The 250523-nt window shown below is 42.5% G+C and overlaps 1 protein-coding gene across 1 annotated transcript; it reads left to right on the top strand.

Annotated features, from left to right (window-relative positions):
- Nucleotides 1-47125: 47125 nt before the first annotated feature.
- Nucleotides 47126-248757, top strand: SLC35F1 (solute carrier family 35 member F1). The gene is made up of 8 exons (XM_054393126.1): nt 47126-47328; nt 167756-167931; nt 208885-209012; nt 215315-215474; nt 219985-220141; nt 223577-223629; nt 228444-228598; nt 248533-248757. Exons 1-8 carry the CDS (start codon nt 47126-47128, stop codon nt 248755-248757), a joined length of 1257 nt encoding a protein of 418 aa, XP_054249101.1.
- The last annotated feature ends 1766 nt before the right edge of the window (nt 248758-250523 follow it).

Raw genomic sequence — 250523 nt, 5'->3', positions numbered from 1 at the left:
GCTATATTCAGATGTTTACTATATAATGTGAATTCCAGAGGGGTCAGTTCTGCTAACTGAGGGTAGTGACTGCTGCTGTAATGATGAAGCCAGCAGTAGGTATCAAGTTCTAGAAATACTGAGAGGATTCCTTAGAAAGAAATGGAAGCTTCAGTGGTAAGTGGATTAGGCAGGCAGTGTAGCACTACCTAACCTCTCTTTTGGTTTAAAGAGTAAAGTTGAAGTATTCTACAGCCTGAATGAAACTACTTTGCACCAGGTCAGTTTTCCATAGGGAATAAGCATACACAGTGCTGTATGTTGTTTTTATACATATTTTCTCCATAAACTTCTGGAGAGGACAAGCTGTCTGAGGCTCTGGCATCATTTGCTGAGAAAGGGACTAGGTCCACTTCCATGGCTAATGGGGCTTGCTTGTGCTCATGGGCCCCCAACAGAGGAGTCTGCCTGAGCCTTTTTTTGTGTTTCTGTTTAACTGCACATTAGAAGTGTGAATGGGAGTCTACAGCAGACAAAGGGAATGAAAGGGGAGCTGCAGTCTAGTATCTCAAAACAGATCACTAAATGAATATATTAGTTAAATGGTCATTAAGGAATGTCCTGTGTGAGTTACATTCCTATACTTGGGGGTAATTTGAAGTGAAAAAGCTTTATAGCAGCAGTTGGACAGAGCTGTGTTACTGGAGACAAGCATTAATATTGCAGCCTCCTGCCCTGCAAGCTGTAGAACTATTCAGCACTTCATTCTGGAAGCGTTTCCTGGGGGTGTGTGTGGTTTGTTGTTGTTGTTTGGTTGGTTGGGTTTGTGTTCGTTTGGTTTTGGTTTGTTTTTGTTTTTTTTTCCCCTCCACCCTCAGTCTTCAAAATGAGTCTGTCCTTCAGGATAGGCATGTCACTAGAAGGGAGAACAGTTGCTTTTAAAAGGGAATTGCCAGTTTTAAATGAAGGTCTGCTTCTTTGTGAAACTGTTTGAACTGTTGTAGCTTGATGTAATGTTTTAAAGCAGATTGCATGAAGGTTTTTGTCATGCTAAGATCAGATTGCAGCTACAGGTGAGAGCTGTGGTCTGTCTTGTGAGAGAAAGGGATTTTTTAATCAGTTAACTGATTTTTTTTTTTTTAATGTAAAATAACAATCCATAGGCTCTGGAATGCTCAGAGTACAGTTGGCTGCCTTTTTGCGGACTGTCCTCTGGTGTTTGCCAGTTGCTCTTGCAGAGAAGATGAACAAGCCTGCAATGTGTGCTGGGTTTTGTCTTTGCCATAGGAAAGTTTTCTAACTGAATGCTCAGTTTCTCTTTTTGTGAGGAATGGATAGCCTGGTGGAGGGTATCTTGAGTATTGAAGGTTATGTGTAATACGAATTTTGTTTCCTTTAAAATGTAAGGTTGTGTTTAAGTTACCATATGTGTTACTGTGTCACTGAAGCAGCTCTGGTGCTGGCAGTAAAGATGAAAAATAGGAGAAGTGTAGTTTAGTCCTCAAAAGTAATATATTTTTGATATTTGTGTCAAACTGCCAAAGAATACTTCTAAAACCTGAGCTCCCTGCAGTCCTCAAACTTCTGCATATCTCAACTAAAATGACTTGGTTTATGTTGGAGACAGATCTCAAGCACTTGGATTTGTCTGTAGAGGGATGCTTTAATGACACTAAAATGATTAGTTCAGCTGCATTTGATTCAACTAAATCAAATCTCTTTCTGATGGCTAGTTGGACTGTGAATTAAGTGTTCCTCCTGGAATTAATGTAGTTGAACTAATTCCCATTATCACTTAGTTGGGATTATTTTACTGTCCCTGTGTGGGCAATCTTCAGTGAGCTGTGCCAAATGCACTGTGCATATCCACAACTCAGTCTCTGAATGTATGGCATCGCAGTCAGCTCCTCTCCCCAGCTTCTTCTGTGTGAAGGTTTGTGGCATAGCCGTGACGTGCTGTATGGCTCTAGTCTCTGGGTACCTGTACATACTGTGTAAAACAAGTTTTTATGATTAGGGAATCAATTTATGGAACTTTATTACTGAAAGTTTAAAATCTTGAATCTGTAAACCGAGAAATCAATAAAAGACTATAATCTTTCTACAGGCTATGGTGCTACATGAATGCTTCTGCAGGTTTGACTGTGGGGATGTGGCCTTGGTCACAGTGCTGCATCACCCTGGGGAAGAACTTCAACTGGCATGCTCTTTTATGCTCTTTTCATTGCTATGTTTTAAGATCTGGACAATTTTTTTTTATCTGCCTCTTCCGACTTCCTAGACTTTCCTAGAAGCTCTATCAAAAGCTATTATAGTAAAGCATTTACTGTGAAAGTACCTCTGATAGTCTTTGGAGCTTGATAAACTTGTTCCTGGCTGCTAAAGAACTTGTTTTCGCTCCCTGCTGCTGAGTCAGTCCTGACCCATGGGCTGGGCTGGGCCTCCTGCTGGCATTGTGGTTTAGAATAAGGTGAGGTGAGGGTGTGGAAGAAACGGCTACAACCAGTGCCTGGGTGCTGAGCATGACCCCTTTTGAAGGGGAAGCTTGTGCTCAGACAAGTCCTGAAAAAGCACTGGGGATGGTGGTGGGTAACAAGCTGACCCTGAGCCAGCCTCCGCTCTCCCAAGCTGTGCGAAGAGTGTTGCTAGTAGCTCACATCACATGTGGAGTGCTGGGTCTGGTTCTAGGCTTCCTTGGTGCAAGAGAGATGAGCTGCAGGTGGTTTAATCTAGAGGAAGACTATGGGTGGAGCAGCTTTGTGCCTGGCTGGCACACTCCACTCAGCCATGGAAGAGTGATAGGCAGACTGGTGAGTTTTCAGCCTCTTATTCCTTCCAACCCTGAAATATCTGATTCTATGGTTCTTATTGAAGGTAACTGGTATACTCTAGATGATACCAAACCCTGGTTACCCTGTAACTCAGTGGACATTGAACACAGAGGAACTTGTAAGGCTTTTCACCAAATTGGCTTACACTTGATGGCATTCAGCTGGCTCCTGAAAATCTGTTTGGGTGCCTCTGGTGTGTTTTGAATTATTACTTGCACAGGTACGACTTGCCAGCAAAAGTTAATAGGGTGAAGGACCTGGATCTAGAGCAGTGTGAGGTATGGTACTGCTGGGCTCTCCTACCTCAGCTGGTGTTTAATTAAGTCAGCAACAGTGGCTTGCTGCAGTTAATCTCTAAATTCAATAGCCATGAATACTGGAGCTGTCTGGTAGAAAAGCCATCTTCATTCATGGTAGTTACTACTCTCTTAACAAATAATTCCAGTTTCCTACATCTCTTCCTCTTTTTTCCCTTCCAGTTTCTACATCTTTCCTCTTGTCTTTTCCCTTCCAGCCAGTGCATAGTAGTTGATATCTAGTAAAGGAACTTGATGAGATTCTGAAATAGCTGCTTTGCAGCAGGGAGTTTGGGGACACAGGCAATAATAGAGCTGTTACAGGAAACAGGCTTACAAAGCAGTTCTTGAAATTATGGTGGTTTCTAGGACTTCTGTTATGAACATGCACTGAGCAACTGTAGTGCATGGTGTGTTCTGCATTGAGTGCAGACTGGTAAGCAAGTGAAATGTAAAGGTGGTTCTGTTTAGAAGTCCATTCTTACACACAGACATCTCTAATTCACCAAAATGACAATCACTTGCTGGTTGGACTTCTGTATTTCATCAATTCAGCTTGTGTGTGGAATCATAACTGGCCTGAATAGTCCTGAGTGTTGAAAAAATAGGCTTGTTAAGCATAGATTTAACTTTTTTTTACTTTTAGGGTTGACAATGTTGTGCTGTTTACCCTGTTTATTTCCTGGCACTGAGGTAGATGTACCTGTAAAACCCAGTGGCTACATGCAGATAATTTCAGCCCCTGTCTGCTGACCTGATGTCCCAGCTGCCTCACAGGTGGGCTTGGCCCCCCCCATTACCAGCCAAGGCTGTCCCACCCAGCCAGCACCTTTGGCAGGAGGAGTGCTGGGGACAGGTACTCTGCTTTGGAGTGCTGGCTTGCACACTGCCATCCTCTCTGGGGTTGCAACTCTGCTCACTGGGCACTTTTTGGAAAGAGGTTCTCCTTGCTGCCCCCAAGCATGATGCAAGAGCAGCAGCTTTGCCTCACTCCTGAGGAAGGAACTGGAGGGTAAGGCCTGTCCTGTGCAAAACTTTCCAACTATTCTTGCTGTGAAGGTTACCATTTGTCCAGTTTTCCCCACACCATGAATGAGTGTAAACAACTTCTACCTGTCTTCTAGGAGCTAAGGTGCTTTGGTAAGCTTGAGGTGGTAAAGTAAATGAATCAAAGCCTGTGTTTTAAGCCCTGCACAACCTTTTTTTTTCCTCAGATCTGACAAATTAAAAGGGAGCGTATGCAGAGTTCCCTGCTGTATGTTTGTCTCTGTTAAATGATGCAAGACCTCCCTGAATTCTATTGAATCACTGTTGAAAGCCTTAGGATTATTCCTTAATTGCATCCAAAACAATTTTTTTTTTTAGATGAGGAATAATATTATGCCTTATACAGAAGCATGCTTCAACCTTAACTTTGAAGTGCTTCATAAATGAATGTTTAATGAAACCATTTGCCTTGAGGTTTTTGCTGTGCTCTAACTGGCTGAATAGGAACACAAGCCAGGGCTCTTTCATCTCCCTGACAAGCTTTCCTGCTTTAACACAGCGTGTTTTCTCCCATCAAGTGCAGCCAGGCAGTTGTCAGTACTGTTGTTTTCTTCATATATCTCCCTGGCCTGCAAAAATACTGCCTCACCTCCCCAGAAAATCCCCCACCCCACAGCAGGACACCCTAATGGATTGATTACATAGAAACCATTTTTTAGGGGAATGTTTAATTGGAGTAAACACAACTAATAGGATTTTGTAATGTAGTTCACACTGCAAACATTAGAAGCCCTGCAGCTGATAACTGAAACATCTGTCTTACTCCTTGACTGCAGGTGTTTTGTCTAATTTTCATGGAAAATTTCTTGCTGAGTCAGCTCTCAAAAGCTTCCTGTTAGAACTTTGTCTTCTAGAATTCTGTGAAAGTTACCACTGTTGTGTGAGAGCACAAAGGTGTCTGAAAATATCATTTCCAAGGGGCTTTCTCTCATAAATCTGGCAGTGACAAGACTGTTTTCGAGTTGTTCTGCAATTTGCAGTGTCTAAAGTTGAAATCCAAATAAAATCTGTTTCTGTCATGATGGAGCAATTTTGGCCTCCCCAAAAAGTAAAGCTTTCTGATGTTTCATGGAACCATCGCACCCTGTTCTGTTGCCTGCAGACAGTGCCTGATTTGAACTCTTGTGCAGCAGCTCTAGGAAAGAGGTCACTGGCCCAGAAGAAGCAGACAGTGAAGATGGAAAGCCTGCATGGGCAACTCCAGATTTAGTGTCCCAAAAGATGAGCTCTTGGTTTGACCTGAGGAGAACATCTCCTCTTCAAGTCCTTAGAGTTTTGCTGACCAAGGTAGAGGAATCAGTTCCACCTTTGCTTACTCTTTTGCAAACATCTAACAAGTAGAAAATCTGTGTCACCAGGTCTCTTAAGAGTAAGACATACAGCACCAGATAGCATCAGCTTTGATGTTTAGTCAGTGAGTGGGAGACATAACCTGCTTTTAGTAGCTGGTAATAAGGATGGCTTGGGTAATTCACATCTCTGCGTCCAGAACCCACCACCTGACAACAGGCCCCTGAGCTATCTATCATAAAATTATTCTGACCTGAAGTCATCTACAATCTTAGTCTTTGGGGCATTGTGTCAACTTCTCTTGGTCACTGCACTTCTTCAGTTGGGAATCTATTAAATGTCCTCTCATCTCTCTAATCTCTTTTGCACAGTTTATTCTTATGCAGGAGATGAAAGCTGCAGCACAGTCATATAATCCTGTGCCTTCAATTTCCACTGGCTATAAATCCTGAATAAGTATTGATGCTGTGGTGTGTTTGGAACAATACTTTAAAAAAAAATAAAATGTTGATTTTCAGTGGCCTAGATTAGTTCTCCAAGTGAAGAGAATTACTAATGTGGAGTTGCAGTATTCCTAAACAGTCTAATAATATTTTCTTAGATATCAGTCTAAGAAAATTAGATCTAAAGAATCAAAAAGTAAATTTTGTTGTGGTTTTGTGGTGTTTGGTTTGTTTTTTTTTTTTTCATTTTTGGGGGGTCTTTGGGTTTTTTTGGTTTTGTTTTTGTTTTAAACTCCTCTGAATATTATCTTTGATATGTTAGAGTACATCATGTGCTAAGCAAACTCCTAGCTTTCTAAGGAAGCACATCTGTGAAGACAGAAGTGCCAATGTTGAAGGAGTTAATATGGTCATAGCTGGCCCTAGCACCCCTCTAAAAAAGGACATTCTAGGAAGTCTATTTCCAACAAATTGAGTCATAGTGTGCTGAGAAAAATAAAGGACCATTCAAAATTCAAATCTCCAGTACAGATCTGTACCATTTTTTTTAATGCACAAGATTCTGCAGCTTCCATGTTACAGCCAGAAAAAGCATCAACCAGAAGATACAAATGTTTAGATGTGAGACTTTTGTTACCTGACCTTAGGGAAGAAGCAAAAGGCTGCAGAGCATCCACTGTGGCTCCAGAGGGAGCAGAATCTCTGCAGAGGTGACTCTGAAGGTTATGATATTGTCAGGCTGAAAGCAGCAAAGTGGGAAGCAGGAAAAGCAAAGAACAATGTTTTATTGATTCCAGATCATGTGTGGATATGGGGGTTTATATATCTTTTTAGCCCACAGTGCTGAAAGTCCACCTGGGGCTGTCCTGTAAGAACAAGACAATGCATGTGTGAGCTTAATTCAGTCATTTCTAGGCTTTTGCACTCCAACTCCACTCTTCTGGGGGAGAGTGTCCAGTCCCTAGACTATTAAAAAGCACATCTGGCTTCCTCTCCCTTTTATCTTTAAAGCCTCTTTTGTCATTTGCAGGCTGATAGAAGAAAGTCACTTGCAAAGGGATGGAACAAGTTTTTTAACATCAGAAACAAGGACAACAAGAGGACATGCTGAGCTGCAGAATTTGCAGGCATGCAGAAAGGAAAAAAAAAAAGAGATATTAAAAAGAGAAAATAAGGAACAGGTTCAAAGCAAATTGCTAGGTAACTTTTTATTTATTAGCAAACTGGTGGGGAGTGGGAATGAATATGGTGTTAAGTTTGGAGATAAGTCAGAAATCTAAACAACAGAAGAATGAAAATTTTCTGGCCAGGCAGAAGCTGCAGGTTTAGTACACTCCCCTGGCCACCCCACCTCCTGTAAATAAATAAAGTGGGCAGAAAACCCAAACCCTTAAGGGCATGGTACTATTTTTTATGTTCAGCACAATGCTGAGCTGGCATCCAAAAAAATCCTTACTTACAAAACTGACCTGCCAAAGCCTACTCATGCTTTCAGGGACTCAACCTGAGATAAATTCATTTTTTGAAAGTGCTGAGTGTCTTCTTCCAGAAGCTCAGGCCTTTGTGGACTCCAGAATTTTGTGTAGAACCTTGGCTGTCCTTAGCTCAGTACCTTTGCACTGCACAGACCAACCAGGTTCTTATTACAGAAAACCTAGAAATCTCCTTAAGACAATTAAATATTTGTCTTGAAAGACCTGGCACATGCTGCTGACACTCTGCTCCTCAAGAGCCAGGGAAACTTCTCAAGCTGTAGCTTGCAGAGTCTGTAACACCCTCATGGCTTTCTGAGTATTTTATTGAGGCCAGCCCCATTCTCAGTGACTGAATATTTGGTTAATGCCTTCCTTTCAAACGTGTTTGTTGTGAGAGCACACTGCATTTCCAGCATCAGCTGAAAGCTCCTTAGCCATTTGTTGTTTTGGCCATAGGGACTGAAGCTAAAGTTTGTGCAAGAGATGGATGGCAGCTGGAAAACACCTGGCTTTTTGGGGATGGAGCAGGTACAGACTGGCTCCTTCAACAACAGCTTCCCAGGTGCACACTTGACTTTTTTTTTGTAAGATGTGGAATTTTTCATGTAAAAAGTCAGTCTGCAGCTGGCTGTTACCTGGGCTCCTCTGAAACAAAATAAATACTTTATTTTAGCTCTATTTGAACTATGTTCAGAAATCTTTCAGTGTCTCTTTCCACTTGAACCTCTGGAATTCAGACAACAGAGGAAGGAAACTTGAAAACATAACACAGGAAGCCATGAGCATTATTTAGGAAGGAGCAGCAGATGAAATTAATATCCATGTACCTTAGACACTTGACTAGATTGTATTTCTTATGCTGTATAATTTTACCCTTTCTTACCTTTCCTTCCCTCTGCATTAAGCAAAAAATTAATATAAGTGTTTCTAGGAAATACAGCTCTGACAGATGTTCTAGTGATAAATATTTGCAGTCAGGGAAATTTGCAAAACCAGTGTCATTTTGTTAAGGGAGGATCACAGGATGTTAGGGGTTGGAAGGGACCTTTAGAGATCTTTGAGTCCAATGCCCCTGCCAGAGCAGCACCATAGAATCTAGCACACATCCAGATGGATCTTGAAAGTCCCCAGAGATGGAGACTCCACAACCTCTTTGGGCAGCCTGTTCCAGTGCTCTGTGATCCTTACAGTAAAGAAGTTCCTCCTCATGTTGAGGTAGAACTTCTTGTGCTCTAGTTTACATCCATTGCCCCTTGTCCTATCACAGGGCATAAGTAAGCAGGGGCTGTCCCTGTCCCTTCCTTCCTGATACCCAGCCCTCAGATACTCATAGACATTAGATCCCCTCTCAGTCTTCTCCTCTCCAGACTAAACAGCCCCAGGCCTTTCAGCCTTTCCTCATAAGGCAGTGCTCCAGTCCCCTACTCATCCCTGTGGCCCTCTGTTGGACTGTCTTGAGTAAATCCCTGTCCCTTCTGAACTGCAGAGCCCAAAACTGGATGCAGTATTCCAGGTGAGGTCTCAGCATGGCAGAGTAGAGGGGGAACAGAACCTCCCTTGATCTGCTGGACACACTCCTCTTAATGCATCCCAGGATCCCACTGTATTTTGCATTTTTGTGCAAACACAGCTCTGGGGGGGGAAAAAAAAAGTCTATCAAAGCAAAGAGTAATTAAAAGGATAGTAGCCAAAATTGCTGATGTTGCTGCTGTATGTCACAGAAATGGCACACTGCTTTTCAACTATAGTTAGGATATTCAAAACTGATTGGAAATGACAACGTTTGGTATGGTGTATGGAATGAAAAGCATGCATCCTACTTTAATTTACTGCAAAAACTGGTCACTGCCCCAAACCTGCCCCGCTTTTCCCAGAACCAGCAGGTTTGTCTCAGATATTCCAGAAGATGGAGCTCAAGAGTCTTCCATGGGAGTTTTCCACGTGAAAGAGTGAAAGGATTGTCTGTGCCTGGGGAATACAGGCATTGCTCCTGGGTAGTCATTGCAATCATAATTTCACAGCACAAAAGCTTAAAATCTCTTGTAGGGAGAAGAAGAAGCCCTGCCCCCCTGCAAAGCTGTCTGTAGTAACAATGCAGAAATAGTGAATTTTACTCAAGTAGTATGGAGTGATGACTCCTACAAAAATGAGAGAGTTTCTAGAGAGAAATAGAATAAATGCAAACCAAGAGAGTATCAACTTCTGAAGTAGGAACTAGAACTTTAAATGGCCTTTCTCAAACATCTGAGTGTCATCTAGTCCAGCATTCATTTTGTAGCTGGGAAATTTTTTTATTTATATATATAATTGTGGGTATATATATATATATATATATATACACACACACAAATACAATTATGATAAGGTTTGGTTGCTGTTACTGCCTGGGGTTGGGAAATTCCCAGATTTACTTCAGCCCTGTTTCCTTCCTATTGCTAGACTGGGAGAACACAGAAGCCTCTGACAAATTTGCCCTTAAGGATTTCTTTCCTTCATTCCTCTCCTTTGAGATTTTTGCATTATAAAAGGCCAGTGCTGCTGCCTGTTTTCCTCCTTGGAGCCTTTTCAGACAACATTTGAGGTACCTAAGGAGATAAAATGATGGCAAGGATGTCTGAAGAGTCTGCTGCTGTGAACTGCCGTGCTGGGGAGGGTCTGCTTACCACCTCTTCCTGCAAAACCTGTGCGTAGTGGTCTGGGTTTGTGAGAGCTGAGGGATTCTTTCTCACTTTTATTAGGAGACTTAAAAAGCAGATGCCTAAAACTGAAGTCCCAGGTGAGTCAAACCATGCATACATTTAAGGAATTAGATGAAGAAGAGGCTACTTTAATGAATGGAGCAAGAGAGATGATTCTGATCATTGAGTGTTGTTTGTGTAGAAAACACTCAAAATGGCACTTTATTCTGGAGATCTTTTTTTCCCCTCTTCCTTCTCTCACATCAGGCATGTGAATAAGTCTTTGTTATATGCTTCAGAAGATACACAAACTTGAAGATATCCATATATATAGATGCCCATACCTCAGGGACTCACCAGTTCTTCCATCCAGAAGCTGAATTAAATTAAAACTGGCCTCCTACTAACTCTGACAACTGAAACCTGAAGCCCCTCTCTCTGAAGGCTTTTTTTTTTTTTTTCAATGAAGTGTTGCATGCATTTTACTAAGTCAAAAAACCTGTGCATGATTGGTTTGTTTGAAACCTGCCTCCTCAAGAGACCTTAGATGGGATTCTAGTGTGAGGTGTCCCTGGCCATGGCAGGGGGGTTGGAACTAGATGATCCTTGTGGTCTCTTCCAACCCTGACTGATTCTATGATTTAGCTTTTTATTCCAACCACTGTCTAGGAATTAATTTTTCTATGTCAAACTGTGTACCAGTCTGAAGGGGTAACTAAGACTGTGACTCAGGCATGCCAAAATCTTACTGTGTGGCTGGCCTCTGTCTTCAGCAGTATTGTCTCCATGCAATTTTTTTTACTGAAAATTCCTACCAGGTCAGCTTTGCAAGAACACTTTTGGGCTCTTCCTCTGTATCTTTCAACAGAAATAGCTAATGGGGTGAACGAAACAGACATCAGTTACTTCAGTGTAAATAGGAGTACAGACACTGCTGCTACAGGACAAAAAGTGTCTGAGATGAGGACAGTGAACAGCCTTCTGGAAGTGCTTTTTGCTCAAGGATCCATAGAAAGAAAGCTTGAAGTATTGGCCGAGACAACCAACCTCTGCATATCCACTGCTGGTGAGCAGATGCCTTTCTCTGCTGGTCAGAAATGTCCTTTTTAATGTTCTTAGAACTACTTTTACAATGCACATTTATTAATGGACCTTTCATAGGCATCTATTTGATCCTTGTCTACTAAAGACAGATCAGTTTACTTACTTTTGTAACAAATGCTTCTTAGTTACAGCCTTTTTTACTCCAAAATGAGCGGTCAGATGTAAGACTTTTCACCAAACTTGTTAAAATAGCTGTTGGAGGCCAATTACTGTGAATTTATGCAGTGATCAGTCTGCAGAAGCAGACTACTTCTGAGATACTGACTAAGCAGTGCTCTTTCAGGAACACTGAGTAAAGATAAACAAGGCTGAGAGCAAGGAAATATCTGAGCAGGTTTTTCCCTGCTGAAAAGCAGCTGCTTTAGAGAACATGGAAGGAGAAAAAACAGTAGAACGAAAGCACAATAAAATGGGATTTGGTGAATTACTCTTTCATAACTTAATGATGAAGTGGCTAAGACATGTAAGTCAATTATCACAGAAAAATTAAAGCATCAGGCTAAAATTAATCTCACACCACAATATGTAAAACCAATCAAATGAAGGAAGCTTTGCTTTTTTTGTAGAGAAGGATTTCTTGACAGATGTTGATTAAAGCACAAATCCAGCATCCTGCCCTGTTTGTGTGGAGCTGAGGTTCACCCCACACCCTACACCAGCAGAGAAAAATATATCCCTGAGGAGACTTGTAGACTCAAGTAAAATCAAATTCTGACAGAAATTTGGCCATCTTCAGCTCCTGCTAATGGAGAAGTGTGTGATGAACATAATTCTCCCTGCAATCCACAGGTTTTGGTTGTATTCCAGCCACCACAGTGTTAATTAACTGCCTGAAAAAACTGGATAGTTACATCTACTGGGATAAGTGTGTTTAATAGGGTAAAGATAGAATGTGATAAACATGATTCACTGCTCTGTGGTAGCTTGTACCTGCAGGAGCTTGGAGTTAGCCATGCCTTTCATGTAACTGGTCTGGTTAATGGCATCCAGAATGATATTCTGTGATACAGACAGAGAAGATATAAAGATTCCTAACACAAAATACAACAAGCCATGAAACGGACCCATTTCCCTGCACAGTGGACAGGACAAGCTGACCATTCACAAGTTGTGTGTGGGGACACTGGCTTGAGAGCAGCCCTGAACAAAAGGACTTGGGGGTGCTGGTGGATGAGAAGCTCAACATGAGCCAGCAGTGTGCACTTGCAGCCCAGAGAGCCAATCACATCCTGGGCTGCATCAAGAAAAGTATAGCCAGCAGGATGAGGAAAGTGATTCTCCCCCTCTGCTCTGCTCTGGTGAGACCCCACGTGGAGTACTGCATCCAGTTCTGGAGCCTCTGTCCTCTAAGAAGGATCTGGAGGTGCTGAAGAGTGTCCAGAGAAGGGCCATGAGGATGAGCAGAGGGCTGGAGCTGCTCTGCTATGAGGACAGACTGAGAGAGTTGGGGCTGTTCAGTCTGGAGAAGAGAAGGCTCCGAGGAGACCTTCTTGTGGCCTTCCAATATCTTAAGGGGGCCTACAAGAAAGCTGGGGAGGGACTTTTTAGGGTGCCAGGGAGTGATAGGACTAGAGGGAATGGAAAAAAATAGAAATGGGTTGATTCAGATTGGATGTTAGGAAGAAGTTTTGCACCATGAGGGTGGTGAGACACTGGAACAGGTTGCCCAGGGAGGTGCTGGAAGCCTCATCCCTGGAGGTTTTTGCAGCCAGGCTGGATGTGGCTGTGAGCAACCTGATCTACTGTGAGGTTGGCAGGGGGGTTGGAACTGGATGATCCTTGAGCTCCCTTCCAACCCTAACAATTCTATGATTCTATGACACAGGGATCAGAAGAGCAATATCTTGGACTCACTGCCTGTGAAACTACAAATTTCCTGTTCGTGTGTTCAACATGACAGATAGCTTCTCCTCTTTTCAAAATGATGACCTATTTTTCTACTGTCACTGCAGAGTACATTACCATAAACCATAATTTTCACTCTGGCCTATAGAATCATTAGTTATAAGAATTATAGGATTGTCTGCATGTTTTATTTTTCAGCATAAAACATGACTGAAGTTTAGAAGGAGCTATTTTCCAGCCTTACCTTATTTTGTAGCCAGAAGAGCTGTGTGTGGGTGTGAGAAAAGGAGAGGTTTCACGCTACTCAATACTACAGCATTTCCCAAACTATTTCCCATGTCAGCGTATAAATAAGGGGAAATACCACTTCAGATGCACTTACTTTTTTTTTTCCTTAAAAATAGAAAATTCACATAATATCTGCTTGCAGGATGAAATCGTTTCAGCCCAGGTCTTTAGGTTGGAAAAGACTTGAACACCACAGCAAAACAATAATCCTGTACCTTGCAGTAAGTGTTTTGAACACATCCTTTGAAAGAAGCATGGCATTTAAACGATGCTTGGAATTTGTTTTTATTTGCTAATACTGAAAGAAAGCCTGAAGGCTGAGTCTTGATCTTTCCTTGGGAGAAAGTTGAGAGGGAAAGATCTACCTCATCCTGGGTAGAACTGTAAAAACACAGGATGTCAAAGCACAGATCTTCACAGTGCTAGAGGAATGAGATCTTTCCACCAAGGGTACAAAAGGAGACTTGTGCTCTAGGTAGGGTCAGTAACCTTGTCTTTGACTAATCTTAAATGACACATGCCAGTAAATAAAAGCAAGGCTCTGAAGACAAACTTTTCAGAGATAATCCCTAGCTGCTAAACTTGAGACCCTGGTGCTTGACCGGAGGAGCGCTGAGAATTTGTGACTGCCAACAAAATGGAGATGAGCTGTGCTCTGGATGAGCAGTGAGAGCTCTGGGAAGTCACCTTTTAGCCTTCTCAGATGAAACACTCCAATTTATGTCTCTGTGCAGTCTGCCTGACTTATCCAGCTCTTTGTCCTTGCACCTCAAAAGTGCCTGGAAAAGCTAACTTGCAAAATGATTGAGATTAACCACAGTAAGCAAACTAATAAATCAGAAGGGTATGAACAAAGAGTAGTGTGTACTAAAGAGAGCTGAGAGGTTAGCTCTTGTTCATAAGAATACAGCTAGCCTGGAGCCTGGGGCCTACAGAAAGCAAATGGATCTTTGGGGAAGAGGGTGCCCTGAAAGGTCCTGCTGAGGTGGGCTGGGTGAAGTGACCTTCACCCCAGCTACTCTTCCTCTCTGCATGTTTCTCCTTGCACCCTCACTGCTCATTAAGGCCCTTCCTGTGCATCCTGCTCTCCGAGCCATCACTGCTGTGCTTGGCTTTTCTTGTTCCCAGTGGTGCTCTTGGTGGAAAAAAAAAATCATTTCCTCTAGTTCAGTGAATGTATTTTGAAGCAATGAGTCCAAGCTGGCCAAGAGGCTTCCTCTGCAGCCAAAGAGGGGGTTTTGAGGAGGGGTGTGACATAGAATCATAGAATTGTCATGGTTGGAAGGGACCTCAAGGATCATCTTGTTCCAACCCCCCCCCTGCCACAGGCAGGGACACCTCACACTAGACCAGGTTGCTCAGCATCTTTTGGAAATGCCTGACTGTCCATACACATGCTGTTTAGAGAAGGCACCTACTAACTACAGGTGTGTAGGTAAGTTGATAGTAAGGAAGTGAGGCTTGCCTGCCAGAAGAAACAGGAATAACTGTGGATTTTTTTTTTTACCTAAACATTCTGCCTGTGAGTGAATGAGTGATAGGAATATTTCAAGTGAATTCCCTGGAGACAACACAAGGGCAAGTTCAAACCAGCTGTTTTGTGGTCTCTGACAAGTCCTTCAGTCCTTGGTAGTTGATCAGCTCAATATTATGACCAGGTGAGAAGGGTGGTGTGTCACCAATAGGCTTGGGCTACCACTGGCTTTGCTTTCACTGAGCATTGCCAAGGCTCTGTTTTCTCTATGTTCCACCAGAAATCCTGGGCTGCAGGACACTCTGCTAGTACTCTGATTTTATGAACCACGCCACCCTTGCCTGTCTGCATTTTTACACGGAGGCCACAAAGGTTTTTCATATGGTATTAAGAAATTTCTTCTCCAAATACCTGTAAACTAAAAAAAAGGCTTCCCAACTACAGCTGAATAAACCCTCAAATGAATCCTATGCATTGCAGTGTGATAATTGTGTCTTCACTGTTTGGAAACTACTGTTCAGAGTCATGCCCTGCTTGTGGAAAATACCAGTTCTAATTGTTCTGCTGCATGCCATGCTTTGACAGTGTGTTTCTCCTGATAGCAGACTTCTTTAGCTAAAGTTAGCAGCTGAAGAGCAGTAACATATCTGGAGCTCACACACATGCTGCATTTGTAACGTTTTAGAAACATTTCAGATTGGTCTCCATCGTGCACCTGCTTGAGTATATGCAATATATCTGCTCTAAAGAAGTGTTCATCTACTCCAAAACACAACCTGACATTTACTCTCATTTATTTTGAAATGCAAATGCATCTGAGTTTATTCAGGGTTCTTTTGCAGCTTGCTGTCTTATTAGTGATCGTGCTGATAACTTGAATTTTCTGAAATGTTGTTGCTAAGCAATGCAACTTCAGGCATGCAATGAGGCTTTCCAGTGGCTACTTGAGGATGAAGAAAATTATCTCAGCTTCACAGGTTGTTTGATCATCAACCACATTATAATGGTTGGGTGATAAATAAGTTTTCAGCTTAGCCTCATTCTCCTGCAAACAATTTGTTTTTATGTGGTAACTGAAGATAGAATATCAAGAAGAAAGTTGTGTATTTTGGGATGCAAAGGCAGAACTGAAGAACTTGTGTAGCTCCTTGGTGTAACTTTCTATAAAAAGGAGATTCCTTACAGCTCATTACTTCAGGAAAGGATGCAGGAGAACATCCAGGGGTGTTCCAACAGGACTCCTCACACAAGGTGATGTTGCCTCTCCACCGCTGGCAGGGTGAGAGCTGACCAGTGAGACCCTGCAGCTGTGACAGGAAGAGGCAGCTGTTCTGTGCTGCATGGAGGGACAAATCTTTTCACACAGGCTTTGTGCTTGGGAAGCAAAGACCATGCACTGCATTGGGACAGGTTCAGTTCCTCTGACATGCCCCAGCCTGGTGCATAATGGCACCTGGTGCCTGGCAGAGGTATTGTGCCCAGCTCCCCATAGTGCAGCAGTGCCAGCTGTGTCGGGCTGTCCCTGAACCACCTTTTGATTATTTTTATTCATCACTGCAAAGTCCAGTCCCTGTTATGAACTTGATATTCTCCTTTCCTATGGAATCATCCTGGAGCTCTGTTTTTTTTCTTTTCCCTTTCATTGTAGATAAGATAATATCTGCAGCTGAAGTAGATGGAGCAATGTTCTGAAGAGCTAACTTACTCTTGTGTGTCCTACTCAAGGGAAAGTAGCTCCAGCTGCCTCAGCCAGACACCACCCTAACCTTGATATCTCAGTGCCTCAATGCTCCACCCACCAAAAGAGGCTGTGAAGATAAACCTGTGTCTGAAGCAGGAAGAAGTAATGATGGTGCAGGCTAAAGAAAAGGCCAAGGGAAAGCAGACACATCTTTATTCAGAGCTGGCTTGAAAATTCTGCAGTAGACAAGGCCTGGGGCTACAAACTGGAGAAAAAAGGAAATAAAATAAAATATTCACCATCTGCTCAGTCAGTGTCTCACCTTCCATGCACTTCACACTGCAGGGGACCAAGGGAGAAAGTTTGTGCAAGACTGTGCCAAAACACAGTCATGGCAAGTGGACAGAATTAAAATTGTCCAAAAGGCTGCCACATTGTCTCCTCTTTCCAGTGCCTGGTTTATGTAGCCTAACATTTTTTTAAGTAGGTGGAGGGCTTGTGTATGTCTGTGGTGTTGGTGTACAGGAACTTCCTTGAGGATCAGGATGTTTTATGCCCCCTCAGCCTGCTAGAATGAAGATGGCTCCCATACTGGGAGTTGCTTTTGCAAAATCACAGAGCAGCCTTGAGTTGAAAAATGAAAGTCTTAATGTAAGATGATCCAGCTCTTGCCCTGAAGGACTTTTTTTTATATGGTTTTTTTTTTTTCTCCTGAGCAGGTCTGTGCCCACAGTGAGGTAGCAGTTTCAGAGGAGTCACCCACCCAGCCAAGATACATTCTTCTCTGGGTGATGGAGCGATATTTTTCTGTCTTCATCCAAAGTTTTCCCTCTTTATTGATTCACAACTTCAGGATTTAGTCGTGGAAAAGAGAAAACCATTTTCAAGGCTGTGGGTTTGAGCACCTTTTATTTCATTTCTGGCCCCAAAGCTACTAAATCTGTACTTACAGTGTGTAGACACGAAGCTAATCTAAAGATCAGATTCATTTCTTCATCTGTGGGCAAGCAAGCCTTAAAACACATGCAGCCAAACGTTCGTGTAATACTCAGTGCACTGTTCTCATAACTGCTAAATGTTTGTGCTCCAGGAGAGATTTCTGCCTGGTTTGCTCCTGCATGTTCTCCAAGATGCCTCTGTCAGTCCGGAGGTGCATTATTTGCTGCATCTTGGTATAGTCTCACACAGCTATGTGTTGAATGACACAAGGAAGGTGGAAAGTATGTGGGAAAAGGTGGGGTGCTGGGATGTTTGTGGTTTTTGTTTGTTTGGTTTGGTTTGGGGTTTTTTTGTTTGTTTTGTTTTGGTTTTGTTGTTTGTTTATTTTTTCTTTTTCTTTTAAGGAAGGAAGAGGCATTTGAAAAAAGAAAAAAAAAGGTTAATAGCTTAATTCAGAGTCACTGTAGATTTGATGCTTTTAGTCCCTCAATGTGTGACTGTAGGGGGCCTGAAGCTCCAAGTCCACATCATATCCATCCCAGCAGCAGCCTCTGAGAACCCATACCTGAGCTTTAATCTTTGACTAAAACCCAGTGCCTGTTTTCTTGCTGCAGCTGCACAGGTTATCCTCACCTACAGAAACCTGGCAGGTGAGCTCATATCCATGCTTCCCTGTGCTGAGAAAACCAGCTGAGAGCACAGGCTCTGAGTGCCTCTGGGGAAAGTCACCCCCAGGTAGGCCACACACCTCATATTTCAGCCCTGCAGCAGCAGCCTGGGCCAAGGAGCTCAGCGACTTTGATCCTCATAATGATTTTTGTCTTATCGCTGCCTCTTGCTGGTGCAGGAGCAATCAGTTGTTATTGGTTTGTGCAGCTCCCTTCCTCGATGGCACTCATGATTTGTGGCTCTCTGGGAATGGGATTTATTTTCTGTATCTGTGATAAAATGTTTTCAGTTAAGTCATTAATCTTTTAGGCTGACATTTAACCCTATACTGGCCCAGGAGTTCAGCAGCTGGGATCCTCTGCTTGAAGAGGCTGGTTAATTAAAATCTTCCACTTCCAGTCAATTAGGGAAAATAGCTTTTCTAACACAGAAATAGCACTGTAAAAAAAAAAAGAGAGAGAAAGAAAGAAAGAGAAAAAGAAAGAGAGAAAGAAAAGAAAAGAAAGAGAGAAAGAAAAGAAAGAAAGAGAAGAAAGAGAAAGAAAGAAAAAGAAAGAAAAAGACAGAAAGAAGGAAGAGAGAGAGAAAGAAAAAGAAAGAAAAAGAAAAGAGAAAGAAAAAGAGAAAGAAAAAGAGAAAGAAAAGAGAAAGAAGGAAGAAAGAGAAAGAAAGAAAAAGAAAGAGAAAGAAAAAGAGAAAGAAAAGAGAAAGAAGGAGAAAGAGAAAGAAAGAAAGAGAGAAAGAAAAGAAAGAAAGAGAGAAAGAAAAGAAAGAAAGAGAGAAAGAAAGAAAAAGAAGAGAGAGAAAGAAAGAAAAAGAAAAAGAAAGAAAGAGAGAAAGAAAAGAAAGAAAGAGAGAAAGAAAGAAAAAGAAGAAAGAGAGAGAAAGAAAAAGAAAGAGAAAAAGAAAGAAGGAAGAGAGAGAGAAAGAAAAAGAAAAGAGAAAGAAAAAGAGAAAGAAAAGAGAAAGAAAGAAAGAAGGAAGAAAGAGAGAAAGAAAGAAAAAGAAAGAAAGAGAAAGAAAAGAAAGAAAAAAAGAGAAAAGAACGAAAAGAAACAACAACTAATATTCAATGAGAATAAACTGATAAAGTAATCAAAGATTCTAGTGTGGCAGTTAAAATTAAACATTGTGAAGAGTGCATAATGCTTCCATCTCTTAACAAGTTCATAAATACCTTTAACCCTTAGCAACCTGGCTAACGCCAGGATGTTAAGCTGCTTTGACATGGTCTAGTCACACACACACAGACAAAGGCAGGAAAAAATAATGCAATTTTAAAACAAAAATTTCTGTGCTGTTTTACACTTTGTGTTTTGGTTTTGGTGGTGGTGGTGGTTGTTTTTTTAACCCACTCTACAAGCACCCCTGTGTGCTGCTCTGCTCAGCCAACCTGGTGTGAGGAGATGGGGCAGGGAAAACGGTTGGTAGGATGCTGCTGGTCCCCGGGCTTGAAGCTACCCCAGGAATGACTACAGGGTTAATAGAGAGTGTGAGGAATGTATGGGGAAATGTAAGTGAGGACCTCAAGGAAAGAAAAGGATCCATAGCAGCCTGAGCACTGAGTTTAGCAATCTGTGTCCTGATATTCCTGGGCCACACAAATGCTTCCTCTGCACCATATGGGAGGGAGAGACTTAAGTGGTTCAGGCAGGTCTTGCTGAGGGCTCCTCATTCATGAGGAAGCTGATCAAAGGAGTCAGGCAAACAGCTTCTAAACTTGGGGGGAACAAGGGGATTTGTATTGCCTGAGCCATCTTCAAGGTCACTGATTTCATTAGGAGGTCAAGCTCATGACAATGATCAGTCCTCACTCTGTGGATGACAAAGGCTGAGTAGAAGAAAATTTAGCTTCTGGTCTGGCTTGTGAAGGGACAGAAATGCCTCTTAGCTATTGTAATTCAAGAATCCACAGTCAAGAAGGAGATGGTGCCTCTAGAAATAAGATTAACAGCTAGTGTGCTTCACAAGAGGGCTTGAGGATTGATTAATACACGGTGACTGCTTGATAGCAGAGAAGTGCTACTATCAATTTACCCAGGGAATTGCCAATGTTGCATGAGATTAGAGCATGAGTCCACAAAGCTCAGATACACAATCTTGCTTGAAGTGTTCCTTGCTTGTAACAGTGTGAATGCAGATGAAGATGTATGCAGGGCCAGTGACCCAGGTGAGGAGGGTATAGCCACCAGCACAGCAGACCTTCAGCTAAGGAAGATTAATGTGTGCATGTGTGTGTGTATTTCCTTCTGCATAAGTAACTGATAGCTCATTACCAGCCCATTAGAGAGAAAGCTCCTGGGATAAAGAGCTGTTTTTATTTGAAAACTTAAAACAAATAGAAGAAAACAAAACAAAACAATATCAGTCTGCCATAGGAGATTGCTCCATGGCAGGATCTTTTTCCAGTTTCCAACTACTGCCATTGGTTCACCTTAGGGAGACAGGACTTTCCACCCTGAGTATAGGAGCTCCAACTCTACTAGGCCCATAACTTTTTTTCTGTAGTAGGCTTTTTTTACTGTTTTGCAGTGTGCTGTCTTCCTTGCACCCTCATGGTCCAAGAGCCTGCTCTTCACAATGGCATAAATTAAACAAATTATTTTCTTCTGGTTGAGAACTCTACAGCTGATAGAATGCACATCCTTCATTCTCAGTCAGTGAAATTCAGTGTTTTCCAGCACAGACATGAAAACCAGCCCTGTGCTCTTTCTTGTGCAGGTCTTGGAGAAGGTTAGGGACTAAGGACGTAGCAGCCTGAACAGGGAGCACCTAGTGACAATCCTCCAGCAGGAGGATGCTCCAGGCTGACAGAGTGAAAATGCTGACCATGAGGCTGTATCCAAAATCCTACATCTCTCTAGCAGGTGCCTTTATCTTCAGGTCAGTGCTGTGCTGAATACAGATGCTTTACCAACATTATCCAAAGGCTGAAGAAGGTCCCTGTCCTTCCACAGCATAGCTGCTTCCTTCTTGCCAAGGGTCTGGCATGGTAACCAAGGAAATCTTCCAAGTTACACCATGCCTGTGCATTCACTAACTATTTTATCCTGTAGGTACAACATACACTCTGTAACAACACATCACAAAAGCATCAAACTCAATTTCCCCCTTTCCACCCTGCCACTGTCCAAATAGTGAAGTGTCACTATCCCTTCTTTTCTCCTCTTGTCTCAGCTATAGGCATCTTGTCCATGAGAGCAGAAGATGTGAATAGCTTCTCAGACACAGCTCTCAGAAGATATTGAGACAAGCAGGTTAATTTTTCCAGAAAGGAATAGTTCTATTTGGTTATACATCTCATCAGCCGAAGTATCAAATTTGAAAAACATTTGATAAACAAACTAGAAAATAATGCTGATTTTAGGTCAAAAGCACTTACTTTGCTCCTATGTTTACTTTGCAGCACATCAGGGAATTACAGAAAGACTGATGGAAGATGAAATAAAAATGTGTGTCATGACATATGTCAGACAGAAGCTTTGTTTTTAATGTATCTTGCAATAAAAAAGATTACCAGGACTTCCCATCTCTAGCACCTACATCTTTCTTAAGACAGCATAAATACATTTTGTACAAACAGATTTTTTTTTTTCCATTTGGCACTGAATATGTAAGACAAATAAGACATTTAACAATTGTGGGTGAAATTATTCATTTCCTCTGACGATTTCTACAATCAGAGGTGTGTATTTTGCAAGAATACATACTAACTGGGGAAGTAATTTAAAAAGCAACTCTTTCACAAATGTTACCAGATTAAATATCAACTTCAATGCTGTCTCTGAAATGTGTATTCTCTTATCAGAGTCTCCCTCTATTCAGTTTATTTGGTTGTGTTCCTTCTACATCACAGCAATGACAAAGAAATAGTCAATGGCTGGAAAAGACACATTTATGCAGGAGAAGTGAGTCCATCAACACTTTCTTCTCAGTGGTTAAATGCTCTTTATCATTGCATTTAGCAGACAAAGGCAACTTTTCATTCATAACTCAGGAAACTGAACAAAAAGCAAGCAGATATCCTGCTAGTTGCTCCTGTATGATATTCAAATGGAAACAATGAGCTGCAAGAAAAGTCGAGAAAGTAATCTTCACCTCACAAAGAAAGAGGGGAGTCTTATTTCTGACAACTGGAGCAAAACCTGTGACATGTGCATTTTGAGAAGAAATCTAGCAGGACAGAATGGAAAAGGTCAGTGGCCACAGATTGCCTGGGATCATTAGCACAGTGGCAGTGTCTGGGGAATCCTTAGCTGAATCATGCACAGCAAGGCCATAGAGACATGCCAAGAGTGGGCAGCCTCTGGCTCCTGTGCCTGACCAAGGGTACATGGCTAACAAGGACCTCAAGCTGCACTGTTCTGCAGCCCTGTTACAGGACCAAGGGCAAAAAATGCTCTTCCTCCCCACACCAAAAGGTTTCTAATGAAACTGTGAAAGATAAACAGAAAATTATTAAGGATAAAGCCTTAGGATGGCAGGGAAGTGTGAAAATGAAAGGGTGTCTGCCTTGGAAGGCTAAATAGTCCCAGAACTTCTAATGAAACAGATGTGGCTGCTTTGCAGCTGTGTACTAGTACCCAAGAGAGAAGCAACAGAGATTTGCATCTCATCCCTTTCCAGCCTAGGAGCTTTTTTTCCTGAAGCTCTCCTTCTGTCGTTCTGAGAACTCTTCTCAGTTTTAAGTTTCAGTACAGATTTCATATTAAGCCTCATCTAGGATCATCATCAGCAAAAGCATCTGCTGAGTGCCTGGAATTAGGAAGAAAATTCCCTTTCATCATAAGTGATTCCACATCCATCCATTATGAAACCATCTTCTCAGGTCAGTTTTGACCCTAGAAAGAAACTGAATGAGACACTACTCTGATCAAGCATGGCAATTTTGATGGTCCTGCTAGTGATGCTAATAGTCTACAAATCACACAGCTTTGTTTTTTAAAGGCATTTAGGCACCTAACGTGCACTGCGATATAGTTAAAGGTCTTTGAATAAATCCTTATGCAAGGAACTCATATCAGGGAAAGAATGCCTGTCTTTCTCACTTAAAATGAAATAAAAGATCTAAAGTCTGCTAATGAGCAGTGATATTCTGGAGTGCAAATTTAGATGGAAAAAAAACCTGCTTTCATTATGCAGATTTTGATGCTGGCCGTGTCATGACACTACTTCCTCCAGAGGATTAATTTAAGTTCACTGAAGCAGAAAAAGAATCCCCTTGAAAGTGATGAGGAGAACAAGAAGTGAAATTGATTTATGCAAAGTAAAAAAGTCCTGAAAGTGTTGTAGATTATGCAAATGATTACCAAAAAAAGAAAGAAAGAAAGAAAGAAAGAAAGAAAGAAAGAAAGAAAGAAAGAAAGAAAGAAAGAAAGAAAGAAAGAAAGAAAGAGAAAGAAAGAAAGAAAGAAAGAAAGAAAGAAAGAAAGAAAGGAAGGAAGGAAGGAAGGAAGAAAGGAAGAAAGGAAGAAAGGAAGGAAGAAAGGAAGAAAGGAAGAAAGGAAGAAAGAGAGAAAGGAAGAAAGAAAGGAAGAAAGGAAGAAAGGAAGAAAGAAAGAAAGAAAAAAAAAACCCAACCAAAACCAGGACTAATGTGAAATTTTGAGGGGGGGAGAAAAAGTCAAGTTACATTATACAAGAGAGAGTTACTCTTCAATTAAAAGACTTACTATTTGATTTTGTAAATGGAATAAGTTAATAATAACCTTAAAAGAAATTAAGAATGCAATGAATATTAAAATAGGCCCCAGTCTTTCCTGGGACCAGACCTTTACCAACTCCTGTGACAGAAATATTGAATAAGAACACCCATGTGCAGTTATTTTTAAATAGCAGCACTAGGAGCTGGCAGACTGAATTGTGCTGCTTTAGACAGCACAGAAAGAGGAATCTGATTAGTATCTAGTACAAGGTGCAAGTTCAGGCTCATTAACCAGTGGTGATGAAAGCATTAACACCCTTCAAGGAGTGCATTTGCTCTGAACACATTTGCTCATTAGCAGGATGAAGGTCTCTTTCCCCACAGTGTATCTGAGCTGTGAAAGAGCCTAAGGAAACTGTTTGCTCTATCAGGAGCTTTGCCTCCTCGTGCTGCAAACCAAAGGGAGGTCCCAGGGCACTGTTACTGGATGTGGGACTGACTTCTGGCAGTATTTCCCACAGGGCAGCTGCCCCAACCCAGTTTCAGCTGGGTTTCCACCACAGTACCTAGAAAGAAACTGGCATTTCCAGGTCAGGAGCTTTTAAGAAGTAAACTCTAGAAATGCTCACTTTAGAAAGAGAAGACTTGTTGCCAGGGCCCAAAGAATGGTTTAGATGATCAGCTTGCAGATAATTCTCCACAGGCATTTGGGCAGATGAGGAGCAGTCCTTAGCCTGACACAGAGCCATTGCCACTTCAGCAAAGCCATTGGTGCCCAGGGAGTTATTTTCCTGTGGCTTATGCCATCATGTAAAGGTAGTGTGAATGGTTTAATGTCAGCCTCCTATTCCATCCAGTCAAGGATGGAATGATAGAAGTAATCTGAAAGTGGAGTCATCAAACAATGTTAAAGACAGCCATGAGTTTCATGAGAAAAGAGCTTGATTTGTGGCATCAGAAATGCTACCACTGATTGCACACATTTGAAAGAAACTTTTGCCCAGAGATGCTTGCCACCTTTGAGGTAGGATCAAGCTGGACATCAAAATAGGCTCACAGGATGTGTCCTTGTCCCTTTCTGCCCTCACCTTCCAACATGGGGAGCTGCTTCCAGACCCAGCCTCAACTCACTGTTCTTTTCCTCCTCATCCCCCAGAAGAGAATTGAAAAGTTATCAGCAGAAGAGTGGCTACAGAAGAGGCTCTTTCTTAAAGCTTAGTCTCACCAAATGTAGCCACAACTACTGTGCTTGTTTCCTGTCATCACACAGTGGAATAGTTGCACATATGGAAGAGATACAAACCCAGGGAATTGTTCCACATTCTTTCAAAGCTGCTTAAAGTCTCCTCCCCAGCTGCAGCCCATCATTGTTCACTGTGACACTCTGACACCCCTGGAGAGCAGCATGAATGCTTGTGCTGGGCTTTGTCAGACTGTGTGCAAGTGTTTCTGCAAGAGCTGTGACTGTGAAGAGGGTCAAGATATAGATATGTTTGCTCAGGGAAAGTTTAGAGAAAAGCAGAGAAGATTGCAGTCTGTACTCCAAGAAGGAAGTGCTCTTCTTGTCTTCACCCTCTCTTTCACAGGCTTTTGGGTGTTTTTGGTTTCTAAAATCCCTCCAGACATGCTGAACTGCCAGCCATTGTGATAACATTGGGAAGGACTATGTCTTCACCAGCTATACCAGTGCTTCTCATTTTAAATTCTGCTGTACATGGCAGAAAAACACATTGTGCAGGGAAAGATGCATATGTATGCAACCTAAAATCCCTCTAGTGTACCCCACCACAAAAAAAAAGAGGAATTCTGATCACCAAGAAAATGTTTCCATCTGCACCTTTCATCCTTCTGATCTTCTATTAACTATGCATGGAATACATTAAGGCTTTTTATTATTTTGAGGAATATTAGTTAAATATAAATTTATGTATTAGCTCATCATCACCAGCTGTATATCTACAAAGATGGTGGGAACAGTATTTTACATCACAAGCAGTTACTCCAATAAGAAATTTCTAATGAAAAGGAATTAATACTGATTATTAATGAGTTCCAAATGAATTCAAGTCCCATGGTAATGACAAGCCTAAAATATCACACAGGCCAAAAATACTAGCAATGGAAAATGGCTGATCTGATCAGAGTTGTATTGAAATGTGTAGTAAGATAGCTTCAGAAAAGTAATCAGACAGAAGTGAGCCAATTTGACTCGAGAAAGTAATTATTTTGCTTATGTCATATTCACCTCTCAACATTTTTCAGGAAAGGATGTCATGTTCCACAAATCCTTTGGGTTTTTTTCTACCTTCTCAAGAGGCAAGTGCAAATAAAAAAAAAAGGAAAAAAAAGGAAAAAAAAGAGGATTGGCCATTCTGAAGCGGAAAAAAAAAAGAGTGAATGAGGAGTAACAGACACCCAAGGGACACTGATCATTCCAAAACTGTGTTAAAAGAAAAGCAAGATCAATATGGAGAAGGCTGGACTTTCCCCAAAGCACCCAAGTGAAGCCTGAAGAGAAATGCAATGTATTGTCAGCACAGGAAACTGGTGCCTTTCTTTACCACCACGTACTGAGAGAAGGCAAAAGCAAGGGAAAGAAAACTATTAAAAGAGTTCACACAGTGTCTGAACTGTCTGAAACACTCCTTTGGGCTCCTGGGAGGCAACTTCTGGCACCTGCAGTTTTGTGTCACTGGCAACCCCAGGCATTGTGAAGCCTATGGCATGGAAGTGAGTTAACAAAATTACAGACACAGTTCTGGCCACAGCTGAAGCTCCTGGTACCCAGAATTCCTCCTTCAGTGCAAAATGAGATTTTGCTGCCTTTGTTTCTGTCCCTGCCCCAGCTCAGCCCTTGCAGGTGGTCAGCAGTGGGATAGAGTCTGGAGCTGCTTCCTGCCTGAGATTTTTTCTTTTGATGGGGATTAAAATGCATATCCTGGTATTGGGACAAACAAAGCCTTTGGATGTGATTTGCTGTTTCTTTGTGTGGTACTTGCAGGGGGACTGGGTTGTGCTGTTTTTTTTGGTATGCTCTTGTCTTCTCTACAGGTAAAGGCAGCTTGAAGAAAACAACAGCCTAAACCAAGGGTGGTGAAGGAAGAAGTTCTTCACCATGAAGATGGTGAGACACTGGAACAGGTTGCCCTGGGAGGTGGTGGAAGCCTCATCCCTGGAGGTATTTAAGGCCAGGCTGGATGTGGCTCTGAGCAACCTGATGTAGTGTGAGGTGTCCCTGCCCATGGCAGGGGTTTGGAACTAGGTGATCCTTGAGGTCCCTTCCAACCCTAACAATTCTATGATTCTATTTACATTTATTTTACAATTTATTTTCCGTAGGATTTTTTTTAAACCATACTTCTATTAATAACATTTTTTAAAATTAACTTCTTTTTGCCCCTTGCCAGTCTTTCATTGCTGAATATGAAATACTCATGAGTGGCATTCTTAGAAAACTATTTATTTCCTTATATCAGCTTTTTACTTTTTCTTTGGGAGGGAAAAAAAAAAAAGAAAGCAAGCTTTTTTCATAGTTATTTCAGAAGCTTAAATTAACCAGCAGAAGGACCAATGGTTTTGAGAGGGAAAAAAAAAAAAAGAGTCAGAAGGAAATGAAAATGATGAAAGGAGGAGAGGAAATAGAAATAGGAAAGGAGAGAAAGACACACAGTTTAGGCAATATTAATAAAAATCTGTGTCCTGTCACAATCTTGCTTCTACCAAATGTAATTTTGACAAATAATAGAATGTGAGAAGAGTATGGAGGTCTGGCTTCAGCTCTCCTGTTCAAAAGGTATGCAATTATATTTTAAGGCAAAGACAGAGATGTCAGCATTTCTATACTTGGGAAAAATGAGAATTAACAAGGTGACTTGGCACAAGATCAGTCATCATTACAACTGTCTTCTTTGTATTCTGCAAACTCTTCCTGAGCTTTGTGCCTGTTCTGTGATGGGCTCACAGAGAGATACAAACATTTGACTTCATGTCCAACCTTCACAGACTTGTCCTGGTCACCCCAGCACCCACCAAGTGATGCCCTGTGAGGGAGTATCAGGTATGTCTCATGATGAACCTGCTGGACTTGTGGGCATTAATGGGAAGCATCCTCAGGAAAGATGGGAGAGTTCAGAGGAGAAGGGGTGAAAAGGAAGAGAAAACATGAACACCTTAGTGAGCCTGACCTGAGTCAGTTTAGTGGCTGGGCTGCACTAGCCAGAGGGTAACCACACATCAAGGAGAGAAGTTTCTCCCCATGGCTCTGTCTCTGAGGACACAACAGAGGGATGGGCAAACCAGAGAGGGTCTTCTGGGATGGCCAATGGGATGTGGGGAGACACTGGAACAGGTTGCCCAGGGAGGTGGTGGAAGCCTCATCCCTGGAGGTTTTTAAGGCCAGGCTGGATGTGGCTCTGAGCAACCTGCTGTAGTGTGAGGTGTCCCTGCCCATGGCAGGGGGGTTGGAACTGGATGATCCTTGAGGTCCCTTCCAAACCTAACAATTCTATGCTTCTATGATTCTATGAAGCATGTGCCAAATGAGGACAGGCTTGAGAGGAGTGCATTTGTTAGTCTTTTATTTGCTGCAAGATCCAGGTCTTACCACACAACAGATAATTAGTAAGCTGTGTAAGTAAAACTGCAGGTAGTTACACAGATGTTTTAAAGACTTTCAGGTGGCTTTATAACATGAACACCTGGGAGTGTGATTTCCATCCCTTCCCTCTTGCTCTTGTGCAAAGCCACCACGCTGCACACAACCCAGGCTGTAGGAGAGGCTCCAAAACTGAGCACAGTCCTGATGGTGTGGCCTCAACAGTGCTGAGTTGTCCTCATTCATGGGGGTTGTCCCACAGGGTCTGACCATGCTAGAAAGAAGAAGTAGGGCATGAGATCATCTATGGGCTCCTATTAGGAGCTAAAGGTGAAGGGGCTGGAGACAGCACCAGAAACAAGGCTGTGACATACAACTGAGGGGTCTCAACATACACATTGCACTATGACAGCATCACTGCAGGGACTGATGCCTTAAGTCAGGCTGAAATGGGGCTCCTGGCCCCAGGTGGCCCCAGCAGATGCTGGGTAGGAGCAGTAGGGCCCTTGACTGCCCTGAGGGTGCTGACATCTATGTAGCTGACTCGTTGAAATGCAAGGAGAAAGTATGAAAGCTGCTCAGTAGTTGAGTGCTGCATGGCTTCAGGCACAACTGGGGGAAAAAAGTGTGAAAAAAAAAGTAGATCTTTTCTTTCTCTCAAAGTTTTCTGGTGGATGGAATATGCAGGAATCTATTTTTGGAGTCAGTGATATAATGAGAGTGGGGAACTCAGTTGTGTTCACTGCATGGGAAACAAGAGTAAAAAACACTCTTAGCTCACCAGATAGCTCAGCAGGCCAGGTCAAGCCATCCATATGTGCTTAACATTTAGTTCATCATTTGCCTCCAGAAAAAAACAAAAATAGATTTTCTAGGCATCTTCCTAATGGTTGGTATTTATTTTTGTGAAATAAATAAACAAAAAGCAAAAGTCATGATGTCTCCAAAAATGTAACATGCTTATGTTCCTGGTCCCTACATGTGGCTGAGGGTCTGGCAGGTTTGGAGATGTCCACAGCTACCCAGAGCAAAGTAAAACCTGCACTCTCTCCATTGCACCCTACTACAAGAAGTCCCCTGTGGCTGTTCAGCAGCTAGAGAGCTCCAACACAGGCCATGTGCCCTTGTGCCTAGCACCAAACACCTTGAGTCAAGCCATAGCCTGGCCTCAGACATAGAAGTCATCTGCTGTGGGAAGATGCCATGAAGGCCCTTGCAAGACAAGGCACAGCTCCTCTTCATGGCACAGCTCATGCCCCCACCACCCCTGGGGTCACATCCCCCTATCACTCTGCCTTGGAAAGGCAGCACTTGTACCTGAGCTGGGCTCTGCAGGACACTCCTTCCCTGGCAGTTTGCCTCTTTTCAGTCATTAAGTAAAGTTACTCCAAACTGTGGTTGCTTTTAACCCAAAGCTTTTCTGCACTCAGAAAAGGAAATGGAGGAAGCACTGAAAACAGCTAGATGTCCCTGAACCTTCTCTTTCTCCTTCTCCTTCTCCTTCTCCTCTCCTCTCCTTCTCCTTCTCCTCTCCTCTCCTTCTCCTTCTCCTTCTCCTTCTCCTTCCCTTCTCCTTCTCCTTCTCCTTCTCCTTCCCTTCTCCTTCTCCTTCTCCTTCCCTTCTCCTTCTCCTTCTCCTTCTCCTCCTTCTCCTTCTCCTCCTTCTCCTCTCCTCCTCCTTCTTCTCCTTCTCCTTCTCCTCTCCTTCTCCTTCTCCTTCTCCTTCTCCTCTCCTTCTCCTTCTCCTTCTCCTTCTCCTTCTCCTTCTCCTTCTCCTTCTCCTTCTCCTTCTCCTTCTCCTTTTCCTTCTCCTTCTCCTTCTCCTCCTCCTCCTCCTCTTCCTCCTTCTCCTTCAGGTGTTAGGTGGGCTGCACTCACTCTATCTTCATGCAGGTGGATGCACAGAAGCAGTGGATGCTCGTAGCAGCTGCCAAAACCTCACCTCAAGCAGCCGCTGCCCTTGTCTCTTTCCCTCCCTTCCCCAGCCCCTTCCAGAGCTCAGTGTGTGTCTGGGGCTGAGATCTGCCTCTGCAAAAGCAAACCTGCTGCTTTGTAGGTACTTCTCAACGAATTATGAATGCCCTGCCCTTCCCCAGGACATGAGCCACGTCCCAGCTGTCCCACAGCCCTGGGCAAGGTCTAGGGGCTGGCATTGAGGCTCGGCTCAGCCTCCCCAAGCAGCAGGAAGGGAATGGCATGGCCAAGCCTGGTCTCCTCTCACTTTTTCTGCTCCACTGCATGCCAGCCAGGAATTAGCCCTTTGTTAACTAAAGAAAACAGAAAGCCCAGTGGTGGCAGGGTGGTTGTTACAGACTGTAGGCATAAATCCCCTGTTTTCAGGATCACAGGGAAGGAAGCCTATGGTAGCAGTGGGACAAACTGGGAAAACACTGGCCTGATCATTTGATTAATGCTATATAGCTCCTCCTGGCTCTTCCCACACTTCCTATTGCTGCTCTCCTGGATTCACAGAGCTAACTGGAAGCAAGTAATAAAGGGTTTGTTAGAGATCTGAGCCAGGAGAAGTGAAATAATGACCTGGCTAAGCCAGGCTCAGGTGTGCAGCTTCAAAGGGGTGAGGATAATAATATCTGGCTCTACACAGCCAGACTAGAAGACTCCTCCAGTCTGCTTTCAAAGAAGCCCCTAACACCTCTGAGATTCCAGGAAAGGGCAGGAGATTATGTGAGACAGGAAAAGCTGACAGGCTAAAGATATGTTAAAACTCCCCTAAATTAATCAGGGGAACCTGGCTGCAAGCTCAAGAGACAGCTCCCAGTTCTCCATACTGGGGGAAAATGCCAGGTCTGCCTAAGCTCCAGCAAGGAAAGTTAATTATGACTACAAACACAACGTGTGAGGCACCTCTCTTAAATCCATTCTGTTAAGAGCTGTACAGCTTTTTTTGCCAAAATAAACAGTATATTTTCTATTTCAGTTAAGCTGCTGTTGCAGGGTACTGGAAGGAGATCTTCCTGTGTTACCCTGCTGGCAGCCCTGCATCCCACACTCTGGGGTGAGAACTGCAGAATCTCATCCAAGAGGCATCCCCTGGCATTTTGGGGCCAGAGAAGGACTGCTGAGAGAGGCCCAGAGCAGGGACAGTATCACACCTAACCCAAAAGCACTGTTGCAAGGGATTCAGGGTGTTCCCAGAGTGACATTGTACATGTTCTGCCTAGGTCCTTCCTGGATGGTGCAAGAACTGTCCTTATGATCTTCCATCATTAACCAAATGCTCATTTTTACCTTATAAACCAGCCTGCAATCTCTCATAAATCCATCTTGCTGCCTGACAGTGATTTCATTGACTTTCCATTCTCCACTCCCCGTGGCAGCCTATGGTTAGAGAAAACACTGGTGAGCTGGGCACGCTTCAATAGCTCTCTCACAAATAGGCTCCTCAATAATTAAATTAATATATTTTCAGACAATGAAGAAAACATTTTCAGCAGAGCTGTGAGCTGGCAGTGCTCTGCTTTCAGCACATTCCCAGACCACAAAGGCCACTGCAGGATCTGAACCCAGTGCAGGAAAAAAAAAATGAAAAAAAGAAAAGAAAAAGAAAAGAAATAAAAGCAACTGAATTTCCACAGTCTTCATTAATCTAATTTAGCTTGAATAATTCATGCAGTGCCTCTCTGTAGTATATTTTATCTGGAGATGCAAAGGCTCTTTAGAAAGTTGGGCAGTGTAGTTATCTTTTTACAGGTGAGGAAGCAGAGATAATCTCTGCACTCCAAGGCGAGGCAGCAGGCAGGATTTTGCTGAAGCAGGCACAAAGCCCCTTTCTGCTGGCTGTTGTTCTTCAAGCAGACACATTTCCTGATGTGTTAGGAAAGCAACTGCAGCAATTTGGCTTCTCACCCTGAATGTGATACTAGTAAGAGCTACATTTCTGCAAATGAGGTCACTTAACTGACATTACCAGTCAAGTATTTAATTTAGTGCCACTCTGTGTCACCCAAAGGAGTAGAAGTCTGAAACCCACAAGTGACAGGGTATCACAACAGGCTCTCCCTGTTCTTTTGGAGTCTGGTGGTACCCAGCCCCTTGGCTGTCCTTTCCTCAGCCATGGTTTCATGACATGAAGTCTCCCACAACAGCACTATCAGCAGTGCTAAGGGGCTGCTGCCCCACTCACTGCTGCTTGTCCAGCTTCCCTTCACCAGAAACCCAGCATGGAACTGGTCTGGCTTAAAAATGTCAATTAAACACACCCCTAGGGAAACTCTGTGACTTCCCTTATCACATTCTCAACGTTGTGGGAATAAATGTTTCCATGCACCTCAGATGACAATTTGTTTGAGAGGCACGAAGAGCTAAGGTGGTGGGGAGGAGGAGGGGAGGCCATCAAAGATCTTGTCTCATAGAATCATAAAATTGTTAGGGTTGGAAGGGACCTCAAGGATCATCCAGTTCCAACCCCCCTGCCATGGGCAGGGACACCTCACACTACATCAGGTTGCTCAGAGCCACATCCAGCCTGCCCTTAAAAACTTCCAGGGATGAGGCTTCCAGCACCTCCCTGGGCAACCTGTTCCAGTGTCTCACCACCCTCATAAAGCCACGAAAGCAAGGCTCAACTTTTAACAGCCCTTCCCTCCTCTGACAGCAAAAATTTTCAATTAAATTGAGCTTACTGCTGTAGGATACCCAGATCTGGGGTGGAATTTACCACTCCAAACTTCTGGAGCTCAGCTGGGCTGAGCCACTCTCCAGTTGTGTTTCCCTAGCTATTGCCCAAAGCCCTTCCCTTCAATCCTGTGCTGTAGCTCTCCAGGCTGGTGCAAGAGACAGTGCTCTCATTATTGCTTATGTCCAGTTGGGTGTGAAGGGATGGATTAAAGTCTCAGCAACCCCCTTGCTATCAGGGGTGATGTTCATCCCTGCAGCTAGCTGTTAGCCTTCTGCCAGTTCTAACTCAGAACTCAGCTCACCTTTTTGATGAACCACTGCAGCTGGGCAGCAAATTACTGTAAGAGAGCTCTAAATATGTTTGCAGATTATTTCTTGGATATGGAAAACACTCAGTGGGAACCTTTCCTTTTCTACCAATCCAGACAAAAGCTTGGTAAAACTTTAAATGCACGCCACACAAAACTCAAGCTGGCAGCAGTTATGAGTGACTTTGCTGTGACAGACAAAACCATTTTATCCTAAACTGCACACTGCCAAGAAGGAGAAGAGAAGCAAACTGGACACCACAAAAATGCTTGCACAAAGAGGCTGGAGAGAAGTATCACATCACTGTTTGTAATAGTTGTGGCCAGTAGCTCAGGAGTCTAACACAAAATGTACTAATTGGTGAGGTACAGGACAGCAGGCAGTCTTGGGGAAGCCCTGTGACAGTCTGTGCTATGATTAGGAAAAAGAATTATTACACATGGAAGGAGAGATGTGATACAAGTGCAGCACTGCTACTTCCTAGCCCTGTCTTTTTCCTTTTATGCCTGTTTTAGTAAGCATTTTGCACTGTTGTTGCTCAGACTCCCATCTTGTTTCTTTTGCTGTTGCTCACAGCATCAGTGTAGAAATAAGCTAGACAAGACAGGAGCTATTTGCCATGATTTGCTCCTTAGACATTAGGTAGACTCCAGGGAAAGAAGCAGAGTCAGAAACCAGACAGTACTAAGTGGACCAAATAAAATCAGCCCCATCTGAGTTTCAGAGATCAGAAGAACAGAGGTAGTTGTATGAAAGCGAAATCTGACATGGCCTCAGACAGAAAAACTTGATTTTTTTTTTTTTTAAGGTTTAACTTTTTTAGAGTTTGGAATAGTTTAGTTTTTTTTTTTTTTTTTTTCCTGGGAAATCAGAGCCTGGAGTCTGGTTTTCTAGGAAATCAGAGCCTGGTGAAAGTTAATTAAGTCTCACACTCAGAAGGAGACACTGCATGTATACAATCTTCAGCAGTTTGTTTCAAGAGGGCAGGGAAGGAAGGGAAGACAAGCAACAGCCACATCTATTCCATAACACATTCCACTCTGGTCATACAAGTTAGGTGTGCTCTGAAAGCAGGCTGTGCACTAAAGAACAGTAAGACATTCTTGTGGGAGCTGGGGAATCACAGAGCAAACATGTTTGCATTGCTATGTAGTCTGGACATAAAACCCCAGACCTTTCTACAGGGGAAAATTCTAAGTCAGTGACATCACCTCAGGGTCTGATGTGAGCCACAGCATGGTCACAGTGCAGGCATATGGACTGCCAGTAAGAATGACATGACAATAAGTCATCTTCACTATAGTGGAGGGGCTTGAAAATGATGTTTCCTTTGAGGTCATCCGTGGAATGGAAAGAGAGGATGATGAAGAGTTCTCTTGTGAAGTCACTCTTTGACTTGCTGTAACTGATGAGCTTTACAAAATGGGCTTTGGTAAGAAGGACATTGGTCACAGCCAGCAGCAAAATGTTCTCCTTGGGAAGGGCAGGAATTTATAGCCCACCATTTTCTTCTGTGAGCATTTCAGCCAGAGATCTCTGGTGAACATTTTGGTGTGTCCCAAAATATCCAATGATACAGAAATTTCTAAATGACAGTCTGCTTGGAAGAATTGCAGACAGGCAGCCAAGTCTAGACTGGCCTAAAGCTTTTAGTCAGGAGGTTCCCACTAACCATGTGAGCTGAGCTACCTGTCCAGGTGCCCCAACTGTGGTAATTTTTAAGTGAAACTCATGCACTATGTGTTGTTACATCTTCTCAGGGGCAAGACTTACCCTAAACCCAAGCGATTTCAAGGGGAAATTTTCTTAGCTGACAAGTTTTACTTTGTAAAAGTGGCCAGCACAGAACAGGCAATGATCAGTTTTGCTGTGTCTGATGACAGGCAAGCATTTTGCTTTCCTCAGAGGTGACCATCCTCTAGAGGCAAGGGTTGCACATAGAAGGTTAACAATTCAGAGTAATCATGCCTACTACATATCAGTGCACTGTTAAGGGAGATGTCTTCATTCTGATTAGTTTTCTTCTTTTAGGAGCTCACAGCTCTTTTCCTGTGGCTCCTTCTCCATGACACCACCAGTCACTCATCATCTTGGACTGGAAAGTCACCAACCACCCCTTTTATTGTCTCAATACAGGTAATGGATTAAATTTGGCACACTGTAAAGCCTTGTCACTACCAGAAGAGTGAGTCGGTTGTATTAAACTGATTTAAACTTCTGTAAATTACTATGATAGATGTACTGAAACTCTTTTACCCCATGTTCATATTGATTTATCTTACATCAGTTCTTCTCCTGCCACGAATGCCAATCATGATTATTTTTAAACCAGTGCACTCATCTAATACCAGTAAACTCACAAGGCAAGTGGAAAAAGTCAAAACTGAGGCTTTCTGCCTTTGCTGCAGCAAAATGTAGCTTGCAGGTGCCACACTGTGTGCTGCAAAGAGCACAGGAAATGGTGGAACAAGGGAAAGAAGTTGCTCAAAAGGGGCAAAACACACAGAGCTGGGCAGGACTTGGGGAGCAGTAAAATCTGAGAGCAGTGATGACAGCTGTAATCCTGTGTTTGCCATCTCATAAGCATTGTGCATTTAGTTGTCATTTCTCAGAATTAGTTTTTACTGCACACAACACAATTCTCCTGTGCTGGAGAAACCTTTTCATTTGCTGCAGAGGTATCCCAAAACAGCCTGAGAGATTCCTGAACAGCTTCCTGCTTCAGAAATATCAGCAATGAACTTCAGGCACATGGTAGGGATTGTAAAAAAAAGTATTGTTAGGCTGTCAGAGAATGCTCAGGGGTCTCTGGATTTCATGCTGAAGGCCTACAAAATCGTCACACTGACATTTTCTGAGTATGTTCTGTTGCTCTAATGCAGCTCTTAAACCCTCCAGACCTTTCAGAAAGCTGCTGCAGCTGCTTATGCTGCAAATGTGACACAACCTTAGAGCTGGTGAGGGGAGAGCCAAGATTTCTACCTTGTTCTGTGCAGAGGTTACTGCTGCAATACCATCAAACTCAGCTCCAGAGCTCATGTCCAGCTGCATGGTATAAACACTTCCTCTGAGTGCTGCAGCCTCAAAGTAGTCTACAAGGCCAGAAGGCAGAGTCATGCTCTGTCTGAAGTCCAGGGCCCTGGGAAAGAGTGGCACAGAGCTCTTATTCTACTCGCACAGCATCTTTAGTGTAAGTAAAATGACTGCAGTATGTCATCTCTTGTGCTCATCCCCTTATACAGGGATGAATGTCACCTACAGTGACTCCTGGTCCAGCATTTGGTCCAGCAAGTGGAAATACCATAATCAATTAGGACAGCATTCCTCACATGGCTTTCAGCACAGCTTTTGTATGTTGTTTGCCATGGACTCAGTGTGAATGCACAAGGAGGTGTGTGAATCTCACCAGGGATGTCTTGGATATTCATCCTTTTTTAAGACCCAGAGTATCTTCATCTGGAATAATTAACTATCCCATATGTCAGAGGCTTGAGGTGAGGAGAAAGTTCTTCAAAGAAAGTGTAATTGGCCATGGAATGTGCTGCCCAGGGAGGTGGTGGAGTCACCATCCCTGGAGGTGTTCAAAAAAAGCTCGGATGTGGCACTTGGAGCCATGGTTTAGTTGTCAGGTGGCGTTAGGTAGTAGGTAGGACTTGATGATCTCTGAGGTCTTTTCCAACCTGGTTGATTCTGTGATTCTGTGATGTTGCACTGACTGTTTACAGTGTTTTGGAGAACAGAAAAAGCAGCTCTCTTTTACCTGCAAAGCACTCAAACAGCTGAGTGCTTTCACCAAATGGCAGAAGCCATAGTGCAGGGGACTCATGGTTTAGTTGGTTTTAGACCACAGTACTGAGGCTGCTTCTTGCATCAGCCCTTCTGCTCTTGTAATTTCAAAAGCTTCTGAAACATTTCAGAGGGTCTCAAGCACAGGGTGGGTCCTGCTTTTGTATCGTAGATCTCCACCCTTTACTACAAGCCTTTGATGTAAAATTTGAAACACCTTTGTGCATGTCATAGACTTTGAAATGACACTTACCCTGCAGTAACATCAGCTTTGCTGCCTGGTTTTCTTGCTGATAAATTATTTGGATAGGTTGAGGTGGAATGGTTTGAACCTGAATCTGCCAATGCAGTCCGTGCTTGTCCAAGGGAAGGGAGGACACAGTAGGCAGAAGGACTGGCAGTATCTGGTAGTCTTTCCATACCACAGCAGGTAGTAGTTGACAGGATTGATTGTCAGGCAGTGCATCTCAAAGGGTGCCAGCCAGCCCCCAGGTCGAGCAGTGAAATGTTTTGCATGTCTAGTACCCTTCTGCTACTCTGTCTCCAGCATTTCTGTGCTGGGTTACTGAGTCAGAGGCAGCTGAAAAGCAGTCCCAGTGATCTCAACTGGATTTCAGCTCTGTTCCCCAGGCCCTGCTTCCTTGAGAAGGATTTCACTGTATGTGCAGGAGCACATTATGGTGGGATTTACTTGCTTTTACTTCACCACTGGCATTACATCTGTCTGTAAGTAGTTCTTATCACTGAGGATAGCTCTTGCTTCAGCTGGTACAGCAGTTAAATACTCTCCAGAAGATGATAGGCATGCTCATTAATCCCAGGGCAGCAAGGCTCAAATCCTGGTTGCTTGTATGTTGGGACAAGCACATTCTTCATCCTCTTCCTCTGCTCTTCACCCTAAGTGCAGAACAGAGCAGGGCTCCAGCTCTGGAGTTGGGTACAAATATGCCTAGAAAGAAGAACAAAACCCAAGTCTGCCAGAGCTGTTTATGCACCTGCAGCAAAACTCTGGAACCAGGTAAAATTTCTGCATCTGTTGCTTAGCCTGGGAGCTAGCTGAACATGCTCTGAGAATAAGGTAAAAGGAACAAATCAAAAGGAGCCAGCATCCCTCTCAGCAAAAAGAGCTGAACTTGGCCCAGTGCTTTTGTCCACAGAATTTGGTTTCCATATCTCTTTTTGCAATTCAGTGTTCATTAGAGAACCTTTTATTAACCATTAGCATACTCTTAGGCTGTAAAAGTTACTGTAGGGTTAGGGTACTGTGGGACATGTGGGGCAGGATTTACCACTGAAATAATTCTATTTCCCATATATCCACCTTTATCTTGAACACTGCTAATGATGCTGACATAATGACCTCATTAGGTGATATCTCCCTAAGCATGAGTCATCCTGTTAATCATGTTTGCTCCTGCTATTTCAGTAATTCAGAAACAAAATAATAAATAATAATAGAAGAAAACCTTAAATCTGATCATAACTTCTATTAATCATCCCCAAAGTCGACCTGTTTGCAAAGTGAGACTAGCAAAGTGACTTTCTTGCCCCAGCAAGCTATGCTTTTTGTGTTTATTTTTAATTCCTTCAGAACACTAAGCTTTGGACTTGGCTGAGAGACAATTCCTCTTCTCACTCACAGAATTCCAGCTGCGTCTTGAGGACAAGGCCTGCAAAGCAGAGTAAGGCATGAAAAAAAAAAAAAAAAAGACAACATGGAAAGGCACTTTGCACTTTGATGAGAACTTGTTGGTATCTGGGGACCAGTCTTCATTTTTCAAAGATTGAAACATTCCTCAAAAATGTACCAGACATAAAGAACCACCAGAAAACAACATTGAATATCCCCAAACACTGTTGCTCCTGAAGGAGGCATTCTGATTTTTCTCTGATTTTATTAGCTGTTGCCTCTACTGATGGAATCGATTGAATCGTGACTTCAGGCAATGATCCCTCATCTCTCCAGTTCAGCAAGGAATATGGCAAGAGAGTAGATTCCCTACTATATGGCAAGAGAGTAGATTCTCTATTATTTCTATCAATAAATTTGAGTAATTAAGAATTTGGATGGGTTGAGCACTTTATTATTCTTTATTTACAGTCACTTTGTTTCCATTCTTGTACAATGCCATGTGGGAATAAGTCACTTCAGAGATCCTCATCTTTTTTTCTGTATTTTTCCGTAACTTTGTCCTAACAAAATGAAGAACAGTGCAAAGTTTACTTTTCTCAGCTGTTTCCCCTTCTAGAGCTTTCTGACCCCACAGTTACACATGCAGATACTCTTGAAACAAAACAGCACAACTAAACTCATGATCTGTGGGACTGTAGGATAACTCTCTCTGGAAGGGAGCTCAAGAAGTCTCCAGCCCAGCCTTCTACTCATGGCAGGGTGAGCCATGAAGTGAAAGCAGGTCCCTAAGGGCTTTTTCCAACTGGGTCTTGAAAACCTCCAGGGAAGGAGATTTTCTATCCTGGGCAGTCTGTGCCAGTGCCTGTGCCAGAATTAACAAAGCACCAGGCAGTTCTTGTGCCCTAGAGATGCTCTGATGTGGTGGCTTTAGAGCATCATCATACTAGAAGTGCGTGGTTGTTCCTGTACATCCCAGACATCAGGGGCAGCCTTGAGGTGTAACCAAGATCCTGATAGTCCCAGGCAGCCTCAAGAAGTTAGAAATGACAGAAAACCATTTTTGCTCCCAACAGCCTTCCCTGTCTTCAATCCAAGCCCTGTACCAGAACAGCGGAAGCAAAGGCAGTGCAAAAGGTCAGTTATCTTCCTTCCTCTACAGAATTCATTAAAATGTTGCTGTGTTGTCACAGATGCATGGATCAGCTCTGAGGAGAGAGCTCTGTACTGCAAGAGCCAAGGAAGTGGCACTAGATGTACAGAAAGCCAGAGAGTGAAGCCATGAGAAGTTTGAACAGAGCAGGAAGGGCAGGCAGGCAGATCCAGCAAGGATGCAGATGTAGCCACAGCTCTACCATTCCAAACACCTGGACTGGACAGATGAAATCAAAAGGAAAAGCTGAACCTGCCAACATCATCAGGACTGCTGCTTGAAAGCATGGCCCCTCTGCTCCTGCCTCCTGCAGCCTGCCCACAGCTGGACATCACAGCCCTGAGGGAGCAGAGTGGACCATGCCTCTCCCACCCTTGGTTGGGGCTGGCATTGCAGTCCTTTGGGTCTTCCTCACATCTCCAACAGGTTTGATTTAGGTCTCGGCCCTGCCATTTTGTTTCCTCTGGAAGCTCTGAGAGCAGTAATTAGAAACCCAGGGGCCTCTGAAAGTGTTTTTAACTAGGACAAAAGCCTGTCAATGACATGTATTATAACAACACTAAAGCATACAATATGTATGGTTGTTTTTCTCTAGAGTTTAGCACATTTGCTATTTGTAAAGCCCCTTGAATTTCTCCACAGACCTTCTAATGGATTTTCCTCCCTGAAAAAAAAAATGCACTCTTGCTCTTCTCCCAAAGTGAATCTCTTCAAATGCTGAAGTCCTTCTTCCAAATGTAATTCCTGTTCAGTAAAACTTCTGTATCACTCTGCTGTGGAGAATGGCAGTGTGGCTCTGTCCTCTCACCTTGAGGGTTTGCTTGGATGCCATTTAGTCAGAGAGTGCATGTCCAGGAGGACTTCAAGATCACCTTATACAACCTCTTATACACCACAGCCCTCTACATTTCACTGAGTTATCTCTGTCAGATTGTTGATTATGTGGCTTCCAAATGGACTAGTAAACCACCTCATTTTACAGAGTGAGTCCCTAGTTACCCTTGGACTAGCACTCCCAATTCACAATAAAGGGTGGAGATGTGAATAGCTCTGCAGGCACAAGGGACGTGGGTAGGATTCAGTCCTGAGGTAGGGAAACATGCTCCTAGACAAACAGAATGGTTATGTCTACTGTGTTGGTCCCCAAAATATTTCCCAATTTGTCAGTTAAAAAATGCCTCCAACCTGCTCCATGAACCCCTGTCCTGGTTTCAGCTGGGCTAGAGTTCATTTTCTTCCTAGTATCTGGTACAGTGCTGTGTTTTGGATTTAGGATGAGAATAATATTGGTAACCAATGGTTTAGTTGATGCTGGGCAGTGTTTACACTTAGCTTCTTATTCTGCCTCACCAGCAGGCAGGTTGGGGGTGCACAAGAAGCTGTGAGGAGACACAGCTGGGACAGCTGACCCCAACTGACCAAAGAAATGTTCTGTACTGTATGGGTCAATACATAAACTAAACAGAAAGTCCTGCTCTGGCAGGGGGGATGGACTTGATGATCTCCAGAGGTCCCTTCCAACCCCTCCCATCCTGTGATCCTGTGGTCCTGTGGCTGCAGGGGCTGCTGCTCAGAGCAGGCTGGGCACCAGTTGGTTACTGCTAAGCAATTGTTTTTCATTTGTACCACTTGTCTTTTCAGGGAGTTTAGTTCTCTCTCTTTTTCTTATTTTCCTTTTCATTACAACTGTTATTATTATTGTTATTATTATCCATTATTGCTTCAATTATTAAACTGCTCTTATCTCAACCCACAAATTTGCTCACTTCTCTGATTCTCTTCTCTGTCCTGCAGGAGCTGGGATCTGAGTGAGAGGCTGTGTGGGGCTCAGTTGTTAGCTGGGGTGAAACCATGGCAGCCCTCCAGGCAGAGAAGAGCCCTCCTTTGCAGCCTGGCCTTTCTGAGGTGTCAACTAGAGGAGTAGTGCCCCTTGCACATGGCAGGTGAAGGGGGCATGAGGGTTAGGGGTGATGTACGAGTGAGCCAAGTCTGCAAGTCTGATTTTTTTGGGGGTAAAAAGTACAGATAATCAAAGAAATAATGCAACATTAGATTGCCATATTCCTCCTGTTAGGAACTGCTCAACCCCTGTTTCTTCAGTCTGAAAAGGAATTGATTTGATTTTTCACATCTGTCTATCCTGTTTTCTGATGGCTGAAGAGGAACAGGTTGAGAAGGGTTATTGTTGTTTCACAGAGGAACAGGATTGTTTAGAAAACTTGTTATTTCTGGTCAGGTAGAGACACTTAAATCAGGGCAGGCTATAGGCAGACATTCAATTATGTAATGAGGAAGGAGAGGGAGCATGCAATAAACCAAATAAAAGTAATTATATTGTGGTTTATTGAAAAGAAGGAGCAGATAGAAAATGCATTTGGGCTGCACACAAATAGCATCACACGACTGTTACAAGTTCATTTCTCTTTTGCTAGCAGATGAGGGACTCCTTCCCACTTGCTTTTTTTGGTCCTGAATATCAGCAAGGGAAATAACAATCTGCCTCCCTGCAGCTTTCTGAGCTGATGAGCTGTTGTTGCCTTTTTTTTTTCCTCTTAGATTCAGCTTTCCTACCAATCTGAGATTTTGAAGTCTGCAAGTAACCTATGCTACAAGCAAAGAAGGAAAATTAATACACTTCTTAATTAACCTCTGCAGGATTCATTTATTATTTTTATGCAGATTACAGGAAGGACAAAGAGGTAAATGTCTGCAGCTGTCTAAGAGCTCCCACTGAATGCATGACTACTGCAAACTGCTGAAATGATAGCTGCAGCAATGAAATTTTGAAGAAGAGGCATGTGAGACAGGAGCTCTCCCCATCCTCCTCCAGAGAAACTGAGCTGTCCCAGATGTTCTGTTTCTGAACTGCCTGTGAACCTTGTACTATTGGAAGCTAAGGCATTCACAGGTTATTTATGGCACTTTTTATTGTGCCTTCATTGCTCAACCAAGGTGATGGAAATGAATAAATTCTATTTAATTTTACCTTCCTTGTCTTGTATAATTTGTCTTTTTTATATGGACTCAGCTGCTTGGTCTCAGGCTCCACTGGTATTGCAGTGTAATTCTCCCCTATTTTTGAGCAGCTGTGTGTAAATATTCCCCTACAAGAGCAAAAATCATGACAGTTCAATGGTATGCAACTAATGAGAAATATAAAATATTGCTATGGTGGATGTGAAAAATAGGGACTGGTACCCACACCCTTCCTCACTCCTTGTGTGATGAAGGTGGGGATCTCACCTTACTTGTGCCACAAGGGAGTGAGGAACCAGCAGCAGCAGCTCTGTCTGCATGCCTCCATGGTCTCCTCTTGTTTTGTTAGATGCAGAGTTGCTGTCCAGGAACAGTAGGTGGGTTGTGTGCTGCAGTTCCCCACAGCTATGTTGCCTCTCCACAGCTGTTCACCCACCAGTGTGCACGAACAAACACACTATGCTCAGATCCAGAACTGCTGACTTCTCATCTCCTAACAAGTTCACTTGTGTGGTGGGTTGAAAATTCCCCCCCAACATTAAATTTGCCAGACCAGCTCAGCTGGAAGCAAATGAAAGCTGTATTTACAAGCAAAACTACAATCTACAATGGAATGCAATGAATATGTACAAAATATGCAGGATTTACAATATTTATAGGTATTTACAATTAATAAACAGCACAAGGACCTCCCTGTTCAAAGACCAAGGGAGCTGAAACAGCTTCTCTCTCCCTGCCTCCTCCTTACCACACTGTACACAAGGGACAAGAGAAAGGAGCACAGAAAGTTGCTGTTAGACTTAGCCAAAACAATGCAGCCAAGGTCAAGCAGAAGCCAGTTAGTCTCTCCCAGCCCAAGGAAGTGAGGAGAGAGATTGTTTTGGGAACCAAATCTTGTGGTAGATATCTCTCCAATGGGATTGTTTAGAGTTATCATTATTTTCCTTTTTATACCCAATAGCGACTGCTTTCTGTTCAAGACCTGTGAAAAAATGCCAAAGTTTGTGTGTCTTTATTGACAGGAACTCAAAAGATGTGGTTCCCTCCAGACTCAGGTGGCCATGGAGAGGTGTCTTTGTCTTTGTTTTATTCATGGAGGACACTGGTGACAAAAAAGGTTGCGGCAGTTCAGCACCTTCAAGAACCTGGGTTTAAACTCATGTGACAATTTTGGAGAACCTAGACTTAAAACCAGACATGATGCTGGAAGGCAAAATACCTCTTCAGCACAAGAAGGAGTTATCAGACTAACCACTAGCATGTTCACCTGTTAACCAGGGGGATGAAATGTCTCACAAACATTACGTTTTCACAGTTTCACAAATTCTTATCTTTTAGTAAAACTAATCCAGTTGAGTGTTCCATGAATGAAGATGACAAAGGTGCCATAGCTGCATGTCAACACACTGAGAACCAGCTACAATGGGAGGTGAACATGTTTAGCACTGTGTTTGAAACCCAGCCAGGAGTGCTCAGACTGTGAGGGATACTGAGCCACAGGAATGGCACCTTGAGTAATTATTGAGATGCTAAAAAATGCTGTTCTCAATCAGTCACTACTGATTGTGTGATGCAGACAACTGCTGATAGTACTAAACAGAATACATCCAGGATAATTTTTCTTCCCAGTAATTTTGTCTAATCATGGGAAAAAAAAAAAAAACACAGCATGGCTAAGCTGCAACATCAAGTGTACAAAGCCACAGGATAGCATAATTCCTCATGTGCAGTGTGATGGTAAGAAAAAGTGAAAAGTAATTGGAAACAATCTTATTGGACACAGCAGAAGTTTGGCATCGTATTTACTATAGACCTGCTTGTGCAAGAAATCCATTCATCACAATGGCAGCAGGGCTGCCTGCACAGACCTACAGCTTCCTTCAGCACTGGTAAAACAGGAGATGCCAAATGAGGCTGTCCTGAGAACAGGAGCTTCCCACAGCCCTCTGTTTATCAGCAAATCCCAAACTGGACTTCAGGTATGCATTCATGTGGTTTAATCAGAAGGAATAAAGTTACACAAACACTGTTGTTCTGATCCACTCAGCTGTCAGATTAGTTTGGAATGGCCACTGAGCACCCAGAAGCAAACACATCTCTTATCTAAATCCTCTCATCCTGGCGCAGAGCCTGTTTCCAGAATATTTGCAGTTGTCATCCAGCCACAGCTTGGAGAAACAGCACGTTTAATGAAGGGCATGGAAATGTTACCAGACAGGTGCTAGAGGTCTATGGGACAGAGAGGAGTGTGTGAGCTGGGGGTGCTGTGGCTGTACCCACATTGTGATGGCACACAGCAGCAACTGCCACTGCCTGGCTTTGGGGGGATCTGTCCCTTCCACTTCCAAGAGCTGCCAGGGAAAATGAACCTCCTCTTCTCTCCACTTATGGAAACATGTGGTTGCCATGGGGGGGAATAGGAGAGAGAAGAATCTTTCAGGAGCATAATCCGATTCGAGTGAGGTTCAGCTCGTGCTGAAAACAGCTGGCTTTCTGCCCAGAATGGAGAATGAACTTTAGAGGATTTCGAGTGAGTGAGCCCCATCTTCAAAAGCATTCCTCTGGTAGAGCAACATGCTCCACTGGATCTCATCTGAAGATCTGTTAGACTGAGGCTGCTGAGGTACTCAGAGTAAACCGATGTATTAAAAATTAATATTGGCAAAAGGAATAGTTCTTATGAACAGACATTATTGGCCTGAAATCTAGTCATTAAAAAAAAAAAGGAAAAGTAATTTCAAGCATTGCATCCATTTGATTTCCCAGAGGGATACTACACAGCCTTGTAACCTGCTTTTTACACAACAGAATGGAAAAGATGAAATTTCAAGTTTACTTCACTTACAGGTCTTTGCAAAAGTATCAGGTAATAGGTTTGAGAAAGATGTGATCAGTTTCAAAGGTATGTGTATGTATATCCATATGGATGTATACATTTTACTTCCTCTGATCCTAAGTCATAGAATCATAGAATCATTATGGCTGGAAAAGATCTTTAAGATCCTTGAGTCCAACCGTTCTCTAACTCTACCAAGTCTGGTGTTAAACCATCTCCCTCAGCACCACATCTCTGCCTCTTAAACACCTCTAGGGATGGGGGATTCAACTACCTCCCCAGGGAGCCTGTTCCAGGGTTTGAGAACCCTTTCAGTGATGGGTTATAATTAAATATTTTTCTCTGTAGGGTAAGAAATATCAAACCCACGTTAATCTCATTTGTTTTCAGAGAGACTCCACGCCTGTAAAAGAAAATAACACAACAGTCTGGAGCAAGCCTGGCTCAGACATGAACTTGAAGTGCACTGTCCTTATGAAAGATGTATGGAGCTCTGAACTTCACAGCGAGTGCCATCCCTCCCGCAGACCCTGACATGCCTCTTGGGCAGTATAAGAGTGAAGGGTGCTCTTCAGAGGCACTTTTTATTTGCACCTTTCCCAAATCACTGCAGGCAAGCAGAGGTTCAGAGGACAAATGGACAGCAGCTTCCTAGGTGTGCACACAGAGGGAGGAAGTGTGATGTTTCGTGGCTGTAGTCAAGAGCCAAGTGCCAATTTCCTGCCAAAAACAAACAAACAAACAAACCACTACAAAAAGGCAACTAATCACCCAAAAAGAAAATTGTTGAGTGGTTAATGGGATGAAGTTTGGGGGCAAGCAAAATGCTCAGCTGCCCAGCTCCCACCTCGCCCCTCTGCCAGCCAGCCGGAGCTCAGCGGGCAGGGGACCTGACGGCGGCACCAGATCCGGGAGAAGGAGCCCCCACCCCAGGGCAGGACTCAACACCCCGGGGAGGGACCCCCGAGGGACTCCCCCTCCCGTGCCCTGCCGGGGCCGCCGCGATTCCCCCTCGGCTGCACAGGCCCCGCGGGCGCGAGGGAGCGCTGCCGCTGGCGCCCTCTGCTGGCTTCCGCCGCGCTCTGCCGGCGGCAACGCGTCGCGGAGGGGCGGCCGCCGCCGCACACGGCTCCTCCAAGGGGGTTTCGTTGCCGCTGCCGGAACGGGCCGGGTTGGGCTGCAGCGGCAACCGTGCGCTGGGCGGCGGCGAGCGGGGAACAAAGGGAGATAGAGGAAGCGGTGGCGGCGACGGTTCCGCCGGGGGGAGGCACCGGCTAGGCGCGGGGGGTGTGGAAGGAGGAGGAGGAGGGTCGCCCAACTGCTGCCACTTCGTCGACCGTGAGCGGCAAGTCGCTGGCGGCGGCAGCCCGCCCCTCGCTGCATGGCAGCCCAGTGAGGGAGGAGCGGGCGAGGGTCTGGCGCTGCCCGGAAGCCGAGGGAGCCAGCGCCGGCGGCAGCAGCGCCCGCCGCCCTCCCGCCGGGATGCTCCCCGCTCTCCGCTGAGGCGCAGTCCCGCCGCGATGCTCTCGCCCGAGCGCCACCACCACCACCGCCACCCGCCGCCGCCGCAGCCGCCGCCGCCGCCGCACCACCCGCCGCAGCCCAGCCATGTCGTGGCCACCATCGAGAACCTGCCGGCGGAGGGCGGCAGCGGCGGCGGCAGGAGCGGCATCTCCGTTCCCTCCTCCAGCGTGCGCCAGAGGATCAGGAAAGTGCTGAACAGGTGAGGCCAGGGGATGGAACGGGGCTCCAGCGGCACGGCAGAGCATACCGCGGCTTCCCGCCCTGCCGCTGCTCACCCTGGGGCTCGCAGGTCCCGGGGGCGGCTGTCGGGGCATCCCCCGGCCCGGCCCTCTCGGCGGGGTGGAGCAGGGCGGGGGACACAAAGGTTCCGGCAGGGAGGTTTGCTTGGCTTGCCTCCGATCGGCTCGGTTCGTCTGGGCTGGCAGCGCCTTTCCCCGCAGCAGCCGGGGGCAGGGGGCGGCGGCGCCAAGCCTCCCCCGGCCCATTGTTGCCTCCGAGGCGGCAGTGTGAGGTGCGGCTCCGGCCGCGGCTCCCTCCCCGCCAGGGCTAACGCCGGGACCAGCGCCGGGGCCAGCTCCGGTGCCGGTCACGCCTGCCCTGCCCGCAGGCACACACCCACAGCGGGATCCCAGCGCCTCCCGCCTTCTCCAGCTTTCCTGGCCCGTCGCGGAGCCCTGAAGGGGCGGTGGAGAGGAGGGAAGCGGCGTCCCCGCTGCCGCAGCCCGGCCGGTGCCCGTGGTGCCGCCGGGGAAGTTGGAGCGCAGCATCCGTGCGACGGGAGCGGCGGAGACGGGGCAGCCCCGCGGCGGGGGTCCATGGCAGCGGCCGGGTGGGACCCGATGCTCCCTGGTGCCCAGTGGCCCCGTGTGGGATTTTTGCCCGGTTTCCCACCAGCTCGCCTGGCCGGGGCTCCTCCGGCTGCAGCAGCGGGATGCTGCCGAGCTGCTCGGGCCGCCCGTGCGTGTGGCTCGGGATTGTCAGTGCAAAGACAGAACTGCAGCCTACTCGCGGTAAATCCTTGCACCGAACGCGCAGGAAAACACTGGAACCATCTTACTGAAGTCCTTCACGCTTTCCTCTTTGCCACTTGTTTCTTCTGCGCTGCATTTGACCAGGGCTAAGGTTTTTACAAGAAAACGATCTGTGCAGAGCCTCGCTGGTTGCGCTTCTCCAGACAGAGGCTCTGAGCTCCGGTATGAGAAGCCAACTGAAGTCATCACTTCTGCCTAATGACTTCTGCGTGCTGAACCGAGCAGTTGCAGCTTTGTGAGCAGCAATGGGATGGTGCCTACAGTGTCAGCTTTATTGTCCCCGCGTTAGTTCCACATACCTGTAACATGGATGAGCTGCTGAGAGAAACAGCTCTTCTCTATGGAGGCGCTAGGCACTGGTTTTGAAGAGGAAGGTCTCTGACCCAAGCTTTTAAGCACTAGGAAACTATAATTGTTACTATCTTTGTTACAAATACCTGAAGGTATTTAACTGCTTACAGATCATTGCTGTTATATGCAGTTAATTAACTGTTAGAATTCTAGGAGTATCCTCAAAAGCATCAGTTATTGTTATTCGAGCATGAGAAGTTGGAACGAGTAAGAGTTGCTTCAGCTCAAACTCAATTACACATTTTCTTGCACATGTGCACTTGAGACTCTCAGTTCCTCAACTCCACCATTTCTGTCATCTTAGGTGTCCTGTGCTTGCAAAATCCAGCTCTCCTTCTGCTTGGTCATCCTTAGCTGGGTGTCAGTCCTGAAATAAGACAGTAGAGTAACCAAGTTTTCTCAGGGGCAGCAGGAGACATATGGAGGTGTGGTGAGGGGATCCGATAGAAAAGCAATAAGTACTCCTCCTCAAGGGTGGTAATAGTGACCTCTGGGGAGCCAAGGAGTTGACCGTGGTTGTCATAGCTAGGAGTTTTTTTTCTGAAAGGAAAAAGAGATAGAAATTGAGTCTAGTGACCAAAATTCAGATCCCTGTTCTGATTCACAAGCTCTGGAAATGAGATCTTCCACCACTCAAGAGGAGTATCCTAATGAACAGGAGCCTGTGTAATTTTTGGTGAACATAGTCTTTTCTCCTCAAAAATGAAGTGATAGTAATTTTTTTCCAAATTCCTGTGATTTATGGAGAGGGAGAAGACTCTGACTGGGGTGTTTTAAGGTGGCCTTTGTGTAGGAGAATCTTCCCAAAGCCTGTAGCAAGGGAAATTTTGCCTGAGTTAGGTTTCCTTCAACTTTACATGAGAACTGAAGACTCAGCCCGTGTAACATCATGGCTTTCATGCAATATTTCTGTTGATACAGTGAAATGAATCCTGGCACAACGTTTATGTTTGTGTCTTCTGTGGAAACAATAGCATGCAAATGTGTGAGGGAAAGGAAGAAATATACATGCCATGTCCCTAGAGAGGTAGGAGTGCAGAACAAACCAAGCACTGGCTTCTTTCAGTGGGAAAGGGCAGTGCTTTCTCCATGCTGTCTGTACTTTATGTGCACCATTTCCTTGAGACTCACTTGTGAAAGGTTCCTGATTGACTCATTGAGCTGAACTTACATGCTTCTGTTTTCTGCTAGACAAATTTGGAGCTCCTCAGGCAGGTGAACAAAATAAAAAGATTGACAACAAAATAAAAAGATTGACAACAAAATAAAAAGATTGCCAGAAACCTGCTTGTAGCTGGTAGACTCATATAATGGTTTGGGTCAGAAAGGACTTTCAAAGGTCGTCTTGTCTCCTCTCCCTGCAATGAGCAGAGACATCTTTAACTAGATCAGGTTGCTCAGAGCCCTGTCCAACCTGACCTTCAGTGTTTCCAGGGCAGGGTACCACCTGCCACCTCTGGGAAACCTGTTCCAGTGTCTCACCAGTCTCATAATAAGAAAAATTTCTTTCTTATCTCTAGTTTGAATCTACTCTCTTTTAGTTGAAAACCATTACCCCTTGTCCTGTCACTACAGGCCCTACTAGAAAGTCTGTCCCCAGGGTGGGGGCAGAGTCTGGTATGTTAAAGGAGGAAACAGGAAAGCAGAAGAATGATGATAGACACTGACAGGAGCTGAGCACTATTTCTGTCTTGCTTTATGTGTGGTAGGTTGGTCACCAGGCACTTGGTGATTCCTGAATTGCTTCTCTTGAAGGCTTCTCTTAAAATTGCTTTACGAGCTCTGGAAACTTATTTTATCACCACCTTCCCACACCTCCTGCCTAGCCACTCAGTAGATCCCGAGGTAATAGAGAAACTCTGTAACACCCTCTCCAGGGTGTTAGAGAGAAAACGCTGAAATCAGAGCTGGTTGACTGTAAAGGTGATCACAGTAAATATTGCAGTCTGTGAAAAAGTTTGTCATAACAGAAAACCAAAGTAAACCACGAAACTGAAGGATCAGAATCAAGGGGGGCTGGAGTTGCTCAGTGAAATTGTGGGGCTGACTGGAACAGTTTGGGTATAAATTCTGAGCTGCCAGGCATTGTGAACAGGATCTGTGGCAACAGGAACAAGCTTCCTGTTGTCTTTGAAGTCTGAAGAGGAGGACTTTGAACTGCTGTTGCATTAAGGGGAAACATGGTGAATACATACAGCAAATACATTGCTGGACCTGTGACTCACACCCGTGGTCCATGGATCCCAGTTGCAGGGCCCTGCCTGGTACCTTCTGCAGGTACCTTCCTTGTGACATTTGCTGAGCAGGTATCCCTGTCTGACCCTGCCTTGCTATACTGCAGGGGAGAGAAAAAAAGATGTCGGCTGCTTGATTGCTTGCTTGCTTCCCCACAGCCTCTGCAAAGTCAAAATTGGACTCCACCAACTCTGTCTGCTTGTAGAGGACCGCTTAATAAGCAGTGACTCACCTGCTCCCTGTTGCCTCCCACCTATAGTGGGAAGCAGGGAAAAAAGGAGAAATCATGCAGTTGGAGTTCTTTGGAGTTCCGTGGCTCTCCATGCCTCTGTTCTGCCACCTGCATATTTCAGAGACACCTGCTGGTAGGTCTGAACCTGCTCTCTCTGGCTGTGTCACAGCACAGAGAGGTGGCTTGACTCTCTTCCTTGTACTCCCTGAGTGACCTGAAGCATCAAGGGCAGAGAATCATCTACCAAATGTTGTCTGTGGTTCCTGAAGCTTTTTGAAATAATTTACAGGTGGATCTCATGTTGGGAAGGCTGGAAGACCTCTTAGAAGAACTAGGCAGAGAGTAAACATGGCTGAAACACTGGAGGAGCAGATTGTCAGGTGATGTCTGTGGAGGATGCAAGTTATTTACGTAAATGAAAGCAAATAAATGAGGTACCCCTTTGTACATGGACATTATCTCTGCAGTCCTAGGCACTAGGACAAGGAAAATGAAGTTTCTGCAAGGAAAATGAGTTAATATCTTTAGGTACTAGTTGGCAAAGTGGTTTTACCCAAGTAATGAGATTACTCCGGGAAGCAAAGAATGCCATAGCTGTGTCAGTGAGCTCAGGTCTCCAAAGTGATCTTTAAGATCCTGCTATTGTATTGCTTTCCTTGGTGAGGACTTTTTGTTTTAGAAAGCTGGGTGGCACATTCATTGTTCTGGGTTTACCCACTTCTGTCTTTCAGTATTTTCTTAAGGAATACTTGCTACACAATCTAGCTGTGCCTTGCCTTGCTTTTTAAAGTTCATTTGCCTTTTCTTGCTCTCTGTTATGCCTCTTGGAATTTTTCACAAGTTTCCTAAAAATCATATCAGAATATTAGAGGCATGATCACAGGATCACAGGATGTTAGGGGTTGGAAGGGACCTCTGGAGATCTTCAAGTTCAACCCCACCTGCCAGAGTAGGACCACAGAATCCAGCACAGGTGGCACAGGAACACATCCAGACAACGTTTGAAAGTCTCCAGAGAAGGAGACTCCACAACCTCTCTGGGCAGCCTGTTCCAGTGCTCTGGAACCCTTACAGTAAAGTTCTTCCTTGTGTTGAGGTGGAACTTCCTGTGCTATAGTTTACATCCACTGCCCCTTGTCCTGTCCCAGGGCACATGGAGTAATTTCAGACTCACTCAGACCCATGCCATCTTTTACAGAGCTTTGTAGTTACGTTCTCTGCATAAGTGAATTGCAAAAGCTTTTGCTGAAGCAATGTTGAGGCCCTTTCCACTTTGCTCACTTATTCACTTTATCAGATTAATTTTAGCCTTGTGCATAAAGCCAGTGTATAGCCTAATTACCATAATTAATTAATGGTCTTTCTGAGGAAAAAGAATTAAAAATAATATTGCTAATAAGTATAATTTCATTAAACGAGGCAGTGATTTATTGAGCAAAATTCTATAAAGAAAAGCAATTTGAATTCTGCTTGGCAGAAAGCCTGGCTGTTTAGGTGTAGCCTCAATAAAACTTTTGCCTTTTTAGTATTTTACAGGCCCAACTCATCCCTGGTAATGGAATTAAGAAAGAATTTGGACCACTACCTGACTTAACTTTGAACTTGAACCATGTGTCAAGGCTGCTAATTCTTTAGAGATGAGAGCTGTTTAAATGACACCTCAAGTATCAAAAGCTATAACCCACTCTTTTTTTTAACTTTTTTTTTTTTTAACCTAGTAACACAGGCAGAGGGAGTTTATGTACTAAAAAGAACTTGAAACTGAATAATAATGAAATCGAGGCCACATATTTCATTGCCCCAAAGCAATAACATCTTTCAGCTGACTGATAGGAGAGGCAAACAAACCAAATAATTTATGGCATTTTTCCTGTATGAAAAGCAAGTCAAGGATCAAACATATCATTTGTGAAATCCCAAAAAAAAAAAAAAAAAAAAAGAAGAGTTGAGGATTCATAACCTTCAGTTGCTTCACTTTCTTCTTCAGAACAAAGGGATTGGATTCCTTTGGGATTTTTATTCTTTAAAAGTACAAATACCTTCTCAAAGTCCACCCAGAATAACAGTGACTGTAGAAGAATGAGTCTGAGCCCAATTCAGGTAGCTGTAGCTTTCAGATAGAAATATTTATGCCATTCTGAGTCAAAGAAAAATAGTTCAGAGTGTAGAGAAAGCAACTGCTCTGTCTTTCTTGTACCTGCTGGTAGTATTTTTTTGGTTGTGGAAATGTGAAGGTCATATCTGCCTGTGAGAAAGCATCCTGGTAGAGGATATAGAAATGAACTGATGAAAAATTTGCCTCTGTTTTCTTTTCACATTAGTTTACTTGTAATTGACATTTTAAAAGCAAGTGGCTTCTGCAAATCAGCTACATTCCCAATAAATGGGGTGCATAAGGGAAATACTTGTAAAATGGGACAAAAAGATCATAGAATCAACAAGGTTGGAAAAGACCTCAGAGATCATCAAGTCCAACCTATCACCCAGCACCTCATGACTAACTAAACCCTGGCTTCAAGTGCCACGTCCAGTCCTTTTTTGAACACCCCCAGGGTCGGTGATTCCACCACCTCCCTGGGCAGCACATTCCAATGGCCAACCACTCTCTCTGTGAAGAACTTTCTCCTCACCTCCAGCCTAAACTTCCCCTGGCACAGCTTGAGATTTTGTCCTCTTGTTCTGGTTCTGGTTGCCTGGGAGAAGAGACCAACTCCCATCTGTCTACAACCTCCTTTCAGGTAGTTGTAGAGAGCAAAAAGGTCATCCCTGAGCCTCCTCTTCTCCAGGCTAAACAACCCCAGCTCCCTCAGCCCGCTTTTCCCCTTCTCCTCCAAACAACTTCTTTCAGTGCACACTTATTGGCATGCCTTAGGAATGCTTTGATTTAGGGGTGGAAGTGAGTTAAAGTACATAAAGCATCCACACTGCTGCTGGGAGTTTGTCCAGGTGTGGTTTCAAAGCATCAGAACATGGTTTCCTAACATGTTTTGGTGTCAGTGCTGGAAATCTTTGTCTCCCTTGTCTTGTTTTTGCTCCTGAGGATTTGCACCCTAGGAGATACAAACCCTGTTGGTCCTTTTCTGAAACAGGAATTGTATGGAGTGATTTGCTATGGTAAGTGCAGGGTAATCTAAACCCAGCATCCCACACACTGACTGGGGAAAGACTTTTCCCTAGGAGGGGCAGTTTGGGAAGGACAAATATCTGGGTGTCTTCTGTCTACCTATGACATTCAGATGGCTGGTATTAACTGGGTGCCTGTCTCTGAGTGGGAATTTTTGACACTGGCTGTGCTGTGAGCTTTGGGAAGGGGTTGCTGCCTCTTGAACTAAGGGGGTTTCAAAGGAGCAGCATCGTAAATGGCTCCATAGAGAAAGCTGGAGGAATGGACAGAGTGGCTCTTATGGGATGGACAGAGCAGCTTTAATGTGCTAATGAGGGGAAGGCCAGATGCCAGCAACGATCAGAGGAGTTCTTTGTGGCTCTGTCTCTTTGGGGATGGCTGGAGTCTCTGTCCTTATCGCTGTTGTTTCTGCAGGCAGAGGGAAACACTGGGGCTATTAGTGAGGTGTTCCCTTCCTTTAAGTCAGCAGATAGGCTTACAGCTCAGCACTTGAATACAGATTAGGGCTAATTACCAGGAAAGCTTAGGAAAAAGAACTTGTTGAAGAAGATCGACTTAAAAATACTATAAAAAAAACCCTCAAACCATCAGAGAACTCAGCTGAAATCACCTGTTGCAAGAACAGCTGGATGGGGACTCGTAAATTGCTATGACTGTAAAGTGTGTAAGTATTGGTGGTTGTGAAATTCATGTTGTGAACCACCTAATCTACCTGTCTCTGCTTATTTATGTCTGTCACCCATCTCTCTGGGATTCTTACTGAAAACATGGCAGTTTTGAAGCTTGGTTTTCAGCTTTCTCTGACTTGGTTTCTCCCGTGATTTAAGAAAGCCTGCCTTTAATACATAGTCGTTCTCTGTCATTGCTCTGAGAGACACCAGATGATTGAGGCAGCAGGTTTGACTCCCCTGCATCACATTCTCCTCCCTGCAGCTGAACTAAAGAGCAAGAGATCTGAGGAGAGAGCATCCCCACAGCCTGGTCCTGCTTGGTCAGAGCACTTCTGCAGCAGTACTTTGCTGTACTTCTGCAGGGAGCGTGCCTGCATTTTGGGATGTGCTATCCAAATAATTACCTAGATGGGATGGATGTGACCCTTGATCTCACCAGAAAGGCCTGTTCACAAATGACACCATTTGTGTGTGCAGGTGCCAGTAAAAAATAGTGATACTGACTAGGCCAGCTTTCTGTTTGTAGCCACTGCAGTCATTTTGACCTCTAGTTTCAGTTTTCCCTTGGTGTGATGGTCAGTTCATTCCTTACACTGTTTTTGACTTGTGGGGATGTGGGGGACTGTGGTCCACCTTCAGAAGACTGACTTGTGGTGGCTTCTATGAGCACAGGAGCCAGATAGTGAATCTTCTCTTTTGTCCTGTCAGAAAATGTAGATGACTCAAAACATTGGCAAGAAGGATTGAATTTTCTCAAGACTGCATGTTCAGCAAGATTTCTTACACCCAGACTAGATTTTTTTTTTTTTATAGAGTGAATAAGACTTCATGGTAATCTGGTGGTGGGACTGCTTATGCAGGAGACCAGATTTTACTCTGCTTTGCTGCATCCCTGGTGGCTGCTGCGAACACATGGAGTGTGAGGTTCCCTTGAGATGAAGAACCTCAAAAGGTCATGGTTTTGTCCTGATGAAACATGGGAAAAGTTTGGAAAATTAAAAGTTTGAAACTAGAAGATGCTTTTTTTCTTTTTTTTTTTTGCTCAGCTCATCTCCCAAGGCATTTCAGGATTCAAGATGTTCATTTACAAAAGCACACTATGCTTGAAACAGATTGCTGTGTCCCTAATGCAGATAAATGAGGTAATTTCTGTCCAGTAGCAAGCCCATAATTAATACCTCCCAAGCCCTAGTGTTAATTGCAACCTGTAAGCCAGTATTAGCTGATGACAGACCAAATAAAAAATTGGAAACATTTATAGTGATGGCCATTAGTTTACCTAGCCCTCTCTGGTGTTTATTTGTCAAAGAAATCATTGCATGTGAGTCCAGAAGCCTGCTGGCTCCTCTGGCTGTTGTTGGGCTCCACTAGTTTTAACATGGTGCTGTCTTCCATGCCACATTCTTTCTCATTACTTTTCTCATCTGGCAAGTGTTTTGATGTGACCTGACCCTTTCTGCTTTCTGTGGAACCCATCAAATGGAAAATGAGTTAAGAGAGGACTACATTTCCCCCCCATTTGATGACATGGAGAGGAACCCACCTGCAGCATGAGAGGGAGATGCCAGTCTGTTCTTGCTCTGATATATCTTCATCAACCTCACTGAAGAGGAAGAGAGTTCTGCAGCTCCACTCCTTGATCTTTCCAGCCTAGTAACTAAACCACTGATCCTTAATTAGCCTTGGGGCTGCTAGCTCATACCCTTGCAGTGGAAGAAGGACCTTGAGGGAGATGGGCTGAATGAGAGTGGTGGCTATGAGGTAGAAGCTGGGGACTTCTCTCTGCCTTTATTTGAAAAGAGAAGGCAAATACCTAACTCTTCCAGAGGCCTGAAGTAAGACACTGACAGGGGTATGGCATAAGCTGTACTTTGTCCTGTGCTATCTGTTTTTTTACCAAGATTTGGATCTTTGGCTAGCCAGGGGACTCTGTGGCTGCCCCAGGGTGCTGTAATCTTCTGTGTGGATCTTTGCTTTTCTCCTGCTATGATGATTAGAAGAATACTGGAAAATACTTAATAAAATTAGCTTGTGGTTATTCTAATTTCAAATATTTTATGGAGTTGAAATAGCTTTGTGTTTTCAGTGCTTTCTGCAGCCTGATTTTGAGCCATTTACCTTCTGAAATGTCTTCTTAGGAGCTGAGCACCATAATGAAACTGAATAAGTGCTGCTTTTCCCTTGCTCCTTTCCTTTTCTCTCTCTGCTGCTGCTCCAGACATGAAATGCTTTTGATTATGGCTTTTTAACTCCCTGCTGCCAGTATATTGAGTTCTGTGGGGACTGTCCTGGTTAGATTGAAAGTGGGGAAGGACAGCAAATAGCAACAAGGTTGGGAAGAGTTGAGCAGTGAGCTGGAAAATATTTTAATGGGTATGGGATTTGATACCTGAAGGAAATAAAGCTTCAATATTATAGATATAATTTTCATCAGGCTGAGTATGAGGATTAAGTACTGCCAGGCAGAAAAAAATTCCCAGCTTCATCTAACTTGGTGGGTAAAAATCCAGCACCCAAATTCATGTGAGCAGGCTGAAGTGCTTTCTTTTCCTGTGTCATCCACCTTTGAGTAACCTGCTCTAGTGGAAGGTGTCCCTGCCCATGGCTGGAACTCGATGATCTCTAAAGTCCCTCCCAACCCAAACCACTCTATGATATGCATGGGTAACTTCCAGTCAGGTTTTGGATACCTGACCCTGCTGTAGGGTGCCTGATGTGCTGAGGGGGATGCTTAGTAGAGACATGACTGTTTTTCTTGACTTTAGGGGTCATATTCTGGACTTTAGGGATCATCTTTACTGTAAGGGTCACAGAGCACTGGAACAGGCTCCCCAGAGCCTGGTGTGGAGTCTCCTTCTCTGGAGACTTTCAAGACCTGTCTGGATGTGTTCCTGTGTGACCTGTGCTAGATTCTTTGATCCTGCTGTGGCAGGGGGGTTGGATTCAAAGATCTCCAGAGGTCCCTTCCAACCTCTAACATCCTTTGATCCTGTGATATTTGCAGAAATGCAGCCTGGCTTATTCCAGAGCAGACAACATCTGTGTGCAGCCTTGGAGATTTCACTCTTTTGCCTCTTCATGTTCTTCTACCAAAGCTGCTTTGCTTTGATTTAGTACTCACCAGCATTTATTTTGGGTCCAGTTGGTGCTTTTTTTGGGTCTGGTTAGTGATGGGGGAATCATGTCTTTGAGGAGGCTCAGGAGACCAGGACATGTGGAGGACTTCATCTAGAAGCACAGGGGCAAGGTGTTGTGATGGTTGCTATACAGGTATGAAGGAACTGCTTACTGCCATTGAAAAGGAGAATTCCAGGTTTTCTCTCATTTGAACAAAAAAGGTGACATCAGAACAACCACGAAGTAGCAGAAATGCACTCAAGGAGTGAGGCAAAGTGGTGAGGGCAAGATGCAGTGCCATGGGGTGGCTGGAGAGTTGCTAGAAGTGGGAGAATTATGTTGCATCTGTATTAACCAAGCAAAATCTCTGTGACTCGGGGTCTCTTTTGCTCTAAATAGCTTACTTGAGATTTAGTCACCAAACAATTCCCTGATAATTCACAGTTATTGGGTGCCTGTGTCTCTCTATGTGTGTAAGCATGTGAGATCTCTCAGGATGGAGTACAAGTTGCCCAAATTTAATGTCTCATTATAAATAAATAAATTCTATCACATTCTAACTCGTAGAAGAATTTCTGTTAAATTTGGTGTCTGAGACTGTTCATACATATTGATTTGGTAGGTATTGCCATGTTAATGGAACCCATTATTACTCAGCTAGATTAATTTATTAGATTTATTTCTACACTTTTACAACCCATGGATGTATTGAGACATGAGCCCACAGGATCAATACCAATTTCTTTTCTCATTTATGAATGGTCCCACTAACATTCCAAAATGCTGTTACACTTGAGAGTATTTCGCTGCAATTTACTTTGATGCACACACTCCAAGAGTTTTAAATTAGTCTTTTTTTTTTCTTTGTCCTTTAATGATCATTTTTTTCCATGTATGTAGGCTCTGGTTGAGCAAAGTGCCATACATCAAGCATCAAACTTGTCATAACCATGCTCTAGTCAATGGGACTAGTGAGCAAGGTAGGTGTTTGCAAGATGAGGCCTTGTGTCGGTGTGAGCTGAAATTCCCCCCCCACCAACAATAACCAGGCTAGCTCAGTCTGGAAGCAAATGAAAAGCTGTATTTACAAGCAGAGTCTAAAATCTACAATGAAATGCAATGAATATGTACAGATATACAAAATTCACGACATTCACAAATATATACAATCAACAGAAAAGCACAACCGATCTCCCTTTGCTTCCCCCCAAGGGGACCCTCCCAAAGGGGCCTCTCTCTCCCAGGAGCTTCCCCCCAGACCCCCCTGGACAGAGAAGCAGAGTTAGTTAAGCAGAAAGTTGTTAACTTAGCTGCCAAGGTCAGTGTGTTATCTTCAGCCAGAAGAGAAGAAGAAACAGCAGCCAGACAGCCCAGCAACTGCCCCCACTGCCGAACGCAGAATGTGCAGAGTGCCTACTTTGTTTTGGGTAATAGTTCTTAAACATTTCTATCTATCCAATGGAAGTGTTTAGAACAATCGTTATTTTGCTTTCTTACACCCAGTAGTGACTTATTTACATTCTTTCACTTTCTCTGTTCTGAACTTTGCAAGGAAAAATTAAAAAGACAGTTTCAAACCATCACAGGCCTCTCAGAGCAGACCTGATCTTTGAGATGCCTTTTGGCTGCTGCTCTGTGTTGCAGGCCCAAAGCAGGAGAGGGAACAAAAGGTACAAATGAAAGTTACAATGAAGTTGGCTGCCAATCAGATTATCTTTGCATATTCTCCTTTGAGCAGCAACCATGCATGCCTTCATTGTTCAGAAACAGCAGGATTTGACTGAGGAGCAGTAGCAAAGACCAGCTGATGTGGGGCTTCTTTGCTTGCTTCCAGAACATGAACATTAGACAAGACTTACTGAAGGCTTACAGTGGGAAGTGAGGGAGGCAGGGGCCAGAGCAAGAATGAGGCAAGAAAGCTCTTTGGTCACCTCTGCCCACACTGCCAGCTGAAGACTGGTTGTACACCAGTGCTGATGACAGCAGTCCTAACACCATCATTTCTGTTCCCATTGCAGCACCAGTGGTGCTAGGAGAAACCATCTTCCTTCTTTTGTATGGACCAGAAATATTCTGTAAGAGAACTGTGGAGACCAGCTGACCTCATCCCAGCCTTTAAATCCAATCCAAAGCAGCTCACCAAATGGTTCTGTGGAGAAATCTCCAGCTGTTGCAAGTGCACAGAGACAATGTTTCATCCAGTGGTCTGTAAGCTGAAGCTCCTTAAAGGTGACTGGTTCCCAGCCAGCCTTTCTCCATCGTTTTCCAGTAAAAGTTGCTGTATCCACTCAGTGTCCTGCTCATCATTGTGGTCTGTACTTAACTGTAGGTGCCACTTGTGCAGCACCACAGTTGCTGAGTGTTAGAAGCTCAAGCCTGATAAACCAAAACCAGTGAGCATAAAAAAAAAAAAAAATAGCAGTCAGGTGATAAAGGGAAACTGGAGGAGAAAAAGACCCCACCTCCAAACCCATCATATGTAAGAATGATGCAGAAGTAGGCATCTGAGTTGGAAAGGGGGGGACATGCCCTGTGAATACTGCCTGCCTGATTCAGTCATGGGGTTTGGAACCAGTGCCAGAGCATGATGTCATCTTGACTGTGCTTGACTAAAAGTGACAGGAGAGCTGGTGAACAAATGCAGCTCTGTGAATCTGTTGCAGTGAAGGCCAGGTAGAGGGGCTTCAGCCTCTTTTATTTTCAGAAGCTTGTATTGCTTCTCTTGAGGGGCAATATGGTGATTTAAAGGACTTGTGAAGAAGTTATATACAGCAGCTCCTGATTTACAGTCCAGGATTAGACACCAATTGGTTTTTCAGCCTTGGGCAAATCTCTCAACCTCCCTGGGTCAGGTTGAGCACCTGTAAAATGGGGATAATTAAGCTTAACTACATGGAAGAGTTGTTGATTAGTTAATGCTTGTAAAATGCTGTAGAGTGCCATAAAATACCATGTTGTACTCAGAAGCATCTGGTCTGCAGTTACTGTAGTGCTTCTCTGAAACTTTATGGGCAACTGCTTGCCAGGAAGCAAACTGACTAATGTGTGCAGCACAGGTGGGGTCTGGGAGGGGAGGGGGTGGCATCTTCTCAAAGACATCTCACATCCCAGGTACCTACTGTCAGCATATAAGAACAGGTTTCCCAAGAGCCTGTGCAGTGGCACAGCACTGACTGGTGTCAGAGGAGGATGGAATTGCAGAGGGGCACTCTGGCAGCTGGCAGAGGAGCTCCCTGTTCCACATCCAGCTGCTAGTTCTTATTCTTTTCTCTGTCCCCAGCTTTGTTCCCGTTTGTTGTGCTGGTGGAGCTGTTTGACTGCTGTCAGACAGAACAAGGTTGGTGGATTGATCCAGATGGGGAACAAAAAAGTGGGAAAGGTTTCTGTTGTTGTTGGTTTGTATTTCCAGATGGATCTTCTCTCCAGTGTAATTTATCACAGTGCTGCAAACACATGGACTAGCACAGTGAAGAGGCTGGTACATGGGTGAGAACAAGTGTCTGGAGAGCAGGAAGTCTGGGACTGCTGGAGCTTTCTTGACACTGCAGATGATGCCATGAATTGCTTTACCTAAACACAAAAGATATCACAGGGGATTGAAGTTGTTTTAGTGAGCTACCCTCTCCTCCTGCCTCCTAAGACACATGCCATTGGAGATGTGGCAAGGTAAAGAGAGAGCTTTGGTGAAGAGCTGAGCCTGGCTGAAGCTTACCATGCTGTATGAGAAACTGCTAACATGGGTCAAGGAGCTAAAGATGTGCTAGAGATGAGCCTGTAGTAATTTCTGAGGTTTGCATCTTGATGCTATTATTTGCAGTAGTTATGATGTGAATATACAGCACTATGTAACCAATGCACATGCACACAGAGAGATTGATTTGGTTTAATAGGAGAGTCAGAAACAACAACAAAAAGCTGCTGGTGGTGTGAGGAATCCACTTCCTAATCAGCCTCTCCAGAATTCATATCTAGAAGTTGTTAGGAGAGAGTAGTGATTTAGCAGATGTGAAGATTCCCCCTCTCAGCCATTGCCATTTCACAGAACTGGGGGAGATAAATGTGAGTTAAGGCTGAGGAATGAGTTTGTTCTTAAGTCACAGTTTCACAAGCTGTCAAAAGGAGGTCTCACTTCTGTCTCTCCCTTGCACCTGGCCAAATGACTCCTTCTGCTTTTGCTAAGCCAGATCTGGTACCTGTCATGTCTCATAGTCAGCTCACTAAAATAGCAGAGAATTAACCTGGCTGGAAAAGGTGGCTGTTGTTGCTGGGTCTTTAGCTAACTTCTGATCAAACTGATGTCTAGACTGGAGGAAAGGAAGGAGCCTGTGAGCAGGGACAGGGAGGAGCAGAGGACATGGAGAAAAGAGGGACTGGCCATTTTCATAAACACATTGATGGTGATGTACTGAAAGAGGTGGGGCATCTGTTTGCTATGAAAAACCTGTGCTATGAGTAAAGAAAATACAATAGCAGTGCAGGAAAAAGTGGTTCTTAAGATTAATTCCTACATGGATCCCAGAATACGTCATACCCGCAGTGCCCAAAGCTTCCCTTTTCTCCTCTACTCATATCAGCCTCCCTCCAAAGCCAGGGCAGCACCACAGTTGCAAGTTTCCTGTCAAGGAAGGGGGAGCATGGGCAGAATCCCCCATCACCAGTGAAGAGGGTCTATTATCCAGGATTAATTGCACCCAGACAATGCAGCCCCTCGAGAAGCCTGTGACCCTTTTGAGCTGCGTGTGTGGGTAAGAGGGCACACTGCAGTCCCTGTATCCCAGCCCAGTGCCTCTGGTGCGATGCCCTGGTTGCCATAGCAATTAATCGTCGCTTTTAAGGGCTGGTGTCGACTACAAATCCCTGTAAATTGCCCAGGACACTAGTTAAAGCTGCTCCTTAGGCGCCTTTCTATTTGATTTTTACCTCAAAATAGGGGATGGAGAGGGCTTTTTATTTTCCTACTTGTGAAAAAAGGAAAAAAAAAGCCCGACTACCTTGGGATAGGCTGTTGTACTGGCTTTCACCTTTGTGGGCTTGCTGAGACGTGGGGAACTTCTATGAAGAACAAGTATCAAAACAGACGGGGATGTGGTGGCTTCCAGCTCTGTGCTTGTATCTTCATGTGAGCAGCAGATCCTGCGTGCCTGGGAGAGGTAACAAGCACAGGCTTTGAGAGGTCTGTGTGGATTTCTGCTCTGTTCTGGGAGAGTTTACAGCACTGAATGTGTATGGCTTCGGTTTTTCTTTGTGCCTTAAAGAAGAGCAACTGGGAATGACTGTGCTGTTTGTGTTAATTTATGTAAGCAGGATGGAAATGAAAAGCAGCTACAAGATGACTGTTCTCTATATCTGTCTGTTTGCATGTGTAATGGGAGAGAAATAGAAGGTGGTTGTTATGTCATTATTCCAGAAACATGAGCAGTGGTGAATACATAGAGCCATAGAAGGGACCTTAAAGATCATCTGGTTCCAACCCATCTGTCATGGGCAGGAACACCAAATTCTTCTTTAAAGTCTTCTGGGTTAAAGCCCCATTCATTTGAAAGACAGCCTTAATTTCCTCTGTATGTTATTAGAATGGTTGGGAAATCTGTCTAGAAGTTGCAGGAGTTGTTTTCTTTTGTTTTGTTTCCTTCCTTGGAGGCATTTAAGTCTTTGTTAACCTTTAATACTGCTTCTCAGGAAAAAAAAAAAAAAAAAAAGAAACAATACCAAAACCCATGAAGGGAAACAAGTTTAAAAGGATAAGTTATCAAATGCACAATATTCTCTCTTAGCCTTAAACAAAGGCATGGGTACAATTCAGCACAGTCTCTTAATGAATGTCACCTTGACACATACACATTGGTATACACAGCATCTCTGTGTGGAAACTTGTAATTGCTTCTGCTGGAGACAGTGGGTAAAGGTGTTGGCATTCTTTGCTATGCTAGATCAGAGCCAAACCTTGTGACAAAATAGGTTTTTACCAGTAACATTAATAGCTGTTCACACTCAATGCCTGCTATATATCTTGGCTTGGAGTGATTAGGTTAGACTCAGACAACAGAATACACAACTTAAAGGACTACAGGGATATAGTATTGGCTTGCTTTATTTTTGACATGTTGGTACTTGAGAAGCATCCTGATGCTGATGATAATTAAACTGTGGCTGAAGAACTAGTCCTGTTCCATGTTATGTACTGAAGTTCAGTGTGATCTTTCAGAACTGGTCAAGCTGGATCAGACAGAGGAAAAGTAATCACAATAGCCCCACCCCACAGTGTATGGCTTTGCAGTCATTGTCTCTTCTCCTTATCTCAAAGAGTTTCAGGCTGAAAGTGTATGAGATGGCTGTTCAAGGGCTGCAGGCTGAGGTCTTGTTTATTCAGTTTGTATCCCCCAGGATCAGCTTTCCTGTGTGGAAGGGTAAGAATCAGAGCACCCTTGCTGTAGCTCATCCTTTTCGTGGACTTGAGGGAATTCCTTTCCCAGGTGTGCATTGCACTTGGTCATCAGGAGCCTTGAGACAGGTGACATTTTCAGGATAATACCTGTTCTTCTTCTCCTTGGAGATGTCTGTTCTGTTTGTGGAAAAATGTGTGATGGGGAAAATTGACTGGAATTGTGAGGTGAAGCCACACTCTTGTGTGGTGTCAGCCAGCTGGCAGCCACTTCCTCCCACAGTCTCCTACCTGCTGAAGATGAACTGCACTAGGGATGATGAACTGTGCAGCTAGTGGGGTGGTAAAGAAGATCTCTGTTTCATGTGCTGAGTGGTCCATACCTGAGTTTTTCTTGCTAAAAGCCCTGAGTCCTCACTACCTCTGGGCCAGCAGACAGCTGGCGGGAGTCACAGTGGTGTGTGGTGAGAGCTGCTGCTGTTGGCTGTGCTCCTGCACTGCTCACACAGGGCAGCTTTTGCTGGAGCCCTGCAGCATCGTGCCTGTTCCACCAGCCTTGGGGCTAGTGCTGAGAAACTGTTCTGTTTTATTGTTGTCCTTTTTGTGCTTTGTTGTTGGGAAGCATTAGTCAGTTGCCTCTTTCCCTCTGTTCCCTGAGTGGCTGCTGTTCCCTTCACCCCCCACCTGCAGCTTCTCCTTCTTTCTTCTCCCCAGCTTGGCTGCCTCTTCTTCTTGTCCTTCCCACAGAAGTAGATATTCTTAGGCAAGGGTCAGATGCTCGGGTCTCTTGGTGGAAAGTAGTTCAGGGTGGTTCTATTTCAGTCTCAAAGCTGCTTTTTGGTGCCTGCTGAGAGGAGTCACTGGCTTGTCTCTTCTCTCCTGACTTCTGTAGGCTCTACTTTGTATATGCTTGAAAGGGCTTTAAGGACAAGTGAGCTGGGTCTGTTTTCCCAAGGCTTTAATCTGTTTAGCATGTCTTATAAAAGCAACATGGCTGATTAAAAATAAATACAAACTTAGATTAAGATTTGATTGCTGTGGTTGAGACTACTCTGTGTGACAATAACCATTGGAGGCAACAGCTTCATCATCACCACATGCAGGACTTTGATTTGCTGTTATGGTGTCAGGCTGTCAGGGCTATGGATCTTCCAGGCAGAGAGAAAATGACATGAGGCACAGCATCCCCTCTAGTGGAAGAGCAGCTGATTTCACATATACCCTGGTTAGGTTATTTTTAGATTCCAAGATGAATGCTGTAGGGGGATAATGACAGTGTAGGGTATGAACGTAGAGCAAAGCCTCCTTATTTTTACCCACGTTCTGACATGCAGTCCCTGCCTCTCAGGCAAGGCATTTCCCTGGTTTGCTTCTGGATTTTCTCCCTTGGATGCAAACACTAGTCCTACTCAAGAGACTTGGACTGTTTAATGACAAAACAGGAAAGATATTTGTAAATGCTTGCAATCTGTATTGTAAATACAGCCTGGAGAGAGAGAGGAGCAGCCACAGTGAAGGAGAGCAAGAGGCTATAAAGGCCATGGCACAGATATGGAAGAGCCTCTTCCATCTCTTTCTGCAACTCAAGGAAGCATAAAAGGGCAGTGTAATTGGGGTGCTGTTGAATTATGTATAATATTGGCATTGAGTTCTCTATTAGTTTCATTTTAGTAATGCTTCCTTTCCTGCCAACAGAATAATCTCTGTAAATAAGCTGCCTCCTCATTCACTTGCACGGCCTGTTGATACACAATTATCCTTTGACTGTTACGACTTTGTAAATTAATATAGTGAGCTCAGCTGGGTAGGGATTCTAGGATTGCATCTGAAATACTTCACTGCTTTAACTGACCACATAAATGCACATGCTTCAGCCCCCCAAAATGGGAAAAGCCATTCTGCTGACAGCTTCATTGCCTGCCTTCAGTTTTCATACCAATGGAATTGCTTGTCAAAATAAGAATGGCCTCCAACACAGTTAAATAGATTGTACCTTCTCAACAGAGGTAAAATTGAGAGTCAGTAGACTATATTACGAACATGGTACTTCTACAGCTTTTATGTCTTGAAGTTGACCTGGAAAGAGTAATAAGAAACCTGGGCTGAAGGGGTTTTGTCCAGCCTCAGATGCAAATGTGTCTGCAAGTACATTTCTTTCCCTGCTTTGCAGCTCACACACTTTGCAGCATGCCCACATCCTCCTTAACTTGCAGAAACTTCTGTTCCATATCTCAGTTCTGTGTCTCTGAGGCATTGGTATCTTTACTGCTTGAGTGATGGAACACACATTTCTCCTCCATCAGAGGCCACAAATGCTGTGGTCTGGCTGTGATATGGTAGCCTAATGTATGAACTCATAAGCCCAGATGAGCAAAAAAAATGGAGATTCAAATTTTAGGGTACAGAAATCCACAGCAAAGTGGATGAAGAGACTGTTGTTGACCAGCTACTGTTAACTGAAGGTAATGAACCTGAAATTTCTATCTTAAATTATTTGCATATGAAAAATAAGGGGCAGTGTGGAGTGCGTGTTAGAAAAATAGGTGTTCTCCTATAAATCTTGTGGAGTTTGGCCCTACAAAAGTAGGAAAAATCGATGGTTGCATCTTGTGTGGTGTCTGAAGAGGGTAGAGAAATCAGAAAGAGTATAATGAAGTGTTTTAATGCCTGTGTAGGGTGGCGTGGCATAATCAGGACAACCAGCTTGAACACAAACACTGCCTGTTCACCCTGGGTAATAGTAATCAGCTGAACACAAGATTTATTAACTTCCTAAATAAAACATCTCCATGTATTGAGTTGTATATTGCTGGCTCATTTAGGGTTAAAAGTAGCCCCAAAATGCATTGAAGGAGATCTGTGTCCTCCAAAATGTCAAAGATTGATGTAGCCCTACAAAACTCTCTAGTTTTAGTCAAATGTTCTCCTTGCTGTCTTTTCTAGAAGCTTTTGTGATCTCATATTTTTCTTTGTCGTCTTGCAGTGTGCTCTTAGAAAAGAAGTTACATTCATTTTAGGGTGGGAATGTTGAAGGATGTGAAAGACCATGTGCTAGCTAACCTGTATGTGCTATTCACTTTTAAGGGATAAAATCTGAAAGTCTGAACTTATTTTCTGTGCTGCAGCAGAAGGCATTTGGGATATCTCAAAAAAAAAAAAAATAGGGCTAATGGGATAGATGCAAAAGCTGGGAAATGGAAAATGGTACTCAGTGGAGATATCTGAATGTGGACTAATCTTTCATGGAAAAGGAGATAGCATCCAAACTAAATCACAGAAAGCTCTTCCAAACCTATGTGGAGGAAATTGTTCTGTGCTGATGGGAGGGAGAGGGAGGCACAGATCTTCTAAACCATCTTTGTATCTCTAGTTTCTGTGATTTTTGTATTCTTTGTTTTGTTTTGTTTGTTTTTTTTTTCCTGAGTTCTTTGTCAATGCTGCAGTTTCAGAGTTATTAAAACAAGGACTGAGGGTTTTTCATTCAGACCTGAGGCTTGTAGTTTCACTGTGATGTGTCATTTTCTAATTGTTTCCCTTGGAGATAGATATATATATATGTGTGTGTGTGTGTGTGTATATATATATATATATATATATATGTGTCTATCTATCTATCTATCTATCTATCTATCTATCTATCTATCTATCTATCTATATCTCAAATATATATATAGGTATTTGTCACAGACATCCTCCCTGTGCATGGACAGGCATAAGACCCTGAACAGTGAGCTCTGGTGGTCCCTCTGCAAACCCCCCCCCCCCATACCCTTCCCCTCTGAGCAGTGATGAGGATCAGAGCAGCATCCCAGACTAAGACTGGTCTCCCCCTATGGGGGTTTCCCATGATGAATAGAAGAGCAACACCGTCCTTGGTGGCTGGCTGTGGGGTGGGAGACCCAGCACTGCTTCTTTGATGTGCTGCTGGGCTGCTTTGTGTGCTGCAGTCTTCTGGTCCCCTCCTTTGTGGCACCTAAACTGCGATTAAAGGCTGAATGAGTGTCCCTCCACTAGGCAACGGAGGAACAGCGCCTGGAATCTGCTCAGTTCATTGATAAAACCCAAGCCTGAAAGAATGATGATGCCTTTGTGCAAGTGCATCCAGGCCTCCTCAACAGGCTGGCTGCCGCCAGATCCTGCCAGCCAAGCCCCCTCTGTCACTTAATCCAAGCTGCTGGGAAGTTGCCTCTTGGGACCTGCTCGGAGGTTTTAAATCTCCTGTGTTAAAATAACGTAGCGATGCACTGTGTTGCCTGAACTCAGCATTTTGGCTTTTCCATGGAAATGTGAACATTTGCAAGCAGAAGGGTGGCTGAGACCTGCTATATAAGGAGGTGAAACAGTACTTTGTTAGGCTTCTCTGAGAGATCAAACATCCCAGCAAACAAATAAAAGGGTGGGTGTTGTCCCCACCCCAGACACAGATGTGAAGCAAAGGTTTGCCTCCTGGTAGCCAACCAATAAATAAACTGAGGTGCCTGTTTCTCTGCCTACTGCTCTGAGAACAAATATGACATCTAGAATAAATGAGTGAAATTCCATTGAGTTACTGGAGTAGCACTGGCTGGAGGTAGTGCTCTCCCCTCACTAATTATTATTGCTTATGGAAGCCTCAGTCACGCTCTGAGGCTGTGAATGAGTGGAATTTTTCTTCCAAAGCAGATAATCCAACTGCTGGCCTGTGAATGGGGAATGGCATGTCTTTCAAATTGCCACACAAACTCTGAGCACATAATGATTTTTTTCCCCAAGATTTACAAGTGGAACTGGAAGATTAGTTTGATTTAAAATGAATTTTAAATTTTTCTTTTTCCTTTGAGAATTCTCTGGCTGCTGCTTTTTCTTGGGCTAAGCAGAAAAATAATGCAGTGCTTGCACCTTATTTTTTTCTTCTTCTTTTTTTTTCCTTTCCCCTTTGCCGTAGTGCCTGCAAGCATGATGCTGCTTTGACCTTCAGCCTCCTGATTCTGATGGATGCAGGCTTGAGAAGTTCTCCTTGTAGCTATTTTTTTCTTGTAGGGATAAAGCTGCTACTTAGAGTAGGAGCTGGAAGAGAGGAGGAAGAGGAGAGATATCAAGCTCACCTTTTGGCTTTCTCAAGATGCCTGCCATGATGCAGCCATCAGCTGGCCATCCTTTCTTCTGCTACCTGAAGCAGGCTCGTCACAACCAGGAGCCTGAATTATTTCTGCCAGCTGGAAAGTGCTAAAAAGTCAATAATTTTCACTGCTAAATTGTCAGTGTAATATTTTTTTATTTTACTTTATTTTGGTTTTACTTCAAGCTTTGAGTTTGCTTATGTGTTTAATAAATATGTGCCTTTGTAAAGTTTAGGAAACTACATCTAGCCTGTAGGGAAGTCACAGATCCCATTTTTGCAGCTTGCTGTATTCTCCCTGTGAGAGCTTAAGCAGCACCCCCAAGAGAATGATGCTGCTCTCCAGGTTTTGCTCCTAGACTTCAATGATCATCAGGTGTTGCCAGGTTGCATGACACAGAGTTCAATTTGATAATGTACCCATGTATAAAGAATGGTTTATTAACCATAACATAGCTGGTTTGTAGGCTGTTGGCCATCTTTTTGGTTGGTCTCTTTTTGGTGGTGCCCAGGAACAGGACAAGGAACAATGGGTACAAGCCGGAGCCCAGGAGGTTCCACCTCAACATGAGGAGAAACTTCTTTACTGTGAGGGTGACAGAGCAGTGGAACAACCAGAGAGGTTGTGGAGTCTCCTTTCAAAACCTGCCTGGATGCATTCCTGTGTGACCTGCCCTAGGTGAGCCTGCTCTGGCAGGGGGGTTGGACTGGATGATCTCTAGAGGTCCCTTCCAGCCCCTAACATTCTCTAATTCTATGATCTCTAGGCTGGGCCTTTGGCAATACACATTCTCTTAGTGTTCAGTGGAGGAAGATGAGCCCTCCTGGAGCATGTCTTGTCCTGTCTTAAAAGTCACCCTTGTCTTCTGAACGTGCTTTTCCCTTAGGTAGTTTTGGAGGGCTTAAGTTAGGTGGGAGGGATTCCACCCCTAAATTAATGTTCATAGGTTGCTCTCTTGAGGGAAACAAAACTATTTGACAGACACTACCTGATGAGACTCAGCCTACCTTCTCTCCTCCACGTACACAAGGTAAAACTGTCATGCAAAAGAGCACTGAAGTGAAAGTGCCGTGCATCTGGGAATGTTTGGTGCCTAGAAGAAAATTTCTGACGTCATGTTGTAATGGCTGGAATGTGGTCACTTCTGTGCTATCTGTGTCTGTGAAAAAAACCATGTTTGCTTTAGTGTGAGAGAGTGGAATGTGCTGGCCAGAGCATAGGAAATGAGAGAGAAGATGGCTGTTGCATAAAATCATTTAATTGATTTTAATGTGTTGCTTTTAATGGCAACGTTTAAAAGCCTTTTAGTACATAATCTCCTCTGTACAGGCATTTATTTGGAGGAGAGACATCTCCACAAGAGATTTGTAAATGACAGTGCTTCATGCTATAAGTAAATCAACTAAGTGGTGTTTTAAATACCCGTCAATTTCCTTCTGCCAGCCCCTGTACTTCTGCTGTATTTCATGGTGCCATGCTGTGGGGTAATACTGGGCTGTTGTACAGCTAATACAATCTCACCACTCTGAACAGCTGCAAAAATAATCTCATTTTTTTGCCTCATACTTCGAGCCAGCATTGGAAAGATCCTCACCTGGATAACACCAGGGCATTCTACAGCACCCAGGCTGGTGTGTGAATAGTTGTGGAGAGCTGTCAGACCTAACTAATCCTTGCTGCCAGTGTGTAATGTGTTCCTTCAGCTTTAATTTCTGTCAGTTTAGGGTAATTGTAGGTGAGCCTCTGTGTTCTGGGGAAGCAACAGTGAGTGCTTTTCTAATTGAATAATTCTTCATATCAGCCCAGCTGTCAGTGAAACCTAAACACTGAGGAGGTATGGAGGCTGAGGTGGATGGTGTCATCTACTTGCTTTATGAAAACTTGCTCTGATTTGGCAGAGTGTTACACTTCTGAAAACCTCCACAAATCTCATACAGATATCCTATCATACAGCTGCAGTTTGGCAATGTGCCACACTTCAGTGTTCCTCTAATAAGACACAGATGTATCTCCTGCTTCAGTAATGTAACTCTGCCATGGAGCTACTCAATAGAGCATGAGGAAAGTATTCTCTTCCTCTTCCTCCTGCTTTTCACTGTCAAAACAGTTGTTGACAATGGGAAGAGGTAGTACTGAGTGTGGATAGCCCACTGCAACCCAGAGATTCTGTATCTCACATTCTCTTCATTGCCAAGATGATGTTGATGTGTCAGCACCATTTGATGCTATCACCTTGATATCAGTATGTTGTTTGGTAGTTGCCTGACATATGAGCATTGAGTTGCAGTTGCCTTCCTAGGAAATGTTTCAGATTCTCAAACCCCATTTAGTTCAGGGAGAGCAAGGGTCACCTGTAAGGAGAAAGCCTTTAAAATACTCTATTTTGTGAGCGTTCTCTAGAACCCTCAGAAATGTCTTCTAGAGTTTCAGAGTTCTGTAAATGTCTTCAGGAACAAGACCTGAGTTTGGGAAATCTGACGTGGAATTGTGCCCCACCGTAAATATCATCATCAGAGTTGACAAAGGAAGATACATTCAGAATTCCCATGGCCAAAATAAAGGTGGGAATTTTTTTTAACTGTGAAGAAAATAAAATTTTCCATAGTGTGACACTGCTGCCATCTGCCCTGCTAATGCAAAGTCTCCTGTCTTGCAAACAGGCAGCAAAGTTGCATAAAGAAGATGGTTACTCTACAAAATTGCTAGATAAAATTAATTCAGCTTCCAGAAAAATAAAGTCATCTATCTCTCCCTCATTGACTTTTCTGTAATTACCCTTGGCTACTGCCAGAAAAATCTTGGTTAGATCTTAATTGACACACTCCATTATAAAACTATAAATCTGGGGAAGCAAGGACCTCCCTTGTCTTTAGCTGCAATAACATAGCTAATTCTAATGAGGGCTTATCTCACCAAAAGTATTTAGCAAAAGATTTTCTAATAGTTTGATGTCCCTACAAGAAAAAAAAAAAGACTATGCACAATCTCTGGAGAATATAAAATGTGCAATCGATAAGGAAGTTACTCAAATTAATTCTGTCAGGCAGTAGAGGGAGGTGAAGTCTCCTGCTCTCTGATACTGTAGTGGCTCCAAATGTTGATCACTAAAGAAAAAACACCAAGACTGTGCAAAATTTGACATGTGTTTCAGGGCTGGGAATAATTCTCTTTTTAGATCTAGAAAAACCTTGAGTTCTGTGGATTTTTTTGTATCCCAATAGGAGTTTTCAAGCTTTACAAATGGGATTTTTCTTTAACCCTTGACTTAAAGGCAAAAACCCCAAACCCCCCAAACTCCACCACCAAAACAACCAACCAACCAAACCCAAACCCAACCAACCAAAAAATGAAACAACCAACTAACCAAAAACCCCCAAACACAACCAACCAACCAAAAAATGAAACAACCAACTAACCAAAAACCCCCAAACACAACCAACCAACCAAAAAATGAAACAACAACCAACCAAAAACCCCCAAACCCAACCAACCAAAAAACCCAAAACACAACCAACCAACCAACCAAAAAATGAAAGAAACCCAACCAACCAAAAAACCCCAGACCCAACCAGCCAAAAAATGAAAGAAACAACCAAAAAAACCCAAACCCAACCAACCAAAAAACCCCAAACCCAACCAAACAAAAAATGCAAGAACCAACCAAAACAACCCAAACCGACCAACCAAAAAATGAAACAAGCAAACAAAAATCCCAAACCCAACCAACCAAAAAATAAAACAATCAAACAAAAAACCCCAAACCCATCAACTGCTAAAAATCTCAAACACTGAATTTAGTGAACAAGCTTAAAGCCTCATTTAAAACTTTGCACAGTGAACCTGCAAAATGTAGTTGTTGCTGTAGCCACAAGAATAGTTAAAGCAGCAGCTTCTATCTGTGCTGACTGCTGTTTAGCCTCCAAAGAGGCTTGGTGATACCAGCAGCTTTGGAACTTTCCCTTGGTTTGGCTGCTTCTCTAACGTGGGGTTCTTGTGTGTTTTGAGGAAAGAGGCAGTAACAGATCAGCCCCTGGCTATGTTATCTAAGTATCCTAAGTAGAAAGCTGTGATTTTTCAGGAGGAGGATTGTAACTCAGCCCACTTGTTGCCTCTTATCTGCTGAATACAGAGCATATGATGTGAAATTTGCTGGAAAGGAAGTTGTTGTATATTAGACTTTTCTCTGAAGGGAATAACCAGTGAACTACAGACACCTGTACCTCTGTGCCTGCATCAAAGGTTTGGGTACTCTAAAGATCAAAAAGCAAGCCTAAATAATCCAGGGCATCGTTTTGGGGATCAGCATTCCCCCAAGGGGGTTTTGCAAGATGAAACTGGCTGCTGCTTCCATCTGCACTCCACGTGCACATGTTCTGAAGTGCTTTCTCCAGGCTTGTCTGTCCAAGTGGAAACCAGGTGTGGCTTTGAACTTCCTCCCCCCTGCTTTTCATGTCTTTTATTTTTCTCTTTTGATTGCTGTGAATCAATAGATGGGTCAAAGTTAGGGAGTCACGTGCTGCCAGGCTCCAGTGCTGGTGTATGAGGTCCAATGTACCTCCAGTTCTGCTGAAGAGAGCTGTCAATGCCCAGGACCTATAGTGGGAGCTGGAGTTTGATGCTGTGATGTGAGCAGGGCAAACCAGTGGGTGAGCACCAGTGAAACTGTTGTGGGCAGCATCCCTGGTGAAAAGCAGTAAAATAACCAAGTGGCCAGAGCCTTTGATGTTAGACATAAGTGGGCTCTTGGTTATATTGGATTCTGAATCTGATTTATACTTGCAATTTAAAATAACTTTGCTACAGCTGCTTTTATTTCTTCTTTTTCTTCTTCTTCTTCTCTCTCTCTCTCTCTTTTTTTTTTTTTTTAAATCCCAAAGGCCTACATAAGAGAACAGAGATTCTTTTTACTGAAGTTGGCATCACCCCTTTTTTTACTGCTTCCTACGTGATTTTCCACAGCAACCACAGTGGTAGTTTCCAGATGACTTTCACGTGAACTGGGCAGAAGCAGGAAGAAATTCTGTCTCTGGCATTTATAACTGATTTCTTGGCATGGGAAAATGAGAGAGTGTGCAGACCATGAACACAGGCAGTATTTCTTGAGATGACTTTGAACAGCAGCAGCATCTGATGTAGTGGAAAAAAAAATGAGCTTTTTTGTTCCAAAGGTTTCATATTTTCTAGGGCAAGGCAGGAAGTGCTCCCTTCTGGAGTGAAAAGAAGTCAGAGGGAGGCTAAAGAAGTGATACACTTGCTGACAGTGGAATAAAAGGCAAATAATGACTCTTAAGAGATACTATACACCCAGAAGCGTATCTTTGTGGAATTTTTAGTGGCAGAAGTGATCTGCTGTGATTTAGATGTTATTAAAATCTAATGGATGACCACATCAAAACCAGCTGGAATCTGAAGAGGCAGTTGTGTCTTTCCCTTGCTGTTTCTTTCTATGTTTAATTTTCTAGTTTGCACCAAAGAAGCTAGGCTTTGAGTTTATGCAAAGACCGTGTGAGCATGAAGAGTTTGTTCACATTGCAGTAGCTATCATTAAAAAAACACAGTACTGCTAGAAACCTTTATGAACTTGATATTTCTTTGCCTGTCAAGTATCCTTCTTTGTCCTGTGAGCTCTCCAAAGCTGTGTTTGCTATGGCCAAAGTAATGCTGAGTGCTGCTGCTTCAGTATTAAAGCTATTGGGCGCTGTGGTTGCTTGGTCTGTAGCTAATGGAGGTCTTCAGGCTGCTACAAGCCCTGAGCACTTTGTTGATACCATTTCCCAATAGGTGGCCTTTTCATCAAAACCTGTTTGCCTGGATGTACAGCAGCACTGGCTTCCTGGGGGAGCACCTAATTATAAAATGGCCTGCAGCTCTCTTTCAAGGAAAGATGATTTTAGAAGGCCTTTTATATCTGATTTTCTGTGCAAGGTAAGAGGTTGAAGCTCTTACAGCTTCAGGAGTGCCTGAAGAGTGACTCGCAGAGGTGGCACAGCCAGTGCTGGGGGGCAGGTAGCCAGGAAAGGGCACAGGTCACATTGCCCAGATAGGATCCTGAGGCAGGGTCTGAGTCGGTGCCCTGGTTCTCTTCTGCTGTCCAGCTTTTATTTCCTATGATGATAACACTCCAGGGATCTGCTGAGGTCTTTTCCTTGGCCTGAGTGAGATTTGGATCAGGTGCAGAGTGATTTGCTCTTCCAGCAGTGACTGCAGCATAAGAAGAAGCAATCCTGCACCCAGGGTCCAACCAGAGCTAGTTGCAAGTGCTGGATGTCCCTTTGTTAGGGTGCTAATAAAGAAGCCTGGATCAGTCATTTAGGTTCTTAACTTGTCAGAGAGACACCCACCTGCTGAGAGAAGCTTGTCCAGCAGTCAGTGAAGAGAACCTTCCATGGGGGTTCGTCTTGGCTCAGAGGGGAAGGCAATGTGGGGTATCATGGTCAGTTTCTGATTTTTCTATCAAATGTGATACCTTTTGCCTACCTTGTGAACTTCTGATCTTGACCTGCTTTCCACATGCTCTTTTCCTACCTTGGTGCCTGACTTTCTACTTCTTCTTTGGTTCTCTGGTCCTTTGCAGCATACTTCTTGACCACCTTGCATATGCATGCTTGTTTTCACACTTCTCCTTTCAATTAATGAAATCTCTCATAATCTTGTTACTCTCATTCTCCTACACATCTCTTGCTTTACCAAACCCAAGCTGTTTTAAGAAGAATAATTTCTTAAACAGAACAATGAACAATCAGCCTTTCTTTTGCATCTCAGTGATGCAGGATTCCCAGAACTGCAGTGCATTTAAAATGCATCCAGAGATACTCCAAACCTACATGGTCTGCATTTGAAGCATGTAGCTTATATTACCACAGGTGAGAAAAATTATTTCTTTTTTCTTTTTTTTTTTTTTCATTGATCTGGATTATAAATATAATCCCTGTCCATCTGGGAGCATTCAGAAGCCAGCAGCAGCATCTAGAGCTGTCACCCAGCCTGTGTTACTCTGTCATATTAAGGAAAACTGATTATAATCATTGCTATGAAGTGGAGTTACTCAATATTTTATTGTTTGTTATTTATGGATTTGATGGATTGTCTTCCTGAGGAGGATCTCTTTGCAGAACTTCACTGAAGTTCTCTTTTGAGAGTGCTCACACACAGACAAAATTTACACCATTTTCCCTTTAGCCATAAGGAGGGAAATGAAAACAAGTTAATACTGCTGAATGCAGCTTGGGGGCAACAGGATGCATCTCAAAGTGATTTACTGGAGCAGTATTTTAGTCAGGACTCCAAACCAACAGGCTATTGAAGCCCCAGATTATATGTTTTTTTTAATGACCAGAAGTAATTGGGAGATTTTGTATTTTTGTTTTGTCTCTGAGGTGGACTTTAGAAAAAGGTGTAGCCAGCAGTCACACAAACCACATTAGAGAAGTGTTTGTACTTCCATAGTCCCTTGCTGGCTGCATCCATGCAGCTGGAGCTTTTTCCTATACATTTTTAAACCCACACCTGACAATATCATACGAAGACTTGAGTTTCTTTAATCTCAGAATTGTCTTAAACCATGGTTTAGGGAATACCTGGTAAAAATAATGGGATTTCCCCCCCCCCCCCCCCCCTTAAATACACGCTGAAGGGTTGCACAAACCACAACACAAAGTTGATTTTCATTGATTCAAGTTGCTTGTGAACCTCTCATGCTGTTTTAACCCAGAGGTGCAAATGGTGCTCCTGTAGTGTTTCCTTTGGTGTGACCTTTTCTTTTGCTGCCAAAATGTTTCATCCACATACATTTCAAATGGATGTCAACTTTCTGTCAAAGGCCATGGTGAGAAGAAGCAGCAAGAGATTTTGCAGGAGTGCATATTTATAGATCTTACACTTATGGGAATTCATTGTGTATCCTATATCTTACTTTATTTTTCTTTTCCCCTTTCTTGCATTTCAATCTTACTTGGGTGGAAAAAGCTGGAGAGATGCAGCATGTGTGTGTATATGCAGGTATATATATTTATATATATGTATTTATGCATATAATAGAGAGAGAGAGAAAAGAAACTCAGTATTTAATGGAGATCTGATTTTAGCTTCTTTTCTCTGCAGCGGAGTTATCATTTTACAGACTGACCTTTGCATTGCCCTGGCTTTCAAAACAGTAAAAACAGTCCTCCATAAAACCAGACCTCAAGTTTTCAAATAAACTTTTTAAAGTCAAATAAACTTTTTAAAGTAAAAAATATCTTTTTTCTCTTCCCCCCCCCCCTTGTATGTAGCAGGGGTACAGTTTCTTCATCAGAAGGCAGCTAGTTCTCAATCTGAAGATTTCACCTTGCTTTTCTTTCATAAATCTTTGCTGACTTGCAGTCTCAGAGTGCTGATGTTCATTGTAGTTTTGTTTTCATCTGCAAGGCAGAATTCTTCCATAACATAACACATAACTTCAAATTAACTTCTCAATGACATAGACTTACCTTGTTATGCAGTTATCTCTCTGCAAGTTTTAGGCCTGGCTATGACTAAACTAAATTGATACAGCAACAGCCTTGATTTGATGGAGAATGTGATATTCCCCAGCATCTTCATGCAACCTGCTTCAGGAATAAGTGCTACAACAGCATATATTTATTGAAATTTTGTTTCAATTTCATTGTATTGCTGTATTTTTAATATGCCATAGTACCAGTGACTAATTCTATAGTGAAAAGAAAACAACTGGATTCTATATTCTATGGCAAAGCAAAATCCTACATGTCTGGATTTGAGGAGTATGTAGCAATCCTGTCATAATGAGGGACTCTCCATTTACTTCTAGAAATGCAGATAAATCTTTTTGCCACCACATTTGCATAAGAATCCCAAACCTTAAGGCTGTCCTTCAGCTCCCCACCACACTGCTCCAGTGAATACCTGCACTGTTTGAAAACAGCTCTGCTCCTTCATCTCGAGCTGTTTGCTGCAACTAACACACATTATGAAGAGGAAAAAAATGAGAAAACAAAGGTTATTTTTAGCAGGCAGCTTCCAGCAAGCTGGGGCTGCGTGATGGGGAGAGGCTGCAGGTGCACTGGAGTGACTGGAGGTGTGGTGGTGGTGGGGGCTGGCACCTCTGCCTGTGATGTTGTCCTGGCACTGGCCCTCTTTGGTGTGCTGCCTTCTGATGTGCCTTGCTGCCCCAGGGGGAGCCCAGCCTCCCCAGGGCAGTGTATTTTCTGCCTTCATTCCCTCGTTTTTTTGGCTTTGTTTAAAATACCAAACATGTTTTCAACCCATTTTTCCCTCCATAGTGTGAGTATAAAACCTGAACCACAAGGGCAGAGGTGCAGCCTGTGCTGGCTGTCAATCTCTCACACACAGGACCTGGGCATAAGGAGGTGGCATTGAGAAACTGCAGCTAACACATTCTCAGCAGAGCCTTTTGGAGCTGTGTTTATACTCTCCCTGCTCCATTCACCTCAGCAGAGCACTTCATGTTGTGCTGCACAAGGGAGAGTTTTCCCATTTCAGATGTAGAGAGGACATGATCTGGAAGACCAAGAAGGAATATTGATGTTTTTTTGGGGTGGATGAGGGCAGGACTCAAACACACTGTGCTGTTCACAGGAGATAATCTGTTGGGAAGAAAAAGGAGAACTTGGAGATATGGGGGGAATGGGAAAGAACAGAGATCCAACAGCAGGGAGGAGGAGATGGAGACTGGACACAGTAGGCATGTGAGCCTGTTATGCTGTCAGGCCTCTAAAACCTTTCTGCACAACCTGTTTCAGGGTTTGACCACTTTTGCAGTTTAAAAAAAAAAAAAAGAAGTTGTCTTATCTTCATTTTTTTCTCCATTTATTTCAGTAGGTGCTCACTGCCTCTTGTCCTGCCTCTGGGCACAAGAATTAACTACCACCAGCTGTGCTGTAACTGCTTGCTTGCTGGTGGAGTTGTGCTGACTGCAGGGTCCAGCACTCTGAATTAAAGAAATGTTTCCCCATTTAGTGGTTGCTAAAATTCAGTTTTGACACTTTTAACCTTCCTATTGGGGCAGTTACAGCTACACCACCCCCGTTCAGGACAGACCTCGAGAGGAGGCTTATGATGAGCTTATCTTCATCAGCTTTGTGTCTGGGGTTGGTTGGAGAACGCAGCCCTCCAACTAATTGAGCAATTAAGCACAGCCAAACGCACAGGTGTATGAATGGGAGTTCTGCTAGGCTGTGGGGCTCTTTCTGGTGCTCCACAGATAGCAGCCTTTGCAGCTCAGGACTTCTCCTCTTCAGAATGGAACCTGAGGAACCTCACCCTCATTTTTTTTTTTGGTGAGTATGGACACATATATATCCTAAGTATCCATGGGTGATTTTCTGAATGAGTTGTGTGCATGTTTTGGTTCATATTTCTAACTAGCCTAATACCTTAACTAGTGGTGCAGCAGTATTGTCCCTGCTGACATCCCAACATGCAATTTTACTGTGCTGGAAGGGGAGCAGATTGGGTTGTAATACATCAGTGGCTGCTAGCTGCCTGTTTGGTGTGTCTGTTCCCTTCACAACCTGTGCATTGCCAGGGTGTGCTTACACCATTTTTGGAAGACTTCCCTATTGCCAAGCAGGCTGCAGCATTTCAAGGGCAGGTGCAGAGTAATTGGACTCCATGAAGAAACACCTGTCTGGTACTCATTTCAGCTGCTTTACTTAGAAGTTGTTTTGTTTCTTTGGGGAAAAAAAAATAAAAAGGCATGGTAACTTTCCCAACTGTTATTTGAAATGAGTCCTGTCTCTCACAGTTGTTTTTGTTTTGGTTTTTTTGTTTGATTTTTTTTTTGTTATTGCATTTTTTGTTTCTTTTTTTTTTTTCATGTTGAAATGGAGACTTTTTTTTTTTGTGTTGCTTTTTATCTCAGAGTTAGAAGATTGATAGTAAACCACTTTTAAACTGAGAGCATCCCACACTGTGTAAACAGTCCTTTGTTTGGGTATTTTTTTGTTTGTTTTTGGAAGGAATCTCATTAGTTTTAAGCAAACTTACTACTCCACTTACTTGAAAACCAAACCAAAAAGCCAACAACAAAAAACACAAAGCAAACAAAACAAGAAACAAACCCCTAAAACGCAGGTTTGCAAGCAAAATGATGAATCATGCAGTGTGTCAGGATCATAACATGGAGGCTGGTGGGTCCAGCCTGTCAGGTCCTGGCCCTTTGGTCTCCCCTCAGCAGAGCACTTTATGTTGTCCTGCACAAGTAGCACATAGTGCTGTGTGGGGCTAGAGAGGGGCCAGCATGCTCAGCACCCCACTGTGTCAAGCCCACAGAAAGTGTTTCATATTAGAGGGGAAAACTCCACATTGTACTCTAAAAATACTGCCTTTCTGCAGGGCATGCTTCTCTCTGTTCCCTTTCAGCTCTGTCTACTACCTGATGCTATTCAGTGGTGGCAGACAGAGAGATTTGCTGGACAAGTGCAACCATTTTATAGAAAGAGGCATTTTGTGATTTCAGATTGCTCAAAGCTTTTTCCCTTTGCTGTGCTGCTTTGGGGGGTGAGAGGGAATCTAAATGTATGAGGGCAGAAATAATTTCCCTTTTCTTGAACAATTGCACCCATGATGTCAGCTGCTGCCTGTAATGTAGAGTGATAAATTGACATTGAACTTGAACAGAATTCATGGCGTGCTAGAGACAATAGGAACCTCTGAGGAAATAATTATTTTGCTGCCAGGAGCTCATGCATCTCAAATCGGTTGGTGCAGGGACTTTGGAGTAGCCTGCCTGCCTATTGACTGGAGTAGAGAGCTGGCTCTGCTGCCTCTGTGTTAGTGCAAGAACTTAGGCATTGTGGGTTGCTCATAGCATGTCAGAAAAAAGAAGAGAGAGTCACAAAGGTCTGATGTTGACCACTTTTGCTTGCTCACAGGGTATTGAAAACCAAGTTCAGTAATATGCTTTTTCCTGTGAATGTAAGGCTTTGGTACTCTCACGGTGGTACTTGCTGCAGACCCTCTGGTGTAGCATGGTTTCTAGCAAGTGGAAGTCACTTGCACATTGCAGTAGCTAAAATTCAGTTTACTTTCATGTGCCCTGTGGTTTGGGGAGGGCAGAGTTCCTCATGTTTAGGTGACCATTGTTGCTGCTTGGAGTCACAATGATTTTCCCAGGGAAATAATTAGGTTGCATTGTATACAATACTTCTGCTGTTTGGTTTTGATGTTGTATTGGGGATGGAACTAGGACTAGGGGGAATGGGGGGAAAAAAAAATAGAAATGGGTAGGTTCAGATTGGATGTTAGGGAGAAGTTTTTCACCATGAGGGTGGTGAGACACTGGAACAGGTTGCCCAGGGAGGTGATGGAAGCCTCATCCCTGGAGGTTTTTAAGGCCAAGCTAGATGTGGCTCTGAGCAACCTCATCTAGTGTGAGGTGTCCCTGCCTGTGGCAGGAGGGGGTTGGAGCTAGATGATCCTTGAGGTCCCTTCCAACCCTATGATTCTATGGCATTTAAAAGCCTGTTCTGTCTGTTCTCCTGCTTCTGTTGAAGTCAGTGTGAAGGCTGAGGGTGTTCCATGATGACCTGTAATTGCTTTGCATTACAGTAAAGCATAAATGACAAAGTGGCACTCAGTTCCTGTTGACTTTCAGCAGAGAGTCAGGCACCTCGATGCCTTTTCTGCCTTTGGAAATTTCACTCTGTGTATTCACCACTCATGTTCTTGCAGAGAAACAATCTTTCACCATGTTATTTCTCTTTGCTTAAAAATATCAGTGTCTATGAGGGAGGGGAATAAAAGATAACTTGCCAAGGTTTGTAGCTTTCTCGTGTTTTCTGTGTTTCACAGACATCTGTGCTGAGTTTTGACATGGGAAGTGAGGATATGTTCATTTGTGTGTGTCATAAAGCTGTAGAAGATTGTAAATTAGCACATTTTGTCTCTAGCTAAATAACAAAACAAACCAAGTTTGTATTTTATTTTGAGCTGCTCTTGTGCTCCTATCGCAGAGAATGGATTCTTGGATTCATCATCTTCTTTATAGCTGTACCTCACAGCTCAGTCCCTGGTTTGGGCTTGGCTATGTTTAGCAAACCTGCAAGATGTGGGACATGAAAGCAAATTTTTCCTCTATGCAAATGAATGTATTGAGGCATCATGCCTTCAGCAGTAATAACTTGCCATAACAGTAGTTTTACTGTTCTTTTTCATGCCTATAGTTTTCAACAATGAAGTTGTCAAGTATCAAGTTAGTGTGAAACAGCAGCTTGGACAATAAAATTGGTGTCATCAACTGAAATGAAGTAGAAAGCTAAATCTGAACCACCAAAGGAAGCATTTTCTCCTCTGATGATATCCATTACATCATAGTTTTTCAGTATTGTATCTCTGGATATATATAATTTATTTGGCCTCATTAATTATGATGCTACACTGTGTAGGGCTAATATTTTTTTTGTTGTTGTTGTTTTAAGCATGTAACAATATAAAATGAGGCTCTGTTCTCTGGTGATGCTCATGGTGACCATCCACAACAGTCTTTGGAGCAGTGAAACAAGAGCCTTCCAGTCAGACTGAAAGCAAGAAAGTGGCTGCCAGGCTCTCTGAGATGTTCCTTGCATTGTTGGGTGCTTTCAGAGTCCTGTACTCAGTATCCTTCTGGCCTTCCTGCATGGCACTGAGGTCTTTAAATATAGCTGAGATGTTTCAAAGGTTGTTACCTATACCATAGTAAATGCTCAAGGTAAATTAAATAGCAAAATTTAAACTATTTTTGTGAGTACCTCATGTGTAGTGAATTGGTTTGGCTAGCTGCTAGTGAGAGCAACATGGGCTGGCTCATCTTGACTGGTCTCATCTTGAGTCAGATGTTGAGAATTTGGGGCATGAATTAAAAGGTTATAAAGTCTGAGATAACTTCAACCAGCAGAAGAGGCCCTCCTTAAGTGCCCTTTTAAGGAGAGTTTTGACCATTCACTTGGGAAGAAGGATTTCATGTCACTTCTGAGGTTAGAAAGCTTCAATACCCTGTTTGTCCTGTTTGTTCTCTCTGCTGAAGCTACAATTCACTTAATTGCTGCAAAACTAAATGTTGTATGCCAAAAAAAAAAGAAATCTTTCCTAGGGAGTTCCAGTCGTTGCTGTAGCAAAAGGGTTTGTCTTCAATCAAAAGCATATTGAAATAGTTATTCCAGGATAAATAGTCTTATTCTAGAAAAATAAATACATAAAGATAATTTGTAGAGACTCTCATTACTCTGTAAGGAGAGCACAGTTAGTTTGGGATAGAAATTAATAATGGGGGGGATTGATTTCAGAAGTACTGCAATATTCCAAAATAATTACTGCAGATCAGATACTCCACTAAATTGTGAAGCAAATTGTCAGGTACTAAAGTTTTCAATTGCTGTTACAAATAAAATGATCTCTTAGTGTTGTTTGAAAGCTTGTGCAATATGTAAGGGCTTGATATTTTTTTTTTCTATATAAAGCTCTGTCCAAACACCCTGATGAGGGGAGAGTTTTAGTCAACAGGGAAAACAAGCAAAGAGAAAATAAGGGCTTGAGTTATTATGTAGGTAACATGGGTTGTTTAAGCAGTTAGAACCACTTCTCCCTTCTTTTTTAGCAGTATCCTGAGTAATGCCAAAACCATAAAATGGGCTGTAAAATGGAAAGGTGAAAGGGCTCCTTGTCCTATGTAATTACTAGGACCTTAGCTCCTGTTCACTTATACCCATCGTGGGAATGTTTTGTCTCTGGTTCTCTGCACATATTCTTTAATGAATCACTGGTGATTATCCTGAAAACAAAAAGGATAATGCTACCCTTTAAATATTTTCCTCTGTTGTCATTTAACTGGTGCTATTTACAAAAGTTAAGGAAAAAAAAAAAGCCAATCTGTTATTTCTTTTTTCCCCTGTTCTGCCCTGTAATAAATGTCTGGGATGCAAGGCACTAACCACACAGATGCTTGATAGGAAAGTTTTTGTAAGTTGATTGTCTCTGGTTCTCTGTTCTTTAGATTGCCTGAGATTAAATTTCTCTGGAGTCTCACCAGTGGCAGTAATATAAAGTTTGTGCATATTCCACTGTACTGACCCTGACCCCTAACTGTGTGCTGTGACTGCTGGGTGTCTGAGGGAGTGAGCTGGCAGTGCCAAGTGAAGGATTCTTCTCCCTCCTATAGGGCAGAGAGTGTATGTACTAATATTCAGTTCCTTTTTTCTGTGTCAATAACCAGCAAGCAGTGACACAGATAATCACATGGAAATGTGTCCACAGTTAGTCCACAAGATATAGATATGAGATGGAAGCCCTGAATGGTTTTGTGCTGTGATTGAATTGCACTTGGTCAGAAATAGTTTTTTTTATGAAGGAAGAATTGAAATGCTATGGTTGTTATGCAGGTCACCAGTTATCTGAGAAGTGCCTGTTATTGGTCTCTCCAGTCTCCATAAGAATTCTTTCCTTGCCCCTTTCCTGACAGGAGTCAACCTGTTCATTCCCCTGCATTTGCTTCCCAGTTGCTAGGAACAATTTTTGATCAGCTCTTTGCAGACAGGATTTGTTGAGATCAGCTTCTGCATTGGGAGACTGCTGATGAGCAGTGATTCTCAGTCTCTGCTCTGGGATTTGATTCCTTTAGGCCTATGTATGTAATCTAGATGTATTTTGGAAGTGCAGCATGCATTGATGGTGCCACTGGGTGAAACCACCTCTTGTGCTTGCACTGTGTAATGCTGTGTTTGAGTCTCTGCAGTGTCAGGCATCATTCAGCATAGCAGACTACAGTTCAGGCCCTGAGATGCCCTGGCAAACAGAAGCAATATAACAAGGTTAAAACGGAAAACCTCAGTTTTAAACAGATGTTAATTTCTACCTTGTTTAGAGTTTGTAGTGCGTGTTTTGCAAAGATTTGTTTCTCTATGATGAGGAAAAGCCATCCCTACCACAATGCCATTTGAGTGTTTTCCATGAAGGAGTGCAGGTGGAATTTAACACTAAGGTTGTTCCCACTTCCCAGCTCATGATTTTTGAAGCCTCTTTCATTCTTTTCATCTGTTCAGACAGAAGCTTTAGTTTTCTAGCAGTGATTGCTAACCATCTGGGAAAGAGAAAGATAGCTGGAGACAAAGAAAGTGTTATGGAGCTGGGGGTTTGATGTCAAACCTTGATGTCATAGCCTTCAGGGTCAAGACCTTCATGAAATCCAGGAAAAGCAGCAAAAGAAGGTAAGAATAAGAAAAGGGAAGGTGACCATTAAACTAACACACGTAGGAAAGGGCAGGATTAGCTGTAGGCTCAAACTAGTTCAGGACATTGAATGGTGAAGACTTAATCATTACAGCAGAATCAAAAGTCAGGGCATTGTTTTGATCTTGGAAGATAAATCACCTACCCAGCTGTGCATCACAAACAGGTAACATGGGAAATTTTTGCTCCTGGAGCTATGGGCCTGCAATTTATGTTATGATTGACAAGCATTAATCATTATGCTTTTCTGCACAGGCTGTGTTAGCTCTGAACTCATTCTTGCTGATAGAAGTTTGCCCCAATTACCATTTTAAGGAACAGGAGTGCCACATTTAGGTTTCATTAGGGGGAGAGTGTGTTCTAACAGCTGAAGTTTTCAGTGGTTTTGGGCAAGACTGAGTGACCTTAAGGCTAGTCAGGTAGCTGACTGTGAATTACAACATGAAAAAAAGCAAGTGACTTGTGTTGCCAATTCAGAAGGTGGGTTTTGGTAGCAGGAGCCTGATACTGTGTTTTCCTCTAACTTATGTGGGTAAGAATATTATGAACTCATGATATGTTTTGATACGTATCAGGAGAGGGACTTTTTATTCTTGTCTTCCCTTACATGTAATACAACTCAAATGTAAAGCAATGTTAAGCTATAAGACAGCATAGATCAATGTTATCTGTGGGTCACTCTTCAGGAGATAGAGACTCAGTGATGGTTTTCCCTGTATTTAAGGGGGAAGCAGAGCAGCAGGGGGTATAGCCATATCTGCTGCTTCATTGCCATGGCAGTGGTTAAGAGCTGCGCTGGGTGGCTCAGCCAGCAGATCATCTGTGGAATATTAAATGTTGTAGCTAATGATGGCAATCAGGGCTACAGTAGACAGATGTCTGTTATTGGGTTGTCCACTGATTAAAATCACTCAGAACAAAATACATTAATGTAAGGGAGCAAGGTACCTAATTCCTACTGAGATGTATGTTAATGATCTTCTGAATCCCATGTGCAGCTGGAAATGTCCTGTGATGTGTTGTGTTTTTTTTTCTGTTTTTTTTTTTTTTTTTGATGTCATGCAAGGAATGCACTTTTGGATTTTGTATAGGAGAGGAATCAATGTGCAAGTTGTTTGTATTCCACATGCAGGAAATTTATGTCACTAACCCAAAATTTCCTTTCAGGCCAGTGTATGTCTTGAGCACAGCATTGTTTTCTACCTTTATGTCATCAATTTAAGTGAAGCGTCTCTCTAGTGATAACAGTAACATCATTTATTAGTGAGTTTTTCCTGGTCTGAGGATTTGTTTACTTGGAGTTAAAATAATTTTCTGTGTTTTCATTGAATTTCCACAGCTTCATCCTCTCCAGTCAAGCCTGAGATTGTATTTTCACTTAGCTTTCTCTTGTTCTATAGACATATGTTTAGCAGAGACCTGGTAGTTGGATTTGGGTATCACACTAGCACATATGTGTACAGGTGCACAATCTCTGTCACTGCCTAGAGGAATACACACTAATGGTAATTAGTCATCACAAGCTGCAAAAATCCGAGGTTGTTATGACTGTGTGTCATTTAAAAATGATTGTCTCTTTACAATTTTCTGTCTTTTGGGTCGTTGTAGTCTAGTTAAATTCATCTGAGAATACAAACCTGTGTAAAACAGTGATTTTTAAAAAGCCAGGATGCTTCTGTATGTTGTGATTCATACCTGGTGTAGATATTCAAAGTGTTAATGATATTTATGAACATAACTGCATTCCTGTATTAATATAGAGCATTACTAGACCATAAATGCCTCAAGTATGTACCTAAGTCTCAAGCTGTTAGAAGGAGCCTGTTAGCTGCTTGCTAACTCAGAGCTGGAGACATAGAATCATGGAATTGTTTTGGTTGGAAAAGACTTCTGAGTCCAACCTTCAACCTAACATCACCATGGCCATTTAACCATGTCCTGAAGTATCATGTCAACTCATGGCATGACATCTGGCAAAAACATCCCAACTGCAAGTAGAGGTGTGCTGTTCTGCTGCACAGCATCCTCATGTTTCCCCCAACTTCTTGGTCTTTCTCCCCCAACCCTTCCATTTCTGTCACAGCCTGGTTGGTTGTGGGACTGTAGCATCCCAACAGTAAGATGGTACAAATGCAGTATCATGTGGAGTGTCTGTCCTTTCCTTTCAGTGGAATGGCAATGTCCTTGCAAAAGCTTAATCCTACTGATAATTCTTTAGTTTTCCTTCCTTTTATATGAGATAGACTTGCAGATCTTGAAATACCTAAATACTGTTAAACTTAGAGTGAAAGTGTCTGGGCTGGCAAGAACTTCAGTTGAGGCATGAGTGTGCTGGAACATAAAAATCTCCCTAAGGCACTGAGTGCATTTCAAGAGGTAAGTCCTGAGAAGCCTTCAGGTCTGGCTTCTCCTCACTTTTTTTCCTTTACTCCCTCCTTGCATAGGCAATGTCTGCATCCTTGCCATGTTGGGTTTTTTTCAGTAACAAAAAAGCTCAGCAACATCCCCAGGATTTGAGAAATCTTGCCCCAGAAGTTTCCTCTTCCTCCCCTTGTGTTTTATGTAGCTTGTGAAGGCAGACTGTGGGGGGGGGGGGTTTGAGTTGCTTTTGCAGTTTTCAGTTGGAGTTGAAAGGGGCAATGGAGAATGCTGTGGACTGACTCTTGTCAGGGCAGATCTGAAACGAGACAAAATGCTCAGGTCTGAGTGTTGTAGCAGGCAGTAGCTCTGACAGGCTGAGCTCTGCCTGCAGGCCAGTTTTATTAGCTCTCCTGGTGACACAAGGACAGCTGAAGACATAACATTTATGAAACATCACCTCCTCCAAATGGACATCTGTGTAAGCCCTGCAGCACTGGCTGAAAGCTTCACCAACTTGGCAAAGGAGTGGTGGACAAAGGTCTGAAATGTAAGGTAATTGAACAAGCACTTTTTAAGTGCCAACCTAGTTCAATTACAGAATTTTGTTTTAATTAATGCAGCTGTAATTAATACAGCACTGGTGCTGTAATTAGAATCCTTTTCAGCTATGGCTTTTAGTATGACTTTTTCAGCTATGACATAGGGAAGCATCTCCCCTGTGAAGAGAGTCTGAGATCCCTGGGGCTATTTAGTCTTGGGAAGAGAAGACTGAGAGGGGATCTGATCAATGTCTATCAATAGCTGAGGGGTGGGTGTCAAGTGGAGGGGGCCAGGCTCTTTTGGGTGGTTCACAGTGATGAGACAAGGAACAATGGGTTCAGACTAGAACATAGAAGATTTCACCTCAACATGAGGAGAAACTTCTTTACAGTGAGGGTGACAGAGCCCTGGAACAGGCTGCCCAGGGGGGTTGTGGAGTCTCCTTCTCTGGAGACTTTCCAAACCCACCTGGATGCATTCCTATGTGGACTACCCTAAGTGATCCTGCTCTGGCAGGGGGTTGGACCTGATGATCTCTTGAGGTCCCTTCCAACCTCTGATATCCTGTGAGACTGTGACTTGTGCAATGGAAACAAAATACTATGTAGTAGTAGAAATTTGTTTACATTGAATACTTTGATTTAACAGTTGATGATTTTTTTTCTAGCTGATGATAGAAAGCTCTAAGTAGGAAGGAATCCAAAAGTGTTTTGTGTTCCTCATTTTAAACAGTGTTACTGGATCAGTTTTGGTGTTTTCTGAGGATCAGCATAGGTCAGCTGGAGTATTTGGGTGTAGACACAGTGTACCTGTTGCATGCAATCAGGAGGTAATCTCTAGAGTGAACATCTACTGCAAATCTTTTACAATGCCAGGGTGGCCAGAAAGTAGGTAGGGCTAGCTTGCAATGTGCAGTGTACACAGCCTTGGTGATGTTTTTGCTCTGTGTTCAAGGATGTCCACTTAACACACCTGCCCTTGTTCTGTACTGCAGTTATTGCCATGCCTGCTTTTTGGTACCCTCTAGAAGTCCTACAGTGAGTCCCATGCCAAAACAAACAGAAGAGCTGCAAACCAGAATGCCCTACTGCCAACCCTGAGAGTTTCAGGTTTGAACATCTTTAAAAGGAGTGTTTTGCTATTTGTTCTTTACCTTTTGCTGAGGCATGCATGTTAGCTCTGTACCAGCTGATGGGATGGCATTATACCCTAGTTAAACATGATATTTTTTATTTATCTGTATATGCTGTTGACTGGAGTTTTCTGTTGTGCCAGGTTCAGTCTGATCATTAGCAGGAAAAGCATTTTCTGCTCTTTCTCATTTGGAAATTGTGTACCTCAGCAGGACTTGTCAAGGGAACTTTGAAGTAGTAGCCCTACCCTGAGGTAGTGTGGATGTGGATGGCTCCCACTCTTCCTGGTCCCAGGGGAGACCCCAGCCCCTGCTGTGCTGACAGCAGGCACCAAGTGCTGCTGTTTGCCCTCATGTATGTCCCTCCTAACCAAAAAGCCTGCTGATTAACCAGCCTTTTAGGCCACAAAGCATTTTCAGCAGCAGCTGCACTGCCCTACATTACACTTCTGCAGTGTTTGAGGGATTTGTCCCCAAGTAATATTATTTTTTTTCTGTTTAGACACCATGCCTGTTGTTGAAGAAATTAGCAAACTTATGGTTGTGGTGGTGATCTGCTAATATGTGGGGATGCTTCTGAGTTAGTTTTGTCTAACTTATGTAGTATCTGAAAGAGGATTTTTGTGCTCTGCTGCACTGAGATTTGAAAATGAAGGGACTCTTTGTTATACAACTCAGAAGTATTGAGATACAACTTATAATCAGCTTTTTTTTTCCCTGTAGTTGCCAGTGTGAGTACTCACATGAGTCACATTTTTTTTTCCCCTCTAATCCAAAGCATAAATGGAATTAGAAAATTGCCATGGATGCTCAGCTTTCTTGCTTGCTATAATAGTTTGTGCTCATTTTTCTTCATTTTGGAGAGGATCTATCAAAGTATACCTTAAAGTGATTTTTCTGGATGTTGTAGTAAAATTGCCAAAGTAGATTAAAGGATACCATAGACAGTAGTCTAAAGAAAAGTTCAGCTTCCTATTTTCTGATGAATTGCTATTCATGACAGGAGTCATCTAGCCTCTCCAGGTATCCTCCTGCTTATTTTACAGGTATCTTTTAGAGTTGCAGATAGCATTAGTTCATGCTTCATTTCTGGTCAAATAGCACAATAATGCTGCGATTTGTTCTTCTGTAAAAACTTGAAGTGCACCAAACATCTGCACATAATGAATCTATTCATACAAAGAAAGCAAAGTGACTTATTTGCCACACTGGATTTGCAAGAATTTCTCCTTTTCTACAGGCAGCTTCAGAATTATGCTGCCACTGAGGGTAAAACCTCACATCCTGCTCATCTAATGAGCAAAGTACAGGACAGAGGCATAGAAAGTAGCCCTCTGATTCTTTTTCAGATGAAGGTAAATGTTTGTATAGTGAAAGGAAAGAAGGGCAAATAATCTTTGCCATTATTACTTGCTGAATTTCTGTGACAGCTACAAAGCATCCCTCAAAAGGGATGCCATTTGTCCCAGACTTAGTGGGGATAAAGAAAGAAATGGAGGAAGCAAAGGAGAGGCTGTGATGTCTATTACAGAGACATACACCAAGAATGATTGGACAGGACCCTGGCACTCAAGTAGCAGGATGAGAGTAGATGGTGTGAATCAAGATGCTGTGTTGCATGTGAAGTGTTGGAAGTCGTAAACCATCCAAGGAGGATGGAGATTAAGTCATAGCCTTGATTTTGGAGGAATTGCTGGAGACATCAGTGAGAGCAAAACCAGCAAAAAGGGACAGCTGTGAAATTGCTGGGAACAGCAGATGAAATGGGAGGTCTGAAACAGATTTTTTTTTTTTTTTACCCCCATTGTAGAATTTACCTTAAAAATGGTGGGAAGAAGAAATATGAGAAGCAACTAAGAAAGCAGATTAGGATCAAAGTTGGAGTTTTGGAGAAGGCAGGAGGTCCCAGCAGACTGACACTTTAAATGCAGCTCCTCTGGATATATTGAATCAATTCACTGATTCCTTCACTTAGTTGGCAGCAAAGTTACTTGAGTTAGGATTGGATTTCTCCACTATTTATTACCAAAAGCCCATTCCCACCAAGTACTGATAGCTCTTACTGAAATCAGTGTCTCATGGGACTAGGCTGAGAAAGGAGGGGAGGGAAAGGCTTTCTTCTGTCAGAGCTGCCTTCCAGGCAGGAATGAATGGTGCAGCCATCAGTGCTGCAATAAGAGCTGAAGTAAGGTGGAAATTATTTTCTTCTTGCAACATTGTTTTACCTTAGTTGCTCTAGGCTGTTAAATTTGGTGTGGAAGGGGAGAATTTCTCTCTCCTGAGGCCTTTTGTAATTGTAGGACTTTGAACACATAGGTAATTATGTTTGTGTGCTGCACTGAAAGTAGTTGTAACCTTTCTCAAACTCCATGGACAGGTTTTGAGTGAATCAGCAAAGAGTGTTCTATTATGAGAGCAAGGTTTTATTCAAAAGAAGCAGCATGCCACTCACTTTTTGGCTGCAGAGCAACCATTAGCTGTGCTGCTTTGCTGTAGTACAGTGTAGCAAATGTAAAGTGGAGAGTGTGATGAGACAGGAATGAAATCAAGATAGTTTTTCTGTTTGTGGTACACTGAGGAGCATTTGGCATGCAAATATGCTAAGAAGGCTATGGCCACAGAAAAGAGCAGTGATTTTTAGATGATGCATCAGTTTTTGTGATTCATTAAAGTCTGTCTCTGTTCCTGTATTTCAGAATGGACACTCAGAGCCACCAGTCACTTGGGAACGCTGAGGCATTATCCCTTGATTCTCAGTCCAGGGTCACAAAGGTTGCCTGCAGCCTGGTAATTTACAACAGAAATAAGAAAACTGGGTCAGAAAAATGCTTAAGGGATTACCATTTCATGAGACAGAAGCATTGCTATTGTCAAATGATTTATGGTTTGAAGTTCTTCTTTGTTTCCCTGTCTGTGGCAGATGATTTCTGGAAAGAACAATCAATTGCAAGTTCAGGCAGCATGGGAGTAAGTATCAATAATTATGGAAAAGGTTCTCTTAAGCCAGGGTTATGTGAAATCAGCCAAATCTTCTGTGTTTTAACTACCCTTGGAAGGCTTTATTTCATCGTCTTTGTGAGCTGAGAAACACTTGTCTTAGAAAAGTCTGATGGGAGGGGGAAGCACGCAGTGTTGGGAAGCCATCAGCATGAACATGGACACATGTGTGAACTCATGCCTGGACTGTGCCATATAGGACAGGGATGTAATAGGTCCTTAAAAGTACTCCTGTTGCCACTGAATTGAAAAAGTGTCTTGAAATAGCTCATGTGTAGTTGTCTTTCCCTTATCTGACATTTAGCAGGAAAACTTTCCAAAATCTGGGGGCCAGAAAGAGCAGTCAAGAACTGCTGCTGATGACTTTTTTTTTTGGCTACTTAAAAAAAAAAAATGAGGGGGAAGCTTGAACTGCTCAGCTCCTTTTGACTTAATCCTTTGTCAGAAAGAATAATAGAAGCTTCAGATAATAGTGTTCCACAGAAAACTGCAGGAGAGATTAGGGATATCACCAGTTAACTAGAGCACAAAATAAAGGATCCTGCTCAGCCTGGCCTCAAGTATGCTTTGTGGTACCAAGTCTGAGTAGGCAAGGATAAGATCTGCTGCTAACAACTGAGAGATTTCTCAGTATCTTTGAAAGTACTGGGTGTAATTTATCTAACATATCACTCATGGGCCATGACTTGTATTTATATGTCCTGGGTTTGGGTGTAGGTTGATAAAAGTTGTCTTATTTGTTGTGTTCCAAGGATTTAATAAAATATAGTTTGAGAATAACCAAAGTAATCATCCTCAGTTGAAGTCTTGTAATTATTTGCCTGTAATGAATTGAAGGGCATTTAATCTTTGCTATTTCTATGTTATTTAAGGGTCAAAAGTAGGCCTCCTGTAACTTGGGAATTATTTTCAGGAGATGAGGCAGTACGTAGTGGTGGCATTATTGAATGTCCCTATATTGGGTATAATTGCTTGAGGCAGTTATCAATAAATCCACACATACAAAGTCTCTTTTGTGACATGATTTGTAATTCAATATTGATGCAGATGGCTATTTACTGAGGTCAGCTTGCTGTCCTGGAGGGTAAAGCTCAAAGAAAGAAATTCTGTTATCTCTTTATGAATTTGTCAATTAAACCCAAAATGTAATTCTCATCTATTATTACAGTCTTTTATAAGCCTCCCCTGCAGCAAGGAGAGGAGACCTGGAATGGGCATGGAGTTGAAGGCACATAAATAAGGACTTGGTTAACTGTTTTCACATCACCTGCTTCATCCACCAGTGACAAAATCAAATTGCAAGGCTGTGTACCGGAAGATACAACTTGGGTTTGGAAGACCTTGTAGGGTCTTAGAAATGTTATCTTGACAGGGACCTCTGGCAGTCTTTAGTCCAGTCTCCTGCTCAAAGTCAGACTAACTTCAAAGCTGTAGAAGATTGCAGTTCAGATAAAAAAAATAAATCTGCATGAGTGGAGAATCCACAACCTATTTGGACAACCTGTTCCAGGGCTTTCCATCTGCAAATCTCCACTGCTTCTCACAGAAGCTGATAATTCTTCATTTTTCTTTTAATAATCCATTACTATCAAGTTGCTAAGGGCTTGCTTCCAAACCTTCTTTCTTCTTAGCCAGTAAATGACCCAAGGAGCATTTAGGTCAGCAGCACAGAATAGCCTATGATAAGTATATTAATCCATAGGGTGTGAATTATTGCAGGCCACTTTCCAAAGAGGTTGTGGCTGCTTTTTGAGCAAGGCTTCTTTCTTTGTGGGTCAGGAAATAGCCACAATGGCTGCAGGCTGGTGGTTGGAATGTGTGACTGAAGGGAATAGTCTCCAAATAGTTAATGCTCTTTAAAAATTGTTTCACTTGATAAAGCTCTCTGTAGGAGGTTTGTTGATTTAATTCCTTGGCAAGAAAAGGCTAAGTGAGGAGAGCTTGTTTATCTTTTGACAAACTGATGTCTCCAGTTCAACAGAACCATAGCTTTTGGGGCAATATACTTGGTTTTAGCATCACTTTTCCCAGGAAGGACTTTGAAAGTGCCAGATAAGATTAGCTGGTCAAAACAGATGAGGTCAGTGAAGGAACCAGGATGTTCCTGAGCAGTAGTGGATACAGGTGTGCAAGACAGATACGATGTCTAACCCTCTGGAGTTGCCTGTCTTATCCATGAGCTGGAGCAAGCCCAGATGATTTCACATGGATGAGATGCTTAACCTCTGCACGGCTGAAGTGAAATTCTTCTTTGTCAAACTTTGAAAGAGTTTCTATTCCTTTAATGTCTTGTGGATGTAAATTACTTTGGAAATCTATGCACCAGTAACAGGGGAAAGGAAAGAAACTGATACAATGAGCTTGTTAAAAATCATGTGTTGTGTGGAGCTGCCCTTCCTTGGGAGGGCATCGCTGGGCTTGGTGGCACCTCTAAACTTGCTGTTCACCTGGCAAAGGAGCATTAGGAGCTTTATAAGCAGTTCTGGTCTGCTATTGAAGTTTTGAGCTGATCATTGATGCAGCAGACAATGTTGCCTGTTGTACTTCTGTGTTAAGTTTAGCGCAGTCAGTGGTTGGAAGCACAGAGGCCTCTTTTCCATCAAGTTAAACTTGAAAACTTTTCTTGCAATCTGAGTTTTTACATATGTATGTCCCCAAAAGATACAGTGGCTTTTCACATACATAACTGAGCTGGATTCCCAGTTAGAACTGTGTAAATGCAACTCACAGCAGCAAGAGGTTGAATATGATTTCTTAGGGATGAAGGACTGCATCACATAACTGTGCTCTCATGAATAAAGCAACCTGGATGGTGGCTTTGTGTAAAACAAAGGTCTCTGAGCCAAAATGAGCTCTAATGCTGTTTGAAATTCATTCACAGGATTCCATGATCTTACTGGCCTTTTAGTCCTACCGCCTCTGGTGCCAAATAAGGTGAAAAGGCAGATTCTCAATGAAAATGAGATTTTTATCTATGATTTATAGATGTGGTTCAGAGTGATAAGACAAGGAACAATGGGTTCAAACTAGAACATAGAAGATTTCACCTCAACATGAGGAGAAACTTCTTTACAGTGAGGGTGACAGAGCCCTGGACCAGGCTGCCCAGGAGGGTTGTGGAGTCTCCTTCTCTAGAGACTTTCAAACCCACCTGGATGCATTCCTGTGCAGACTACCCTAAGTGATGCTGCTCTGGCAGGGGGTTGGACCTGATGATCTCTTGAGGTCCCTTCCAACCTCTGATATACTGTGAGACTGTGATTTAAGCTTTCCTTGGGGAAACAGACACAGTACTGAAGACATTGTTCATGAAAATGAAATGTTTTCCATTAGTTTGGACTTTTTATCACTTTGTACAGCCTCAGAGCTGGGCATGTGGATAATGAACGTGTTTTCAGATCTTCACCCTTCCATCACATCCAAACCTAAAACACTGTGAGTATAGCTTCCAAGTTAAGAGGATTTGGAGTTAAAACACAGAATCAATATGAAAATATTTGGGGATGCACACACAAACATTTATTTTGCTGTTCAGCACAGAATGAGAGTAACTAATTCCAGGACTGACTTGCTTCATCTAACCCAGCCTGTTCTCTTGGGAGCATCCATTCTTCTCCCAAATTTTTGCAGTGCAGTGCTGTCCCTTTAGAGAAACCATTTGTTCATTAGTGCAGCAGTAATCATGGAAATAGGTCACAGCCTCTTTGGAGTTAAGCTGTTAGGTCCCCACCGAGCAGGGCACTTAAATATCAATAGCGTAACTGGGAAAACTCGGCAGTTATTTCCCTGGTTTCTGCAATTCAATGAGGAGTTGTTCCATGCAGACCCTGCTGCACTCCAGATGAATGGTGGTGATTGTGAGAAAATGATCTCCTATTAATGCAAGATGTCATACTGAGAACAAAGGCTGGTTCTTACCATGATGGGATGAACTCGCTCTTAATTCCCAGTTTGGGAGACTTTGATGCTTGTCCAGGTGCCAATTTTTTCATGCAGGCCACACTAAGGAGGGAAAAAAAAAAAAACTTTTAAAAAATATTGAACAGGGCAGTGTTAAACTGTTCCCTGGCTTCTGAGCCTTAAGGTCATACTGGGTGAGATGGCATATAATTACCCTTTCACATGCTATTTCCCAGGGAACCACCTCCCCTATCAATAATTTGAGCTTTTGGGGTGCTCAGAAAAGATTTTTTTAATTCAATTTAACACCACAAAGAATTGCAGATGATGTTGTTTTTGAAGTCCCCATGATGTTTTAGTTTATGCTTGCTTACATGTCTGAAATATGTCAGTTTAACTCAAACTAGCATTGCCTCTGGGATCTCTGCACTGCAGAACTTTACATCATCCCCATCCTGGGGCTTTGGTGTGTGGTCAGTGAAATCCTGGGACAACTCCCAATGCCTCCCTGATCCATCATTCCTCTGTTTGAAGTGCCCATTAGTATCAGAATAGGAAGAACCAGAACAGAATGATTCCTCTGTTGGAGCTATTCTGAATGCTGGGATAAGTGGAGATTTCGTATCATTTGATTGATTTATTTGCAGTTTAAATTCATTGTTAAAATAGCCAAACAAAACAAAAATCTGTTATTAGGTGAACATTAAGTAATAGATTCAAAGGTTGTTAAAAACCTCAAAGCAGTAGCATGAAGCACAAGAGGATTGGGAAGACTTTTTTAGGTGTGTACTAGGTCTCAAGAAAAGAGAAAATTGACTTCCTAAAGAAAAAGGGAATAAACTTGAATTGCCACTCATGTTCTTCAGGGAAGGGAAGTTTTTATTCTATATGCTGCCTTGCAAGGAGTAAATACTTCAGTGTTTCTGATTTCAGTCATAAGTTTATTTTAGTGTATGCATGCTATAATGTAAATGGGAAGCAGACAGATAAGCTTGGAAAGTAAGAGAACTAACTTGACGTGCCAGAAAAATGTAAGATAAAACCCAAACATTCCTTATACCAAGTGGTAGCCTGTGAAATTCCAGTCTAGATTTTGGGGGGGGGAAATCCAAGGCAGAGTTCAGTAGCATCATATTGGAGCATATTTACAGCAACACAGATTCAGAAGCAGAGGCATCAGAGCAGAGACTTGTAAGAAATCCAGTATTTTCCTCAATTTTAGTGGCAACTTGGAGTTATGATTTGTTTTAGCAAAGGTGGGTGGCTGATGAAAGGCTACCATGAGTCTGGCTGTGTCACTGTTTGCTAGACTATTATTTTGTTTACCTTCTATTATTCTTTCTTTACTTTAGAAACTATTTTTTCTTTTTCCTACCTGTCATCAACTCTGGCTGCACAACCTGTGTGAGTTATCAGGCTTTATCTCAAGAACTGTTGTGAAGATTTGGTAATTATCACCACTAGTTAATACAGTTGGAAAGACTTTCCCAAACCATGACAATAACTAGGAAACCATGAAATAGTGTGATATAGCTGGTGTTCCTGTGTCCCTGCCCATGGCAGGGGGCTTGGAACTGGATGATCTTTGAGGTCCCTACCAATCCTGACAGTTCTGTGACTCTGTTACATTTCTTCCTGTGCTGCTTCTCAGGTGATGGGGAAGGAATTTGACGCCTGCTGTGGTACCTGCCCATCCTTGTGGTGCCTGGCAATGTAGCAAAACTTCTTCAATAGTTGAGTAAAAATGAGCAAACCTTGCAGAGCTCTTCTTTTAGAGCACTCTCCGCTTGCCTACATGCTACAAAGCTCCAGGTCATAACCATAGCTTGCTGGCTGCCAGATCTCATTGTTAGTAGGGCCTGGTGTGTTGTCAACTGATGAAATCCTCCTGATCCCAAACACTGCCTGTGAGTGCTCACACTTCAGTGACTGCCAGCTCTCAAATTCAGAGCATGTCAAAAGTCTGAGCTGCAAGTCTGGAGGGCTCTTCTAAATAATGGCAACTTAAGGAATGCTGTGAACTCACACTGATTACTATTTTTTCTTTCATTTGTCAACAGTAGGCTTTTGTTTTAGTCCTAATGTGAAAGTGGTGTTATTTTAGACCAGTGGTGGTGTTTTAGTGCTCTTCTCTAGAAGTACTCATTGTCTGAAGTACCTGAGATCAACCTGTTCTCCTGAAGCTGTCGCAGCCTAAGAAGAAATGAGATTTGCAAGCCTCTGCAAGGAACAAGTGGCTACCTGCACTGCAAAACTGAAGGCCAAACACAATTTAAATGCCAGAAGGTAGGTAAGTTACTTTGCTGGATTCAGAGCTGACAGATGGAGAGATGTAGACTGCATGTAACTAAGTGGATCAAAGTTTGAAGGAGCAATAATGATATCCTGAAAAAAGAGGTCCTTATTAGAGTAGCATAAGTGATTATAGGACAGTTTTAAGCATCAGCCATGGAGATGATTATCTTGGATGACAATATGTAAAAGTTACATGGAGTTGTTGAGAACTAGCTACTCAATGGGCAGATTTGTTAGGTGCTTGTAGTACTGAAACCCTGCTTCCCTTTTGTCTTTGGTGTTTCACACTTGATCTGGTGCTGCACACTTAGAGAGTAAGAGATGACCAGTTCTCTGCATTCTCTGTGCCTCATCAGCCTTGTCTGATGACAAACTTCCCTCTGTGAGTGCAGGATGTGTGCTTAGTGCTGCTCTGCCTTTGGACATGCCCTGGACAGCAGAAGAGCACAACTTGATGTTTCTCCCATGAATTTTCCTTGGTGAAAGCAACAGAGTTGGGCATGGTGGAGCGAATCAGCAGAAATCATGGATTCATAGAATGGTTTTGTTTGGAAGGAACCTTAATCATCTAGTTCCAACCCCCATGGCATTGGCAGGGACATCTTCTAGTAGATCAGGTTGCTCAAGGCCTCATCCACCCTGGCATTCATGACTTCCCTGGGAAACCTCTTCCAGTGTCTCATCACCTTCACTGTATGAATTTCTTCCTCATATCCAGTCTTAATCTGCCCTCCTCAAGCCTCATTCCATTCCCTCTCATCCTATCACAACAAGCATCTATTATAAGATCTCCCCAGAGCCTTCTCTTCAGGTTGAAGAGATGTTTTAAAAGGTGATTATGCATACCATATATATCTTCTAGTGAGAGATGATTCCAATAGGAGAACTTCCAGGCACTTCTGTAAAATGTTACATTTCAGGAAGGTTCCACCCAAGTACTGTAGGGGATGTATGAGATGCTTCAGTTGCTGATGTCTGATTAGCTCTTAGCTTGAGCTGCTGAGCATGTCCCTTTCTGTCTTATGCACTAATGTTGCAGAACATCTCAGCACATGCTGTAATTTATGACAAAAAACAAAGCAATGTATAAGATAGTATTTAGCAGTTGTGTTTTTAACACAGGAAAGTATTTTTGCACACGCAGCCTTTAAGTACAAAAGATCCTCTGATGGAAAAATTACCTTAGATGATGGTATCCTTCCGTGAGAGCCCAAAGAGCATAAAACTGCCAAGACTTGGCTTTCAAAACTTTTTGGTATTGATTGTGTGACATTAGCAGAAGTTTTCAAGGCTTTGTACACACAAAGGGGCTGGGTTTCTACCTCATGCAATTTCTTCCTTGCTCTGCTTTTGTAATGCAGTAATAATAGCGTATGGGGATCACCAAAGTAGTTCTCTTCTTTGTTTAAATATGCCAGGTCAGACATCACAGAATCAATAAGGTTGGAAAAGACCTCAAGGATCATCCAAGTCCAACCTGTCACCCAAGCACTCATGACTACTAAACCATGTCACCAAGTGCCACATCCAATCCCCTCTTGAACACCTCCAGGGATGGTGACTCCACCACCTCCCTGGGCAGCACATTCCAATGTCTAACAACTCTCTCTGAAGAACTTTCTACTCACCTCGAGCCTAAACTTCCCCTGGTGCAGCTTGAGACTGTGTCCTCTTGTTCTGGTGCTGGTTGCCTGGGAGAAGAGACCATCAGTGGTGTTGTTTCTGCCTCAGTGCCCTGTTGGCTCCAGTTTGTAGAGGGCTACTTGAAACTCATGCGTCCATTAGTTGTTAATACAACTAATTTGCTCCACTTCATTGCTTGACTAAGTTCTGCTGCCTCATGACACCAGCACTTGATTAAAATTAAATTTGTTCATACTGGGGCAAGGAGCATTGAAGAGAGGTGATTCTGTCTCAGAGGAACACGTGCTTATCCATGGATCACTGATGCACTTCATTTGTTTGGCAAGGCTTGGTTTGGGTGGGTTTGAGAGTGCTTCAACTGCTCTTCAGTTCTGACAGCAAAGACAACAATATCCTTGGTAACTAAGCTTGATGAAACACCACTTAATCCGTGCTCATGAGGCAACAGGGTTTTGCCCAAGTAATAAATGAGCAAACCTCTCAGCCTGTGAGTGAAGAAACTATGAAACAAATAATGGGGTGCTGTGCTTCAGATAAAGTATTCATGGAGCAATTAACTGTCTGGCTGCACAACTGGGAAAAGACAAAAAAAAAAAAAAAAGTAAAGTTTGGCCAGGAATTTTCCGGCAAGGGTTTCTTCTGTCACAAAAAGCTGATTCACCAAAACTGTGGGAGAAAATTGGGTTTCAAGTCTCCCATTTCAAAACAAAAGAAGTAATTGTACTTCTGTTGACATTTTCTTAATAAATGCCTAGGAGAAAAGTGTTTTATTAAGTAGAAGACTGTACATCTCTGACAATATAATTTGTGTTGCTTGCAGGAGCAAGCAACTGGCTAAGAGGAAATTCCTACCTAGGTGTGTGATGCTCAGCTGAATGAGCTGCTGGGTCTGAGTGGTTTCCCAGCTGCATGAGTGCCAGGTCCAGGGTGAAGGAGGAGGATGAGGAAGTAGGAGTGGAGTTGTCTCTTTTGATTGCAGCTTCCACCTGGGCTGGATGGAGTTGAAGGTGAAATCACATCTTGATGAATCAGCTCTCTATGACCTTCTTTTCTGCTTGTGAAAGGGAACATTGGAAAATCAGGTTAGGAGCCGAAAGTCAGCACCTCTGTATATCTTCCCATATTTGCGTGGACGTGGAATTTTGGGATGTGGTTTAATGGCCATGGTAGTCTTAGAATGACATTTGGGCTTGATGATCTTAGAGGTCTTTTCCAACAGAAACAATTCTGTGATTCTATGAATCATTCTGAGATTGACCATGAGTCAATTGTGAATGATCAGCCTGAGGGTTTTCAGTCAGTTGCAGCAAACCAAACCCTGTTTGTTTGCCTTGACCTGTATTTTTGTGGGGCTGACTGATAGGTTTTGATGCAAAATCCATAATTTGGAAGGAAATTACAAATATGTTAAACCTCATACTTTTAAGGCTGAGGGAATGCGGAAATTTTTCTTCTACTTTTTGGGTTTTTTTTTTGCATATTGCTGCCATATTTGGCTAGTTCTTAGTTCCCTGTGGTGTTTTTTTGGTGTGTGTGCAGGAAAGCAGGCTGGAAACAGCCTATGGAAGTGTTTTCAGGTCATTTACAGAGCCCCATTCCTTTGGGGCTGTATATCTATACATACATATACATAAAAGTTACCATTACAGTTCCTGTCATGTCATCTTGAAGGCTGGAGAAGAAGAATCTTCATCTTTGTCACTGTTGTACACCAGTCCTGCCTTGTGAAGCCAATCCATCTGCTGACTGCTGTTGGTGTGTTGCTATACAATCTCATTTTATTCCACTTAGTTTTTCTCTTTGTTATCTGACTAATAGCAGTGCAGCTCAGCCAAGCAGAGCCTATTTAACCTTGCAGTGCTTTGCTGTAGTAGTTTGGCAGGCTCAGGCTCAGTGGGGGTATGAACAGTCCAATATTCATAGGAAAGATTTGCCTCCTGCAGGAAAATCCCTAAAAACTTAGCCAAATGTTCTCAGAAGCCAGGGACATAAAGCTGGCATCATAGAGTGGCTAATTGGATCTTGTGCTATCCCTGTGGGTTTCTAACAACTGACAAAGGCATCAGAAGCATTTTAGTGTGTTTTGGGTTTCCCTCTTGCTCCCCCCCTCAGATCCCTTTCTTGGTGTGTGTTTTTTCTTAGGAAACAGGATCCAGACTCATTGGGAAAGAGGACTAACAGCTACTACCTGAGTCTGACTGACTTTTCTACTGTGTTGGGGGCCTGTCAAGAAAGGATTTATCCCTTTAAAAGGCTATGCAAATAGAGATAAAGGAATAATTTCATTTTTGTAGGTAATAAGTGTTAAAATTAATTTGCAGAGATCAGAAGGTTAAAGATGTAAAATTCTCAAGGAGGATTTAGTGTTGTCCTGAAAGTTTGGGGCTTGGTTGGTTTGTGTTTTGTTTGGTGTGTTTTGTTTCTTGGTTTCTTTTCTTTTTCTTTAATGCTGGAGGTGTTCTCTGACATGGAACTCTTCAAAACCCATTAGATGAACCTTTCCAGTTGTGCTATCTGTATCCTGCATGCCCTTTGTGGTCACTTTCAAGATGAGTCAGTGGTGGAAAGGTAGGTTGGAAGTGGTCCCTTACACTCTACCCTCTGTCCAGACAGGGGCTCCTGGGCTGGTTTGGCTGCTGTCCTCACTGCTGTCTGCATGTTGCTGGATGCCTAGAAGCTGCTGCTGCTTTTTTTAGGAGAGCCAACCAAGTTCACAGTTGTGTTTCCTCACTGCCTTGGAATTTTGGGGGGCAGGAAGGTTTAGTTCAGTTTGGCCCAAGTCCAGCTGGGCATGATTGCTCTGTGTGTGGTTACTTTGGCTTCATACTGGTGTAACTGTCAGGTTTAGAGCTGTGTGAGTCCTGCCTTCTCTGTCAAAGGAGCTGATTTCCCCCTCCCACTGCTTAGTGCCTGAGTGGACACTTTTGTTTGCACGGAAAGCTCCAAAACTTTGAGCATTTTAGATCCCTGGGGGACTGAACTTTGTTTATTCCTTAGATGAGCCATGGTGTTACTCTGGGAAGTTTGGGACTTAGTTTAAACAACTCTCTGAATCCTTAGGGTTGTCTACAGCAGTATCTCAAGCAAGATGCTGTAGCAAGGGACACCTAGGACTCTGTAGCATCCCTCATCCAAATGTACCACTGTACTGGATATATTTGTGCTTGCAGCAGGAACCTCAGCATGCTTAGTGAAAGGCAATGAATAAGAGACCAGAGGTGGGCAAGGCACCTTTCTGGGGATGCCTTATCTAGTGAAGGAAGGTTTGGACTTTGTCTGAGGCTGCCCTCAAAGCTGAGTCAGATCTGGTAGGCTTGCACAGAAGCCACAGTGCTAGTGTGGAGTGTGGTGGTTCTGCTTCTTTCAATGTTCAGGTAGTGCTGGTTGTCCTTTCCCCTTTACCAGCAGGTTTGGGTAATGGAAAGGATACTGTCTGTATGCTGAAGAACCCCAGGTAAATAGCCCAGGGAAAGAAGGAAGCCCACTAGGCACTGTTTAAATACAGGCCTTTGGCATTCAGCTGTGAGTGCTTAAACAGCAATACTTGCTCTCCTTTGCCTGGAGTGATAAATCAGTTTGGTGCACATCATTGCCGTGGGCAAAGTTATTGCACAGCTTTAGTCTTATGGTACAGGTCTAAAACATTTTTCTCAGGTTATGCTTTTCTTACATAGAGATACCTTTTTTTCTGCCTTTTTTTGTTTGCTTGCAATTTTTCTGCCATGGAAATCACCTCTTTTTGTAGGTGATTGGAATTTTGTCATTTTTAACAAAGACTTGTTTTATTCCATTTCTTGCAGACAGATGCCTGTTCTGTCACTAAACCAAGGGCTGAAATGAAAATCAGAGCTAGGGACTCACACAATGCATTAATAAAATTAGTTTCCTTGACGATTGCTTGGAATTCCAACTAATAGAACACTTAAAAATAGCACTGATGCCCATGAAAAAGAGTAAAACATGCTAGAATAATGCAAAGGAGCATTTGTAGCATTTTGACAAATCTTGAGGCAGCTTGTGGGTGTAGAAAAATTCTGTCTAATAATTTCCTTCAAATGAAAAGTCATGGGTGGGTATCGTGTCATTTTGCTCCTAACCATCCTTCAGTAGTAGGCTGCAATCCTACATTAGGCAAACCTAACCATCCAGGGTACAGCTTTATTTTCCTGGAGCTCTTTGAAAGGCTTGTTGGTTTCCCTCAAGCAAGTAGGATGTGGTGTGGAACAACTCTCTGAGCAGCAGCCAGCCATGGAAATTTTCAATCTGAGACGGATTTCTTTTTGAAATTACCAGGACATAAGGAGGAGTAATGAAAATTGCTTTGTGAACGTCATACCTACTGAAAGTAACAGGGAAAGTCTGGCTTGCATTTTATTCCACTTATTCTGATGAAATTGAAAGATACAAAGATTAGTGATAAAGCTGCTGGAACAGAAAAACTTCCCATTCTCAAGGCACAAAAGAAAAAAACTAATTTTGGATTCACACTTTTATCTGGGTGGACAGAGGTGGTGAGGCTGCTACATATTGAGGTAGAGGACATTTACATTCCTCAAATTTGAAACTGGTAAACACTTAGAAATTGCTTTATGTAAAACTGGGTGTAGATGTTTCTGTCACATGCCTGGCAAAATCAAGCAAGCTGCTGGAATGTGCAGGAAAGCCATGGTGGAAGTAGAATTTATCTGCTAAAACTGATGGCTTGTGATGGACAAACTCCAACAACAGCTTGGAAGTGTGATCTTCACTATTTGCATACAAATTTTTCTTTGTCTATGAAACAGGAAAAGTGGTGTAATGATTTAAAAAAAAAAAGTAAAAATCGAGGTTCTGATCATGGCAAGACTTTCTCAAACACTTTTTTCTTCTTTTTTTTTTTTTTTTATTATGTGTAAATTTCTGTTACTCTCTTGAAGGAATGAAAAACAGTCCAATGAAAATCATTCTTATATCAAGTTTCCATGGTGAAGCAGTCAGGATCAGTCAGCATTCACTGTCAAGGTTGTGTAGGATTGATATCTAACTTCTAACACTGCTCCTCCTTAAATTCTGAACTTAAAAAAATAATCATCTTCATAAGTGTTTCCTGTGGACTGAGCTAGAAATGGGTAAGCATGCAAAAGACTTGAATTGACATCATGGCAATGTGTTCTTTCTTCTAGTTGAACCTCCTGCAGAATTGGTTTTGAGGTTAAGAACAGTTCAGTGCTGAAGCAGATGACTCTGCTTGTCCTTGTTGTGAAATTTCTTTCTTGTTCTAAGCAGCAGACCTCCTCCAGGCCACAAGTTTCTGCCTTTGCCTTCTCCTTCTCAGGACCTCATGTTACAAAGCAGTGTTTTCATGTACTGCATTCTAAGGCAGTGCCAATTTTTCCCTGTCTACTCTGTTGGTGGCAGATACTGCATGGCCTTATTAACTCCTAATTCCCATTGGCTGGCCACTTAACTTTTTTTTTTCTTGAGAAGTTACATCTTGGAGGCCACAGGTACATCTTATTGGAATTTATTTAAGGTTTTTTGTCCCAATTGCTGTATTGAGACTCCTTACCTATTTATCTTTTTAGTTTGACTGATGACTTTCAGAGAAGCATCCATAAAATGCCAAGTGTGATGGAAGCTGGCAAAGACAGCTGGTGCTGTGTCCAAGCCTGTGCTGAGCTGTTCAGTGTGAGGTGTCAAAGAAATGGATTAATGCAGCTCCTTTTATCTGGTGGGTTCAGCCAAACAGATGTGTGATGGATGGATGGCTCCTCAGGAATCAAATTACTGATACATACAGAGCCTTGCTGCTGTTCTTGCCACCCATGTTGTCAACTGGATTTAAAAAACTATTTCAGTGTGGTGCTTTGATGGAAGACCTGCCCAGGGATGCTGTTCAGATTGCTGCTGAGGAAGGCAGCTAAAAGTCAGGACAAATAGTCAGGAAAGTAATGCATGGGCATTGAAACAAGAATTTTCATGTGATGTGAGGATACTTGGAGACATGTTCTCTATAAGCTTTAAAATATTTGCTTGCCTGCCTTCCTTCTTGGGTCACCTTATTCCCTCTTCCCCTCCCAAGTCTTCCTTTAAGTTACAATTGTTGAAGCTGTGATTTATTTTCCCCGTGAAAATGGTGAATGATACTTTCATGCCTCTGCTGCTGTCTGCCAGCAAACTTTTTTCACCTGGCTGCAGACTCCAGAACTAAATCAGACCCCAAGATCTCAATGCCTCTGCCTCTTTTGGCTAAATGAGAAATCATAGAATCAACCTGGTTGGAAGAGACCTCCAAGATCCTCCAGTCCAACCTATCACTCAGCCCTATCCAATCAACTAGACCATGGCACTAGGTGCCTCATCCAGGCTTCTCTTGAACATCTCCAGGAACAGTGACTCCACCACCTCCCTGGGCAGCACATCCCAATGGGCAACCACCCTCTCTGTGAAGAACTTCCTCCTAACATCCAGCCTAGACCTCCCCTGGCACAACTTGGGACTGTGTCCCCTCGTTCTGCTGCTGGTTGCCTGGGAGAAGAGACCAACCCCCACCTGGCTACAACCTCCCTTCAGGTAGTTGTAGAGAGCAATGAGGTCTCCCCTGAGCCTCCTCTTCTCCAGGCTAAACACCCCCAGCTCCCTCAGCCTCCCCTCATAGGGTTTGTGTTCCAAGCCCCTCTCCAGCTTTGTTGCCCTCTCTGGACACGTTCCAGTATCTTAACATCTCTCTGAATTGAGGAGCCCAGAATCAGGTGCTTTTAAAATGAAATTTCAGGGACCATAAGTAAAATTAATTAGTAAACTAATTTTGTCAAGACTGGGAGAAATACTGAGTGTGTCTGCACAGGTTGTCTGCTACATCTGTTTATCCACATCATGCATGACTCAAACCAATTCCACCTTACTGAGCCAAGAATTTAAGCTTTAAGGGATAATAGGCAAGATGAAAGCTGTTGTTGGTTAGCCTGGTGGATGGGGTGTACCTCATAGCTACAGAGGCATAGGGTGATGGATTTTCATTAGATTCTGTTAAAAAGGATGCATGAAAGTCAGCAGACACTGATTTGCTGATAAGCTACATCTTTTTGCCTACCAAATTTTCACTACTGTCATGTTTTCTATTTTTTTTTCTTTTGGGTGCCACAAATTTGTTTGCTATGCCGAAAATGATGCCTTCTGGTGTTTCCCTGATAATTTAGGTTTTCTTGAATTCCTGGAGCTCTCATGTTAAAATCTCAAGGTGACCCATTAGGAAGTGACAAATGATTCTGATATTTTTTGAAGGTGTGACTAAAAAGCTTTCATATGCTTCTAAAAAATTTCTCCTTGCTCAAAAGATTCTTGAGAGTGCTTTGTATCTGAGTTAGTGTCTTGTCTGTCAAAAACAGATTCACCACAGTAGACCCAGGCTTTGCATGCCTCCATCGAGCTACAGAAGCTGCTCATGTACAGGTCAAAAGCAGATTTCTGGGTCACTTACAAAGAGCAGTGATACTGAATAAGTTGAGTTCTTTCGCTTCATTTTGTCCTTGAAACTGCCTATATTCAGTGCCACAAAAATACCCAAACTGCACTTTCATAAAGATGTTTGTTTTGCACTTGGTTTCTCTAGACTGCAGTAGACAAATTCTATCTTGTATTTAGAGGCTGGGGCTGTGAAAGATTGACCAAAGCTCTTGACTGATTTATTTTTCTTTCTTTCCTTTATTTTCTATAGTCAGTGCTTTCATTTTTAGAGGCTCTGGAGGCTGTCTTAACTTTCTGAAGCTCAGTTCTGCAGCCAAATGTACACTGCAGAAAAGTAGGAGAAGCTGTGGTGGAAGCACACAGCACACAGTGGGAGAAGCTGGCTCTGGAAGCAGAGCCAGAAGCCTCCTCATGCACTGCATCTGCAGAAGAAGCAGACCTATTTTGTGCTGCTTTCTGCCTTCTTTTCCCTTTTCTGCTAGAAAGTGCCATTAAGCAACTGCTTTGCTAAAGATTTGAATTACAGGTGATGAAGAGTTGTGCTTAAATAGGTGTGGTAATCTTTGTTGATCCGTGGCAATAAACTCTTTTCCTTATAGCTTCTCTAATGTAGATTGCTTTTTAAACTGGGTATTCTCTGCTAAATTTAGTCCTTGCTCTTTGCACTGCTTCATGTGCAGGACAGGGTCTGTGCTGCTTGTTCCTGACAGGGATGCAGTAAGTAGAGGGCAGAGGATGAAAAGGGCTCTTTATGGGCTAACCTGGCTGCCTCAAAAACTGTGCACCAGCAGCATTTTATTGGTGGGATTAAATGTCAGGTACCCAGCTTTAGAACTGGCTCCTGCTGTGTTTTGATGAATACTTGTACTTTCTCAGCACACAATAAAAGAGTGCCTGGAGTACACCAGTGCTTTAAAAACTAATATTTGAAACACTCTGCAGTATCATAAGACTTTTGTCATCTTTCCCATATAGCCTACATCACCTGAAAGTGTTGCTGCCTTAGAGCAGGTCTGTAACATATGTAAGAAATTAGCTTGAGCTCTACAAAAATGAGCCATGTGTTCCCTCTGCACAGAACAAGAACATTTGCAGTAAAAACAAGTCATGAGAATAAATAGCTTCACTTGTCTCTTAAACACAGTGACTTTGTAGTAATTTTTTCCTATAAGCTGTGGTGAAGAAAATTTTCAAAGTGCAGTCATCTAAGAGCATAAAGCCTTAGAGGACAAATTCAAGGTGTAGGACTGAGATCTTAATTTTTTTTTAACTTTTTTCTTCCTTGGAAAGAGTATATGTTTAGATACTACTACCCAAAAAGTAAAGATGTCACAAAAACATTAGGAAATTGGTTTCTTTCCTGCCAGTGGGGAAGAGGCTCTGATGGTTTGTGTGCATTTCCACCCTGAAGATCCCTCGATTTCTCCCCTCCTCCACCCCCCAGAAATGGATTTTTCAGTGCAGGGAAATCATGAAGTGCTTGAATAATGTCTGTTACTCAGATGAGAACATGTATCACAAGGTTCACTTCAGTTCCCTGCTTGGTGGTGAGAACTTTTGCAAGTCTGCAGTGCAGATACTGTATGCAAAGGTAAAACTGCATCAGATTTCCAAGTACCTACTGGGAAAAAATTATATGTCCTGAACTTGTTTGTACTGTCTCTTCCATTAAGCTGGTTAGAAGAACCACGGGGAGAGGGTATAATGCTTCAGTCACCTTTTCACTATTCTCACTAGTGCCTCTCTTGGGGAATTAATAATCAGTGACTGACCCTGCTTTGTTCTGTGCCTTGCTTTGTCGTGGATGTGTGGCGAGGATTTGAGTCTCTTGCAGCCAGATGCTACAAGAAAGGAGAGTTTGCCAAGGTAGGCAGGCACCTAAACAGGCTTATAGGCATAACCTCTAACCCTGATGTTGATACAGATACTTTAAACTTGATGTGTAAGTTGTAGGCTCAGATCATAATTCATAGAATCAGTCAGGGTTGGAAGGGACCACAAGGATCATCTAGTTCCAACCCCCCTGCCATGGGCTGCACAGCTGAGCATTTTGTCACCAGGTTCTTCATTGCTGCTCTTGCTTCAGTTTTAGTTGCACCTTACCACAGGTCCAGAGTGGCAAGTCAAAAATGTCTGAGAGAGAGAACACTTCTCAGAGTGAGACTTGTCAGTTAGCTTGAGAGGTTGGTGAGGAAGCTAGTTAGGGCACTTTTGAATGGTATAATTGAATAGTATAAATGTATGGCACTTCCTTCTTTGAATGAAATAAAGCTGTGACCAGGCATACAGAGATCAAGTTGTGTAATGTGGTGTGGTTGTTTTTTTTTTTTGTTTTTTTTTTTTTTTTGGTAGGTTTTAAAGGAGTTTGAGTTAATTCATTTAAAATGCTCTGAAGCAGCTAATTATTTTGCACACTATTACCCAATTAATTAGCATGCCTGTTTTTTTTTTTCCTCTGATTTTATCATTAATGACTGCATACTCTTAGCAAACGATGAAGTCTAGTTAATGTCCATTTGCATATTAGACACCTGACCATGGAAATTTGCATTTGTTCATCATTTGATTTTATTGAGCTGTTGCTTATCTAGATGTGCACATCACAGTGCCACAATCAGTCACACATGACATGCATTTAATGAAGAAGAGTCTTAACACCCTTCTATGACACATCTCTCAGAAGGTCAGCAGCATCCTCTGGAGTCTTACAAGAGAACAAGTGAAGGAAGAATACATTTGACCATCTTTAAAAGCTAGGAGTATAGTACAAATGAGAAGTTAGCTCTGTTTAATTAATTTTTTTTTTTTTGGTGTAGCCTGTACAACTTCCATTGGTGAACATGCCCTGAAAGAACAATGTCTGTCTCTTGCTTTAGATTCTTGGGATTTGGGGGATAAAGGAGTCATTAGCTTTTGAACTTCAAGAAAAGCTGCTCAGTGCGTGTGATTAGCACTTTCAGAAATATTTTTGCCATGCTCTTCTCAATGTCTGGATTATTGTCTGGTCTGCCAGTCTGTAATGAATGCAGGACTCCCGTGTGACAGTTTTTGTCAGCTGATGGATACCTTACAGCTGGCCCTGTGCACTGGAGACAGATTGTGGGCTCCTGTAATTCACTACCACTCCACTGATGCCATTGCTATCGTATGAGCTTTTGGGGCTTTTCATGACAATTGATATCACCTAATGGTTCCTTTGCACCAGATTTGACAAAATACACCTCAGAACTGTTTTGCTGACTAGTAAAATGGTGTCATTTCTGATTAAAACAGCACTGGAGCACTGGCAGAAGAGCACACTGATGTTTGTATTCTTTATAGGCACTGAAGGTGATCCTGGGTGTTACAAACCACTATGCCCTAGCTCAGTACCCAGCAAACTGATTAAACTGAAAACAAAATAAATAAAATGCTGCTATCTAGCAGCTGTAAAATCATGATAAGATGAGGTCAAAATAGCACGACTTCTGCAAAGGCAGCCTGTGCTTCACTTGTTAATCTTCTTGAATTGTTTTAATGTAGCAATAGAGGAGCAAATAAAGGGAAATGGCTGGTACAGTTTATGAAAATAAGGGAAGGTTGATGAGGCATAGAGCTATTATAGTAGAGAGCAGAACAAAAAGAACTGAAGGCAATTATAGCAGAAGTGATAAGACTGTAATGTCTTTGATGCAGAACAGCAGCTACTTTGCCTGAAACCTGGTTATGACTTTCAGGTTTTTCCTTATTCATAGAAATTATGACAGTTATTAATATTGGTATTAGTATTAAAAAAAACCCTCAGGCAAACTGTAAGAGGAATGCTATTTACAGAAGACTTCTGAGCACTTTTGAATGGAAGCACGTAGGTGTTCAGAGTGAAATTTGCTTTAGTGGTTTTAAACAGGTGCATGGAAGTGTTTTCCATGTTAATGACTAGCTGTGATAGTGTGAAAGAATTGAAAGATACAGACTATGAAGGATGCCTGTATTTGAGATAGATTATGAATCTGTATTTTTGCAAGAGGAGGATTTAGATGCTCTTGGTCTGGTTGTTAGAAGGAATCTCTGTTGCCCTATTTCAACCCTAAAAGGTGATCTAGCAAAGACTCAACCACAGTCACTGAAAAGGGATGTTTTCAGTTGAAAAACCTTTAAAAAGGCTGCTGGGTCTGCCTTCACATGAGTAATTCATCGAAGTGGATCGTGGCTGCTGTTAGGTAATGTGAAGCCAGAGGAAGCCACTCTGCTGGCAGTGTCCAGGGAGGCATTCCCATGGCATCTGCTCCTCAGATGAAGAGGAGCTCAGCCCAGAAGGGCTGTAAGATGCAAACTCAGGCAATGACAAACTATTACACTTTGAGTTTTCTCTTTGTAGTAGCCCAGATTTGATTTGGAGTCAGCTGTGCCTTCCAGAATGATGCCCAGCTTTGTCCTGAAGCCAGCACAGATGAAAACTGCCACTTCTCTCAGCAGTTTGCCCCAGCAGTTAGGTTTTGCACTGTCTTTCCAGCTGTTGTCTGTATTCCCTCAACTTAATACAGTAATATTTTCACCAGGCAATAATCTTCTCTTTCTAAAATATGAACTGAATCAATTGCACTTTCACAATAAGGTATTTTCCAAGATCTGTAACCTTTATACTGACTTTCTTTAATACAGTGTTTCTGGAGAAGACGTGTAGCAGATGGATTCACAGCATTCCAGTACTGGTCACAGTGCCACAAAACCAAAATCAACTTCTCCCTCCCATGCTTAGCTCTGATTTCTCTTTCTTATCTCCTTTTAATTTTATCTTTTATTTATATTTTCTTTTTTAAATTGGGTGGTTGGTTGTGTTATTTTTTTTTATAGCTCTTGAGTAACTTGGGTACCTACTACCTCTGCATTTGTACCTGCCACCCAAGATTTTTTTTCTCATCCCAGAGCATCCATTAATTAAAAGATTACAATTACATGGCTGTAATTCTGGATTAGAATTAGAAAGGAAAGGATTATTATTCTGGTTAAGTATATATGTGCAAGAAGCACTGGGTTACAGAATATCTTACTTTATAGAACATACCTTTACAAAGGTTATTAATTTAGCTTTTTACATGTTGAACATTAGTTTAACATAGAAAAAATACTGTGGCAAAACCTTTCTGTCTTAAGCTGGCCTTTAAACACTGTGGGATTTGTGTTTCATGAGGACTTACACAGGTCCTCTGCATGAAGGAAGTTCAGGTTTGATAGATCTAACATAGCCATTCTACTGCACAGTTGTGAATTACAAAGCTGAAGTGAAATCCAAAGTCATGTTTTAGTTTGCAAAATGGGAGAAAAGATTGTCCAGTGAAACTCAGCCTCTGTGTGGTGTGTGCTAAATGACCTGGTGCCCATCTAAGGGAGGATGTGTTGATCATACTGTTGTTGTTGGAAAGGTAGAGATTTTGTATACCCACAGAGAAAGATCTCTGAATGTTCTGGAGTTTGGTTCCCCCCAGCCCCCCTTGCTGCTAACTTGGGTTATTGTCAAATGTTTTGCATTTGGTAAATCTCCTTACATCTTATTGGTTTGAATTACATCCTTGTACTGAGGCTGTTTTTCCCCCCCAGTAACCTCATCTGCAGCACCCTAACACAAATACTGTTGCAGCATTGCTGCTGTGCAAAGGCAGCCTTGTGTCCTGTTTGGTCCCTTCAGCATGAAACAGATATTCCCCAGCTCCCTGAGACCTGTGAGTGAAGCTAAATTGCTTTCATCTACAGCCAAGACCTTTCCCCCTTCTCTCACTTGCTAGAACTGGCAGCTGTTAATGAAGTTTTGGCATTTACTCTGAAATGGTGTGGTACAAATATGAGATACAGCTGTGCTCTGCTGTCTTCCCTTTTTGGTTTGCCTGTCTGCCACCACTTGAGGATTTGTGTGCACTCAGAAGCATAATGTGATGACAGGGGAGTATTCTGTGGTGAACAAAGCCCTGCCTGGTAAGATTTCACTCTAAAGACAACCTTAAAATGTGACAAATTCCCTTTGCCATCTCATCTGGAGTTGTTCTTTAGAAGCAGGATCTTGCTGTACAAAAGGTAGACATCTTTCTGTTGCTGCTGTAGCCAAGTGTTACATTTTTTTTTTAAATTTAATTTGAAAATGAAGCTACTCAAATGCTCTCAGTTAAAACTCCATTTGTGATATAAACCCACTGCACCCTGGCTGATGACTGTAACTGATCACAATAGTTTTGGATTCTCTGATCTGCAGTTTGTAAACTGCTTGACTGCCTGTGACAGTCATGTACAAGCCATGGTGTGTAACTGAAGGTAATGTTTATACTGAGCTTAGTGATTTAAATACAGCTAATCTCTTTATTGATGCATATTAGTAGTCTACCTGATCATGTTTTCATTTCTAACTGGCTGAGAAAGAACATTTAGTTCATTACAGGGTGAAATCAAGACCACATTCTTTTTACCCTAATTAGAACTATTTGCCACAGTGAGTGTTTCTCTTTATAATTCATGACAAAAAGAAAGGATGGAGACAAAAGCTGTATACAGCTTTCTAAACAATTAGTATGTACCTCAATATTACCTTACTGCATGGAACTCTTTGCTGCTGCTTCATGGGATAATGCCACTGGATAACAAATCAAGTCACCTTGAATGAACTCTCACTGGATAACAAATCAAGTCACCTTAGTCTGCTCTGGACAATATCCCTGTATGCAATTGGAGTAGCACCAGCCCTTGAGGTCTTTACTCACTTCTCAACTGATCACAAGGACCTTGAGATTTCTCCTTGGACTTTTCAGTGCAGACTGTACCTTCAAAGTCTGCCTGGCAGGACTTGTTCCTGTTTGAGGCAGTTCCCCCCCTCCACCCCATGTTAATAAGTAGCATGGAGCATTTTGACAAAGCTGCTGACTCAATTAAGGGATGCTGTCAGTCTTGCCTTTCTGTTTTGAGGAGACAAATTGGTACTTCTAAAACCAGGAGCAAAACCAATATAACGTGTTACTGAATGTTAAATTTTCTGTCTGAAGATTTATGAAGCTCTCAGAAGTGTTTTGCTTTGGTTCTGAATATTAAAGGGGTAATTGTGTTTCCAGAGCCGTCCGCCTCTGAGCTGCGAATCGCTGAGTGTTTTAATTCTGGCCAGGTAATTGTGGTGTTTTGATTGATTGCATGTTTAAGGCAAAAGAGCAGTTTTTAATCCAGGCTTGGACATTTTAGTCAGTGTTCTCTTGATTACAAGTGCCTCGTGGTGACATGTTATCAGGAAGAGTTGTTTTCATAATTTTTTTTTTTTTTTTTGGCTAATAAGATACCATGAAGTAGTAACACTCCAGTGTTTTGCCTGCTTCTCTCCATGGCAAGCGTATCATGCAAACTCCTAAGATGGCCCAAAGAGAAAGCTGGAGATGTGTATCCACATGTTCCCTTTAGGAGAAGTATGTTTGTATGTTCTTTGATAGCCATGTCCCTGCTAGCCCATCGCTTGCAGACTATGGCACAGCCCCACTGCCATAAAATGTCAGCTCAGAGGTCTGGGCTGTGCCAGTGGCAGGTGTTGGTGCCATTGAAGTCACTGTGTCTTGCTTTCAGCACAAGTTTTCTCCTTCCTGAAGCAGTTCTCCCTCTGTCTCCTGCACTCATCTAGATGCATGTGCTCTCTCTTTCCTGGCTGCTGTGTAATGTGCAATGGTTATTAGCTGCTGGCTTTGGCTGGGGAAGTTGCACTGTAAGGAGAAAGGAGTCCAAGGATTCCAAGTTCCTTTCTTAAGCTGATGGAGTCAGAATCCTGCTGCTAGCACAGGAAGGTCCAGTTGCTGATCTCTGTTTGCAGAGCTCTAGGCCTTAGTCTTTTTGGTCATGGGTGGTTGTTTGGCAGTGGTGAGGCTATGGTGGATGTGCAAGGTTATGGTGCAGGTAAGAGGGCTGCAATGATACAGGATAGACCAAATCAGACAGGAACTGCCAGAGTAGCTGACACCAAGTTCAGGGTTGGTTGGAGGAGCTGAGAGGACAGTTGAACAAACACCCACTATGGGAAAAATGCCCCATCTGAGAAAAAGGAGAGGTGTTAAAAATAAATGATAGGAGCAGGCAGTCTGCATAGTCTCAAAGAGAGGAACTGAACCTCTCCATGGGAATAATCTCTTGTTCTGTTGTGATTGGTGTAGCCAACATGCTGGGCTGCCCTGGGAAGGAGTTTTCTTTGGCAGGCTTTTGCCAGGGATGGAAATTGAGTGGTAAATTTCAGTGGCCGGTCAGATGGTGTTTTCAAACTTAAGCTTTTTGAGTGGTGATCTGCACAGGACTCCCATTCCTGACTTCAACAGCATTGTCATCCAGAAGCCTTTTCATACTGATATAAACACAGAGTGGAAGTGGTGCTTTAACTGTGCTGTTGCAGTTCAAATGACAGGCCCATTAGTATAAAAGAGATGAAAGCAACTGATGGGTGCAGTTGGCCAGTGATGTAAAGGTTTTGACAGGGAGTAGAACCAGCAGAGAGATTCAGTGTGTGCAGGGGAGAGAGCAAGAATAAGGCTCAAGATCTCATGAGTAAGTGTCTAGAGTCTGATAGCCTTTCTATCAATAGCTAGGGAGGAAAAAAAATTCATGTCTCTGCCTCAGCTTGTCCAGGCAGAGAGTGGAGATGTGAAAAATACTTTGTGGTGAGGTGAAGCAGAAGTCTTCCTGTGGAGAAGAGTTCCTTGTCATTGTCTGTTCCTGGCATGGACCTTTTGAAATTGAGACAGCAACAGCAACATGTTCAACTGGATGCTTCTCTGGCATGTGGAGATAAGTGGTAGCCTCATAATAAGTATATTCAATATTCCATTGGCCATAAACATACTCCTCTTGTGTTGTGAGCCTTACCTACTGACCAAGAACTGAGCATTCAGAGGAGATTAAATAGCAGTTCTTGTCATTATTCAAGAAGTTGGGTATTTCATCTCTTCCTGTGGCTGGAGTTCATTTTATTTCATGCATATGGATTTAGTAATAATGTGGTAATTGCATTTTCTGGTGATTAACATTGCCCCAGTGTAAAATAGAAGAGCCACAGCCTCCAAGAACACTGTCTTCCAAAGTCATCCTATCACATGGCCCATTGGCAGGAGCAAATGAAGTTAAGTAATTTAATTAGCTACGATTAGCATTTTAAAGCTGTCTACCCAGAAACCAATCAAGAGGTTCACAATTCATCCTGTATTATTTCACATAAGGCTTTAACAATATTAGGTGAAGGCAGTCTAGTTCAGGGAGGTAGTAATCCAATCTGTCCTTCTCCTCCAAATTCCTGGTTTAAACCAGTAATGAGCAAAAAATGGTTGTTATTAGTCTGCTGTTAACTGTCTGGTGGTGACTGAGGAGGTGACAGCAGCCCAGTTGCTCTAGGACAGCTATAAAAGTGGCAGAAAGCATTGTGGGGGAGCAGAGTTGCCACCCGGGTTGGCAGGAGCAGTGTTTGCTCTGGCCAGGACAGTGCCTCTGGCTGGTGTTGAGCAGTGCTGGAAGACATGGGAAAGGCTGCTTTCCTCTCACTCCTCTTGTCTGGGCTGCAGTTAAACACGAACCTGGTTCTCACTATTGCAGATTTGGCTTCTTCAGAGCTGCTTAATTCATTTAGGAAAACAAACAGCCTCCAACCTGCCCCCTGTCACAGCTCCACAGGACGTGCCAGTTGAGCACACAGCAGAAGTCATTGACAGTTGGAACGAAGCAGGACCTGTGGTGGGAGTGCCAGGCCCAGTTTCTTTTGAAACCCCAGGCAAGGCTGCTGCAGTGTGGGTGCCTGTCTGTACCCTTTTGTGCAGTGGCATAGGTGCCAACTGGGCGGGTGTGGGCAAAGGCAGAGTCTGGCTCAATGGTGCACAAAGCAGATGTCAGCTAAATAGCTTTTCTTTATATCAGGATGTGATGGGATGTTGGCTACAGTACCACTGTGCTGGACTCTGAGCAGCAGCTCCCAGCTCTGCTCTCTGCCATCCATCCCTACTGAGTGCTGAGGAATCCCTCCTGCCTGCTTGCTGGATGTCCCCTCTGCCCAGGGGCAGGTGGGCAGTACCACCTGCATACCCTGGCAGAAAATTTAGTGAAAATGCCTCCTAAATAGCTTGTTCTCATGATTTCAAACCAAGCCTATTACCTGACCTAAATGGCACCTGGATTTTCAGGTTTAAACGCACCAATAATCAGAAGAAAGCAAAGCCAAATCATGCTGTTGGGGTTTGTCACCCAAAGCAACCAGCACAGGGCAGAGTTGCTGTTCAAGGTGTTAATGAATTTTCCTAGAGCATTAGTAGGAAATCCTCTATCTTGAACACACTGCTTAGCAGGCAGTGCTTTAAAAAGCTTCCATGAGATCCCAGAAATGAAATTTTCTGTTGACTAGCTCCCCAAATTACCCCACATTCGGGGGTGTTCACTCTTCAGCCTCCTTTGCTTTGCTATAAAACTTGTATTGCTAAGTTCAGCTTTCAGTGACAACTATTCAGCCCTTCTGGTGCCTCCACCATTCATGTATTTTGATTTTCTTTCTTTTCCCCCTTTACAATGTCCTAGTGAGACCTCACCTGGAATATTGTATCCAGTTTTGGGCTTCCCAGTTCATGAGGGACAAGGATCTACTCAAGAGATTCCAATGAAGGTCTACCAGGATGATTAAGGGACTGGAGCACTGCCCTATGAGGAGAGGCTGAGAGCCCAGGGGCTTTTTAGTCTGCAGAAAAGAAGACTGAGAAGGGATTTATGAAATGTTTATAAATATCTGAGGGCTGGGTGTCAAAAGGCAGGGGACAGGCTCTGCTCAGTTGCACCCTGTGATAGGACAAGTGGTAATGGATATAAACTACAGCACAGGAGGTTCCACCTCTTCACTGTGAGGGTCATAGAGCACTGGAACAGGCTTCCCAGAGAGGTTGTGGAATCTCCTTCTCTAGAGACATTCAGGACCCATCTGAATACATTTCTGTGTGACCTGTGCTAGATTCTATGGTCCTGCTCTGGCGGGGGGCTGGATTTGGTGATCTCTGGAGGTCCCTTCCAACCCCTACCGTCCTGTGATCCTGTGAACTCTTACAGCCCTTCCAAAACCAGGGAAATAAAGCAAGCTGCTTCTGCTGGTTACTTTTCATCCTGAGAGAGGTTTCCAGCCTTCTGGACCAGTTCTGGCTTTTGTTCACCTCCTGCCCAGCATGGGGGCAGTGGGGATGGTGTGTGTGAAGCACAGACGGAGATTCGGCATATGGCTTACGTCAGCAAGGGTTAAGAGGAGGAGTGAAGTGTGAAGACATGTTGCCCTTGACACCTCCATGAGAGCTGCCATTGGGGGTTGTTGCTCTCTCTGCCCTGATGGATTGGCAGCAGTGCACAAAGCATTTCTCTAATTCCCCTTGCCCAGAGAAGCAGGGTTCTCCCTGTTAACAGCCCCAGTGCCTATTTGTAATCCCATACCCTGCCCACAACACCTCAGTGCATGATTTTTGTCAGGTCTGCATCTTTAACATCAAGGTGCAAAATGTGCCATTCATCACTGTAACAATGCTTTCCTTTTTAAATCATGGTCCTTCTTTGCTGTTCTTCTGCCAGCCCTTGGCAAGGCTTCATTTTAGCTCCAAGTGGAGGAACAGCCTCTTAAAATAGACTGCAATTCTCAGCTATCGTTTGATCAGCTTTAATTTAATTTCTCTGCTGTGAAAATATAATGGGAGGATGAACTCCAGAATGTGTAATTCAGGGAAAGTCACTGTCAACAATACTGAGCCTGTGACCAACCTTTTGAAACAGCAGTGAGGGGTCTAACCCTAGCAGCTCTTTACAGCGTGGTCTGCAGCTCCACAATTACCTTCTCAAGTGCACAGCATATTTTTCAAACATTTTCAAAAGTAATGGCTAAATTCTGAGTGGATGCCATTTGGGATCCTTAGAGGAAATGCCTTGTGTCTGCCAATGATGGGCTGATTACCTTTCATTTTCCTTTAACAGCAGCATTCTCCATTCTCTAACCTGTTTAGCAACAGGCTCAGAGGATTTCATCAGAAAGTTCAGACCTGTGCAGTGTGCTTTATGTGTAAGTATAACTCAGATTTCTGATTGTTAAAACTTTTTTGCTTTATTCTTCTTTTTCCTCTTCTACAGAGCTAAAAAAAATTGTCATCCTTCTCCCCCAGACTGCAGCTCTTTTACCTTGTCTAGATCCTCTGATTTTCAGCAGCACAGTGTTGTCGTGACTGCTCTCTCTGATCTGTTTGTCCCCCATCCAGCTTCAGCCTGTCTGTTGCTCTGTTTGGGATTCAAGCACAATGTCTCATTCCTCAGAGGAATTATTTTTGGAACTTTTAAAACACCCCATCAGTAACACAGCATTCCTGTGCAGCTGCAGGGAGCTGCCTGCCTTGAGAGGATGACTTGGAGGGGAGAAGAGAGGCTACAACCTCCCCAACAGAGCTGATACAATGCTGCCTTTGTATCTGGCTCCCATTCATGCATGACTGCAGCATAAGAAAAAAGCAACCCCAGGCTAGTCCTGCTCTTGGGGCTGCTCCAAGGACCTGCCTGGAGGTGAGCTGGGGTTGCTGAGAGGAAGGATTTTTTCACCAGTAACTCATACTCTGTCCCCATTTTATGAACAGTTAAAAGCTTTTGCCAAAAGATGCAGAAGTTAATGTTTGGACCTGATGATGGTTTTCAGTTAATCTTGGTAATAGCCTCTGAGTAAGATTAACACATGCTATTTCCATTTTTCTTTTGTTTTCTTTGTTTGCTTTTTGTATAGCTTCAGCTAGAAAAGCCAAGATTAGGTCAGATCCTCAAGAAAACTGTTTGTTCTTGTGAACCCACCAGTGGTCAATATGGCAGCCTGGGAAAGTGTCCCTGTTCCTGCTGGCCTGAAAGACCCCCTGCACTTGGAAATTGTGGGTTTGCTTCTGCTGGCTCCAGTCTGCATAACACTGCAATGTGTCTGGATGGTCACTGGGTGGACTTAGAACACCTCTCCATCATCCTCAGCAGCAGCCCAGATTCAAGGACTCCTTGTGCTGTTTCTGTGCTAAGCAGCCAGTTGCCTTGATGCCACAAATAGAAATTAATCAGCAATTTGTGCAAAAGGCAGATACAAGAATAGTGTTGCTCTGTTTAAGTGATACCTTTTGGTTCTCATTATGATTTTTCTTTTGGCTTATATGTGTGTGTGTGTGTATATGTGACCTTGAAGGTCTTTTCCAGCTGAAATGGGTCTGTTTCTTTATACACACACACACATGCAGGTCTTGCAGGGCACTGTGCTTCTGAGCAAGATGACTGCTGCTGAGATGTAACTGAAGAGGCTGGGGTGGAAGAGAATGGAAATCAGCTTTCTGAAACAGATGCCAGCAGTGATAGGTGCTGTTGGTGAGGTAGCAGTGATCAGAAACTAGTTTGGAAAAGGGTGGATTGCTGAGAAACTATTGCACTATTGATGTATTTGCCACCTGAGCTGATGTATGTTATTGCATACACATGTATCTATCTAACAGGTGAATATGGGCACCTGTGCCCTTTTGGGGAATTCATGCCCAGCCTGGCTTCTGCTTGGGCATGGGGACATGGGTCTTCTGCAGCCCTCCCCTCTGAGCATCAGTTTCAGTGACCCTTAACCAACTCAGATGCCCAGTGCTGCCCTCAGAGGCTGTGCTATGAGAAGGGTGTTCATGGCTGTGGTTACATTGAGATTGGACAGGACTTCCTGAGATTTGTGAGTTTCTGCCTTGCAGAGGTTCCTTCTGCTTCAAGGAAAATGTCAGGTTTTACTTGCAGGAAATCAGAGGCAATTAATGTTCTTCAGTTATCAGAAACAAATTAGTACTTCTGGAACTTTTTTTCTTCAGCTTGGTTCCTGTCATTGCCTAACTTGGCCTGATTAGAAAGAATTGCTTCTTAAATGTGCCTTTTATTAGTTTCAGGGAGGCATTTAAGAAGCCATTTTCTGTCCTATTGCTTATTGCACGTGGATCCTCAATCCTTCTGGTGTGTGCAAATTGCTCACATCAGCTGTTAAGCTGTGGTGCTTAACCTTGTGCTTCATCACCAGGAAGAAGCTAATTGTCTTGGATGTCTCCAGATGTTCTCACTTAAAAAAAATGGCAGGGCTGTATTTTCCTTACAACTTGTGACTGAGGCTGCTGTAGCCTTTCCAGATATTGGAGGAGCTTGAAGCAAACTTCTCTGCCCTGTATTCTACCAGCCTTACTTTCTGCAGAGCCAAAGATTTGGTAGTGTTAAGCAGAGTCACAGGGCACCCCCACAGGTGCTTTCAGGCTCTACAGACCCAATGCTTGGTGTGGCTGCAGGCTGGTAGAATATCCTTCCACTGCTGTGGTTCTAATCTATGGTGCCCACAGGGAAGAACTTGATTATGAATTCCTGGATCATGTCAACCTGTTGAAAGAACATGCAGGTGGTACCTGAAGACACCAGAGACCATCACAGCACAGTCTTAATCAAAGCCATGGCCCCAAACCACGCAGCTTCAATCTTCCAGTATGGATTGTGGGATTGAAAAACCCTGTGCAGCAGGTGTTAAACACCTTAGTCTCCCTGCTTCTTCTCACTAGCCATCTCTGAGGTTCTGTCTATGGCTCTTAGAGGGTCACAGACACAATGCAACACGCAGTTAGTTTATCCCAAGAGGGGAGGTATTTATTGTTACCTTGGCATCCCATTTCTCCATCTTCTTTTCAGTGTGTTAAAAGCACATCCCACCAGTGCTTCTCAGCTGCTGAAGCTGTAACTCACCATCTTCTTGTCCAAGAAGGCTTAGTGCTTATTTCCAAAGGTTCCAGTACAGTAGGGTTGGACAGTTGGAAGGCAAGAGGAGCAGCATCACAGAACTGGTGATGGGCTGGCATGTTGCTCACACAGATTTTTGCAGTAAATCACCTCTAGTGGAGCAGATTTGCAACATGTTGCTGCTGCAGATGTTTCTTTGTATTTGTTTAGTGGCTCAGTAAATAAAGAGAAGGATTCACTTCATTCCTGGTGGTAACAGAATTTAAACTGATAATCCTAAACATCTGCAAACAGAAGGCTTCTACAAAGGCAAACACACCATAGGAGTCTCCTCCTTGTTTGAATGCCTGCATTATCTATTCAAAAAATAGTTAGGTAGGAAATCTGAAATGTTCACATGGCAGTGAGGAGAAGGCTCCAAGGTGACCTTATTTTGGCCTTCCAGTATCTGAAGGGGGCCTACAGGAAAGCTGGGGAGGGACTTTAAGGATGTTGTGTAGTGATAGAACTGAAAAGTAGAAGTAGGTAGATTCAGATTGGATGTTAGGAAGAAGTTCTTCACCATGAGGGTGAACACTGGCACAGGTTGCCCAGGGAGGTGGTAGAAGCCTCATCCCTGGAGGTTTTTAAGGCCAGGCTGGATGTGGCTCTGAGCAACTTGCTCTAGTGTGAGGTGTCCCTGCCCATGGCAGGGGGGTTGGAACTGGATGATCCTCGAGGTCCCCTCCTCCTGACAATTTTATGATTCAGTTGCTTGCAGCTATTAGAAGCAAAACCATTACATGGAAGCTTGACTTTATTGCTTATGGTACTAATGGACAATTTTTATCTGAGTTCCTGAAGTTAGGAGAATAATAGCATCTTGGACATGCCCTTTTTTTTGGATGTATATCAGTTTTATTCAGAGATTCTGTTAAATGGAATGTGATAGTATGTGTTTATCAAGGCAAGTGTGTCTGTCAAGCAGACACAGGCACTGGGTTTTTCTGGTTCTGATGAAAACCTGTGTATTCCAGATACCCCACCAGAAGTTATTCAACTGTATCTCAGTGTGGGAGATTTGCAAATGCTGACAAAATCTTTATGGAAGGCAAATAATTTGAAGCTATGCTCAATCTGAACAATGATAAAGCTCCAGGACCAGAAAGTGTTTTTCAGCTGAATTTTACCACTGGTTTAAGGAGGTGTTAGTAGGTTCCTTGTAAGGGGTGTTAAGATTGCTTAGGTATAGCAGGAGCTTTCCTGGGCTGTAGTAGAAGCTAGCAGTGATGTTTTCCCTGCAGCTGGAAACAGCTTTTACCTTTGCACTTCTTATAGACCCATATTATTGTGGAATAATATGAAAGTTTCTGTAAGCAATTAGGGAGATTGCAGACTCTGCTCTCACTTTATACACTGAGATGCACCAACTTTACTGTCTGGAGCAAAGAAAGCCTTAGAAGAGATTTGCAAGAAAATCTAACATCTATTCTGGGTTTTTTTTTTGTTTTTTTTTTTTTTTTTTTATGGAACTTCAAGGCTTTGCTAACATTTGTATTTAAATAAAGCCTGCATTGTCAGAAAGTGAGAAGTTTAGGTGAGTTATGCCAATTGGATGGGCTAGCAAGAAAATGCTCCAGTCTCTGAAAAGTCATTTCTCTAAGACATTATCAGCTAAAATGGGCAACACATAAGCTACATGTAAATGGTAACCAACCCTGAGGAGCTATGTGATTTGATTGTCAGGCAACCACAATAAATGAAATATAGGGGGAAATGTGCAGCCTTTCCTTAAGGAAGACTAATTGAGCTTGAAATTGATGTTTTACCAAGAGTTTGCATCCTTCAAACATATCCTCTGATCATTCCAGATAAAAGCATATCAGTAATAGCACAAGGCTAGAATCCATGGGAAATTTAAAAACAACCAGAACATTTGGAGTGGAAATGCTTAGATGATGCCTACTGAGCAGGTTGGTCTAAATGCCAAGCATTATGTGCTGCTTTCACTCCACCAGCACAAAGCAACAGTAGGTCAACACAAACACTGAAGAAAATACAGCTGCATTTTCATCAGCTTCAGAGTAAAGCTGAGGGTTTGTTTATTCCTACTTTGCCAGTCATGACAAGTAATCTTCAGTTAATCAAATCACACATCAGAATCTTGAGATTCAGGGAAGTCATTATATGCAAAGCTGAGTAAATACCTGTTCTCTGAAAAATCCTCTTCTGCTTGGGTTGTGATACAGAGAATCGTGGAATTGTCAGGGTTGGAAGGGACCCCAAGGATCATCCAGTTCCAAACCCCTGCTATGGGCAGGGACACCTCACACCAGATCAGGTTGCTCAGAGCCACATCCAGCCTGCCCTTAAAAACGTCTGGGGATGAGGCTTCCACCACCTCCCTGGGCAACCTGTTCCAGTCTCTCACCACCCTCATGGTGCAGAATTTCTTCCTAACATCTAATCTGAATCTACCTACTTCTAGTTTCGCTCCATACCCCCCATTCCTTAGTTACTCATGTAAGGTCAAGTTGTGTACTCCTCCCTTTCACATCTTTCTAATAAGTAGGGGAGAGGTGATAACTGCAGACAATTTTGTTTGGAAATATCTTTTTTCTTTTCAAGCTAATAATCCTGTTCTTAATTGCCTTGATAGGTTTTGTCTAACCACATATGTGGTTGGCTTTAACAAAAGGTTGCAATTTATTCCTTAGCAGTGTGATTTCAAAATTAAGTTCATGCCAGTAATGTACAGTATGGATGTGATTAGAGTTTACTATCCTGTGTGAGTTTATCTACACCCCTACCAAAGTGTTTAATATACTTCAGCATATTAGAGAAGGGGATAATCCGAACTGGTGTAGTTGTATCCAGAGCAGAGGAATTTCACAAGTTGAACCCAGCACACTTGACCTTGAAATGTGAAGACATAATCTCATGTTATAAGAAATTAAGCTAGAGGAAAAAAAGGTCTAAATGTCAGTGGGCAAAAGGGCCTTTAACTAATGAAACCATACATAACATTTGTGCTGTGCTATTTCATGGCTGGGACATTGCTCTTTCTTTCTGCCTTGCTGTCAGCTGGCCTGATACTCTTTTGTTCTGATTAATTGTGGTACCCTTTCTGGTCAAACAGTCATTGCTGCTGGAGGCTTGCTCGGGTGCCTGGCAAATAAAATGTGTCTGAACTTTCAGAAGCAAAGATTGTGTGGTCTAAGGTGGAGGAAAAGACCATCTCACCATGACCATGGTGATGACTGGTTTGGCAAAAACAGTTTTTCAGTCCATCAGGTGATGTGGCTGTGTTGGCTTCCTGGTGCACTGCTGTGGGGTCTGAATGGGAAGAGTCTGTAAGAAGGGATGGGAAAGGCAGGAAATTGTCTCCAGTGTTGCTAAACGTAGGTAGAACTCTTGTCTGAAAGGTGAGGGGGGACATTTTAGTTTTATTTTGTTTTTATTATTAGTTTTCTTTTTATTATTTTTAGTTCAGACATGCTCCAATCAGTAGTTCATACTACCAGTAGGTCTCTTTGAGGAGCTTCTGGTTATGTCCCACTGAAGATAGTCTTGCCATGAATAGAGTGACTGGGCCCTGCTTTGCCTCAACAGGGAAGAGGAGGTGTTGCCTCAGTTTTCCAGTTAATTTTGGCTTTCTAATTTTCCTTCTTTAAGGTCTACAGCTAAGCCATTCCCAGCATCCATGGGCACACATCTGTCAGAAGTCCAGAGACTTAGAATCTTGATTTTAGTGTATTTCCATGGACCTCAAAGTTTGCAGGCAGTCCCTCATGGCATGCTATTTTTTTTCCAAGTGCTCTGATGGAACTTCAAAGTCATCTTTTGTTGTAGGAACTTGTGCTTATGGAGAGTGGCAGAGGGACATTTGGGGAGTGGGTTGCAACTTGACATCTACATGAGTAACTCAGCTAAGTAATTATCACTTGCTTTCTGCAATGATTTATGCTTCTTATGGTTCTGTCATGAAGCAAGGACTGGCTTGGGATTTAACCAAGAATTGAAAGGAATCTGGGCTGCCTGCTCCATGCTGAGATGGAGAATCCTGCACAGAGCAACTCCTCTGTCAGGCAAAGGAATAACTCAGGGGACCCTTTACTTTATAGCCTGGCTGAAGCATTCTGAATTGGCCATGAAGATTTTGTTGTTTTCTTTTTATAATTCAATAACATAAGGAACAACAGCTAATTTCTTCAGTACCTTGGGGTTTCTCTTAAATTCTGTTAATTTTTGGAAGTGAAGAATATGAAGCAGGACTATGACCCATCTGTTGACCAGGGCAGTACACTCAGCACAACATCACTGCCTCTTTTCCTCTTCAGGTTTCTAACTGTATGTGTCAGCCATGGCAGACACCTGCTTTCTTCACTCTTCTCCAGCCTCTGGGGAGTTGCACAGTCATAGAATCACAGAATGCACTGGGTTGGAAGGCACCTCTAAAGGCCATGTAGTCCAACCCCCATGCAGTGAGGAGGGACATCCCCAACTAGGTTCGTTTGCTCAGAGCCCCCTCAAGCCTGACAGTGATAGGGCTTGGACAGTCCAGCCAAGCCCAGTACAATCAAATCAGTGGAAAGAGTCCAATGTAAATTTGAGCAAAAAGGTGATTATTTTTGTTTCTGAAGCCGGCTTTCCCAACTTCCCAAGCCCACCCAGGGGTGGTGTGTGTCAGTTGTACCACTTCAACTCCAGCAGTGTGCTCAAAAATCAGCACATTTAATGAAATTAAAGCTTTCTCTTCCTTCTTGATGGCACAGGTGCATAAACCCTTCTGTGACTGGAAAACTATTAACTGGGTGCCCATTTGAAAAAAAAAAAAAAAATTGAGCAATATGACTAAAGGCTCTGTGTAGTCTTGCAAGACAGGATCCCAGACAAGGCTGCGTTGGGACAAACCACTGAAATAAATGATTGTGATTAAGTCAGTGATGGGAAAAACATAAATATGAGTGTGGGGGGAAAATGATGCATTAAATTGAGTCATATAAACCTAAATATTTAACAAAAAGAGTGGGAGGTTGTGGCTCTGTTCAAAAGCATCTTTAAATCACTGTACACAGAGGAAGTGTGTGGCATGTTGTCATGAAAAGCATTTGGGCTGTTTACAAATGGAAGTGGGGAATCACAGGTTTTCTATGGGATAAACTAAGTGGTAAATCCTTGCAAATTCAGGTGTGGGAATAACCTTTTCCCTGCATTTTCCCCCCTTGTCTTTGTAAAGAAAGGCCTTTGTCAATGTGTGGGCAAGCCAACAAATGATTTCCCATAGTCTCACTGTCCATTTTTTTTTTTTTTTTGCCTTTATGTCATGGCTGATGGATTGTCAGCTGCTTTCACCAGCTCTGCTTCACAGCACTGGCCTCAGGTGCAAACATCAGTGTGACACAATATCAGAAGTCACACAGAAAACCAGGCTGGTGACTTAGGCATCAATCCTCTCTTTTATTCTTCTTTTTTTTTGGCGGGGGGAGTGGTGGGAGGATGCAGCTGATTGGAGAAACTCCCATTGCCTGGTTTCCCTTGTGCTCTGGCAAGTGCCTGCTCTGCTGCAGCCCTGGATGTGATGGTTGCATCATGTCCTCAACCAGAGCACCAAACCCCCTTAGATGTGCACTGTGGATCAACCAAGGCAGATAGCATGGTGGAGGAGGAGATGCACTTAGTGGGGTGTTGGAGCCTTTGTTTCTGAAGGGTGTATGTGCAGGAGAAGCTAGAGCAGGATTGATGGATCTGCCACTCATCTAGGCTTTGCTCTCATTAGGAGAGGTAGAGTTTGGGCAATTCTAGGACAAAACAGGATGGCCAAAACTGCTTGTGCAGCACCACAGATGCTGACTGCAGTGGGGTGAATGTGCAGAATGAGCATAAGACAGCATCCCTCTGGCTGGCAGGGACCAAACCAAGCCTTGGTGGAAACAGGAATCTTCAGAGTATAAATTGAATATTTTAGGGAGAGTGTTTTAAAGCAAGGAATGTGAGTGGTGAAGAAAAAGGAGGTAATGTGTGCAAAGCAAAAGGCAAGTTAAATGTCTGTGAAGAAAATCTCTTTTCAGGAATAACATAGGGAAGATGTTGGAAATCATGTTTGGGGCCACAGAAATCATGTTTAGAAAGAAAGACGAAATGGGAGCAGATGTGAGCAAGGCAGGGGGGGCTTGGGGGAGTAAAGCCTAGATTTTATAGGGATTAGCAGCAATAAAGGGATGTGTGGAGCAACTGGGACTGAAATGGCTAAGAAGGTTGGAACTTGCTGTCATGGTAAAAGATGAGGATGTGAGAAGGGGGTATCTCCACCTTTCCAAAGCAGAAGCACCCTGATGTGACTGTGGGGAAGCTTGTGCCCATGCTTGCCCAAGCTGTGTCTCCTCTTGGGAAATGCAAGACTTACATCCTTGGGCTGTTGAGCTAGCTCTTCTTAAGACTGCTTGGAAGGGAACAGGAGAGAGGAGAAGAGGGAAAAATGGCCTCCCTTTAAGTAACAAATGCTCACTGCTGGGTGTGCATGACAGACCACAGGCAACATGGATGACTAAATTACTTTTAAATTCATCAGATGGAAAACAGAGGAAATATGGAAGAATTGCCCTGTGTATTTCAGAAGTGAAAATGCTGGGTTTAACTGGGAATTTTCTGGCTTTTCTGCATTGTGCTGATTGCAGATTGCTCTGCCCTTAGGTGGAAGCAGTACCTCAGCAAAGCCAGCCCTGGTTCCCCACCACCTGCTGCTCTACTGCTTGTGCAGTTGCACCAGGGTGAATGTGCTGGAGTTTTGATGCTAAATATGTTGATGTTGAAGCCCAGCACCAGTTAGAAAGCTTCCACTTTGTAATGAGTTGAAATTACAGAGCCTGAAAATTATTCCCTTTGACACAGAAAAGAGAAGTCTTATTTAATCCTTTTCATTCAAACACCAGCAGAAGAGATTTCATCACACTGGCTGAAATACAATCAGTCAGATTAAAACTGGCACAGCACTCAGGAGATATTTACTCTCCAAGGATATTTATCATTAGCACCAATAGCAATTTGGATTCTCTCTTGGATCATACAACAGGCTACTGAATGTTAGTTTCAGCAATATAATAATAATAAAGAAATAACTGCTCAAGCTCCCATTAAATGGAAATGTAACGCTCTCTGTGTGAAACATTTGGTCATTAATTTTATGTTGGTATCTTTTTAATGTTGTTAAACTGTACTCTGAAGTCAGTGGTCCTATAAACCACATTTTTCTTATAGGCCATTGCAAACTGAAGCCTATATACAGATAAGGATTTCTTCTTTACACAGCATCACAGCCACAGGTTCTGAATATGCTCCTCTCTGAGTATTGGTAGAGCATTTAAACAGGTGGCTTCTGTTTCAGTTTTGACTCATGCAGGTAAATAAGGCAGAGATACAAGTCTGCATTGACCAGAAGAACACTTGACAGATGACATCTGGGATTTTTAAAGCACTCAGCTGGATTTCACTGATGTTACAAGGTGTCAGGATTTTTATAGGGAAGGGTTGCTGTGGTGGGTTGAAAATTCCCCCCCCAACATTAGCTTTGCCAGACCAGCTCAGGTGGAAGCAAATGAAAGCTATCCCTCCTTTAGAATAATCATTATTTTCCTTTTTACGCCCAATAGTGATATATTTACATCTTTACTACTTTCTGCTCAAGATCTGTGAAAAAATTTAAAGGCATAGTCTAAAACTACTACAGTTGTTTTTTTAGGTTGTCAGTCTTTCTTTTTGCTTCCAAGTGAAATGATTATGCAAAAGACTCTCTTCAGGGGCAGCAGGCTGGAAGGATTGTTCCTTGGGTAGGTTCACTTAATTAGTGACAGGACAAAAAGCAAGAGGCATCTGTAAAGATATGGAAAAAGAGAAGACCAAGGGAGTTTGGGCTCTAAATAGATCAGTTAGTGAATAAAATTACAGTGAGTGCTGGAATTGTCAAAGCTGTTATTGCAGGACCTCTGAAAGTCTTGTTGACACATTGGGCATTGCAGCTTGCAGCTGGGAAAATTGGTCTTTCTCAGAAATCCATTTGCAAAGAGGAAATGTGTTGCCCTGTGGTGTGGCCAATGTAGGTGTCTGAACTTATAAGTCTCACTCATGCTGCAGCTGGTATTTGTGTTGCAGAATAGAAATACAAATATCAGGAGATGATTCCAAACCTGGGTGTCCCTGTGTGTCGTGCATGGGAACCTCCCTGCACATGCTGGACTACAAAATGGGAGAAAGCCAAAGTGCAATGAGCCAGATACCTGCCTGAGGGAGCAATCAAAGGTCATCCTGGTGTATTTCTTTGGATTGATTGATAGTTGCTTTTCTGCTCCTAACTGAGCTGTTAGAATCATAGAATAGTTTTGGTTGGAAGAGACCTTTAAGATCACTGAGTCTGACCACCCTCTAACAAGTCTGGTGCTAAACCATGTCCCTCAGCACCACATCTCTGCATCTTCTAAACACTTCCAGGGATGGGGATTCAACCACCTCCCTGGGGAGCCTGTTCCAGTGTCTGAAAATCCTTTTGGTGAAGAAGTTTCATACCATATCCAATCTAAACCTCTCCTGGTGCAACCTGAGGCTGTTTCTTCTCAGCCTATCATTTGTTACTAAGGAGAAGAGACCACCCCCACCTCACTCCAACCTCCTTTCAGGGAGTTTGTGAGATGGCCTCCTGTCAGCCTCCTGTTCTCCAAACACCCCCAGTTCCCTCAGCTGCTCCTCACCAGACCTGTTCTCCAAGCCCTTCACCAGCTTTGTTGCCCTCCTCTGGACGCACACTGGCACCTCAGTGTCTGTCTTATAGTGAGGGCCCCCCGGTCTGAAATGCCACAGAAGTGCTTGCAGAGTGTGCTGGTGCTTGCTTTGTGGTTGAAATGGTAGCTCTTCAGCTCTGCCTGGGCTCCTAGTCCATGCCTACAATGCATCACAGCCTGTGACTGAAGGTTTCTACAAATGGGGCTGGTCTGCTGTTGCCAGCAATTGCAGATATGTTGACTAAAATCATTGCCATGCAGTAAAACAAGAGAGCAGAACTTCTGTGAGAGCTGATTCCATTACAAAAGGTGCCCTGAATCGTGTCTGGGACATTCAGAGCAGCACTGATATACTGTTGCTGGAAAATTTTGATTAAATTAAATTTGAATTCTGGGAGAGTAAGATGAGATCTTTTCTTTTTTTTTTTTTTTTTTTTTTTTTTTTGTCTGGAAGTGCTTGTTTGGAGCAGGCTCTTACAGCATTCTTGAAAAATCTTTGCTCAGATGCATTTGCCTGAGGACAGTCTGTTATGGTCAGGAAACTTCAGGTTTGCTTATGCTGCTCCTGGGCTCTGGGAGCTAGCCTGGTGCCTGCACAGTGGGGGTTAACAAACAGCAAATCCTTATTCAAGTTAAGTAAAATATTTTTGGGAAAGAAGTCAATGGGATTTGGAATGGGATTTGGGGCCAGACTTTTTTCCGTGGTGCCCAGTGACAGGACAAGTACAATGTCTTCTTACACTTATTTGTAATAACACTCTTTCAATTATTAAAAAATAAAAAAGATAGGTATGAGTACCTGGACATTTGGTGTAAAACCAAGAGTAAATTTGGTTCAGTCCAGATTTTAGAAAGAAAACTTCTTTCCTTTTTATTTTAAACAAAGCCCAGGATGGAGACAGAAAAAGTGAGCAGGATGTGTAAGTGGGACATCTGCTGTGACAGACAGCACCAAGGCTCTTACATCTATCTCCAACCTCTGCCAGGGTTTGTCTGAGTTACCAGCAGATGTTAGCTGTGTGTTTTTGGAGCATCCTAAATCAGATGAGTTTAGTGTGCTACTGCTTACCTCATCTCTTGAGTCAGTGTAATAAATGTACTTATTTTAGAGACCTGCTGCAACAGGCACCTTTACAACTTGTCCAGGGACATAAAGATAGAGCTGAATACCAGATGGGAAAGCGATCACCCCATACCCATGCACACTGCTCTGCAGTTTATAACTTTACAAGTTTGGAGAGAGGTATTTATGGTAATCATTGTGTAAGGAGGTGAGTTGTGCACCCTACACATCATTACTTTCATCCTTTTCATGCTTTCATTATTCTTGCTTTCCTTACTTTGTACAGTCAGCCGTTTCTTCCTTTAGTTTGTGCAGCTCTTTTTCACAAGGGTAAGGAAATTGTCAGCCTCTCAAATTAACAGAGGACAAAAGGAGCAGTGTAATGCCTGAAATCATGTTTCACTCGCTCCTTGTAATTGAGTCTGTCTCTAATTGATCATGCCCTTTATTTGGTGTGTCAAGGAAGCCAAGGTAATTGCTGAGCTCTCACAGGGGAAAGTGAGACAGAAGATACCATTTATGCTGTCAGACCTGGTGCCTTTTCTCAACCTACCAGTGGAATACAGCCACACTTTTTTAAATAAACACCTTAAGACTGTCTGAGGGAAGGAAATCCTCTTAGCTGTGAATCCTTAAGACATTAGTCCTTCTCTTCTCTTGGTTAGTTTGCAGACTAATGGAATTGGATGGGTTTGGTGGAGGATCTGTTGGGAAGCAGGAGTGATGTGTAGCATGACCTGGAGCTGGCAGGTAAATTTCCTCACTGTCAGCTGCTCCCAGAAGCTTCTCCAGGTGAGCTTCATCATGATTACACTTCTGTCTGCTTCCACCTCCTCTTGCTCTTCAAGACGAGGTGGAAAGTGCTTTGCAAGTACTTTGCAAATGCTGATGGGGGAAGCTCACTTAAGCTTTGTGTGGTGTTACTATGAAGAACCTGAGGCCTGATGATGATGAACAGTCAACTCTGCTGGAAAATAGAAAATGGGTCCATGGTCTGATAGTGCTTGGTATTTTGTTTATAGGTTTGTTGATGTTTGTTGGGTAGGCTGAGGGTTTTTTTTTAAGCCTTAGGTCCTGGAATGCTAGGTTTCAAAGGAGATTTTAGCTTCTATTTAAAAAAAAAAAAAGAAAATGCCTGCATCCTGCTTTTAAATAGAACTTGGGAAAGTTATTATTAACCTGACAGATTTTTATCTTTAAAAAGCAAATGTAATATTCTAAGGTCTGGTCGCAACCTGTTTTTTATATGGTTGGAATTAATGATTTTGCAAGAGGGCTCAAAGCAGTGACCCACTAAGCTCCTAACCCTTGTTCTGGATGGTTTGACTTACAGTTTGGATGGCTGGTGTTAGAAATCCTGTAGAATAAGAAAAACTGTATAGTTCTAGTAGCTACTCTGCTTCTCTCACTGGGTGAGAAACAAAATTTGCCTTCAGGCAATGCCATTTTCCTTTGCCTTCTTTCTTCTCTAGATTTTAAAAAATACTCCTTGCATTCCTGCAGCCTCCTCAGGATTTTTGCACAAGCCCTTGTTCAGCAGCAAGGGCTCTTTATGGTCTATCAGATGGGTGTGCACACACACTTGTACCTACCAAGCAAGAAACAGCTTTAATGGAGTGAGACCTTTTGTGTGTAGATATACTTACATGGGAGAGTTTATACAAATCTCATTTCCAGAATTATTCAGCTGGCAGCAAGTGATAGCTGATGAACCTGCACCAGAAATACTTTGACACCAGCTATGCAAAGTGTGCTAATCCATACATAATCAAACAGACATGCAGTTAAAAGCTTTCACAATCAGCAGGAAAAAAATCACCAGTTACATGGAAGTTACTCCAGAGTTCAAATGTAAATTCCCGGTGTGACAACAAGGAGGAGGCTTTGGATATGTTAAGGATGTGAGTGACCCCTGTGTGTTTAGCCTGGAGAGGAAAGAGAGGGAATCTTCTCAATGCTTGCCAATATCTAAAGGGTGGGATTCAAGATGGGGCCAGACTCTTTCCAGTGGTGCCCAGTGACAGGACAAAAGGCACAAACACAGAAAGCTCCATCTGAACATGAAGAAAAACTACTCTGAGGGGGACAGAGCACTGGAATGGTGCCCAGAGAGAGGTTGTGGAGTCTCCTTCTCTGGAGACATTGGATGCAGTCCTGCTTGCATGTGCTACTGTGTAACCTCATCTAGGCAAACCTGATTTAGCAAAGGGGTTCCACTTGATGAGCTCCAGAGGTTCCTTCCGACCTCCACTGTTCTGTGAGGCTGTGACATACTACTAATGGGAGCTGTTACACAGCCCAGGCCAGTGTGGGCTGGAAGTGATGATCCAGTGCTGCCCACCTTCCATAGCTCTCCTCGTTGCTGGGCTGAGTTCTTAGCTCTGGCACATGACTACTGACTCCAGTGGGCTCAGTATGGAAGGGGAATGCTCAGGGGGTCCCCACAGGGGGAAGCTACAAGCCCACTTTTAGGAGAAAGCAGAGGTGAGAACAGTGCAGCAGGCAGAAGAGAGGGAGTGACTACACCAGATCAGAGTGCTATGGACAGCATGAGGAGCAGATGTCAGACTAAGTCCAGTTCACAGGGAGGCTTGTTCACCTGTGGGCAGCACTGCCTTGGATCCTGGGGCTATCTAGGTCTGGACTAACATGGACAGCTGTGTGACACTGTGCCTGCAGCCTCAACAACCTCTGGGAATGGCTTTTTCTGCAGTGGAGACTTACCTGCTGGCTGCCCAAGAGAGAGGTAAACTTTAAAATTCACCCAACAACAACAAAAAATAAATGATCCACAGACTTCACAGCTAGCAGGTAGAAATCAGAAAGCCAGAACTGCAAATTAGTGAAAAAGTACCTTTTAAAACATCTCTATTTTTAGGAAAGAAAGGACTGGCACAAGTATTTATCATGGCTGAGTCTTTTGTAACATAGCTTTAACTCTGACAGACCTTGTGGCTAATTGATTTAGACCTCAAGACCTCAGTTTAGACTCTGGGGTTATTTCCTATGTCATACAGCTTAGCCTAGGGATGAAACCTGCTTCTGTCAGAGAATATTTAATTTTATTTGGCTACTGACATCTGCGAAAATCTGCTGTAGAAAGAGAATTTGTGAGTGAGCTCCCTTGGCAGAGCAGACACAAAACCCTGTGCAGGTGTGCAGATGCCCAGGGCTGATTCTGGGATCTGCTCTGAGGTTCTTGGCACTGAGTTAATGCACAGATGTCTTCTGGCCTGTCCCCAAACCAAGAGCTTAGGTTGTGCTGGGAGGTGGGAAGGAAAAGGCAGGGCTTAGTGTTTTAAAGCTGCCCCTTCAGCCAGGGCTCAAGCTCTTGCTGCAGCAGATGGAGGTAACAGAATCAGCCCTTAAAGGACCAGTGGTACCCTGTTGCTCACAGCTGGAAACAGCTGTTTCCAGTCAGCTACACTACAGATTATGAATAATATGTCACACAACCTTTAGCTAGTGGTGAACACGCTCCACCAGTGACTCTGTCAAACATAGGACAAGGAGATACACAAAGCTTTGCAGGTCTTTCAAGAGTAGGTTCATGTGACAGGGTCCAAGAGGGGCAGGTCTGGAGGGAGAAGTATTGAAAGGCATCTAGGATTGCTGGATTCAGCTGGGACAGGCTCTGTGCCTGGGTCAGACAGAGGGTCCTGTCAGGAGATTTGTTTTGAGGAGGAGGAACTCAATATTCCTCCATGACCTGTATATTTATTCCTACAATAAGAGAAAAGTCAGGCTATAAGGGATCATGTGCTGCAGAGGTTCCCAACACCTCCTCTCTCTTGTGGAGCCATTAACAACATTAGTAACTGCTCCTTATCCCAGGCCATGCAGGTGCTTTGAAAAGGGAAGTCTCACAATCTGTGGACACCTGCTGCTGCTTTTAACCTACTCTTACAAAATTTGACTGGAAAAGATTCTTCAGCTTTCCTAGGAAATATTTCCTGCAGTTTTCTTCAGCAGCAGAAAGTTTTGCTGTGGAAGAAACTCAGAGATGTCACCTGAGGGAAGAAAGTGCCTGGCTGTGAGACTTGCAGAGGTGGTTCTTGAAGAGAAGATGTTCGGGAGCCTGGGCAGGTGATAAGAGGTTGAGAAGCTGAGGCTGGCTGTGGAACTCTCTATGCTGGTCACACTGCTGTTGTTGATGCTACTGTGACTATTCCCTATCCTCTCTGCCTCCAAGTTGATCTCCTATCCCTGTCTGGCTTCAACAGTGGGAGAAGGAGAAAGTCTGCTCACTGGGACTTTAGTCTGGTGCTCACTGGGACTTTAGTCTGGTGGTGAATGCAGGCAGCTTGCTGCTGAAGTCCATGCTCTGCCAGCCTTGCCATACCCAAATCACCTCAAAAGCATGTCATGGTCTCTCTACCCCAGGTTCCCATCAGTAACATGATGACAGTGCTGTCCTGCCTGAGGGGAGCTTGGCTAGGCTGTGTGCTGAAACTCCAGACCGGGGTGGGGTACAGGTAGAGTGTGGCTGCCCGAGAAAAGGCAGTGCCTGCCTGGCTGCTAAAAACAGTCTGTGCAGTGGCATCTAGTGCACAGCAGGAAGAATTACAGATGTCCAGCGACCCTCCAGCTGAGCTGGGTGTCACTCAGGAAGGACCACAGGCTGGCCTGCTGGAAACTCTGGGGCTGGGAGCCTGTTTCTTCCCCTCTTTCACTGCTCTCCAGAGTGGAGCAGGGGACCACAAGTTTTAGGGTAGTTCAGAGCAGCACAAACTTGCCCCCCTCGTGCTTTTGTGATGCTCAGCCAGCTAAATGCAGGATTCTGGCACTCGAGAGAAAGAAAAAAGGCAGTTGTAGGGGGGTGTGTGTGTGTGTGTATTGTCAGTGTGCCTGCTAGTGGAGCTCCTGAGGAGTTGGAGGTGTTTTTGATGACAGGGTTAAGTGTCCAGGCACTTAGAATCTTGGTCATAGCAGCAGGACATGCTCCTCTCTATCCCTTCATCAAGGGGATGAAGGCACTTCACATCATCTGGTCTGAGCCTGGATTTAAAATCCAGTGCAATGCCCCACTCTTTTTCTCACACACAAGGAAAAAAAAATCAGCATATAAAGTAGAAAAGGAGAGGAACTGAGCAATCCTGGGTCACCATTCTCCACTTGGAAGAACAAAAAGGGTGGTGATGTAGATGAGAAATGGGAGGAATCACTATTAGGTACCAGTGAAAGTCTGTTTCTCCTTGTTGTTAGCATTAAGAACTTCTGTTTGCTTTTTCTGTTGGAAGTTTCAGATATAGAAAAATGTGTGTCCATATGTTCAAGATAAATATAGACATTTGAAAGAGGAAAAAAAACATAGGATAAATATGTTTCTATCAACAGAAGACTTAATTCTGCTCTTACTGAAGTCAGTGATAATCCTTCCATTGTAGTGGTCTGAGCAGGATTAACCCTAGAAAGCTTCTGTTTCCAAATGATCTCTCATTAATGACAATGGGTCAGGCAAAGCCTCTTATGGAAATACTGGAAACTCTTGGATTTTGCCCTAAAGAATCGAGAGTCAAAGTTCCCTCCTATCAGCATGGATAATCAACCACATCCTTATTCTTTTTCCTTTCTGGTGTATTAGCACACATGCATAGCTTGTAGGCATTGGATGAAGCCTTCAGATCCCATGGATTCTGGCTCTGGAGGTCCTTCAGCATGCAAATCAGAGCTGCCTGACACCGAACAGGAAGGAAATAATAAATTTGTCAAAAATTTCAGTTTTACTTGTCACAAAATGCTTCATTAATTCTGCAGGAATAATCCAGTGGATAGTTTTATTTTAGAAATTAAATGCATAGAAGTTTGGATTCAGTAGAGTGCCACAGATGGTGTCTCCCTTCTGTCCTTTTTGGTGGGTGGGAACTAGCTGCTGAAGTATGGAATAGAATCTGAATACCCTCCATTGACCAAACATCTCTTCACTTTCAAAACACTACTGTATCTACCAAGCTGCTAAACATCTCCATCCCTCTCACACTGTTCCTACAAACCTGTTTTTCACCCCTCCTGATGTACATGGCCTGCCTTCCTTTCTGACAGGAGAAAAAAAGAATGGAACCTAAACTGCATATTGCTTTAAACCAGCTATTTCCTCAGGCTGCAATATCTAGTTAAGAATCTATTGTCTCAAGACAGAGAATGCTCTAAAGAAGATTACCCACATTTGTTTCTCCTGTCTGTATACATCTCATTCATCTGGCCTGGATGATCCATAGGAAAGTTTCTTCCAGATGAAAGGGCAATGTGGTGCTTTGGGGAAGTATCTCTTCGTGCAAGCTGGGTAAGATCTACTCAAAAGCATGGAAGCAGAGAGGATCAGACCCAGTTTATTCTGTTTCTTTGTATTAAATGGTTAGTAAGGGGGGGGGGGGAAGAAGGATTTTATGTTAAATGATGGATTTCTTTAGAGAAATCTTTTAGATTTCTTTACAATCCCTTTGGCTATCATTGGATTGGGGCTTGCAATAGCAATGCTACGAGTATTTATGAATTATTTATTTATGAATAAGTTAGTTGGTGATACTAGCTGCACAGTTGAAATGAATATCTGATAGAAACAAATTTTAAAAGACACTACTTAGGAATTAAAGCTTGGGGGGTTTGTTTCTTTTTGGGTTTTGGGATTTGTGGTTTTTTGTTATTTTGTTGTTTTTTTAAAGCACTACTTGAGATCATAAGCAAAATCCTTTAATTTCTCAGGCAGAAAAGCAGCCACAGCTCTGCAAGAAGAACTCATAGCTATCCATACCTCCCATATACACTATTTTCAGAGCCTGCACTTGGAGCATCTGCAGCTGCCCATGCATTGCTTTCGACTGCAGTTAGCTAGAATGAGAAAATTCAGTGGTGCTGATTACTAACTTTGTGATGTGCAAGAGCTTTTCCTGCTGCTTCTGGGTGTAAGCACTGATTGCTTCATGCATTCAGCACCTCCTTTCCAGTTGTTGTCTAACACAGACATGTTCTCTATTATAGAGTAAGATTAAGTTCTCACCATTAGTGTGCTGTTCTTAATTACACAATAACCTATCCATCATTTCAGCAAGAAAGCAATCCAATTGCAGATAAGTTTTATTCTATCCATAAGCAGATCTGGGAATGACAGATGTAAGATACAGCCACAGCATGCACTGCACCAGCAGGATAAAGCCCAGAGAAGTGAAAGGGGTGTGGACACAGCCCTTAACAGGAGATGCCATGAGGCAGAGCAGTCTGAGAGGGCTGAGAAAAAACTTCTCATTTGGGTAGTAAAAATGCAAATACTTCACATTGTCTTTCCAAACATGACCTCTGCATTTGCTCTCTTCTACCTTCTCCCTTGGCTATTTTAATCTGTTTTTCTATTCTTCTTCCCTGTGTAAAGGCATTGTAAGTATTAGTGCAGATGAAATGTCTGCTTGAATAATCCCTGAAAAATAAGTGTGAGACAGAGCATTTTGGTGACTCCTGTGAAATTATTCTGCTGTGTCTGGAAAATTAGGATTTGAACTGTAAAGAGACTGCAGACTTTGGACGGTGCTGTCCATTTCTACAATGCAATGGAACTCTAAATGAAAGCCTGCTGAAAGCTAGACAGATGCTAGATTGCAGTTAGGAGATAGCTTCATATGGAGGAACCAAATTGTCTGTTAGCATAATTTGATGCTTCTCCACTGCTGTCAGATAAGTAATGACATTTAGGCTCTGTGTAATTAATCCATAAATGACCTGGTTGTCTCCTAAATTCTATGAAAACTTGAAGAAAGTCTTTCTTCATCAATGAAGTCATAGCCATATGGAAACAATATCAAAGGGCAGAGAACCTGTAGTTTTGACCAGAGCATACTGACACTGATGGAGATGGTCAAGGGCTGGCAAAGTGACAGTGGGCAGAGAGCTTGTCTGTTCCTAAGGATTGCTCCAGCTGAGGTGGTTCCTGGTTGCCATCAGAGCGACATAAAGGCAGCAGAAGTGAAGAGTCTAATCCCAAATTCACTGCAGGTCTTGTGTGGGCTGAGTTAAAAACCAGAGGCATTGCCAGCATGAGCTTATCTGACCCATGAAATGTGTTGCTGTGAGAGCAAACGGCACAGCAGCTTGGCTCATTGTTTGGACAGGACAACAGGGCAGGGCAGAAGCACCCTTCATGCAGTTCTGTTCATTATGCCAGCAATGTTTGCTGTACAGTCTTGAAAGCAAGGTTCAGATGGTGTATCACAGTGAGAAAAACAGAGTCCTGAGATGCAGTGGCTTGGGGAACTCTGCTAGGGATGTGCCAGTGCCCGTTGTAACTGTCTGATAGCTGTGCTGTCACCTATGGTTTCTTTATTTCTGTTGTTGTTTACTTGACACCTGCCAAGGGCAGTGCACCTACAAATACCATGGCTTTGAGTGTGCCCATTGACAGTCTGCTGTGATTCTCAGGACCAGTGTGTCCAGCCACTTAGGACTAATCCTTTCAGAAGCCTAGGGTGTTAGCTTCTTAATTCCTCTTTTTCTTATTATTTGTCTTATTCAGTGTTCTCTCAGACAGCAACTCCAGGATTTTCTACACTCTACATTGATGTCCTCCCTTCTTTTGGGTACTGGTGCAGTGTAATCAACTGCCTTAGGACATGTAGCTCTTGGTAGTGCTGTTGTCCATCAGGCGGGCTGACACAGGCAGACCTGTTTGCATCCTTGCTAAAACAGTAAGAGGGTATCACAACACCTTTCTGAGGCTTTTTTTCTATTCTAATTTTTCCTCAGTTTTCCCTTTTTCCCTCCTGTTAACCCTCTTGAGGACATTGGATGATTGGAAATGACTGAGGCTGCCTTTCTGCCTTTGTTCTTTTCCCTTACTAGCTCTTGCTTGCCCACATTACCAAATAAAAACCATCCTGCTCTGCATGTATTTTGGCATGGTCATGTCATATAGAATGGTGGGAAGTTGAAACAAATCTTAGTTTGCCTACAGCTAGTCTGTAGCTATTTGATTAGCCTGTTTTAGTCCACATGCTGCAAATGACCACTTTGGTGGCCCACATTCAAGTGCATTTGGCCAAATCCTATTGTTTTTGTGGAAAAAAAAAGTTTTGTTTCCTAAGCTATAATGAATATATAATATTCTTCCCATACTATGAAAATTATGCTTCTCATAAGCTTAATTTGTATTTTTTGTTTTCATTTTGCTAGAGGAATGGGCTATGTCCCATGCCTGCCTACAAGCCAGCTCTCCAAAGCAGACATTTCTGTAGTGTTGACTGCTGTAGCTTGCTTTGGCTGTGAGATCCTGAAGAAGATCTCTTGGGTGTTTGGGGTGTTTTTCCTTTTTCTTCTGTGCCTGTGTACAATTTGGCTCATCATCAGGATCTTTTATCTTGGTGTTGAAGAGTGCCATCTTCTGTGCTCCTGCAAGATTTTCTTTGGGGGATGCAGTGAGAAAAGGCAACCAATCTCAGGGAGCAGTCAAGGCTCTCAAGTTGGAAGGGCCAGAGCTGCTGTAGATGCAGAAGGAGACTGCCAGGTGGGGGAAGAAAGTAGGACCCTTTTCATTGCACATCTGGATAACACAGCCAGCTGGTACTAAACACAGACACCTGCTTTGAAAAGCTCTTTCTGAATAGTGCCAATGTGTATTGGCCCTGAGACTCAGGCTCTCAGAGAGTTTGGACTTAGGAGATGTAATGGTAATGACAGATGTGTTTAAAAGGCAGTAAAACCTGGTGTAATGCTAAACTGGAAGCAGGGAGGAGTTTCTGGAAAAGGGCCACTGTCAGGAGAAACTGAAGCAGTGGAGAGGAGCCAAGGGTTTCTATGAGAACCAACGTGATAAAATTTTGGTCTGAGAAGACTTAGTGGCTTTGCTTTCCTGTGGCTTCTTTTTTCTCAGTTAGTCAGAAAATAAATGGCCAGTGAAAAGTGCCTGCTTTCCATGGTTCCTTGTGCAGGGCTGTGCTTTAGAGCTGCTCAGCTGTTGTGCCCTGGAAATGAGTGCAGCTTATGGACTGAGACCAATGTCTGTTCTTCCCCAGCTAACAGATGTCAGGACATGCACTCCAGATCCCTCATGCCCACCTACCTCCTCTCTTTCTTAAGCAAAACCACTTGGGCCCTGCTGCCACCATGAGTTGGCCAAAATGAAGTTTTCCTACTCAATTCCCTCTTCCTGGAGTTGCCCAGAGGCCCACCACAGACAGGGACACTCCTTTTCATCCACACCTAAGCCTGCCTGCCCTCTGGCTGCCTGTCTTCAGGGGCCCCCAGGGCTGCAACCAGACCCCCTCCCGCCCTGGGCAGCCCTGCCATGAAGCAGTAGCCCAGAGAAATACATGCCTGGTGCCTCTGGAACTCCTGGGGCAGCACGGTCATGCCTCCCACCATCTTTAGTTTTCTGTGCCCAAAGTGGACCAAAGCCCAGCTACTGAACACAACTGAAAATAATCTAGGGATAAATGTAGTGGTCCACAGGGCACTGTGCTTAGAGCATCCATGGCATTGTCTAGTGCTGAAATGGCAAGATCAGTGCTGTGGGCAATGTGGGAAGACTGGAGAGAAACCTCTGTAAAAAAGAGTAGCCAAGGCACTGTGTCCTGTGATGAAGCTGTTTACTTCCCATCATTTAATGCTTTAGCTGAACTATTTGGTCAGAATTTAAAACCTGATTGTTGGCACTAATGGATGCCTTCAACCTCAGCATCCCCCCAGCTTGAGACTTTCTCAAAGTAAGTACAAGCAGAGGATATCTGCAGCAATTTCTGAAGGGCTCAGCTGGGCACACCTGAGAAGCCTCTTCCCAAAGTGCTGACCCAGTCATCTGGGTCATATCCCCAGAAGGGATGTGATGCAAACTTTCCAATCTTCCTTACTTTCTCAATGTCTGGTAGATTTGTCTACTTAATAGCACAGGAAATTCAAACACTGTCTCTGGACAACTGCAGCATTTCTTGGATGGTTAAAATTTCATCTCTTACACTGCCAGTTGTGGGATGATACTGGTACCCATGGGTATGCTTCTACCATATCTTACTTCTTAATTATCAGTTATGAATCAGCCAAAAGAAGCAGCAGAATGGATGTAGAATTCCTGATTTAGACAGATAAAGGTCTAGATAAAATAATAAGATCAGTGTTCAGCTTCTTCTAAAGCAAGTGAGCCACTCACAAACAAAATAAAGGGCAGAGACTTAAAAAATTATTATTAAACAGTCAGTTAAAAGAAGCTACTATGCACAACCAGATTTCTAAACTTTAAATCTTATTTCTTGCCTGGTAAGCATATTTCCAACTACCGAATCTTTTTTTCCTTCTTTTTTTTCCTTATTTTTTATTTTTTTTTCCCACAGCTAATTATAGGTACAAATAGGATTTATTGTGTAAGATACCAAAAACACGAGACAAAATTTAAGATCTCCTGTTACTGATATGTTATTCTTCCATATCATCATTCTAGTCTTATTTTCTAAGTTTTATTAACAGGAGAAAGGAGAAAAAAAACATTGTTTTGGAGGCTGGATATTAAAAGGCAGTTCCACTTCCTGGAATATGTGTCAGATTGCGATATATATTTAGAAAGAAGGAGAAAAAGAAATTATTTTTGCTAAGAACAGTTCAGTGCAGGCAATGCCACCTGTGGAGAGGAAAGGTTAGAATGATCACATGAAAAGGAATCTCAAATGCAGCTTGGAAATCCCACAGCCCCACGTGTGACTGAAATGTTAATGCACCCAAAGGAATTCTCCAGCCTCCTGTCACTCTGCAAACTCTTTCTTGTTTTTTTAATGTGTGCTTTTAAATGCTGCATCATGCCACAACCTCAAGATGGCATAGCAGAAGCCTGTGTCCAGGGAGAAGGTGCAGCAAAGCTGCTGAGGGCTCACACTCTGCTCTGTCACCTCACAGAAGTGTGCTCTAACCTTTAACTTTACAAAATGCAGGTGGCCAGCTACTAACTTAGGGATTACCTGAATGCAGCACTCAGGTTGCCTAGAGAGCTTTGAAAACAAAGGAGGTGGGTGGCCAGTTTTTCATGAGCTGAGTGGGAAGTGAGCCTAGGACTTAGGAGTTTGAATAAGAGCATTAAGTTTTGACTCATCATGCTCATTAGGCATGCAAATATCATTGCTTAGACCTGACCTGGAGGTTCTACAGCATCCTTACTACATACAGTATTACCCCGTGCTTTCTGACCCAAAGGATTTCTCCCAAGACTCTCAGCTGCCCTGACTGCCCTGCTGAGGGAATTGCTCCTGCTCTGCTAGTACTCAGGGCAGAGCTAATGAGCAGTGTCTGCCCCACTGTGACAGCAGAGCCTCTCTGGCTTAATGCAGAGCTTCAACACTTGCCAATAGAACACATCACTAGGGAAGCTGAGCTCCCTTCTTGCAGAAAGAAAAAAAAACCTCTGAAACTCTGATTTTGTTCAAGCCTTTCCATTTTAAGCAGGACTGGATGACAGCAGAGACCTGAAGATTGTCCTTCATAGCAAACATAGGCTTTGACATGGGTTTTATTTCTTTCAAATAAAGAGTCTATGCAGGACATGTACACTTGCACTTGCTTGGTCCAGAGCCACCCCCCAGTCCTTCAGAGCACACACACTTTTGTGCTGTGGGAAAGAGGTTTCATTATTTCATCTTTTCTGTGCTCACTCTATAAATGATGCCCCTCAAGGCCAATTGCTATGTCAACAAAAGTAAGGAAGCATAATTTTCAAGTTGGTTGAAGTTGAAATAATGTGCCTGCTGGAGAGGACCCTTTACCTAGGAAACCAACCAACCTGGCCTCTATTGTTGTAGTTAAGAGACTGTGAAACAAGCTTGAAGCTGTTCTAGCCACCAGTATGAGTACATCCCTTACTGTCTATTGAAATCCACTCCTGAGCTGCCCTAAGGCTGCCCTGGAGAGAAGCAATATTTCTTCAATGTGGGCACTACACATGACATATATCACAATCACTTTAATTAATTGTTTCTGGTTTTGTTTTTCTTTCACAAGTAGTGCTGATTTTAAAGTGAATTTTTCAAACCATAGTTTGACTTGTTTGGGGGTATTTTAACCAAGGTTTTGTTTTTCTTCTATAGTTTTTTTTTTCCTTTTTTTTTTTTTTCTTCTTTTCCTCCCCTGTTTGAAGAGGCATTCATGTTGGCCTTTTTAATAATGATATTTGGACTGGAAAACAGGGGAAGAGAAATTGGATTTACATATACTATACACATATTCATACATAAATGCACATATCTGTTATATCTGATACCAAGCAGGGCCATATGACCAAACAAATTTGGAGAGTGCAAGGATTGGGAATGCCCCCCAACAACATTAGCAGGGAAATGACATTAGCATAATTAATAAATAATAGTCAGAAAAAGCAGAATTGAATTTTATTGATAGTACATGCACAGTTCCAGGGTTTTGAGTACAGAACTTCAAAGCAGCCAGGCTGTCAGTAACTGGGAGTGGAGAAGGCAGGTCAAGTGAGGGGTGAAAGGTGGAAACAAGTAAGGAACCAGTGGTGTTTTAGCTGGCAAAAGCCCAGCAATGTTCATGTGGTCCTCTCAAAGCAGTGTCCCTGTGTAATGCATAGGGGATAGTTACAGGGAGGTGGGACACTGACAGCCAAGTTCATTGCTGAACTCTTTTGTGATCACTCATCAGGTGCCTGTGGTTTTTGGAATCTATTTCAAAGCAGGCAGTCTGATACTGGTAAATTATCCAAAGAGAGTTGCTGTGTGCATTAAGACTCGAAAGCAAATCTTCATCCTGCAGACTTCATTCCTCCTCTGGGGCAGAGCAGATGACAGGAGAAGCCTTTCAGGGACCATGTGCATCTTTCTCTAGGGGTGGTTTAACATGTTTCTTTCCTCCTAGTCTGCTGAGCAAATAAAACTGTGTGTAGGGAAACCAGCCTCCCAGATAAAGGCAGTGGACCATGATGAGAAACCTTATTCCTTCAAATTTATTGAGGATCAAATGTAGATATATTTCTTTATGTCAGGCAATGCTTTTCCATTCTCTCTGAGCAGTTATGATAGAATAAATATTTCCAACTGGAAGTCACAGTGCCAGGCACAGCAGTGCTGTCAATATCCTGATTGAATCTGGCTCTCATACCTTTAAATACAACACAGTTTAGAAGCATGTTCTTAATTTAAAGTGCAAACCACTTCTGTTGAGATGAATGGTGGGATTAAACTAACCATCAATAATAGAAGAGATTCTGCAGATTTATACACTTCTGTCCTTTTTTGCATTTCACAGTATTCCCTATTTTCCACATTCCTTTTCCATTTCTAAGTGCATGCACATGAATGTACAATGAATTGCTGTGTAGTGTTTTGCTGTATGGGTATTTTAAGAACTTAAAAAATAGATATGCTACTGTACCCTGCTGAATTTTTCTCAGCTGTCTTTAACACTTCTGGGAATTCATCTTGCACTTCTGTAAAAGAGATTTACTGTTCTCACTAGGACCTCTGAGGAAGAGAGTGATCCCATTTTAAAGCAGCTTCTTCACACAGTGAATAAAGCCCTAAGGAATCGCAGAGCCAATGAAAGGATCTCCTACTTCCCTTTTGCAATGCCAGGCAGTGGTATTTTATCTGGTGTCACATTCAAGGCAAAATTATGCTGCAACAGTGTATCATAACAAAATAAGTGTTTGTCAAATTTGTTTCCTAAATGCAGTTTCTCCCCAGTCTCCTCATTTGCTTTTTTTTCCCCCTCTCTTGTGCAGTACAACAGCATTAGAACAATAAAGTGTTGTTGTTTGGTAGGTATGAAGATAAGTCACATGCAGCAAAGATGAAAGCAGCCTGACAGCTTTGCTCCTGCTCTCTGTTTATGCCATACATCCTGGCATTAAAGATTCAATAAAGGGAGAAGAGCCATTAAAGATTCATTGGTATGCAGAAGTAAGGGTACCTTGGTGCCATCTTTACAGGAGTTACCCAACAACTCCTCTGTTGCTGCAGAAGACACAGGGACTGAGGCAGGCAGGAGCATCCCAACCCACACTGCAGCCTCTCAGGCTGAAATCCTCTGTGGTTTCCACTGTGTGTAGCTGGACATTTTTATCTCCTGGCTGGGTTTGTAGTGCTCCCCAGTGCTGTTCAATAGCTGCCAGGGCTCCTATTGGAGGTGGTTAATGTGAATAGGCTTTAATGAGGTGAAGTGATTAATAACTACATCTGTTTCCAGCTCCTGTTACTGAAAGTATTTTGTGTTCCAGGGGATTAAAAATTGTTATGCTTGCAAATTGGGAAGTCATGTGGCTGTGTTTAATGCTATGGGAGACCTGGAGCTTCCCAGGGCATGTGAGGATGTTGGTGAAAAGGGTGCTTTGGAAAAGGCAGAATGGCAGCCTTGGCTGTGAGTCCCAAAGTCACATCCACCTGCTGGGAGATGGGCCACAGATCAGCCAAGCTTTTTTGGTACAGTGCAAGTGACTCAGAAAAGACCCAAAAGAAAGACTGGAAAATATTAAAGGGAGAGATTAGATGAATTGGGTCTGTTCAGTTTCATTTTTACCTAGACTCAAAACTGCAGAAATTATTAGTCCGAATGTAGGAGATGTTACTAAAATTCTGTGGGAGTTTTGCAAGAGCATTCAAAGAGGGGGAAAAAAAAAAGGAAGACTTTTTCTTATTTCACCTAATACCTCCTGGTAGGGGGAAGCCATAGAGCGAAGAGATAATAACCTACCTAGAGGCTATCTGCAAGCAGAGACATAAAGAGCAGGAAAGAAATAATGGGGAAAACTTCAGTGAGCAGATGAATCAAGGTAAATGCAGACTAGATCTTTGGAGACATCTTTTGAACCATGTAAGCAATCAGATACTGCTACAGGTTATGGTGGTTGTAGGTTGTTATCACTGGAAATGTTCAAGTCAAGACTGGATTTGTTTTTTTTCCTTTCAAGAACCTTTATGTAAGTGGTTGTATTTTTATACAGCATTATCTGCTTGGTACAGATGAATCTGTTCAGCTCTTGTTGAAAACCTTTGTGTTTCTTTTTAGGAATCTTGTAGACTTACAAAATGAGTCACTTTTTCTAATTACTTGTAATTAATACTTCTGGTAAATGAGTGGCATGCCTGATTATTTTTTTGTTTCTTTGCTTGCTTCTTTTTCCAGAAATGTTTAGGAGAGATGTAATGCATTCATTAGCAAGAAGTTAGCATTCATTTAATGTAATTACTATCCTTTTTACTAAGTGGAAAGATTTCCTTTTTAGACCAGAGAGCTGTGCTTTGATGAGCAGATCACAGCATGGGAACACTGACTTTGGTGAGGCAAGAGAAGAAGAGTGCTGAGAATTGTCTGAGGAGGGGGAGGCCAGAGCTTAGCATCAACCAGGGAGAACACAGGGTGAGGGAATGCTGTATGCAGATGCTTCCTTCTCCTAGACATTAAAATGTCAAAGTCATCTTCACCCAGTAAAAGAGCAAAAGGAAAATTCATAGTTTAGCTCACTGAACTGTTGCTGCATTCCACACAAAGAGCTATTGCTGCTCCCTGAAAGGACAGGGCTTTATGGCTTCATAGGATTCATTTTGTGCAGGGAGCATTCTGGATTCATTTGCTAATTCTCACAAGTAGCCAATGGGTAATTTCTGCAAAAATCTGTTTCCTTTCTCTAAGGTAGACTAGGGCATCCATTTGAAAAGCTAAAAGAAGTCAGGAAGCCTAGGCATCATTCAAATCACCCTGGATAATAGACTTTGTACATGCAGGTGAGTTTCTGCTGCTGATAATTCATCCAGGCCATGGTTAAGCAGTTGTCTTTTCCACTATAAGTCACTTCCTGGTTGTTTTAAGAGATAGGCTCAGTGTCAAGGACATAAAGAAGGGCAGGAATGCATTGCTTATCCTTAGGAAACATGGGTCATGGCCCCTTTCACAATGATGCCCTCGAAGTGAAGGATAAAGTTCCTGAACTGAAAAAGGAGTTGGAGCAGATAACCCAAGAGGACAGGGATGTGCCCATCCAGGCTTCATTTTTACCTAGCTCTGGAGATCTTTACTGAAAGTGATGAGGCATGGATGATGGAGCTGAGTCCCCTTTTCATCCCATCCATTTCAATACCCTTTCCTACTGTTTGTTGCCTTCATTTCCAACACCTTTTCCTAGGGTAAATAAAGATTTAACATTTGTTAAAGTTGCCCTATGAGCATATCTCTCCTCTTTGTTCAGCTCAGGGTTGTCTGAAGAAGGATGCTTATTACTGATGAAGAGCAAAATGTAGGAGGAAGTAATGGCTGAGGAAGGGCAGCAACAGTAAATTCTTTGCATGAATGTCTAAACTCTCAGCAAGCTGAGAGGGTTAAGAGAGGAACTTTGCTTCCTGGGACTGCTGAAATTGGGAATAAAAATAATTCTAATTGCATTCTAAATGATAGCATTATTAGACTTGCATGGGTGCCCTGTGGTTCATTTCCTTGCTACTTTTTCACCGTTTACTGCTACCCTTGTGTAGCCTCATAGCAGGCACAATTCTTAGAAGAGAGAGGGAATAAAGAAGCTTTTTTGCTTTTCTCTTTCCATCAGCTAAACTTCCCATAGAAGCTGAACAACATCCTCTTTATCAAGATTATGGGTTTCTACATCTTGGCATACTATTTCTTTCCTTAAGTGCATGCCAGCAAGCTGAACTGAGAGTGATGAAAGTGGAGAACAAGGCATGTATAGGGCCATATTTACATCGAGAGGGTTTATTTGCATGAGTAAGGCAAATGGGCTGGGACTTGTGTTTTGAACTAGGAACACTGCGTGCTTGTGTTTCAAAAAGTGAGGCATCTGTAGCATTCTGCCTTCCACTTGAAGAAATCTATACTGTTTCGAGATATCTGAGGGAAAGCAAATATCTGTTGATCTTTTGAGCCACTTTAGAACAAAGGTGGAGCACAGTTCTGCTTCTTACTCAGCGTAGCCTTGGCTTGCATTGGGTGGGGAGTGTAGTGCTTAGACCAAGCTGTTGTAGAAATATGGTCTGATAGGCCTCTGCATTATTCATGCTAAAGGCATCCTGCTGAATCATGAGAAGGCTTTTATGGAAAAGGCTACCAAGCACTTTCTGCTAACAGTCTGAGTGGTTTTTAATTCCCATTGCCCCATATAGGAGGACATGGCAAGCGGTGTCCATCAAGCGCTGTATTTGCTTCTAGTACATTGAATCACTCAAGCTTCAACTGGAAAAGCAGCAGTAGAACAAGTTGTGACTTGGCAGGTTTGGAGAAGACATCACAGAACACTTCTTCACGAGGAAGGTAGTGTGGTGCAGGAACAGGTTATCCAGAGAAGCTATGGATTATCCATCCATGGAGGGTTCAGTCTAGGATAAGCAAAGCCAAGGCTGATTTGATCTTCTGGTGGTGATAAGTTGGGCTACAGATGACCTTCAGAGATCCCTTTGAATCAACATTTCTGCAATTCTGTGACTTTCTCAGGAAAAGTATGTGAACCATGCTCTTGTTTTCACTGCACACTCTTTCTCAAAGGTCAAAGTTTAAGCTGTTATTCTTACAGGAAAGGTAAACCAGTATCAACACACTTTCTTTCTTCTTTTTTTTTTTTTTTAATAGGGTGCCAGTCTTTTTCATAGTGAGGATAAGGTTTGTTCTCTTGGATCACTAAAGAACAATATAATTGTTATTTCAGTGAAGTAGGGAGAATGATTTTAATTTGAATCCAGTTGTTGTTACAATGAAATTCAATAGGCAATGTGGACCATAATAAGGAGCTAAAAACCTGTGGTTCAATAGTCAGCATTGATTTCTCTCTTACTGATTTGAGGGAAACCAAGATTTCATTTTATGGCATGAAGAGCCTCACAAGGACTTTCCAGCAATTATTTTTCTTCTAAGCCCTTCTTTCAAACCATATTTTTTTAATTAATTATGCTGGCTCTTTGTGCTAAGTTGATATTTTTCCATTTATAGCAGATTTTTAGAAGTACAGACTTATTGCAAGTTCAGGTGCAAAACCTCTGGTTAGCCAGAAGAAAATGAGTCTTTTATTACCAAGACAGATCAATTAGAGTCATGTAACTCTTAATGAGCTTTCTCACAGTTATGACATTCTCTACCTGCTGTGGGGAATTATTAAAAAGTGCTATTCTTCCCTGTCTTGAAAAACTTCAAAGTCTGAGCTGCAGCAGCACAGTCCTCATCTGATCAGCACAGCCAAGTGCTCATCCCTGGGCCAACTGTATTTTGGAAAATAGTAGTCCATGTAGTGAAGGATCAGGACAGATGGATAACATTGAAGTTACAGTGAAGTTTTCTAGGGGTGGAGGAGGTAGTCAGTCAAAACCTACTGAGATAAGAAAACATGGAAATGCACCTTCATGTGGATTTAGCTGATATGTGAAGAAGCTTCTTCTCTGGGAATTTCTTCTCACATTACAAACCTTGTGTACTTCAGATACGAAATTACTCCTGATGTTTGCTTGATAATGAAACAAGAAAGAGCTTCTCCTGGCAATCTGCATTGCCATTGTCTCCAGGGAATTCTCAATGGCAAGAAAAATATTCAGCTACTGAGGCTTTCAAGCCTGACTCAGATTTCACTTTGAGGAATCTGGTTTTCTCTGTGTCCTAGGTTTTCTCTGTGTCCTAGGTTTTCTCTGTGTCCTAGGTTTTCTCTGTGTCCTTTTTCCAACTGATTGAAGAAAGAAACAGAGACATATCATCAGGTTCACTTCTAGTGAGAATGGAGATGCCATCATTTAACCTTGTCAATGCAATTTTCTCCTGTGAGTTACATTCTGACCCCTAGTACCTATATATCTGAAAAAATGTCCTGTAAAGCCTCATGTGTGTAGGTCACCCTTGGAATTGTCTAATTGTCTGCAGAAAAAGTTCACCAAGGTGGAAGTTTGCTTTTAAAACACGCACATTCTGAGCTGCATTCAATTCTTTGCCTGAAAGACCAAGGTTTGGATGGAAGAGATGGAAAGAATGGAGAAGACAGGAAGCTTGGGCTGAACATTTTAAATGCCTGATGAGTTTCATCTGGTTTCTTCAGACTAGCTCTTCAGTCAGGAGCAGGGGGCAATGGGATCCTGAGACTTGGCCTAAGCTCTGTCAGCAAAACCTTAGAAGGAGGAAAGCATAAAGCTTCAAGAAACTGAAAATCAATACAGCCAGGCAATGAAAGCATTTTTTTTTTATTACAAAGAACCAAAAGCTGTCACACAACAAAAGGTTCACTGAAAAATAGAAACAAGGAAAATTTTAAGCTTTAGCTCTTCCAAGACAATTGTGAAAACTAAACCACGGTTATGAAGAGATGCTTTTCTCTGAGGCACTAGAGTGTCTTATCCCCAAGGAGTTAGGAGGGGAGCAACCACCAACACAGGCGGGCACTTCCCAGTGGATTTTCTTGTGGAAACTATTTTTGTGTTGCCTCCTAGTTCGTATTCTGTTTCCTACATAAATGCAGGCTTTCTGGTAGGTTCTGATTTAATGTGTAAGGATCCTTCATCTGAGATTTTTATGGTCTGAACAGACACAATAGTCTTTACAGGAAAGTAAATTGAGGCAAAGAGAGCTGAAGATATCCACAGTAGATCTGGGAACAGACTTTAGGAAAAAAGATCCTATAGTTACAGACCTTTGTTTGCTTTTCCTGATAACCACTGTGTGGGTGAGACCTTTAGACCAAGGACCATAATTTCATTGAACCAGAGAATTATTTGGGTTGGAAAAGATCTTTAAGCTTCTTGAGTTAAAATATAATCTAACTCTACCAAGTCTGGTGCCAAACCACCTCTCTGGGGAGCTTGTTCCAGGGTTTGAGAATCCTTTCAGTGAAGGAGGTTCTTCTAACATAAAGATATTAAAGAGGGCTGCCCTTAATGCTGAGCCCTGGGGAACATTGCTTGTGACCAGCCACCAACTGGATTTAACCCCCTTCACTACCACTCTTTGAGCCCAGCCAAATTCACTTCCCACAGGTGAGGCTGGACTACTGGAGTGCTGCTTCTGTCTAGCCTTGCAAAAATAATGACAGAGTAAAAAACATAACATACTTGCTAGACAGTCAAAAGCTGCAGGGTTGAGGGGAGGGGGCTGCAGGGGAGAAAAGTAAAGGTAGTTTATCCCACCAAGAGATGAGATGACCACCAAGGACTTTGCAGGCAGCTTCTTCTCAGTTTAGCAGTCTGTCTCTGTTCTCACTGCCATTCACACTTTCAGACACTGCTTCTGAAACACAGCAGTGCACTCTCCCAGCTGGGCAGGCCAGGAGTGCCCTAAGCATTCATTAGACTAACCCACAGCTTAAGCAAGCAATTAAGCAAAGATTACCAAGCGATTACTTGGATGTTTCTCATTGATTTGATCTCTTCCTGGACCAAGTCAGCAGCCCCTCAGCACCCCAAACAGTCCCATCTCAGTGTTCTGAGCAGGCTGTGCAGATGAATTTGTGTGTTTATTATTGTGTAGACCTCATGCTCTTCATTTGCTCAGGATGTCATAATGTCCAAATATTGACCTTTGTGTACTGTTTGTGCAGAAATGAGTGTTACTGTTATCATTTCTTCCTTCTCAATTTCTTGTTTGAGGAAAGAAATGAAGTTTTAGACTCCCATAAGCAATTTGTTCACCAGTTGAAATGGGATTTTTAATTCTGATCTCTGCTTATGATAAACCATTGTACATTTTGCCACAAATGCTCCTTCCTGAACTAAAATACACCTCTTGAAGAAGTGATGTCTGAAGCCACAGCTCTTGAACTGTTTTAAACTAGGAGAGGGTAAGCTGATGATATAATTAGTCTTCCTAATACCTAATTTCCATAGTTTGATGAATTTCAGTATAGCACATTTCATTAATATCATATAAGAAAATGATTTGCAGGCAAATTAAGTGGTTGACATAGGTACTAAATAATAAAAGCATATAAATTAAATTCAAGCACACAATTCATTACAAGATTAATCTCTCTCATCTGGTCCCATGATAGCTCTCAAATATGCCTGCATATACATAATCCTATTAGTTGAGCATGAAGATATTTATGTGTACACCTTGTTATGATCCTAATGATATTCTCTGCCTCACATAGCTGTGCAGCACACACAGGTGAAGTGTGAGATACTTTCCAACAGTGTAAACTGAAAACTAGCAAAAAATAGTATGCCTTATTGCTCTCTACAACTACCTGAAAGGAGGTTGTAGCCAGGAGGGGTTTGGTCTCTTCTCCCAGGCAACCAGCACCAGAACAAGAGGACACAGTCTCAAGCTGCGCCAGGGGGAGTTTAGGCTTGAGGTGAGGAGAAAGTTCTTCCCAGAAAGAGTAATTGGCCATGGGATGTGCTGCCCAGGGAGGTGGTGGAGTCACCATCCCTGGAGGTGTTCATAAAAAGCTTGGATGTGGCACTTGGAGCCATGGTTCAGTTGTCAGGAGGTGTTAGGTGTTAGGTAATAGGTTGGACTTGATGATCTCTGAGGTCTTTTCCAAGCTGCTTGATTCTGTGATTGTGTGTTTCTCAGATTGCTGTCGAGTTTGAAGAGCCACACACTACCTATCTTAGCACAGTAGGATGCACACTTAAGCAGGCTGACATGATTTGATGCTCACTGATACCAACACGTTTTCATCTACTGTTTTCTTCAGCCTTTTCCCTTGTGAAGCCTTCTGATGTCTGGCCAGGCCTGCAGCCTAGTGATCAGATTTAGGGAGCAATGGGAAAATAGACAAAATGGAAAAAAAAAAATCCTCATTACTTTCATGTGAAGCTGAACATCATCTGAAGGGCCATTGTCATGCCAAATTTGAGTTTGGTGAGTGAAGATGTTTTTCCAGATGCAAACAGTCTTTTATTGTGTCCATTCTATCTGTCTTCCCAAGCAAATATATCTCCTTTATAAAGAACAGAACTGAGAAAAGCAGAATGATGTGCTGTTGGGTAAATCCTATTCATTATATTTCACAAGTCTAAAACAACTTTTCAGTCTTGTTCTGGATTTCCCTGCCTGCCTGGGCAGGCCACTGTGATGTTCTGACCTGCAGCAAAATTTCCCTGTGGGGAAGTGATGGATGAGGGCCATGGCTTTAAAGATCACAAAATCATGGAATCATAGAATGATGGAGGTCAGAAGGGACCTCCAGAGGTCATCTAGTCCAATCCCCCTGCTAAAATGGGGTCACCTAGATCAGGTTGTACAGGATCACATCCAGGCAGGTTTTGAAAATCTCCAGAGAAAAAGACTTCACAACCTCTCTGGGCAGCCTGGGCCAGTTCTCTGGGATCCTCCCAAGTCACTCAAACACATCCCAAAGTCCTGGTGATTTTTGTCTTGGCCTCAGGTCACTAGCAAGGGAACCTCTCATAGCAGCTGGACCTGCTTAACTCTGCTATAAACATGGATCTGTGCATTCAAAATGGGCTTTAGAAACAAGAAGGTCTGACTTAGACAAAGTAATTTAATTACAGTTGAGTTCAATTTGAGTTTGCTCCATCATAAGCAAACTAAGGAAGGAAATTAAAAGCTGATTTTTATTTTTTTTTACCATCTATGAAGTATTTCTGTGCTTCACAGCCCCACATGGCCCTTGTCAGATTAATTCCTTCCACACAGAACCTAACCAGTACCTACAATTGTCTTGCAATATGTCCTGCATGGTTATAAATCCTTTAACCCAGCTCATGTGATGTATATGATGCTTATGACTTTGGATTCACTCATGGCTTATGAGAAAATTTCTGTCTTTTCTCTGTTTCTCTTTTCTTACTAGGAAAAGGTGTGTGGGGGGATGAAATTAATGGAAAATGAAATGCATATTGTTGGAGTGAAATCCTATTTAATGGCTAACTTCAAAAGGCAAGGAAACAGAGAGCTAATGCTGGGGTTTCTTCCCTGAGCTATGACTGTAGCCTTAGATGCCTTTCAGAGGGGTGATTTCTGGAGAGCAAATGCTGTTGAATAACACAAAAGTTCTTTCTCTTCTTTTTAATTCTACCAGTGGGTTTAGACATGTATCTTTTTTGTAGCAGTAGCTGTGTAAGTCTTTAGAACAGAGTGTCTCAAATGTCATGCATGCAGAGAAAATTATTTAATCCCTGGTTTTTCCTCACACTTTTCATTTCAGCTGTCAAACTGACCCCCTGCTCCCTTCACTCCAAGAAAAGATCTAAACTGTGCTGGGAGGAGAATTAAAATAAACTTGCCAGCTGAAGGTTGTGACCAAAATTGTATAAGGCTGGGAGGCGAAAGGTCCTCTGCTGAAGAGAAAAGTACTTGATCTGTGAGGAAGCCTCCTTGCACCTCAACAATTTTTTTTTTTAATTCTATTTTGGAGAGGTGCCTTAACTGGAATAGCATTCTCAGTGGCTGTCTTCTCAGGAGACAAGGAGGAAGCTTCTTCAGAGGGCAGTTTCAGCTTGTGCAGGCTGCTCTCTGATCTGTGCACATGAGGATGAACCTGCATGAGTGCCACCAGTGGAGTGCCATTGTCCAGTGCTGGGGATGGGGAGGTTGGCACATCTGAAGGATAAGGGGCAGAACAGAGCTGTACTTCCTCCATGCCCACCACCATCAGGGGAGTAGTGTGGTGATGATTAACTTCCCAGCATAAACTGAGAAAGCCTCCTGAGGCTGATCTCCTTTACTGCAGCTGGCTAATCTGATCCATGGTTTTCAGGTCCAGGAATGCATTTTGGTCTGCTTTTACCTTGTGTATGGGAGGAAGATGGCATATCAGCCACACATGCTGCTTCTGGTTACATTTGTCACTAGTTCTGTGCTGGGAAGAGACAAATATGCCCCAATCCCACAAAATATCTGTTATTCATGATTGACTTTTCTTTTCTTGCATATCCAAAAGGCATGAAGCATTTGCAGTAAAGGACCCTGGAAGGCAAGGAGCATAGGCAGATCAATGCTCTCTCAAAATATCAGACCTGGTTTTATCTCCTGGGAGAAGACTTCACAGCTCCCCTTTCTTCACAGCTTGCATTTTACTAAAACTGAGTCATCATTCTCATCTTTTAGGTCATCAATGGTTTTGGTCATTTGGCCCCACAGCAAGAGCCTGTAGGCCAGGAATTTCTCAGTCCTGACCCTCTCAAAGTCCATAGCTGACATCTTCCCAGCTAGATCACTCACATTTGTGGGTTTTTGTTTTTTTTTTTTTGTTTCAAATATCTTGTAATTTTAAACTAAAACCATCAAAAAATGACATCAGTGCCCTTATGTTTGTTGTTGTTGTTTTTTTTTTTCCAGCTGAGCCTGTTCCATTACTGTGTATCAGGTCTGTAGTAAATTTACAGTGGTGACAGGCAGTCTTGCTGTTTCACCAGCAGACTGCAAGGCAGAGAGGAAGGGAAAGATTTATCTTGGAGCCTAAGGGTGGAGCAGTAAGCCAGAACCATCACACTCATACCTAAATATGAAGAACTTTATGCTGCAGGTAATAGGACTTTTCGTTTAGTGGGAGACGAATTATCTCCAGTTGTAATTTCCACTCAGAATATATATATATATATATATATTTTTTTTTTAATTATATGGAATAGAAATTTAAACACAGAACTCTGGACCTCCTGTGTAGTTCTTTCTGAGTAATGACCATCATTGCAGTGAGCAAACAACAAAAGCAGGGAGGGAGAGAACTACTTGCACTCCACATCCCTGTGAGGAGGCTGGCTTTGCAGTGGCCCTTTTCACCAAGTGCTTCCTTTCCTGCAGCCCTGTGATACTGCAAAAGTAGAAAGGCCTGTGAAAACAGCTATGGGTTATCACTGCAGCACTTCTGGGCACCTAGCATGAAATGCTTTAGGGAAAGTTTATTTTGAGAAAAGACCACTAGCAGACATATAAGAAAGCTCAACAACTTCAAGTCCTACAAGCAGGGCACTCAAAATGCATCCACCTGGGCCAGGAAGGGTGCAGCCTACTGAAATCCCTCATTGCTGCAGCTAGGTGATGATTACCTACATAAATCAGGAATTTCAGCTGTGCCTCCACAGTTCCTCAGGAGCTGGAGCATAAACTTCTCTCCCAGAAGGTGGTAGCCAGCTCTGTGAAACAGCTGAACCCTTGAGTTGTTTGCCTAAGTGGCTTCAGTGGTCTTGTTCTTCAGACTTGATCTCACATATATTCTACCTCCTATGGTGTATTAACCACTATATTATGGGTAGACCTGATGGGGGTCATTTTCTGTTCCTCCTTAATGAAGTTGTGCCACCAGGAAAATAAGTATGCAGGCTTCACAGGCAAGAAGAGGGTAGAGAAAGACACTCACCCAAAAGGGGAAAATCTTGGCCTCTGTGCTTTAAAAAAGGAAAGGAAAGCGGAGGGAAAGGGAAAGGAAAGGGAAAGGAAAGGGAAAGGGAAAGGAAAGGGAAAGGGAAAGGAAGGGAAAGGGAAAGGAAAGGGAAAGGGAAAGGAAAGGAAAGCGGAAGGAAAGGGAAGGGAAAGGGAAAGGAAAGGAAAGGAAAGGAAAGGAAAGGAAAGGAAAGGAAAGGAAAGGAAAGGAAAGGAAAGGGAAGGAAAGGAAAGGAAAGGACAGGAAAGGAAAGGGGAAGGAAAGGGAAGCGAAGGGAAAGGGAAAGGAAAGGAAAGGAAAGGGGAAGGAAAGGGAAGCGAAGGGAAAGGGAAAGGAAAGGAAGGGAAGGGAAAGGAAAGGAAAGGAAGGGAAGGGAAAGGAAAGGAAAGGAAGGGAAAGGAAAGGAAAGGAAAGGAAAGGAAAGGAAAGGAAAGGAAAGGAAAGGAAAGGAAAGGAAAGGAAAGGAAAGGAAAGGAAGGGAAAGGAAAGGAAAGGAAAGGAAAGGAAAGGAAAGGAAAGGAAAGGAAAGGAAAGGAAAGGAAAGGAAAGGAAAGGAAAGGAAAGGAGCATAAAATTTTAGCATCCTTATGTTTGTTGTATTGTCCATGAACAAGCAACTTTTGGCATTACTCCTGCTAGAGAGGCTGCAGAACAAGGCAGCAACATTAACCCACATGTGGGAAACTGTGAAAGAAGGTCAGAGCCTTGATGAGTAGAAGTCAGAATGAGCCACAGGCACATGTGCAACTCTCCTTTGAAGTAGCTGGAAACTGGGGGGAGTGTACAGTGGCTTAGTGCCATCTTCAGTGAAACATTAATGTGAGTATCCTTTGTCTGTCTGTAGCAGGGGTGCAATTAAAGGGTCAATATACTTGTGCCAATTTAAGGACATTTTTCTTGAAGTTTCTGTGCTTTAAGCATGTAGGCAGTGTTTGGAACCTGCTGTAAAGCAGATTCAGATTTATGGGAATTGCACATAATATGACCTACTGAAGCAGAGGTTTTTCAGTTCTGCGTTTCAATGTCATTGAAAATATCAAAGATGACTTCCACAAAAGTGGCAAAAAAAGAACAAGGAATAGTTGTGTTCTTAGGCATTGTGTAGACATAGTTCTAGCCAAGTAAAAGGGTTTGTAAAATCCAGGCAGGTCAACTTGGTTTTTACACATTTAAACATTTTTAAATGTTGCATGAGACACTAAATGCTCTCTAGAATTAATATTCTTTGTTTAATATCTGCATTTTGCAGGTGGACTGAGATAAAAACCAACACAAACAAATAACCCCTAATTTTATATCTTGTAGTAATTGAACTAGTAGTTTTGGCTCTCCAAAAGTCAGCCTTGATCTTCACAGATGCACCTTTGCACTGTCAATATTCATACCTGTTGCTTTTTTAACCTCTGATTTTACTGGAGAAACAAACTCTCATTGCTTTAGGTGCTTCATTGTTGGTACACAGCCAGTGCTCAGAAGTGCAGATCCTGAGAGTGACACATTTATAAGGGAACAGCAATTCAGAAACCACTTTTGCATCAGGAATGATCTGAAATCATCCATCATGCCATCACACTGACTCAGACATACCGTTTTCTAGCAACTCTACCTGGTTTTCCAAGCCCATACTTCTTGTTTCTGACAACTCTGAATTAAGTTACAGTAGCATCTATCACTTGGGGAATCTTGAGTCATTTAAACTTGTTTTCCATCAGAGCATTCAATCAAGATTGGCTTATCAGTGGCAGGGGTATAGCAGGGTTTGTAATGCTTTTTCACCTCCTTTTTATCAACTGTCTTTCAGTAGCTGTAAGACTTAGTCCATAACCTCCCATCAGTTTAAACTGTATTAGCACTGTACAGTAATGGCAAGAGAGCAATCAGAAGTGATGTTGTACTTCCTAGGGCACTAGTGAGCTATTTTTCTTGAAGCTGGGAATCATCCAGGTCTGTTACTGTAGGCTCTCAGGTCCTCTGGGAAAACTGGGAACTGATGATAATCTTAACTGGACTGAAACTTTTAAAAGTGTTCCTCATATCATCTGAAGATATTCATCACTGTATTTATAATGTCCTGAGCCTTAGGCATAAAAGTCACATGCAAGTGAGATGAACTAATGAGATTTGACAGAGAACTTCATTTTCTCCAAGAGACAGAGAGCCGTCAGTCATTCCACGTCCCGGTTTCTTCCAACAGCTGGAAGCTCAAAGTGGTGCATTTGGAACAGTGTAAGAACAAATACATATCTCATTAAAAGACATTAATTTGTGTGCTTTACTCTTGAATTGTAAAAACAATGGTGATCAGCAGCGCCATGACTGCCTAGCTCTCACAGGCTAAAATGCAATATTGCCAGCAGCTGTCATATTTCATATGGAGTTCTAGCCTGGGAAATTACATCTCACTCTTGATCCATTCTGAAGTCTTTTATTCTGTTTCTAAGACTGGAAGTCCACCTTCAAGCATTTAACTAGATTTGACTGGATTGTGATAGGGGCACAGCTTCATCTCACTTTGAATCAAAGCAAAGGTTTTAAGACCTTGTTTTGTTTTTCCCTTGTGGTTTTATAGAAGCACACTAAAACGCAGACAAGTGAAGAAGCTTGGGAAAATCACAGTGCTGTGACAGGCATCATCAACTTTGCTGTGGTGTGGCAGTAATCAGTCCCTAAAAGAAGCATATCTGTTTTTTTCTGTATCTAAATACCCTCTTGGAATACATGGAGCAGTAACTCTGTGTAGCAGTCATTGCCACACACAAGTGTGGTCCTGCCTGCAGGCTTGCTCTGACAGTGCTTTGGAGAAGCTTCTTCCTCTAGGGAAATCTCAGCTCAGGAAGCAGACTGCTAATCCCTCATCTGCTGGAGTTTGTGGCATGCTGAGGGATTAACACACCCAGTGGTAGAGACTGAGAGCATAGAATCGTAGAATCAGTCAGGGTTGGAAGGGATCACAAGGATCATCCAGTTCCAACCCCCTGCCATGGGCAGGGACACCTCACACTACATCAGGCTGGCCAGAGCCTCATCCAGCCTGGCCTTAAACACCTCCAGGGATGGGGCCCCAACCACCTCCCTGGACAACCCATTCCAGGCTCTCACCACTCTCATGGGGAAGAACTTCTTCCTCACTTCCAGCCTGAATCTCCCCACTTCCAGCCTGAATCTCCCCACTTCCAGCTTTATTCCATTCCCCCTAGTCCTATCACTACCTGATAGCCTAAAAAGTCCCTCCCCAGCTTTCTTGTAGAACCCCTTCAGATATTGAAAGGCCACAAGAAGGTCACCTCAGAGCCTTCTCTTCTCCAGACTGAACAGCCCCAACTCTTTCAGTCTGCAGCCATAGCCTCTGTGCTTTACCCTCTGAGGTACTCTTTAAATGATGCATTTGGGACTTGTCAGTGGAGAGAGGCCAAACAGAGGTCAAAAGAGAAGAGGGAAAGCAATTAAGTTAAAAGAATACTGAAACGGGGAGTGCTTCAAAACAGGATTTAGTGGTAGAATAAACCAGGCCTGAATGTTTAAATCACTTGGCCACCCTTAACATGTCACTGATTCTCTAGTGCAGAGAGCAGCTGTGATTGTGTGGTCCTTCCTGGATGTTGGACTGCATTGATTCTGTGGTGTCAACGGTGTTTTAATGTTCTGTGGAAGACATAGCAATGAACTAATGTTCAAAGGTAAATGTTTTATCTTCATGAGAATAATTACAGGAGAATGTGAGAACAGCTCTTTAGTGCTGCGTGTAAAAATGATGCACAGCAGCTACCAGCCCAAGCATTTAAACAGAATTAAATGGCTCCCAAGGTAAAATGAGGCTTTGTCTCCTGGCTCCAATTGTAAAGAGACAATAAAGCAATGTTGTTTACTTTCTGTTAGGATATCATGAAAAACCTGTGATAGCTACCTAGCAGGTTGACACCTGGAGGTTTAAGGGTAACTCTGAACTAATTCTTACTTGGAAATACCTATCTGGCTCGACAGGGAGCACTGGACAGATTAACTAGCAAATCCAGCTGCAGGAAAATGTATTTGATTGGTTCCAATGCAGGATTATAATTCAAACAAACAAACAAACAAATCCATAGTTTCAAGCCTTAAATTGATGGTTTAGGGGAAAAGAATGTCTTCTACTTGCTCTGTATTAATGAATGATTGTAAATAGGATGAAAAGGAAATGGCCTCAAGCTGCACCAGAGGACATTTAATTTGGACATTAGGAAACATTTCTTCATTGAAAGTTTTATCAAGCACTGGAACAGGCTGCCCAGGGAAATGGTTGAGTCACCATCCCTGGTGGTATTTAAAAGGTGTATAGATGTGGTGCTTAGGACAGGGTTTAGTGGTGAAGTTAGTGTTAGACTCCTTGATGCTAAAGGTCTTTTCCAACCTAAGTGATTAGATGATTGATTTTATACATTCATGACATAAAAATATAGAGGAAAGCTGAAAATCCTCCCTTTTTATGACTTGGCTAAAGAAGATGCTGCTGAATTTAGTGAAGGAAAAGGGGATTTTGGAAGAATTGTTTTATTTTGAGTTAAACAGAATGCAAGTGGGGGAAACGAATAACAGTCAAGTAAAGAGAAATTTGACCCTGAATGGCAGTAACCCTCACTTTTATAAACCTTTTGGAGTGACAACCTTTTTGGTGTTCTTTTAGAAGGTCCTCAAACCCTGCAGCTTTTTTTTCAAGATATGAATGAATGTTGCTTCCAAGGTGGATGAAGGTACTACTGAAGGTAGCATGACAAAGTAAAAGTTGAGGGAAGAAATCATTCTTTGAGTGTTCTTTTGAGTGGTGGAAGATATGAAAACCAGCAGGGAAAGTGTTGCAGGTAGGAGCCATATTGCATATTTCAACAAGATTGTGATCTTTGGAAAAGATACTAATTCAGTGCTGGACATGACAGCAGTGAGTTAGATGTTTTTTTCCTGTCTGAAGGAAGTAGAAGGTTTTCCACAGCCACTGAAAGCTTCTTTTCAAGGTTTGTTTGCTGCTTCTTAAAAAAAAAAAAAAATGGGGTGTATTATTTTTTCTAGATATTAAAAGCTCAGGAGCTAAGGCTCCTGCAGTATCAGGATCATTGCAGTATCAGATCATTGTTGTCAGGAGAAATGAAATATGGATAATGCTAACAGGCAATTTCTGTACAATTCAGTCCTCTTACACTGCTTATTAGGGTTATGCAAACATTGTATTATTCTTTGTTGCTGCAGACATTGCCACTAATTAAAAAAAATAATTTAAGATTTGTTTCTACTTTTCTGCTTGAAGAGAGTTGTTCTCTTCTACTCACCCCAGGCAAAACCTAGCATGTTATTGATCTTGCTCTTTGGTTTCTCTTCTTTATTCATTTGACTTGTTTTCTATGGTAATGGTTAGCGTCAGTTGCAGCCTGCACCAAGAGCAGCAGCACACCAAATCCGTGCTGCTACATAGCATTCCTGTCTGCAGTGGACATACCTTTAGGTATGGCAGTAGAGTTAATGTGGGCAAGAACAGTCTGAGGAGTAACTGCACTGTGGAAAATGGATCATCCTTGCTTGAAGTCTGAGCACTTCATGGGCGTTTGAATTAGTTCTGCTTAAACATCTAACTTGTGCCACTCTTTGCCATGATGAGATAAGAGAAAAAGAAGGGATGTATTTTTCTATGTCATATATCATCTGTGAAGTGTTTAACTGAGTTCTGACTGGAGGAGGAAGGCAACAGCTTGAATTCAGAATGAGTTTTCTTGCATAATTAAAAAAATGCCAAATGTATGCAAAAAATCAGAGGCAAGCAGTACATATTCAGCATCATTTATGCAGGCAGGGTTTTGAAAGCCAGTGGCATTGACAGTACTGCTTGCACTGATCTTCAACAAAGTCCTTTTCAGCATTTTTTGCATTCTGTTATTTTCTGAAAGAGAATTTTTACTTAAAGGTTATTTCAAGCTACAGAGATTACACTGTGATCCACGTTCAACCTTTATCTACAGACTTAGAGGTGTTCAGATTAATGGTCTTGATTTTCCTATCCATGCCTGGTTTTAATGAACTCTTTATTACCCTTTGTCTTTATTGATGACTTCATTAATGCAATAGTGGACATATTTTTTAGTTGACAGGAGACAGAGAAAACTATTCTAAGTTATGTCTTAGGAAGAAGACTATAAAATTTGAATTGCCTTGAATTGCCTTTTTGTCTGTGTGTTTATGACATGTAAAATATGATGTAAAATATAGAAGCTGAGGACAGGCTGCATGTGTGTGTATCTATTTATCTATCTATCTGGATATAAATAAAAGGTTGTAAACTTGAATTCCTTAGGAAAATTGCCACCTGTAGTTGTGGTTGAATGATTTGCCAAAGAGTCAACTCTTTGGCAAAAAAAAATATGGCTGCTTTTATAAATTGGAAAATGGCAATGACAGAATCCAAATGGGCTTTGGAGAGGGTTATACTTATCATATGCAACCTTGAAAAAATATTTGGTGGGTTTTGTTTCTTGTTGGTTGGATTTTTAGTACAGAGGTCAGTACTGACTGGTTAGGCCTGGTGACACAGCTGAATATGTAGAGAGCTGAGATAAAAAATTATGTCCTTTATAAGAACTTGTCAAACTTCCTAGCAGTCTGAAAAAATATAATGATTATTGGTGTCTTAACAGCTAGCTGCCATATGCAACAACAAGGAATATATTATTGGGAGAATCCTTTCTTGAGTCAGGATATATTTAGCTTTCTGTAAACCTAAGTAGGATCCAAGATGCCTTTTTTTCTTTTTCTTCCAGAACAGATGCAGTCCCACAATGGCTGTAATACAGCATTTACTCCTGGGCATGGCTGAGATACAGTGAAGAGTAATAACCACCTGCATCCCATATAAGGCAGGCCTTTAGAGATGCAAATTTGCAAACATTTCATTTACTAATGAAATAAAAACTGCAGTAGGCAAGAGGACAACCTTCCATGAAACTTCATGGCAGGAGAAGCACATAGGAATGGTCTGCTCAGGGCAGTGGTGAAGTCACCATCCCCGGAGGTGTTTAAGTGCAGACCAGGTGCTTAGGGACGTGGTTTAGTGTTGACCCTTCAGTGCTGTGTCAAGAGTTAGACTGCATGATCTTTGGGGTCTCTGTGTGTGTGAAACACTATCCAACTAAATGAAGAACTATAAACAAGCTTACAAGATCAATATGTGGATTTAAATTGCATTCACTGCTCAACAGCAGAGCAGGTAAAGGCAGGAACTGAGGATCCGTACTTCTGGCAGCATTCACGTCGTAGTTTTGGATGTTATCTCTCTGGAGGATGTTTGTTTCCCATGGTTATGTTTCACTGCAGAGTGAGTAATGTGAAAGTGGAGGCAGCAGTTGTGGAGTCTTGCTTGCTCCTTCCCCAGCAGTCTCCCACCAAAACACAGGGTTTAGCACGAGAAAGTTGGGTCTCTTACTATCTGCGTCAGGCTGTTTGTCTGGTATGAGGTGTGGTAGCTGAATGCAGCTACCCAGCCTCCTGTGCTTTCCTGTGTCTGGTTGAATCATGCCATGGCTGACACTGAGACACGTTAGTGGGAGGACTGTTTATGAGAAAAAGGGAAACAAATTTGACACTCAAGTTTACCAGGAAAGTTGTTGTGGGAGCACAGATGCTCATCACAAGCAAATATGCACAGCTGAGGTCAGGGAAACCTGTCAAGGAAAGTAATGCAGCCTTGAAGCAAATTTTTTTTTTAACTGTCTAGCAGAGGTGAACACACATGAAATATTTTTACAGATGAGCAGAGTGCTACCCTCCTTCCTCTGTTCCCTCAGGATTGCCTAATCTCCTTTTCTCCTGCCTGGCTGTACTGAGACCTTGCAGAACGTGCTCCTTCCTTTGTCCTTTGGAGGTTCCCCCAGGGACCAACAACCTCTGTTTTGGGGAGGCTGGTGACAGAAACTGCATCAGCCAGCAGAGCTTGGACTACATGTCCCCTTTGTATGTCTTTTCTCCTCCCTTGCAGTCATTGTGCTTGCTCCTTTTTCAGGCCAACACTTCTGCATTTCATGCATCTGCATGGGGTCAGCATGGAAGTACTGATACATGGAGAACCTAGGAGATTTCCTAAGGGATCTCCTATGCTGTGGGGACAGGAGATCCTGTGACAAAAACTGGAAAAGGAGGATTGTTTGGACTGAATTGAGTTATACAGTTAGATAATAAATTCTGCAGGAAGAGTAAAAGTTTTAAAGATAGTTGGAAGGGAAAAAAGGGCTTTCAGATATAGCAGTTTCTTGAATAAAGAGGAGAAAACTATTGGAAGACAGAGAACATGCAAAAAAAGGGGGAACTATCAGAGACCCGTGGGCAGAGAGGATGAAGAACATTGTACAGGGGAATGCAGAGGAAACTAGAGAACAAAGTGAAGAAAAGAGATTAAAGCAAGAAGACAAAATACATTTCTAAGAACCACAAGGAGACAAGAAGGGAAAAAAGTGGAACCACCTCTGCTCCTGTCAAACAGAAGAGGAAGTAAGTGGTGGTAAAGATGAAAGCAAAGATACCTGTATTTGCACAGGAGCTGGAAATAATAGCTTATATAATGAAATGGAAATGAGGTGAAGGAATTTATGCACTACATTCATGGTAATAGTGAAATATGATCAAATCTTTACTTTTTCCTCTGTCGCCACCAAGTCCTAGAAGAGAGCTGTGATACTCCTGGGTCTTTCCTGGGGGGAGGACGCTCAAAGGAAGCAGTGCTGTGTTTTGGTTGATTTTAAATATCATTTGTCTTTGTGAAGTGTGAAATGAGAAATTAAATGGTAGAGATGTGCCATCAGCTGTTGTTTAATATGTGAATAAAAGGTAGTGTGTTTGGGCAATGTTCAAGCTCGTGGTAAGAGCAGAAATAATGGAAATGTTACGTCAGCTACATCCAGCAGATCCCTTACTGACTGGAGCATTGTATTTCTTGCCATGTCTCAGCATTGTTGAGCTTGATTCCTGGAGGAGGATTTGCATTTCCTCTTTGGTGAGGAGGCTGAGTGTTTTATGTCTGTTTTTTGTTTGTTTTTCTCTCATTTCTTTCAGGGATCTCTTGCTGTCTGTGGCGCTTGGCCAGGTCCTCTCCCTCCTTATCTGTGGCATTGGTCTCACAAGCAAGTATTTGTCAGAAGATTTCCATGCCAACACACCTGTTTTTCAGAGCTTCCTCAATTATATCCTTCTGTTCTTGGTCTACACAACAACACTAGCTGTCAGACAAGGTAAGTGCCTTGCTGAAACTGTGTTCTAGAAAGCAGCAAGGATAAAGGCTTCTGCAGAACAGCAACAAGCAATGTTGTTTAGTCACATCTCATTAACATCCAACCTAGTAACACATACTGGATGAACTGAAAAAAAAACCCAAACCAACAAAACAAAACCAATAAACTAGCAAATCTTCTCATTCATTAGCAAAAAATGAATCAGTGGATGTTGAGAATGGCAGTGCTACCTAAGAGCAAAAAGACATATCAGTACTTTGGACTTCTTAATTGTCTTTATAGGAATGTTCCTCTTACACCTGCCTTTCTGGCACCACATCTGTGCAGCCAGGGTTCATTCTGCACTTGACTGCATGCATTGCTGGGAAATTCTGGTATGCTTTACATCTTCACTTGCAGGTAGGAAAGCCAATCACATCCTGGGCTGCATCAAGGGAAGCATAGCCAGCAGGTTGAGGGAGGTGATTTTCCCCCTCTACTCCACCCTGGTGAGACCCCACGTGGAGTACTGCATCCAGTTCTGGAGCCTTTATTACAGGAAGGATATGGAGGTGCTGGAATGCGTCCAGAGAAGGGCCATGAGGATGATCAGAGGGCTGGAGCACCTCTCCTATGAGGACAGACTGAGAGAGTTGGGGCTGTTCAGCCTGGAGAAGAGAAGGCTCTGAGGAGATCTTCTTGTGGCCTTCCAGTATCTGAAGGGGGCTACAAGAAAGCTGGGGAGGGACTTTTTAGGATGTCAGGTAATGATAGGACTAGGGGGAATGGAGGAAAACTAGAAGTGGGTAGATTCAGATTGGATGTTAGGAAGAAGCTTTACACCATGAGGGTGGTGAGACACTGGAACAGGTTGTCCAGGGAGGTGGTGGAAGCCTCATCCCTGGAGGTTTTTGCAGCCAGGCTGGATGTGGCTGTGAGCAACCTGATGTAGTGTGAGGTGTCCCTGCCCAGAGCAGGGGGGTTGGAACTTAGATGATCTTTGAGGTTCCTTCCAACCCTAACAATTCTATGCTTCTATGATTATGTAGGCTAAGGAGAGCTCAGATGCAAGCAAAGAAGAGCTTGTGAGTTCCAGTTGCTAATCATGGCAATTCAATAGTTCACCTACTGTTAGAGGAAAACTGCAGCCAATTCATTGCTATTGGGAGTTAGGAGATGAAGGGAGGGAATTTGGGATGCTGTGTGTGCAGAGCAGCTCAATGTATCCTGCCACAGCTTTGCAACAGAGCCTGTGTAACCAACCTGACCTCCAAAGTGAGCAAAGCATTAGAGTACACTTAGGTATTGTGGATCAAATGAGCATCTGTTTGACAGTCTGTATAAAATACAGGGGGGGTTGTACCTTTCCTGCCCATCCCTCCTTTCTTTGAGATTTCATGTCTAGGTGAAGTGTGGGAGGTGAATGTGTTTTAAGTACATTCCTCACTTGCTCTTTTTTTTTTTTTTTTTTGGTAATAATTTTATTTATTCACTTTCACACAACATGTGGATTTAGAGGCAAAATAAGAGGTCAAAAATATCATGTGCTTTCGTGACTCTCTCCTGGCATAAGGAGAGAAAGATTCTATGGAGGAAAAGAACTACACAATGCACATATCAGGCTGTGGTTCTTTTATCAGCATATTAGAGGTTCATGTTTTCTTACAGGCACAAATATTTTTCACTTGTTCTTTGATGTGACATCTTTTAATGGTATGGGAAGAACCCTGGAGCTTAAGTTCTTCCCTCATAATATGGTCCTGTGATACAATACTATGAAGTGTTCCAACCCAGCAAGGGCTTCATTTCCATGCAAAAAGTCAAAATCAGGAATATACCACTGTGCTCCAGCAAAAAGCACTTAAAAGTGTTAGAACTTAAGTTTTACAAACTGTGGTCTCCACTGACATTTTTCAGCAGCAATGAAGGCCAATCTATGCAGGCAATGCCAGCTCTTGTATAAGGAGAGATTGCTCAGGCAGTGTTTCTCTGTCTTGGTATCTCAGGTTGTGTAGGAGGAAACACCACCACATGCTTTGCTCTGAAAAAGCTTTAATCCATGTATTATAAGCATCTTTGTGGAGAGCTATGATTAAAAATAATTCTTCTGAGTGTAGGATTGCCTAGATGTTCCCAAATTCCCTCCTAGAAATGTCCTTTTCAGGCCTGATTTAGGAACTGTGTTCACCAAGTCCTTAATGACTTTGAAATCTATTTTACTCTTTTTATTTTTTTTTTTTTTGGCTGATTGTGGTAGTTTTAGGCAACGCCTTTAAAATTTCTCACAGATCTTGAGCAGAAAGTAGTAAAAATGTAAATAAATCACTATTGGTGTTGGATGTGAATAGGAAAATAATGATTCTTCTAAACAATTCCATTGGAGGGATGTCTCCCATAAGATTGGTTCCCAGAATAATTTTTCCTCTCCTCTCCTTACTTCAGCCTGGGAGATGCTAACTTGCTTCTGCTTGATCTTGGTTGCATTGTTTTGTCTGGTATTAGCTTTCTCTGCTTTTCTCTCTCTTCCCTTTGTACAGGGGGGCAAGGGGGAGGCAGGGAGGGAGAAGCTGTTTGCAGCTTCCCTGTTCTCTTGGCCAGGGGGATCCTTGTGCTGTTTTGTTAGTTGTAAACACCTGAAAATATTGTAAATACTGTTTATTTGTACATAGTCATTGCATTCCATTGTAGATTGTAGATTTTGCCTGTAAATACAGCTTCCATTTGCTTCCACTGAGCTGGGCTGGCAAAGTTAATGCTGGGGGGGAAATTTCCAAGCCACCACAATGATGCTGACTTGTGAAAGGATATATGAGCCAGCACACTGCTGGGCATTACAGGGGTTTATTTAGAGCAAAGTTTGACACCTGGTATATATTGACATTTCAAAAATCCTATTGGGAACATATAAAAAGAGGTATTAAATCTGTACCTTCTTTGTGTGTATATATACATATACATATATTAAAAAAATATATATAAATATAAGTATATATAAAAAATTCTGACTGTTTAAAAAATACAGTGGTGGAGTAAAGAGAGTTTGTCAGAGCTATGTGTTGTGTCAGCAAGATAAGTTTGGGAAGCTCTTGAGAAAGTGTTAAGCATGTGGGAAAAATATTTTCTGGAGAAGTGAGGAGCACCCAGGGAGGGTATTTGACCAGGTCTGGGCTTGAATACAGACCATACCAACAAGCAGAGCACAGTGCAGAGGAAACCAAATGGAATAGGCAGGAAAAGGAGCTGTCAAAAAAAAAAAAAAAAAAAAAAAAGAAAGAAAAAAGAAAGATTAGTTGGTCCAAAAAAATCCAGAGCAAAATTGGTTAAAGAAGCAATGAAGTGAACAATCCAGCAACTCAGCATAACATCCCTGCTGGATTGTATAGCACTAAGTAGCCAACTCATTTACTTGGCATTTACTATTGCCAAGTGATTGAGCTTGACATTGTCTTTTTGCTTGTGTATTTATTCACATTCATTATCTGTGTTTGTTCCACTAAGACAGTTTTTCTAGCAGCTCTAATCATTTGGCTTCATTAACAGATGGAAATCACGAAAATAATGATATTAATTTTATGTGGAACCGTTCTGTTCTGAGTGCTGGGAACATCAAAAGGCATTTTTTTCCCCCCAACTGCAGTTCTACTCTATATGCAAGATTTAAGATTCTTTAAATTATCCTTTTTCTCCTTCAGAAATCAAGCCATGGTAAGTTGGCTGGTAGTCAAAAATAATTGTGTCCCTTTGTCTTTTCCTTCGGTTGCTTTGTTAATCAGGGGGATTTTTGCAGAAATGCAATGGCTTAGGAGATGTCACCTGAGGTGGCAAATGCATCCTTAATTCACTGCAGGACTGAAAACTATAATTTTCTGAGACATAAGGATTTCTTTCTTTAGAGGCTTCTTCCAAATGTTCATTTACTGTGGAGCCCCTTTGACTTAGCCTTCCCTAGCTGTTCCTCCTCTCCCTCCATGTAAATTCCCTGACTGACACTGAAAAGGTAGAATTTGTGCTGGTCTTTGAAAGTCATCATTAGCAGATGATTAAAGCTCCTAATTTCTGAGCTCTTTTAACTTCTGCATTTGATGTCCAGCTTCCAGCAGCTAGGGTTAGTCCACAGGCACCAGCAGCTTCCACTACATTTTTGTATTGTGGATCAAGATGGGTTTTTTCCAAAATAATTTTATCACACCCTTTTAGTGGCTGCAACAATTAGGACTAGGACCTTGCAATTATTTCACATGTGATCAGACAAATGCAGGAGATGTACAAGTTGGAACTAGATGGTCCCTTCCAACCCCAACAATTCTATGATTCTAAGTCCTGCAGGTGCTGGAATCTCTGAGTATTTTTAATCTTTATTCCCTTGTGAAAACAAAAAGAACAAACAAAACAAGAAAACCCAACCCACAACCCGACAAAAAAAAAAAAATCCCACCACAAAACCCAAACCAGTTGGAAGGCAGTAAAAGTATACTCAACACTTTTGAACAGTGGCATCTGTGTGAGTAAAGCTTTTTGTCATTATTGTTCTCATGACCAGAAATGAGCAATGTCAGAAGTGTTAAAGGGGTTCTGTTCTTGTGAGGTTTTCATATAAGCCTTAAAATGTGGCTATTGCTCAGGTAGAGATCATGAAAAAGGAAAGGATTTGGCCAAACTGGGATTTTTACAGTTTCTGTTGAATGATTAATCTGCTATCTAGAAAACTCTCTTTTATTCTGAATATTTAAAATCTGTTCTATTCTGATTATTTTAAACCTGTTTTATTCTGAATATTTTAAACCTGTTTTAATTTTTTTTTATATGTAACTTATATGTCTGCTATATATAAAGTTATATATAACAAAAAGAAACCCCCAAACATATATATTATGTAAATCTAAGCTGGATATATTATTTCCCCAATGAGGTTGAGTGCAGAGGTTCCCCACAGTTAGGAATGCAGATGCTCAGGCATGCAGAGATGCCAGTAGGCTCTTAACCCTCCACAGCTTCCAGTCCAGTGCCCATTAATGCATCACTACTGAGGTCTGAATATAAATATATATAAATATAAATAATAAGGAAAACTTCAGAAGTTTTCTGTGTGTGAGAACAATGCTATAGAATCGTCACTCCTGTGACACTGAATGTCATATTTTATCTGGCTGATATGCCAAAGATTTAACAGGTAGTAAGCACCTCCTCAGTTCTTTCTCTTGAGGTAACTTCACCTCATGCCCATTGTTTTCACAGTCAAAACCCACATTTGTCCATGGTAACACCTCTGGGTTGAGAAGGAGGTTTTAACACACGTTATCTCAGCTCAACCCCCCTCATCAGCAGAGGATTCTGCTTGGCAAAATCTTGCTAGGACACTTCCAGATACTCCTTTGGGTGGTGTGTGATTATTAACTGAGGATAAGAAAAGCCTTGGCTGGAAGAAGTGTCTGCTATCAATGAAATGGAGCTATGGGACACTGAGCTGGGTGGAGATTACTTTTAACACCTTAAAAAGCAGTAAGTGGGAAATTGTACATAGTGGACCAGAAGGTGTTAATTACTAACAGTCAACATGGGTGCATCAGCAGCTTGCCACCAAAAATAAATTGCTTCTAAAAGCCACCTCACATATGCTTCGAATGAAAACAACACATCTACTAGACATCATTAAAAGAAGGGGGGGAAAAATCCCCATGAAACTGCTATTTTGTTGTTATTCTGGAAAACAAGACATGAGGGAACAGGAGGAGATGCCTTTTGAACAGAAGGGAACCATAAAGCCTTAAGGGCCAGATTCTGTGAGCTGGGCTTCACATTGCAAGCTGTTCCTTTAATTTTAGTGCAACAAGTGACAGAGTATTTTTCTCCCACCCTTACTGAGGTCTGGCAGTAATTTGCCAGTTCAGAAAAGGTTTTATGAATCTGTGTATGTCTGGATGAATTCTGCTCAGTGATAAGGTTATAGCATATGTCAATGGAAATGTGATTTTCCCTAGAGTAACTGCAGCATCTTAGATTTGACATATAATCAGATGTGATCTGTGCCCCTCAGTCAGCCAGAGTCCTGTGAGACTATCAAGGACTGCAGTCCTGTCACTGGAATATCATTTTCATGCATTTCTATCTAGCACTGATTTATGACATTAGCATCTCAGTCATATGCAAATTCTTGATTTGTCTGCTATTCAAATGTATATCTCCAGTTAGACATGTGAATCTCCTCCACCACAACATCCTTCCTACTTCCCCCAAACTGACTGAAACAGGCTGCTTTAAGGAAAATAGAACACTCTGTGTGAGTTGTTTGGTTTTACTGCTGTGCTTGTCAGTTATTTATCAAATGATAAAAAGGATCTCTTTTCTTTTTTTTGCTAAATTTCATTCTACTATCAATGTTACTTTACCACAAATCTAGTATTATACACTTAACTTAGGTAGATATGCCAGGATTTCTTTGATATGAACATCTTTTTTTTTTTTTTTTTTTTTTTTTTACATTTTAAATGTTTTTTTTATTGTTTGTCCATAAGAACATGCCTGGGAAACCAGGAGAGGACATGATTTAAGCTGTTCAAACTCTACTAGACATAATATACTTTGGGCAATATGTGTTGTGCCATTAAGATGAAATGTCTTCTGGAAAGGCATCGATCCCATCAGCATTTTCAGTGAGAAACCTTCAGAAATCTGGGACTGCCTGTTCATGGAGGAGGACAGGGAGTGATTTTGATTAGAAAAGATGTTTCATCATCAATAGGATTCTGAAGCATGCCTCTGCTGTAGAACAAAGAGCTCAGTTAACCCTCCGTTGTCGGACAAAACCTGCACAAGCTGCAGCCAAGCAGCTTTATGGTCCTCTCTGCCTGTGACAAAAGTGGTCCTCAGTCTCTCAAGGCAGTGCCCCAGCCCACATACTGGCCTGCAAATGCATGGCAGACATCACAAAGAGCAGTGGTGTTCCCTTTGAGGCATGGGGAAAGGCACATCAAGCTGGCCCAGTTCCTCCTGACCCTCCCACTGCACCGGGCCAGGCTAACCTTAGGTTGTAAGAATGAAACATGGCACTGAGCATGGCTTGGGAGCAGTGAAAAATAATGGGCTTCAGGTCTTTGGTATTCTCATAGCAGCACTGCAGAGTCTCCCTGCTGTGCTCTGCTTTGCAGTCTGCAGTGCACTTTCTCCTCATTACGCTGGGCTTCTAATTAGGGATGCCAAACAGTGTGGGATATGTTTATTATGAACATGCTCAGCCCAACAGGCCTTTTGTCTGGGCTTTGAAGAGCCCTTTTCATATTCAGGGGGAATTCTGCGCTTATGGAGAAATGAAACCCAGAATGCTGGCTATTTGCAGGCACTTCAAGTGGCAGGGAGCTTTTTTAACATGCAGTTTTCTGTTTTGGAGAGCCTGCTCACAGGAGCAAGAATTACAGCGTGCTACACGTTCAGGGTTTGCCTATTAAATCATGGGCACCACAGCAAGCCAGTTCAAGGACTAGTATGGCTAGAGCCAGCTTGCTGTTCAGTTCCATTTACATATTCACTGTGTTTGTGTTTGAATTTTCCCTCTACTTTCCACTGAGATTTAAAAATATCCTGTTGTACAATGCTGAATGCTGCTCCCCTCCCTCTCTTCTGCTTGAACCTTTATTATTTTACTCCATCGATGGTTACAATTCAGCAAAGTGTTGAGGCTGGATGTTAGGAAGAAATTCTTCACAGAAAGAGAGACTGGCCATTGGAATGGGCTGCCCAGGGAGGTGGTGGAGTCACCATCCCTGGAAGTGTTTAAAATAAGACTGGATGAGGAACTTAGTGCCATGGTTTAGTTGATTAGATGGTGTTGGGTGATAGGTTGGACTTGATGATCTCAAAGGTCTTTTCCAACCCAATTAATTATGTGATTCTGTGTTAAACTTTCCCTGTATGTATAAGTTTCTGTACAGGACCTTGGCATTCTGTTCTTTCTGGTAGTTTCCCAAAACCCACAGAATTTCCTTCTCAGTCTAATGAAGTCTTTCTGCATGCTTAGCCGTAATACAGAAATAAATGCAGCTCCAACAGGGTATGATTTATTCCACTGAGCTGGTGGGAAGACAGGCTGAAAAGTGAGAGACCACCTTGGTGATGCAAACTCAGGATTAAAACCAGTGCTCCTGACTTTTCTGTCTTTTGCTTTGTTTTGTTTTGCTGTTCCTAGTAGAGAGGTTGGGTGTTTCTTTCAGTGCCCAGGATTTGTCCTTCTCACACTAGCCAGCAGACAGATGCTTTCTGCTTTGGCCCTGCTGCCCCTGTCCACACACACCAGGGACCAAGCATCTCAAGGCTTAGGCAGTTTTCATTGTCATTTTCATCAGGTGCATTTTGCTCTGCCAGCTCTTTGGCAAGGTTCAGAGACATACTTACAGAGAGGAATCCTGGCTCCAAACATAGTGAAAATGTGTTGGCAGGTAAAGACACAAAAGAAACCTCAGCCCTTTCTTTTTTGTGTTTTTACTTCTCAGTTCTGTGCTCCTGGTTGTTAGGTTAGGCACCTGCTGTCTGAACCCAGAGCACATATCCTGTTACAATATATGTGCCCTTCTCTTAATCCTGGCCAAAGCAGCAGAGTCTGTTCTCTTGCTTCATATCATTGGAGTAAATCATGTACATCCCACAGCACATACAGACTGAAAATTGGAAAGCATTGCTCCTTTAGGGTGCAGGTGGCAGCAGTTAAGCATGAACACTGTGTGGCATGGTTTAATGATGCAAACACACTCATGATGACCCCAGAGCAATAAAGGCCAGACCTAATCAAGCATCCATGCTCTAGCATTCTTTGTAGTAGTATCTCATGATTCCTCAGGCAGCTCTTCCTGTTCAGAGGTGCCTCTGGTTTTACTAGGTTGCTTTCAAAATAGCTTTGCTGCTCAGAGCAGAAGTATCCTTTGTGCCAACAAAGACAAAAGAAGCTGCCAGAGGGCACTGAGTGAAAGGACAGGAACACCTCACATTTCCTGTGCCTGATGATGCAGACAAGAGGATAAAAACAACAACAAAAAAAAAAAAAAAGAGAGGGAGATCTCTTACCACCCTTGACCTAAATGAGGAAATAAGAAGTCTTCTCTTTCCAGAGCAGTGAATGTGTACTAAGGTTGCCTGTGAACTAGGAGTAATGCTGCTTGCAGTGAAGTCCCTGCAGAGTTCAAACAGGGCAGTTCAAGGCACAGATGCTCAGGTCACTCTCAGTTCAGGAAGTTCAGATCCACTCAGGTTTCTGCCTGCTAGGTTTGTGCCCTCAACCACTTTCTTCTAGAAACAACATTCAGATTTGCACCATGGTTCAAAGACTGGTGCATATTTTATGAGAGCAAACCTTACAGGCACTAAGTGCAGTGAGCATAAAAGGGATGCCAAGCTTTAGGCTGGCTGAAGTCCTGGGTGATAGAACATGTTTGCATCAAGACACTGCATCACTGGGGTGAGGCAATGTCTGTACTGAATATTCTACTTGAGATTAAGGCAGTTTTACCCTGAAGGTGAATGTACATGGAGTTTAGGAACATTTAGCCAGATGTGGCCATTCCATGCCAGTAAGTCCATAAAGAGAAAGCAGAGATGCAATAAAAAGGGAGGCAGTGCAGTTATTCAGCTGACAGCTGCAGCATCACAGGTAGTGAGTTGGAATTTAGCAAAACCAAAACCCAAAAATGATCACAGTGTGGTAATTTATACTGGGATGCCTTTCTTAGTGATTCCAACACCTAAATCTGAGACTTAGGGCAAATTTGCTTTTATGTGTGGATCAGGATTTCAACGTTGTTGCTGAGGCTATGAAGCTCCCTCCTTGCACATATTTCCAGGAACCATGCCAGCCTTGCAGACACAGTGCTAGTCTGAACACAAGTCTGTGAGTACCTGTTTGAGAAGATAAACCTCATCACTAGAAGGATGAGTGGGCAGGCTCAAGGAAGCTCTGAGGAAGTGCAGTTGGAACGTTCAGGCATCATGCTGCTTGATTTGCATCCCCATCTCTGCAGCTGTGCTGACATGTGTTTGTATTTGTACCACAGATTCAGAGAGGGGCACAAATGTTGTAGGTGAAAGAAGGAAGGCCAGGCATTGCATGGAAGAGTCCTGGAAGTGCTCAGACACCATGGCAGTAGCACATACCAAGCTTTGAAACTTGTGTCATGGCATCAGAGTGCTGCACATGTGTGAGTGTGGTTCTCAGTAATTTTATTTGAGGGTAAAGCAGCTCTCTATCTAGCTCTGATGGCCTTACAGTGTGTCAAATAATAAATCGTCTCTTAAGGGTGTGAGCTGAATCATAAACAGCTGATTTTCTGTAGAATTAAAAGGACTAAACTGTGCTTTGTGCTGTAAGTATATGGATCTGACCCTTCTTTGTACACATAAACATCTCAAGGGCTGTTTACAAAACCAACCATCCCTTCCCACCACAATGAGGAAAGCGAATGGCTCTGATTATAAAATAGAGTACCCTTGATCCTACAGCTGTAAGCAGAATGCAAAGGTTGTCTGTGCCACTTCATGCAGCATCAGTATTTGCCTGTGATTTATTGAATATTTAAACATTCATCAATTCGGGCAGCTAGGCAGGGTAGCAGGATCCACATTCACCACACGTAGCTCCAGCGTTCATCCGGGAGATTTGAAATGTGGTTACAAGATGATAACTGTGTTGCCTGAAGGAGATAAGTCCCACTCTGCTAGGATGGTGCTTTGTATGTAATTAGTGTAAAAATGCAGAGGAAGAGAGTTTATCCCTGCGATCGTCTTCCTCATTAAAAACGAATCATAATGAAAGAACAAAGCGGTCCCTGCAGTGCGTTGGATTGCCTTCCTAAGTCTTCATCAAATCAAAGACTCAGCAGCAGCCCATTTTGCAGGGCCCAGTTGTGAACTGTACACAAGACTTGCAGCAGAGCCCCTGTGAAGCTCACATCCTTTCTGAAGGCTTGGAAGTGCAGTGTAGTTCTCCTCCATGGGAAACAGCTCACCTTTCTGTTTTCTTTTCCTGATTTCTTCAGTTTCTGTTGACAGAGGGTACTGGTTTCAGCTGGGATGGAGTTAATTTTCTTCCTAGTAGGCAGTGCTGTGCTGTGTTTTGGAATTCATTTGAGAATAATGTTGATAATGCTCTGATGTTTTAGTTGTTGCTAAGTAACGTTTATCCTAAGCCAAGGACTTTGCAGTATCCCGCGCTCTGCCACCAAGCAGGTGCACTGGAAGCTGGGAGGGAGCATGACCAGGACAGGTGACCTGAACTAGCCAAAGGGATATTCCATAGCATAGGATGCCATTCTCAGTATATAAACTGGGGAGAATTGGCTGGGAGGAGCAGATCACTGCTGAGGAACTGGGTGGGCACCAGTCAGCAGGTGGTGAGCAACTGTGTTGTGCATCACTTCTCTTTCTTGGGTTTTATTTCTCTCTCTGTTATCTTCCTCTTATTACTATTATTATTATATGTCAATTATAAAACTGCTCTTATCTCATAAGGTTTACTTATTTTTCTGATTCTCCTTCCCATCCTATTAGGGGTGGGGAGAAGTGAATGAGTGGCTATGCAGTGCTTAGTAACTGGCTGGGGTCACACCATGACATCCAGGTAACTTACAGCCACAACTACAAAACTTAATCTTAATTAGACTGCCTTTCCTAAAATAAGACTATGGGACAACATGGATCAAGGAAATCAAAAGTTGCACTAGTGGGAAAAATCTCTATTTTCAACTTGTTCTTCTGGCTTCCACTTAATACCAAGCCACAGCACAAGCAGTAATTTTCACTTCCTTCACCCCTGCATTATTACCAGGGTAATCCATATAATTATTGCTAAATATTTCAGGAAAAAAGAATACAAATATCCTGTAAGTTTTTCTGTAAACATCTTGTTTTCCCCTTTATATTCCTCTGAGCTGTTAGCCATTTTCATAGGGTTATTTTGAACTCCTGTTGCATTTCCAGATGATGGTGCTACAATAATTGCAGCTTCATCTGAAAAATTGTTTACAGATTTAGAACTTAATAGAAAAGTTACAGGTGTGCTGTATGCTCTCCCTTCTGCTCATAGGCTGCTGAGCACAGGTGGGAGCACCAAGTCACTTCTGGAAGGTGCTCAGAATTCAGAGACCTGAGGACTCTCCTCTTGGCTTAGGTCTCCCTTTGGCTGCAACTTTGCTTCATAAACCCAGAGGATGCTTTAGACCCAGGTCACTACTAAATAGAGCTGCTCACAGTTGCTATCAACCAGCTGTTAGAACCTCTCCCTGCATTATCTTTCCTGATTTAGCATTAAGAGAAAGGGAAAAGGATAATATATGCTGTCTAGCAACCTTCTCCATTTATTGCACACATCTCCCTGATGGGAGGAAGAATCTTTGAGGGAAGGTGGGAGCTTTGCTGACAGAAGTAGAGTGCTCCTAGTACTGAGGGGAGGAAGAGACCATATGCATGTCTCAGAGGAGCAGTTATCCTTTAGTTCTCAGTTATATGACAGTGACAGTCAATTCACAGGGATATTTTTGTAACTGGTACACAAATATAGATAGCAAATGAGGTTTCAAAGGAAAATTATGCATCTTAACCTTTTCTCAGTGAAATATTCATGGATTTTCTTCTGTGCAATATCATTTGTCTATGCTCTGCTTGTCTGTCTGCAGTCTTGATACTTTTTTTAAAATTTTGATTCATTCTATAGAAGGTTTTAGTACCCCAGAGTAGAGGTGGACTGTCACAGCTGTAATAAAATGGACCTACAGTGATTTGCATCACTGGTGATATGTGGAGGAGCTGCATGCTCATGATCACAAATTACAGTACATGGGTTTTCACTGCTATTTGTAATCTTCTGCTTGAACTTATAATTTAGTGTCCCATTGAGAGCTTATCTGCTTGGTCTACAAGAGGAGCAACTAGCTAGTGCCCTTACTTTCTGTGTTTGGCATATAAGAGGTGTGGTTCAGTTTGAAAGAACCTGGAGTGGTTTGCCCTCGTGGAGTGAATCCAAGAGTTTTTCCATGCACACAGCTATAAATACATACATGCACAGATATCCAAAAGCCCTAGGTATGATCAATAGAATTGAATTTTAGTATTATTTTTTGTCATTGCTTGTCATCTCAAGATCCCAGTGAACTTCAGGTGTTCCTGAGCTAGGCTTCATGCTTGTTTGGACAGAGGTAGGATCAGATTAAGCCATGGTGTAACCAGGAACACCTCTTGTCCACTCACAATTTTTAGAAGATTAAATGCCATTCAAGGGATAGAAGCACAGACAGCTTTGCATCAGTAATTATTTCTTAGCTAATATGCACAAAAAGCATTTAAGTAGATGTTTATAAGCATGTGCACCTGAAAGGCCAAGTTAAACAGTAATAGACACAAGCCAACCAACTGAAGAAAGAAAATGGCATCTTTCAAGTTCAACCAGGATGTTTCTTCCTAGTTCAGGGGTGGCTTATTCCTAATTGGAAGCTGCTTAGTGCAAATTGTCAGGTTCTATCAACCTTCCTTCTCAATTTGCACAAAAGACTCAATCTTTTAAGTCTTTATTAATATATTTCATATTTTGTCATTAATGTGATGAAATGTCATCTCCTTATTTCTTAATATTTTGAACAGTGGAATAAAAATGGAAATTCATTGTCAGCTCTCTGTCATATTCATTGCAGGGGCATTTTCTCTCATGCATTTGATGAGGCTTATGTTTATTTCCATGATTTCCAATAATCCTGCATTGGTGAAGGAACAATCTATCTTCTGTTAAGGAGATAGATTTCAGATAATATTGATAAATAATCTGCATGAATATGTTTCTTTTAAAAAAAATCTACCACATTATTAATATTTCCCAATGTTGCTTTTATTCTGTACTTTCTTGAGTTCTGTTTAATGTGTTTTATGGATTTGATCTTTTGTGTTCTGAATAGTATTTAATGGACTTGACAGAATATTGATTGTAGATTTACCAGCACCAAAAAGAAGCAAACCTCTGCAGGAAAATCTGAGTATTGAGAGAGAGATTATTGGTAGGGCTAAAAAGCTGTGGAATTAAGAAGCAGCAGATGATATCAATAGCACTAATGCTTGTCATTGCCTTTTGCAGTCTCACAGACAAAGATTTAGCTTATTAGTTTTGAACTAATTAGTAATAGAAGGCAAAAGTTATATCTCTAGTCAAGAGTTTTGAGGAAGTTACTGCCAGTGATTTTCAATTGAAAATCACATCTCATATCAACTGTTTAGCTGCAAAGTAGCATTCAGGAGTAAACCATTCCCTTTCAAGGAAGTTAGTAAACTAATTTTTTTCATTACAAATAATTTTTATTACCTATTAACATTGCTGACTTTGAGTGGACCAGGCAAAAAACAAAGTGCAGTAGAAAGGGATTTATTATTTTAAGTTCAGAACATAAATACAATAAGAGCTTCATGTAACCTGCTAAGCAAACCTGGAGATCACGTACAAAGAAATCTGTGAAGGTCTTCCCTGGACAGACAGACACAAACATGTAAATCAAGAAAACAAAGCTGTAATGAGCAGTGGGACCTGAAACCAAAACACTGATGTAGGCTTGCAGAAAGCTGAGTGAGTCAGTGTGCCTGGAGATCAGCAGTTCTCATCCTCTGCTTCATTTGAGAGCCTTGTGTTGCATCTGTGATCAGAGGAATTCCCTGCTGATTCCATTTTTCCCTGTCATACCCAAATTACTTCTGTATTGCTTGTCCCTGCTACCAGTGCCATCCAAAGCTTTGTTTCTCTTCTCATCTCTGATGCTCTGTTTCCCTTTTTCACTGAGTCCTTTCCACAGTGTTAAGTTCCACTCCCTGCTTCCCTGCCTTATCCTATGAGCATTTTTGTAATTTATTCCAAATAATTGCTTGTAGAGGGGAAACATTTCCCAGCTGATCACATCTTTGAAGCTATTCTGAAATTATGCATTTGATTCCAAGCCAGGCATTAGCTTCTTTTCCACCTACTCCATGTTAGCATGTCAGGAATATAGTTTCATACAGATGCAACTTGTTTACTATTTTTAGGAGGAGAAATGAAGTGAACATCAGAGCAGCAATAGCAAGTTATACAAGGCACACTGTTATCAGAAGAAATGATATGATTAGACCAAATTCTGAGGTAATTTCTCAGGGCCTTTGTCTGAAAGAATCACAGTATGTAGTATAGAGCAAGAGAAAAATGAAAAGAATCTTCTCTATAGAGCAAGATTTTTTCCCCCTCTGTTACAGAGCTGCATTTTCCCTATCTCAGCAATGGCTTACATCCATCTGTAAAATATAGACAGAAGCTGAACGAAATTTCACAAGGATTTTATTTATGTTTAAGCTGTAATGAGAATTCCTCATCTAGATGAGTTTTTGAGAAAACAGACTGTTTGGAAGTCAGGCATTTTATTACCACAGAAGCTTCTGACCAGCTGTTGAGATATGTGCTCTGGTAAGAGACAAATTTGCATCTCCATCTTCTTGAATTCTTGTAAATACACACAGGGGCGTAGAGAGATGTGACGATTAAACATTCCATCAGTAATGAAATTGGTGCAGTTATTCTGAGCAGGATAACCTTTTCATAGCTGCTGCCATGGAAATCAAAACACTGAAGTTCTGCTTGAAAGGTGTGCCCCTCGTGGTTCAAGCACAGACTCTTAGGAAATCTGTAGTTCCAATGCTGTAGAGCACAGGTTCCTGAAAAGCAGTAAATCACATCAACCACGAGCAGATTATCTATCTGTCCATTATTATGGTAGCTGAGTGCCTTTAAAAGCTATTTTAATTTAGACCCCATATGCTCAAACATATTACACAACACATTTCAAGTGTCAACATTTTATTTCTAGCTTTGATTCAGTGCAGAACACTGAACAAGTTGTTTAAAGTATAATCTTCTCATTTGTCCGCTGTGGCCAGGAGAGGAAATCAGCAGAGGCAGTGAAGCAAACTGCCAAAGGTTGTGCTTTGTACAGAACAGTGCTGCCAACATTTATAGAACACTGCTGTAATTTAAAGAGGTTCATGTTAATATGTGTCTGGTTTGGTTTGTTTTTTGTTTTTTTTTTTTTTACTTTAGAGCCCACTTTTACTTTTGCCAACCAAGAATAGCTCCTCTGAGTTTTATAAGAAGTGTTTCTCACATGGTTGGGAAAAAAAACCAAAAGTGTTCAAACATGGAATTTCAAGTTCTTGTTATTTTTAATCTCAAGTTAGTATGTTCAGCAGAATGTGATTCTCAGAGCTCTCCAATTTTGAATGAAATATCTCATTCAATGAAATCTTTGAATGTTTGCACATGCCTGATGGATAGATTCGGGAGTTTGCTGCTTTTAAGGAGAGGCTGTACATTTTCCTGTGCTTTTCTCAGCCAAAGCAAGAGAAAGCAGTGACAAATCAGAGAAAATATGATCATGAACAGGGATGTTAGTATTATGCCCAATGAATTGTGGTTTGCCCACTGATCCCAGCTTTTAAAAGTGTGACAAGCTGTACAGCCTTCCCTGAGTGCAGAGGAGTCCCACCGAGCACACAGCCTCCTTACATACTGATATGGTGGCTGTCTGCTTGCTCCACTTGGTTAAAGCCTGCTGGCATCAAGTATATGAAGAAGGACAAGATGCTGTTTGCCACTTTAAATGGTTATCTTGCAGAACAAAAGCCCTAGGAACATAGTGAAGTAATCATGTTTTCCTACCTACATGACTACTTTGCATCACCCAGCACTCCAGCTGGAATCCAGTATCAGAAAGCCCTAGAGGTCTGGCAGCTTTAGTCTTGCACAGGGTCATGTGAGTGCAGCTATGCACTGACCAGCATGCATTTCCAATCCAATTTGAAAGATCCCTTTCAGTCCTCAGTGACCTGATGCCCCAGCAAATGGCCCCAATCGTTCATTTCTAAACCCAGCTGCAGTGACTTTACCATCTCACCCTCCCACTCAGGAACAATATGTGGCAGTGTGTTCCTTCCAGTAACAGATGAATCCTGATTTCCTGGTTCTGGATGATCACCATCAATATTTTTCTGTCTGGCCTTGGCAGCCTGCCTTTTGTCTCCTGGCTCCAGTGAGCCGCCCCTCCTTCCCTGCTGTTCCCAGTTGCCTTGTTAAATCCATCATATCAGAAAGCTCAGTTGTTGTGGTAACATGGAAGAAAAGCCACCTTATCAAGAGGCACTCCTGTGTTTCCATTTTGCACCCTCCACATGGTTCAAATGCCCCACTGGCAACTATGCCTAGCTTGTTGGAGGGTTGTTTCCCCTACTGAATGAAAGAGCCAACTATCTATTTTCACAGTTATATTTTCATGTGGAAAGTGATAGAACAGTGTTGAACAAATTCAGATCCCTCTTTCTTACACCAAATTTAAACTTTGAGGCTCACATCCACACTCTCAACAATCTGGATTTGCTAAGACCAAATAGCAACATTCTGAGGTTTCTGATTTTTTTTTTCCTATAATATGACCTAGAACCTGTGCAATATTCCACAAAGTAATGTCATTAAGCTGGTGTGTATCCTGCCTAAATGGATCTTCCTCTGAGTCTAGATAATAGCAGGGTCATATCTCTTTATTAACAAGAACAAACGCACAACGGAGGAGATTGGAGAGCTTTTAATTTCCCACTTAAATACCTCAGATTGTTCTTGATGTCTGACAAGGCTGGGCACAGCTGAAGGAACATTGCTGGAATTTTAAATGATTACAGGAATGAGGAAAAAAAATCTTTTCCATCTTTAAACAGGAATCCAGACTGATAATGCTTTCTTGCTGTAGCTAAAGGATTAGGCATAACTTATGTTGGCCCTACAGCCAGGTAGGAATGTTCCTATATCCTATTGTCTTCACTCATTGTTTATGTATTAGAGTGAAAATAGGACACATGGAGTTTGGCTTTGTAATGCCTTCCTTTAGACAAAGCCAGTGCCATGGCATGGTAGTAATAATACTGAAATTTATACCACCCATAAACCTTTTTATAGCAATGTAATTAGATGGACTATTAATGCTACCCAAGCTTAGCCTTATTCTATTGCTGGAAGCACAGCTTGTGATCAGGTAAATGTTAATAAGTAATAATGCTTATGGGCACTGTATAAACCCAAGCATTTTAGTCTCTCCAGTGAGTCTCTCTTTGGGAACAAAAGTAGGGGATCCTATAGCTTTCCTTTCCTGTTGATAGTTAATTCCATGCTTTCCTTAGAGGGTACCCTAATGGAAAACAAGGTCATAAAACTCCTGTTCTTCTCTCACTTTTTCTAATTTATCTCTTTTAACTTCTGTGCTGATACAGGTATAAATTAGGCAATAAATAGCAAAAAAAAGAAGTGAATTCAAAGAGTTTGGGCACTGTTTCTGCAAATCAAATGTATGCTACTTCTTACAGTATTATGGTGTTCTCCATAGGAGATTATTCAAATCAGATCCTTATTACCTTGTGTTCTATGCTGTTTTATAGAATTAATATTAGTCTGTGATCAGGACAATATTTTGGGGAAGAGAAGATGCAACTTGTCATTTACTTGGTGAGTAGAAAGGAGAAATATCTCACAGTTAAGGAAAGCATAGTCCACTTTGCAATGTGTTTCTTGGTTTCCTCTGTGGCCTGTGGAAAGGACTCTGGATGTCTGTTCCATTTGTGTGTCCCTCCACTTCCCTAGCATCCTGCCCAGTTATCCTACACTACCAGCTCATGATGTTTTGTGCTACTTCTGAACCTTTAGTACCAGTTAGCTGCTCCAACACCCATTCTGTTGTTTAACTCTGGTGAGAAGAGGGTGTTCACAGAGCCAGAGTGGGATGTTTTACTGTAGTGGTAATAGCCAAAGGAGAATTCCCAGTGCTGGTAAGCAGGCATTTGAAAGGAGTGAAATAGAACAGGAGCGAACCACAAGCAAATTGGTCAATACTTGTTGTCCAAACAGAATAAAACGAAATTTAATTAAGCAGCCTGCAATGAGTCTGTATCAGTCTTGGGCATTCTTCCCACATTAATAATCGAAATACATTAGGGAGGAAAAAGTCACTACTGATGGCTCGATTTGAAAGGAAATTGAAGGCATGATGTAAAGCAAAAAATAAGAGACAGAAAAGGAGCCCTGCCTGTTACAGCAGCCCAGGCAGAACTCCAGGCAATAGTGGCCCCACACACCTTTTGTACAAGCCCCATAAGGGCAGAACCAAGCCACATTTTCAGATGATAAGAGCTGCTTGTCCCCAGGAGGGGCTGGAGAGAGGAGGATCCCCTGTTCCCAGGGAGCTGGCTGGCTGCTGCCTGTACCTACAGGCAAGTCCACCCTGAGGCTACTTTAGCTGAGGGGTGGAAACAAAAGACCCCAGTAAGATACTCTTTGTTTAATCTGTTTGAGCCAAAGCCATATTTGCCACTAACAGCCCCGTTCTTCCAACTAGTCCACTGGAAGTTTCAACAATAAGTACTTTCTTAAGCCTTTTCTTTTCAAGGAAAGTGAGGAAGCTGGGACTGGCTGAAGAAACAAGCAGTTGGCTTTCGTCTGTGGCTATTTACTTAGCCTTTTCCAACACAGTCCCCTCAGGACTGCTTCTAAATCTCCCAGAAAAACCAGAGATCTGTGTGGGAATCCAATTGCTGTTATATTTAATGGCATCATTGTTACATTATTTTGCACAAGGTTGTGGTAAATGTTAATATCAAAGAACAGAGTCACTATCTTTTAGATTTCTGACTTCGAGGTTATTGCTCAGTTGCATAAATGCTTTCATAACCCTCCTTCTGCCTGTTCTCTTCTGTTTTTGAGGGCCTTTCAGCACTTCCCAGGCTTTTTTTAATGTAGTTTGGGCATTTGAATCTACTGGTCTAAGTTTTTCAAGAGCATTATCTTTTCAGTCATGATTTGCTGCTTGCATCGATAAAAGTAGGAAGTCAAATTCGAAACATAAATATATTTGTCTGTGGTGCTGCTGATCTTCTGAACATATCAAGAACATCTAAACACAGCCAGATTTGTAAGGGGAGGTGGAACTTTTGACATCAGTGCATCTGCTGGCCTCTTGTGGTTAGTACCATTTCGTAATCTGCCATGCTGTCTCCTGTTCAAGCTCTTTCAGTGCATTCTGTGCTCGTGAATTTAATGAGATTCTGTTTAACAGCTTGTCTAAAGGTCAGATTGTGGCCTTCATCTCTATTACCTAGGGTTTGCTAGCTTTTATGGAGTGTTGGTTTTGTGCTGAATGGAGGGTTAAGTTCCCTGCAGTTTCCAGGTTTAATTCAGTCCTGCTTTGTGGCTTTGACATGGATTCCTTTTGTTTTAAAGCAGTTTTTAGCATTTCCGAAGACACGAGCCTGTGCTCTGCTGCTTGGAAAATGTGATAGAAACTCCCTCCTTTCAAAGCATGCTCCAAAAGCTTAAGAATTTTTTAATTCTTTATTTTTCTCTACAGTTGCTGGTTCATTACAACTTAAGCATCCATAAATTGATCTCATACTAAGATATCTCATAACTCCTCAGGCCTCCCAATATAACCAATGCCCTAATTGTTTTTAGGCACTTGTAGGGATTTTCTTCTGTGCTTCCAGTACAAAAGGCAACAAATTGTGGTTGAGGAAGACAGTGAGCTCTTTCCATGAGCTTCTTATGTGCTGTAGCTACTCTGAGAGATTAAAAAGTACTAGAGGAGAAGGGGTCCTTGCAGGATCAGCTGTTCCATATCAGTTTCATTATCACTCTGTCTTTTCTGTTGCACTTTTCTGCCCACGTGAAGTCTAGGATCAGCTAACATTGCACTGATCAGTAAGAAGCTTTATCTTATATTTAATATATCTGCGAGCAGGATCCTGCAGTGTGGAGGCAAGGAAGTCAGTCCCAGGCCTGTGCCCAGGTCTGGTTTCACATACCCTTTACCAATCTGCAGCATCCATCTTCTGCTGATAGACCCATTAATCACTTTTTCAGCAAAGAAAAGATGTCCCTTTTAGATAAGAAAAAAAAAAAGAAAAAGAAAAAAAGAAAAAGGCCTTATATTTGTTTGTTTTTTTAACATTCTTATTAAAAGCTAAATTGATCATCTATTCAGGCAAGCTTTTTGTATCTGGTCTGTCCACAGAGATTACTCAGAGTTTTGGCTTAGTCGTGTTCAGAATCATAGAATCATAGAAACGTTTTGGCTTGAAAAGACCTTTAAGATGATCAAGTCCATCCATTACCTAACTCCACCAAAAAAAAAAAATGGTGCAAACCCATGTCCCTCAGCACTGTATCTTTTCAGTCCTTCCAGGGATGGGGACACCACCACTTGCCTTGGCAGCCCTTCCTAATATCCAACCTAAACCTCCCCTAGTGCAAGCTGAGGCTGTTTTCTCTTGTTCTACCAGAAGTGCTCACAGTTACCCTCTAATAATTAATTTTTTCACTGGGCAACAAATAGTGGTGACCTTTGACTTAAAAGTCACCTTCAGCCAGCACTCCCCAAGCCCCCCCTTTTTCTTTTTCTTTTTTTTCTTTTTTTTTTTTTTTGCAGTTAACACTAATTAGAAGACTCATTTGCACATGCTGATTTTTGGAGTCTGAGTTACTTCTGTTCACCTAGTTAATTTTGTGTGCTTGCATGCAATCAGCTGTGACTAGAGAAAACTCAGATGAAAAATTGCACTTGAAGATATAAGCAGCTGTTGCTTAAATAGCAGTCCATTTCCTTCTGGTGAAAATCAAAATTGCTTTTGTAGCAGTCCAGAAGAAGAATTTTACAGATCTGCTTACTTTTCTATTGTTGAGTTACATTTCAAATTTTATTTATATCCATACTCTTTGTTTTTCACTCCTTTATATTTCATTGAGTTCTTTAATTAAAATATGAACTGAAGAACAAATTCTGGACGTTAGCTTTGTGTCAGTTAAAAGTTAGATGGGTTTGAATATAGTTTATTTCCCTTGAAAAAGCTCTTACTATACAGAAATGTTTTTTGATCCAATAGTGATCATTCCCAGTGCTGCCAAAAGTCATGATTTCTAGGAAGGCAATGCTTATTTCTGTTTCTCTTACAAACTTCAGGGTGTAATTCATTTGTGTAGTAACTCTTGCTTATAGCCTGGGGAAACAAGATTTAGATTTCTGTAGTTCATAGTGCCAGATTTGTCAGACATGCAACTGGCCTTGAAAAAGTAATAGTAGTAATAAAACAAAATCAAACAAACAAAACCCCCATGAATTCCAGGAATATTACATTGTGGATGCCTTTTAGCTGGTGATAGGATTCAACTTTTAGAACATGTATAAGCCATGGTCTTAAGTTTGGCAGTATGAAGTGAGTGCTTGGGTTCAGGTTTTAATGAAGGTTCCAATGAATTGATCCTAGAATCAAAATTAATTGGTCTCAGAATCAAAATTAGTTGGTCTCAGAATCAAAATTAATTGGTCTTAGAATCAAAATTGGTTGATCTCAGCATCAAAATTGGTTGATCTCAGCATCAAAATTAGTTGGTCTCAGAATCAAAATTAATTGGTCTTAGAATCAAAATTAGTTGGTCTTAGAATCAAAATTAATTGGTTTCAGAATCAAAATTAGTTGATCCAAGAATCAAAATAAATTGATCCCAGAAGCTGTATGAGGGAAATCTCAAATGCTGTAAGCAGACCTAAGGGGATGGGTTTGTGCATGCAGTGGTTTGCAAAGAAAATACTGGTCAGCAGCAGTGAAATGGTTTAGGAATTTGTAGTTTTCCTCAGATATTTCACACTGTAATTCTTTAAAAGCCCAAGAGTACCCTTTCCTCATTTTGCAAAATGAAACTCTTGCTTCTGAAATATGGGAGGTTTTTATTTTAAGAAATAGTTTAATTGTGTTTAAAATGCTTGATCAAATGAACAGTCAAAACATTTTAACCAATGTTTCCTTCAATCCCAAGTACCCTTAAAAGTTTTCCTGAAATTTGATTTTTTTTTTTTTGTCCTCAATACAAAATCATTCTGTGTTCTTGTCTCAGGTCCCTCATGCATTTAAAAAAACAAGCTTGAATTTACTTGAAGCAGTTGGAATGACCATTCCTATCTGTGAAGATTTTGGTTGTTGCTTTTAATTTCTTTTTATTAGGGGTTTGGTTCTTTTCTTTTTTTTTTTTTTTTCCAACCCCCCCCAAATCTTTCAAAAGTGCTGGCTAACACTTGAGGCCTCCTCTCATCTGGACCTTTTGATACTGCCTGTGAGAGGGCAAGTGGTTCTTGGGGTCACTGATGCAGAGCCAGATGCTCACTTCTGTCTGGAGAACAAAGCTGTGCTAGTGACTCCTCTTTCTTAGTAGAATAAGCAAAGCTGGGGGGTCTTCCACTTGTTTGGGGTTTTTTGTTTGTTTGGTGGGTTGTTTTTTTTTTTTTGGTTGTTGGGGTTTTTTCGTTGTTTGGGTTTTGAGTTTTTGGGGTTTTTCTTTTGGTTTTGTTTGGTTTTTGGTTTTTTGCTTATCTAACTTGTTGGGGCATAGTTTGTTAAAATCTGGTGCTGATCAATTTCTTACCTCCATTTCCACACACAAGCCCTTACAAATGCTCCTTTTCCTCCCTTTATCCATCTGCCTGCTTCATTTGCTTTCTCTTACTGGGCAGTCATCTATTTTAATTTCTCTAGGACATGGCTCTGTTATTAGCAGTAGTACTGACCAGAGATGATTTCTGACTCCTCCCCCCTGCTGTGGGCTGTGATATTCTGGTGCTTGGCTCTGTTAAACTACCTCTCATTACAAAAGCTCTGAGGTTTTAATTGAACACTAATGACAAACAGGCTATGATGGAAGCACAGAATTTTTTGTTGTTTTTTTTTTTTAATTTTTATTTTTTAAGCTTCTGCAGAGGAAAGTTTTGTTCCTATCCTGGCTACTTACAGAAAGATTTGTGTTTAGGACCTCAGGACAGGTATGAGTTAACTAGTATAAAACAACACTTACCCTAATTCAGCTACAGTGATTTGTATTGGCTGAGAATTGAGTGTTTGATGGTGTTTACAGGAGACCTGTTGCAAGCAATCAGCATCACAGGCCCAAGAAGAGTGAAGTTGTTGCAGCTCTGTTTGTTGGTGGCACTGGTGATGGCAGTCATCCCAAAGCATTATTCCAGCTAGAAGAGACATTGGCACTGTCCATTTTCTTTGTCTTCCTCCCAGCAATCACTAGCAGAAGAGGAGATGAGCCTCAGCAGAACCATCCCATATTCTGCAGTACTGTTTCTTCTGCTATTTTAACCACTTTCATGTTTATTTTGAAAATTCTGGTCTTAAAGTCTAAATAATGTCAGTCAGTTTCTGTTAAAACTGAACAGTGGGACTGTGGCTTCTCATGGGTAAATAAAATGCTTTAAAATAAGATCATAAGGACTGGAAAGTAGAAGGCAACGGAAGAACCCTGTGCTCAACAAGTATGAGCAAAAGATAATTTTGTTTACTCTTATTGCAGTTGTGATTTTAAAGGAATGGAGCTGGTGAATCCTCTTTTTCATGTGTATAACTTACAGAAGTTGAGCAGCTTTGGGTCTACATAGCTCCAGTGGGAATGAGCCCAGTTCTTTAATCTGTGCTTACATCTAGTGTGCTTCAGTCATGCAAACTCTTGACTGCCAAACACTAGAGAGCTGCATTCTGAAAAATCATTTGCTAACATTAATTTCCTCTCCACTTCAATCATCTCTGCTCCCTTCTGAGCACACTGACATATCTCCCAACTGTCCTAAGAAACCAAAAGCAGGTGCACACTATTTGAACATCAGTGTCTCATGTGTTAACTGTATGCTTTCTAAATTGCTTGTGAGACTGAACACAAATTCTGGGTGCCAGGCTCAGAAGCTGACCATCTGTGGGCTAACAGTTGCAGACTCTTGCATTCTTTCATAAGCAAAAAGCTGGCCAAGCTATTGCTTCAGTCAGGCATGGCAGCAGAGTGGGGGGAGAAAAAAAAAAGACAAAAAAGGCAATGCTTAGCATTTATGCATATTCAGAAGAGGTGACTGTGTTCACTCTGTGTCAGCTGCACATGTGCTCTGGATGAGGGAGGCACAGAGAGGGGGGACAGCAAGCAGGAGAAGTGAATGATGTTACTGGGAGGGATACTTTTATTCTCTGCCAGAGCCGGTAGAAAGTGCTGTCAATAACAAGCACCATAGGAGAGTAATGACTGCAGAAGACCTCTCTCCCACAGTGAGATGCTGCAAAGCCTGAATGCCAATCAGACCCCTCCTCTCCTGGCTGTGCAGTGAAAAAATTCCCTTTGTTTCATGCTTGTGTGGCTGATTGAAGCTATTGTTGTTTAGCCTGGCTCCCTCCTCTTTGTGGCTCGCTCAGGGAAAAGCAAGAGTTGAATTGGGGCTTTCTCTCCTCAGAGGACAGCTATGAAGGAAATCAGTCCCATTCCCAGTTAAAGACTGCAGTCCCACAGGAGACTGACTTGGCTATCACTTTTCTTAGCTTTCCAGGTTGGGAATAAGAAGATGGTGGAGGGGAACAAGATGGTGCGAGGTGTCCCTGCCCATGGCAGGGGGGTGGAACTAGATGATCCTTGTGGTCCCTTCCAACCCTGACTGATTCTATGATTCTATGATTTTAAAAACTGTACAATATTTTCTGAATTTCAGCACTTACATTTAACTCAGGATATTCAGAAGGCTTCTCTAATTTCAGACACTTGCCAGGTCTTGAGTGCCAGAATTGATACCCTGTCAATGTTGCCTGGGGAACTGATTAAATGCTCATGGAGTATAGAGATGCTCTGCTAGGGGAAGTTTGGTCTGGGGAGCAGTTAGCTGGCAGACACCAGTAAAAGTCAGTCTGTTGAACAATTTAATACAGGTTGAGAAAACCCAGTGCTCAACAGAACCTGTGAAGAAATTACAGTAGTCCTTAGGTGCAAAACCAGTCTCTGATTCTGCTATTTGTCTCGATAGAAAGCACCAAAAAAAAAAAAAAAATCCAATTTCTGTGTCAGGTTTGCTCCTAGACTTCAATTATAGTGACTTATGGTGTCACTGTTGTCAGGTGAGCAGAGAGGTCATAATTTTCTATAGAGAAAGAGGATTATGTTAGGTTGGAATAACCTTTAGTTCTTAAAGTGCTGTCTGAAAGTCTGGACCAGCATTTGTAATGTATCCAAACAGTTACAGCTACAGATAGGACCAAGACAAATTGAAAAAAAAAAAATTAAAAATACAGTAAATGGTAGAAATAAAACTGGTGCTGAGTTCCTCTTCACTGGTACCTGCACTATAATCCTGATGAATTGAAAAAAAAAAAATAATCCCTTTAAACTGGTGCTTTCCCAACACAGTGCTCTGGGGTCTCACTGGTCAGCAGCAATGCTGTGATTAGCCAAGCAGTTAAAACTGAGGGGGGAGATCCACTCTCAAAAACAGAGGCTGTGGTACTGCTGAGCTGTCAGAGAACTGCCAAGACTTAAAGTTGCCTTGTCCTTCAGTTTAGGTTGGATATTAGAAGAAACTTGTCACTGAAAGAGTTACTAAACACTGAAATAGGGTCCCCAGGGAGGTGGCTGAATGCCCATCCTTTGAGGTGTTTAGAAGATACAGAGATGTGGTGTTGAGGGACATGGTTTAGCACCAGCCTTGGTAGAATTAGAGAATGGTTGGACTTGATGATCTGAAAGATCTTTACCAGCTGAAATGATTCTGTGATTCCGTATTCTTGGATCATATTTTATCATCTTCTCTCAATTCACAAGCCATTTAAGCATGATCTTAGCTTTGATCAGGAGTTTAGGCTGCAGCAGCATTCTGGAGTACTTGAAGAAACAGGATGCATGTGCTGAGCTGGCTTTTCAGTTGTCATTTTTGTTCCTTCATACAGACCTGTCCTCAGGTCAGAATATCACTCAGTCACAAGTTTAGCTTCAGCTGAGGCCTGGGCTCTTTCCTGTTAATTATTCCCGAGGTTTCTTCTATCCTCATTTTTTCTTGACATCAAATTGTTGCTTCTTCTTTCCTTTCTCAGCCTTTTTCAAATCCCTTTCTGTTCATGTGGAGAAAATGTTTCTGTTTTCTTTCACTAATTTTGACCCCCAAGTTGACTTCTCCTACAAAAGAGAAACTATCTCATGGAGCTCAGCAGCATTAACTCTTCTCTTTGCACAGATGTTCAGGGCAGCTACTCCAGTCCCTTTGGAGGTATCTAATTACCTGTCAGTTCTCAATAATTTGGTTCACTTAACTCTTCATCAGAATGGCTGTATTCTGATAAAGGCAGAGTAGCACAGTCAGAATTATAATGATAGGGACTGAACCTGTGAGCGTTGAGTTTCATTAGCTAGTGGCTTGACCTTGCTTCAGGGTGCTCTGATTCAGCTGCTGGACTGTGTACCCAGAATATCTATTTGGAGGCCTGTACTCTTCAAACAAATGAAGAAGGCAGGAAACAGAGAGAGAAGCTGGGTGCACTCTACTGGGTGGGAGTATAGCATGGGCTGTAGCCCCTTCCCCTTCTCCCCTGGCTTCCTTGGCCCCCTCCCCACAGCAGTGCCAAAAGCAGGTTCTGGAAGAAGCCAGAGGTGGCAGAGTGACGGTGCCAGGAGCCTCTCTGAGCTCTGGAGATGTGGCACCTGGAGGCTCTTCGTTGCTCATAACAAGCCTTTCCCTGAAATAGGAAATGAGCTTGGTCCTACAGGGTTTGGTTTTGACAATTGTGTCACTGTTGGCCATCTTTGCGTTGCATTCCTTCAGCTCTGGATCCTCAGCAACAACTAATAATTTGGTGGCTGCCTCAACAGCTGTCTTTAGTAGCTGAGGACCAATGCTCTTCAGAGGCAGATGATTTTTAAGACAAAAACTTTACTTTAAGCACTCCACAGAATGACAGAATCACAGAATCAAAAAGGTTGGAAAAGACCTCAAGGATCATCAAGTCCAACCTGTCACCCAAGACCTCATGACTACTACACCATGTCATCAAGTCCAGTCCATCCTTTTCTTCTTGTAGCCCAAGCTGTTCCCTTTTTGCAACCAGCAAGAGTTGGTGAGACCCTAGAGCTCCAGTGCCAGCTGTGTGACCCTTCTGTGCCATGTCTCTTCATCTGTAACATTAGAGTGTCTTCTAGGGGTGCCAGCAGTGGGACTCTGAACATATGTAACATGAGCAGTTGCAGGGAGCCTGCCTAGAGAGACAAGCTTGCAAAAAATGGATGGTTGGAAATATTATTGTCTGTTTTAATAACTGGAGAGGAATGGAAGTGGAATGATTTCTGTATGATTACACCAGCTGTCTCAAGCAGAGCCAGAAGAACCCTCAGGTTTTTTATCTTTTAGATTACTATTTCATAATGTAACTAACAATATTGATTTGATATAACCAACAGTCCTGGCTACCATTTACAGTGCTGGTGACTTTCCAGGATAAGCAATTCTTCTCCTGCAGACTGACATTCCCTTCAGCTGGCCACTCTGCCTAGGTTGCTGAAAATCTGGTAGCTGTGAGCTGTTCTTGTCTTTGCACACCTGGGCTGTTGGTGGACTTCTGGCACTGATGAGAGTACAGTATTCCATCTCTGATCTGCTGGGCACTCTGGTTCCTTCATCCTTTCAGCTTTGATTAACAGGAGTAATTAATTGTGCATGGATGAGGGTTGTGGTGACTAAGCCCACTGCAGTTAGGGGAACAGCATGTAGATGCTGGGGAGCCAGCTGTGAAGAAAGACAGGCAACAGGAGAACGAAGCCATGTGGACTTCTGTTGCTTTGAAGTGACCTTCCAGTGCATGTTCTTTACTTTTTAATTTCCTTTATTTTGTTCTTCTCCTCATTTGTCCTGAAAGGAGTCAAGCATTCCTTGCAAAGCGATTCATATGTAAAAAGTTTTCACATTGAGCTTCATCTGATAAGGTCTGCAGAAGGGTCTTATTTGCACTGACAGGCTGGCAGCCAGACAACCTCTCCATTTTCTAAATGAAAGGGGAGTAGCAGCAGGACATCTCCTACCCTCTGCCTTTCAGCATTGGAAGACAACCAAAACCTGGCAAACAGCAGGTCAGGGATCCAGCTATTTAGAAGCTGCAGAAACTCAGGGACTCTGAGAATATAATGTGCAGTTTGCCTTCTGTGAGAACCAGCACAGACAAGTGATAAATGGGTTGGTGATTTTCTGGGGTGGGGGATGGGGCACTTGACCTAGCAGATACAATTTGCTTGCCACCCCTCCACCCCCTTTTTTTTTTTTTTTTTTTTTTTTTTTTTTTTTAACATGACCATTCCAAATGTGAAACAATGTAAACGTACTTTTCATTCTTGGTTGTAGAGGAAAAGGCAAGCATGAAGACTAGATCATTTTCTCCCCCAGTTCAGTTTTACATTCCAGCAAGTAACCAAGGTTGGGATCATTTTCCTGTTTATTTCAAACATACCTGTGGGGACAGAGGATGAAGGTCCCTTGAAATTCTGCTTCCTCTCCTATATCTCTGTGGTACAAGTGTCAGGTTAAGAACACTAAGGTGAGGGACCCTCAGTCCTGTGTTAAGGATATGTTCACTCCTTCCATATTTATCCACATACAACAACATATGTGCCCTATGCATTCTGATCCATGACACACTTGCAGCCATTTCAGGGCAACACCAAAAAGAAAAAAAAAGATTTCTGCTTTTACCCTGAGTTAGTTTACCAGACACCAAGAAAATTACTTGGGAAGCTACCACTCAGGTTCAGCAAGAAAATTACTTTGGAAACGACCACACAGGTTCAGCAAGAAAATTACTTTGCAAGCTACCACCCAGGTTCAGCACAACATACATCAGAGCATCTCAGGTAAATAGGAGCAAGATTTCTCTGAATGCAGTAGCAAATGGTAAACTATCACTACTTGCTGGTAACCACTATTCTCACAGGTCCTGTACATAGCATGCTGAAAAAAGTCATGTACATTTACTGTAATGGGCAACATCTCCTGTGTTGAATATTTCAGAATATGGAAGTCTTTGAAGAAAAACTCAGTTCTGCTTTGATGAGTTCCAAGTGTGGTTTTTAGCTGCCACTAATCTTGGTATTCCTCTTAGTGTTGTTAAGGGCATTGGGAAGTCAGTCGGTTAAGAAACCCTTAGCTGCATTTGAAAATATCACAGAATCACAGAATGTTAAGGGCTGGAAGGGACCTTGAAAAATCATCCAGTCCAACCTCCCTGCCAGAGCAGGATCACCTATACCAGATCATACAGGAACACATCCAGGTGGCTTTTGAATATCTCCAGAGAGGAACTCTTCACATCTCCCCTGGACAGCCTGTTCCAGTGTTCCTTTGCACTCACTGTGAAAAAATTCTTCCTCATGTTTCCATGGAACTTCCTATGCCCAGCTTCCACCATTGCCCCTTGTGCTGTCATTGGGCATCACTGAGCAGAGCCTGGCTCCATCCTCTTGGCACTCATCCTTTACATCTTTATAAACATGAATGAAGACACCTCTCAGTCTCATCCTCTCCAGACTAAAAAGCCTCAGCTCCCTCAGGCTGTGCTCACAAGGAAGATGTTCCACTCCCTTCATCATTTTTGTGGCTCTGCACTGGACTCTTTCAAACTTTGTCTTCCAGCCATTCATGTGTAAAGCAGTGCTGCTGATGCTTGAAAATATGTGGCTTCTTGTTAGCCATGTATTTGATACATGTGGCTTCATAGCCAAGCCTTCTGCTGAATCCCAGTCTCACCACTGCTTGCCTTCCTGCCTAGCACACACCTGCCAGCCCTGCTCCACTCCTTCCCAATGCAGCTGTTTGCCAGAGCTCAGGCTCTTGTAAGAGGGGGAGCAGACATTAGTGACATTGCCATGGCCTTAACAATCAGATAAATTAGTCCAGTGCCCCTGCAGAAGGCCAGAACTCACTTCTTGGTTGCACAAATGGCATTGCAGACTAATAGCAGTAAATATAATTAATACCCCTGCCCAGGCTCAGTGTTTCTGTATATGTTTATTCAGTACAAGCCAGGCCTTTAATTTTGCAGATGTATCTAGATAAATGGCCTCTTACCTTTCACTCAATCTTTATTAAATATACTGGGGGGCATTTCAGAGAAAAGTTCTACAATAGCTATATTAATGTTACAATAAGTTTGCTCTCCATTAAACACCAAGGGAAGCTGTTAACTGCCTTCTGCATAGTCCCTAGGTTATTTATCTTGAGAGGAGAAGGGAATGCCAGCCATATGCCTAAAAGAATGTTGTCCTTTTCTACCAAGTTAATTTACAGAGCCTAATCCACTACTTTAAATACCCACACATGCCAGTGACTATCTTAGAAAAGGATTCATAGAATTGTCAGGGTTGGAAGGGACCTCAAGGATCATCCAGTTCCAACCCCCCTGCCATGGGCAGGGACACCTCACACTACATCAGGCTGGCCAGAGCCTCATCCAACCTGGCCTTAAACACCTCCAGGGATGGGGCCTCAACCACCTCCCTGGACAACCCATTCCAGGCTCTCACCACTCTCATGGGGAAGAACTTCTTCCTCATGTCCAGCCTGAATCTCCCCACTTCCAGCTTTATTCCATTCCCCCCAGTCCTATCACTACCTGATAGCCTAAAAAGTCCCTCCCCAGCTTTCTTGTAGCCCCCTTCAGATACTGGAAGGCCACAAGAAGGTCATCTAGGAGCCTTCTCTTCTTCAGACTGAACAGCCCCAACTCTCTCAGTCTGTCCTCATAAGAGAGCAGCTCCAGCCCTCTGATCATCCTCATGGCACTTCTCTGGACACCTTTCAGCACCTCCATATCCCTCCTGTAATAAAGGCTCCAGAACTGGACACAGTACTTCAGGTGGGGTCTCACCAGAGCTGAGCAGAGGGGGAGAATCCCCTCCCTTGACCTGCTGGCCACACTTCTCCTGATGCAGCCCAGGATCTGCTTGGCTCTCTGGGCTGCAAGTGCTCACTGCTGGCTCCTGTTGAGCTTCTCCTCCACCAGCACCCCCAAGTCCTTTTCTTCAGGGTGGCTTTCCAGCCAGTCACTGCCCAGTCTGTATTTGTGGGCACCTGCCTAATGCAAGGCAGCTGATAAACAACAAGCAGATCAGCAACGTTTCTAAGGGTTCAGAGGAAGATTTTTTCAGAGGGGGCTCATGTGTCATGGTGAGTTCATGCTGCTAAATTGGACCATACATGGGTGTGAATCCCAAGGGGAAAACATGACCCTGGATATTTTCTGGTCCAACTGCCAGCTGTCTGTCTTTTCTAGGTGATAATAGACCAAATATGATTGATGTCTGTGATCCAGTAAATGGTGCCTATGGACAATAGCTTTCATACCACCTCTCAAGGAAACAGAAGGCCCTTTCATTATCAGAGAGGGAGGATTTGGTCAAAGCAAGTGCAGCAGGAAGTCTAGTAACTTCAAATCACTGTTTCTGTAACTATCTTACATTCAAAAATGAGTGCTGCTTCAAGCTACAAGAAAAAAAAAAGATAAATGGTGGCCAAAAAAAAAAAAAAAGGTAATATCTTTAAAGAATAAAGTCTGTGGTAAATTTACCAGATCAAAAAATGAAGTATTGCTGGATAAAACCCTTATTATCCAGTGTCAAGCCCAACAGCATGTAAATGAATGTAACAGAGATGATGAACTGCTCAAACTTTGGCTAATGCTCTTAGGAATGATAGAGTAGATGAGAATTTGAAGTACAAAAAGGTTTTTAGAGCAGTATCATTGCCAGCTTTGAAAGATATTATTAAGGGAAGCTAACAGACTCATCACAATCTTTTTCTTCCTTAAATACAACTCCTGTGGTTAGGGCTGACTGTGTCCCTCTGAAGAACAGTTAAACTGTAAGAGCAGCTCATATATAAATGACAACAGTTCATTCAGATGGCACCTTGATGCTTAGGATGATGGTCAAGGAGATACATTAAAAGTAGAACTATAAAGGAGGCATAACAATATTTGAGAAGGAATTTGTTCCCTTTCTCAGTCTCTGCCTTATGTTAGAGAGGTAGATAGAGATGGAGGTGGGTGAGAAGTGAGCTCAAGGGATGCTGGCATGAATGCTTGTGAGGTGTCTTTCTTGTCTAAGGAAGAGGGGTTACACATGTATGTGACAAAAGGGCATTTTTTGGAGGTTTAATTAATAGAATCAGGGAAGAGATAGGGAAGGGAGTCACCAGGAGAGGTGTTTCACAGGGCATGAAGCCAGGCAGCTCCAGCAGATGGGCAGCTTTGGGACCTGCAGGAGGGAAGAGCAGATGACTTGCAGAGCAAACCCTTGCTCTGGAGCATGCATTATGCTCACAACCTACTTTGACCAATTTTCTGATGCTAAGCTGCTACACACTGAGCATTTAATTACCTTTAATGTAATGTCTGAACTATACTGCACCAGCTTGCACAGCTCTCCACCTTTCTGGGTGTGACTGCACTCGATGTGCTAGTTCTGACAACTGTGTTAGTGAAAGGTGGCACAAAATACCTGAAGATGTGCTACTCTGCCTCCCCATGTGCTAGAGGTGCTTCCCAAACCTAGAATTTGTCTCATTACAGAGTCTGAATCATGAAGAAAAAAAAATCTTGTCAGATATGCTACTTTTCCATTGAAAAGTTGTTTCTGCCAGCTCAGGAAGAAAGAAGTTTAGTGACTACCCAGGGTGGAGGGCTCCTCTCCATTGTTCTTGTCTCTGAGATTGTTTCCTCCTAAAGCAACAAGATCTCTAGATGCAGAAGGCTGATTTGTTTATCTGCTACTAAGATTGCTAGATTTCCAAAGGTCTCATTGAGTTTTAGGTACACAACAAATATACAACAAAATATCATCTGCTCCAAACAGTTAATCATCTAAAAAAAAAAAAATAAAAATTTGGCCTGACTTCTAATCTACCACTCTGAGTAACTCTGTCAGGGTTATGTGACAACAAATAGCCAATTTCTTCAGCAGAACTGCCTGTAAATGTCTGCTTGACACAGTAGCTATGGGATGCCTTTTGCCAATGAACTGGCATGGGTCAGTGATATCTTAATGCTTTTAGTAACACACCTCAGTAGTCATGCTGCAAAGGGCATAAACAGAGGGGGGTTTAAAGCACTTTTGGTCATTATGGATGCAACAGGGAAATTTCTGGTGTGTTTTAACTCTTGAAAGTCTCATGAAATAGACAAATTGCTGAATGCAGCAGCTCTGGCTGTTATATGAAGCCATGGTGGTTCACCTATTTCTATATGCTCATGCCTGCATTTTCTCTGTTCTTGAATGGGTTTGCTCCTGCCTTTTGGAATTACTGCCATGCATAAAACAAGGTGCTCATGCTGTGGCAAACAATGAAGGAGCTACAATGGATTGGTGTGTCTTGCATGTTTCTCTTGAACCTTTGCTGCTGGTCACCTTGGAGACAAGAAGTGTCCTGAGCTGGCCCCACAACTGCTTTAACCAAGTGCTAGCTCCTACATTTTCTGCTTCCTGAGTAATTAGTGGTATTTCTTGAATAATTTGTGGTTGTTCTGATGTGAGGCTTTTACCATAACCCATGATGGCAACACATTCCCAGAGCTTCTACATTCCTCCAGGGGTCATAGTTAATATTTAATTTGAGAGTTTAGCAAACTTTATTTCTGTTCACCAGCAGTGGTGTGAGGAAAGTCCCAGAAGGAGAATGACTCTGCAAGCTTTTCCCACAGCTGCTACTGCAAATAGATACTCCAAGAGCATGTTTGCAGCCTTTTAACATAGAAGAATACTGAAGTACCTCTAGAGATCATGGAGCATCTGTAAAGCCTTATTTATCTTGAGCCAGCCAGCCCTGATGTATTCTGGACTCTTCAGCTTCCCCTTGGCCTGGGGCAATGACATGAAATAATGCTGGGTATTAGGATTTTACATATTTTCAGTTAACACTGTTGACTCCAGGTGAAGTTTTAATTCTGCCAGCAGTGCTCTTTTAGCATCAACTTCCCATCTCCTTTAAAATGCCCTTTTAAATGTTAGTTTAGTTGTTGCCAAACTAGAGATTGTCTCAGTGTAGGAGTGGATGTGTGCTCTTATTGTTCATACCAGAAAAGGCAACACTCCCATTTTCAGTTATTCACCAAGAGCCTTTTTTCCTCTTGACAGTACTATTCTCTCAGCAGTCATCATTAGACAGTTTTCTTTCTTGATAGATGGCTTTATGTTTCATAGCCTGTAAAAAGCAAGTTCTCCCTCATGCTTACCACATGTTGTATACAGGTCTTGCTCGTGTTTCATGCCAGCATCTGTTCCTAGGTACTACTTTGATGAACCCCAGAACCAGCATCACCTCATCACTTAGGGATTTATGTTTCATATTGAATGAGCTGATGCCTAAGAAGATGCAGAGTCCAGTGCAGTGTGTCATTAGCAGTGAGTTTACCTCCAAGCCTATACTTAGTGGCAGTGATGTTAGATTTTCTCTTCTGCTCAGTTACCTATTCACAACAAACCTGTAGGATATAATACCTTTACATTCTGTATCAGATTACATTTAAATTGGATCAGTGTGTTCAAACATTATTGATGAAAAACAGGGAAAGATACACACTCCTTGGCTTCCTTACTCACTTCTTGTCTCATAAAGACAAGGCTAGAAATTCAGCTTCAGTTGGGTGATTAAAAGCACCAACAATTTGCATTGTCTTTATTTTACTGTATCAGGCAAATCTCATGCTTTGGGGAATAAACTTCATAGGAATCACAAATGATAAGTAGATAATTCATTATTCATATCTGTCTGTTCAGGAAAAAAATGTCACAGGGTGGGTAGGTGGCTGGACCAACTTTTTGTAATGAATTGATGAAAGGGGAAAAAAAAGAAAAAGCTCATGCACCCCTAAGTGATTTCTCTGCCTTTAACGATGAACTTTAGTTCTTGTAAGATTATTTGACTTTAAGTAAGTCTTGTGAATATGATTAACATGCCCAAGATTATCCAGGAGGATAAATTATTCATGCAAGTTACACATTTATAAATGATATACAGGGCTATAGGCAGCATTTAAAATTTCACTAACACTCTGGTAAATCTGAAAATGAGATTTTATTTCATCTTCTTGTAAAAACCCTTTCTTTGCAGTGCTGTGAGGAACTTCACAATAGAGAAAATAGGATAAACAATTTTAAAAGGGCCTGACTGGAGCTTGCAGAGTAAAGGAATAGAATTGTTTGGGAAAGGAAGGGGAAAGGACTTTCAGTTGGAAGGGACCTACAGTAATCATCTATAGTCCATCTGCCTGTTTTGAAGTAGTTCAGTGTGAGAGTGAGCCAGATTCAACCCCAACACTAGAGAAACTGACAATAGGAATAAATAGAAAAATCCTGTTGACTGTGACTGGTAAATGGGATTTACTTTCTAAGAAGGTGAAAAGACCTTGCCATGATGTTGCTCACTCCCAGCGAGGTGTGTACACCAGCTCATGCCCAGGTTTGCTTCAACACAGGGCAGGAAGATCTGCAGCCTCGTTGTACACTGCCTGCCCACAGCAAGGGTGGTAGTACTGATGGCAGCTGGGTTTGTCCAGTGGCTGCTGTGTCCCTGTGATGGACAGGACACATGCACAGTTCAGCCTGTGTCAGAGAAGGAGGTAGTTGTCCCTTGCCTGGATCCACTGTTAGCTGGTTCTCAGCTTCCACAAGACTAACATTGATTTGGTCACAGACTGCTCAGGACGCAGGTTGAAAATTGATCTGAAAACCTAAAATCTTTGTTTCCAGGCAGTTCTTTGCTCTGGTTCATCATGCAGCCCCACAAGCACCGGTGCTGGCACAGGGCAAGCAGCAAGATCATGTAGCCAGCAGCTGGAGAGCACAGGAGCCACTTGGAACAGCAGCTCAGGGCTGTTAGTCCTGCAGCATGTCTGTGGGTTACAAAAGATTTCTCACCTCAGGAGAGGAAGCAAAAGGGAGATCCAGATAAGATCAGCTTGGATAAGGTCAGATCTTCACAGGAGGCAAAAGAAGCTGAGTTTATCCACTCTCCCAAAAGGCTTACTGGAAATATGTTATAGGACAAAAGCAGTGCAACCTAGAAGCAGTCATCACAGAGGATATTCAGGTGCTTTGTGAAGCCATGGTGGAGCATTCCTGTAAGAGGACATTTTCTCTGCTGCATCAATAATTAAGCAGTGGTGGTGTTTTGCCTGTAGGCCACAGTATTACCATAAAGTAGTTGTCAGTAAATATGAGGAAATAAGAAACCATTTTGGATTTAGAGGATTTAAGGTCACACAGAAGGAGGGGACAGTTCTTACGAGCTTTGTGGAGAGCTGAAAGCCTTCTACAACAGACTTCAAGTCCCCTGAACCAGCAAGGTTTTATTGTTCAGCAAGGGAACCTCTTGGCATAGTAATACAGAGATCATCTTTGTTACACAGTATTGGCCCACTTGCCTCCTTCCCCTGGTCCTGTGTCATGAAGCAAGGCTGGTGGTGGTGAAGTGCTGTCTGCAAGACTCACTGTGGTGGGTGAAAATGGAAAGGCAACAATTATCTTGTAATGAGACTCTCTTTCAAAGAAAGTGCTAATAAGTAAATTCTAGTACAGTCTTCATCCTCTGTGAGACTTTTACCTCTTCCCCACTTAAGACTTGACTCTGGCACTCCTGTTGGAAGCAGGGAAGGACCAGCATGCCCAGCAGCCTTCCCTCTTCACACTGCCTTCCTCCATGCAGGTGTCCTGCACACGTTCAGATTTCTTCTGCTGAGCTCTGTAAAGCAGAAAGACAGCACAGCTCCTTTGATGTTCTTGATCTAAATAACAAGTTGTCATCTGAATTAAAAGAGAGAGAGACTGCAGCAGATGAAAGAGCAGCAGTATGCTTATTTTCTGGTCTAGCAGTGCTGTTATTCTATTCTACCTGTGTCCCAAGCCCATACACAAATAATTGGGAATTTGCTCTTAATGGCTGTTGGGTTTTATTTTATTGTACCTCTGTGACTGTGTGGGTGAATGTGAAATGCACACATGTGTGTGTGTTTGTGCTAGACACTGCACAGCTAAAGCCTCTTTTAATTTTCTCTCTAATTTATTTTTAATTTTGCAACCCCTCAGGGGTAAATTCTTATTGTATGATGTAAAATCATCTCCTCTACAAAGCAGCTTATTTGTTGATTTTTAGTTTGAGCCAGCAGAGCCAAAGCTGTAGCTTTGTTCTGAACAATGAGAACTCCTCTGTATATAAAACTGTCAAGCGTGTTTCTCACTGCAAAATTAGTTAAAAAGTGTAAAATCTAAACCTATCCTTCTAGAAAAGGCAAACAGAGGAGGGGGAGGGTTGTATTTCTCTGTGTTACCAGTATGTTAGACTTCTGAATTTTAAAACATTCTTCTATGCAATCTGCTCTTAAATCTACATCACATTTGGATTAGCCTGAAAATGAAGGCTTAACACTTTCAGCAGCTCGACTGCCAGCAGAAAGTTAGGGGCTTGGTTTTTTGAAAGGAGATCTCCTCAAAAGATGTGTCTGAAGATGGCATTCCTCTGTCCACTCACATACATGCATGTTCACTGATGTCAGCATGTACTTTGGCTGGCTGCAAAGGCTGCCTTTAAGCTAACCTACATGCTTTATGGTTTGCTATTTGTTTAGATGGCTGGCTGCAAGCCTTAGCCACAGACCTCTTGAGATAATGACAAAAACACATGGTCTGACATAATCTCTTCCCTTCACATTCAGAGAGAGAGAGATTTAGTTCCTAAACACAGGTTACCTCATCCTAAGCAATTAATCTGGAATATGGTTAGGTGAAAAAAAAGCTTTAAACATGCTCTGCTACTAGGCTAGGTGTAGGCATCTACATTTGGTCCTTCAGGTCAACTCAAAAGACCTGAAGAATTAGTTTGCTTTGAGTTGGCATCCAGGGAAATAAAAAGGCTCAGGTTGTCACTTTTTGGTTTAGCTAATCACCACCTTCTCTCTGCTGTTTCACTGCTGCTTATTGAGGGAAAGAGGAAGAAAGAGGAAAAGGGAGGAAGGAAGGGAGAAAAGGGAGGGAGGAAAAGGGATGAAAAGGGAGGGAGGAAAAGGGAGGGAAGAAAAGGCAGGGAGGGAGGAAAAGGAAGGGAGGAAAAGGGAGGGAGGAAAAGGGAGGGAAGAAAAGGGAGGGAGGGAGGAAAAGGAAGGGAGGAAAAGGGAGGGAGGGAGGGAGAAAGGGAGGAAGGGAGGAAAAGGGAGAGAGGGAGGAACGGAGGAAAAGGGAGGCAAGAAGGAAGGGAGAGAGGAAGAAAGGAAGGGACAAAGGGAAGCAGGCAGGCTGGCTTTTTAACATTTACAGTTTGGCAGCCTGTCATTGTCACTGTAAGAAATCAATCTGTTGTTGCCTAATGACATGCCTCTGGCAAGGTGTATGTGTGAGCATGTGTTAATGAACAGACGTCAGATGATTCAGAAGCTTTGTTCAGGTAAATGCCCATTCAAGCCACTCAGCACAGCCAAGATTTTACATCTAAGATTTCTAAATCAGCTTTTTCAAGTAATTATCGTTTTTTTCCTGTGATTGCAACTTACAAGATCTGAGGGATTCCTGTGCTATAGTGAGCCTGACGTTTCTGATGCACATCTATCTATATCACCAAATCTGTTTGAACCAGAGAGTGAACACACTTGTGATAAAGGAAAAACAAGGGAGAACTGAGAAGCCTGAGCAAGTTTTGGTGGCGACTGACAATAATGCTCCTTCTCTTCTGCATTCTCCACCACTCATTTTGATGATCACAGGCATGTAGAAAGGCTGCAGAAACAGGAACAGATCTCAGAATAATGGTCATATTTTTAATTTTAAGTCAGCCAAAATTCCATTCGAACTTTGGCAGTACAGGTCAGGCCTACATAGAGCCCTCTTTAGGCTACAGACTCTTTAAAAACCCCCAGTGTTACTGTCTCCAGTCACAGGCACTATGTCCTGCCCCTTTCACGGTGGGGTCATAGAATCATAGAATCAACCAGGTTGGAAGAGACCTCCAAGATCCTCCAGTCCAACCTATCACCCAGCCCTATCCAATCAACCAGACCATGGCACTAAGTGCCTCATCCAGGCTTCTCTTGAACATCTCCAGCGATGGCAACTCCACCACCTCCCTGGGCAGCACATTCCAATGGGCAATCACCCTCTCTGTGAAGAACTTCCTCCTAACATCCAGCCTATACCTCCCCTGGCACAGCTTGAGACTGTGTCCTCTTGTTCTGCTGCTGGTTGCCTGGGAGAAGAGATCAACCCCCTCCTGGCTACAACCTCCCTTCAGGTAGTTGTAGGCAGCAATGAGGTCACCCATGAGCCTCCTCTTCATCATATCTGGAGCTTGCTGTCATGCAAATAAGTAAGAGGTTTGCCCACTCTCACTAATGAACTGGTTTCCTTTGAACAGAGGACAATCATATTCCCAAGCCTAGCATGAGGAATGTTTTGACCTTTTGAAAGAGCTGGGTCTGATCTTCAGGAGATCCTGTGCTGTCAGTAGAAGGCAGCAAACCTGCCTGCTTCAGAAATCGATCCTCAGAGCAGGGCAACCTGTCATGCAAAATCTCCATGACTCAGTGCAGCCTTTCTCTAAACAAGTCTGATATTTTGAAGTTCCTGGATCATAACAGCCATCCTTGGAAGAGGATCTGTAATCTGCCCAAAGGCAATGCTGTTTCTCTTTTGCTCTTCCACTCCCACTCCAGCAAAACTTTCTTGCATCCTGTGTTTGGATGATGTAAATGTAGTATAAACTCCTCTGTTCTTTAACATTTTGTGTGTGTGTGTATATTAAAGGAAAACTCAGAGCACATTTACAATCTGCCCAAGCCTTGAATTGGTTTTCCTGGTGGTGTTTACACCTGAGGTGAAGTGGCAATCTGACCCTCACCTATTACTTCACCAAGCTTGGCTTTTTAAATAACTGTGAGGCAAATAGGATATGGTAGTCTTCACCTCCTTGCAATACCTCGTGGTATGGTGCTTTTCAACTGTACATTGTAAATGCAAGAGGTCTTCTAGACAATTTCTCTTAACAGGCAGGTGTTTTGTGCATGTAAACCTGACTCTTACATAATTCTTCTTGTTTATTACCACAGGAGAAGAAAACTTGCTGGCAATTTTGAAAAGGAGATGGTGGAAGTACATGATCCTGGGGATAATAGATATAGAAGCCAATTACTTGGTAGTGAAAGCTTATCAATACACCACTCTTACTAGTGTACAGGTAAGAATCCAAGAAATCTGAATGTGACATTTATGCTAAATGTTCTCAAATGCCTCTGCCATCAGAGTCTTGGTTTAAGAATTCATTGACGTGTGCCCAGACAATGTAACATTGTTTTTAACTCTTCTCTGAATCAGATTACTTGTAACAGACTAAAGCATAAATCCATGTAAACCTCATCCTGTCTGATTTTATAGCTTGAAGAGAAAAGCAAAAGCTGAATTGCTTCTTTTGCATGTTGATTTGTAGCAAGTAAGAGCAGTGGCTTGAGTGAGATGATCCAGGTCATCTCCCACAGCCACCCACAAGCACATGCCAGCACTCTGTCTGGCTAGATCTGTGAAACACTGCTTCCAGAAGGTGCAAACCCTCCTGCTTTTCTGCCATGAGCAGGACTTTTAGCATAAGAGATCAAAAACAACAGCATGAGGAGGAAGTAGCTGGGGGAGTTCAAGGGCATTGCCTATGTCTCACCAGAGAATTGGCTCAAATGAGTCAGGATCTCTTTTTAGACTGAGAGAGGGGAAGGGTGGAGGAGGAGGACAAACTTTACCCTTAACTTTCAGGACTGCTCATGGTAATGCTTTCCATATTTATCTTAATGGTTTTTAAAACAACCCCAGTATAAGCCCATAGATGGTTTGATAAATGTTCCAGAAGAGTGTTCTAACTACTGTTAGAGACACCTTTTACACAGCAGATAAAATTATTTCCCTCAGAGGGAATGAAAAGGTTCTGAGGTTCTTGTAGTTGTCTGGATTTAGATATTTAATTTATTTGAAACTACATTTTTACCTTAGCTTGCCTGTACTGCATTTACAGTGTACTACACACATGCACCCTATCAAGTCCTCAGGTCTTGTACTAAGCCTGTTCTGACACTGACATTGGTAACCTTTGCTGCCAGGTGAGTGCCAAGCTGCATTGTCACACACAGAATCATACAGAATGCATTGGGGTGGAGGGCACCCTCAAAGGTCTTCTAGCCCAATCCCCCAGCAGTAAGCAGGGACACCTCCAACTAGAGCAGGTTGCTGAGTGCCCCATCAAGTTTGACCTTGAATGTCTCCAGGGATGGGGCCTCAAACACATCTTATGAGGTTACAGGGCAGACTGCCCTCTCCCTTCTCTCCCATTGTCCCCACAATAATTAGATCTCCTTTCTGCTATACACTGTTTTATCCACCTGCATGTTACACTGTTGTGTTGCACTGTCTGGAGGTAATGTTTCCCTTTTCTGTGTTATGTCATCACCTAGAAATCTGGACTATTTCTGCAGCATCTTGCATAGTGGTACTGCAGAACGTGCATACAGTGTTACAAGAAACAAGGCACTGTCAAAGAGAGAGCTATGCTCCCAAATAGTTCTTTATCTGGGGATTTATTCCTTGGGCAATCAAGCCTTTGATTGACATAATGAAAACAAAGGTAGTAAAAGCTGGGGTTTATAGACACCAAGAGGCAGACAATAAAACTATGTTGCTGATGTTCTCAGCTACTCTTAGGTGGCTGTAAGGCTCAGCAGTACATCATGCTTCCAATTACCTCAGGCAGTTTTCATACCTCAACAACTGCCACTAGAGAAGGAAAGGAGTCAGCAGTAAGCACCTTTAATAATAGCAGTGCTGGATGCTTTGTTCTTGGTCCCTATGGACTCGATGTGTGTTGAGGCAGAAGGTTTGAGAGACCTTTGGAGTGAATTTGGGAGGCAAGGACTATTGAAGTGGTTGATCCAGTTTGTCCAGTGTCAGCTAACATGAAATATCTCAACATCAGACCTGAATTCCACTCGCCCTTCCTCCCATACTTTCCTGTTTTGCTCCAGGGCAGTGAGGGAATCCTGCAATGCAACAAGGTTTGCAGCTCAGCGTTGTGCAGAAGCATTGCATGCTACACATTTATACTCTGAGAGCTTGTGGGCTGTTTCTTGCCTTTGATTTATTATTGCCCTTCAAGCTGCTGTTCTGTCTTCTGACTGTTACACCCCTGTGGTTCACAGACTCACCCCTACAGTATCCTCAGTCTCTGTGTATGATTTCACCCATCTGAGCTCTCAGTATCCAGAGCTCCTGCCTCTAAAGGCAAAATTCACCCTGAGCCAAACTTTTTACTAACACAAATATTCAAAATCTCATTAAAGTCAGTGGAGCTGTGCCCTTTACAACAGCAGAGATTTTGGCATTTTGTGCCTGTTATACACAGGTGACATGGAGAAGTTTCTAATAAGTAACCTTGGGAAAAATGGTCTTCAAAGTCCATATCCAATCGTCTTAGAGAGAAGCAAAACAGAAAATGTATGTTTCCTGCAGAAACACAGGACCACTGGCAGAGCTGTTTGCTGGTCTGGGATGTCTTTTTCTGACAGCAGTATGTAAAATCAGAGGAGGAAGGCAATTGAAGGAAAGGCCATTTCAGTTTTATGGTAACCCTTGTATTTGAGCAGACCTTTCATTAAACACAACTGGAGTGCATGTATCAAGAGGAGAAGTTGAAGAGTTGTCCCCAAGATGTGATTTCTTGTGTTGGTAGTAAAGTGCTTCTGTGTGTAGAAGTTGAGAGAAGAGGAACTATGTGGTAGATGTGACCATCACCCTCCAGACTGGGAGCAGTCTTTTGTTTCTTCCAAGCCATGGAAATGAAACATTTTTATATTATTTTGCAAACAAAGGACATTACTGACTGATTCCTTCACCAGTCTCCCTACCTGAAGTGCCTTAAGTTCTAGATTAATAAAATTATTATTATTACTTTCAAAATGAATTCTTTGATTATATAAAAACAATGCAAGAAAATTAAGTTGTGATGAGGTGGCAAATAGAAACTTCCAGTATCTGAAGTGGGCCTACAAGGAAGCTGGTGAGGGACTTTTTAGGGTGTGAGGTAGTAATAGGACTAGGGGGAATGCAAAAAAAATAGAAATGGGTAGATTCAGATTGGATGTTAGGAAGAAGTTTTTCACCATGAGGGTGGTGAGACACTGGAACAGGTTGCCCAGGGAGGTGTTGGAAGCCTCATCCCTGGAGGTTTTTGAGGGCAGGCTGGATGTGTCTGTGAGCAACCTGATCTACTGTGAGGTGTTCCTACCCTCACACTAGATCAAGCAGGCAGCTTGGAACTGGATGATCCTTGAGGTCCCTTCCAACCCTAACAATTCTATGATTCTATGAAAAACAAAAGGTAAAAACAATGCTTTTTTAGTTAAGTTACTTGAAATAACCCTGTCAGAAATGCTGCCAGCATCCACACATCCCCTGCAGAAGGTTCTGTTCACAGGGTAGCATGATGGCAATGCAGTGCCCCTGGCAGTCAGCAACCTGCTCTGTGAGGTTCACATCTTGGCTGCTTTTGTACAGTGGAATCAAGTGTGCATGGTATTGTGAAGGTAGTGTGAAAACTGGAATAGAAAGAGCCCTGAAATAGGAAGGAAACCCTTTCTTCCGTTGAAAAAGCAAAGCAAATGTGTCTCTTAGAGGATACAGCAGTTGCTGCTCTATTAAACTTACCAGGCTGCATGCTGAAATTCAGTCACCATCACATGTATGTGACCATACCCCACTGATGTGACTGATCCCTCCACTCTGGAGAGTAGGCTGAGGGCAGGGTGCAGCTGATTGTATGATTTGCTGGAGGGTAGCACTAATGAGAAACCCCTAATGTGGAAAAAAAAGAGGCTTATAACTGAGAGGAAAAAAATCCAATGAATGTTTAAAAAGGGAGATTCAGCTCAGCTGTTCCCATCAGGAGTTTGCTGACCAGCTTTTTCCTTTTTGATGTCGCTGCAGATCAGCAATTCACCCTCTCTATTGCAGACCTAAAGCTTGCCAGCTCTCCTTTCCTGTGGCTAACAGTGCACTCTTGCTGTAGATGTGCAAAGACATGCTGAATGTGTGAGAAACTGGGTGTTTACTGTAGTTAGCAAGAGAGTGTCTCTGACTCACAAGTATAATAAAGTCAACATAAGTTAACAAACAGATAATCAGAGGAAAGAACATTTCAATGGGGTGTTATCATCAACAGGCTTGGATTCAGTGTGGTATCTTTTAGAGTCAAATAATAATCCTCATTCTCTACAACAAGCCAACATTTTTATATAAGAGGAAGGAGTTCCTGTAGTATGGTGGATCAATAGATTGTGTATTTTTGTATCCTGCCTTCTAAAGCAGCCCCATTCAGAGTCAGGACTGAAGACACCCACAGATAAACACAGCAGCATCACAGACCATTGTCTGCACCATGCACTCATAGCAGTTTTATTCTCTTACCATGGCAAAATAGGAAATATGTTTGCTTTTAGCTTGGTGAGATCTGATACCTTCAGTTGTTAACAGGAATGTTGACTGAAATTTGGTTGCTCATTAATTTCATATAACGACACGGTGCAGGCAGTACCTTTAAAATAAGCAATTAAAAAGGAGGCAAATATTGAAAATGATTTTTAGGGAATTACTGGTAGCAACTGGGCTTTATGTACTGTAAATGACATCCAAGCTAAGCATCATTCATCTTTGCTACTGTAAAAGCTTTGTAATTAGAAAAATGACAATTAGGTCTAATGTATTTTCTTAATAGCTGAAATAGCAAATAACAAGCAAAAGAAAAGAAAAAAAAAAGGGCAAAAAAAATAAACAAGAAAGCTCTACTGCAGATTAGGTGATCTGCAATCCCACAGCTTTTGTCTGTAGAATATATGTGCATTTTTTTCTGCTGCAAGACAGGTTTGTCTGAGTTTGAAAAAAAGCAAAGCAGAGTGATGTTAGCCCTGGAGAAAGGAAATGTAAAGCAATACTTGGGAAAATAATTGAGCAACGTACACTCATTGCTTGTATTGTAGCAACCTCATTTATTTCTGTCTACCTCAAAGTTTCATTATAGGCCTACACTAAGCACAGTTCAAGAGCTGTATAAAGCTAATGTACATTACATATGTTTAATGCTTATATCTATTCCTGCTGCTGTTTTCCAAATAGCAATGTGTGGGTTAGACCTTGGCCTGCCAGCCCCAAAGGGGCATTCTTCAGCTGCTGTCAGCATTGCTTGTTTGCAGCAGGTTCTGCGCGTGCATCCTTTCATGTTAGTGCTTAAAAGACACAACTTCACATGCTTGAAAGCACAGGTATGTTTAAATATTGATGGAATGGGAGGAATTCTTAAAATCTCCCTCTAAAAGACTCTTCATGGGCATTTGCATGTTGAAGTACACAGGCTGCAGGTACAGAGAATGTTTGAAACTGGCAGTTGAACCCACACTAGCAGCCTGATACGGCTGAAATTCACAACTGAGTGTTCCTTTCGTGTACTAAACAAAGCAGCCTTCCTCAGACCTCCTGTTCCACAACATTCCAGGTGTCAGGGGTTAAAAATATCCACTGTGTCACTGTGTCTCCTGAGACCCAGTAGTTAGTGGCTGAAGGGTGACATCTTCATGTACTGGAACCCTTCCCAATGCACCAGATAATTATCTTTTGAGGAAGTGGCATTCAAGTCAAGTTTCTTTGAGCTTTTTGTTTTTTACCAGGATTTCTGGTGACATGCCAGTAGTTTCTAAAATATATTTCAGTTTGAAAATTTCAAGGTCCTCTCACAATCATTTGATGTATTTCTTTTCTTCATCATGGATTCTCTGGGTTTCTCTGAATAAAAAAAAAAAAACAACAAACAATTAAAGATTTTATTTCCTAATCCTTCTTACCCAGGATCTATTGGCAAGAAGACTGAATATCTTGCACTATAATTTGGTGGGGTTTGGTTTGGTTTTTTTCCTTTGGAGACAGATGGGATTATTTTTGATGAGTTAACAGTCCCCACAGGCAGCAGATTTTTTCATAAGTATTCTGCATTCAGAAGCTTCTTGATTTATCTGACCAGACTTAATAAATCTGGTCAATTTGTGCTTTATCAACATCACTGCTAATTGAACCTGAAGTGACTGAATTAAAGCATATGTCTAGACTGCAGGAAAACCACCCTCAGTCTTTGTCCATTAATGACCAGAGGTGAGGACCAGATGGAGTGGTGTGGCTCTCTTTTGGCCCAGGTTTCCTTCCCATGGATTTGAAATATGCATCTGAATCCAAGAGCAAAGTGGTGCTTTGGGATGTTACCACAGAGCAACAACTCTCCTGAATTCCTGGAATAGCCATGACCAGAACAGTCCTCTCCTCTGTCTGATGGATGGCATAACCACTTGAATACACTTTCTGTCTGGCACAAACTGCTATTACTCACTATCTGGACTCTACCCTAGTATTTTTGGGCAAAGTGTTAGTAGGTTATTTGCTGACTTTTCTCCTTTCTCTTGACAGCTCCTAGACTGTTTTGTCATCCCAGTGGTGATCCTGCTCTCCTGGTTCTTCTTACTGGTACGATACAAAGCTGTACATTTCATTGGGATCGTGGTCTGCATTCTGGGCATGGGCTGCATGGCAGGAGCAGATGTCCTCGTTGGGAGACAGCAAGGAGCAGGTGAGTAAGGATGGATGGATTGTATGACCAAATTCTGTTCAGAGGACCTATTGACCAGAACGTGCCAGGTTGGGACAGAATCACAGAAAACATCTGGTTGAAAGAGACCTAAAAGGTCATCCAGTACAATCCTTGACCCAGCACTGAAGGGTCAACAGTAAGCCATGTCCCTGCGTGCCAGATCCACACACTACTTGAATACCCCAGGGATGGTGACTCCACCACTGGCCTGGGCAGCCCATCCCAATGTTTGATGACTCTTTCAGTGAAGAAACCTTTCCTAATATCCAGTCTGAACCTCACCTGGTACAGCTTGTAATCATTTCTTCTAGTCCTTTTACTTGCCCTCAAGGAGAAGAGGCTGGACCCCTCCTCACTCCAACCTCCCTTCAGGTAGGTGTAGAGAGCAATGAGGTCTCCCTTCAGCCTCCTCTAATCAAACCCAAAATGGGCAAATTGACAAGAAACTCTGTTCCTCCATTGGTCAAAGCACTGCACCATTCAGTGTTTGCTCTGTCACAAAGGACAGAGAGCAAAAATGTGTGAAGACCTAGAAGCCAGCAGTGCTGCAAATGGACTTTATGGGCTATATTTCTGCAATGCAGGTCACCCATTGTGCAGGCTTGGGGGACAAGCTAAATACTTGTAGTTTCATTCTGGTTTGGCTTAGTTATTTGACTGCAAATCTCAGCCACCTCCTTTTCAAATGGCCTACATCTTTGAGTCATAAGCACCTCTCACATCCACTCTGTGCTCTGACTTCTCCACTTTGCTGCTTTTCGTATGGAAGCAGAGTTGCTGGGTAGATGCTGAAAGAAATCAGCCCTCCATACTAGCTGTGCCAGAGGGGTTTTGCACACACTCTCAGAGTAAAGGTTTGGGATTTGGCTGTGTCACTGTTGAAAAGAACTTCCTTGTGTGTAGAATGTTCTTTTTTTTTACGTGCAGCATCATATGAGTCATGTGTATGTAGCTATTAATGCAGACTACTAGACAGAGTTAGGTTTCATTGATCAACTTCCTCTGTCACATTGATTACTCTAGTGCCAAACCAAATGATGTGGGAAGGCTGGAAATTCTTTTCAAAGGTTGTCAATTAGGCACAGTTTTCATTCTTAATTAAAAGCAGTGAATTGCGAGCTGAGCATAATACACTGGGATTTAAAATTCTTGACTCAGCTTTCTGAATACAAATGCAAGTGCTGTAAGAACTGCATTTGCCTGAATGCTACTAAATAAAACAAGAGAGCTTGTGTCAGTACTCACCATCTCTCCCTGCCCCCTTTTACCTTTGTCCTTTATCCCAAAAGGAGATTTTTTTTTTTTTTTTTTTTAGTTCATTGGTGTCCTACAGAAGTAACCTTGTCCCAGGTAAAAGTGAAAGAATACATTCTGTACTACAAAATCAGCCAGCCAAAACTGTGTAGGGAATTACTGATTTCAGAGGGACCGGGATTCCAGCCCTGGGATTTCAACATCCTGTATCCCACTAATCTGGAAAGTAACTTGCTAGGGCTGGTGAGTTGTGGATCAGCAGGAGCAAGTGGGACAATGAACCTCAGAGGGCAGAGAACAGACTGAAAAACACCAACACTTTGCTATCCAACTGCAATAATTAGATTTTCTTTGCACCAGTATAGCTGTTAGGTAAGATTGTCCAGAAAAATCTGTTAACATGCACTATTGCCTTTTAATTCAGACCTATGCATGAAAAACTGTGTCTGTGCTTATTGCTACACAGAGAGACTGAAGGGGATGAATTTTTAAGTGGCAAAATCAGGTTATTAATGATGTTAACAGGTTATTAATGATGTTAACAGAACAAAACAGATCAGTCAGTTCATATGACTTTCCTTAGCAATGAGACCATTAGATACATGTGGATTTTACATCCTTGAATATATGTCTATTAAGATGTCAGTCTTGGGGAGAACTTCCAAAGTCAGGCTCTTGAGGAAGCAAAAAAAAGGCAGTTGACAGCCAGGAGGATAGACATTGTTAGGAAAGAAACCAAAAATATAGCATAAAACATTTTTGTGCTAGTATTACAAAGTTTTGGTTCACTAAACTCTTGAGTATGATTTACTCAAGTCACTTTAGTCACTGATCTCATAAAGGAAGGGCCAGGAAATAATCCTGTTCAAGGGCATAAAATGGCTTCAGGATGAAGACACCATCGGCAGACTTGGGACATTTCATCTCTTAGAAAGTGCAAGGAAGAGACAGAATAAAATAAAGGTACATGAAGTCTTTAGTGGTATAAAGAGGGTCAGCACAGAGTGATTTAAAATGCTTCTCAGAATCAGAAAATAGTGGGATGCCCAATATAATTTTGAGGTATCAGGCTTAAAAACTAGAAACATGGAGTACTGCAGGCCAAAAATATGTAGACTTTAGATCAATTAATGAAGAATCCTTCAATATCCATGAAGTTTGATGGTCTAATGCAACGTCCACCCCAGATCTATTGAGAACTGCCTAATAAAACATCCTTCTGTGCTCCCCTATTTCACAGAATCACACAGAAGACCACAAAAGATCATTCAGTCCCCTGCCAGAGCAGGATCACCTATACCAAATCATACAGGAACACATCCAGGCAGGTCTTGAATATCTCCAGAGAGGGAGACTCCACAATCCCCCTGGGCAGCCTGTTCTAGTGTTCCCTCACAATGAAAAAAATGTCCTTGTGTTTGCATGGAACTTCCTATGCCTCCTATTTCTTTCTGCTTTCCTCAGATACACTGTGCTGCTCAGTGCCAGAGGAGGGTCCCAGTCTGGACAGACCTGTGCTCTGGTCAGATGCTGCTTTCCTCTTCTGGGAAAGCTCTAAAGGTTGAGGATCACACTTTCTAAACATGAGTGTGCTCTGGGGAGAGCCATCATGGTGTGGTGCCTGGGGACATCCCATCTCATCTCTGAGCTCTCTTTGTTTCACAGGTGCAAATGGATGATAGTTTTGTCTCAGCAGTTCAGCACAACCAGGCTCTAAGGTGAAAAGCTTTTTCAGCAGCACTTCCCCAAAGCGTCAGTGAGTAGCTGCAATAAATACCAAATGAGTGAGCTCAGTGAGGGATGATTGGAGCCACTGTGGAACATCAAATGCATAAGGGGTATGAAGAGGTTTTGCAAAGTGCTGATGCTTATTTTAAATTAAGGGCATCTTCTGTGGATGATTGCAAAAGAAGGCTAAAAGGAAAATAAGTGCTAAATCTTAAAAAGATAAATGGTCAGATTTAAACATGCTGTCAGATGAGGTACATGCAAAACAGAAATTCATTGAGAGATTCAGGTCTGTCCTCTTATAGCTTTTTCTTATTTTCATGAATATCTTCTCACTGGAAATTTCACTTTGGAATGAAAACCAAAGGCTTAAAAGAACTCAGTAAGAAAATTGTTGAAAAGATCCTTTTGAACCAACTAGTATGTTTGCCTTCCATTTTTGTTTACTGCAGTGTGCACTTTACAAGTCAATAACAAAACTTTGAAAGACAGGAACTCAAAAAAAATAGGTCCTGGGTTATTTCAAAAGAAAAAGTTTCATTAAAAAAAAGAAAAAAGCAGAATCAAACCATGACTTTTAGTACTTCAGCATTTCCACTGAACCTTTTCAAAGGAAATTCCATTATATTCAGCCTTTCAGAATATGGTTCTGCAGCAATGTCTGACAACTTTGTGAAGCTGTAGCTCTTGCAGAAATGATTTCACAGGCCATATGTGCAGAGGCAATCACACGAGACATCATTTTGCAAAGCCAGGACCTCAGTTTGCGAGCTGGAACTTGATCAAATCTCCCTGCAGCCCTCCCCACCACCCGACAATAAAAACCTCCAAGACATAAAAAGATCTCAGACAGTCTTTGATAATACAGTGGCTTAGTGATATATACACCTGGAAGTACTGAAAATGCATCTTGGTGTTCATTGCATGCATCAGGAACTGCTATGTTAATTGAAACTCTGTCATTATCATCAGGCTGTCTCCAGCCTGTCCTCCCTTCTCTCTTCCTTGTCAAACAGCTTCATGTGAGAATGAGGTCAGGATTGAGGCTGTAATGATTTCTGCACTCATTTCACAGGTACAAGGAATTTTTGCAGTTGGTTTCCCATCTAAATACTGGACATGTTTTGGACTGGCTGGATTTCAAGGCGAGATGCAAACTGCTCCACATGGCTGAGTCACATTCTATCTACAGCAAAAGTAATGATAACAAAAGAAGAAGGATTAGTCATTGAAGAGCCATTTAGTTTCTGATTTTTTAATTATTTTTTTTTTACACATTTTTCAGATTCTTTCAAATTCCCTTGTCTGGAGCAAGGATAAAGCTCTCCCTTTTCTCTGTGAGATTTTGCTGGAGGATTGAATGCAAACGTTTTTGCTCAGCTCAGCAGACAGGGGCTATTTGGTGACTCAGGACTGAAATCTGTAGGGAAAAAGCTTGCAGTGGTTCGAGACAAAAAAAATGGTTGCTTTGAAACATTCTGATTTTTTCCCCCCTGTTTATTCCCAGGTGAAAATAAGCTGATAGGGGATCTCTTAGTGCTGGGAGGAGCAACGCTCTACGGCATCTCAAATGTCTGTGAGGAGTACATCGTCCGAAACCTGAGCCGAGTGGAATTCCTGGGCATGATTGGACTCTTTGGCTCCTTCTTCAGTGGAATCCAGCTGTAAGTGAGCAGGTTTGAGCCCCAGGGTCATTCAAATAACTGCAGCTGTGGCCTCTGTTGAGGTATTCTAACCCTTTCTTTGAAGGTAGCTATTTCTTGGGGAAAATGTGTAGAGGTGTCCTCTAATTAGAGGTGTCCTCTAATGCTGGAATTTGCACAAGTTTTCAACTCCAGGCTGGTGAATTTGAATAATAGCACAGATTTGCACCTGAATGCTCAAGCATTGGTGTAGTAGGACTGGAGTAGTCACTTGGGGAGGGAGGAGTAGAAGACACATCCTACCATCTTGTTGATGCATCCTTCAGGTTTCTCTCTGAGCTACGAATAACAAAGTCTACAACTCCCTCTGGTTCTGCTTCATACTTTTCAAAGGTCACTCTAGGTTTCTAAAGGTGTAGAAAACTCATCTAGCCAGAAAGCATTTTACTGATTGGCTCATTCTGTGTAACATGTTATAATATGGTGGAAACAAGGCAAAAGCCTGTAAAAAGCTGGCCTTTTCTCTTCAAAATATGTAGTACTCAGGTGATTGGCACGTGGACTTCAGAACCCACTGAATCCTGTCTTTATCCCCATATACCTAATGAGCATCTCACCTACAAGCATAAGAGTTGGAAGGCAGGTCCCAGTGCTGTAGTACTGGGGCTGGTGAGAGTTTAATACAAATCAGCATGGGATGGCCACATTTTATGTACATCCTTCTCTGGGGCTTGTCACACAGAATAACTTCTGATTACTAGTCCAAACCAGGATGCTTCTCTGCACATCTGAGCTACTTAGCCTCTGAGAACAGAGACTAATCAAAACAATAGCTCACTAATTCTCACTTAATTAGTTCTTTAGGCAGAAAGCTTCTTATATTTATGAGGGATCTGAATGTGTGATTTAAAATTATTTCTGTTAACTGGCTGCCACACAAACAGTTCCTTTTAAAACAATATAGGATTCAAGGGCACATAAATGTGCCTAGTATCTTTGTCTAAAGGGTTTTTGTTACCTACCAGTGTTCAGGAGGGCATGAGAGTGGTGCCCTTGCCTTGCTCTGTGTGTAAAAACTGTCATGTTCATGTCTTGTATTTCTGAATTTAATTATAGTGCCATTAGCCCTTTCTGACCCAAGCAGTTAGTCACCATTCAGGGTCTGTGAGTTGTTTTGCTGGAGAGAAGAAGCTGGTGCTGGAACAAGGCAATCTTTGTATACAGAGGACACAACTGGACGGAAACAATAAGAAACTATTTCTTTGCTGAAAGCCCTAAGGTGTTGGTAGTCAACCTCTGACCCAAAAGTTCTCACCAGCAGATTTGTCTCCACCAGCTTCTGCAGGTTCTATTTGTTTTGGTTTTTTTTTGCTGCTAGTGCTTTTGTGGTATGTGGAGATCCAACACTTAGCTCATTTATGTACCTTTTTAACAAGGTGGCAAAAGTTTTCATTTTGGGAGAGGCCAATAACGTTTCTGCTACTTGGTTCCATGAAGCAGTTCAGCATTTTCTTACCTTTGCCTGTAACGAAGGGCGAACACCACACAGTTATGTGCTCACAGAGGTTTAATTTAACCAAGCACAGTTGTTTCAAAGAGAAGCCAGCTCTGCATGCTGTGATTCCAGACTTTGAAACACTGCTACTTCAGAACCACCTTTAGGTCCTATAAATTGAAGTAGTCTGGGAAAGGAATGTCTCAGAGACAGGATTCCAAGGCTTGTTTCTAAAAAGCAGCTTTCTACCCAGTCAGCTCCCAGCCTGTACTCTTATATAGGGTTATTCCACTCCAGGTGCAGGAGTTCATATTTGGTTTACTTAAACTTCATGAGCTTTCTCTAGGCTACTGGTAGTCCACTGTCACCATCACATCCACCCATTCAGTTCACACCTATTGACTCTCTAAGGCTTTTTCAGGAAGTCATGTTGGAAGCTTGCTAAAGTCAAGGTAGGTTCTCCTCATCCTCTCATCGATTCCCTACTCTTTATTTACTGAGCCTGCCATCTCATCACAGAAGGCAGTCACTTTGTTCAGGCAGGGTCTGAAGAAGTCTGTGCTAGCTGTTTCCAGCCATGTGTTCTTCATTTTTGCCACCAGCTTCTGGGAAGATTTGCTCCATAATCTTTGTGAAGGTCAGTGCCAGGCTGTAGTTTTTGATCTTTTTGAAACTGGATGTAGCACATTTTTCTTTTCAGTCATCAGGCACCTCCTCCAATCACCACAACCTTTCACAGATCACCATAGTTCCAATTCTTCAGTGAATGTGGCATGACTAAATGACAACCTCTGGCAAAATTGTTCTTTCCCCTCTTTGTTGATAATTAATCACAGGCTATAGCATGCTGCATTACACTCTCTTTGTCCTGGATAGGCAGCAGCATGAAAGCAATGTTCCTGCATTTAAGTTACATCAAAATCTGTATGCCAGAACAAGAGACATTGCAGTTTGTTTTCATGATATTCTTCAGGACTTGCTGGTAAAAGAGACAGATGCCTTATGCATGCAAAGAGACTTATAATTTAGTTATTTTGCAGACAAAATAATCTTATTATTCCATACACGGTATTAGATTTGCCACACATCAGCAGCAAGCAAATTAAAATTTCCAGGATGCAACTCTGTAGACCAGATTAATCTGGAAGGCACTGAGTTCCTGCAGGTTCACTATTAGACTTGGTTATCAACATCCCACCTTTCATGCTAGGTACTTTCTTTTTCAATCTGTGTAATTCCATGGTTTATACTCGTTTAAAATAGTGTCCAGACTAGCATGCAGAGCTCTGCACAACAGGAGGTATCTGCAAATCACAGATCACAGAAAACAGTTAGCTGGGTGAAGACCTAGCTCTTGAGATACCTAATTTCCAAGAGTCTGTTTGCCTGGAGTGGGAAGCACTGACTCATTGCTACCTTAGAATTTTCTCCATCTGGGATTTTGATGTTAAAGATGTTGAAAGTTGATTTCTGTGGCTTGGCCCATCCTTTGCTTTGTTTTCTGACTTTCATTGCTGAGCCTGTTTGATCTGTCTCACATGTAAAAAAAAATCACAGTACTCTCCCCAAAGCCAGCCTGCAGAGCCACTCTGAAGGGTGAATAACTCAGAGACATTATTAATCATTACAGTTCAAAGCTTTCAGAATATTAATTCAGAAGAGTACAAGAGGATTGAACACATAGGGGGATGGGTACTTTGGGCAGGTATAGAGAGAGCTGAAAATAAACAGGTGGAAATTGGATGCTATATCATCTGATTACTACCCTGAAGATCTTTCAAATACACAGATGTAGGGATAATAGCAGAGTGGATTAGCAAAGTCTGATTACATTTGGTTCCTACAGAGATTTTATGTTATAAGATTATATGTGTTGTTTTGTCCAGCACTTGAACTGAATGAGTGGAAATGATTTAACTTCTGTTCTCTTCCATCAAATTTTGCCTTTTCTTCCCTTATAGTGCAATCATGGAACACAAAGAGCTGCTGAAAGTTCCCTGGGATTGGCAAATAGGTAAGAAAAGACTTGACCTCGTTGAAGGTGCTTGCTGAAGGAGGCATGGAGACTACCAGCATTTGGGGAGGCAGGCAGAAAGTTTCACAGGAGCCAATGCTTGTGACTCTTCCACCAGCTGCTGCCAAAGGATGAAGCACATGCTTCCTCACCTTTCTTCAATGATCTGTCCTCCCACTGCCATATCATGCCTTCCTTGTACCAACAGCTGAACTGTATGAATGCCATAAGAGAATTATTCAGACAGCCATGAAGTATAACAGTGGGGTTCCAGTTCTGAGATTCAGTGCAACACTGGGACAAATAAATGAGGAAGTCACTAAGAACAAACCTTTTCAGTGAATGCCAAAGAAACAAAATGGAACCTAATTAAAAAAAAAAAAAAAGTTAAAAAGTACTTTCAGTGCATATTATAGCCTGATCAAACTCATTTCCAGTGGGAGCATTTCTCTATGCAAATAGTTAATTGCTTCCTAAGTAGTGTCGGTGGAATATAGCAGATGTGTCTTTTAGACAATTTTAGGTAGCATCATGCAGGATAAGAGAGTTCTGCTATGCAGTGGATTGTGTTTTCCCATTTCAGTGTGGAAGCTGAGTGTATGGACTAAGACTCCCTTCTCATTAAGTCCAACAAATTATTTGCATTACAAACAAATCAGCATTTAGGAGAGTCCCTTTAGGAGAGTCCCTTTAATCACTTTTTCACTATTTCTGACAACAGAAGAAATTACAGAATGCAAATAGTATAGAGCTGAGATGTGTAGCAGGGGATTCAAGCTTTGGCAAATCATTGAGAATGGCTTCTTAACTAGTTTCAGAATGAGCATCAAAATGACAGCTCAGAAGTGTGAAAAGGCAGCTGGTTATGTGGGGAAACCTTGAGGACAGGGGATAGAAGTTGTGAAACACACTGATGTTGCCTTTGAACTTAGTTCACAATTCCCTCTCATAATCATAAACATTAGCAAAACCAGTGCAGCTTTCAACAAAACACTGCACCTAGAAGTCTTGGAGATCTGATGGTTGAGCCATAAAGTTAAATGACAAATCAATTTAAAGTATCTGTGGAGAAGCACACTCAACTGCCTGCTTTAAGTGTGTTGGCCTTCTTTAATCTGAGATAATTAGCATAATTGCATCAGTGTTTGTTTATACTTCATGATAAGGAGCTCAGGGACATAATGAATCTGGTACTGGTTGAACTAGCAGTGGTCTTGGTGAATTAATGTTCTAGCTGTGTAAATGTCATATATACTTCCAGGGGAGTTCTGTAGTAACTCAATCCCAGTGAGAAGGGATATTAAAATAAAAGTCCTGCTTGGTCTGTGATGCCACTGAAATGTTACTGAAAGTTAGTCACTAATTCTGAAGAGTTCTTACAGTTCATAAGGAGGAGATCATCTTAGCAAGAGCATCATAGCTGTGCACTTGTTTTGTTAGAGCAATGATTGAAGTGCAGCATAGGTGTACACAGAGCAAATGGTGACAACTGGGTGCAGTTCTGTCTTTTTCCTTGGTTTCCCCTGCACTGGGTGTGCTTTCCCTTGCATTGGCAGTGACACAGAGTTGTCAAGCAGTGACTGACAAATCTGAGGCAGGGTGTTCACAGCCTTGTCCTGAAGTCATCCACTTCAACAGACTCAAACCTGCAGCCTGGCAGAGTTCAATCAGCAGCCTTCTGAACGGTGGTGATAAAGTCACAGCAGGGGACCTAATAAAATGCAGTGGCCTGTTGCCACCTGCCACCATTGTGCTATTAAGAATAGATGAGCTACCTATCAGCTGATGTAAAATATAAATGTTTGGGGTTTTTTTAACATAAAGATCTAGAGGCAATCTGTTATGTCTGTCATGTTTAAAAGAGGCTGTGGCCCTCCTGGTTTTAATTTTGGAAATTGCCCTGATCCATCACATCCTCTTCACACTTAGTACAAGTCCATGTTGTTCTGCTTGAATCCTTCAAGGTCTAAGTATTAATACCTGCTGACAACTTGACTGAGAGGAGAATGATTATGGTGGTCTGACTGAGTGGTTTCATATGAGACCATGATACATTTTGTAGAGTGATAGATGAAATAATGAGAAAGGAAACTAGCCTCAGTTTTATTTAAGGGAAAAGCCGGTCTGACTTTCCAAGGAAGTGTACTTTGTAACTTTGTGCACCTTAAGCCCCCAGTTCAGCTGTGTGCCAGCACATCTGAAAGCAGACAGTTACAAATGATGAGCTTCTCAGGGTTTAACACAGAGCAACTAATCAGCAGATTCTCACCCTCTACTCTGCTCTCGTGAGACCACACCTGGAATATTGCCTTCAGTTTTGGGGTCCTCAGTTCAGGAGGGACAGGGATCTGCTGGAGAGAGCCCAGCAGAGGGCTAGAGGATGATGCAAGGACTGGAGCACTGCCCTGTGAGGAGAGGCTGAGAGCCCTCAAGGGGATTTTTAGTCTGGAGAAGAGAAGACTGAGGGGGATTTAATCAATGTTTATAAATATCTGAGGGCTGGGTGTCAAGAAGGAGGGCACAGGCTCTGCTCAGTTGCACCCTGTGATAGGACAAGAGGCAATGGACATAAACTACAGTGCAGGTGGTTCCACCACAACATCAGGAGGAACTTCTTCACTGTGAGGGTCCCAGAGCACTGGAACAGGCTGCCCAGAGAGGTTGTGGAGTCTCCTTCTCTGGAGACTTTCAAGACCCATCTGGATGCACTCCTGTGCCACCGGTGCTGGATTCTGCGGTCCTGCTCTGGCAGGGGGGTTGGACTTGATGATCACTTGGAGGTCACTTCCAACCCCTAACATCCTGTGAAAATCACCTCCTAACTTATCAGGTTGCTTCCTTCCAGTGCCTGCTACAGGCAGTTGGTGCCAGTGACTCAGCGCCTGGTTAGACACAAGTCCCAGCAGCTGGGACTGCAGCAATAGTGGTGATTGCCAACGCTGCCATTTGCTCTGCAGGGGTACCCAAGGAAGCTGAGACTACAAACCTTTGACTTAAAGCATATTTTTAGTCTGAAAACTGGCCCTCTAAGGAGCAATATTTGAAAATCATACATTGTTATTTCCAGTTTGCTTACTGTCACCACCAAATGCCATCCAGCTGGTGGGAATTACATGTATTTTTAAGATATAAATGAAATGCTTCTTTATATTCACCTCTGATAGGAAAACAATAATTTAAGCAGTTTTCCACTGGAACTGAAATGCCCTTTGGAAGAGAAGGCAGTGAAGGGCATGTTGTTGGCTGTCAAGGAATGTAAACACTAAAGCAATACCATAAAATTGTACTGTTAGTTGAGAGCATAGCCCAGCAGAGCACCTGGATATGTCCCTGAAATCCAGACTGCCTAGCAGGGGCTTGGTGGACCAGCTGGTGATTTGCACACTGTGCTTTGAGAATGCTGACTTCAGGTCCAGAAGGATTTTACAACTGACCTGTTCTTGGTTTAAGCCTGGAAGGGAAGCTGACTAAATGCTCAGGTGTGCAAACAGTTTCTCATTGATCAGAACTCATTTGCTTGCTCCAGCAGAGTTAGAGAGTTTGCATAGAGCAGCTCTTTCAAGCACTGCCTAAGACTGATTCTGGTGTTACCCATATAAAACACATAGCTTAAAACTTTGCTACCTGTTAGTAAAAGCAGTTCTTACCATGGTTATCCGTGTTCTGAATATAAATTCATTCTTATCCCATAATTGTGACATTTTGTGACTGCTCTATTTATTTGAGATGGATGTCCACTTACATTACAGCCTTTCTAAGAGACTCAAAACTATCACAGCTGATTTTGTCCTTTCAGACAGGTTTTCTACAGAGCTTTTAGCTAAGTGGATCTCTGCAAGCAGATACAAATCATAGGGGCTTTTTTTCCTTCCCCCTTCTGATCCCTTTCAGGATTTTGGAAATCAGATTTTCTGTAACTTCTAGGCAATAGCAACATGCTCTGAAGAGCTGTCAGGAGTCTAAATTTAGGCTCCTGCAGCATACAGCAGCCTAAGGAGTATCATTTGCTTGAAAGCAGAGGAGCAAAGTGTTTACTGGGTTTTTAACTTCATATTGATTAATTTGCCTTGCGACTTATCAAGTAATAACTGAAGCAATGAATTCTTTCCCAGTAAGTTATTTAGTTTTTTTTTAAATTAAATTACATTTTTACTGTAATGTATTTTTATCATATTAGTGTCTAACAATCTAATTTGTGTGAGACACTCTGTAAACATGCAGCAAGGAGTCTCAGCTCTGGAAAGCTTTATTAAGGAATGCAGACAAGGAGCAGAGGTGCAGAACTGTGAAGTGGGTTGTCAGGTTTGAGGGCAATACAAGACTAGGACCTCTGTCAGTTGAGTGCTGTCCTTGTGAATAAAACCACTGCCTCATTAACTCCTCTGCAAATACTTTCGACTCACTTTTTTGGGTCCCTTCTGAGAAAACATTGTGTGCTCTGTACAACTCAGGTGAACTCATATGGCCTTGGAGACATTCAGCTCCATAAGAGACTAGATTTAATTTGTCCAAATTAAGGTTGGGCATGAGGTATTCAGTAGAAGCATGAGCCACCAATTTAAACCAGCTCTGCTATCATGGACAGCAGAGAGAAATACCTACTGTCCACTGCTGATATGTTTTTCATTGGTTTTATATTTAGAATTATGTTCTCAGTGCTTCTCTATATATTTGTGTCTCTCAATAATTTGAATCCATGTTCCTTTGAAAAAGCATTATTCGTTCTTTTCTAAAAACACAGCCAGCTTATTTCCAGCAGCACTCATTTCTGCAGGCTATGGAAGGTCACTTTGCTTCTTGTTTCTCTTCCCCAGGCTTGCTGTATGTTGGTTTCAGTGCCTGTATGTTTGGCCTCTACAGCTTCATGCCAGTGGTCATAAAGAAAACCAGTGCTACTGCCGTCAACCTCTCCCTGCTCACAGCTGACTTGTACAGCCTCTTCTGTGGATTATTCCTCTTCCACTACAAGGTATGTGGAAAGGAGAGATGTATTTAGGTAATAGCAGTATGCCTGAAGAAACTTCAATGCAGAACCATGAAACCAAAGAAGCCCTTCCAAGCTTTGTTAGGTCTACACGGTACAGACTTCTTTATGCTTCAGGCTTCCCACACCAAAGCCAATTTGGTTTTATGGTTTCCAGTTTTTAAAGAGAGCTCGCTTGGTCTGGTTGTTACAAGTTTCAAGATTTAAGTACTTGGTCATTAAGTAATTTCATTTCATACTTACCAGAGGTAACTTCCAACAGCTCTGACCAGACCTGGTGTGGCAGCATGAAGGAAAGGACTCTTCCAAAAATCTATTTCCAGTTCTTCATTGCTGCTTTTTCTTTGTGCTTTGTAGTCATCCTATAATCCATATAACTTACCAATGCCTCTCCTTGCCTCTTCCCAGCTGAAGTGCTGCTAAGGAGAAGATCTTTGTGAGAACTGGTGGAGGAACCTTTACCTGAAATGTAGTATCAGCTTCTGAGCTGTCAGTGCCTCCTTTCACACCCTTCAAACTTATGAGGCAGAGGGAATTTGAAAAGAGAGGCTGTATTCTGACATCACCTAGATTTAAAAGCCCACTTAATTATCTGGTTACTTCTTTAGGTACCATGGTTTTATCCTTAGTCAAATCACTTCCCCCTTTTCTTTCTGATTTGCTGCCAGGTATCATTTTATGTGAAGAAGTAGAGCTGTGAAATATGTGATTCCAGCTCAGTAATGAAGTCTAATACGTTAACATTAAATGATCTAAATTAATTCTCCTCCTAAGACTGGTCACACTTGCTTGTTTTCTAGCTTCTGGAAAGCTGGTTTGTTCCTAACACAGCTTTGCATCTCCTTCAGATGTGCAGGACCTTCTGCTCATTGCTGCACTGACCAGTGAGCACAGACCCACTGCACTGGGAAGCAAATAGTTTTATGCTGAATTAGGATCAACTGAGAGTTTTTAGAACCCCTTGCAGAATGTAGTTTTATGAGGCTTTCAAGAAACAGTTAGGATTTTTTCCTTAAGCTGCTACTTTTATCACCTGACAGGTTTATTGCACCTATAGCTGTAAATCTATGAAAATCCATGGAAAATACAGGAAATTAATTTAACTGAGCTTTTGAACCTCTGAAACCAAACTGAGGGGGAGATTGCGTTTGAATTGTTTTGATTCTTTAGCATTTCATTGTTTTTTGATAATACAGACTTGCAACATCACCACATACAGGGCAATGAGTTTATAAACAGCTGCACTTGTACTCTTACCCCTTGTGCAGTGATCTTTGTAGAGCATTGAACAGCTCCCAGCTAGAAATGCAGCATGTTAACTTGGCACAACTCTGGTGCTATACTTGAAATTCAAGTTAATTCTTCAAGGTGTTATTGTTTTAAAATGTAATGGTTTGTGACTTTCTTGTTGGTGACATGGGCAGAGGCATTGAGTGCACCCTCAGCAAGTTTGCTGATGACACCAAGCTGTGTCATGCAGCAGACAGCTGGAGGGAAGGGATCCATCTAGAAGGACAGGCTGGAGAGCTGGGCCCAAGTCAGCCTCATGAGGTTCAACAAGACCAAGTGTAAGGTCCTGCATCTGGGTCAGGGCAATCCCAAGCACTGATACAGGCTGGGCAGTGACTGGCTGGAGAGCAGCCCTGAAGAAAAGGACTTGGGGATGCTGGTGGATGAGAAGCTCAACATGAGCCAGCAGTGTGCACTTGCAGCCCAGAAAGCAAATCACAGCCTGGGCTGCAGCAAGAGAAGTGTGGCCAGAAGGATGAGGGAAGTGATTCTCCCCCTCTGCTCTGCTCTGGTGAGACCCCACCTGGAGTACTGCATCCAGTTCTGGAGCCTCTATTACAGGAAGGATCTGGAGATGCTGGAAGGTGTCCGGAGAAGTGCCATGAGGATGATCAGAGGGCTGGAGCTGCTCTCCTATGAGGACAGACTGAAAGAGTTAGGGCTGTTCAGTCTGGAGAAGAGAAAGCTCTGAGGAGATCTTCTTGTGGCTTTCCAGTATCTTAAGGGGGTACAAGAAAGCTGGGGAGGGACTTTTTAGGGTGTCAGGGAGTGATAGGACTGGGGGAATGGAACAAAAGTAGAAATGGGTTGATTCAGATTGGATGTTAGGAAGAAGTTTTTCACCATGAGGGTGGTGAGGCACTGGAACAGGTTGCCCAGGGAGGTGGTGGAAGCCTCATCCCTGAAGGTTTTTAAGGGCAGGCTGGATGTGGCTGTGAGCAACCTGATCTAGTGTGAGGTGTCCCTGCCCATGGCAGGGGGGTTGGAACTGGCTGATCCTTGAGGTCCCTTCCAACCCTGACAATTCTATGATTCTATGATTTGAGGTAGAAGACTAGATTGTAGTTTATTGTTCTTAAAATTATCTACACTCCCCAAATAAAAGCTCTGTTGTAGGTTAAGGGTTAACTGTTGCACCATAGAATGTTTTGCTTGGGAGCTGTTTCTTTTTTTTTTTTTTAACATTTTAGTCTCAGCCTTAGCTTTATTTTTTCTGGGAATTATCAAAGTCCATACTTTTCATTTGCAAGCTGTGTGTTGTGGTTTAGCCATTTGAAGTAAATTGGGTTCTCCCTAAATAATCTGAGCAGTTTATTTTGTGTTTTGCACTAGCTAGAGCATGCATACTGCTTGTGCTCTGCCACCAGCAGGTGTAGTGTCACACTATATTATATCATTAACTAGCAAGCCAGGCACAATCAGTTATACTCTGCCTTGGCAGGTTCATTCATTATTTTATCCAAGATGCAACTCTTAAAATTCAGATTTTTCTGGATACAGTAGCAATTTGCAAATGAAGAAAATGCACATCTTTCATAATAAATCAAGGAAGTCATGTATTGTCATCTAGAGTCATGGAGAGGACCTGTGAGAAAGGACTTGGCCACACAGATAAAGGTGATAATCAAAACCTTTCAGCCCCAGAAATCTGAAATGTTGCTAGGCAAAACCTCACTTGCTGATACTTACTGATGCTTCTAAAAATGACTTTTCAATACTCACAGCAGAGTCCCTCCCTTGGAAGGGAGCATATGACAGCTTTCTCATGATATCAAGAAACGAGCCATGAAGGAGACTGGCTTTTAACATAATGCAGAAAAGAGGCTACAAGATGGGGGCACTGGGTTCCAATTTCATTTTTGCCAGCACAGAGCCTAAAAAAGGCAAATGAATTTGGCCCTTGCTGGAAATGAAGGAGAAGAATTAGGAGCCTCCATTAAAACCAGGTACCTTACCATCCTGATTCACATCACTGAAGGCAGTGTGAGGTTTTTACTGGCTTCAGTGGGTTTCAGTTTATTTTCCTACATTAGTGAAGTCTGCCACTCAAGGAGTAGGAATCTTACAAAAATTCAGAGTTTATGACTATGGAGATAAAGAGGAGGCCTTGCTGTGACTCTAAGTCCTCCAGAGTCCTGGTTTTTGTTAGTGAAAAATGGATATGATGTCTGTGGTTTAGGAACAGGACACAGAATTGGTGTGGAGGAGGAGTGTTTGTTTATTAGTTTGATTTTCATTTGGCAGCCTTCCAGAAACACCTGTGAGACATTTCCCAGTCATTTGACCAAGCTGAGAAAACACTTCAAATCATTTTCTCACCTTGGGGTGGTTTGTTGTTTTGGGTTTTTTTGTATTTTCAATTTACAAGCTGAAGTCAGTAAGATAATTTGCTTGCACTTGCTAGGGGACTGACACCTACATATTTTCAACTCTGACAGTGATGTTGTCAGTGGTGCATCATTATTTCTAGTAGAGCAGGCAGTGCAGGCTAAGCAACTGTTTTTTACATTATTCCTTCCACAGTCATATGCATTAGGATATTTTCCTTATGAAATTGGGTATGCAAGCTGCTTGACCCGTAAACTTTGAATGGATTTTAATCTCACAGGGTCTTTATCCTGGTGAAGGCTTCTAATCCTTTGATAATAATGAGGATAAATCATATGACTAGGGTGGGGGGGGGTTTATGCCTTTTGTAATGTGCAGAAGCCTATGTGCAAGCTTCCTTTTCCAGACTACTACATTTCTTAGATGGGTCTCCCTCTCAGCAGCTCTGCTCCCATGAAGCTGCACTGTCTGCATTTTAAAAGCTTCTTTCCCACATCTCCTTACATCTAGTTGTTTGTTTGAATTTCCTCCTCCAAATTATAATCAATTAGAAAATAGTTAGGCACCTATATTTGAAGAGCTGCCTTGAGGTGGAAAGGAGTTAGGTGTGTCTTTGGTCTACACTTTTGGCAGAAAGGGCCCCATCTGCTCACCCTTTGTCTGAGGGTGCAGGATGCTCTACAACAAGAAAGCTATGAAGCAAAACGACAAAAAAAAAAAAAAAAAAAGAGTAGAAGCTGGAAAATGAAATGACTCCCATCAAGATGCTGCACAGTCTGACAGTAGATTTTTAACAGCACAGCACAGACATGGCAGCTTTGTGAAGTACTGCATTGCTAAAAGGATATCTCTTTCTTTCACAGTGTTGTCTTGCAAAAGATTCATTAGCTGCAAGGCATGAATAGTGCAACATGGAGACTCACTGCCTTGGAGCCATCAAAAGGAGTGTAAAGGATCTGGCATTCATATTGCAGAAGTTATGATGAAAGCTTCAATTTCAATGATACTTTTGCAGACACTAGCTCATCATAAATGTCAGATTTTGTAGGTTGTTTTCAGAGCTTTTACCTTGGGATTTATCTTTTTGTTATTTGTGTGTGTGTGTGTGTGCCTTATGTTAGAAGAGTGCTCACAACAGAAGTGGTTAGGAGTGTCCTAGAAAAATACATTTTTATTGGAAATACCTAATTATCCCAATAGAAATGCTAGTGAATAGATCCCCAAGAAACAGGCTGGCATTTCTCAGGCCCTGCCTGCTCTGTTGCCTGCTCATCTAAGAGGTTGCAGCAGCCCACGTTTTCCAACATTTTCATCCAGCTCTTCTAGGACTGGAAGATGTGAGACACAAGAAAACATGAGTTACACAGCTCATGGATTCTGGAAGCCAGAGAACAAATCTCACTTCTCATTAGGCCTCCAAGAAGGAACTTTTAAGGCTTCCAAACATCTGCCATGGAGGTCATCCTTGCAGCCAGCAGTTGCCATTTCCCGGCAAGAACACCTTGGTTAAGAAACAACAGCTTTAGGTGTTTCACAAGAGAGGCAAATGCAGGATTTCTGGGTTTGAGAGAGCCTCACTTTCTATTTCACTTCTCAGTTTATGAATTTTTTTTCTTTAATTACAGAACAAGTTTCCTTTCCTAGCCAGGGTCTAATTTCATATTTACAGCAAGTGAACAGCCAGGAGTTATCTACCTACCTGTTATCTACCTACCTTTGCCTGGGTTTAGATTATGTTAACTATGCCATTTAGATCTCTTCACATTCTTAGTGAATGCCTGGTTAACAAGGTTTACTGACAGCAGTTCTGTGCCTTGCTACTCCACATCTGGTTGTCCACTTGTAGTATATTTTTGAGAGGGTTTGGTTTTTTTTGTTTTTTTTTTTGTAGCAATGATTAGATGGTCATATTTCTTTTCTTCCTCCATTTCTCCACCCTTTTTATGTGTGTCACTTGTGACTCATATCTTTCTACCTCTCAGTGCCACATCTTCTTGCATAGCTTAAGTGTTAAAAAGCTGGAAGATTGGTTTGCAGTTCCACAAAAGAGCTTTTTGATTTGACACATTTATACTCTTTTTAAATACATGCATAAGGAAGGTATGCAAGTGAATTTTCATTTGCATCAGAGGATGTGTGAGGCCAGTTGGAACTCATGTAATCACTAAATAAAAGGAATTGCAGACTGGATGGAGCAAGAAGTAGTTTGTACTGACAATCCAACCAACCAGTCAGAGGAAAAAAAACCAAGCCAAGCCAAACCAAACCAACAACACTGCTATGTTGCTGAGTTCTGCCTTTGGTCATATGGGATAGTAAATTGCCTGGTGGGTATTGGCTAGTTGAAAGAACAGATAACATGAAAACCAGATTGTTAGTGTTAACTGGAGTAAACAGATGCGTAAAATCAACCTGCCCACAGACAGTCCCCAGAGAAAGACAAGAGACAGCAGTATCTGCCTGTGTAATCTACTTAAATCACTGCTCAGACTTGCTTGCAATGAACCAAGTAAGTGCTCTGACCCACAAGGCACTGGGAAATTGCTTACCCACCTTGCAGTGAGAAGTTGTTATTTTGCAAACTAAATCATGAACAGAGGTTTTAAATGCTAGGGTAGAACCTATGAGATGCCTCTAATTATTTAGAGAAAATGAAGAGGAACCACAGGGTTTGAAGTTTCCAGCACTGGCATTTCTCTCTGTGGACACTGCTATGAGCAGTAATTGTTATTAGCAGTGCTCATGTTATTAGCATTGCTTTCAGTTAGTGTAAAATATTCTTTCTTAAGTGTCTTGAACAAAGAATTGTCATTGGAGAATGAGTTGAGCATGGAGGAATGATCAGGAATATAGTCCCTGACTCCTTGAAGGCAATTCAAATCGTTGTCATGGGACCTGAATTTTCAACACCTTGCAGAATGCTGAATCCAGGGATAAAGCATCCTAATTTCTCTCTATTTCCTACCAAAATGAAGGAAATGTCCAACAGGCAGACGTAGCATCAGTCAGAGGACATCACTTCTGCACACTTTCAGTCTAAACAGTATTTTAGGAACCACTAAAAAGTCTTCAAAAAGCATATTCTTTTTGTCTGAACTCCCCTCCCACTAAACTGGAGCCTTTCAAGCCCATGATGTGAGATAGATATTTGCCATCACTGCTGTTAAACAGCTGGAGGGAACTTCTGGAGTTATCCCCATCACCTGCCTGTGTTTAGAAAGCAAAGAGTATCTGCTCTTTAAAACACCCATAACTGGTCTGGGAGATTTGAAATAGCTTTGACTTGAAGTAATCTGGATTTTATATCATAAGTACAAGAGGAGAACTTGTAGAGAAGAGTTCCAGATTTAACAGAATAAACCATCCTTAAAGAAAAAAAAAAAAAAGGAGGAGGTTGTTAGAAATAAACAAGGAAACAGAACAAAGAATAATCACAAAAGAAAACTGACACTGTGCAGGTGGAAAATAAAAGGAGTAAAGTCTAATTGCTGTAAAAGATAAATCAAGCTTGGCAATGAAGCAAACAGCAAAAAGTTATTCTTGTGTATGAAGAGAAGAAATAGTTTCAGCAAGCAAAGGCAACAGAGGCCAAAATGGAAGAAACTTCCGTTTGACACCAAAATGAAATTGGGAAAAATTTTTTTTTTTGGTCATATTAAGGACAAGAGTTAAATATGAAGACAATAAACTAAAATCAGAAGTAGACACCAGGGAGGTATAATTAGGGACATGAAGATAAATGGGAAAATGGATAAAATGCAGCCTGGTTCGGAAAAGGTAAACCTTCCAGTCTAAGTCTGATGTCTGTGATAATTTAACAGATTTTTTTTTTGTGGACAAAAGTCAGATAGTAGATCTAATCTGTAGGGCTTTTGCACAGTACAGTGTAGAAAATTATCAATTAAGCTGAGAAACAGGATTAGCACTGTAAAGATTGGAAGCTAGGTAAGAAACTGGTTAACGAGGATAAAGGAAAAGGCAATGTGCTGAGAGAGGAAAACAGCTTGCTAGAAGGAGCTCACTGATGGAGGTCTGTAAGAGTTAGCCTGAAGACTGATCTTGTGTAGTGACTGTAGTAATAGCTTTGGCACCCTCAGCAGGAAGAAGGATTAAAGTAATCAGGGAACCAGAGCTGGCTGACATTGAGAAAGGCTGTGCAGGACAGAGTGTGAGGCAATGTCTGAGGCGACAGATGGGAGGAATTTGAGCACGGTGGTGACAAAGCTGTTTCCAGATGGGTTAGCCTAGGTATTTCTAGTATTAATGGAGAACTGCTAATGCCATAGGACAGGACAACTTAGCATCTCAGCACAGCACTTTGCTAGCTGTAGCTACAGAGCTTACAAAGACCAAACAGGGCCTTGCCTCTTCTCTTTTTTCTCTTTTCTTTTTTTCTCTTTTCTCTTCTCCTTCTCCTTCTCTTCTCCTTCTTCTCTTCTCCTTCTTCCCTTCTCCTTCTCCTCCTTCTTTTCTCCTTCTCCTCTTCTCCTTCTCCTCTTCTCCTTCTCCTCTTCTCCTTCTTCTCTTCTCCTTCTTCTCTTCTCCTTCTTCTCTTCTCCTTCTTTTCTCCTTCTTCTCTTCTCCTTCTTCTCTTCTTCTTCCTCTTCTCCTTCTCCTTCTCCTTCTCCTTCTCCTTCTCCTTCTTCTTCTCCTTCTCCTTCTCCTTCTCCTTCTCCTTCTCCTTCTCCTTCTCCTTCTCCTTCTCCTTCTCCTTCTCCTTCTCCTTCTCCTTCTCCTTCTCCTTCTCCTTCTCCTTCTCCTTCTCCTTCTCCTTCTCCTTCTCTCCCTCTCCCCCTTCTCCCTTGACAGAGTGAGTGTGTGTCTGCAAATAATGTACTGAATATGCAAATCCTATACAAATGTTAGTTGTGTAGCATAGCTTTGATTTCTGACGGACTGGGAGAGCCTGGTACATATATAAATTAATCTTTAAACTCAGAGAGATGGGAGGAGAATTATTTGAGCTAAAGGTATAAAAACATTTGGGTAGGAACTGAGAATGCATAAACATAGAACAGAAATCAGGGGGAGTTTTTGGCTGCTACAGCAGGGAGGTTCCTGAACAGACTTCAAATAGATTAGGGGGGAGGGACAAAATAATGTTGCTTGCAGGGGTGCAGTGTGTATTTGCTAGATGGAATATGTGACCTGGAATATGTGATCACTTAGGACCTCTTCTCCATTATCATTCCCTCACGTCCCCATCTTGTGAGGTAACTCAGTTGAGAGCTCTTGGAGCTCCTGCAGTTTGGCCTCGTGTTGCCTGCAGTGAAATGTGCCAGTCAGTGGAGAACCCTGGTGTCAAACAGCTGTGTGACACTGCCTTCAAACAGCTCACATAGTCCTCACAGCAACTGCAGCTGCCTAGTCCTTGTTTCTCAGGGTAGGAGTGCTGCCTGCTTGTATGCCTGAGACAAAAGAATGCCAATCTGGGAGAGCATTCCTGCTGGAACATAGTATTAGATTCAGCAGAAAAATATCAACAAAGGCTCCAAGATGAATCAATTATTGTAACCTTGGTTTTGAACAGTCTGAGCTCAGTTAGGCTCATCTACAGTAGCAGAGAATCAAGTTCAGCAGGCAGGAGCTGTTCTGTTAAATATGTCACACAAAGCCAGAAAGACACATGGCAAATGGCAGCTGATAGAGCAAACCAGCAAGGAATACTGACAGCTAAAAGTGAGGAGGGAAAATCTGGCCTATTTGTATAAACATTTCTGTTGTGCTCCTCCTTTTAATATTAAGAACATTTAGAAGGATAATTGCTTTACCACTGTCTTGCCAAGGGATTGGTAGAAAGTAACCACAAGTGAAGCCCCCTTATCCCACAGTGAGGATACTCATAGGAACTTAGAGCAGTGTAATGTGGTTTAACTTCACATGAAAGTCTCTTTCCTGTGTGGATAAGATGAGAACAGATTGCAGGAGTCATTCTACCTTGCACTTTTTAATTAGACAGACTGCTGGTACTGCAGGGGTACTGAGCACAGGCTCTTTTTTTTTCCCTGCAAAACCAAGGGCAGAGGCAACAAAGGGAAACAGAAGAGAAGGCACCATTCCCATCTCTCTTGGCACCCAAGAAAGGAAGATAAGCTATTTCACACAAATATTTTGCTCTAACAGGCATGTGTTTAGAAAGGATAGCCTATTATGATGTTTTTCTGATGATACCACTTGAGAAGCATGAAATCAAGCAGATGTGTGCAAAACCAGTATTTGCTTTACGTCTGCCTCCATCAGCCTCAGAGATTTTTTTCTTCAAAATGCTATCGGATTTCTCTCTTAAGTTCGTTTTATTCCACCCATGAATTCCAGGAAAACCAAAAATTTTAACAGAATTTGTGGGTGACAGTTTTCTGGTAGCTCCCTTCTTGTTCTTCTTTTCTGTAGATAACCTCAGAGGTTGGGACTTTCCCACTCACCAATTAAACTGTGCCCAGCAGTAAATACCATGCAGGCACTGAGAAGGAGGATGCTGCTGTATGACAGAAGCCATGGACCACTGTGGATTACTTACAGTCAAACATGAAAGCACTAGGTCAGGATCTCTGAGAATCAGCTGGGAAACACAGAAAACATCTCATAGGATTACTTCACATCCCAGTTTCTGTGCCACATCTGTGATTCAATATGAGCCTGAGATCCCTGGGGCTGTTTAGTCTTGAGAAGAGAAGACTGAGAGGGGATCTGATCAATGTCTATCAATATCTGAGGGGTGGGTGTCAAGTGGAGGGGGCCAGGCTCTTTTGGGTGGTTCACAGTGATAAGACAAGGAACAATGGGTTCAAACTAGAACATAGAAAATTTCAGCTCAGCATGAGGAGAAACTTCTTTGCAGTGAGGGTGTTGGAGCCCTGGAACAGGCTGCCCAGGGGGGTTGTGGAGTCTCCTTCTCTGGAGACTTTCAAACCCCACCTGGATGCATTCCTGTGCAGACTACCCTAAGTGATGCTGCTCTGGCAGGGGGGTTGGACCTGATGATCTCTGGAGGTCCCTTCCAACCTCTGATACACTGTGAGACTGTGATAGTTAACAGGCAGCATTTCATGTGAGTTAGAGCACACTGAGGATGGAAGCAGGCAGCAGGAATTGAGGCCTGGGACCTGTCTCTCATTCATGAAATGGCAGGGGCAAAATTTCCTTTGGCATCTTTGCTTTCACCAAATGGCAGTGAGGCTGGTGTCGGGTTTTCACTGTCATTGAAGCAAGCCAGATGCTTCTTGCTTTGGGTTCTGGCTGGCATGAGCAACAATGATGTGTGGAGACACACCCTGCAGCTCAAGCCTCTTTCATTCAGTGAAAATCTTATGTGACTGCCAAGGGACAGGAAAGGAAAAAAGATGTGGGAGAGCTAGCTACAAATTTCACTTTGCTGAGTTCAGAGGGCAAGACAAAACCTTGAGTCATGCCCTAGAACTCCATCTTCAGAGTTTACCTTGGAAATTGCTGGAAGTCATTAAAGTGTGATGACAATGGAATCCTGCTGGACTCACTGCCTAGAAATTATCATCATTGCTGAAGCTGTCCAGAACCCTTTGGTACCCTTCTCAGCAAGAGAACCAGCACTTGGGCTCAGGCATTCAAGCTTCTGCAGCTGGACAGCTGAGTAGGGATGCTGAACCATGTCTTGGTGGTTTGGGACCAACTAGGGATCCCTAGATGAAAGATCTGGGAGATCTGGTAGGACATATAAAGGTTAATGTGGACAAGATTTAACTGTTTGAATGCAGTCTGGAAAGCTCACAGCAGCCCTTCTGGTGTTTGGTGCCACTAGGGTTTTACAAAATGCTGTGTTTTGCTAGTGGTGGCTGCCCCAGTTTCTGTTGATGTCAAAGATGTGTCATCATCTGCCTACAGCTTAGTTTTGCAGTTTGTTTGGGAAGATGTCTGTGCATTCTAGGAACTGTTCTGCCAGCTGGGATCAGTGATTCCACAAAGGCTGTGTCTTTATCTGTCACCCCTGAAGGTAGTCAGCAGTCACTGAGGCTGAACCAGCAGATCATTCACCTGATAAAAAGCAGGGCAGACCCTGAATCCCAACTGGGCATCTTCCTCGCAGGCTGGGACAAAAATAGCCAGCAATAGTCTGAATGAGTCACAGCCCCAACCTAAGGCATATTTGGCCAGATCCTCATGGAGCTGAGCCAAGGGAGTCTCCAGAGAGCACTGTGAGCTATGACTAGGATGCTGGCTCCTGTTCCTATTAATAAAGTGATGTGTCTGTAGCACTGAGCTATGCAAGTGAAAGCACTGTGTGAATTCATAGCTCTCTCAGCCCTCTCCCTTCCCAGTACTGCTGCTGCCTGGAGAGTGTGTGCCTCCCACAGCACAATTCCTGAGCTTGGTGGCAGTGCACTTCATTTGCTGTATTGGAGGTGAGAATAGAAAGCAGTGTGGAAAAAAAGCTCAGTCTCTCAATCAATTCATCAAAGTGAGTGGAAATATCTGTCTGCTGCATAAAAGATAATGAGAGGAATTGGGGTTTAAGTCCCCTTGCTTAGCCTGCTCAGGTACTGGTGTGTGAAATTACCCAGAGGGGAAAGACAGACGTTGGTGCAGGGACCCTGCTGGCCTTAGCTTTGATGGGCTGTGCAGTGCATGCCACAAACTGAATTAGTTTGGAAAACAGACAGGTTCAGCAGGCTTGCACAGACCCACTGGCTGCAATAAGATGGTGCTGGGGGCTGGCTGTCTGGAGGGCATGGAGGCTGTTGACAGAAATACAGAGCTGACTGAATTCCACCTGCTGCCTGTGCTTGCGTCCCTCTTCATCAGCACAATTCAGAGGAGATTGCTTCCCTCTGAGGTTTGAATTTGAATTAATAGAGCTGACTTCTTCATTCAGGTTTGTCAGCTGTGGAAAATTTCTGACTAGGAATGGGGACAGGTAGTTACTTCATTTCATTTTCTTCATCACTTGAATATTCAAAACGTGGCAATTCTAAATTTTCAGTTAGTCCTATGAAAATAAAAAATTCCTTTTAAAGATTTAAAGAGCACAGCCAGGCTGCCATAGGCTAGGAGCTGGACTTCCTATTACCTACCAAGAGATTGAGGTGTTGGGAAATACAAATGGAACTGGAGCACCACAGCTCCAATATCCTGCTCCTGCAGACTATTTCCAGTTCAATGGCCCAAGTGAAAGAGAATTTGCATTTTCATAACCATTGCAATAATGGTCACAGTCATTATGATGATATCTGAGTGGAAGAAGAAAAAAAAAAATCAAACCACCAAAATTAGCAAATCATTGAGTTTCTTTGTCTGTGTATGCTTTTCTGCAGACTCACATCTGTCTCCTTTTGTCACTTTGGATCTTGTTTTGCCCTGGTGTCAATGCTGATGTGAACATCTGTGACAGAATGAGTTGGCTGTGAATTCCCTCTGCAGCAGGCAGGCAGTGTAGGGTTTCCTAGCTGTGATATCAGTGATTTTTCTGTGCCTGCCCTTCCTGCTTTTCCCTTCTAAAGTCATGATGTGTGTACTGAGGAATAACTCTCTCCAGACTCAGGCATGAATTTACTGCCTTCTGAACTGCTGTTCTTTCTTTCTTTCTCTTTCTTTTTTTCTCTTTTTCTTTCTTTCTTTCTTTCTTTCTTTCTTTCTTTCTTTCTTTCTTTCTTTCTTTCTTTCTTTCTTTCTTTCTTTCTTTCTTTCTTTCTTTCTTTCTTTCTTCCTTTCTTCCTTTCTTCCTTTCTTCCTTTCTTCCTTTCTTCCTTTCTTCCTTTCTTCCTTTCTTCCTTTCTTCCTTTCTTCCTTTCTTCCTTTCTTCCTTTCTTCCTTTCTTCCTTTCTTTCTTTCTTTCTTTCTTTCTTTCTTTCTTTCTTTCTTTCTTTCTTTCTTTCTTTCTTTCTTTCTTTCTTTCTTTCTTTCTCTTTCTTTCCCTTCCTTCCTTCCTTCCGAATTACTTCCGAATTCCTTCCGAATTCCTTCCTTCCTTCCGAATTCCTTCCTTCCTTATTCCTTCCTTCCTTCCTCCCTTCCTCCCTCCCTTCCTCCCTCCCTCCCTTCCTCCCTCCCTTCCTTCCTTATTCCTTCCTTCCTTATTCCTTCCTTCCTTCCCTCCAAATTCCTTCCTTCCGAATTCCTTCCGAATTCCTTCCGAATTCCTTCCGAATTCCTTCCTTCCCTTCGAATTCCTTCCTTCTGAATTCCTTCTGAATTCCTTCCTTCCCTCCGAATTCCTTCCTTCTGAATTCCTTCCTTCCGAATTCCTTCCTTCCGAATTCCTTCCTTCTGAATTCCTTCCTTCCTTCCGAATTCCTTCCGAATTCCTTCCTTCCCTCCGAATTCCTTCCTTCCGAATTCCTTCCTTCCGAATTCCTTCCTTCCTTCCAAATTCCTTCCTTCCGAATTCCTTCCTTCTGAATTCCTTCCTTCCTTCCGAATTCCTTCCGAATTCCTTCCTTCCCTCCGAATTCCTTCCTTCCGAATTCCTTCCCTCCGAATTCCTTCCTTCCTTCCGAATTCCTTCCTTCCTTTCTTTCTTTTCTATTTTTGTTACTCTTATCACTATTCAAGATGATGAAATCAAATGCACTGTTTGTCCCCCATCAAGGACTTTCTTTTGCACCTGCTTTTTTCAAGTGGATTACTGTAAAGTGTAAGAACCTGAGGTGGAAATAGAATGATAGTACTGTGGAATCATTTCAGTTGGAAAAGACCTTTAAGATCATCAAGTCTGACCATGCTCTAACTCTAACAAGCCTGGTGCCAAACTATGTCCTTCAGCCCCACATCTCTGCCTCTTTTAAGTACCTCCAGGGATGGGGACTCAACCACCTCCCCAGGGAGCCTGTGCCAGTGTCTGAAAATCCTTTTAGTGATGAAGTTTCTCCCAACATCCAACCTAAACCTCCCCTGGTCCAACTTGAGGCTATTTCCTCTCATCCTATTGCTTACTACTAAGGAGAAGAAACCTACACCCCCCTTGTTCCAGCCTCCTTTCAGAGTTGTAGAGAGTGAGAAGGTCTCCCCTGAGCCTTCTTTATCCAGACTAAACAACCCCAGTTCTCTAAGCTGCTCCTAGGACTTGTTCTCCAGACTCTTCAAGTGGAACTAGTAGATATGTTAATATCTTAATGGTTTAAGGATATATGAAAGACAGATTTTTGCATGGAGAGATAATCAGCAGTAGAGGATAAAAACTAGTAGGGAGCAAATATTGGAAGTTTTAATCCAGTTCATTCTGGATTCTTAAATTTCTTAATTTTTTCAGATGCCTTTATGGTCACAACCTTCTGACAATTGATTTCCTCTCAAAATGCAGCAGAGAAACTAAATTTCAAATGTTTTTTCCAAACTTCATCCATAATTGTACTTAGTAGTGTTGTAAATTGTTTTATTTTTATTAAAAAATCCCAAACACTGCAGATATCTTTGGGTTCTGGGTTGGGTTTTTTTATGCAATATCTGTGTGATATCTTTGGTTCTGGGTTGGTTTTTTTCATGCAATATCCGTGCGATATCTTTGGGTTCTGGATTGGGTTTTTTCCTGCAATATCTGTGTGATATCTTTGGGTTCTGGGTTGGGGTTTTTTATGCAATATCTGTGTGATATCTTTGGGTTCTGGATTGGTTTTTTTCATGCAATATCCGTGCGATATCTTTGGGTTCTGGATTGGGTTTTTTCCTGCAATATCTGTGTGATATCTTTGGGTTCTGGGTTGTTTTTTTTTTAATGCAATATCCGTGTGATATCTTTGGGTTCTGGATTGGGTTTTTTCCTGCAATATCTGTGTGATGTCTTTGGGTTCTGGGTTGTTTTTTTTTTTTTAATGCAATATCTGTGTGATATCTCTGGGTTCTGGGTTGGGTTTTTTCATGCAGTATCTGTGTGATATCCTTGGTTCTGGGTTGTTTGGTTTTTTTTTTTTTTTTTTAAATGCAATATTTGTGTGTGGCTAACAGAAATGCAGACTGATTTCACTGTATATATTCTGTGGTCAGCTAGACCTCACTCTGCTGCAAGGGTTTTCTAGGGAGGTTCTACAGCAGCACATAGTGGAACAAGGAGCAAGACCCCTGCTCCTGCAGCTGAGCCATCAGGTGCCATGAGCTCTCTTGCTGAGCCTGACTGGACTCATGCATTCCAGTACTGGGTCCCTAAGGAATGGCTCTTAGATAAACACCAGAAATCCACTCACTCAGGATCAGGGCAGGCTTTGATAGACTGAGCACATCTTGTTACACACGTTATCTTGTTACAGTCTGAGTTTAGCTTTCTGTGTTTATCTTCAAATTGACAGGCACCTAAAAGGGCCTTTTGATGCACTGAAAATGAGTTTAGTGTAAGCTGTTCTCACCAGAGGTACTCAGCAATGTCTAGAGAAGACTTTATATATATATATATCTTTTCCTATTTTTTTTATGTTAATAAATGTCATTATGTGTTCCCTATTGTATAGTTTGGGTTTGGAAAGCATTTATAGACACCCAGATATTTGTGCAGAACAGCCATGGTGAGATCTGTAGAGCTGATTTCACTTTTGGATTTGACTACTCAGTAAGTTTTTTCATGTCAGTGATGAAACATGAAATGTTATTGTGAGACACTGAGTTTTTTCTCTACAAAAATGATCTCTGCCTTCTCCTCAGATGATTATATTCTTATTTCCCTTTTTTCTTTTCTCCTGTAAACTCATCTTTATTCAGTAGCCAAGTGTTGCTGTCTCTTTTAAATGGAGAAGAAATTGAGGGTCATCTAAAATCATTTGGATTCACAGAAGAAATTCAAAGGCTGAAAATCAGTCCCAGGACTCAAGAATGTCAGTTCATTGATTTAATCACAAAGTCATCTGGTCCCTCCGGGAAGTACATGATAATCAAGCTTATCTATCTGTGTACCTATATGTGTAGATACAAAATCTGTAGTAAAATTATTTAATGATCAAGAAGCAGGAGTAGGTTTTTTGGTTGCTTACTCTAGGGTGTGAAACACCCATTAGCTAATCTGAGCCAAACCATTTCTGACTCTTTCTCTACTCTTTGAACAGCTTTGGGTTCTCTTGTTAAGAATCTCAGAATCATATAATGGTCCAGGCCAGAAGGGACTTCCAAAGGTCATCCAGTCCAACCTCCCCACAGTCAGCAGGGACATCCCCATCAGGTTGCCCAGGGTCTCATTGAGCTTTGCCTTGAACATGTCCAGGGAAGGGGCCTCAAACCACCTCCTTGGGCATAGAGGGAAGTGGGGTTTGGAGAGGCACACAAATATAGATACATTTAAAGTATCTTTTCTTAGAGGAAATATGTTTCTGGAGGAAGTGAGAGAGAAGTCAGAAAAACTAAGCACAATATCATTCTCAAGTAGCTTTTTAGCCAGAGAGAAAAATTAGACACTTCTTGAGAGCCTGCACTTTGGTACTGCAGGTGTGCAGAGGGTAGCAATGAAAAATTATCATCTCTCACCTCATTTCTTAGGCACAGCTCTTTCTGCTGCTTCTGAATGTGTCTCTTTTCCTGACTGTTAATAGTCAATATCAGCAGGTGAGGTTTGCAGGTCAAGATTAAAAGAAAAAAAGTAAAAATTCCAACCCCTCTATGTAGATGTTTCAGTAAGGTGTGCCTGGAAACCCTATCTTCAATTAAAGACAAAAATTTCAGCTGGAGACTGAGGAACACAGCAGAGAGAACAACTCATTTTGTGTATGCTAACTAAGTCTTCATCCTCCCATTGCAGTGCTGGATTCACTGCCATTTGAATACAGGGAAAATACCCTTTGATTCCAAGGGGCTTTGGGACAAGCTGACAGAGTATTGCCAACAGAAAGAGATTTCTCATGTACCTATATTGACAACAGAGATTTCTCATGTACCTCTAGTGTATATACTTATATTAACCTTCCTAAGAACTCTTCTGCTTCAATGCTGCAAAGAGCTGCTGCAGGAAACAATTCATCCTGAACCTTAGCTTGTTTCTAAGGAAGGTAAAGAGAGAATTGCTATAGAGCTGTCAGAATCCAGGTCTCTTTGCACTAGCTGTGCATAGATACCAAAGACAAATGATTCACAGGCCTTTGTTTAGATTTCCCCCAGCTTCATCCAAACTCTTTCTCCCAAGCTGGAGAGCTGCCACTAGGGACCACAGTGTCATGGGGAGAATATTATTAAATGAAAGAGTCCACTGGCAGGAAGCCTCTGAGAGAGAAATGAGAGGTGTGACCAGGAGAAGAAGGATATGGTAGAGCTGGAGCCATGAACTAAAATTAAAGTAAATTGGGTTTGGCTGAGCAGCTCCTATAGCAAGAAAAAGGGCACGTTTAGCTGCTGGAAGCCCCACAGATTCCTCACAGCAGGACACAAGACAGTCACAAATCTGTCTGGCACTCTGGTTATACAGTGGAGCAAGCCAGCTGGCTGTCCAGGGTGAGAAATTCAGGCACAAGGTGGGAAGGAGGGACAGTGGGAAACTAGGGAACTAGTTTTTGGCTTGGAAAACTAGATGCATTTGGCTCCTGAGTTTTGCTTCAGCTTAGTCAGATCCACTGCTGCCAAGTGGTACCCAAATTCTCATGCAAAGAGAAAGGGGAGGGGTGTGTGTGTGTGTTGAAAGTGCTGAGAGCAAAACTGAACTGAAAATAAGGAAAAATATCAATTGGGAAATGCTTTGAAATGACTGAGTTGGGTTTGGTTGCCACATGGGGGAGATGTAAGCCTAACAGTCCTTTCAGATCTGGGTCACACAGGAGAACCCTTTAGCACACACAGCTCCCTGTCTGTGTGGGCGATGGGACAGCTGGGTGACTGCATCCAATCCTCTTGCCAGGTGGCATGTGAAGAGCTGGTGACATTCCTGGAAGAAGGCAATTAACAGCTGATGAAAAGCAGAATTCTTTCTACCCCATAACCCTTCTGACACATTTCCAGCTTCCCCATTACAGTGCTTTCCCTCTGAAACATGCACACTGGCTGGGGGAAACCCACCCAGCACCAAGGCTGAGTGAAAGCCCTCAAAACTTTCAGAGTTTTCTGGGTTTTGTAAAAAGGCCAAATGCTTCCCCAGGTTCTGTAGGACCTTTTAAATGACAACAGATTAACATTGTTACAAATTAGCTTCAGTACCATTTGCTTTCCCCATAAGGATTATCTCTTTAGATACCAAAAGCAGAACTGCTAAGAAGCTGCTCCTTAGATGACATTGGTCCAGGCTATCCATTTTGTGCCACGTTAAAGTGAGCCAAAGGAAACGGATTTGGCATCCATCAAAGCATGGTAATCAGGTAGGATTTAAAAAGAGACTTGCAGACACCTTTGTGTAACATGGGGTTATGGTTTTAGTTTGCAAACCACTACACACAGTGAAGGACCTCATGAAGCAGCTACTAACAGGTTGCAGCTAGTTGTTGGTGTTTCAGCACAGACCCCTGACAGCTGCAGCACGCAGGAGCTGTTGAGAGTCACACTGAATAGTGCTGTGTATGTCCCCAGCCTGCATGCAAGAAGAACTAGCTGGTAGTCTAGGACTGGGAGATGAGACATATGGGCTTAAAGCTTTTTTCTTTATCTGCAAGGGCTGACATATTGCCAAAAAAAGTTGTTTCTGTTGGATGCTTAGTCCAGGCACACCGAGCCTGGGTATGTCAGAGAATTCAGGCTGGCCTTCGATCTAGCAGAGCCGTGTGCCAGAATGTATGTGCTTGAGCTTTCAGTTCACTGCCCTCCATGTGTACTTTCAAACCTCTTGAGGTCAACCCAGAGCATGTTTCACAGCTGAAGTTCATCCTGTCCAAATGCATATTAAATCTTCTAGCATCTGTTTTCTGTTTACAAGCCAGAGAAGCTGCAGGTGGGCTTTTGAAGTGCCTTTATTAAAGTGGATGTGGATTTTAGTGTATATGTTTTAAATGTGTACTGAAAAGTTTATTTGATGATATTTTTTTGTGTTCCCAACAGCATGTTTTACTTCACAGCCATGTGGTTTAGCAGTAATTAACTTCAGATTGGTTTGCTACCTGTCAGACAACTGCAGGTGATAGTACCCTGCACTGGAGCTGGAGAAACTTCCACTCAGAAGCAGCTTTGGATCTCTGACCAGACCTCAGCTTTCCCAAGTCCCACCTGATCAACACTTATTATGCCTAGGCCATTGGAAGGCACCAGTTAGCTGTTGGCTATGGAAGATAAGGGAGTTAATGGGAGGAAATCATAAAATCCATAAAAAATTGGAGATCGTAGTGACAGAGCATTTGTGTGTGCAAGGCATGTCCGAACAAACGTCTGTGCCTACCCCTGTCTGTGGGTCTTCACGAGCTGAGGATGACTAGTGCTGTGTGTCTAATTCTACTCTTCTTTCTGCTCAGTTTTCAGGACTTTACTTGCTGTCATTCTTCACTATCCTTGTTGGGCTGGTGCTCTACTCCTCCACATCCACCTACGTAGCCCAGGATCCTCGAGTGTACAAGCAGTTTCGAAACCCTTCAGGACCTGTTGTAGACCTGCCAGCCACTGGCCAGCTGGAGCCTTCAGTAACATATACCAGCCTGGGGCAGGAGACAGAAGAGGAGCCTCATGTTAGAGTTGCTTAAGCCCAGGGCTGTCGACCAACTACTGATGATTCAGTGGAGCTCGTCTATCCATTATCTCTGTATTGTACATAGAGAAAGGTATTTACCAGGTGCAGTTAACACTGGTGAGCTGCAAGGTAGCAAATAAGGAAAGCTGATAGAAACACAAATTAATTGTTCCAGGGTGTCCATTGCAAGGAGATGCCAGTGCCTCGTGTACGACCTGAGCAGCGTGTTTGCATGCACACTGCTGCACGTGAATCAATGTCACACTGCCTGGGAAAGAGGTTCAATAGAGAAGCTGAAGCTACACAAGGAAATTCTATATAGCAGCTGAAGTTTGGATGTTAGGAAGAATTTTTTCACCGTGAGGGTGGTGAGACACTGGAACAGGTTGCCCAGGGAGGTGGTGGAAGCCTCATCCCTGGAGGTTTTTAAGGCCAGGCTGGATGTGGCTGTGAGCAACCTGCTGTAGTGTGAGGTGTCCCTGCCCATGGCAGGGGGGTTGGAACTGGATGATCCTTGAGGTCCCTTCCAACCCTAACAATTCTATGATTCTGAGTTATACAAGGAAATTCATAGAAGGGTGTTTTTGCATCCACTGAGTGACACTATGCCTAGGCCACAGCAGTTGTGGAGAAGACACCTTTATGCAGCAGATACACTCCTGCAGTCACTGTTTATTTCTCCCCAAGGTTTGTTTGTACAAAATAGATGGGTTTCTCTTGGCAGCAGCACTCTGACACATTTTTTGCTAGCACCTTGGATCCGGTGAGGGAAAGACCACGAAATCATCTGTGCTGTGTCTAGTTGCCCTTTCTAGGTCATCTGTTCCATGAATCCAGAGAAGGGACAACTTAACAATATCCATCTCTATTCTAGGAATAGGTATAAGGTGAGCATTTTAGCCTTTCTATATTTGCAAAAGTGAAGTACTCAAAGCATTGACCTCTCTATGATCCATGGCAGATTTCCTAGCGGCTGAGGTTCTGCGTCAGGTGACAGGGAGTTAGCTTCTCTGTAGTTGTGACTTAACACTGATTTCTTACTTTTTCAATTTTAATCTGTAAAAAAAAGAAAGAAAAAAGAAAAAAAAAAAAGAAAAAGAAAAAAGAAAACCACCTCATTTTCTAGTTTCCTATCTATTGTACCTCTCCTTGGTAAGGTGACACATCATGTGGATCAGGGCACTTGTTTTAGATACTCACAGTGCATGGGGAGTGCCTTCTGCTGTGCCAGTTTGCTTAGTCTCCTGTGGTTCATGATTCTAACAATAGCTATTTAGAAATGTGTCAGGTTTTCACCAAAACCCTCAAATGGTAAAAAAATCAGGAAGATGAAGTGAGGAATCCATGAGCAGAAAGACTGGACCATCTGGTAGTGTTGCTGCAGCAGCACAAAGGCATTCATACCCACAGGGTGCAGCCAATTATTATTTTTCATTAACTGCAAAGCTAGCAGAAGAAACTCGAGAGTTTTCTTACATTCACAGGGACATGGGAAAAGAGTAAGTGTGCTCCATAGCTGTACTTCTGCTCCAGGAGCCTTGTAGGAATGGGGGGAAGTCTTAGTTGCCACCATGAAAAATCATCTCTGCCTGTATGTTTGCTCTTCCGAGAGCAAGTAAAAGGAGATCATTATTTCAGTATCCATCATCTGTTTTTAATTTAAAATTAAAGAAGAAGGAATGATCTCATGCCTAAGAGATAGGAGAGGGATTCAGGAGAGCCTGGTTTTATTCACAGATCTGCCACATCTCAGCATGATCCTAGGGCATGACTTACCCT

The sequence above is a fragment of the Indicator indicator genome, chromosome 27, assembly GCF_027791375.1.
Source record: "Indicator indicator isolate 239-I01 chromosome 27, UM_Iind_1.1, whole genome shotgun sequence".
NCBI classification, from domain to species: Eukaryota; Metazoa; Chordata; class Aves; order Piciformes; family Indicatoridae; genus Indicator; species Indicator indicator.
The sequence above is the reverse complement of the archived record's forward strand: the minus strand, read 5'-3'. Positions and strand labels throughout refer to the sequence as shown.

What these genes read in the sequence shown, in the direction of transcription:
- SLC35F1 (XM_054393126.1), top strand. Translation starts at nt 47,126, where the DNA reads ATGCTCTCGCCCGAGCGCCACCACCACCACCGCCACCCGCCGCCGCCG. An exon ending in ATCAGGAAAGTGCTGAACAG is followed by an intron (nt 47,329 to 167,755) that starts GTGAGGCCAGGG and finishes CATTTCTTTCAG; the next exon opens with GGATCTCTTGCTGTCTGTGG. An exon ending in TGGGAGACAGCAAGGAGCAG is followed by an intron (nt 215,475 to 219,984) that starts GTGAGTAAGGAT and finishes GTTTATTCCCAG; the next exon opens with GTGAAAATAAGCTGATAGGG.